This window comes from Pelodiscus sinensis, chromosome 9, assembly GCF_049634645.1.
Source record: "Pelodiscus sinensis isolate JC-2024 chromosome 9, ASM4963464v1, whole genome shotgun sequence".
Classification (NCBI taxonomy): Eukaryota; Metazoa; Chordata; order Testudines; family Trionychidae; genus Pelodiscus; species Pelodiscus sinensis.
The window spans coordinates 7,600,444-7,888,801 of record NC_134719.1 but is presented as its reverse complement, the minus strand read 5'-3'; the positions used below and the strand labels follow the sequence as shown (position 1 = coordinate 7,888,801).

Here is a 288,358-nt window from a genome sequence, read left to right as displayed (position 1 = left end):
GGGAAGGCAGAACTGATCCCTGCACTTCTTGGGATTCCCTCCTAGCCCTGTGAGCGGTCCGTGCTAAGGAATATCAAAGCAGCACCGCAGTCTCTCCAGCCCTCCCCCTGCAGCAGCAGAACAGAAGTATTTCAATGGTTTGTTTTTTGTTTAGTCCCCAAACACAGCAGCTCACTCAGTGATCAGATACTTCCCAGAACTTTGAAAGGGGAGGGATGTATGCCTGCAGGCCAGCAGAGATCACAAAACACTGAGCACAGCCATCAGGGCAGGCATTGTGGGATACTGGCAGAAGCCAGTTCTCCCGACAAATGAAGAACAGTCCACACTAAATAAATAAAGGGAGAGGAAAAGAAAAAAAGTCTCTCACAGGGGTGGAAGTTTTTTGTCACCAAAGCTGACTCTTTTTCCTGACAAAAGTTGCATTGTAGTGTAAACGCTCTCACTGATTTGTCACCAAAAGGCAGGTTTTGGTGACAAAACATGTCAATGTAGACAAGGCCTCAGTCTAAAGTCAGGTGTCTAGATGAGTCTGGCTCAACACATTGTGACAAATCCTCCCCCCGATTAATCCATTTTACACTGGACTGAAAACAAGTGTTCCTCTTGAGTAGGTCAGTGTTTCATTCACCAAACTGCCTATGTCTCGGGGTCTCCCCTCTTCTTGCTCTGCTGCAACCATGCTTGCACATCACGCATCTGTTTTGCCCTGCTGGCAACATTTAGGGCCATGGATGACCTTGCTTCACTTTAGATATACCTGAGGTCCAGCCAAAGTAATGAGCTAAAATCCCGCTGGGGCACTTTGTGACCACATCATAGCAATGTCTGATGCTTAAGAAAGGCCTGACCTTGTACTTGTCATCCATATCTGCTTGAATGTCCATCTTGACCAAAAGCAATAATCCTACTGGTTTCTATCTTTATCCCTCCTGAACTTTGGCCAGGATTATTTCTCAGCACAGACTTTCTAACACAAAACCAGCCAAGTTCAAGAAGGAAGAAGGGTATAAAATTAACACTTGCAAAGGAATTGTATTGCAGCAGGACCTATGATTTTTAACTGGACCATGTGGTGTTCCTTATATAAGACGTTAAGTAAATTCAAAGCTATAGGCTGCCTAACCCAGAAGAAATTGGTTTATACTTTATCCTGAAATGTAGGCACAAAGAAATGATTGATCTGAAATGGCCATGAGACCTGATGTGACTGTCTCTGGGGTGAGTCTTTGTTCTATATAGTTAAACTGCTGAGTAGGAATGACAGCAAAGGTATGGTTGTGCTGCAATGTTAGCCCAGGGTTAGTAGAATGTGTTAGCAGACCGTGTTAGCAGACCCTGGGCTTGTTAAAGAAGGATGGGGCAGGCAAAATATGGCCCGTGGGCTGAATCTGGCTCACCAAACCTTCAGATCTGCCCCACCACTGTCCCACGGCCCAGCAGCACCCTGGGGCAGGCTCCCTGCCTGCCACGCCCTGCACACAGAGATGCACACGTTGGCCCCAGCAGCTGGCCACTTTGAGCAGCATGTGGGAGCATGGCAGGCAGGGAGCCTGTTCCAGGATCCTGCTGGGCTGCTGGTTGGGAGTCACCTAGGGAAAACACCTTCAGACCAGAGCCTGCGCCTGGCATCCCATGCCCTCTATCCCCACAACTTCTTGTCCCAGGTCACAACCCAAACCCTCTGCATCCTCTCCTGTGCCCCTGCCCCTGTTCACAACCTCCCACTCATCTGAGCCATGGATTTGCTTGATTTGTGTATAGATGGAAGAGGAGATACGCAGAAGCCTGATTTCGAACGCTGGGCTTACTTTGCAATGTACAGTGATACCCTTAAAACACTTTGGTGAGGGAGGGCTCCACTTAGACTGTGGTTCTTTAAACAGTCCCCAGCTCATCCACCCTATGCCCTGAACAAGATTGCTTTACGATGTGCAATCCCTTTTGGCTTTATGCAGCCTTCCAACGCTACTCCGTCTTGCCCCTCCCACCCAGGGTGAAAGCCCTGGGCTCTGTTCTATCTGATTGCCACCATGGACAATGGAATGCAAGAGAGCACCAGAAAAGATGCACTGAGCACTCTTCCCGGACCCCCACTGATGTGCTAACGTGGGCTGGCCCAGGTGAGTCAGTGGGGGGCTCTTCCTTTGGATTATTTTAAAGGTACCCTACATAATCAGAGGCGGTTAACCTATGGCTTGGAGGCCAGATTCGGTCCCCGGTTTGCCTGGAGCTGGCCCCCGAAGCTCAGGGCTCCTCCTAGCATTGGGAAGTCCTACCCCAGAGCCATGGGGGGCACACAGAATCTATTAGTCTGCACCCCCCCCAGGCTTTGGTGTGTGAGGAGAACGTGGGGAGTGTCTTTCTGCTTCTCAGTCACGGGGCATGTCAGTGAGGTGAGTTTTTTGGTTTTGTTTTACTTCTCACTGGTGTGCAACCCCCAACTGATCCTTCTGTGGGTCAGTGGCTCCGGAGCCAAAAAAGGTCCCCTCACCCCTGCCATAGATCAAAACTGCTCTTAGCCTGGGAGAATGAAAGGGGCTGACAGGCCTGTAGGTAGCTCACCCACCCAAGCCTGAATGAACAAGCAGGGAAGGGTTCAAGGTTGCGCTTTCTCCTCACTGCAGAGATGTGGAAAGGACCCCGGCTCCTCTGAACTGGGGAGCCCCACGACAAATAATTGGGTGGATGAAAGGACAGTGACTATGGAACAGGACCAAATTCTTGCTGAATGTTGACTCGCCCCCAAATTAGACCACGGCACAGCCACAGCAGCAATAGGCACACACACAATTGTGGCTTGTAGCAGCCCTTTATCCAGCTTCCTTCCCCCCACCAATTTTGAAACAGAACTCTGAATAAACCTTGTGGGTAGGAGTCATTGCTGGGTCAGGGGCTGGATGCATAGAAACTTACTTGGCCATGTTGGCTCTGTGCCATAAGCTCCTCCACAGCCCTCTGACAAAGGGCCTGCAGAGCAGTTTCTCCATCGATTTGTATTGGGAGCCAAAATTACAGAGACAGTTTATCACCCACGTTCCCCTTGCTGGGCACTGATTTTCTGGCAAAACCCTCTGTGCCGCACTGCTGGAGCTTGACCTGTGTTAAGAGCTGAATATAACCAGAGTTGATGTTGTGACCCGCTCTTGAAAGCCTTTATTACAATCAGAGGCTTTTCAGACTTCTTCCTCCTGACTTGTCCAGTGAATTTTATCTTTATAATAACAAACCAGGACTCTTGTCTTGCTCTGGGTACCGGTTACAATGCTCTGTATTTTAATAACTTCTTTCTGCTTTCTCCACACCAAATGCTCAACAGCTCCTGATTATGCTTCCATTTGCTGTAGCGTAAACATAGTAATGAGCCTCATATTCTGGTCCAGTCTCAAGCATTAGAGGCAAAAAAGAAAGAGCTAAGAGTGGTTTTGTGCAGTGCATCATTTCATCTTCCTGGTGTCAGCTCTGCCCCTGTTTGAGGAACTGAAAAGGTGTAAAACGGCAAAAAAAGTAATTTACTTCCATTGTTTAGCGTTTGGCATCAGATTTAAATGGTGTACATAATTACTGCTAAAACCTCATGAGACTTAGCTCTAGCATTTCCTCTACATGCTAGAAAAGGTCTCAGCAGACTAAAGCTAGAACTGAGTTTTAGTTAGGTTTTAAACAAAACAGATTTCTAACCAAAAGCAATTTTCAGATCATCGGAAAATTGCGTAAACTTGACCTGAAATCTGAGCAATATATCTGAAAGCTTAACTTAGTTTTAGGGCACTTGAAAGGCACTCTGCGTGTATAGTCTCACTCCCCCACCTGGAGCTACATAAAAGCAATTCTTCCTGCCAGAGCAGATGTCATACTGGGTACTGGTTCTAAACATTACTCAATATATTTTCATATGGCGATACATTTTTGCATCCGGTTTTTGGGTTGTAAAAAGCACTTGAGATGTTCGCATCAATTGTGTTTCTTAATGTTGGTTAAAAACTCTTTGATGTCGACAGGGGGAACATCCAGACTAGAGGCGATCAGCTGTTTGTCGGCTCAGCGCGGCAGCCATGTAAATGTAAATGAAGCCGCGATCATTTAAATCGCGGCTTCATTTGCCTTTGCTGATCTGTCTTGGCAGGAGAGATCTGGTGCATTTTGGGAGGGGGGAAGGTTAACAAAATCTGCTAGATATTGGATCACTTATTAGAATTATTGATTGACTTGAGAATTAAAGCCGAGATACACTGAGTTTAATTCTGCCTTGTGAGAGGTGCATTTTTGCTGTTATTAAAGATTTTGCTGCTTGCGGTGATGGGGCAACTCTTTTTGTGAGGTCAGCATACTAGAACTGGCCAGATTTTTTTTTCACCTTTTGTTTTAAGTTAAAAAGGGGAGTTCTCAAAAATGATTAAGTTTTTTTAATTTTCTTTAAACATGCACAAAATTACATAGAATATTTACAAAAAAAGCACCTTATTTCCCCCAAATTTTCTTGAGGAAGGGAGTACTTTGCTACACACCTGTAGCACACAAACACTATGGCTACGTCTACACTGGCATGATTTTCCGAAAATGCTTTTAGCGGAAAAGTTTTCCGTTAAAAGCATTTTCGGAACAGAGCGTCTAGATTGGCAGGATGCTTTTCTGCAAAAGCACTTTTTGCAGAAAAGCGTCCATGGCCAATCTAGACGCGCTTTTCCGCAAAAAAGCCCCGATCGCCATTTTCGCGATCAGGGATTTTTGCGGAAAACAGTACTGTGCTGTCTACACTGGCTCTTTTGCGCAAAAGTCTTTCAGAAAAAGACTTTTGCCCGAATGGGAGCAGCATAGTATTTCCGGAAAAGCACTGACAATCTTACATGAGATCGTCAGTGCTTTTCCGGAAATTCAAGTAGCCAGTGTAGACAGTTGGCAAGTTTTTCCGGAAAAGCGGCTGATTTTCTGGAAAAACTTGCCAGTCTAGTCACAGCCTATGTGTATGCGTGCACGCTCTCTACAACTTTACTTTTGTTTTTTTATTAGTGGGTTCTTTTCTGGAAACAAGGTTATTCTGATTAAAAGGGTGTGTTGCTCTTTGAATATGGGTGGCTACAATAGTTTGTTATCACTCATTTGACTATGGCGTTGGAGATTAAAGAGAGGAGCTGTTGGGAATAAAAAGGAGGAGAAGAGAGATAATAGGGCTAGGCTGGGGATCAACCTACAATGTGTTGCTGCCCTCATTGCTAATAGTGCCTCTAGATTCCAGCATGGTGTATTCCAGTTTGAGTTGGACCGTGCTCTTGGAAAGTTGGGCTTTTGTATTAAATAGGAAGGGACTCCGGTCATGCCAATTGCCAAGTAATTCCCAAGGGGCAGTGTTTGGACCCTGCTGTGACAGCCTGTGCAACACAAATGAAAATTAGCTGCGGAAACTGTCATGTAATGCAAGGCTGTCAGGACCGAACCACGTCTACATGCATCAGACTCTATGTTTGCTTTCCTATTGTGAGCACTTTGCAGATATTTTTTTCCTTGACTCCATTCCTTGTTTCAGTCAATAAGATTGGTGTCCCAGTTAGGAGACAGGGAGAGGTAAACACAGAGACCTTTGAAGTAAATTACTTCCCTGATTTATTTCCACCGCTCCTCTACAGGAGGCAATGTGGCAGCTATTTTTCATCATGGTGTTTGAAATATTAAACGCTCCAACTAGACATTTAGTCACCTATTTTCACAATGTTTACTCGCAGCGAATCAGGGATTCATTTTTATTGCCTGTGCCCTAGACCCTGCTTTCACCAGGTTCAAAAAAGCAATGAAAAAATTCCTCGGCGGTGGCACCCGCTATGCAGCTTTTGGGTGAGTGGTTGGAAAGGCCAAAATGCTCCTGCTTGATTCGGGGGACTCAGCTAGGGACTGTGGCGATGGTAGTGGGAGTAGCACCCAGGAAAGTGAAGAGAACTTGACTTGGTGCAGGACATGGTGGAGATAGCGGGGCTCTACTGGAGCTCTGTGCAGGCTGGGGGGAAAGGAAACCTTGCCCTGATCAGCTGCAATGTGGCAATGGGGCCAGCACACACTGTTCTGGGTGAAAAAGCTCAGTCGCACACTCCTAGCCTGGCCCTTTCCCTGCACCAACAACACACTTCTGGAATGTCGGGAGGAAACAAGAGCACCGCTTAGGGGCACGTAAGGGCATGTCTGCACTAGGAAACTATTTCAAAATAACGAAAATCGACATCATAACTCCCAAAATAACAAAATCGGAATAGAGGATCTTTACTATCCCCAAAATTAATCCGAGGCAGTCTCTGTTCAAATGGAGGTGCTACCTTGACTTAGTGCCCCAGGAAGCACTGGGGAGTAGTTAGTTTGAATTTCTCTGGGGAGTCGTTATTTCGAACTAGTGGCACCAGAGCATCCGCACGACCGCTACTTCAAAATAACAATTTCAAAATTATTGTTATTCCTCAAGGAAAGCCGGAGTACAGATTTTGAAATAAGCAGCTTCTTATTTTGAAATAACAGACTTGGCAGTGTGGACACTCTGCTTATTAATTTGACCTAAGGGGAAGGGGAGGTTATTTCGAAATAAAGCCCTAGGGTAGACAAGGGCATTGAGATAAGGAGACCCAAATCCTGGTCCTCTTTCCTCATTGGAGGTACAGTGCTCTCTCTCTCTCTCTCTCTCTCTCTCTCTTTCTTTCTCTCTCTCTCTCTCTCTCTCTCTAATGGGCGTACTAAACCATTCTCCTCATGGGAGGGTGAAGAAAAGCAAATTATCCTTAGCACCTGAGCATATTCAGGTACCCGCTTCATGCTGTTTAAATGGAAAACAACGAAGGGATCTCACAGTTGTCTCATAAATAAAATGTTCCTACAGATTTACCCAAGAAGCAGAGGAGCTGACAAATGCTTGGTGAAGGATTGCTATAAATCCTGCATTAGAGCAAGGAATAACCCCTCATACTAACTTTAGACACATGCACGCATGCTTTAAAAAATGCCATTTCTCTAACTGAATATGATGCCCTGCCAAAGGGGCCAAATCAGCAGAACTGCTGCTCATGATCTGGAAAAATCACACTCATCCCATATAATGTACAGTTAGTAACACCTACTGCATTGTGTAAGGTCTCTTGGTATTACTACAAAGGTGAAGATGCTTTAATCTGCCCTTTCCTTTTATCAGCAGCATCTCTATGGGTACACATGAGGTTAAGTGGCAGCCAGAGGATGCATATGCCAGAGATGCTTGGATTGCCGGACAGCTACCGGCAGTAATATAGCTTCTTGTGTTTTGCATGGTCATTGTGGAATTTTTACACTCACTTGTGCTGGCTGGCTATTTTCTGTGCCTCACCTTTAACTTCTAAGGACCTTTATCCTGGATCATTCAGGTAGGCTACTACACATGCTCCTGAGAAATCCTCATACAGCCTTTCAGTGCTTTTAAAAAAGAAGACTTACTCCAGTGCTCCCTTAAGAAGGTATGATTCCACAAGGCCCTTTTCTATGGCTTCTGGCTAAGTGCTGTAGTCATAGACTGATTCCAGCAGGAAGGAAGTAGTAGGCTCTTTTGGCTGGCCATTGCATATTGTGCAGCTCACAGTGTAAGTCAATGTGCATCATGGAGCCTGCGATGCTAATGAAGAGACTGCAAAATCACATCTGAAGATTGGCAGGAAAGAAACAAAATGAGCAGTAGCTGATTTACAGGCTACATAGGGGTATAACTGGGATACTGAGCTAAACCCAGGGGGTCATTGTCCGTGCATTCTGTATTCTGTCCACAACCAACCTGGCTGGAAAGTGCTGCCAAGGTGGGTGAGCTACATGTCATTAGACAGGAGAGTCCCTGGGTGATGAAGTTTAGGCCGTAGAATGGGTGTTAGGGTTTTACTTCACGTGTAACGATTTGTCTCCCATCTCAAATCTCTATACTTTGAGAGAGAAACTTTTACTTGTTTTCACTTGAAACTCATCTAAGCTCTGAGCATTAAATGAAGCAGTGAGCTGAAGTCAAATGCTTCAGCCAGCTCAAACAGATCCTTTGGAAGGAACGAACCTATGAACAGTGAGGGTATGTCTAGACTACACCTCTCTGTCGACAGAGAGGTATAGATTAGGCGCATCGAAATTGCTAATGAAGCCGGGATTTAAATATCCCATGCCTCATTAGCATAAACATGGCTACCGCTTTTTTCGAAAAGGAGATTTTTTCAAAAAAAATGGCAGTCTAGACGCAGATCTGTCAAAAATAAAGCCTTTTTCTACAGATCCTGTAAACCTCATTTTTTGAGGAATACAGCATCTGTTGAAAAAGGCTTTATTTTTGACAGATCTGCATCTAGACTGCCAGGTTTTCTGAAAAAAACTCTGCCATTTTGAAAAAAAAAGCGGCGGCAATGTTTATGCTAATGAGGCACGGGATATTTAAATCCCGGCTTTATTAGCAATTTTGATGTGCCTGATTTGCATCCCTCTGTTGACAGAGGGATGCAGTCTAGATGTAGCCTGTGTGTCTAGTGCACACAGGGCTGAGCATTCAGATGGGACCCACAAAGTACTCTGCATGGCAGCGGGTTCATCCCTCACCCATAGAGTGATGACAGGGCCTGCGTAAACCTGGAGGGCAGTCCTTGTGCTGCCAATGTCTGAGTGAGACAGGGAGCTGACCTACAGCAGGTACCTGAGCTTCCCTATTGTAAGGACAGGATGTTGTGAGGTGCTGACAATCCTGACTATACCCAGGGCGTGTTCCCTGTAAACTGTGTTCTTGGGTGGCCACTCAGGAGAGATTCAGATGCCACTCAGCTGATTAGCAGAGTGCCCACAGCCGGCAGCGTGTGTTTCTGCTGCTGGTGCACATCTGCACATGCCTCGGTACGCATATCAACATATATTCTGAATATGGATGGAAAAAATTGCCCCCAGGAAGTGTCTCGCTGGTCCTAAGGTTTTCAGTGCTTCTTTATCTGACCAGGTAACATGACACTAAGTCTATATCTACACTGCAGCCCAGATCAAAACTCTGAGATTAACCCACTGGTGGTCAATTTAGTGGGTCTAGCGAAGACCTGCCAAATCAACCACAGATCACTCTCCCATTAACCCCGTTACTCTAGATGAGAAGAGTAAGGGAAGTTTATTGGAGAATTTCTCCTGTTAACCCCCTCCCCTCTGCAGTATAGGACCCATGGCAACTTGACTTAACATATGTCGACTCCAGCTATGTTATTTACATAGCTGGAGGTGCATAGCTTAAGGTGAGTTTCTGCTCTAGCGTAGATGTAGCCTGATGTGTAGTCAGTGACCCAACCCAGTTGTCATGGAATGCTTTGGTTGTAATTAGTGGCTATCCTTTTAGAACTGGGGTTCTTCTGCCCAGCTTTGTATTGTTACAGCATAGACTTTTGTATTTGCATTATATTAAGCAGCAAGTAAATCTGAATTATATTAGGTGTGACTTGAGCACAAGGGGGTCAAACCAAATTTTTCTTTAACATTGCATTTGCGATTATGCTAATGATTATACAGTCTTTTAATAAAATGAAATAACTGTGATATGACACATTCAAAGCAGAGGTCAGGTAATTAATTCACAGATCATACTGTTTTCTCTTCCAGCTTTCTGAAATTCCTCGGAATTTGGTGTATCTGCCTCTAATTCCCTGCATTTTAGTATAATCTGTACATTGATGAGCACTTGCATTCAGTATGCCAGTATTCTTGTCATACAGAATATTTTCTAGATTGTATGCCCTACACTGAACATATTTTAGCCATGGATGTCTGATCTTATAGACTTTTGACTGCAACTTCGTTTGAAGCACTTGATTCAAGGAGTGAACCTCAGGACATGTTATAACGTGAAACTCTGAATACAGATTATCAAGGATCCTTATTAAAGTTCTGATTATGCAGTCAGCTGAAGAAACCTATCCTTAGAATCAGTGAAGATGCAAAAACTCACATGATGGAGTTCAAAAAATGCATGACTGATAAATGAAGATGAAGGAATGGAAGAACGATTGATTTGACATTCAACTTTCAACCGAACTATCAGAGTCAATATGGAATTGCCTTCTTCAACCACAATGAGATCAATTTGATTCTTTACGCTATGAGTTAACTCCAGTAATGTAAATAACATCTGAATACAAACAATACAGCACATAGCAGAACAATGTCCTGGTTCATGGTATCTAAGTTAATCAAACCTGGTTGAGTCAACCTGTTCCTAGGGGGGAAAAAACTTTGACCCCTTCTAAATTACATTCACTGTAAGAGTTAGAAGGAGAGGGCAAATAGCCTTTGGAGAGCTGACCTCTGTTCTGAATTTTCTCTCAGTCACAAACCAGTCTGCAAAAAAGTTCACCATCCAGTGCAATACTGAGAATAGCCCTTAAAAGATGGTGTTTTGAGTAGTTTAGTTAATGCCTGTTAGACAAAGAATCATACATGAAAATGTATAGAGAAGCAGCTACCTCAAGAGTTCAGAAATTGACTTTTGACCTTCCCACTTCACCAGATTTAAATTACCTTCAATTCTCACTTGGAAAAACACTCCACCCTGGTATGCTCTGTGAGTATGGACACATTCTGCTACCGTGTGATTGTCATCTTTCAATGTCTAAATGAGGGCTTGTATCAGGAAGGCAATATTGTATATACACAGTCATCGGTTCCCATGCTGGCACTGTTTGCTCACCCTGCGGTGGGCATGATATCCATCTCTTCTCTCTTATTAGTAGCTTACTCTTGGTTCTCTTCGTTGCTGCCCCTGCCTATCCATGCTTACTATCTTTATGACTAGTAGAAACCTTGCAGAAGGCCCAGTGATAATAACCTACACTTGAGCTAGTCTTGGTAAGAGTACCAAGGTCCTCTCCATCCCTCATCTGTGAATTGAATATTTTATTGCCTTCCATGAGATAGATATTTAAAAATGTCTTTTCTGAAGCACTGCTTTATCCTTCAGTAAAGCTCATGAAAATCACTCCCTTCTGGTCCATTGACCACGTCACTAGCCATGGACACGAGGCTTTCAATGGAAATAGTAACCTTTAACGGTAATCAAGCTTCAACTGTAAACCTTTAAGAAGTCTTTTGTCTTCCTCTCCACTGCCTATTCAACATTTAAAAGAACAAAATGGACTTAGTTTCATTAAAGGCTTGGAACTTATTCCTCTCTCTTCCTTTTGCCACATAGTCATCTGAGGGTGTCCTCTGCAGAGAACATGATGCAGATGGAGTTGCCCACAGACAAGGCCTACCTGTAGCCTGACAGGAGTCTCTTGCACTGCAGTACAACTTTATTCCAAGGGTACAAATGAACTCTTATAAAAGGCCTGCAGCACAGCTGTGGTTGTCCCAGGCCAGTTTAGTTTCTTGGGTTGCAGGGCTAAAACCTGCAATGTACATGGCTAGGCTGGAACCTGGGTTCTGAAACCATTCAAGCGGGGGGGGGGGGGGGGGGGTGGACTTGGAGTCTGAGCTCCAACCTAAATCCAAATATCTACACTGCAATTTTTAATCCTGTGCCTCACTTGACTCAGGCTCTGAGACATGATGCCATGTTTTGTTTTTTTTAAATTGCAATGTAGATGTACCCCAACTGACCTTAAGTACATTTTAATTTGGATCTGTCATGTGTCTGTGGCACAAATTAGTCATTTCCTCCCTCCCCCAAGCACTTTTAAATGGAAAAACCATATTTAAAAGAAGCAAAAGTGAAACACCTTCAATTTCTTACAGCCCCTAAGCAACCAAACAAACTTTTGGATAAGAGATAATGTTGCTTCATGAGGTGAAATTTTGCAGCCTGAGCAAAGTCTGTCCATGAGAGGACAGAATGTAGGTTCAATGAAAGCACCAGTGTGGTGCTATAGCCTTCCTTATTCTCACCCATTTAAAGCACCTGGCTCTGGTTCCTAAAAGCCAGGTTGAATAGCTCCTTACTGGACAGAACCATGTGGAGAATCTCCAGAGGGGGACTTCAATGCATTCCCAGTGCCTTGTGGGAGTTTCACCAGCCCACCTGTTGTAAAGCATCCGGTCAATGTGGTCAGGCCTCTATTCACCCAGGCTTCCCAGATTGTTGTATCTCTTCTCGTCTACTCGAGGGGTAGCTTGCACTGTGATCTCTAGGTTGCCTAACAAATTAACAATCGTGCAGCTCCATTTGCATAGTTATTAAACAGGCTCTGGTACTATGGGTCTGTGTGCAGTGGAGCAGGGCCTTAGCATCCAAACACAACTCAAGCCTCAGGATGAACAATCAGTGTAACAGATGAGCATGTGTTGAGACTTCCTCTGAGGCTGAAACGACACTAGGGAAGGCGCGTTGAACCTATAGCTTGGCCCAGTTGCCTTTCTTGGAAGTAGGGTTAGATTGTTCAGCTGGGATAGCCAGGTACTAAGGAGAGTGTATCTGGTTAATAAGCAAAATTATTTAGCCATCCGAGCCCGCAACTGCCTGAGCCCTCAGGTCCATGCTTAGGTGGCTAGCACAACATTTACACTGCTATTTTCAGCTTGCTAGCATGAACTGAGCTAGTGCGAGTCTGCCTACTTGTGCTGGGAATCACACCTCCCAGCTGCAGTGGAAACATGCCCTATGGGGCATGTACCCCATTGTGAACCCTGGAATAAATATTTGTAACTGAGTTATGCACGTAAGCTCAGATCTGCACAGGTACTTAGGTGCTTCCATCCATGATCACTGCCTAGATCGCTGCTCAGTTGCCACATAACCCTATAGATTCCTCAATACGCCTAAATTTCCAGCAGTCAGCATTTGCAAGGCTACCTAGGCCCTCAGAAGAACCTGGTGGTGTTGAAACCTAGGTTTCTCAAACTAGGTGCGGGAATTCCTATCTCATGTGCATGCTCTGAGCAGGTCTATATGTTTGTCTACAGGAGGAGTTATTCTTGATTAACTCCACCTATGGATGCTCTTTTTCTGGACTAATCGCGCCTTTATTCTGAATGATCTTAATCTGGAAGAAGGCACTCTGATTCTGGAGTAAAAGCATCCACACATTGAGTTAATGAGGCATAGTTAATCCAGGCTCAGATGAATGTGTTTGGTTGTGGGACCATGGGTTACCTGACCTGGTTTAGGTGCCAACTCTGCCAGCAGGCTGGAGGCTAAGGAGCTGAGTAGAGGAAGTCACTTACCCCCGACCTGTTAGTAAGAAGCACCAGCTGCTTGGGCACCTATGCCCACCTCCTCCCCTTGGCATTTAATTCCTGGCTTGTTTAGGGGGCTCCCTGCTCAGCTTGCTGGCATCTGAGGATCCTTAGCTGCCTAACTCTCCCCATGCATTGTACGTAGAAGGTGGGCATACAGTTCAGGGCTAGAGGTTAGCAGCTGCAACACTAAGCACAGCAATGCTGCCATACCCTGGAAGAGCTGGGTTTTTGCCACACTCCTCCCATCTGTAAAATGGGTCTAATACTTCCCGAACTCACAGGAGTGGTGAAAGGATAAATGTCTTAAAGAGGTGAGGTCCTCAGGAATGGGGACCAGAGCTAGGCTAGAGTAAGCTGTAGTATAAACATGGCTCTCATGAGGTACTGCAGACTCAGGCAAAAAGTATGGACTTTGGCAGTGGATCTGTGGCTGGTGAGAGCGCTTTACAAATGAAGCGATATAAGGGTTTTGAGCCTTAATTGGAGCTAATAAATTGTATCCTTGGACAACAGCCTGCCCTTTTTTCAGCACTTTTAATCCTGTAATACAATCTGGGTCAGAACCAAGTCACTGCAAGCATTTGCGAGGAAAAATAAACACCGCTTAATAATTACTTGGATTAATGATTCTCCTACAGCCCATGACTTCTATTGTCTAACCAGATTTTTTTTGTTAAAAGCAAAGGCTTAACATGTACTGCTCCTCCATGCAATTAAAAGTATTTTATGTCATGGGATAGTTGCCTTTGTGATATTTTTATATAGCTGGAGTTAAATGTTGGCTATAATCTCCATCCAATCAATGGCATTGTGCACCACCAGATGATAAGCATATTCAGCGTTGCTGCTGTTAGTTCCTGTTTAAAGCCCTAATCAGAATCCGTGCCAACATGTAATTACATTGCACAATAAATGGTTATAATATAAAGTCAGTGTAGAAGATTTTTTTTTGACATGCTAAGAAACTGTATTTCTTCTTCAAGGCGTATTATGGAGAGTTTTGCTTGGAAATGTCTCAAACAAATGGACCATTGACTACGGTAGAAAAGGCCACGATGTGAGCAGAGAAAAACCTCACTATGGGCACATCTACACAGCAGAGCAAAAGTCGAATTAAGCTACGCAACTTGAGCGACGTCAGTTGCGTAGCGGAAGTCGAAATAGCTTATCTCGACTTGTGGCGCTGTCTACACAGCAGGAAGTCGAAGGAAGAACACTCTTCCTCTGACTTCCCTTACTCCTCATGAAATGAGGGTTACAGGAGTTGGAGTAAGAAGTCCTCTAGCTCGCCATTATGGCTTGCTGTGTAGACGTGCTTTTTGTTATTTCAGAATAACATTAGTTATTCTGAAATAATGCTGCTGTGTAGACATAGCTTATCGGTGAAATTCTTCGGTGTGCAAAGGTTCGGCACAAGAGTCACATAGCCAATGGCTACGTCTACACTGGCATGATTTTCCGGAAATGCTTTTAACGAATAAGTTTTCCGTTAAAAGCATTTTCGGAAAAGCGCGTCTAGATTGGCAGGATGCTTTTCCGGAAAAGCACTTTTTGCGGAAAAGCGTCCATGGCCAATCTAGACGCGCTTTTCCGCAAAAAGCCCCGATCGTCATTTTCGCGATCGGGGCTTTTTTGCGGAAAACACTACTGTGCTGTCTACACTGGCCCTTTTCCGGAACAGTTTTCCGGAAAAAGACTTTTGCCTGAACGGGAGCAGCATAGTTTTTCCGGAAAAGCACTGATGATTTTACATTAGATCGTCAGTGCTTTTCCGGAAATTCAAGCGGCCAGTGTAAACAGCTGGCAAGTTTTTCCGGAAAAGCGGCTGATTTTCCGGAATAACTTGCCAGTGTAGACACAGCCAATGTGTTTGTCTAAGTGGCACATAGACCTCGTGCTGGTCTCTTACATGCCAGTAAATTCCACAACTTATTCACAAGCACACCCACACTGAGATTAATGGGTAGATGGTGCCTTTAGGCAGAGTCCTGCATAGAAACTGCCCCATCCCATGAGTCCGAGGCATGTATAGGAGACATGGTCACCTACCTGCTTCCCTTTTGCTCAGTAGGGGGAGGCACTAGTAACTTTCTGCCAGCCTATGCCAGCAGCAAATGGCTCTATCTAAGGTCACTCAGCAACATGGCTTTGTCTAGTTACCCAACCGCCTCCTCCACGCAGGGAGTAAACAGCTGTGCAGCATTTGTTGCCTGGGCCCAAAGACTGAGTAGGCTCAGCAGGTATATAAGAAAGAGTCTTTTGCCCCTCTCCCCAATGCTGTGTGTGTGTCTCTGTGTGTGGGTGGGGGGACTCCAAACCACAACTTAATTTAGTGCTACTCAGTGTGCAGAGTGAATAGGATTTGGCTGATCAGCTGCCTAAATCAAATATAATGACCATTCCAGTACAGAGTATCATGAAGTGTAAGGTTCCTTACAAGACCATCTGACCAAGCGTGCCCGAGGCGGTGCCCAGACCCTTCTGGTTCTAAGAACACACGGTCACACCTGGGCACTTTATTACAGCTGGGTGAAAAGTGTCAGCAGAAACGATTTTTTTATTGATTTTTTTTGAGAAAAAAAATGAAGATTCCACAACAGCAGGGGCTAGGGTGGGGTTCTGCTGAATTGTTTGGGTGGGAACCATCTCCACTCCCTCCCGTCTCCAAAAATCAACACGAGTCCAAATGGCTTGTGTTAGCAGTTGCAAAAGGCAGCACTTTTACTTTTTGATTCAAAAATACATTGGAAATTTGGGCCAAATTTGAGGGAGTGATGGTGAGACCTGGGACACCATGCTGAATGGTTTGGGGGGAAGTGCGGGGGCAGCCAGGCCACACTTGAGTTGGTCTCTGACCCCATGCACCAGCTCACAACACCATTCAGTGTAGGGGTCCTCTCAAATGGGGAACCTGGGGCTAAGGGCTCCTTTTGCCACCCCAATATCTCCCCGGGAACCCTGCTCAGAGGCGAATAGCAGCCTCACAATTCCCCTCCAAATGCTTCTGAATCGTCTCAACCAAAAGTAGCTAAAGATCTTCCTAGCCAGAAGCAGGATCAATAACTGGCACTCTCATAAAATTCTAGAACTGTACGGCTGGAAGGGAACTCAAGAGGTCATTTGGTGCAGCCCCCACCCCTCCCCCCCCCCCGAGGCTGAGGCTGGACCAAGTACATTTAGATCATCTCTGGCAGGTGTCTGTTCAGCCTGTTCTTAAAAAAACCTCCAGGGATGAGTAGTCCATAATCTCTCTTGCTAGCCTGTTCCAGAGCATAACTCCCCTTTTAATTAGAAAGTTTTTCCTAATCTCTAATCTACATCTCTCTTGCAGCAGACTAAGGCCATTACTTCATGAACCTTCAAAGGATATGGAACAATTTATCACAGTCGTGTTTAGAGTAGGGCTGACCATATCTGAAGATTATTTTCAGGTTATCATATTTCTTCCATGAGATAATTGCCACCGGTTCTAAGATTGCTTCAGCTACTTCCTTAAGGACCATAGGATGAATGTTATCAGACTCTGCCAACTTGGACGCCTCTAATTTATCTCAGCAGTTCTTCACCAGTTCTTTCCCTAGTTTGGCTTATGTTCCTTCATCTTTATTGTTAATGTTGTGTTGAGTATCTACACTCTGCATCTTCCACTGAGCTACAGAGGTTGTAGCCTGGATCTAAAGCGGCACAGGCTTTGAATATAGCTCTCATAGCAGACCTTGCTTATTCCTACAACACTGTTCACCAGCGAAGTCCGCAGGAATGTCTGAGTCTTCAACTCCTACTTATAACCTTTTCGTCAGTGAGGTCTGAGTGGCTCAGCTCTGAGATGGCAGATGGGTGCAACATGCCAGCTTGTTGGCCCTTAATGGAAACCCTCTGCAGGGCTTAAGAGACAGCTGTTGTGTGTGCTCACGCCCCACCTCTTTCTTCTGCTTCTAAACCCTTTCTGTATAAGTTGCCCTCCTTTAATCTTTGCACATGTACAAAGACATAGAGGAGTCAACAACAACAACAAAAATCCATGTCTCCTCCACGCTGCTTCTCTCCGCTCCTTGGACACAACAAAGACCAAATATTGCAGCATAAGCACACAGGTTACAAAACCATGTGTAGCGTCTCAGAACATTGTTACTCCAGCATATATAGGTCACTCCCAGAAATAATGATTTCAGCATTTTCCCCCTCAAGACGAATCTGCTATTGCACATTTTTTTAATAAAATAATTTGCAGCCGTTTCCAATCAGTTGTGTCAGCAGATTTAGTTCATCTGTGAGGCCCAGCAGGGATGACAGTCTATTTGTTATTAGAGTAATAAATAAACAAGACACTTGTCAGAGGCAAAACTGGAATGTGTGCTTTTGTAAGATAAATATTGCTTTGAATAGATAAATATTTACCGTCTTACCGACCAAAGTTGTCAACCTAGCTAAAGTCCTTATGTTGCGAAATAAAAGGAAAAAATGGAGATTTTGAGTCTTACTAGGGAAAGGCACAAGGATGGCGCTATCTAATGCAAATGTATCAACAGATTTCAAGGTAACAATCAGCGCTGTATTTGAAAGCGACAATGCTTTAACCTTGTCCCATAATAAAATAAACTGTAACTGCTCCTGAATGGAGTCCAGGAACAATCATGTTTTCTACAAGGAGATTTATGCTGAGCCTTTGTATCATCAAAGTGGCTTTGTTTATAGCACATTTTATAGCGATCCCAGATTCCCTGCTTTTAAGAGAGCATTTTTATATATTCTCTGAGGTTGGAGGGGCAGATTTTCTACACAACCTAAGGGATTTAGATGCACTAATGGTTGCCTTTGAAACTCTACCTCTAAGTCTTGCCTTTTCAGAAAGAAGAATGCAGTCCAGTACAGTTCTTGGTGTGGTCATTACAGCTAAACTGCTAGTTGCTTTTCAGTAATACAATACAAAACTACATTTTCAAGTCATTAAGTGAGTGGTTGTAGGATGACCATTGTGCTAAGCCATTTGCCCTACCAACAGCTACATAGGTGTTGCAGAGGAAAAAACTTGATAAAGTTGGAAAAGCCCCAAAGGAATGGAAAGAATCTCATGGACACTCGCAACATTACTGGTGTAAAGTTTTCAGTTTGCTCAGATAGCTGTCTCCCAAGTGTGGCACTGTGTTGGGTTTTTTTTTATCATTGGCCTTTTGAATCCCATGAGTCATTAAAAAAATCTCTTAGTAAAGGTAAAAATTTCCATTTTGCCTCCTATTGAACTCTTGTGAAGGATTAACAACAACCTGCTGGTCACAACTTGATGTGAATTCAGTTCATTCTTATTCTTTGCAAAACAGTCAGGAGCCAAAACCTCCTCTCTCCTGTTGACGTCAATGCGACTGTTCACATGAATAAGGGTAAGCAGCACTGGGCACAACCAGCAATGTACTGTAAGTGCAAGTAAGAAGGTGCACAATTCTAATATGGAACGAGACATATGCCTAGTCTTATATTTCCATCCCACTGGTGCCCATTGTGGGCATTCTGGGAAACAGGAGGACAGAGGGTGAGTGGCTTCACTAGCCATAAATGGATTTTATTTTATTATGAATTGTACCATGTACATGGTGTTAAGCATAAAATGGACAGGCTGATTGGTGGTAGCGGCACCCTTTCCACATATGGTGGGAATGAAATCTGTAACAAGCAGATTTCTTTAGGCCATTCTTATGTGATTTTCATACCGTAATGTAATTGTATCTTTTGAAAAGTGTACAGTGGGAAATGAGAACTGGACAGGATCAATTTAATTCACTGCAGAGGCTGAAACGGCTCCCATTTAGAAGTAGAAAGCGCTTATGTTGGGATTTATCTCAGAGTCCTTCTTCTGACGAAACTTCCGTTGCTGTTGTACATTGGTATTGCCTTCACTGCAATGGCCCAAACTTTGCACCACAGTCTGATCTCTGTCACTCTGATTTTTCATTATTGTGCAACTTTGTTGACTTCACTGATGTTACCCCTAGTTTACAGCAGTGTAAGTGTGATGAGAATGAAGCCCGCAATGTCTCACAAGAGATGCAGAATTCAGGGCCATTTCTGCTCTACCCAGTGTTTCTCAACCAGTGGTACGAGTACCCTTAGGGGTACTTGAGAGAAGTCTGGGGGGCTACGTCAACAACTGAAATTAGGAGAAAACTGACTTTTTGTTTTAAGTTTTACAGCGCTTTATTATTTTTGTACTTTTTTACCCCCCAAAATGTCATCGCCCGCCTGGCTACAATTATGTTGTTTAAACAACTGTGTTGCAATGGTAGAAAAAAATGTTGTGTGTCTGAAAATTATAGGAACCGGGGGTCCTTATATATATTTTTTAAAAGGGGTACTTTATAAAAAAAAAAAAAGGTTGAGACACACTGCTCTATACCATAGCATTATTAGTGATGCTGAGACGAAAGTTGGATCCATCTTGCTGTGCTGTTATTACAACAGTGTATATCATTATGATATGGAAGCTAAATGGTCTAAGTCGTAATAAGAAGCTAATTAAAAACCCAGAGCACTATGATTTCACTCTTTGACTGTGGCTTAAATACTTGCTTTTTTTAAAGGGAAGAAAATAAAATATTTGCTCTTCCGTGTCAGTCAGCCTCTCTTGCAAGAGCACTCCCAACGATGCACACACAATTTGCTGAGGTAATTTTTTTGACAGGCGTCCAGAAAACGACACTGCAGCAGAGCTTGTGCCCCACAAGGGACTCAGAGAAGCAAGATTAACCACCATCTAATTTCTACTTTTATCATAAATGTTGCCCATAACACATGGCAGACAAAGCCAGCTCTCTGGGGGGGGGGGGCTGGACAGAACCCCTGTCTGGGAGTCTGGGTGGCAGAGAATCTATTATTTATCATACTCAGTGGGATGAGGCAGGCACTGAAGCTACTTATTGGAGCAGCTGTGAACCCCCAATCTCCTTAATTTCCAAAACAGGTAATTAACTGGAAAGTCATTTATAATAACTACTGACATCTCCAGAAATACAAAATGCACTGTTAACTTCGAAGCTCCATTGTAGCAATATTTTTGTTGACAGTTCAACACTGAAATCTGTCAGGAAATTGTATAGTCCTTGTATTACGGGAGAAAATATACTTGAACATTTCTGACATGTCAAAATTAGCTTTGGCTGATAGGAGAAATGGGTGGAGGTTGGGTAGTTTGGAGGGTAAAGAAATGCAAGGTTATAGTTTCTTTGCTTATCTTTGGCCATCACACATGGACACCAGATAATCATATTGGTTTATTGCTTTGAGGACCAGAATCTTATGTTGTAACTTGGACGTTAATAGGTGTTTTGCCATATACTTTTTGGAGGGAAGGACTGGAATCTGAAGTAGCAATGTAATAGCTTGAAGTCTGATGCTTAGGTGAAACCAATATGCTCAATTCTTAGTGAACAGCAGTGTACATGTTGAGACAGTTTCAAAGAAAACACTATACTACTTCTCTCTTACCTAAAGGGAAGGACCCAGAGGTAGTATCTATGGATGATGTAAAATCGAAGCTACAAAAGTTGGACAGTTTAAAATCAACAAGTTCCGATCACTTGCACCCAAGAGTTTTAAAAGAGCTGGCTAAGAAACTTGCTGGACTCTTAATATTGCGTTTCAATAACTTTGGTGCACTAGGGAAGTTTCTGAAGACTGGAAGAATGCCAATATTGTACCAATTTTAAAAGGGTAAATGGGGTGACTGGATCAGCTTGACAACAATCACACGCTAAATGATGGAGCGGCTGGTATGAGAATCAACTATTAAAGAATTAAAGGTAGATAATGTAATGAAAGTAAACCAATATAGATTTATAGAAAAGAGATTCTAAATTCCTATCTTTTTAATGAGATCATAAGCTTGATTGATAAAGGTCATAATGTTGACAAAATATATTTATGCTTCTGTAAGGTATTTGACTTAGTTCCACATGATGTTTTGATTAAAAAAACTAAAACAATACACACTTAATAAGGCACAAATTAAATGGATTAAAATGGGCTAATGGATAGGTCTCAAAATAATCAAGAAATCATTTATGAATGAGTATTTTTTTTAGTGAAATTCCCGTGGGACCAGTTCTTGGCCCTATGTTATTTAACATTTTTTTTAAAACCTCGAAGAACATTTAATATCATCACTGATAAAGTTTGCAATTATTCAAAAACTGGGGGAGTGGTAAATAATGAAGAGGACACCCCGCTGATACAGAGTCATCTGGATTGTTTGATAAACCGGGTGCAAACAGACAATATGCATTTTAACATCACTAAATGACAATGTACATCTAGGAACAAGAATGTTTCAGGTACAGGTTAGAGGACTCTCTCCTGGGAAGCAGCTATTATGAAAAACATATGGTGGTCATTTTGTATAATGATGTTGCAGTGTGACACTGTGGCCAAAAGAGCTAATGCAATCTGGGAATCTAGAGAGGGAGTAGAGAGGCTGTTTAACCTCTCCATTGAGCAATGGTGTGACCTCTTCTGGAATACTGGTTCCAGATCCACTATTCAAGAAGGATGTTGCTACATTGGAGAGGATTCAGGGAGGAACCAATGAGAATGATTAAAGTAGAAACTAGTCAAATTCCAACTACAAAGAAGGTGTAAAAGGGGTAAGCAGTGAGGTGGTAAAGTTTGCAGTTGATACCAAACTGTTTAGGATAGTCAAGACAGAAGCAGACTGTGAGGGACTCCAAAAAGATCTCACCAAACTGAGTGATTGGGTAACAAAATGGCAAATGAAATTTAATGAGGATAAGTGTAAAGTAATGCACATCGGGAAAAATAACCCCAACTATACGTACAGTATGATGGGGGCTAATTTGGCTACGACAAATCAGGGAAGAGATCTTGGAGTTATCGTGGACAGTTCTCTGAAAACTTCCACACAGTGTGCAGCGGTGGTCAAAAAGGCAAATAGGATGCTAGGAATTATTAAGAAAGGGATAGAAAATAAGACACAGAATATCTTACTGCCCCTGTATAAAACTATGGAATGCCCACATCTTGAATACTGAGTACAGATGTGGTCTCCTCACCCTAAAAAAGATATTTTGGCCTTGGAAAGGGTTCAGAAAAAGGCAACTAAAATGATTAGGGGTTTGGAACGAGTCCCATATGAAGAGAGGTTAAAGTGACTGGGATTTTCAGTTTAGAAAAGAGGAGACTGGGGGAGGGAGATATGATAGAGGTATATAAAATCATGAGTGGTGTGGAGAGGGCGAATAAAGAAAAGTTATTTATTAGTTCCCATAATAGAAGAACTAGAGGACACCAAATGAAATTAATGGGTAGCAGGTTTAAAACTAATAAAAGAAAGTTCTTCTTCACACAGCGTGTAGTCAACCTGTGGAACTCCTTGCCAGAGGAGGCTGTGAAGGCTAGGACTATAACAGAGTTTAAAGAGAAGCTAGATAAAGTCATGGAGGTTAGGTCCATAAAAAGCTATTAGCCAGGGGATAGAAATGGTATCCCTGGCCTCTGTTTGTCAGAGGCTGGAGAAGGATAGCAGGGGACAAATCGCTTAGTCATTGTCTTCGGTCGACCCTCTCTGGGGAACCTGGTGCTGGCCACTGTCGGCAGACAGGATACTGGGCTAGATGGACCTTTAGTCTGACCCGGTACGGCCGTTCTTATGTTCTTATGTATGTACTTAGCCATTGGGACAAATAGTGGTGGATTCTGCATCACTGAAAGTTTTAAAACCATGATTGGATATTTTTCCTAAAGCTCTGCTCTGGGAATTATTTGGGGAAGTTCTCTAGCTTGTGTTGTACAGGCGGTCAGACTAAATGATCACCATGATCCCTTCTGGCCTTGGAACCCATGAATCTTTGACTTTACAGAAAGTATTTGTCCTGCAGGATGGTTTTCCTGGATAAGCACTGAGATAACTGAGTAATAGGGAGAATTATGTTATGAGGGTTGATAGCCAGACTGACCAGTAAATGGAATCAGTCATGGCATCTAGGTCATGAAAGTCTCAGAAATGCATTAGACAGACAATTTTAGATAGACATCCTTCCTTAAGACTCTGTTTCTCAGGTCCAAACTTTGTCAAGCTCAAAACATTTTATACCTGAATTTTGCACTTCGCTCCCTGGGTTTGCATGGGGTGAAAGCACAGAATGTGTCCAGCTGGTTTACATTATGGCTTTTATTGAATCTTTCTTGACTGGTCTAAGGATGTTAAAATGCAATGATCAGGCTAATCCTATAGTCGATACTATTTGTATCGACTATATGAGTAGTCGATAAGCGCTGCTCTGCAGAGCTGCAGTGGGGGTAGCTCCAGGAGCCAACTCGAGCCGGGACTGAGCAGTCCTGGCTCGTGCCTGCTCTGGAGCCACTTGCGCTGTGGCTCTGCATTTTAAATGTAGTAAGAGCCACTGGGCAATAGCCCCTGCCCAAGTGGGGGAGAGAGAGGACTAGTTCCCCATTGGAATCCTGTGGATAGGGGCTGCTTCACCTAGCATCTCCTATTCTCCCCCCCCCCCCACTGCCTCTGCCAGAGGCAGAAGGAGGGGGGGCAGGATGTACCCCAGAGATGGTGCTGAAGGGAACTGGCTTTTAAGCCGGCTTCCCCCAGCACCGGCTTCTGTCCCCCGCCTTGCTGCCTGTTATAAAGGGCTCTTGTACATTTCAAAAGCAGAAGTACTTGCAGGACAAACCAGCATGAGTTTGCTCGCTGTGCCTCTGCCTTCCTTGCCCCCTCGTGGAGACAGTGCTGGTGGGACTTGCTCTTGCTCCCCACTTTGGTGCCTCTCTCTGATAGAGGCAGCAAGTGGGGGAAGCAACAAGTCAAGTCACTAATCGACTATCTGATAAGCATTTGCTTATCAGACAGTCGACCTGTCACTTACATCCCTACCACTGGTCTCAGTGGGTGCTAAATTAGACTTTTGAAAATTCCCACTCATAGCACAAGACTGAGTATTGAGAACGTGTAACAAAGCATATATTTCCAACAACTTTCCCCAAGTGGCCCAGGCATGAGAATTAACATCCCTCAGTTTCAGTCGGGGTAGGCAAATACTGGCCCATGGGCTGGATTCGGTTTGCCAGGGTTATCTGCTGGTGGGCCCCCATGCCACTGTGTTTACTGGTGCCTCTGCAGGTAGGAGGCTCGTAGCTCCCATTGGCATTGGATTGCTGTTCCTGGCCAATGGGAGCTGCAATTGCCTGTACCTGTGGAGGTGCAGGTAAATATAGTAGCAGTGGTTCACCAGAAGCTAACCCTGGTGAACTGCTGCCGTTTTATTGCTGACCCCTGCTTTAAATGCTTTCAAATAAGTTGACAAGGATGTTAATAATGTCTTATTTCTGTGTAAAATCAGCTTGAAAAACCTATCTATTTGGGGCAAATTCTCTTTTCAATTGCCTTTATTCCGGCTTATGCAGCAGAATTATACAGGTGCAAATGAGAGGAGAATTTGGCCCTTAGACTTTATTGACTAAACTAAATTTTGTTTCTATGCTTTCAAATTTGCCTAATTTAATTGGATTTTGCCTATTGTAGTGGGAAGCACAGCTTCCTTCTTTGCAGAACATAAAATTAACTTTCATTGGTGATTCGTGTTTGTTTGGCTCGACATAAGCTTTTCCTCTAAATGAATTTGTTCTTTCTAAAGCAAATACCACTCACATATTTTGGAGGTGCAGAAAATTTGTAATCTTGTTTCTTCAGTTTCCTTATTATGTTGTGTTAATTTATGTATACATTAACATGTATTTGCATGATTTATTCATTTAAAGCTGTACATGTTTATTTGAAAAGGAGCTCAAAGAGCTTTATCACCAAAAAAATAAGTTCAGCACTATTTACAGAGACTGTGTTTTTGGACTTTAGCCACTAGAATGAAGAAAGGGTCTGCAGTTTTGTCATTTACTTTAAAAATATTTTGAAGCAAGATGTTTACACTGTTTGAGACATGGAGGGTGAAATTCTTCCAAAAGTATAAGGACCACGGTCTGCCATACACTGGTATAGCTACATCAGAAATTGCCCTGCACAGGTTGGTGTGTGCATCACTGTACGTATCCGGGTAGGGGAGGCAGCTATAAGTAGCAAGACCCCACATGAAATGGAACATTAAGGGCATCCAGCTAGAGGGGGCTAGGAAAATAATTATTTTCTCTGAAGCACTTAGCAAAAATGCAAATGTTTTCCTTTCCATAACTGAAATGAAACATTAGCTTTTTTGTTTTTGATAGCCAACATCCGCAAAGATACAAAACTAGATGTTTTTGGTGAAAATTTCCATTTCATCATAATACCCCAATAGCTTTAAAAAAAAGTTTAGCTGGAAAAATGTCCACCCCTTCTAGTTCCTGCCCCTCTCTCAATGTTGTGTAAGTCAGAGTAAGGCTAGGTCAACACTATGGGCTAATGTTGAACTAAAATATGTAACTCCAGCTAATAGCATAACTGGAGTCAACGTATGTTAGTTCAAGTTACCGCAGCATCTCCAGTATAGGGAGTTCACGGGAGAAACTCTCCCATCAACTCCCCTAAGTCGTCTCAACCCGGTGGAGTATCAGAGTCAATGGGAATGTGATCAGCAGTCGATTTAGTCGGTCTCTCCTTGACCCACTAAATCAACCCTTGGAAGATCGATCACTGCAGTGCTGACCTCCTGGTAAGTGTAGACAAAGCCTAAGGCTTAGTCAAATCAAGCCTTTAGCTCCAATTTGAAACACCATATAGATTTAGTTGTCTATGCAAATTCAAACTATGATCTCTATTTTGCAGAGCAGAGGATTACTAGAGAGCAGAGTATACTACTGTAAGGAATCACATCCAACTTAGTAGTAATTAGCGTTGTGTTTCCAAGCATGTAGCCTGGTTAAGAAACATGAGTATATAAGTAATCATGTTATAATTGTAGTGTAAGCAGGGCCTTACCATGAATTTCAATATTACATGGCATTACCTTGGATTTTCTGATCAGTGAACTGACCTTCTTCAAGTTAAAATAGAAATGACCTGAGCAGAGACATTTCTTTAATATGTAAATATTTATTTTTATGGTCTCCACCACGGCAATATTTGAGTGCTTTCAATTCTTTAACAACAAACAACAACAACAGCAACAAAGAAATCACCACTACATCCACCCAAGTCTTTGTTTCACAGCGCCCAAAACCATAACACTAGAAAAAATTATACAGTGAAGTTAAGAAGAAAATTGAAAAACCTGTAGCACTGAGGGGTTCTGCATATAATAATGGTCATTAATTGCTCTTTGGTGGTGATGTTCAGTTAAGGTCCAATGGAAAAAACACTTAGGGTACATCTACACTAGCCCCCAAGTTCGAACTAGGGAGGCTAATGGGGTGACCGAAATTGCAAATGAAGCACGGGATTTAAATATCCCATGCTTCATTACCATGTTCCCGGGCGGTCACCATTTTGGAAACTGACTAGCCCGGAATAACTGCCCACGTCAACACGCGACAGAGAAGAGTGATTCCGAGATAAACCCCCTAGTTCGAATTAACAGTTAAATCTCATTCCATTCGAACTAATTCGAACTAAGGGGTTTATCTCGGAATCGCGCTTCTCTGCCACGTGTAGATGCGGCAGTTATTCCGGGCTAGTCAGTTTCCAAAATGGCGACCTCCTGGGAACATGCTAATGAAGCATGTTTAAATCCCACGCTTCAGTTGCAATTTCGGTCACCCTCATTAGCCTCCCTAGTTCCAAGTAGGGGGCTAGCGTAGACGTATCCTTAGTGACAATTGTTATTAAATGGGCACAATTGCACAGCATTTGTGAATAAAAGGTTTGGTGGCACAGTAAATCTTTTCATTTTCACTTTCCATTGAGTTGGTTCTAGATGGGCAGGGGCATACATATGCATCTCTGGTGGGTCATCATGGTCTGACCAAGACTGTAGCCTGCTTTCAAAACACAGATGAGGTCTAGGCATTCTTACATATTGAAACCATTTAGCATCCCTTTAGTAAACAAGAGGTATCTGTGTATATAGTCTGGCCAACACTTTTAAAATTAACAAATAGTGTTTTTCTTCTGTATAGGGATTTTTTTGCCTATAATAGGGCTATCTGAGAACTCATCTCCATCCCTAATTTAAAGAACTAACAGAGGTTTAGTTCTCTTTCTAGATACATGGCAACCAAGAGGAAAACTTTGGTTTGTGACTTTTAAAAGCTTGGGCCTGATTCTTCATGGTTCAGTTTTATGCTTGTGTAACTCTGTTGATTTCAGTGGAGCTGAACTAGCATAAAGCTGAAGCGGTAACGCAGGATCAGGCCAGATAACATTGTGACCAGTAACAACATGTGCAGTTTTATACTAAGACAGGAACAATGAAATCTCATATTTTGGGAGGTAAGCTGCAGTATTGCCATCTCTTGTGATTTCATAGTGATCTCTTGTGATTTCATGATCTTTGTTGGTCTATTTTTAAAGCCCTTGCTCCTGGAGTCATGTTATTATGTGAGAATCTCAGATTTCACTTTAAAAAAAGTGCACATCTATACAGCAATTATTATTTCGAAATAACATAGTGCACGTCTACATAAGAAACCATTATTTCAAAATGCGGTCAAGCTGGAGAACTCCTGGAACCCTCATTTCACAAGGAGTAAGGGAAGTGAAAGGAAGAGTGCTCTTCCTTCGATTTCCTGCTGCGTAGACAGCATCAAAAGCCGAATTAAGCTATTGCAACATCACTAATGCAATTGACGTGGCTGTTACATATCTTAATTCAACTTCTGTCCTGCAGTGTAGACATGCCCTAAGTATCTCACACTCATGGTTTCATAGACTAGCTTGAAAACAAGAATCTTAAAAACTCAGACTGCAAATCAATCGATCAATCAATCAATCAAAATCTTATCTTTAAAGCACATAATTATTAAGCCAGTCTCATATTATTTGGAGACCTGACTTGTGATTTTGAATGGCTTCTTTGGCCATCAGTCTAACGGGTACCAAAGAACCCTCTTCCCCCTTTGTAACATGTACCATAAAAAATACAGATGGAGCACAGACTGATAGCTTTTTTCTCAGGGACTGTCTCTTTTTATATCTTTGAACAGCTATTTTTATATCTTTGTACAGTGGAAGTACTAACAAGAGATTAGTTAGGAGCATCATGGGAGTTTAAATAGTTCTTTCTTTTGCCTTCCTCTGAATCATTTTCAGAAGCAGGGGACCAGTCCTGACTAACCAGGACTCTGAACCAGTAGGACTAATTTGTAGAGGTAAGGGGGAGGGGGTCAAATTATACTCTTGTGTTCATGAGGTCTCAGTGGGAGTTGCACCCTTGTAACAGAACTTTTCCATGTGCTCTCCTGCAGGTGTTTCAAATGAATTGTAGTTTGTGGGCTGGCAACAGGAATTAGTTCAGCAATGCAGTAAGTGCATGCAGTGACACTGGACTTATTTGTACGGTGGGGAGGCTGACTTGCACCCCCCCACACACATCTGTTTGCGCTCTTCACTGACTCAAACTGGGGTCACACCTAGGCTGGCCAACTCTCCGGAATTGAATGGTCTGGACGTGATTGCACCAAATAGTGTCCAGTCTGGGAGAGTTGGCAACCTAGCTACAGCTAGAGGTGACTGCAGACCCCTGGGTCAGTGGCGAGTCCCTGAGCAGTCATGCAGCCTGCAGGGCAGGTGGCCTGGACCCTGAGGGTGGCGGGCTGCAGAGCTCATGGCGATGGTAGGACACAGGTAAACCTGGGACCAAAGGCTGATGGGTCAACAGCAGGGCCAGCCCCTGGGCATGGAGAAGCCAGGTACAAATCTTGGGGGTGGTGCAGCACCCCCGCACTATGCATGGAGCTATCGAGGGAATTCAGTCAGAGGAAACTTTGCGGGGGAAGAAACAACACGTCAAACGTTTCTGCATTATTTTTAGGAGACACGTTGTCTGTAGCCATTGTTATTCCAGTGAAGCATAAAATCAAAGGGTTTCAACTCCTGGGGCCACAGGAGGGAGCAGAACTGGCAGGGTTTAGCTGTGTGGGGCTCTCCCTGCCCTGCATGGGTTCTCCCCATGTGCTGTGCAGCAGAGCTCTTTGCAGCTCTGTCTGCCCTGCCCACAAAGAGGTTTGTGGAGCAGAATGGGGGCAAGGAAGGAGCAGGGTAGTAGATCCAGGGACTAATTGCATTGATTGGCCAAATGCATCTCTTCAGGTGGAGAGAGAAGAGGCTGCTCTAAGAGCGGCAGATTGGCATTCCTGGTGGTCTAAGAGCTGAGGGAAAGGAGTCTGTCCCCCTGGCCCTATGAAGCCCCCCCTGCACCCCAAACCTCTTTGCTCGGCTTTCCCTAGGCACCAAGGTTTGGTGTGTAGTGATCTTGAGCCAGGAGACATTGGTTTGTACTCAGCAGCGTTCCAATTTTCAGCTGCTCAGTCTGCAGCTCCTTTCACACATACCCACTCTTCACATGCTCTCGGTGATCTGCAAATAAACAAACAAACAAAAAAATCAACAGACATCAGTTGCGAGTTGGCTGCCCGCTCTGTGGGATGGCGTTGGCATTATGCAGGCACGGGCCTATTAAAAGAACTGTGTTCAAAAGGGTCTGCACCTGTGGCTGAACCTAATACAGAAAACGTATGTTGCTGATGGCACAGAATCGGGTTGTACAAATAGCTTAGAGGGAAAAAGAGCCTCTTCCCTATCGCATATACCTCGTAGCTCAGAGACACACAAGATCAAAACTAGACTCAGAGGCCCTGAGTCTGCGATGAGCATCATGGAGGCAGGATCCTGGCACCCATATGGAGCTCATTGTAGGGCCAGGGTTAAATGTAAACCTGCAATCTGAGGGCATAAATATTTGTGAATGCAAAATGTCAGGCACTAGTTGGAGGCCTCGTCTGCAGCTCTTTTGGAAATGTGGCTAATACCAGTGGAGATGTATTTGGGAAGCTGTATGTTTTATCAAAAATGTACAACCATCTGTGACGTATGCAATTCAATAAGGGGGTGTGCGTAAACAACAGGGTGTGCGTAAACCCCTACTCTGGAGATGGGCTCATGCAGACCTGGAATGCAAACCCCTGGAAGCTGAGGATTGATGAAAACTCAACTCATCTTCAGTCTAAGGGCACCTCTACACTGCGCAGAAGGTCAAAGCTGCTGCGGTTGATCTTCTAGGGTTCGATTAAGCAGGTCTAGTATAGACCCATTAAATCAAACTCAGAGGGTGCTCCCATTGGTCCTGCTCCTCATGAGGAGTAAGGGAAACCAATGGGAGCAAACGGTCCTGTCGCTCTCCCACTGTGTAGATGGCATGGACACACAATTTAAGATACATTGACTCCAGCTACATAATTAATGTAGCTGGAGTTGCGTATCTTAATAGAACAGGCCTAAAGGCTTGTAGTGTTGGACCTAGCTCTATAAGCAGCCAAAATGATTGGTGGTCTCTAAGTTGCCATGGGTGGAATTTTCTAAAGTGTCTGAAATATACAGGAGCACGTGTTCCAGATTTCGTGTTAATGCTTTGTTGTAGGTAACCAGGTAGAATCTGGATATAACGTCTGTTGACACAAAAAGGCCAGTGCTTCCTTTCTTAAATCAGGTCAGAAATTCCATGGTGTGATTTTTCTTGTGCTATTTCAGTTTTCCAGTTGAAACGGAGGTGTTTTTTTAACCTTAAAAACGTTATTTCCATGTACTGATTGAATGGTCAGGCTGGTTCTTATTATCTGAATGGTTTTACTCATCCCTAGGCATTATTCATGGCTAATTTGGATATAGGCTGGATGACTAGCTGACCAAACGCTATGCTTGCTTTGCTATTTAATTCCCTCTAAGCTTTCCTATGGTGCAATATCACTATAATTCACAAATGAAATGTTGTTTTGAATGATGTTATTGCTGCAAAAGAGTTTAATGGGTGCTGGAAAGCTGTATAATGTTATTGAAATTAAAGTTATTTGAAACTCATATTTCAAAGCTCATTAACTTACACAATGCTGTGGAGACGGGTAAGGATCAGTAAAGAAACAACAATTACCTATAATACTCCATGCGTATTGGTCTAGTACACGTGCAATGGGCAGTGTAGCTTAGTGGCAAGGACACTGACCTTATAGGCTTCCATTCCTAGCTCTGCCACTGGTTTACTGGATGACCTTGGTAAAGTTGCTGCCTTTCCTTGTACCTCAGTTTTCCATCTGTACAATGGGGATGATATTGCCCTCTTTTGAGATTGATGTTTGTATAACAGAAGTATATTATGCACTTCATACATATGTTACATAAAGAAATAGATACACTTATCTATTGAACATACTATTCAGAAAATACCATGAGAACCTCAAGAACATGTAAGAACTCAAAATTAAGGCTTTCAAAAGCAAAACAATTAAATTACTAAAGCTGCATGAATAAGCTTAACAATGGACTCATCAGTACTCTCTTCAGTGCCCAGCTAAATTGGCCAGGCATTGCACAATATAGCCTTCTTTTGGAGCCCATTTTAAAAGCATCACAAACACTGTTCCCGCTAATCTTTTCCATACACGTGCACATTTTTCCATTTATATGCGGAATAAAATGTTAATGTGCACCGAGGCCTGTGAGTTTGCACAACCAATAGAAACAAAAACACCTAGCTGTGGGCACTCTGCTAATCAATGTGTGACATTTCATCTTCTCCTGAGCAGTTGTACAAGTGCCCAGTTTACAGAGAACACTGATAACAGACACTAGCACAAAATGTCTGTGCATGTGCAATAGGCTTGTAACTGAGTTCAATCAAAACCATTTTTTATCTGAAGGCACTTCTCAGCGAAGCCTGTCTTCATGTCAATTTCAGCTTTCATCCCAAGCTAATTTTGGTGCTAGCCAAACTAAAAGGTTGCGAGAAATTCTTTTTTCATAAGGGAAAATGTGTATATATTTTCCTTACTCCTTGGGCTTAGTAAAAGCTGGCTTGTTTTTGCTCAAGCTTTCAGAAAACAAATCAGTGACCTTTGGGTAGAGAGCAAGCCTAGAATGTATCAGCCCAAATAAGACAGACTTCAGAAAATTATGAGTGCATGAAAATAGGGAGCTAGAATGAATAATTTATCCCACCATAACTATAGCACCATGGATGGACATATTCGTGCTGTAAGATGTGGTTGCAATATATAAACTTATTATGACTTAGTTTTTTCAGTGCAGGGTATAGTATGAGAACCCACAGAAGACCAGAGAGTCAGGATCTCTTAAATCACAAATGAAGAAAGAAGTTCTGTAATGTGATTTGTCCTTTTCATGTGTGTTCATTTTTTTTTAAATTGTATCCTTTGGTATATATGGTTGTGACTATTTTCTTCCATTATTTGATCTGAGGAAGTGGGTCTGGCCCACGAAAGCTCATCATCTAATAAACCATCTTGTTAGTCTTTAAAGTGCTACATAGTCCTGTATTTTGTTAAATCACAAAGTGAAGCTCAGATGGTTTGTGATACATAGCTACCTTTTCATAGATCTTTCCTATGTTACCATTGTTTTGTTACAATTAACAGATCCATCCTTCCCTCACAGTCACCTGCCTCTCGATTCTTCTCCCCATAGATCTCTTTTCCTGACGCACCGTTTTACGATGCGATGCTTCACCTCTCTTGCTATTCTGTTTTCCCACCTGACTGCCTCCTCTGCTGCCGTTCTGCTTCCTTGACCTGGCATCTCTTCTGCTGATGTTCTGCTCCTCTTGCTCCCCTGGAATTCATCTTCGGCTTGTCCTACAGGACCTCTGCTCCCATGGTTTTACTCAAGAAGCTACCTTGTCACTGCTCCAGCTCCTGGAAGCATTAAGAAGCACTTTCTGCATGAGTGCCTGCCATCTGTAGGTTTCAGTAATGCAGACCCAGAGTAGCATTTATGGGATTTTTTTAAAAAAAGTGAAACATTATTTGAGAGTAATAAACAATCCCAATTAAGCCTTCTAGAGAAAATGCAAAAGGTAAAAGGTGTTATAAGGAAACCTCTGGGGTTTAATGATTTCTCTTTAGATGCCAAAGATCCTCAGCTTTGATGCAGCCACTTTTTAGTCTAGGTCTACATTCAGCTATTCCCAGCGCAAGTAATTCCTGCCTTAGCCATGCAGTATGAATACAAATAATTGTGTGCGTAAGGGCCACTGCAGGGCAGGGGATGGACATGCACAGATCTATGGGCCTTTGGAGAAGTCTCTGAGGGTTGGTTTCTAATGAACAGTCTGCTTCCATCCCGTCTCAGTTTTTATTTTTCTGGCGGGCACCTCTGTACAATGTGTGTCAGAATTTGCTCACTTGAGTGGGCTGATGTCACCAAGATCACAAGCTGCCCATCTAGCCATGTTCAAAGTGCTGTTAAATTATACAGGCCACGCAATAACAAGAACAAAATGCACCTGCTGTATTCTTGCTTCCATTCCCCTTTGATGCCTCATGCCCACTCCTGCTTTTTTGGCCCTTTCCTGTTTCTCTTGCCTCCTCCCTTCACCCTGCACAGGTGGCCAGAAATGTCACAAAAACCACCTCTTCCCCCGACTTGCAGGTGACTGTGGTTCTTTCAGCTGCTTTCACTCATGGCTACAGCATTTTGAGTTTGTATTAAGAAAAGCTTAATTGGCAGTGGTAGAGAGTGCAATTCTTGCACTTGCTTTAACTTTTTAAATACAGGTTGAACCTCTCTAGTCTGGCACTTGCTGGTCTGGCAACATCTGTGGTCTGACATGATTTTAGTTAGCGGGATGTCCACTTAAGATGGGTATGGCCAAGTTTCCCGTGGGCCCATGAAGTTTGTTTACAGCCACCCATCCTGGCTCTTAATGTTCTGTGCTGCTATTCTAATTAACCTCTAAATGTCCTCTGAGAGCCCAGCAAGCAGTGGAAGTGTTGGTAATACTGCTAGACAATACTGACCTCCTGAAGTTCGGCAAATTCTGTGGTTTGGCACCGATCAGGTCCTGAGGACGCTGGACTAGAGAGCTTCAACCTGTAGAAATCATAATAGTTAAAGGGCAGGGCAGCCACTAGTACATGCTATCTGCAACTCTGGAGGCTTGTCTGACTATGTCCTTCCTTCCCTGGTAAAAGGTTTCATATTTCGCAGTGAACTGCAAGGCTCTGGTGTTCGTTCAGTGACGAAGCAGACGATGGGTGCAGACTTACTCATTACTAAGGAATATCTTTAAAAAAAATTGAAAATCAGTTTCTTCTTCCTTTGTCATCCAAAGGGATCACCAGTTACAGGCTCAGTGCCCCAGACCTGAATTCAGGGCACTCTTTCCACTACCACAATTTTTGGGCTCCTTAAAATTGTTTAAGAAAATTGGCTGCATTAGTGTTAGGGGTGGCACTCGCTGTTGCAGGATCAGTACTGGATTGAGGAGCTGTCAAGTAAAAAATGTTGGGGTTTCTTTTATACAGGAACTGATAGAGAGTTTGGCAACTGTTATTTATGAATGCACAGTGAGTTTCCCAACTTTCTTACTTATTAGTCAACATAGCATTGCTATAAAGCTCTTTGAACAGACTTTACTTTGTTGTGTGTTCAGCAAAGAGGCCTAGGCTGTGAGTCTCAACTCCAGAGCCAAACTCCCCCAAAGTCCACTTACTGTGGAGACATGGGTTAGCCTTGAAGTTTGGCTAGCACTGGCTTGATTTGTACCCTTTTCTAATGCTCATGCCTCTGGGATATGGCTCTTCTGGGCTGGGCAAATCTTGGCTTTTCAAACTTTCATGACCACAAAGTCAGTCGTTGTCTGTAGCAAACTCTATTGTTGCACTCAGACACGCCACAATTGGTAGGCAAGAGTGATTTAATCGCAATCTCTACACACATCCACAGGGAATAAATATCTAACGGTGGGCTCTTCCACTGAGCCGAGAAACGTATCAACACAATCCAAAGGCTGGAAGATGAAGCTTGACGAATTCAGACTGAAATAAGATGTAAATTTTTTATGGTGAGAGTAATTAACCATGGGAGCAATTTTCTAAGGTCACAATGAATTCTCCATCACTGACAATTTTAAAACCAAGATTGGATATATTTTTAAAAAGCTCTGCTCTAGGAATTCTGTGGCGGCAATTCTGTGGCCTGTGCTATGCAGGAGGTCAGACTATAAGAGGGGTGCACAAGAAACAGCCAGCGGTTCACCAGGGTTATCAGCAGTGAACCGCTGCTATATTTACCTGTGTCTCTGAAGGTACCGGTGATTGCAGCTCCTTCTGGCTGTGGATCGCCATTCCTGGCCAATGGGAGCTGTGGGAAGCGGCATAGACCAGGATACCGCTTCCCAAAGCTCCCATTAGCTGGGGAAGGTAATCTGCGGCCAATAGGAGCTGAAATTGCCTGTATCTGCAGAAGGGCAGGTAAATATAGCAGTGAGGGCCCACCAGAGGTTAACCCTGACAGACTGGATCTGGACCACAGGCCAGTATTCACTCACCCCTGGACTAGATGATCACAATATTTCTCATCTGACCTTGGAATCGATGAACCTGTGAAAACCAATGAAAAGATTTGTATGTACCCGAGTGTCTTACAAAAATATTCACTTTTGGAGGACACTGGTAGGCAGAAAGGGTTAAACATGATTCCCTCAGTGCCAGACGTCGCTGCTGCAATTATCAAACCAAGTTGTCTCCTTGCGGAGCATTGAGAGCATTGGCAACAGCATCCGGCACCAATTCATCATGAAGCGGGCAGCTCAAAACAAACAGAAAGCCGAGGCACTGTGGTGGGGAGAGGAAAGAACTGCTCTGGGGAAGGAATCACATTACGGGCATCTTCTTCCTTTAACAATCACATTTAAGAGCCTTTTAAAGAGCATTCTGCCTCCATCTGCAAGTACTTTGGGAGTAGGCAGCCAAGCGAAGGGAAGAAGTTTGTTTTTTTAAAAGAGCCTTTATATAACAGTATATAAATCCATCAGCTTTCCGAACAACATCCCCCTCCGCTTTTCAAGCCCATTGCGGTCTCCAGGCTATCTGTGTGTATCTTACCACCAGGCTCCAAGTGGCCTGATGGTATCTGATTGGCCAGTGCCTGAGTCATTATAGATTCCATCCCCCCCAAGCTAGATGCTGCATACAGAAGCTGCCAGGTGGAAATAGCATTGAGTGATCATTAGTTATTAATTATGTACACGACTGATGGGCACAGCACTTTACAGTGAAAATGGCCCCACCTCAAACAACTTATACACCCTCAAAGAAATTCCTCCCTGTCATCAGTGGGCGTTCAACCTCGGGAAGGACAGGAGAGCAGGGCCTTAGAGCTAAATGCAATCTCCAAGGCCACAAAGTAGCATTGGATCCATTCTGTAGAGCTACTTCGCTCACAGTAGCCCTGGCGTTCAGACCTCACACATGCCCCTTGTGGAAGGTTTATAGGACACCATGTTCAGTTTTATAAAATCTCGTCCCACGTGTGCAGTGGGACCACAGCGGTTCTGCTGTCCAGGGTCTCTCCTGTGGCCAAAGAGGGGCAGGCAGAATTTGTCCCTAGATGCATGAGTGGGGCTGGTACTGCAAAGAGCAGACAACAGAGTTGCACGTTGCCTGTAGCACACCTAGCCCACAGCTTTAGAGTGCTTCGAAAGGGAAGATGGACCCCAAGGGAGGCACTTCTGACAGCAGCAGGAGAAAGGGTCCGATCTTAAAACTGTTACTCATTGACTTCAATGGGACGGCTCCCGTGAGCAAGGGTTATGTGGTCGAGTGGCTAACGGGTGTGGTCTGAAGAGAACCGTGGGTGAAGAGCTGGGAATAGTGGTGGTGGTGGTGGGGGCATCAGAAGGCTTCACAGCAGAGATGTAACACCGATGAAGCTGGGGTAGGCTTTGAAAGGGCCTAGGAGAAGCCTGAATGTAGACGCAATGCCAGGGAAGAGTTCGAAGGAGCTGGAGGGAGGAGAAGAGAAAAGGAAGCTGCTCTATTTGGGCCGACTAAAGTGGGGAGAAGGGGGAAGTTGCCCGAGGGAAGAGACAGTATGGAACACTTACAGGAGCACAGAGGGGGATTTTGCCATGCTGACCCAAAAAAGAAAGGCCACATCTCTGAGGTGTTAGAGCAGGAAAATGACTGGCTGTGAGGGGTGAGATCAAGACCGGGAGCTCAAACCCCACCACCGCTCTGAGCGTTGTTGGAAAGGAGTGTTACAGTATGGCCAGCGATGTGACTCCACCAGAGCACTGGACAGTAGAAGGCAGGTCTGAATATTCAGATCCTCACTTTTACTTCCCACCAAATGTCCTTTAATAGTTCAAATACATGACTAAATCAGTGGCGCCTCGTACTGATGGTAGCCTAGCTCTGGGATGGAGTCTGGTGCCGAAGTTCCTGTGCTTGCTGTTAGCATACTCTGAAGTTCTGCGTTGCAATGCGTCATGTTTTCCTGTGACGCCTTTTCACTGTGTGCAGCAGGGTGTCCTGGCTCAAAGTGCCAGGCCCTTCAGTGGCCCCGGAGGCTTTATGGTTTTGATGCCTGGAAGCAAACTTGAAGATCCTGAAAGGAAGCAGCTGGGATGTAGGGGGCCTTTTGCTGCTTAAACAACCAGATCTCAGTGAATCGTGGCTGTTCAGCAGGGCTGTGCCTGGTCAGGATATGTATGAGAGACATCCAAGAAAAGTCTAAGGGCTTGTCCATACACAGTGCTGCACTGGTTTCATTGGAGGTGTTAATTTGAACCACTGTCATAGCACCAGTGATGTACGGACACATTTCTTTCCATTTAAACCAGGCTTTTCTTCAGTTTAGTGTATGTCAGTTATCAACAGGTTTACACTCACCCAAAACAAGTCGCGCTTCAACCAAAATGCGGGGCAGGAAAGGTTGCACTCATGTGCTGCTTTAGCTAAATTGGAGGCAGTTTGTGCAGAGATACGGGCTTGGCCTACACTTAAAAGTTGGATCAACACAACTTTGTTGGCCAAGCCCTTCGTGACATAGGCTACATCTAGACTACAAAGGTAAGTCGATACGCAAATTACAAGCTGCAATTTGCATGTCTTTTTCCTTTTTTCTGTCAAAAGAGGCTTTTCTGAAATTTGGCGTGTCTACATGGTACCAAATGTTGGAAAAACCTGCTCTTTTGACACATCCCTTATTCCTCATAGAACAAGGTTTACAGGAATGGCGAAAGAGCGCATCTGCTTTTCCAAATTTTTTTTTGGAAAAGTGGATGTATTCTTTGGACACGGCATTGCTTTTTCTGGATACCTCTGCTATCCTGGAAAAGTGCTGCAGTCTAGACATAGTGATAACTGTGTCCTAGGGAAGGCATTGCTCTACGTGTGGAAGAAAGCTTCTGTTTGCCTAGCTAGCATCGCTCAAGGAGAGAGTGCCTCTACACTGCCAGAAAAACACCGCCTGTTGCTGTAGGTTTTCTCTCAGCTCTGGGGTTATGTGTGTATAGTGTGACAATGTAACTGTGATTATATTGTCTCCATAGACATTCCCATGACCTACAGGTGGGCAGAAATGGTTATTGGTGATTTAATAGGTCGTGCTCTTTGGCTGGATGGGGGGGGGGGGGGAAGCAGGGTGGGGGAGGGGTTCCAGTATGGCTACTCCAGCACAGTGTGCCATGGTTAGGCAGGGCCCACCCTCCATGTAGCTGCAATGGTGCTGATAGGAAAGTGCTTCTCACAGCCCAGCTTCTGGTGTGTGGCATGGGGGATAGGGGTGCAGCTTTGCTATATGTCAGCTGCCGCTACCCCAGAGATTACTGGCAAAGCATTTGCCCATGGCCAGGCCTAGAAGAGCGAGGTTTCAGCCATGCACTGACAGCTGCTGGGCCTTAACACCCCCACCTGACACTGGTCACAAGATGCACTGGTGTTAGTTTGGGTGTCACTTCCATTCGAAAGCTTCACATTATTTTAATGGGCTACAACGGGCCCCATTTGCCAGGGCTTTGTAATGGCGGCCCCCGTCTCAGGCTCTGGCTGAGAAGTGCACAGCACAACTCAGAAGGGAGCTGCACAGCTGGCTTTAAACCACCTCTGTGACCCCCCAGGCCTAGGATACCTGCACAGTGGTCTGGCTCCTCCATGTGGCTATCCCCGAAGGCTGCTCTAAATTACACTAGCTGCCGACTGCCCCAAAGGGCTGCTATAGAATCGAGGAATCACAGCAAGGAAGCCCAGCCACACTTCAGTGTTAGCTTGATGCCACCAGAGGATCCCCCTACATCAGCCGAGTCTCCTGTACTGGGAAAGGCAGCACTAGGGTTGCTCTGAGCGGCCAGCGTAGCTGCAGGCAATCTCTGCGCAGCGGAGGACTAGAACCTGTGTAGTCATATATAACGGTGTCAACTGGGCATTCGATGCAGGCGGTGGAGAATTTTGACTGGGTGTCATTTTATAGTCGCTCTTCCCCCGCGTTAACACCTCTGCAGGGTGCAAGCCCATGGAGAATTGGGCCCCAATATTTCTCTTTTCTCCCTACAGCAAGCAGGTGCACAGCATTTCTGAGCTCTGTTGAACATTCTGCGCCGCAATGGCTGCCTTTCAGTGATAATAAATAGCAGTTAGATGGGGCGTTGTGTCTTCAGCCTGCTGGTCACAGAAGCCAAGCCGTTCGAAACACTTCCAATCTCTTAAAGAGACAGACTAGGCTGTCACGGTGCTGCACTGACTTTAACTAATCACAGACAAGCGTCCCCAAGAGAGCGAAATAGTATTACAGATGAGAAAACAGCGACAAAGCAAGGTCAAGTGATTTGCCCAAGACTGTACATCAAACTGAGCATCCGACAGGGGTCTGAATTCAGGAGTCCTGGGCACAGGCCTCCCTGCCCAGGTCATGGGACCATGCTCTTGCCTGCAAGTGTGAGGTCACATGTGTCGGCCTCTTTCCCCTCCGTGATCACCCAGGAGCAGGCATGTGCTCACCCGTCACCTGAATGCTGGAGGTTCTTGGGGATAATGGAGATCCTGGGAAGAGCTCAGTAATGGTGCAGGATGTGGGGAAATCTGCTACCCACCCATCTGCAGTAGCTCGCTGCTCATAGGAAGAATCACACAGTTGGCAGAGCCTGCACCTGGTCACACACTGTCACCTCTTAAAATCAGGAATAAGGGACCTTTCGGAAAAGGCTTTATTTTCCGAAAGATCCCGTCTAGACTGGCGCTTTTCTCCGGCAAAGCCCCGAGCCGGAAAAAAGCGGCAGCCATGTTCATGCAAATGCAGCGGGGGATATTTAAATCCCCTGCTGCATTTGCAATTCCGACTTGTCTAATCTGCATCCCTTTTCCGGAAAAGGGGTGCAGTGTAGAGACAGCCTCACAGTTAGGAACCTTTTCCTCATGTCCAACCTAAACCTCCCTTGCTGCAGTTTAAGCCCATTGCTTCTTGCTCCATCCTCAGAGGCCAAGATGAACAAGTTTTCTCTCTCCTCCTTATGACACCCTTTTAGATACCTGAAAACTGCTATCATGTCCCCCCCCTTTATAGCTGTTACGGTAAATGTAACCGCTACGCACTACCTACAAACAAACAAAACCCCTTACATGTACATAACAGTCATCGAGGGTGCACATTCTTCCAGAGTTTTAAAACCCTTGCCATGGCCCCCTTGATAAACAGGACTTCAAAGTCGACACTAGGTATTTCTGATTTAGCCAAGGCCGTCCCAGCAATAGGAGCAAAACACTTTTCTATATTCAGGCACCTGAGTTCCTTAGCGACTCCCTGGTCTTTGCCTTCACTAGTCAGTGATGAGGCACTGGCCCTAACATAAGGCCTTTCGCGCCAGACCACCAAGGGCAGCGACAAAGAAGACGGTGAGTCGATGGAGTATTCAGACTTCCCACAATTTCCTGTGTGAATGGCTCAGGATTTCCTAGTACACCCTGTATCCTTCTGGCTGTAGCTTGCAGTGGAGGTTGCTGAGAGCTAAAGGTGCAGGGAGTGCTGTGGCTTTAATACCAGTCTCATGGTCTGAGCAGGAATGGGGTGGGCAGTGGCCTCTCCCAAGTCTCTAGATCTAAACACAGTCATCTGCTACTAGTTCCTAGCCCGAGGGACACCTAACCCTGGTAAGGCAGCACACCGGGCTCAGCCTGCTCTCACCTCCAGCTGTCCTTAGCCAGGGCCCGGCCTTTAGTCTCCCAGTCCCTGTAGGTTCTCCTGATTTGCCACTTCTGACTAAGTACAGGATTACAGAGCCAACATGTCAGGGGACCAAACGCTGCATCCTGAGCTTTGTGGTCCTCACAGTGTAGCAATTAAATTGGCACTGTCGTTATCCTACGGAGTCAACACAAAGTACATAGTCTTAATCAAAACACCCCAAGATTAGCAGTGCCCATAAGGGGAGGGGCCTACACATGATTCCTATGTACGGTGTGTAAAGTGATTGGGAACCTGCTGATGTAAAAGTGCAATATAAACAACAGGCAGAATGAAAACGAAAGCAAGTAAGCACAAGCACGAAGGCCAACATTTCGTTCTTGGGTGGCCAAAGTTAAGCCCTTCAATTCGTATTTAGGCTTCTAAACAATTGGCCCGATTTTCAGAAGTGCTGAACGTTACATTGAGGTGTCAGCAGGAACCAAGAGCTTCCAAGTCCTTGCGTTTCTGCCTCCTCTGTGCCATTGATAGAACTCCCTGGAAGTTGAAAGTGCATCGAAGAATCTGGATCTATTCCTCTCTGTCTCGTTATGTCCCTCCATACAAGAAGAGTGATCACATTTACCTACTCTCCCACAGGGCAATAGTGTAAGGATCAGTTATTGTTTGTATAGTGCTTTGAAGAGGGAAAGCTCCATCAAGTGCTAATTTTTAATTATGGATATTTGTTATTAGGCAACATAGTTGGATGGCCCACAGAGCAAGGGATGATTATATTTAAAAGACACAAACACAGCATTAATAATAGAGTATTTCTTTAAAGCAAATTGTTTCAAACATACAGGAAACCACATTTTTCTTTCTTTGCACTTTTGATCTGGTAACTAAAGTACATCCTGTGAATTTTAGCTCAAATTAGAAACATTGAGCCCAGTGTGCAGAGATACAGAGAATATTCATCCCACCCCGGCTCTGCTCAGATGCACTGGAGAGTGGAGGGAGGGTCAAGAAGCCAATAGCACTAGATTTCATCCAGTGCAAGAGAAGCGCTAATTTGGATCTGTGCAGGGGGGGGTTTAGGCACCTCCATGTCCTGCCCATGCCCTGTCCTTCCCTTTGCACCAGAGTTGGGAGAGACTTGCTGGTGTGGGATGTTACAAAGCTGAGGTCAGTTTCATGTTAGTGGAGAGGTCTCCCACACAGGGGGAAAGCCCTGCTAGCTATCTCTGCCCACTTTAAGGTCATTTTGGGTACGTCTACACAGCAGCGTTATTTCGGATATAATGGCCGTTATTCCAAAATAACAATGTGAGTGTCTACACAGCAATTCCGTTATTTCGAAATAAATTCAAAATAATGGACGGCTTATTTCAACTTCTGCAAACCTCATTCCACGAGGAATAATGTTCTTCCAAAATTGCCATTTTGAAATAGCAGTAGTGTGGACGCACCACTATTGCTATTTCGAAATAGCTCCCCTCCTGGACCATTCAAAGTAATTACTCCCTAGTGCTTCCTGGGGCTCTAGATCAAGGTAGTGTGTTCACATTAGGGGACCCTGCCTCAGACTTATTTCGAGGTTTCCCTGTAGTGTAGACGCGCTATTTCAAAATAAGCTATTTTGGCGTATTTCTTCCAGAATAGCTTATTCCAAAATAAGTGTGTGGTGTAGACGTTCCCTTTGTGTTGCTAAGAATCTAACCCATAGGTCATGAGCATACAAACACTTTGGATAGATTAGCAGAGTGCTCACCCTTCTCCTTACCCAGCTTCCTTTGAAGTTAGTTGGATTAAGTAGGAGCAAACTTTGACATCCTATGTAACCTTGCTCCCACGGAGATCACTCAGCTACTGGATTTCCCCTTCCGGTACTCTCACTTTCTCTCTTTGAGGTGAGCCACATCCACCCTGATTTAATTAGCACATATGTTACACTCCCATCTCTGTATTCCTGCCTTTCTTTCACTACAAGCATAAGAAAGTGACTTGTATCTTGTGAAAGCTTATGCCCTAATACATTTGTTAGTCTTTAAGGTGCCACCAAACTCCTTTTTATTTGTACAGGCACGTTTAAAACTCTCACCATCAAGCACATGAATAACTTCATGCACGTGCGTAGTCTTGTCATGCTTAAAATTAAACAAAACTACAACCATGTCAGAAGCTCCATTGGAAACTGATGACACTTTCCTTCCCATCGCTCCCATGGTCATGAGTAGGAACAAAGTAGCATTTCTAGGAATGATAACACATGGCAAAAATCATGTCAATAAAGGGGTTAACATTATTGATTTTTACTATTTGTATGAGGAAGCCTTTTCTTAGTTCTTTGGGCAGCCTCGTATCAGCTTTGAATTCATTTAGGGTTTGAATTTAACATGCATAACCCACTCGGTTTGAAACTATAAAGGGACTTAAACATGCACAACAGATAGGACCTCAGAAGTCTAAAGGATTCTTCACAAGATGAAAAGTATTTTATGTTGTTTGAGAGACAGTAGGCGCTGAATTACACTTCAAAAAGGCTTAACACGTCTTTAAAATACATTTACAAGGGAAGATAATCATGTACAGTTTTAACATTAGGCAGTGCATGTTCACCAATAAAGTTTCATCATCTTTAATAATTTAAGCCAGAGTGGATATTATTGTTGAAGTCAAAGAGAAAACTGAAAAATGTGTAGACCCCTGCTTAGGGCTGATGACTATGTAATGCTGTGAATGATTATGTATTATTTGGGGAAATCCACTGATGCATTCTTCTTGTATATTTATAAGGAGTCTGTGGTATTAAAGTTTCATTTTCTTCTGTCTTAAACCTGAGCAAAAACAAGAGGAAAAAAAAGCCATTGAGGAATGAAGAAGTATTGCTAATGATTCAGAAAATGGAATTATTAACCATAACACAATAATGCTCAAGGGCTCCTAGATGTTGCCTACTGATCGGCCCTCCTTGAAATTATGTTTATTTGCTTAAATGAGTTTTTGTTTTATATTCTGCAAAAACATTTTTTTTCTGCGCTTGAACCCAGAATTGCTTAGTCTGTGTCCTTTTCACTCCAATGTGATACCATAGCAGCAGCAACAGACGCATACGCAGTTGCTAGCTAGGTAGCTTATTATTATGGTCACACTTCAGCACACAGCATACTTGTTGGAACTTTCCAGAAATATTGCACTGCAGTCATTTTCCTCGCCGTTATGCTAATGGAATCAGGAAAATCAATTGTCCTTAAGGAACAGGGGAATGAGATGTGCTGTAAATGCCACAGGATGAGTGATTGGTTGATTGCAGGGATGGTGATTCAAACGCGCCTCATCTCTACATTATCCTGATGAATTTTTATGGCCCTGCCTTTTTTTCTTCTATAGCTGTGGAGGAAGGTTTATGGCTTGCAGCTTTTTAGTTGATTGAATGCAGCTGGCATTGTTGCAGTGCAGAACAAATAGGTACTTTTTCTTTACAGCCTTAAAAAGTAGATTGAAGAAATTGCATACCAACATTTTTGCAACAAAAGCATTCTTAAAAATGAAGATATTTTATGAAATTACTTTGCTCTCCTTCTCTACTGTCAGTAATCTTTCGATCAGAAGAAAGGGCAAAAATTGCTTGAGATTCTAGAGAAACCCAGTTTCATTTTTTTTATTCTTATCACAAAGTTAACTAAGGAGTTTCATTAGTATTCATTTTAGCCCAATGTAATTTTCACCTTCCAGCTAACAAAACAAAAAAAAAATATGATGCCTGTAACATACTGAACCAAAGAAGGTCATCCTAAGTTGTCAGTAACTCTTTCATACTGTATTCACAAGGTAGCTAAGATAACTGATTCAAGCCCAAATTATAACGGTTCTTGTTATATTCTGTAATGCCACAAAGTACAGAGAGCCTTATTTGATTGAATAACATAATACTGATGATCAACTTTATGAGTGCTGAGTCTGCTGCCAGCTAAAACAAAATACATCAGACCATTCTATTTATATCAAATTAATTTGCTGATAAGTTATTCTTCCACTAAATAGTTTACACATAGATGAAGTTCAAGTCACATGCAGAATCTTTTTAGATTTAAATACTTAGGCAATGCTTCACTGTGCGCTAAAAATATTCAACAGGCATTAAAACTCAGGATGATGGTACTTCCTGATTGATATGCATAACTACACTTTCCATAACCAGGATTTTTTCAGGATATTTTTGCACTAAATTTGGGGTATATGAAAACAGGAGGCTAATAACATAGTTACGTGTTATGGAGCTTTCCCAAATACCTACCTCTATGTGGTTCCATGCTGTATCAGCTCTCTTATTCCAGCCTTGGTGTTAACAACGCCTGCCAGCTATGTGCTTGCTCTTTGATACGGACAAAAAACCATGAGAGTCCAAAAAATTGAGAACAACAAGCTTAATTCACTTGTGGCTTCTCCCTAGTATGATTTGTAGGTGAAAGAGTACAGAGGGATCAATTCTCCACTATGCTACACCTTCTGTAGCCCTTGCATTTGTGCAAAGTGAGTGTAGACCCCTACTCCAGCTGCGCCTGGGGAATTCAATTTGATATTATTTTACACTACATTTGCAAAGGTGGAAATGACCGCCTGAGGTGTAAGGGGGTGGAGAATCTGGCCCAGAGCCTCAATTTTCTGCACAATGCTTCCTGAAATTAAAATCCTGATGGGGAATGAAATTCAAGGTGACAGTAACTATAAGGACTCTGTCTTCCATACACGGCCCTTAAATTCCAACCATGTCTCCCAGATCTGAATCAAATTCACATTTCAGCAAATGTAACATTGCCATGCTCTCAAGCATCATTTATGTTTAGCAGCTAAGCCTACACTTTCTGGGTCTGTGTAGTGTAAAGTGGAACTGAAGTGGTGCTAAGCCTTGTCCTGAAGAGGAAGGAATTTCACTTCACCCACTGACGGCGTTGTAGTGAGCAGCCGAGGAGCAAGGTTCTAGGGCTTACCACAGTGGGGAAAATTAAATATATATTTTTTAACGTGATAAGGACTCTTTTCACAGATGTCATGGATATTGATGTCATTGTGTTTTAGCCTTTGCCTTCAGGATACTGGAACCAGTATTAGTTTTATTCTCTTCTTTGTGCTACCTCTGTTATCAACAATTTCCTACAAAATTTTCACTCTGATGCTCTCTTTTCCTAACATAATTGATGAACTGCAGATGGCCATTAATTAAAATATCTGTGTAAGTTTTTCCTGAAGTTCTTCTTATACATCAGATAAATGGGTTGAATTTATTTTTGTGTTGTTAATTAGTACCTAGCACAAGGGTGGCCAATAATTTTTGATGGGAGGGGGCACTCCAAGAATTTGGAAAGTGGTCGAGGGCCTCACTCTTCCATGATATTAATGGAGAAGGTGCAGCATCTGGGATGCAGGTTGGGTGCAGACAGGAGCTTGGGGGAAGGGAGGGAGATTGGGTGAAGGAGGCAGTTGTGACCTATGGCACTGAACTAGGGTGCATGGGGTTGGATTGTGACCTAGGGTGGGGAATTGGGGTACAAGAAGAGGTGCAGGGATTTGGACGGTGATCTAGGGCAGGAGGGGACAAAGATCTGGGGCAGGAGATTGGGGTGCTGGATCTGGGAGGAGATATGGGTACAGAAGGGGGGCAGAGGATTTAGGTATGTGGAGTAGGGGCAGGACTGGGGGGCAGAGGGTTGGGGAAGGGAGGAGCCAGGATGCAAGATGCAGGATCTGGCCAGGAGACTTACCAGCCAGCAGTCATTCCTGAATTAGCCTCCCTGCCTGCCTCACCCCCGCACAGGCTACAGCCATGTACTCTGGAGACCCTTGTGCTTCATGGCTGCCTGTTAGTGAAACAAGCAGCTCCCATTGGCCAGTTTCTGGCCAGAAACCAGCCAATGGGATTGTTTTGGGGGTGGGAGTAGCTCCTAAAACTTCCCCCCATCCCCTCCAGACTCTCAGTTTTGAAAGAAAACCCGCCTCAAAGCCGTGTGTCTTGCGTATGGGGCGAGGCATGTGGGGAGCTTGGCAGGTGGTTTGGTGGGATGGGTCCAGGCCATGGGCCACATTTTGCCCAGGCCTGACCTTGCATGTAACTTTTCAGTGTCACAGTTACACAATGAAACAATTGGTATTTTTAAAATTGTTTAATATCAATTAGTTCATTCAAAGAAATTCCAACTCGCCTCATCAATTTGGTAATGGTGATAAAAAAAAAAACGGGATGACATAAATATACAGCATTCACAAATACATTTTATAATTGAATTTGTGGAAGCTTTACATTTCATTTACCGCACTTCGCAATTCAAGTTTTATGTTATATGCCCTATTTTAGGCATAGTGAAACAAAAGGACAATGTCCACATTATGGAGGCTCTCCGGGATGAAGATTCAGATCTTTGGAAGTACCGGTGGATATCAGGTGAGTTACACCAAAACCTGATCTGCACCTAAAACATAGGTCAACGTAGCTATAATGCTCAGCACTGTGGAAAAAAATCATGCCAGGCCTACCTAATCTCCTGTATTGAACTGGCTAAGCCAATGGAAAGATTCTTCCATTGACCTAGCCAACACCTCTCAGGAAAGTGGAATACCTCCACTGATGGAAACCCCCTTCCATCTAGCTAGGACGCAGCTACATTGCAGTGCTACAAAAGCACAGCTGCTGCTGCAGTCACAGCTGTCTCACATTCATGACCTAACAAAATGTGAAGGATCGTGAAATATTCTAGCTGCGATGCATGCAGTAGAACGAGCCTTTCTATTTTACAGGGCACTCCCCCACTTAGTAATTGAAGTTAACAAAGATATGTAATCCATGTTAAATGTGAATGTATTAGGGGAAATAGCTAAAAGTTAGATCAGCAGTTCTCTAAGTGCTGGTTGCAACTCCATTTTAGTGGGATCGCCAGGACTGGGGTTAGAATTGTTGCAGTCTGGGGTGAAGCTGGATCCCCACCGCCTGGTGCCGAAGCTGAAGACCAAGGGTGGCAGGGTTCAGGTTATAGCCCTTCCACTTTGGGTTGAATCCTTTGGACTTCTGCTTTGCCCCCTCCCCACTTGGGGTAGTAGAGCTTGGATGTTGGCCCTCTCACCCAGGCCAGCAGGGCTTATGTAGGCTCAGTCTTTAGTCCCGCAGCTAGGGTCGTGTAATAATTTTTGCTGTCAGAAGATGATCGCGATGTACTGAAGTTTGAGAACCCCTGAGCTGGATTATGAGCCCTGTGTTGATATCAGAGAACAGTGACTCACACAAGAAGTCAATCGGGGTACTTGACAAGTAACTAGTCAGAGGTTCACTGCCAGGACCTGAAAGGCCCCATCTCCTGTGATTTTTCAAATTCTCAGCTCATTTATTCACATTAGTTTTGTTTGTACTATATTGTGCCTGATTGACCACAATCTCCAAGAGAGAAAAGTGCTTTCATTCTGATATTGTCATATGGATGTCAGACCTCATGTGTGTAGTGAGAATAAGCAAGAGTTATGAGAGAGTTATTGATTTTCTTTATACTTTTATAAAACACATCTAAGAATAAAAGGTAAGTTAGACATCTTTGTTTGCTCCTTTTTGCCACCCAGTGTCAGAACTTGTTGGAAATACATTGGTGTTTTAAATCACAATGTACTTAAGGCTACCGCTACTCTACGACAGAAAGTTGATTTACACTATGCAACTCCAGTTATATGAATAACGTAGCTGGAGTTGACATATCTTAAGTTGAATTGAAGTGGGGTCTGCACCACGGGATGTTGATGAGACAAACTCTCCTGTCAACTTCTCTAACTCTTCTCGTCCTGGATAGAGTATCAGGGTCAATGGGAGAATGATCTGTGGTTGATTTGGCAGGTCTTTATTAGACCTGCTAAATCAATCACTGGTGGATCAATCTCAGAGCATTGATTTGGGCTGCAGTGTAGCTGTAGTTTAGTAGAATAATTTGGGATTATCTATCTAAAAAACCCACCCACCCACCCACCCACACAAGTGAGATCCTTTGAGGTATTGCACAGAACCCACAAGCTAAGGTTAAAGAGATAGATCATGGCTTGAAGTCATTTATGTACCTTCCCAGTTATGGGCACTTCTATTGCCCCTGATTTAACACAGACAGCCCTGGGAAATGTCTAAATTATTCCCTAGCTGTCTACATTCAGCAGTCCTCCATCCTGCCCTCGCCATGCCCATAAACCAGGACATGCGAAGGGGTCCTCAGACAGCAGATGGATTGCTGTGTTCTTCAGTTCCAGTGCCGGAGGACTCCTTTCCCAACCAGATCTTGTACTTAAGGGTATATTTGCAGCATCAAAACAAACAAAGAAACAAACAAACCTCCCCAACCCTGTGGCAATACATTTCAGGACTTATGCTATGGTGCTAAAAATAGCTGTGTAGCTGTAACTCACATGTCTACTGGGTGTGGTGCATTGTCTCATCTAGTGGCACTGAGACCACTTAGAGAGCGAATGAGTCTGCTCTACAGCTTAGTTAAAAGGCAGCTGGCTTTTAGCTCATGTAGTACAGACTCATGCACTGAACTCCAGAGGTCCATGGCTCAGTGCTGCCTGTTGGCATTTTGTAGCCATTGCGGCTCAGACTGGAGCCCAGGCTGTGAAACCCACTCCCTGCTCCCCCAGGCTCCAGTGTCCAAGCACCAGTCCAAATGGGAATGTCTATACAGATAGTTCTAGCCTGAGTCTGTGGCCCCAGACTCTGTGATTTGCTGCCATTCTTCCCCCTATAGTATAGTCATACCCTTTGGCTAAGTCTACACTGCAGGGTTCTTGCGTAAGAAACCTTTTGTGCATGAGTATTTGCACAAAAACGTCTTGTGCAAGAGCACGTTCACACCTCAACGCACATCACAAAAGTGATGTGCTTTTGTGCAAGAGAGTGTCCACACTGCATGGATGCTCTTGGGCAAGAAAGCTCGGATGGCCATTCACAGAGCATTTGTGCTTTTTTCTTGTGCAAGCCAAGACTGGAGCGTCCACACTTGCCTTTTGCGCAATAGCTGTAGCGCAAAAGGGAGTTATGCCTCGTAGAAGGAGCTTTACCTACACCAGCAAAAGCCCTCTGTTCTCCCGTTTTACCGCTGATTTACTTGCGCAAAAGTGTCCGCATTTGTAGTGTGGACGCTTCGCAGGGTTTTGCGCAAACACGGCCATTTTTGCGCAAAAACCTTGCAGTGTAGACTCAGCCATTGAGTTTATTTATACCACTGGCATAAAGGGGGCCACAGCTGGGGCAATTGCTTTATTCACTGTTATCTAAACTTTGTACCATCAGCATGTAGTCAATTGCCATCTGAATGCTTTACTATGCCCACTCCGTACCATGAACACATGCTGGACAGTAAGTCCTAAGTGAATGGTTACATTGAGGCCAATGGGCTGGGGCCTTACTTGGCTCCTGTTGAAATAGTGATTGACTTGAGGGGGAGCAGCAGCAGCTCCAACAGGCCTACTTCCAATAGGTGAAGGTAAGCATGTGTTTAAATCTTTGCAGGCCTGTGGCCTGAGTTTAAACGTCCCTCATCTTTTGCCCCTATTTCTCAGGCTAGATGTCTGGCCATTTTTAGGATATGAGCTTTTTAGGATGGGAACATGATGGACATTACCCGAATCAATTACATAATTAATAATGAGGTTTTTTTTTATCATTGGCTATTCTGAAAAAAAAAATCGATTGACTACAGCTAGTATAGCATAATGCAGATCAATAATGCACAAAAAAGCACTTTCTCCCTCTGTCTCTGGCTTTCTCCTTGTGACACATATGGTTGGATCCTAATAAAAGAATGTATTTTTTTCCTTGACAGAGAAAAATCTTTCTAGCCCAAGTTTAGACTCAAAAGATAAGCCAGCTTGCTAAAATCAGGAATTGGCATTCGTAAGTGGTTAAAATGTGTACACACTAAAGAATACTACATGCCTTATTATTTGTTATTGGAAACAAAAGTGAAATGTCAATGTACAGTAAAGAAATCTGATTTTGGCACTTAAAACACCTTCTGTGACTCTCCTTATTTAACAGGCATTTCCACAGTTTGAACAGAATTAGCGTGAAAACCAAGTAAAAACCAATGAAATTAGGGGATCTGATTAATACAGAGTAAACCCACTAGAGGGTGCAACAGAGTAAATTATTTTCAGCCTGCAAATGTGCTAAACTCACTCAGACTATTTGTGACTGAGCCAATTCCAAGAGCACCGAAACTCAAAATGTGAAGAATTTTCTTCCTGTTCTATGACCTCTTCCTTGTTCTGACTGTCTGAAGTAGATCATCACTCTTCGAATAAGAAGATAGCACCAAAAGCAGACTATTCAGAACAATGAGAGCGTGAATTATCCATGTTTAATTTGGAAACTAGGTATAGATCATTTTGAAATACAGGCAGTCCCCGGGTAACGTACAAGATAAGGACTGTAGGTTTGTACTTAAGTCGAATTTGTACTTAAGTCGGAACTGGCATCCAGATTCAGCCGCTGCTGAAACTGACCAGCGACTGACTACAGGAAGCCCGAGGCAGAGTTTCTCTGCCCCGGGCTTCCTGGAATCAGCTGCTGATCAGTTTCAACAGCAGCTGAATCTGGACGCCTGGGACAGAGCAGCTGGGGCGCTGCCGGGTAGGTCTCCGCAGCGCCGCACCTCAGTGCTGCGGGGACCAACCTGGCAGCACCCCAGGTGCTCTACCTCAGCGGCTGATTCCAGGAAGCCCGGAGCAGAGCAACCCTGCCTCAGGCTTCCTGTAGTCAGCCGCTGGTCAGTTTCAGCAGCAGCTGACTTGGGGACTCCTGGGGCAGAGCAGCTGGGGTGCTGCCGGGTTGGTCCAGTAGCGCCAAGGAGCGGCGCTGCGGGACCAACCAGCAGCGCCCCAGCTGCTCTGCCCCAGAAGTCCTGAGAAAAGCCTGGTCTGCTGGGGGGGGGGGGAGAGGAAGGGGGATGCACTAGCTACGCCCCTCCCCCCCAGCAGACCATGGAGACGCGGGCGGCGGGTCCGAGACGTGCCGCGGTCCTGCCGCCCGGGTCCTCCGCGGCTTTGCTCCGTGTCTCCCTGGTATGCAGACCAGGGAGACGCGGAGCAAAGCCTCAGAGGACCCGGGCAGCGGGAGCGCCCAGACGCGCCACGGTCCCGCCCGGGTCCTCCGCAGCTTTGCTCCGCGTCTCCCTGGTCTGCTGCCCACCCCCCCGCAGCAGACCAGGGAGACACGGAGCAGCTTTTCTCACCCCGGAGGATGAGGGCAGCGGGACCTTGGCGCGTCTGGGCGGTCCCACCGCCCGCATCCTCCGGGGCGAGAAAAGCCCCGTTCGTAAGTGCGGCTCTGACATAAGTTGGATCCGCGTAACTCGGGGACTGCCTGTACATAAACGAGGGTATGTCTACACTACAAATTTAATTTTAACTAACAACCGTTAGTTCGAATTAACTTTCATAGGCGCTACACATACAAACCGCTAGTTCAAACTTAATTCGAACTAGCGGAGCGTTTAATTCGACCTAGGTAAACCTCATCCTACGAGGACTAATGCCTAGTTCGAATTAAGTAGTTCGAATTAAGGGCTGTGTAGCCACTTAATTCGAACTAGTTGGAGGCTAGCCCTCCCCAGCTTTCCCTGGTGGCCACTCTGGGCCAAGCCAGGGAAACTCTTCTGCCTCCATCCCGGCCCCGAAGCCCTTAAAGGGCCACGGTCTGGCTACGGTGCCTGTGCCAGGTGGAAGCCTACCAGCACCCAGCCAGCAGACCTTGCACCTGGCATGGCATGAGCCAGCCACCCGCTGCCACCCAGCCCTCTGCCTCTTCCCAGGACCAGGCTGACGGCTCCCAGGAGCCTGCCGGGGGCTGCAAGAGGCGGGCGCCCACCTGGTCTAGTGCGGAGATCGTGGACTTCATCCAGGTTTTGGTGAGGGAGTCCTCCAACGTCCACAATTTCTGCACTAGGCACAGGAAAGTGGCTGTCTAGGGCAGGATAGCTGCCAGCCTGGCCACCAAAGGCCACATGCGAACCCAGGAGCAGGTTTGCATGAAAATCAAGTTGATCCAGTGAGACCCCCGACCCTGAGCTGTGAGCTTAGAACATAAGAACGGCTGTACTGGGTCATACCAAAGGTCCATCTATCTCAGTAGCCTGTCTGATGACAGCGGCCAACACCAGCTACCCCAGAGGGGATGGACCGAAGACAATGACCAAGCCATTTGTCTCGTGCCATCCATCTCCAGCCTTCCACAGAGGCCAGGGATACCATTCCTATCCCCTGGCTAATAGCACTCCATGGACCCAACCTCCATGACTTTATCTAACTTCCCTTTAAACTCTGTTATAGTTCTAGCCTTCACAGCCTACTGTGGCAAGGAGTTCCATAGGTTGACTATTTGCTTTGTGAAGAACTTTCATTTATTAGTTTGAAGCCTTCTACCCATTCATTTCATTTGGTGTCCTCTAGTCCTTCTATTATAGGAACTAATGAAGAACTTTTCTTTATGCACCCTCTCCACACCACTCATGATTTTATAGACCTCTATCATATCCCCCCTCAGTCTCCTCTTTTCTAAGCTGAAAAGTCCCAGTCTCTTTAGCCTCTCTTCATATGGGACCTGTTCCAAACCCCTAATCATTTTAGTTGCCCTTTTCTGAACCCTTTCCAAGGCCAAAACATCTTTTTTGAGGTGAGGAGACCACGTCTGTACACTGTACTGAAGATATGGTGTATCATAGTTTTATACTTCCCCTCCTCCTTCTTTCCCTGGCTTCCCCCTTCCAGCTCCCTCCTCCCAGGAGTCCCCCTCCCCTCTCCCACCCTCTCTCTTCCTCTCTCCCACCTCCTTTCCCAGGCTCCCCAGAGGTTAATCCCCTCCCCCCCCCCAGTTTTGTTAAATAAAGAGAGTTTCTATTTTTGAACATACGTGTCCTTTATTTTTTACATCAGGAAGGGGGGCTAGGGAGGGGTAAATGGAAGGAGGTGAGGGAGGAATCGGGCACAAGCCCCCGATGGGGAGGACTGGGGTGGCTCTGCGGGCTCCTCAGAGTGGAAGCTCTCCTGCAGGGCCTCCTGGATCCTGACAGGCCCCCAATTGACCCCCCCCCCGGATGGCAGCCTGCGGCAAGTGCAGCCGGGCTGATGGCCGAGTGCTGTGATGTGCTGAGTGCGGGCAATCAGGGCACTCCAAGACAGGACTGCTTTGTTGTCCCTCATCGAGGTAGACAAGCAAGTGGGGAACCCTGAGAAATGTCTGTCCTGGGCGGAGGTCGGGTCCCTTTAAGCACAGCCCTCGGCTAGCCTGAGGCAGCAGCTCCATACTCTAAGTCCTAACCTGATGCTCTGCTGGCACTGGTTCTGGCCAGCCTTAACTTCAGTTCAGGGTCCACTCAGTGTGGACATGCTAGTTCGAATTAGCAAAATGCTAATTCGAACTAGTTTTTAGGTTTAGATGCACTAGTTTGAATTAGTTTAGTTCGAATTAACTAATTTGAATTAAGTTAGTTCGAATTAGTGCTGTAGTGTAGACATTCCCCGACTGAGGAAGAGATGTATATCTTTCTGAAACAGCCATTTTCTCTTATAGATTTGTTAGCTAATCTGAAGAAGCTCTAAGTGGCAGACATCAAGTAAAATCCAGCTGATGTTCTAACTATGTGTTTCTTTTGTGTTTATCATAATTAGTCTCCGGGTTGTGTTCTGATGCTATCCACCCATTTTCTAGATTTAAATTGAGAACCTATATCTCATCTCTCTTTTAATACAGAAAGTAAGATTAACTGGTATTCCATGCAAAAAAAAAAAAAAAAAAGAAATCCAGCTATAATTATTCAATGGCATTCTATTTTAATGAAAGTTACAGATGGATAAAGCTTCTGCCGTATAATAACAGCTGATGTGCAGCCAAGGTGTATACTGTACAAAAATGCTCAAAGTGAAAGGAATCACTTTATTAATTAATTTTTTTCCTGCAGCAACTGTCTCTAAAGTACATCTTTACATGTTTTCTTTTATTCTAAACCCTGCCTTGGACAAAATCAAGGATGCTCATAACTACACTGGGGCTGTGCTTACTGTTCACCCAATATTTTGTGTACCTTGTGCATAGCTAATTAGAAAGTAGTACATTAAAAATGCAGAGAGGCCCGTTGTGAATAAAACGTGCTATGATTGTCTGTTGGTTTTACAAAATTATTGATTTTCCCTAATGGTTTAGAATTAGCCAAGACCTACATGTTTTTTACACTGTTTTTCCTATTGCAGCTATACGAGCAAGCAATGAATAGAGAAGGTATTGTAGGAGGACTTATAGCTGCCTCCTCTCTTGGAGCAAATTCTAAACGAGGGACCATAGAGGTGGTTTTGCAATAATTGCATAATGTGCAGCTCTGTGTCTATGTATAAACATGCAGAATACATACATCTGTCTTTGTGAAGGTTCTTAAAAAGGTATGTGTTGAAATAACATTTAAGTAGAGGATATAAAATGAGAAAAACACGTGGAATTCAGTTAAAGGTTCAATCCCCACCTTTAGCTTATCCCTGCTGTACCTAGTAATCACTGCACATTTGGGGCAAAAGGTCACCTACTGTTCTGTGGCTCTTCTAGAACAAAACCTTATTATCTGTGCTATATTGGTCCAACAGGACAAGTAAAAGGTGAGGTTTCTTATCTAACTTTGAATGTCCTGAGTTCTATTTAGATAGCCATTTACCATTATGTCCTTTAGGTTCGGTGAGGCTCCTTTTTGTTTTGTTTGTTAATGTTAGGTCACAAAAGAAAATTATTTCTCTTGGCACTCTGGTGAGACTTCTCCTAATAAGCTTTCCCTAGCACTGTAGGTAGAGATTACTTAATGATTATTTGGAATTATCATGGTCTAGTGTTAAATACACAACAGCTGTGTCTAGACTGGCAAGTTTTTCTGCAAAATCATCTGCTTTTGCGGAAAAACTTGCCAGCTGTCTACACCGGCCGCTTGAATTTCCGCAAGAACACTGACGATCTCATGTAAGATCATCAGTGTTCTTGTGGAAATACTGTGCTGCTCCCGTTTGGGCAAAAGCCCTCTTGCACAAATCATTTGCGCAAGAGGGCCAGTGTAGACAGCACAGTGCTGTTTTCTGCAAAAAAGCCCCGATGGGTAAAATGGCGATCGGGTCTATTTTTGCGGAAAAGCGTATCTAGATTGGCCACAGATGCTTTTCCGCAAAAAGTGCTTTTGTGGAAAAGCGTCCTGCCAATCTAGACGTGATTTTCCGCAAATGCTTTTAATGGAAAACTTTTCCGTTAAAAGCATTTCCGGAAAATCATGCCAGTGTAGACGTAGCCAACGTGAGCTTCATTGGGTATGTTTTGATAACACACGGGGTCTTCTCCAGACATTAGTAGCATCTATGGCTTCTGGTTTGTAGGAGTTCCTTGGAATCAGATGGAGATAGCAGCTGTGGAGGCTATGTGTGATTCCAGAGGGAGCTCTTCCCTTCATAAGCAGCTGTTTAATGCCTCATTAGGAATTCTGTGCTGCTTCCTTCTTAGGACCACCCCCAACTGGGTTTGTGGGAATGAAGTCGAGGACACCAATTAACAATCACAGCTCCAGCTCCCCAACTGCTCTAACTTTGGGTCATATGAATTCCTGGCTTACTATGTCAGACAAAAAAAGTACTTGAAGAACTCATAGCCTACAGTTGTTGGGAAACTTCCTGGGTTGGCATTTCTGTTTATGAGGGCAGCTATGTCATTTATGAGTCTGTCTCTTGCCACATTGTCTTGCTGTCAAAGACAAATAGCTGGCATGAACAACTCATGTACATAGCATTAGCGGCCCTGATAGCCAGAGAAAGGGGGAAAGACTCAAGCAAAAGGATTTAAGATATTCAGGCTAAATCATGCTCTGGACATTACCACCCACCAACATAAGAATTTGTGGGCCTTTAAACCTTTTGAAACCCATGTTAGACAAACACCTGTCATGAATGGTCTAAATAATACTTAGTCCTGCCATGAGTATAGGAGACTGGACTAGATGACCTTTTGAGATCCCTTCCTGTCCTATGAGTTTATTATTCTATGTATTCCTTTTGTCATACCCTGTTCAAGCAAGAGACCTTCTCCAGGGCAAAGTAAAGGACCTGGAATCTTAGACTGTGAATTGCAGAATCAGAAATTTTGGTTTCCTCTCACCAACAGCTTCAAATGGTGTGTTTGCTGCACAGCCCGGACTAAAACAATCAGAAGCTTGACAGCTGCTCCAGCTTCTGGCACCTAGATCTTGTGATGTTTGGATTCATTTAAAATAAACTGACAATCCGATCAATAGTCTCACTTTTATGAAGCATATTTATAATGTGTTTTAAGTCGACTGACAAAGAAAAAAATCAATATCTATCCAGTGACTAAGAAAACTAGAGTCTTCCACCTAGCATTGCACGCTGATACACTGGTCATAGTGAAAGGTTAATCTTTGACACCATTTGTTGCATAGTATTTCTAAGTAGGAGGGTGGTGAAGTACTGGGACGGGTTCTCTAGCGGTTTTAAGTTCCAGCTTGACAAAGCCCTGGCTGGGATGATTGAGTTGGGGTTGGTCCTACTTTGGGCAGGGGGGTTGGACTCAATGACCTCCTGAGGTCTCTGCCAGCCCTTTGGTTCTATGATAAAGTGGGGTCAACAGTATGATCTCAGATACCACTGTTAATTTTTTAATGGCGATTGCTGTCACTAAGGTACATGGCTGGGAGCTAATATCTTGCATAATTTCTCCATATCCTGTAAATGGTAATCTATAGTTATATATCAAGCTTTATCCCTATGGATTCATGTGCTCTTTATAAAGAATAGGCCACATCCTGAATTCCTTCCCTCATTTATGACTGACTTGTTCCTCGGCCAGATTCCCATTGATTTCAATGGAAGTTTGTTTGAATATAGGTGGAATAAAAAAACCCTCAATTAAGGACATCAGAAATTGAGCCAATATATAGATGCCACCCCAGAAAGGCACTTACCTCCAGTAAACAGCTGGGCTGTGTCTAGACTGCATCCCTTTTCCGTAAAAGGGATGCAAATTAGACACATCGCAATTGCAAATGAAGCAGGGATTTAAATCCCCCCGCTTCATTTGCATAAACATGGCTGCCACTTTTTTCCGGCTCGGAGCTTTGCCGGAAAAAAGCGCCAGTCTAGACGCAGATCTTTCGGAAAATAAAGCCTTTTCCAAAAGATCCCTTATTCCTTATTTTAAGAGGAATAAGGGATCTTTTAGAAAAGGCTTTATTTTCTGAAAGATCCCCGTCTAGACTAGCGCTTTTCTCCGGCAAAGCTCTGAGCTGGAAAAAAGCGGCAGCCATGTTTATGCAAATGAAGCGGGGGAGGGGGATTTAAATCCCTGCTTCGTTTGCAATTGCGATGTGTCTAATTTGCATCCCTTTTACGGAAAAGGGATGCAGTCTAGACACAGCCCTGGTAAATAGCAGGCTGAACAATGGAAGTTCAATTGTGTATTTAACATCTATGACAGGAAAGAGAAAACCTACACCAAAGCAAGGCAGGAAGGGATGAATAGTCTGCCCCGTTCCTGCCAGCATGATTAAGATTGGCTGGTGGGCCCACCAGAAAAAAGGATTTAAAAATTAAGGAAGCAGACTTTAGAGTTGGGCTGCTTGGCAGAGGGATCTTGGGTCTGTGACAGAGAAGGGCTAGACTAGAGGCAGCAAAGTCAGGGAGAAGGTTCAGACTAGATCTTATTGTTCATTTGGTAGTTAATGATGTGAAAGGGAGTGAGTTTTGACCTTACACTAGGACAGGAAGCAGGCAGAAAAGTGATTCTCCGACAGCATTCACTCAGAGCAGTTATGACCTCAGCTTTGGTGGACTTCGCCGAAGTCCCCTCCCCTCAGTACAATATTTGGTTTATTCAGCTTAGAAAGACGAAAAACTGAAAAGGTTTTATACAAAAAACAAGTCTTTCAGCAATTTAGAAACATACAAGTAAACTGTGTCTCGGTGCTGCCTCATGTGTTCCAATATTGCATAAGAACACACGCGTGCATTATTAGCACTGACAAAAAAAGATGAGTAATTTATTAGGCATTAGTAATCTTCCATGGAGAATCTAAATATGGTAACACTGCAGTTCACAAGTTCACTGTCTCGTGCTATCTGCAATTTGTAGGACAAAATCAAGGCACAGATGGACAATAGCTCTATATCAAAATTCTCAGAATGAAGAAGCCCACTCGTTTGGAGTGTACTAACTGAAATGCAGTTTCCTGTGAGTCAGGGCTCAAGAGAGGCTGAAAGGTTACATCTTTGGGCACTCTTGACTCACCTGGGCTTCTTTTCCAACGTTGCTGAGTGTTGATTGGGAGATTTCCTCAAAGGTAAGGAATGGAGCTGTAATAATTGGCATTAATTCACACGAACATTCATTTTAAAAAACATTCTTATGTTCTACGCATACTATCAATCTTTGGGGAGCATATGGCAGTCTTTCGTATGTAAATGTTTCCTACAAATGTCAATTGGCTACATTGTAAAAGTAAAATTGGCTGATTTGCACGTTAGCTCTCCTGTGTGCAGCACTGAAGGCACCTGGATGGGAGTGTCAGAGAATGTGGTAGCCCTGTGTAATGAGTGAAGAACATCTCGAGACACATCTGCATGCAAGACGGGGAGAAGTTAAATTGGAGCTAAATACCAATTTGTTTTCCCAGGAGTGCAATGTGAACTGGCTAGTAAAAAGAGAAAGAGAAAATGCTTGCATATGGGCATGGTAGCACTCTTACTGACCCTGCAAATCAACTGCCAGTTAGCTCCTTGAATTGAGCCTGCCTTGTCCTGTTTGCTGAACTGGGCAATGGCAGAAATGTGGAAAGATTGTCTACAGCAGGGGTTTTCACTTGGGTCACAGACCTGCTACCAAATAAAAATTCTGCCATGATCCCATGGTTGACCACCAACACTCACTCACCCACCCACACACTTACTTTCCTTTTGTACAGAGGTCAATAATTATTTAAAGGACCCAGCTGTACCCTACAGGTTCTTTTAGACTTTTTGGTTTGGGGGAGGGGCCTCTGACTTGCAGAAAAATCAGTCAGGGGCTGCACACAAGCGAGAAGCAAAAAGGAAAAAAAAAAGGCCCACAACCAAGCCCCCACTCACTGAAAAAAAGACACGCCCCCCCACATTCCCTTTGTAACTCAAAGCCTAAGAGGGGGGGCAGGCTAGTGGCTTTTGTGTGCTTCAGCCCCATGGGAGGATGGCAGTGGGGCTGGAGCACAAGTGTGGGCACCCCAATGCTAGCAGTGAGCCCTGAGCCTCAGGGGGCTGGACCAGGCAATCCGGGGGCCGCATACGGTCCTGGGGCCTTAGGTTCTGCACCCCTGTTTTAGGCTTACAGTGCAGTGTTGAAAGAGCCCTTGTTATAATACCTGAACATCACCAAAGAAGAAATAAGCTGGAATGGCCAGGGTGCTGCCAGAGGAAGCAGTGTGTTCCTGACTAAAACCAGCAACAGGGTGTGCTAAGCACGACACAACATATCAGGGCCTGGAATGCTGCAATGGGTCCCAGCTGGGAACATGTCAAAGAAGATGTGGGAGTGTGTCAAGGAACTCCAGAAAGAATAAAATTCTATATCAGCATATACAAACTCTTAAAACTACACCAAGGTAGAGAGGGCTGATATTAATTTCAATGATATTCAGAGATTTTTTTTTAAAACTACCTCAAGGGATATAATAAATAGTCCTATTTAGTATAACTGTTTGATCCAATTCCCTAATTATCAAAGGCAGTGGGTACCACTAAAAAAGTTTGGGGCTTTGCTAGAGACGAGAATGATTAGCATAATCAAGTTGATTGCTTCAGGGCATTAGCTGATCAGCTGTGAAGATCAGGAAGGAAGCACGTCTCCATGTACAGCATTGTATAATGGGTTAGTTACGTATGGAGTAGTTTTTCCACCCCTTCCCTTTCTAATATCAGGCATTGGTTACTGTCATGTTAACATGCCTGCCCTACTGGCGAGTATTGTCACAGACAAAACAGAATTGAGAGTCACATTGGAATGTCTTATCCAGCTGATGCTAACTGGAGAAAGCCAAAGATGGAGGGGGAAATGGTAAGTATCCAGGGGATTCCTAATATATGAAGGGCTTCTCTGTGACTCAGATGGTGGGCCTGCATAGAGCAATAAGAGGGGGATAGAACTGCTGCTACTCCCTAGGCAGATTATCTGCATGCCACAGAGAGGAAGATCTGAATCTTATCCTTATAAAGGCTTGCTGATCAGAATCCAGACCTTGAAGTGGCCAGGAAGCCAGTGCAGAACACAAAGCATTCAGATATGCAGTCTTGGTCTGTGTTAGCTGGAAAATGGGCCGGTTCGGGATCAGCAATGCGGAAGAATTCCAGTTTGGGGTTTGTGAACACAGGCACGTAGCTGTTCTGAGCCAGTGGCCATAAGTCTCCTAATACAGAGGCTGTATTTTAAAAACATGACTTGCCCTCTTTCCTGAGCCTGCAAGAAAAGTGATTGGAAAAGCAAAGAGCTGACTCATCACAAAACAGGCACTGCTACAGTCCAGAGAAACAAAGAGCAGCCCTTCAGTTGTTATTCTCAGTTATAGAAGACACACAAGTGGATTAAATGCATTTTTAATATAGTCGCCAGTGAGGTTTTTTTTAACTGGTGTCTGAAGAGAATCAGAAATTCTCTGTCTCCTTAACAAACAATGACAGTTTAAAGGGTATGAAGTAATGCACAGACCTGATTTCTGGCCTTGTGTTTGTCACATCTCAAGATGAAGGAGTTGAAGGGTCTCTCAGCAGTGGCGTGAGTAGAGTTTTGTTAGAGAGGAACAGCCAACGGGTGGCTGATTGCCTCACCTGATGTTGCATTTCTGAGGTAGGATTGGCACCAGGCTCAGAAGACGGGGCTGCTAAGTTGTATGTCATGCTTGCAGCTCTCTCTCCTGACTTGAGGGAAGGGAGGAGTGCAAGAGGCATTTAATTCCTCCACAAATCAAGGAAAGGGTGACCGGCCCTACCCAGCTAGGAGCTGTGTGGATGATCGCTGCAAAGAATCCCACCTAGTCTGCTTTGCGTGGGCCTTGAAGGTGTGAGGATTAAACGTGGGAGGATCTGTGGGGCGTCTTTAGGGAAGCAGAGGACTTTGGGGTAGGGAAATTACATTGGGAAACCAGTCCCCTGGCACTTGGTGAGTTTTTCAGAGCATCTGGAAACCAATTTCGAGTCAGATATTATGTGGAGAGTTCGTGTGTGTGTGTGTTTATTAGATGGGTGCCCTTCTCTAGCTCCTCAGGAACCTTACAATCACTGCCAAGCTTTAGGTGCAGCCCACACACATGAAATATATTTGATAAAAGGCAACTACAAACAGATTTACTCTCTGAGCATCAATTCCACTCCAATCAGCACCTCCAGCAATAGCCGGGAGCTCCTAGCTTGCATCTCGCTCCAATCCCACTGCAGGACCCTTATTCCTGGAGCACGTCCCATCTGAATATACACATGCCTGCCTTCGCTATGCCAGGTCTTTATCCTTTTATTGTGACCGAAGAGGTCCCTGGGGCTCCATGATAGTGAGGCAGGCACCCAAGGAGACCCACTCATCCTTCAGGGTAGCTTAAGGGTTCCAGGTTTCACACCATGAGCTCTGCCCAGTGAGTTCAAATGAGATAGACGCCTGCTAGGGATTTGTACACACTCCAGAACTAAGGCACCTCAGCTGTGACTCCCAAGTAACTTTTTCAAAAGAGAGCAGTATGTATTCATGATCTGAAACACAGCATTGGAGGGCCTTAGCTTAGCATGGAGAAATACAAGTTAAAGCTTAGTCCATGTTGGGCAAGCCAGAGTAATTTGTCAGCTCAGTTGCTCTCCACTTTCAGGCTTTGACTTCCTCCGTCTGTCCCATTAGAGCCCATACTTACTCCCCTACCTCACACTTTTCAGTCCTTTGCTTTCCAGCCAAGGCCGTGCTGAGAGGCATGGAAAAGTGCCTTCCTCTGGGTCATTGGTTGTCTGCTTTCAATCTTCTGGTGACTGGGGCATTCCGTTGTCTTCCTGGATTTCCCATTGATGTGACTAGGCCTCGGACAGTCTTTCAGATGAGCCATTAAGTCTGCTCAGGCAAGTAGGTAACATCTCCCCTCCCTCTCATGTCTTTTAATTTTAGGATTAAGGCAATCTTAATCCTTTCTCCCCTTTGGGCTACCAATGGTAACGACAGTGGGAAATTGAGGCACACAAAGAATTTGTAAAAATATGGCAGCCACTTCCCACTTCATCATTGCAACCCATCCTGTTCTTTTACATGTTGTTTAAATTCACTCGTGTCTCCTCAGGGACTCAGTGCCTGGTCTTCAAGGTGCATGTGTCTGCAGGGCCATGTCACTGCGTGCTTCTGTGACACACCTAGAACATGAATCCCTGAACGGTGGGAACTTTTCCAAGAACAGCCTGTCACCTGACCCCCTGAGCAGTGCAGTCAAAGGGCTGTGAGCTGGAATGACTCTTAGATAAGCACAACTATCATGGTGTCACCTTGGCAGGAGAGCATGGTTCCTCATGCAAAGCAGGAAGCAAGGCATTCAGGGATTCATAGGTCAAAACTATCTTAACCATTGTGCAAATAGTCTTTGCCAGCTTGTGCAGATGATGGGGCCTGGATATAATCAGCAGTAATCCAGCTGTAGGAAGCCACACTTAATAAGCTGGCTCTGGTATCTGTGCTAGCTGCAATTTCTGGATGTTTGGAGCATGGATCAGCCTTATTTTATGAGAGAGTGATGTAGCTTCTTCAATTCATGAGCGTGAGCCTTTAAAACTTTGAGTTAGTCTGACGTAAATCAAGCAGTTTGTGTTGCTGTCGATTCTAAGTCAAATGCCATATGTCTATCATAAAGAGCATTTTTCCGGAGCTACCACTCCTCTCAAATCCAGCCACAGCCTCTGCATCTTCCTTCTGACCAGCTTCATATCAGCAACATTGCTGGGCTTGTCACATGGAGAAATGCCACTGCCTGCTCTTGTGGTGAAGAGGGACGTTTCAAACTCTTGCTTAAGTTGACATTTTTTATTGTGGGCTTTTCTTGTAAGTTCAGGGACATGGAGGGAATAATTGCTCCATCTTGGACTCACAACACCATCCACCAGCATGCTAAGTATAGGAAGGACTCTGGGACCAGGCTGGCTAGAAAGGAGGCAGAGTGTTTCTATTAGCTATATAAGCACTGCCAGTCTAAAACCACTCCAGTTTCTGAAGTGTCTAGTTCACCTTTGTAATGCTCAGATGTTTATTAGCATAGCCACTCCCCCACTCGTTATCTTAGCTCATTTGCACAATCACTCCCATGCTACTAACTTGAGATAATCAGATCAAATGTAGCCACAGATTTAGGTTTTGTAAAAATAAGTTTATAAAGCTCAAAACCCACCTAAGTGTTCCTGATTTTTTTTTTCAAATTTCCACAGAAAACACTTACAACCCCCCAAAGCAACCTTGCGTAATGCTGGCAATCCAGATGTCCCAGCCTTGTTTTAGTGCATGAGAACCTACAAGTGGAATTGACTGGAAACAAAAGTGAAACTGTCTCATTTAGTTTATTTTACAAGCTGAGAGAAAAAAGCTCAAAATAAGCACCCAGTGAAAGGTAGTTTGTAAGAAAAAAAAAGATGATTCCAAAATTATTTCCTCTTCAGGGGGCAGTGTCTGGATTGATCTGTTAGTACAGTGCCTAGCACAGCAGAGTCCTGGTCCATCAGAGGGCTGATGTAAGCAGGGTGTGAATCAATGTTTCCATTGCAGCCAGCTGGAATGGGAAATAAATCTTGGGTGTATTTATGTAAATACAGTTTGCCCCTGCTTTGCCTAGAAGTGTTAGATATTCAGCTGTTACAAGGGTGTTTTGCTCATTGTAATCAACTTGACTGGTGTTGGGTTACAAAATTGTGTTAACACTAATTGCAATGTCTGTAATTACTGGGGGAATACAAAAGAGGAAAGTCTGGGCTTAACCTGACACAAAGGAGGAAACACTTTCACTTTAAAGAATGAGATTTGGAGTGCTTGCATATCAATACAGTTCACCCAGTTTGCTTAGGCCTGCTAGGTATTCAATGGTTACAATGGTGTTTTGCCCATTGTAACCAATTTGGCTGTTGTGGGGTCACAAATTGTGTTAACACTAAATGCAGGAATTGTGAAACAGGATCACCGATACTTGCAGTTATTGTGGGAATGCAGAAAAGCCAGACTGTGTTTAACTCAGTTCAAAAGGCGAGGCATTGCCAGTGTACTGAACCTTGGATGGACAAGGGCTCCACTGCCAAAGCTCTGTGAAGTTAACTGGGGGAAGGGCAGGTCTCTGAATCAGCAGGCTACATGCCTAACAGGTATGAGCTGTGAGACTGGTTCAACCTGTTTCTCCCCCCTGTTCTAATGATAGAACTAGAACAGATTTTCTTTTATTATTTTAAATGTACTCCAATGGCTGTTGGCATTTCTTGTGGCTGAACTATGCTTTGGGCCAAGTGCTGAAATCACTCTGAATTGAAATCGTTAGGTTTGGCCCAGAGCTAAACCCACCACAAGCCAGCAGAAGATGCGACAAGTGGTAAGCAGAGCGGCGGCAGTGAGGGGTGATGAATAGCCAGCAAGGCGGTGGCAGAGAGCAGCGAGCAGGTGGATGGCGAGTGACCAGTGGAGTGATTAAGATTACCTCACTCCTCCCATTCAAGATGCACCTCTGAACTTTGGGTCAGGGCAGCGACTGTGAGTGGGGTGCAGAGAAGGGCTGGGCATGTGAAGGAGACATTTGCATTGCTGGACTTACGAACTTAAGAATAGAGGGAAAGGACGTTCCCCAGCCTATTTGAGGTGGGGCTGTTACTCATGGTTTGGTTATGAATTCTGTGGAATTTTCCCAAATGAATGCCATGTTACTTCCCTCCCCTTTTATTAAAGGTTTCTCTTCTATCTGTGCTTGCGAGTGGGGAAACATTGTTCTCAGAGGCACTCAGGGCTGTTGTGTGAATTTCCCAGGTTACTGGAGGGGGGACTCGAGTCAGTTCTGAGTTGGATGGACGGAGAGGAACCCCTAGATATTGAATCCGTTCCTCGCTGCTGCTGGTGCTAGCTGGCAGAAGGGTTACACTAATATACACCATACACAAAGTGCTACTACATGCACCATCATATTAACAAAATTAGAAAAACACCCTCCCTGTTGCCCCCCAAATTCTAATGCATTTATCTTTAACACACAAAAAGAAACACAGAAGTAAGATTTCCCTCTTTTCCACAGGGTTTATTTATACCACAGGAGACTTGATGTTTAATATTTGTTCAGAAACCTTCAGTAGTAATTTCTACCAACTGAAGCAACAACATTGACAAGAAGCAAAATTGAAGTCCCCCAACAAGCTATTTATGACTCCATTCAACGCTTTTACTTTCGAAGGGCACTGGCATATGTCAGCATGGTTAGAGTCTGGAAACTCATCACTTGACATCCGAAAAGAACAGTGCCCTGGCCAGTAATGGAAGCACTTTCTCACCTTGGCATTTATAAAAACATCTCTGCCAAAATGGTGCTGAAGTCAGGACCCAGGAACAATGAGGGGCTAAGTGAAAACTATAAGACGCCACCTCAGTTAAATGGATGGGGAGGCTGGGGTGGTGCGGCACTTTGAGGAAGGGCCAGGGAAGTTTCCATGACCAGGAGTGGGAGGAGGGAAGGAAGAGGATGTTGGAATGCCATGTCAAGTAATGAGGGGGAAACCAGGACAACTGAGTTTATGGTGAAGGGTTGAAAAGTGCTCTAGGAAGTGGGTGTGTTTGCCACTGCTAATCTTCTCCCACTCACAACAGCCGGCAGGGTTGCCCCAGGCCCTGCCCTCCTCCTACGTTCATGAAAAAATGGAAAGAGGAGAGTCCTTAGTGAGAATAAATGTGAAGAAAGTGAAAGGTGTCCTATCCAACTTTGCTCTTACCTGGTTATGACACCATTAATCTCTTTGCAGCCACAGGTGAATCAGGCCTTTACAATCAACATTTCCCTCTTATTTTTTCCATGGGCAGAATAAATTTTGTTATGTGCACTGAGGCATGTGAAGATGTGCACCACTGCTAGAAACAACTGCTATCAGCGGTGGGCATTTTGCTAATCAGCAGCTTACTGGGGACACTGCTTACAATCAGAATTTCTTATGCCTCAAGTCCCTAAGGCCTAGATTTTTAAAAGCAGCCTAATTTTCAAAGACAGCAGCTCCCAGCATGTTGCCCATGCAAGCTGCTGAGTGCTGAACACGTGAAAACCTGTCCGTTTCTTTTGAGAGGCCTGCACGGGAGCTGCGCTGGTTTACAAATCTGGCCTTTGCTGACAATCTCAGATCAGCCCTGGTTTGGTAGCAGTGGACAAAACCCTGCTGCAACTGAGTTCAGGCTTTCGCCTATGTTTCATTAGACTAGTGACTTAATGGGTCAGAGGTGCAAATTTGATATCACTGCTAAAAACACTGTTGATCAAATAATTCAGGTCCTAATTCTATGTTTTGTTTTGTTTTGTTTTGTTTTTTGCAGGGAAGGGTGGAAGGAAGCTTCCCAAAATCTAATATTAGCATAAATGTTTTCATCATTTCTTAATTTAAACGTTCCCATGCAGCTCAGCATTTGCAGTCACTGCAGTTTAGTGAGGATGTTCATGAACCAAAAAGGAGAGAGAACCACAAACCAGGTGGAAACTGACTAGTCAGTGCTCCTTATCTGAAGTAAAAGAAAGGCAGAAAGCAAACAAACAGCCTAAAACATAACACCACACATTTTAAATTTAAAAAATTCCATTTTAGCATTCTAAGGCACTATTAATATCCCAGGTAAGGATATCTGCTTCTGGAAAAAAATACATGGGCCTTGAGTTTACTCTCATTTATATTGATAGGCTGTGTCTACATTACAAAGAAAAGCTGTAAAAAGATACGCGAATTGCGAACCGCAATTTGCATATCTTTTTCCGCTTTTCTTTCAGAAGAGGCTTTTCTGAAATTTGGCGTGTCTACATGGTGCCAAATTTTGGAAAAACCTCCTTTTTTGGCACATCCCTTCTTCCTCGTACAACAAGATTTACAGGGATGGTGAAAGAACACAGTGTAGACGTTTCATAGAGATCAGGAACAACGGCACTGAATTTAATAGACAAACAATGCGAGACCAGAATCAGACACTGTATTTTTACCATAATGGTGTCCCTTCGAGTGTCTCAGCTCTTGTCATTCCTACAACAAGTCTAGCTTCTGGGAAATCAAGCTGGGGGAAGAAAATAATGAGTCCTTCCTGTTAAGGAGTTCCTTATCATGGCCAACAGTTCAGCTCATTTCTGACTAGAGCAGATTAAATAAGACAATTAAGGGCTAAATATTGGGGTCAGAAGAAGCCATATGTTCACATATTCAACACCGAATTACACAATCCCCTTGGCTCCTCTGCCATGGTGAAAAGATCACATGGGCAGTTTGATAGGGCTTGTAGGGGGTTTCCCCCGTGTGGAGGGGCTTACGTCCACCCCCCTCGGTTTCTCCAGTCGTTAGTGACCCAATGCGCCGGCTTTGCTCGGCTTAGCTCGTCCGGTTGGGGAAGGGGGTCCGGGCCCGCCCTCACTCCGGACCCCGACCCAGGGCCCTAAGGTCAGGGAAAGGTTCCCCACCTAGCGGAGGGGGTCGAGAACCCTAAACTCCCCCGCTCTCAGGGTCCAAATCCCCGCCCTGGGCCACTTCTTCCCCCACGTCAACTCGTTCCACCACCAGGCTCCTGCTCCAGTCCCGCCCAGGGTCACCAATACCTGGATCCGTGCACTTGCTCCCGGGGGGATCCGTCTCCTTGGCGTTCCCCCCTTTTGCTGGTCCGCTGCGGCCTTTTGAATTGCCCGCCGGTCGCAGGCAAATGATGTCACCCCCCTCGTCGGCCTCCGGCCCCCCCTCGGGCCGCCCTCCCCGTGACATCATTTCCCCTGCCTCCTCCCCCTGCCCCTTGACGGCGTTGTCTGCCGGCCCTGGCTCATCACCCGGCCGGCGCGCCGGCCCTCCCGCTCGGGGAAGACAGACGGCTCTGCAAGCCACGTTGGGGGGTGAGCTTCTCCCCCGCGATCGCGGCGTCCCGGCGGCTTCCGGGAGGGGCGGGGCTACCCCGCCACATGGCTCTAGCAAGTTTTACAGTGCAAAGACTGCAGGGATGGGCGGCTCAGGATGAATAATTGTCCTAGCTCAGCTGACATCAATGGTGCCATTGCAATTTATACCTGATGAAGATCTGGCTCATGGAGCCAATAATGACCTCACACCATTAAGACCGAAGACAATCGTGCAGTAATGCATAAGGAAAAATAACCCAGGAGATCAATTTTAGGATGCAAATGATTAGAGAGACAAACTAGGTGAGGTAATATTTTACTGGACCAACTGCAAAACTTGTCTCTCTCGCCAAGAGCAGTTGGCCCAATAAAAGATATTATCCCACCTACCTTATGTGTCTAATATCTTGGGACAGATATGGCCACAATAACTGCATTCATCATTGATGGCATTAATTACGTTGCCCATTATGAGGATTCTTGAGTAATTATTAACAGTTCACAATCCTGCTGGAAAGGTATAACAAGTGGGGTTCCGCAGGGGCCTGTTTTGGGATGGGTTCTGTTCAATATCTTCATCAATTATTTAAATATCGGCATAGAGAGTACACATATTAAATTTGCAGATGATACCAAGTTGGGAGGGGTTGCAACTGCCTTGGAGGATAGGGTCATAATTCAAAATTATCTAGAAAAATTGGAGAAATGGTCTGAGGTAAACAGGATGAAGTTTAATAAAGACAAATGCAAAGTGCTCCACTTAGAAAGGAACAATCAGTTTCACACATACAGAACGGGAAGTGACTGTTTAGGAAGGAGCATGGCAGAAAGGAATCTTGGGGTTATAGTGGACCACAAGCTAAATATGAGTCAACAGTGTGACGCTGTTGCAAAAAAAGCAAACATGATTCTAGGATGCATTAACAGGTATGCTGTGACAAGACACAAGAAGTCATTCTTCCACTCTACTATGCGCTTGTTAGGCCTCAGTTGGAGTACTGTGTCCAGTTCTGGGCACCGCATTTCAAGAACGATGTGGAGAAACTGGAGAGGGTCCAGAGAAGAGCAACAAGAATGATTAGAGGTCTAGAGAACATAACCTATGAAGGAAGGCTGAAAGAACTGGGTTTGTTTAGTTTAGAAAAGAGAAGACTGAGGGGGGACATGATAGCAGTTTTCAGGTATCTAAAAGGGTGTCATGAGGAGGAGGCCTCAGTTGGAGTACTGTGTCCAGTTCTGGGCACCACATTTCAAAAAGATGTGGAGAAATTGGAGAAGGTCAAGAGAAGAGCAACAAGAATGATTAAAGGTCTAGAGAACGTGACCTATGAAGTAAGACTGAAAGAATTGGGCTTGTTTAGCTTGGAAAAAAGAAGATTGAGGGGGGACATGATAGCAGTTTTCAGGTATCTAAAACGGTGTCACAAAGAGGAGGCAGAAAATTTGTTCTTCCTGGCCTCAGAGGATAGAACAAGAAGCAATGGGCTTAAACTGCAGCAAGGGAGGTTTAGGTTGGACATTAGGAAAAAGTTCCTGTCAGGGTAATTAAACACTGGAATAAATTGCCCAGGGAGGTTGTGGAATCTCCATTTCTGGAGATATTTAAGAGTAGGTTAGATAAATGTCTATCAGGGATGGTCTAGACAGTACTGGGTCCTGCCATGAGGGCAGGGGACTGGACTCGATGACCTCTTGAGGTCCCTTATAGACCTATTATTCTACGATTCTAAGATTCTTTTGAAGCATATAGTACTAACCATCTCAGAGTCAGGAAAACTGAGCTACAGGTTGAACCTCTCCATTCCGGAACCCTTGGGACATGACTGGTGCCAAATCAGAGAATTTAGCAAATCACATGAGGTCAATATTGTCAAGCAGCATTACCAACACTTCCACTGCTTAATGGGCTCATAGAAGATATTTAGGGGTAAACCAGAGCTAAATAACAGCACAGAACACCGAGAGCCAGGACTGGTGGCTGTAAACAAACTTTCTGGGACTGTGTGAAACTTGACCTCACCCATGATAAGTGGACATCTGGCTAACTAAAATCATGCCAGACCATAGATGTTGCCAGACCAGAAAGTGCCAGACTAGAGAGATTCAACCTGTAGTTGAATGAGTCCCCTCTCGATACCTATTTTCTTATATTTCTATTTTTTTAAAATCGTAATTCAGGAGTACTCTATTCATATTGCTTAAATTTAATTTTCTTCACTTTTGGCTCACTTCTGGATTATTTAAAAGTTAAATTAACATGAAGTGCTGAATTAGAACATACGAACATAAGAACGGCCATAGTAGGTCATACCAAGGTCCATCTAGTCCAGTATCCTGTCTTCTGACAGTGGCCAATGCCAGGTGCCCCAGAAGGAATGAACATAACAAGGAATCATAAAGGGATCCACCCCCACCCCCATCACCTGTTCCAAACCTCTGACAAACGGGGGTTAAGGACACCTTTCCTACCCACCTTGGCTAATAGCTATTGATGGACCTATCCTCTGTGAATTTATCTAGCTCTTTTTTTAACCATGTTATAGTCTTGGCCTTCAACAATATCCTCTGGCAAGCAGTTCCACAGGTTGACTGTGCATTGCTTGAATAAGTACTTCCTTTTGTTTGTTTTAAACCTGCGACCCATTACTTTTATTTGGTGACCCCTATTTTTTGTGTTATGAGGAGTAAGTAACTTTTCTTTATACCATAACCATTTATTACCATTTTGTTACAGACTCCACCGTAGCATCTCCCAATGATGGGAAAATACTTCCTACACATAAGTAACAATTAATGCACAGTTGCTTATAAAGTGCATAATAGCTAGAGTAGGTTTATACATTTAACTGCTACAAATAAATGAGCCGTGAGGCAACCTGGCAAATAAAGGACACAAGAGAATACAACAGTCTGAATTCTTCTATATAGGCAAAAATCCGCACTCCCACCAAGATAATCATAAATAAACTTTTCATTTTAATAAAAATATGTTTCTGGAGAGATAAGAATATATTTGAATACATTTTAATGCTGGTTGTAGCAAATATCACTTTGAATATTAAGAAAGCACAGCTTATATTTTAATCACAATTGCAATTTACATTCCAAAAATGTTCTGTTCCCTGTGGTCAATTAAAAGAGTAAAGATTTTACTTTAAAAGTTGTTTTGTAGATTGCACCATTGCCGGTCTCCGCCTAGGACGCATTTCTTACATTTCCTTTGAGCTGGCCTTCATTTCAGAGGAATATTTTAAATGGGTAACTATCCTGAACTTCTGTTAAAACTTACTTCCATCAGTTAGGGACTCTGCTAAAACCTGTACCTCTGCTGCAGTCTCTAATATAAGAATGTCCATAATGGGTCAGACCAAAGGTCCACCTAGCCCAGCAACCTGTCTTCCAACAGTGGCCAATAGAAGATGTCCCAGCAGGAGTGAACAGAACAGGTAGTCATCAAGTGATCCATCTCCTGTCACCATTTCCAGCCTCTGACAAGCAGAGGCTAGGGACACCACTCTTACCCATCCTGGGTAATAAGTATTGATGGATCTAACCTCCATGAATGTTATGGTTTTGGCCTTCACAACATCCTCCAGTGAGGAGTTTCACAGGTTGACTGTGCTTCGTGTAAAACAAAAAAGCAGTAGTACTTCTCTAAGGAGAAAGAGATGGGGAAAACCCAATAAAACCAGCTCTTCCAGCCTTCATCATGTCTGGACAGGGAATTTTTGTTGGCAATTTTTGTTTGTCTCTCAGTTTGCTGGCTGCTAACATTAACATCACAGCTCCCAGGAGTGTGAATCCAGTGCCCCACACTGTACAGCAACTTTTACTCCTTGACCACTATGTACACTGGTTTATAAGTGTTTGTGGACTATAGACAGATTTCAGATTTCAAGCCTGCAAGGTGTTGAGAACTGGGACTCATTGTTGCAAAGCATGCAGGTGTGTGTTATATTCAGTCCTGTTGATTGAAATAATGACTGAGGCATATGTTTACATCCTATTTAAGTCAATAAAAAGGGCCACCCTCCAAAAGATGAGAGTCTGGGGTATGATTAACTCCTCATTTTCTTCTATATTATTTTCAGTTTGAGTGAAAACCAAAAATTACCCCTAGGAAAGTCTCACATGCCAACCCTTACTTGGGGCTTATCTACACTGACAAGTTAATTCAGATCAAGTCTGAGGGCGAATTTAAATGAGAATAGTTATGCCTGATTAACTAAAGCTGAAATAAGCTATGCAGCTTGACTAGGTCAATTGTGTAGCTTACTTCAAAATAGCTTATTTTGGCTTTTGGCGCTGTCTACACAGCAGGAAGTCCGAGAAAGAGCACTCTTCCTCCGACTTCCCTCACTCCTTGTAAAATGAGGGTTACAGAATTGGAGTAAGAAGTCCTCCAGCTCGACATTATTTTGACATTATGTCGAAATAACTGCTTGTAGTGTAGACGTGGACCATGTTAATTCGGAGTAATGTCAGTTATGCCAAAATAACACTGCTGTGTAGACATACCCTAAGAAGTAGGATCTGATTAGACTCAAGCCCTATCAAACCAAGTCTACATTAATGCACTCTACACTTCTAGCGTGAGCTAGCATTGCCCATTCAGGCTAGCTAGTCCACAATAGGCTAGTGCAGACTAAAGTCACTGCATGGACAAGCCCTCAGATATTACTCAAAGACAAAGACTTTGGGAATAAAATAAAAAACCATATTGATACTTATAAGGAGCATCCCTTACATGCTATATTTCTGGGAACTTAGTGGCAGGCCTTTACAGCAGTAATAAAAGGATATAAAATTCATAATTATAGGGAAAAATTACATAGCAAAAGGAGGCAGATGTAGAGGAACAAATTAATGGTTTGCAGAATCAATATTAACACAGATTTGCTCCAGGAGATTAAGAAGCCAAAATAGCATTCAGAGCCCTGATAACAGGAAAACAAAACACAAAAACCAGACAGCTCCCGTATTTACAAAAGAAAGGTTCTACAAATGTGAGAACAACTCAGGAAGATCACTGATCAGATTGTTTTCAAACAGAAGATGGAGAACATTTTATATCATTCCTTAAGGACTTCCCATTATTTTTGAGAGATATCCACTAGCAGATATGTCAATATGGAATATCTGGGAGCCAATATAAAACTCACAATATGAATGGAGATAGATTGCTTACTTAAAAAAAATAACCCCCCAAAAACCCAGAGGCACCATCAAAGTTCTCTGCATTAGAACATTTTACACAAGTGCTAACACTTTCAGCCTCTAAGATGTTATCCAGAGCAAAGTTATTAGGTGGTAGAGCCATCGTGTCCAACACGCTAGCCAGTAGCCACATATGGCTATTTGACCAGTTGAGTGTGGCTAATTGGCTTGAACAACGTGGCTATTTGGCCGGTTGAGTGTGGCTTGTTTGCTATAGCAGGCTACTGCTTCAAAACTGGTTGGACACTACGATTCTAGAATGAACACTGTAAATATGAAATAATAGCAAATGAATAGAACAGAATAAGAATGCAGACAATAACTGACTCCAGTATTCACAAATTACTTAACTTGCACCATTTCTCTATAATGAAATAGAAAATACAATATTTTGACCAACATGTGTGTGTGAAATGCAAAAGAGACAGGCTCTCCTTCATACACATGGCATGGAAAAGCTGGAGGTGAAACATATTTTGGAAATCTATCCTGAATTAAATAAAAACAATGTACTCGAGACAGAACTTGAACAAGACTTAAAGCCATTATATTAGTAGTTGGGCCATTAAAAGATTTAAGATGGGAATAAGGCAATGATTCTTAGTTTTGCTTTTTATGGCAACCTTCCTCTGTCTCCCCAAACCTCCCGCTCCCAACCCCCCCCCAAAAAACATGCAATCTGTGGACTCATTCAACTACTCTAGATCATTGGGGAAAAAAACGATTAGTAGTATATCTAATCGTAGAAAACAACATATTTTGTGACCACCATATTGGACATCCTTGCAAAAAGGATAAAAGTAAAAATATGCCTTGCACAAGAAAACAATATATCAGAAATGCTGAAATCATTGATATAATCTTGGACTAAAAGAACACTATATACATACATAAATATACATATACAATATTTGAATTACATCTTTCCCTGAATTTCTTCTAATTTTCCATGCTTGTTTCTTATTGTTTCCCTCCCCAGAAGAGAAAAACATTAAATTTCCCAATGAATCCTTTAATAAGTTAATATGAATAATTAAATACAATATGTATCAAGATAGGGTTGTGTTGATATGACTTGAAACAAGAGCAAGTGTAATGATAATGTATGGTCAATGTGCAGTATGCTAAAAAATACTGTGAATTTTTTAAAAAGGTGTATGCTTATAAGCTCTCATAGTGCAAATTAGCAATAAAATATTTCAGTGACCTGAAATATTAATAAACTCGTTCCCCTTAAAAAAACCCCAAAGTTGCCACCACCTTGTTCACATTATGACACCCACACGAGGCAAAAACAGTGGGAAATTATGGTTACCTAAATTTCTTTAGATAGTCACCATGCAGCAGTATCTGTGGCTAGCATACAGAGTACAGGGACAGCAAAAGATGCTTGCACGCCCATATAAATTCAGTCCACATGCCTATAAACCAATGTGGGTTTTGGTCCTGTCTGCCTCAACAATATCCAGCTGCAAGAGTCTTTTCTGCACTAAAATTATTGTTAATGTAATGTTTCCTGCCGGGGATAAATAGTTTTTATAATGTAAAATGGGATTTGAGCCCAGTTTCCCAATACATAAAGGCATTACATTAACCAACTGAGGTGCTTTGTCATAAAACAGTAACTACCCTTATATAAATAACTCCTGACAATGAGACTAGGGCTCAGGTTTGAAGGTGAGAGAGAGCACTGTCCTTTACTGTATTAGCAAAATGATAAAAATGATATTTATAGACCAGATTACTGTGACCCCAGTGTGAGAACTGAGAGATTTACACTTTATGGGGTAAGAGAACTTTTTAAGAACTGACATCAAACAGTTTTGTGCTTCTCAGTGAATCCACGAGCTGAGCAGGGTGTTTTAATGACTAGAAATCATGAATATTAAACTGGAGAAAAGTTGACAGTATTTAAATGAGCATCATTAAGAGACACATAAATTAACAGGATTTTTAGTTCTTGTGGAACTGCCGTTTCAATGTTAATTAAACAACTGGAGAGCTCTTGTGCATTCCCAGCAAACTGTCCCTAATGTGCACTGCTGAATATCATTATGGGTGGCTGCCTTGCTGTTTAATTATTTTCAAGCTGATTTTTTCCCTCCATTGCTGCAGTGGTTTTATGCTCGTCTTGCATTCGGAAGGTGATGGGGCTTAATCCCAAAGGAGTCTGTCAGTTTGATCTACATGAGGTGCTTATCCTGAGAGATCCATTTTTGTGACTAATAAAACATGCACATATAATGTTGCTTCCTACACCCACTGAAAAAGCTCCACTATTGACTGTATTATCATTGTACGTAACAGCCTTTTGATGACTGACTGGTATTTTAGCAGAAGTTCTCTATCACAGTGGTAATCATTATTTATTCCAGTGTCTGCATGCAGGTGGTAAATAATGTGAATTTAGACAGAGATGAGGGAAAAAGCAAAATAAGCCAGCATCACACTCTAGTTATTTTATGCATGTGAGCTGAACTGGTACATAGACCACTGTGTAGCAGAACCAGTTAGCAAATTCTCTCACTTTTCACAGCTCTGGTTCCTTAAGCTGTATTATGTAGTTAAAAACCAGGAATTAAAGCCATATATATATTTCTTTTCACACATGGATTTTTACCTAACCTTCTAAATGTCAGGTCCTCAGAGAGAAAAGAAGTTGTTTGAGTCCCCTATAAATAGATCTTGTCTTCCTGTTCTCAGTGTTTCTTGTTGTCGCGGCTTAGAACAGATCCGCATCTTTCTCCCCCACACCGCAGGCTGTGCTCCACCTGCCTCACAGCCTTCCCACATTCGGCGTAGAAAGAAGCCACTCCCACAGATGTTTTCACGTTTGACCCAACCTTCACATCAAACTGCTTCTCCGAGGCCTTGCAACTTGAGATGACCTATGCTTCACTACACATCAATCCTCTGACCTCCTGCCCTGCCAGCAACTGCCACAGGAGGAGGCAGCAGGCCCTCTCCTTTCAGTGGCAGGAGGATTACGTCACAGAGATATCCAGAACAAATTTCCTGTTGTACTGTGGTGCTCTCCACTACCCTCAGTCTTTCTTCCCACATGGTCAGTGACAAGGTTCCAGTCCCCCATCTTCAGTAATTTTGCCCTTCTCCTCAGGTTTCTGAAGGTTTTCCTGAGCCACTATTGTACAGCACCAGGGACAACCTGTGTGTGTGCAGCCCAACTGCTACTCCCTGAAGTGTAGAAACCAGCCCCACACCAGAGGGGATTTCATCAGACATCAGAGCCAAGCTTTCCCCTCAACTGGCATGGGTTGGTTATTTCTTCCTGTCATGAGAGGTGTGTGGGTAGATCTCTCTGCAGGACCAAGGCCTAAATTAGAGGCTCTGGCCTAACACACCAGGAAGCCAAAAAGAGACTTATATTCTGTTGCTAATATGTGGAAAATGCATTCCCTAAACACTGATTCCAAGCTCAAGGAATAGGGAGGGGACATAAGAACATAAGAATGGCCATACTGGGTCAGATCAAAAGTCCATCTAGCCCAGTGTCCTGCCAGCCGACAGTGACCAATACCCCTTGCCCCAGAGGGTGGGAACACGACAGGTGATCATCACATGATTCCTCTCGGGAAGGTTTCTCCAATGGGAAGCTGTAGAAACTGTGGTGCTCTTGAGAAAACTGTTTAGACTGGAACCAAAGAGACAGCTTTCTTAGCAGGAGGGCAGACGCACTACATTATCATTGATAGAACGACGGATGAAGGCATTGCCGCTGGTGGGATGAACAAAGCTTTAATGAAGCCCTTAGCATTCCCTCATTTGGGAACCTCAGTTTCCTTCAGTCAGAACTGCACCAAAAAAGTGATGAAGGACAGAAATATACCCAAGTCCGTAGCGGGAATGGGTCAACCTCAAAAGCCAGGGAAGGAAGATTCTAGGGCTGTATCTAGACTGGCAAGTTTTTCCGCTAAAGCAGTTGCTTTAGCGGAAAAACTTGCCAGCTGTTTACACTGGCCGCTTGAATTTCCGCAAGAACACTGACGATCTCATGTAAGAAATCAGTGCTTCTTGCGGAAATACTGTGCTGCTCCCGTTCGGGCAAAAGTCCTTTTGTGCAAAAGCTGGCAAAAGGGCCAGTGTAGACAGCTCAGATTTGTTTTGCGCAAAAAAGCCCCAATCGCGAAAATGGCGATCGGGGCTTTTTTTGCGCAAAAGCGCATCTAGATTGGCATGGATGCGTTTCAGCAAAAAGTGCTTTTGCGGAAAAGCGTCCGTGCCAATCTAGATGCTCTTTTCCACAAATGCTTTTAACAGAAAACTTTTCCGTTAAAAGCATTTGCGGAAAATCATGCCAGTCTAGACGTAGCCAATATGTCTGGCTCCTAAAAGACTCAGCTACATCTCATGTCAGGACTGCTTTCCTGCTCCAGAACTCTGGCAGCTTCTTGGTTTGGCCTAGCAAGCGAAGCCTCTTAAATCTTCTCAGCTCCTTCATGGCAGTCCCCCTGCAGTCACTTATAGAAAGTCACACTGTGAACTTGGCCTGATGTTCTCTGGCAACAGCAGCCATCTTAGAACCTGTGGCCCAGCCTGTCCTATCAGAGGAATTCAAATGTACATCATTTAAAAACTAGTACCAAATAGAAACAGACACTACGGCTGGATAAGAGCCATGGCCATAGGCCATAACTTGACTGTGGTTTATTACACTTACTGGGGACTGCCCAGACAGGGAGATGGTTAGTCACGGTTTCAGTTGTCCCACCTAAATGGAGCAGAGCAGAGACTCTTTCCTTAGAAATTAAGTCCCCTGTCACCATTAAGTCAAGTGCTTTGTTCTTACCCCGTCCCCGCCGAGGGGTCACTAGAACCAGAGAATACTGCCTGTCAATTATTACCGCATCTTATTGAAAGATAGTAAGCCTAAATATGATTTCCTTGGGGCTATTAATGTGTTCCTAAATCGTTTAACCTCAATTGACTGGCATGCCTATCTGCAGTGTAACAGACTTGGATGGTTGACATTGTAAATTACTGGCATTAAACTGGTCAGCCCAGAGTATTCAAATGGGGTCCTTTTAGAACTAGTGAGTTTATGATGAAGAAAAATCCCAGCCACTAGAGCGGACATTAACCATATGCAGAATACACAGTCATGTAGGGCACCTGAAAATTTGGGGCACCACTGGGTCTTAATGTCCTACCTTTTCCTATCCCTATCCTATCCCACCCCAGGTATATACTGTTAGCTTCTGAATTTACTGTGTTCATCTCAAGGATCTTAAGTTTACACTTCGTTTTAAAAATATTTCATTATTGTGTTGCTGAAGATTATAAAATCAAATCTCTAAAAATTCGTCATTCCCCCTGGCTGCCATCGGGCATAGGGGCACCAGTTTAATAGTATTGTTTAGGGCTCCATAAATCCTAAAGACAGCCCTGCCAGCATCTATGAGTTCTTCCTGTCCAGACAAGATAATCTTATTTTGTTCCACGTTATCACGATCAAGCGAGGCCTACAAGTGTAGATTCCCTCCAATCAAAAAGTCCTCTACCCAATGTTCAGCTATAACCGTGTGTGTGTACGTGGTGTGTGGGGGTGTTCCTTTGCCTCTACACGCACGCACGCACGCACGCACACACACACAACTAATCACAACTACATTAGATCTCTTAGCGGTCTCTTGTGCTCAGATACTTTATTTAACTATCCTGAAGTTCTTCTAAATCAAGTAGACAATGATGATGATTCAAGATCTAATATAAACTAAGCTTTTGGATTAACTTTTGCTTGGAAATATATCATGAAAAACTTTTAAAGTGGTTGTCTAGGAGACAGGCTCAAACATTGGTTGTTAGGGGGAAAAAGTATGCTGCATGCATACCTCAATTTAATTAACTAAAAGTTGTTTCTGAATGTTTTTCCTTCCTAGCTGCTCACAGTTGCCAGTATTAATAGAAAAGTTGATAGATGTCTTCAGGGGAACTTCCTATCTAATTAGTAGATATTTCATACTGCATCTTGCCAATAGAAACAAAATTAAAATAACCAAACAGCTAATTATGTGATACTCTGAAATACCTGTCATGTTGTTGAAACCACATTTCCCCCCCTACACGGTATGGTATTTCTATTAACAGGTATATTTACATATACTGTATTTCAGTGGTTTTTTAAATGCATTTGTTACTGTTATTTGTTTAAATGGTAATGACCATGATTATGTCATTAGTTGCTTAAAGAACTGGTCCTGATTAGAGCTATAAGAAACAACATGGTTTCAATTCCGACTATGTGTCGGATTTGCCCCGTTTTATGTTTTGGTTAGTTTAGATTCACACGCCTGGAGTTTCTGGTTGGAAGAAACCCAATCAACTGATGGCTAGGGACACAAAGATTGACTATAGAGGTGAACTATACCAAATTCAGTGGTATTTGAATGTAGAGCTTTAGACAGCACTTGTCTATACCACAAGATTTAGCCTGGCTTTGGGTTGAGACGATGAGAAAGGACAATATTCACATGGTTTCTGCTGGAAGACAAAAAATGACGCATGGTCTCTTAGCATTCTGCTCAACTTTTAATCAAAACTCAACCAATTCTGCCTCAAAAAAAAAAAGACCTAAAATCTTTCCAGACTCGGCCCCAGCTCAGTCAGAACTTGACCTGGTGTGATCAAAAGATTTGACACATCCGAGTTTTGCTTCATCTTAGTAATGAAGCCTATTTGCCTGATTTCAGACTTTACTGTGACAAGTCTCCATAGTTATAGACACCATGCCTTTGTTTATCATTTTAAAAGAACTTCCCATAGGAGGACAACTTCCGTGGGCATTTAGAATGGTAGGGAGCCTGTTAATAGAAATATCATTTAACAGACATGGAAGCAATTATATGATGCTGCGTGTTCTTCCAAAATAAAAACAGTGTGATCAAACCCTACAAATATTGCATTTGTTACATTAATATATTTGTGGTCCATTATACCAAATCTTCACCCTCACCACCTTCAAGTCGCTCACAAGTGTTGTGTAGAACCTACAAACTCTAGTTTTCCTATTTCAAAGCAATAGAGAAACCTAAACATAACCCTCCACAAGTGAGCATTAGTAGCTAAAATATTTGCATGGTGTTCTTTGTGTGTCTTAGTTTCCTCAACTCTGTGCTATTTAACTTCTCTTGTTCTAGCTTATATTATGGCCCACTTCTATGAACACTTACTAATCTGTGTAATGCTGACTACAGAGAGTAGTTCTGTTAACTTCAATAGGCCTAAAGCCCAGTAGTAAGCCCTTAACTAGTAAGGCTATGTCTACACTCGAGGCTTCTTGCGCAAGAAACATGCAAATGAGGCTAAGCGTGGAATATCGCTGAGCCTCATTTGCATACCTAATGAGCCTCCATTTTTGCAAAAGAGGCTCTTGCGCCAGAAGGAGCTGTCTATACTGTCCCTTCATGCACAAGAAAAACCCTCTTGCGCAATGCCGCTAAGCCGATTATTTTCAGGAATAACGGCATTGCGCAAGAGGAGTTTTCTTGTGCAAGAAGGGGCATTGTAGACAGCTTCTTCTGGCGCAAGAGTCTCTTTTGCAAAAATGACGGCTCATAAAGTATGCAAATGAAGCTCAGCGATATTCCATGCTTAGCCTCATTTGCATCTTTCTCGCACAAGAAGCTGCGAGTGTAGATATAGCCTAAGTGTTTTATAATAAGTACATTGACAATCCCATCCAATATACTCCTAAATCACTTGGGTGCTTTTGAAAATCCTGTGCATTGGCTTTTTCTTATCTGCAAAGCATCATGTATATGGGATGCCTCCATAGAATCATAGAATAATAGAACTGTAAGGATCCTCGAGTGATTATCACGTCCAGTTTCTTGCACTCATGGCAGGACCAAATATCATCTAGCCCATCCCTGACAGGTGTCTGGGTAACCTGCTCTTAAAAATTTCCACTGATAGAGATTTCATAACCTCCCTAGGCAATTTATTTCAGTGCTTAATCACCCTGATAGTTAGGACTTTTTTACGAATGTCTAACCTAAACCTCCCCTGCCACAATTAAAACCCATTCCTTCTTGTCCTATCATTAGGAATCAAAGAGAATAACTTTTCTCCCTCCTCCTTCCAACAACTTTTTAGGTACCTGAAAGCTGTTATCCTGTCCCCCCTGACTTCTCTCTTCCAGACTAAACAAACCCAGTTCTTTCAATCGTACCTCATAGGTCATGTTTTCTAAACCTTTAATCATTTTTGTTGCTCTTCTCTGGACTTTTTTTTTCAATTTGTCGACATCTTTCCTGAAATGTGGCACCCAGCATTGGATACAATACTTCCACTGAGGCCTAATCAGCACAGAGTGGAGCAGAATTACTTTTCGTGTCTTGCTTACAACACTCCTGTTAATGCATCCCAGAATAATGTTTTGTTTTGTTTTTGCTACAGTGTTACACTATTGACTCATAATTAACTTGTGGTCCACCATGACCCTTTAGATCCCTTTCTGCATTACTACTTCCTAGGTAGTCATTTCCCATTTTGTATGTGTGTTGGTGTAATCATAACAGTATTTTCATGGCAGTGTCTCCATATTTCCTATTGTTTATTTTTGTGCTTTGTGACCTTTGCAGTTGCCTTTCACCAGTTGCTTTGGCTGCTGGCTATGAAAATGTCTGCAAAGTTTTTTGTTTTGATCCCAACCCCTGGCACTCTCATTTTTAAAGAGCAATCCACATGCATTCCTCTTGCTTCTGTCTCTTCAGTGAATGAAAACCATGCCATCTGTCATCTTATTTATTAAAATGTATTTGTAACTTTGTGATACATTTTCAATATAGATGGGTACGTCAAAAACAGGTCATAGCATTTTTTAGTCAAATCCCCCTGGGTCAGTTCCTCTACTAGCATAAATTGCAGAGCTCCATTAACTTGAACAGAACTCCAGTGATTTATTTACACCTGCTGCCAATCTAGGCCCCAGGAGGAAAGTATGAATGCGATTAGTCCTTCAGTCAAAGACTTTGGGTGAAATCCTGGCTCCATTGAGATTGGTGTGAATTTCACTGCTGACTCCTAGATTTCATCTTTGCAGACAAATATGCCCATTTAACTGGGTTTGTATTCACACAAATCAAAAGAGTGGGAAGTGCATTGAGGGCACCAAACTGGGAGTCAGGAAATCTAGGTTTTGTGCATAGTTCTGCCACAGAGTTACTGAGAGAACCTTGGAGTGTCACTCAACTTTTTCCATGCCTTAGGCCACGTCTACGCTAAGTGGAAGATCGTTGTTCCCATGATCAATCTTCTGGAGGTTGATTTAGCAAGTCTAGTTAAGACTTGCTAAATTGAACTCAGAGGGCACCTCCACCAGCTGCCAGATTCCTGGTTATGCGAGGAATAAGGGAAGCTGATGAGAGTGTTCGTTCCTGTTGGCCTCCTCTGTGGGGATGGTGAAGAAATGCGAAAAAAAGGCATGTCGTCTCCAGTTACATAATCAACATAGCTGGAGCCATGTATCTTCATTCAATATTCCCTACCAGTGTAGACTTGGCCTGTGTTTCCCTATGTGTAAAACTAGAGTAATAAGAGTCCTGTGCTCCCTCCTTGTGCGATTGTAAGTCCCAGCTCATGTTCAGGGTGTGTTTTGAGATCTTAAGTGGAAGGCGCGGCAGAAACGCTAAGTTGATTTTGAGCCTCAAAGTCAGTTTGGGTAGCAAATATTCAAAATGGCTGGAACCTCCACCCCCACTGTCTGCTCCTTTCCTACCCGGCAATGCCCACTTTCCCATATAAGCTTCCTGCTCGCCACTCACTTCCTAGCAATGGCCATTTAATCTCTCCCACAATCTAAGCATCCCTGACCCTAGGATTATAGCCTTACCCACTCCTGCAGCCTCGCTGCTTTCCTCATCTCTCCTAGTCCCCAGGAGACATATCCGTTGCTGCTGAAATACACTTTCAGGCACCTGACATATTAAAATAGCTGTGGATTCACGTTTCAAACTGAAAAGGGCTCTGTCCAGGGTGCTAGGCTAAAAGCCGATCTCCCTTCACTGTGCCACACTGTAGGACAGGGGTCTCTAACCTTTTAAAGCACAAGAGCACATTTTGAATTTAAGTGCAATCCAGGATCTACCTCAAACCCAACACCCTTGCCCCATCTTCTTCCCTCCCCTTGTCCGAGGCTCTGCTCCTGCTCACACCATCCTCCCTCCTTCCCTCCCCCACCTCATTCACTATCAGGCAGAGGGCTGGAGTGCAGGGGAGGGGAATGCAGGCTCTGATCTTGGGCTAAAGGATTTGGAGTGTGGGAGGGACTCTGAATTGAGTCTGGAGCAGGGAGTTGGGGTCCAGGAGGGAGTTTGGGTGCAAGGAGGACTCAGGGCTAGGACAGGGGTTTGGGATGCAGGAGGGGTTCAGGACTGGGGTTGGAGGACAGGGGTTTGGAATGCAGGCTCCAGTTGGGCACCACCTACCGTGGGTGGCTTCTGGATGGTGGTACAGTTATGCGAAGGCAGGCTCACCCCTACCTTGGCCCTACACCACTCCCAAAAAGCAGCCAGCAAACACTCTTCATCCCCATCCCCCCTCTGCTCTGTGGAGATGGGACACAGGAGGTGGGGAGAAGGGCACCCAGATATCAGCACCCCCCCTCTTCTTCCCATGTCTTGCACAGCGAGCAGGATGCTCCCAGGGGTGGGAGGCAGCTCCAAGGCAAAGGGCAGGAGCAGCACTTGATAACCTCTCCGCCAAACCTGTCAGGATTACCTGTCAAAGGTTCCAAGATCTACCAGTATCCCAATCTACTGGTTGGTGACCACTGCTGTAGGACATGCCCCTTCCTGACCCGGACTCACTGTTCTCTTTGACCTACTCCCAGCCTTCACTGTGTGCTCTCACCCCTTCTGCCCAGAGCTCTCTCCTGTGTCTGGGTCAAGCATTCACTCTGGACATCAGTGAATGTTGCATTTGCTTACTCCAAGGCTCTCCAAACCATCTGTGCCATTCTCATGGCGGGATCTGTCTGTGCCCGACTTGGGGTCTTCGTGCGTAAAGTAGCAACCGACTCTTTCTTCACAGCCTTTAAAAAAAACAACAACCTTGTCTTCTGTGAAGCCCACTGAGCTAAGAAACGCCGTCATTCACCACTCTCAAAAGGCACAGAAAAATCTCACTCTGCTATAACTACCCTATGGACTAGTCTAGACATTTGGCATTTGAATTGTTTGTCTGTCTGAATAGATCCCCCTTGGGATAAGGACCCTCTCCTCTCCTGGGATTTATATAACACATTGTAAACAAATTCACAAGCATAAATTCCAAGCACAGTATGAAAACATTGTTTGAGCAGCTGCTGGTACAGTCAGCAAAACCCTCCAAGAAATATAGTCCCCACTTGCTCTGCCAGTGAACAATTGGACTTACCCAATCTTTTGGAGGGCTTGAAACATGGGATGCCCCATGAAAGTCATTGATTAACTCTATTAAAACCCCACACCTTACTCTGAAACTTTATCTTCCTATTGTCTTGCTCTAAGTACCTACTGGATTTTCCATTCTCCTGCCATCCTGCAACTCTCTGACCCCAGAAGAATCCCAACAATGACTGGTACACTGTTGTCATGATATAGACCAAGGGGTGGCCAAACTAACCAATGAGTCACGTGCTGGTCTTTTACCATTAAAGTATCGCTCACAGAGCCCCTCCTGGCCCATCCTCTATTCTCTACCTATCAGACTGTGGGGGAGGAGCTCGAGATCGCTGCCTTGCAGGGGGTGGTGGTGGTGCAGTAGGGGCTTCTGCCCAGTGGGGTGAGGGTAGGCTTGAGGCTTCAGCCTATGCCAGGCCTGTCCCAGGCAAAGGAACATGGTTCCACTGGCGTGGCTGTGTCTCCCGTGTAAATAAAACAAGGTGGGACCGACACCACGGAAAAGTACATTTACATGGAAGGTAAACAAAGCCACCCGGAGAGTAAGTGGGGAAATGACTATGTAATAATCTCAGCAGGGGATGGAACTGGTACCTGACTCCTGAGGCAAGGTCATTGGACTTTGGGAAGCTCTAAGGTCAAGGACACTCTCCCCCCCCCCCCCGCCTTTTACTTGAAGAGATGAAGGACCTCTGTGAAGGGTCCTAGCCAGAGAGTCTGATGAGCCTTGCTGGAAAAGAGAATTGGTGAGAAATATATCTTGGACAAGAGATTCTGGTATCCCTTATAGTGCCCACTCCCACCCTTCCTCATTGCACCCCTGAATCTCCAAGGCAGCGTCACCATCCCTCACCACAACCGCTGGATCTCCAGCACAGTCCTATTATCCCTCACAGTGCCCCCTGGCTCTGCAGGATGGCCCCCTCCTCCCTCACTGCACCCCCTGGGAACTTCAGTGCAGCCCCCTCATCCCTCACTGTTCCCTCTCACCCCCAGCTCTCTAGCACAGTTCCTCTCTGCACCTCCGGCTTCAGATCTTTGGCTCCAAGAGCGAACAGACATCTCCAGCAGTTGCGCTCAGCCTTCTCTGGCCTTAGCTCTTTGGCTCAGGAAGATCAGCTCGCTAGCCCCTGCAGTGGCTACCTTGCTCATTGGGCAGACAGAGCCATGTGAACTAGTTTACCCGACATAGCCAACGAAGCGGGGATTTAAATAATCCCTGCTTCATTAAAATAAAAATGGCTGCCGCACTGTGCCAACAATCAGCTGATCCGGCACAGCGCGGCAGTCTAGATGCGGATCGGTCGACAGGGAAAACCTTTGTCGACCGCTCCTGTAAACCTCGTTTCGCGAGGCATAAGGGAGCAGCCAACAAAGGCTTCCCTTGTTGACCAATCCGCGTCTAGACTGCCGTGCTGTGCTGGATCAGCTGATTGTCAGCACAGTGCAATGGCCATTTTTATTTTAATGAAGCGGGGATTATTTAAATCCCTGCTTCATTGGCTATGTCAGGTAAACTAGTTCACATGGCTCCGTTGACGGAGCCATGTAGTCTAGACACACCCTGTGAGGTGACCCTTGGGTGTTTATGGGACATTCTGTCCTTCTGGGGCACGTTTGACCATCGGAAGGGACAATGACCCTTGATTTTCATAGTGCTGCATTGCTACATGGTATGCTATTTTCTTTTTAATATATGCATCGATCGGAGCCTGACACAGCACTGTAAAGTGTGCCGGCACCTAGTTAATGAATTGGAAATAATGTAACTCGGTCTCACAAAGTCCTACGTGTCCAGGATGAAGTAGGGTTGGTTTTTGTTTTTTGACAGGCAAGTGAAATAGTCGTCTTTCCACTATCGTCACTATTAATGACAAGGGGGTGGGGAAAGGGATTTTGTGCCCGTCAGGTAGGTGTTCGCGGGGAGTGGAAAAGGGCTGATAATGTACCGTGGAGACCACACACTCTTTGGGGCTGAGGTGGTTTCTCTCTTGCTTTGCATGACCCATGATATTATTAGCAAGCGCTTCGCTTCACACTCTGCCCACTCCACAGAGGATCTAGGCCAGTGATGGCTCTCACTGGAGAGCCTGCCTCTTCAGCTCTCGCAGGTACTTTCAGCTCTTGCGGTCCACGCTTCAGCCCCTGATTATAGTCGTCACCTGGGTGGGGGCTCAGGTGGGATTCCAAGTGGTAGAGGTCTCAGATCTTTGTCTGCGGACGGTGGAGGGTTAAGTGGAAGATTTCTCCTCTGTATATTCCCAGAGCCTGGCCTGTCGGCTTGAGCCAGCTGCTGGGTAGGAGGATTTGCCGCTGTCAGCAGAAAAGTCAGGCTGCTCCAGGCCTGATCCTTCCCTGCCTCACATCTTTGAGCTCCCGTTTACAAGTCTCTTGGGTGTTTGTTTCCCTGATTCAGAGCTTGGGTCTGGTTTCCATTTTTAAAACCTGCTCTTTGAAGCGATATTTAAGGGGTCAGGCCCTGGAGAATCCAGCCCAACCTCACAAGTGCCTTGCCTTTGTGGATTCGAGTCACAGACCATTGGTGTTAATGGGACTTAGCTCTGGGGTTCACTGGTATTAGTCAGATGTGGCCCAGAGCGCACATGGCAGCGTGCAGTAGGTGACTTGGTCCCAGGAGATGACAAGTCCCTGCCTGGTACTGCAAAGGCCTGGTACACAACAAAGAGGTCGGCAAACCACACCTCTGGTAAGTAGACTCCTGTCAGGCTGTGTCTACACTGGGCCACTTATTCCGTAAAATCAGCCGCTTTTCCGGAATAAGCTGCGAGCTGTCTGCACTGGCCCTTGAATTTCTGGAAAAGCAATGATGCTGTACTGTACAAAATCGGCCGCTATTCCGGAGTGTTTAGGAAGGGTTCCACACAGATTCCCAGTGAGGTTGTTACAAGCTGATAGCAGAGCGAGAAGAGAGGTGCACGGGGAAAAAAGTGAGTGAAGGAGAGAAGCCTGCAGGCAAAGGTGAGGCTGGAACTGAGCAGAAAGAGTTGGAAGGGGATAAGACAGAGATACAGACACAATGGGGGTTGAGCCTTCATATTTTGATTGATTTTGCTTATCTCCCTGTCACGGGGCAGATTCATCACCATGGCACTTTCAGCTGGTTGCTCTGGGAATTAGCTGGTTTGGCTCGCTGGACGCTTCCTTCTAGCTGGTGTCGCCCCTGTTATCCTTGAGCACAGCGTCCTCTCCAGGACACCGCCCTATGGTAGCACCCACTCCAGTGTCTGATCCCCCCTTCCGAAGGGTGCAGTTTATCCTGCTTTCACTTCGGGGTCCTCCCTTCCCCAGGGCACCTGTTCTTCCCCCTGGGAACACCCAGTTCCTTTGTACCCACCTTGCCTCAGTGACTTACTGCCAGTCTTCATCTAGCCCCTGCCTCAGGGGCAAATTGCAGTCTGGAATGCCCACTCATCACTGGCAGAGGGGTGTGGACCTGCTGCCCTTGTCTACCATTGCTGCCTCTCTACAGCCCTAGTAGCCTTGGGCCTTGCTTCAGGCCCTTAGCCTGGGAGCTTGCTTGGCCAGAGCTTCCTCAGCTCTGCCTTCCTTCCTTCCTTCCCCAGCTCTGCTCCGCCTCCAGGGAGCCTCCTGCTTCCCTGGCAATCAGGTCCCTACTGCTCTCTATCCAGAGCAAGAGTGAGCTTCCTCCTCTCTCTCTAGGAGTCCTTCTTTATATAGTGCCCAGCTGGGCCCTCGTTAGCCAGAACTGCCTCAGCTGTGGCTTCGCTAGCAGCCCTCAGTCAGGGCTGGGGTTCTATCCTTAAAGGGCCAGTGCAGGGCAAATGCCCTTTCACACTCCCCCTAAAAGAGACAGGCTCTGTAGCTCATCGCAAGTACTTGGCATGGCCTGCTCAGGCCCCCAACAGGGGTGGGGCTAAAGGGGCAGTTGCCTCAGGGCCCAGTGGTTCTAAGAGGCTCCCAGCTGCTGCTGGCTGTCCTAGCTCTGCCCTGTCTGCCAAAGGCACCATCCCTGCCAGGGGGCAGGGAGCTCTCTGGCCCTATGCCCTGCCCTGAGGCCCACAGTGGCTGTCAGCTCCACTGGCCCTGCTCATAGTGGTGTCTCCCTGTAGGCTGTCTCCCCCAGCCCAGGAAGTGCAAACACCACACCCAGGAAGGTCTCTTTCAGATCCTTCAGCACACAGCTTATTCATTAAAATAAACACTCACAATGCGACCCAAAACAAAGCTGTTCCCCTGACCAAGAGAGGCTGTCTGGGTCCAAGGCCTTTGCATGTGCCCCCTCTGCTCCAGACACTTGCCAACCTTCCTCCTGCACCTCTTCTCCAGCTGAGCAAGTTACAACAGAGCTTAGGGGGACACAGGGCCAGATTCGCATTTCTATGGAGCCTAGGTGGGGCCATAATAAGGGGTTCAGAATGCAGGAGGGGGCATTGGCTGAGGCAGGAGGATGGATGTGGGAGGGGGTGTGGGCTCCAGCTGGGGGTGCAAGCTCTGAAGTGGGGCTGGAGATGAGTTGTTTGAGGTGCAGGAGGGGGATCCAGGAAGGATCCAAGGGGTTTAGAGTACGGGAAGGGCCTCAGTGCAGGATGTGGGAGGTCAGATTCTGCGAGGGAGTTAGGGTGTGGGAGCAGGCTCAGGCTGGGGCCGAGGGTTGCATGGGGCGTGCAGGGTCTAGGCAGAGGTTAGGGTGCAGGAAGGAGCTTGAAGGAGGAGGTTGGAGTGGGATGCGTGGTCTGGGTGGGAGTTAGGGTGCAGGAGGGGACTCAGGGCTGGAGCAGAGGGCTGGGGTGCAGGGTGCTTGCCTGGGGCAGCTTCACTTTGGTGATACAGGACTAGGAGAGGAAGGAGAAGGGCGGGGGCAGGTGGCTCTGCCTGCTGCACTTTGCTCACCTGCAGGCACTGCCCTCTGCAGCTCCCATTGGCTGCGATTTCTAGCCAATGGGGGCTGTGGGGTGGAGCCTGAAGGTGAGGGAAGCATGCAGACAGAGCTTTCAAGTGCTTGCCACACCAGCCTGAGTGGAGGTGCGGGGAGAAGTAAGGAACGGCAATGTATGTTCCCTCTTCCCCACGAGTCTGGGCCAGAACTCAGGGGCTTCAGTGGCTGCAGCCCGGGACCCCAGAAAAAGATCTGTACTTTTGGTGGCCCAAAGATCGTGTTAGCTAGGCTCCTCTTAGCCTGAGTCCCTGGTCTGAAGCCTAAAGCCTCTTTCTTAACCCAGCTGTGGGGGCAGACCACCCTGTTTCTAGGGCTGACACCTCTTAGGTACAAAACCCAGGCCATCCAAGCTGAGCCTTAGCCCATAAAGCTGGACAGCTGGCAGTGTGTACTGGCCACACCCTACAGCTTGCCTGGGCCAGCTACCACAAAAAGGGGAAAGCCCTAGGAAAATCTGGACAGGCGGTAACCATACCTGTTGTACTCCCAATGTGGGACCTGAGGCCGTTTCCTTTGACATCTTGCCCCAGAACAACACATCTCATGACTGTCTCTTTCCCATGAATACAAGAGCCAGGAGTGTTACTGTCTGGAACTGCACTATAGAAAATAATGACCGGCCCTCCTCCTCCTCCCCAGTTGTTATGGGCAACTTGTGTATTTAGGGCCCCATCTCAGGTGCCTGGGCATGTTGGGCTGCCCAGTTTTTTTGCTGCTGTAGTTTATTTCCAGAAGCGTGGTAATTCCAGTAGTTTGAGACAAAGGATTCCTGAGTGGGAATCATTAGCTGTCTCTCTCTCTCCCAACTGAAAGTCTGGGTTTCAACCAGAAGTGGTCTACTGCTCTTTGCCCCGGTGATTCTGAGCTGGTTCAGCACACATATCAGAGCCATACACAGAGAAATCAAATCTAAAACAGGTTTTCAAAAGCCTCTCTTTGTTCAAAGCCTTTTGTGTTTATTTTTCCGGTACCCAACGACTACTCTAGTTAAAATAACATTGCATCATTTGGCTCAGGTTACTAGATAATTAGGGAGTCTTTAAAAGCGGATTTTCAAGTTGAGCGTAATGGAGACAATTTATAGTAGAACAGATGGTTGGCCTTCATTTGCCTGTTGACAGGTAGCGTGTTGTCAGCACTTCAGGTTGTTATCATACAGAGAACAGCAGTTCAGAATCTTAATTGGGACCCAGAAGGATATACACCACAGCTTTTGCTGGGCATTTGCAGGCACGGGAAGACATATAAATGAAAATGGGGAGGGGGGGAGAAGTCAACGTATAAATATGATTGAAATGTAAAAAATGATGCCACATGGCATGGTGACATATATATACAATTCCCTTTGATAAGAAGCTGCATACATGAAAATAATTGCTTGAAGAACAACTCAAGAGATCGCCTCCAAATATATGTATGTACCTTTGTGCATGTGCCTATATACACACAAGAGCTTGGTGCAGTTGTACTGACAATGTTAGCTACAGCAGACAAAGGCAGCGATGTGAAAATCACATGAAGGGGCTGGATGAAGCCTAGAAAAACTGAGAAACAGATGAGTAAAATCTTTCCCTTCCTGATTTAAGTGTTTACCACATCACCTCCAATGACTGTGAACAAATATTATCGCCTTAAACTTGCCTCACTAAGCCAAGCCACCATGGATGGTTGTGTAAAGCACTTGTCCTGGTCTGAGCATGGTAAGAATGTAGTAAAAATGCTTGATGTTTCTTTTTTTTAAAAACAAAGTAACCATCTGAATAATAAAATACAATGAAGACAATAAATCACCCACCGTCATCTTTTTCGTGTAGAATACAAGGAGTGTTTAATTAAATTGCATTTTCTCGTGTTTTGAATCAAACTAGTTGACATTGTTACTTTTCTGCCAGTTGTTAAAAATTTCTAAACCGATTTGCTGAGTTTGTATATTTGAGAAAACAGGGTTGGGACCATCCATGATTCCAAAGTAAAAGGGCTTGGAAGAGAAATGCTTGTTTGTACAACTGGGTGGAAAATAAAATAAAGGGTGGGAGCAAAAATAAATGGAGTATCAGTACAAGAGGACAAATGCTTCAGAGTCATCCAGATAAGTCTGTTGACTAATATCATAACAGAGAACTTGTATAACCAGAGCTAAATTCTGTTATCTCCTCCCCCACCTCTCACATTCATTTACAAAATCCTTTTGAGATTTATTGTTATTGAGTGCTGACAGTGCGCTTGGATCTGTACAGCACATAAGCAGTGGGACGCAACTCCTGCCTAGAGGGGCTTACACAATCTAAGATGGCCTTCCCTCTACCAGAAATGAAATCTGAGGCTAGGAGCTGGTCACATCCCAGCTGTGAAATGCTCCCAAGGAACTCATCCCAGCTGAACACACTGCCCAAGTCTGATCTGCCTGGTAGACTTTTGATGGTGAATGGTTCTGGAGTAGGGTGTTTTCAAAAGTCTCTCTAATGCAAGTTCATTTTCAAAATTAACAAGACAGAATAGGACACATGGTTAGAAACCATCAGAGCCCACAGACCAACATCTATTGCTGCAGAACCTTTCAGAGACACATGGGAGATGCACACAAGCTGGACCAGAAGCAGAATGTCCTGTTGCAAACTTCATTTCTTACAGCAAACTACAAATGCTGCTTTTATCTGCAGAGAGAGAGAGAGCAAGCGAGGAAGAGAGAAAAGCGAGTGCTCGCATTGCCTGAGGAGCGTGAGAAATCCACTCTCCTAGACCTACTCTTGTGGATTCATAGCTAGCCTCCTCTTTCAGCACTCTGTGCTCTCTTACTTGTTCAAAATGACTATTGTTTGGCATATTCATTCCACAGCAAGATTTGGGCACGCACCATTTCAGCCTTGCGGAATGTTCACATTGGCCAAGACCTGAGGGAAAATTCCATTGGCTTCCACCAAACAAATGTGAGATACTTTTCGGTTTCTGTTGGAAACAGAGATACGGCTACTGGTTGATGGGCATCCCTGGAATGTTGCAATATTCAAATGCAACACTGTAAATAAAGATTAGTGTGAAGTAAGTATTGATGAAAGGTGCCAGGCTGAAAGTCATGGGACTTTCGGTGCTGAACCCACACTGCCCTCGAGTACATGCTTACGTTTAAGGATGTGAGAAAGCCCTTTGAGTTAGTGGGACTGCTCATGTGTTAAAGTGCTTTGAGGGATTCAGATCCCCTCTTCATCTATTGAACGAGTGTAGAACTGACCTACACCGCCATACTAAATCATCCTGACCCAGAAAAAGCACCTGTGAGGGGCAAAGGCAATGTGCACTTCCTGCCCATTCAGCTCTTGGCCTCTTTGCAGAGACTGAGCAAGGGTTGTGGTTCGGGTTGGTATGATATAGAACCCTGGCTATTAGGAAGCAAACGCAGACCCCTGTGTCATGTCACATAAAGCACCTAACAACCACCAGAGCATGATGGAGGAGACATTGACGGGAGTTAGTACAGAAGAGGGTATGTCTACACTGCACACTTATTTCAAAATAAGCTATTCCAGAATAGTTATTCCAAAATAGCTTATTTTGAAGTAGCACATCTACACCGCAGGGAAGCCTCAAAATTAGTCCAAGGCAGGCTTCCCTAATGTAGACGTGCTATCTTGATTTAGAGCCCCTGGAGGCACTGGGGAGGAATAACTTAGACTAGCCCTGGTGAAGGGCTATTTCGAAATAGCAGCAGTGGGGCGTCTACACACGCCTTCTTTCGAAACAGCTGTTTCGGAATAGGTATTGTTCCTCGTAGAATGAGGTTTACATATTTTGGAATAAGCTGTTATTTCAAAATTATTTCAAAGTAATGGAATGATCGTGTAGACGTCTGCATTGTTATTTTGAAATAACACTAGTTATCTCAAAATAACGGAGCAGCATAGACGCACCCAGAATGACCAAAAATCCATATAGTCCAGTATCCTGCCTCCTGACAGTGGCCAATCCTAGATGTCTCAGAGGGAGCAAACAAAACAGGTGATCATCAAGTGATTTCCTCCCCGTCACCTATAACCAGCCTCTGAGAAACTAGACTAGGGACACCATTTGAACCCATCCTGGCTAATAGCTATTGATGGACCTAACCTCTATGAACTTATCTAGTTCTTTTTTGAACCCTGTTAAAGTCCTGGTCTTCACAACATCCTCTGGCAAGGAGTTCCGCAGGTTGACTGTGTGCTATGTGAAGAAATACTTCCTTTTGTTTCTTTTAAACCTGCTACCTATTAATTTCATTTGATGACCCCCTAGTTCTTATATTATGGGAACAAGTAAATAACCCTAGGGAGGTGGTGGAATCTCCATCCCTAGAGGTTTTTAAGTCCCGGCTTGACAAAGCCCTGGCTGGAATGATTTAGTTGGGGTTTGTCCTGCTTTGGGCAGGGGGCTGGACTTGATGACTCCTGAGATCTCTTCCAGTCCTAGGATTCTATGATTCTATGATGACACAATAGGAGAGTTTCATGATGGGGACAAGTGAGGATCAAGAGAAGAGGCAAACAAATTCATTTTCCTTTTGTGAGCTGAAGTGGGATTAAGTATCCTGGTTGACATTAAATAATTACACTAAGCCTCTGTCCACCTGGCCTACTCTTAAATTTTACTATATATACACATTTCTTCTCTTTTAGTTCTATTCTCCTGGCTCACCTGAGAGGTACAGTCAGATGCTTGGATGTCACAGAATTCCGTAACAACAGAGATGTTCACAATACATTTCATATTCGGTGGGGCTCATTTGGAGCCAGATTGTGTCATTTACACACAGAAAGCGATGTCACTCTGCTTCAGGAGGCAGAACATTTCCTGGAGTATCCAGGTATGCAGATGCCATATCCCTTTTCTGGTACACAGCTTCTAATTGGATTTAAGGCACCTTTGCAGAGTAGAACCCAGAATTCTGCTTGACACTTTGGTGGATCTCATAAACATGGGGATATCTTCTTGGGTTCTCCCCTCCCATCGTGTAGCCAAAATCGGCCAGGTCCAATTTGGCCCTTAATGATTTACTATTAAGAATTAAGGTTTTCTTTAAAGGCTCCGCTTCTTCCCTTCCATTTTCTTTCCTTACAGTACCATTTTCATATAATATTGGAAAACGCTTCTTCATTGTTTGGACTAATTTCCAAACAGATTAAAAACTGTTGTAGCAGTCAAGCTTCAGTTCCTTTGTTTATTAGATTCAGAAGACAGCAAATTCCTTAAAACACAGATATAAACAATTATGGTAATACATTCTGATTTTATAATTAGTTTTCATCACATGAAACGTACAGGATTGCGGTTTCAATTTTTTACAACCCTCCCCCCAGCCCTGCTCTGATTTCAGAGTGTTTGTGCCTTTCCTCTCCCACCCTTTTCTCCGATTCCTGACGTGCCCTGTGCTAAGGGATAGTGACTTATCTTTCAGATTCAATGAAATGCATGAGAGAAGGTCACAAACACTGAAAAGGCAAATATATTATTGTCAAAATAAACATGGCATTTCTAGTCATTCTCCCCTTTGTGTCAAAAAAATAATATAGCATCAGCTTTCACAGGAATCTGAAGTTTTTAATGCCTATTTCACAGTGGGATCAGAGCAGAACCTATTTAACTTACCCAATAATTGCGATTGTGGGTAAATAATGTACAACGATGATGGTCTTTAGAATAGGGGAGAGTTAATATTTTCAGAATGAGCCTCCTGGGGACAGCTCTGTCCTCAGAAAGACACAAGTAACTTCTTCCATCTACTTCTCTAGGACCCAGATCAAAGGTTTCAATTTCAATGGGAGTTAAGCACCGAGATACCTTTGAGGATCTGAGTCTAGGTGCCAGATCCTGTCCCGCTGAAGTCAATGCCCTAGGAGCTTTGTTGAAAGTGCATTTGGCCCCTTGTTATTATTTTAATACAGCATGAGCCTCAATGTGGGTTTGGTTTTAATGATTTTGTCTTGGGGGCCCAGCCAGGATAGGAGATGAGATGTATCTATTGAGATAGGGCGAGGTGACCATTCAAAATAAATAGAGAGAGATCCAAATAGCAATTTGGCCATGACACCACTTCTCTTCTTGCAAAACAAAACAACAACAACAAAACAAAAAACGGTGGGAACTTTATCAACAAGAGCCTGGCTTAACAGCTCGTATGAAAAGTGCCCCCACCCCACATGTCCATCCCTACCTCATGCTATTCTAGTTTAGTACCAAATCAGCAGCGATCATGGAGGTTTTATTTTCCCATCCAAACACTGACCCAGCCTGACCTCGATTAGGTTGTGAGGGATGATGGCATAAACAACCGAGTCCGGGGTGGGCAATAATTTTGGATGCTGGTGCCACTCTAAGAATTTGGAAAGTGGCCAAGGGCCACATTCTTTCCAAGATATTAATGGAAGGGGTGCAGGGTCTGGGATGGAGGTTAGGTGCAGAAGGGAGCTTGGGGTAAGGGACTGAGGTGTATGAGGGGGTGTGGGATCTGAGAGGGAGTTTGCATGAAGGAGGGAGTTGTGATCTGGGGCAGGGGACTAGGGTGCAGGATGGGGTGCAGGGAGTTGGTTTGTAATGCAGGAGGAGGTTGTAACCATTGGCAAGGGATTGAGATACAGGGTCTGGGGGGTATGAGTGCAGGAGGGGACAGAGGATTTGGGTTATGTGGAGTAGAGGGGCAGGAGCGGGGGGCCAGAGGATTAGAGAATGGGAGGCTTTAGGGTGTCATAGGCAGACTCTGGCCAGCAGACACTTACCTGGCCAACTCCCAGCCAGTGGCTTCCCTGCTTTCCATGTCCTAGTAGGTCACTCAGAGCAGCCGGCTGCAGGTCCATTTGCATTTGTGAACAGCTGTGAGCCCAAGGGGAGGGCGAGGAAGGTTACTTCGTACGCTGGGAAACCAGCCAATGGGAGCTGCAGGCTTGTGCTGGGGGCAGGGACAGCATGAACAGCCTCTCTCCTCCCTCCCTTTCAGGCTGACAGCTGATCACAGACAAACAGGACCCTGCGGCCGGCTTTTCTGAGCAGCATGTGAGGGCGGGACACACCGGGAGCCTGACTGAGGCTCTTGCTGCAACTGCGAGCTGGAACCAGCAGCTTGGCAGGGCACATCAGGCCCACCGGCTGCATTTTGCCTGGCCCTGACCAACATGGTGTCAGTGAAGGCCAAATACGCCATACTGTACAGAGTATGAATAATACGTTCTGGGCCCAAACAGTCCTGCAGCGCCTCACACTTGGCAGTGGATGATCTTTCACAAAAAGCCATTAATGTACAATTGAAGAGTGCAAACGCTCTCTGATACAAGGCCTCGGAATAAGCAGAGCAATGTTTGCCAAACACATCACTAGTGTGGCAATGTAACCGTGCATAAGAGTGGGTCACTAGTGAACTAGGGCATGATCCCTCTAAGGTCAGCTTGAGGAAATCTCCAACCTGCATGCGTTTAAACAATACATTTGAGTCAAAGAATATTTGTTCTGATTTATTTCCCTCATCAAGGCCATTTATACAGACTGGAATAGACAGAGATGGTTGAGGTTAAATATTCGGGGGGGAGGAGGAGGGCTGGCTGCTTGAGTCCCATCCAGGTTAATGGGAGTCACTTTGTTAGCTCCCTGTGCGTGGCACTCCACATAGTCAGTCACCCCTGTACTATCTGCCAAGGCAAGAGCTTAGCAGCAAACAGAAGCTGCAGTAGAGGGGGGAAAAATCATCTGATGAGCTAAACGAAATGACTGTTTTGAGAGAGAACGTGTCCCATTAAAATCACAACTTTGCTGGGAAGCTGAGATGCATTGAACGGTAAGGAAGGGAAGAGATTAAGACATTCATTGAGGGTCTGAGCCTACCAAGGGCCAAGCGGCTGCCGAAAGGCCCCAAGCACCCTCCACAAGGCCCCAAGGCCCCAAGCACCCTCCACAAGGCCCCAAGACCCCAAGCACCCTCCAACAAGGATTGAGTGTTGCTGAGATCCTTGTAGGAGCAGGGCCTTTGAAAAGGCATGGCCTTGGACACAGGGGTCATGCACTGAGGGCTGGCGTCCCAGTGTGTGACAGATCATCTTGACTGGAGTGGCATTCCCTGCTGGAACCGCTAGCCTCCAGGAACGGCACCCCTATTGGAACCTGCTAAGTGGCAGCCACCTATTCCTTTTGATACAAATTAACTGTACCTCACAGCACCTTCTTTTGTGGCCCTCAGTCGAGTGAAGTTAGGCCCCCTGCTTTCAAAGCCCCTTGGAAATGCCGAACCTCGGTGTTCATGATAAAGTCATCCAAGACGTACGTACACCTGTGAGCTTCACATCACATGCCATTAAGTGCCAGCAATGCCCCTCTGCCATGTACATTGGCCAAACTGGACAGTCTCTGTGACAGAGGATAAATGGACACAAATCAGACATTAGGAATGGCAACACATATAAACCGGTAGGGCAGGAATGGGGAACCTCAGGCCTGGGGGGTGGATGCGGCCCCCGGCTTGCCAGGATCCAGCCCTCAATGCTCAGGGATCCCCTCCCGCATTTGGGAGCCCACGATGGTGCTCCAATCCCAGGAGCACACAAAATCTATTAGCCTTTCCCCACCCCCACGCCCGCCTCACTCTGCTGTACGAGGAGACTATGGAGAGTGTCTTTCTCCTTCTTGGGGGCCACATCAGTGAGGGTTTGGTTTGGGGTTCTTTTGTTTCTCATTTGTGTGCACCCCTGCCTGATTTTTCTGTGGGTCAGCGGCCCCCCAACCCAAAAAGGTTCCCCATCCCTGTAGTAGGAGAACATTTTAACCTGCCTGGGCACTCATTAGTGGATTCTAAAATAGCCATTCTTCTTCAAAGGAATTTCACAAGCCAATTACAGAGAGAGAGTGTAGAATTGATCTTCATATGCAAATTTGACACTGTTTCCCTGGGCTTGAAGAATGACATTAACTGGATGTTGCATTATAAAGCCGGCTTTCTGCATATTTAACACCAGTTTTACATCAAAAGCTAAGTATGGGACACTTCCAGCCCACTCAATCTCATTAGCACCTGTACTACTAATAGGTAATTTTTTTCTTTCCTTCCTTTTCTGTTATAAATTCTGGTTTCCTATTATTTCCGGTCCTGCTTCCAGCTCATCTGACGAAGTGGGTTTTGCTCACAAAAGCTCATGATACTATATATATATATATTTATTTGTTAGTCTCTGAGTTGCCACAGGACTACTCATTTTTATCATAGAAACAAACTTTCTGATCTTGTCTCACTTTCAAAGTGCTGTCTTCTTTTTCACTAGCATGTCCACCCACTGGTAACAAAAGAAAGGGGTTAAAAATCCTTTCGGACTGCAATGAAATACAGTAGCTAATCAGCAGAAGCATTCAAACTATAGACCAAGACTTCAAGTCAACTGTGGCATATTTTTTTCCCCAGTGGCTGTAAGCTTAGGTTTATCAATGGATCCATAGAAAACTACCTGGTACTTGAAGAGTTAAATTACTCATCGTATTAGCACAGCTCCATCCGGTAAAGTACAACTCCCCCGAGATGACTGTTAGCATGAACACAACAGCGTGTGACGACACTTTCTGTTATGAACTGCACCGTGGTTTCCGATTACAGTGTGCTGGGCCATGGCTTTTGAAACTCTCTTTATTAGCACAAAAAGTTCACAAGTGCTATCAGTGGCATGATAAGCAAGTGACATTCAATTTGTCTGGTAGCGTACGTCTTCGTCACCAGTTTTAGTAACCTTGGGGAAAAAAAGCCACCACACCGTGAATTACAGTGAGTATCAGCCCAGATGACAAATTTGCAAACATGCTACAGCGAGAGCAGCAGCATCCAAAATGGGGCAAATCTCTGCTCCTCTCGAGAGTTGCGCCTTCATAGACTTTACTCTGTGGGGTGATTCGATATGGCGAAATAGGTGTGAAAGAGGGAAATCCAGGCCCAGGTAATTCAGCTCACGTTTGAGAGGAGGTTTTGCTTGTTGATTAGGTAATCCTTCTCAGGGAAATGCATGGCACCAACTGCTTTTCATGCTAGATTAGTGCTCCTGTGGTCAATTTGCTTTTACTAATGTCAGGGCCCCACGGAGCAGGTTCATCTGTCGCATAGCAACTGCTTCAGCAGCAGTGGAGGTAGCCATGCATAAAAGATTACACATGATGGCAGGGCACAAGTGTGAAGATTTTCAAAATTAGATACAATCTCAGCATGAATATGAACTGCAGAATTGACATGGAAGGATTTTTTTTTTCAAGTCATCAAGTTTCCATATTTATCAGAAAAAAAAAGTAGCTTAACTGCAGTGCTCAGAGAATTCAAAGGGCACCAATTTTGAGAGAAAAACCCTCAGCAATACAGAAATAAAGGTAAACAAAAAGCCCCACAGGTTTTCTGCCAACCGCAAGGCCTTCTTTAGTTTGCTGTATGCTATAAATGTCATAGAGATGAGAGAATCTGTAATATTTTATGTCCATTTTCAATAGGTCTCATTTGAAAGATGTCCATCACCCCTTGCAAGACTGGGTGGGATAACTCAGATGGCTTCAGTTATAAAAGAATATAGAAAGTTTACACACATACACATAGCAGTCTCCCCTGTTATTGTAAATGCCTCTCCCCTTGCACCTTGCTCAGAGAAGCAGTGACATTCCCAGCTTGTAGTGTGTGCCATAGATCGCAGGTCTGCCTGGCTCTGCAATCAAAGTCTCTTGGAGTGTAATTTCCAAACTACATACACTCTTTCACCTTAAAGGGCAGGTAGATGGATCTGTTATTTAAATAATATACATACTATCTATCCGTTATCTTTCACTGTCCATCAGAAGATCTCAAAGTGCTTTACAAAGGAGGGAGGCATCATTTCCCCTATTCTATAGGTGGGGAAACTGAGGCACAAGGCAGTGACATGTCTTGACCAAGGTCAGCCAACAGGCCAGCGGCCCAGCTGGGAATACCACCTGGGTCTCTCAAGTCCTAGTCCAGTCCTTCAGTGGAAAAAAATAATCAGGGAATGACTTGTGTCCAAAAGGCATTTCTTTTTTTAATTCTGCCCTTCCATTTCAGGGAGATTTTTATTGGAGCTGGTTTAGAACTGTCTGTGTTCTTGCAAAAAGCGTGCCTTTCACTTTGATTGGGAGGACAAAAGACTCCGATAAGGCAGCAAGAAAAGGTGGCTGTTCCTCCCGCATGCATAACTAGCAGATTGCTGCAAACGAAAACCAGCGTGGTAAATCAGGCTAATGAAGCAGCTCAGGTATTGCTTCTTGAGTTACTTCCGTCCCACAATGATTTTAAAGCCAAGCCACAGATGGTACCAACTATTTTGAAGGCTAAGAGAGATTTTGCAGGAAATCTAAGTGAAAGCTGTTCAGCCGGTCTCTTTAGTACTTTCATTTAACTAGCGATAATTAACGCCCTTCTCAGAGTTAGGAATTTAGGAACCATTTCTGTCCCTGGATAAACTGTAGCTGGGTAAAAAATTATATTGTGACAGTCACTGTCTTTGATTCTAAAGCATTTTTATTAGGACAATTATGACTCTTTTTTACTCTTGGGTGAGGGAGAGAAAATGAAGATCTGGGTCTGCTGTGGAGAAAGCAGTTTGTTAGGAATAGCCTTTTGCTGCAAAGAGCTCAGGTCTTCCAGATTAATCTTTGGATTATCTAGATTTCCCAGGGATAAAGCAGCTATCCTCCATCTCTAAGGGGGACAGAATAGTTGCTGCTCTGGCTAATCTAAGGCAACAGCTTTTCCCTTGGAGGGTGTCAGTAATCCTAAAGATTGGTAGATAAAATAATTGTAGTTCTCAGGGGTTAAGTTTGAAGACTGGAGCCATTTCTGTTAGAGGAGCAGTTTATTAAACTGACAAAGCCATACTTCAGTGCCCGTTGTGGCTGGCTGGAGAGAAGGCCACGTTACTTCCTTTGGGTTGGTTTGGGGTATTTTGCTGTGGAGGGCTAAGGAATAATTTTTCAGGGGGGAATCACAGATGTTGCCAAATCAAAAATTCTCCCCTGCCATGAGAGAGGATGATAATGCTTGCACTCGAACCGGGCTTTTTGTCTGCAGATCTTGGAGCACATTACAAACTCATTCCTAACAATGAAGGCCCTCCTCCTCCTCTGTAAAAGGTAGGCAAGCATTATTAGCCCCATTTCCCAAAGTGGGGAAACTGAGGCACAGAGCACTTAGTGAGCATGAGCCAGAGCACACAGCAAGTTAATGGCATAGGTGGGAATGAAGCCCTCATTTCCCAACTCCTTGTGCATTAGCCACACGCCGTGTTCCCCTAGATAATTAGAAGTGCCAGGGTGACATTGTTAAACATGGGGGGGGGGGAATTAAATTTATTTTCTAACATAGGCAAAAGCTCTTTAATAGGAAGAGGAGTTTGGGCAAAAGTGGTGCATTGTGCCCATGAGGTGTGTGTGTGGGGGGGGTCCATATAGGCATCTGAGCTCATATGACAAATGTCTCTGTATAGGCCACTGTAAGTTAGGTGCTGTATGGCTGTTCAGCTTTCTTGTTCTTTGGAGCTCACACACAGGCAACAAAGTTTGATTAGCCAGACTCCAGCTTGGAATGGATGCAACGTTCTGTGCATGAGTTCATGCAGCCTTCTTGGGGACAGGACCGCTTCACAATGGTGAAAGCCCCCTCCCTCTGCCCTGCAAAAATGGAGAGTGCAATTAGGATGGGAAACAGAAGAGTATTATTAACTCACCGCTGTTCTCCATGTATGTGTTGTAACCATCATGCTTTCCCCTGGTGAGGAATAGGTGCGATTCCTTGTAAGTCCTGTCAACAACCGTTCCTTGCTCATCTGGGCTGCGGCTCTGTGTGGACAGCTGCACTTGTAGACTCCCGTTACCTTCAATGGGGCTGTACATGAGTGCGCACACCATTCTCAGTGCAGGATCGGGGCTCCGGAGGGCTCATTGCTAAGCGACAAGGCACCTCTGTTTTCCTGGCTCTGCAAAGTAAAATAAAGCATCTTTCTTTGAGGTAACCAGGGGGTCTTACGTCTGATCTTTAACCTTCAACTGATTAACACAGAGACGTTCAATGCCACTTTAATGGTCCATATCCCAAAGGAAATGCCCCCCAACATACCATAAAGCTTTATTTCCGTCTCCAGCAGATACCCAAAAGCAATACATCCCCCAGCTTCATTAGAAGTGCTCTAGTAGTGACTCCGGAAAATGCTTCCTCATGCTGAAATGTTTACACCACCCCTTCTATCCTGTAAACCAGCTGTACAACGTTGTTCAAGTCCCACCATCTCTGAACAGCGACCCATTGTCACCACATGCAGGATGCTACATTGCAGGTTTGTGCATTTATGTCCATCATGCTTTCTCTTGCTGCCCGATCCTTTCTTGTGAACAATGGATGGGCGAGAGTCTGTAACCAGGACTAACTGTGCAGATTCCTGTTCGAGTCAACAAGGCTCCCTGTGGGCCTAATGGTCTGATTGCCAAGATACACAACCTTCTAAAAACTGTGAGGTTCCTGCACAAGCCCAGTCATGCCTACAAACAAGAAAGAGTGTGATGTAACACTGCTGTGAATATGAGTTAGGAAGAGACGAGAAGCTACTTCTATTCCACCAATATTTGGAAGAGTGATCAGGAAACCATGCTCTGGTTTTCCAGATACTAGAAAGCTGAAGAAAATATTCTGAATACTCTGTTTGTGATTATCACTATCATTTACTTGGTGTCTATCATTATGGTATCTAGGTACCTCACTCCCACTCGAAAAATAAGAATTGCCAGACTAGATAAGAACAGGGGTCCACTTTGTTTGATATGCTGACTGAGAGCAGCCAGCATCCAGAGATAGGTGAGAGTAATTCTTCAGTTATGGGATAACCTGCTACCAGGGAAAGTTTCCTCCTAACCCCCCAAAATTACAGACTGGCCCACACCCTGAAGCATGAGGGTTTATAGACCTTCCACAATTTTGTTTATTTTTCAACGTGTGCTGTTATAACTCAGGACGATCTTCTTATCTGAAACACTGGCTAAACCTTTTTGGAATCCTGCTGAATTCGTGGCCTCAATGATATCCAGTGGTAAGGAGTTCCGCTGGTGGCATGTGTGATATAATATATTTCCTTCTCACTTTTGAATTTGCTCCCTTTCAATTTTATTAAATATCCCCTTGTATTGTATAACGATAATGGATTAATAGAAGATGTATCATCTCCTCTCCATTCATTGTTTTGTATTTTTTTTATCATACTCTCTTTTATTCATCTCCTTTCTAAAGTAAATGTCATTAGCCACTGTTGGCAGACAGGATACTGGGGTAGATGGACCTTTGGTCTGACCCAGTATAGCCGTTCTTATGCTCTTAAATAGTCCCACTCTGTTCAGTTCCTCTTCATATAACATGCTTTCTTGTAATAAAAACAGTACAGTATGCAATGCAAAGATAGACTGAAGAATGTCTTTATTGCATAAAGAATGATATTAATATTTTTCTATGAAGGCGTACTGGGATTTTTAACTGCCAATTTTATCAAAGTGTTTGTGGTTATACATCCTGGCAAAACTGTATATAACTTTAGGAAGTCTTTAATTGATATCTGGTGGGTTTTGATGGGATTAATTTTGATTATATCCTTTCTATCTGGTTTAAAAAATATTTTGCAGTGCAGTACAATATCTTTCATGTTAACTAGGGTATTCTAGACACATTTGTGTCACTTATTCTGAGTTCTCTGAAAGTTTGACTGTAAAGAGAACAATAACTGGTGTTACAGGTTTTCTTACAACTATTTCAAATCTAATGATATGATCGCTGAATCCTATTTGCCCAGCAACTTGTGTTTTATTAATCAGACATGGTGTGTTTTTGAAAACAAAGGCCAGAGCATACTCTGATCTTGTGGGTTCCAGCACAAAGGCAATTTTTCAGGATGCTAACATCTAGGCCCTGGTCTACACTAGGGAGTTATTTCTAAATAACCCCCCTTCTTTAAAATAATAAGCAGAGCATCCACACTATTAAGCCCATTATTTTGAAATAAGGGGCTGGTTATTTTGAAATCTGTCCTCCTGCTTTCCTCTGGGAATAACACTTATTTTGAAATAGCTATTTCGAAATAGCATTAGCGTGGACGCTCCGCTGATGCTATTTTGAAATAACTACTCCTCGGAGTAATTCAACGTAATCACTCCCTAGTGCATCCTGGGGCTCTAAGTCAAGGCAACACCTCCACAATAACGGATCCTGCCTCAGACTAATTTCAAGGCTCCCCTATAGTGGGGACAGGCTATTTCGATATTGTTATTTTGGGAATTATTATTTCAAATTTAGTTATTTTGAAATAATTTCCTAGTGTAGACATGTCCTGAACGTGCAACTGTGCAAGTGTCAGTTTCGCTAGTCATATCTACCCAAACACTTAATACTGAAGTGATTTGACCCCTACTTTAAAAAACGTATAATGTTGTTCTGTCTGATACACTCCTCTTCTATCTGAATATGGATTTGCTAATCTGTTTTCTTACACTAATCTGGAAATTTAATCCTACGCAATTTCACAACTAACTAACTAACTAACTAACTAACCAACCAACCAACCAACCAACCAACCAACCAACCAACAACCTTCCTTTCTCCCTCTTTCCTCCCTCCCTCAAGTGAGAAAGCCACAATGATTACTGTCTTGATGTAGAATATTCTCCTGCTAAATACTTCAGTACGCCACTGAGTTTCCCCAAATTACCCCTCTCTGATTTTTCCAAATTCTAATGTATGTTTTTAGACTTTATATGCAAAAGATCATTCAAGCAATCTTGTGTTGTATGGACCTTTCACCAGTACAGAGAAACATTGTTTGTTTTGGTAATAACATTTTCTTGCTTGAAGAAACAATCACCCTTTCCATTTTCTTATATTTTATATTTTCCTCATTATAGCCTTTTGGCTTAATGAGATTTCACTATCACACACTTCCATTTGATATTTGGTTCTTCTGTTATACTATATAGTCATTCTTGCAATTAGCATTTGCTAATTATACAAACCAACATAATATTTCACTATTTATAGCCACTGTGTCCTCTTTTCTTCTCTGGTCAGGCATAGCTCATTTCTCCTAGCCTGCACTATTTAATTTCCATATTGGCAGTATCTCAGTAGAAACCCCACATCTTCCATCCATCAGTAGCAAACAGCCATTCATTCATGAAAAAAATTCTACTCAATGTCTCCCATCCCCATCAATGAGCAGAAGCAAACTCAAAGTAATCACTTTCCGTCATCTTCCCTTTGATATCACCTAGAATACCTAAACCTTCAGAACCTCCTAAATTTATGTAATTACTTCATCCTCCCCACAGCGAGGATGAAAACCTGCCCCCTCTTTGCTGTTATTCTGTGTCTGATTCCTAACCTCACTGTTTCTAGAACCTCAATCACAAATATATTTATGGGGTATTCAGAAACTATGGCTCTGGGGATGAGTTAGGTAACTATAGATGACACTGAATTGTTTCTTTAGGAGTACGTCTAGATAACAGGTTTTTGTTGACAGAAGCTTTGTCGACAGATACTGTCGACAAAGCTTCTGTTGACAAAGAGTGTCTAGACTACACCCAATTCTGTTGACAAAGCAAGCTGCTTTGTCGACATGAGTGTAGACTCAAAGGACAGTGTAGATGCAATAACGCTTTCTGTCGACAGAACTCTGTCGACAAAAGGCGTTATTCCTCATAGAATGAGGTGTACTGCCATCGACAGAACTCGGCAGTAGTGTAGATGCAGGTATAGTTTTGTCGACAAAAGTTCACTTTTGTCGACAAAACCCTGTAGTCTAGACACACCCCTAGGAGAAAGAAAGAGCTTGAAGCATGAGCCTTGTGTAAGGCCCTGAGGCCGGGACCAAAGTCAGAAAGAGTTATACTACAAGTAACTGTCAGGCCCTGTCAAATGCAGATGTTTGCCTGCAAGTCCGTGTCCGAGACACAAACTCAGTATCAGTATCACGATCATTGCTAAAACACAGAACATGTAAGCACATCACAGCAAGATTGCACAAGGACACCCAGACCTATTACATGATAAAATGGTTTGACAAAAGTGAGGAATAAGTGATATTTTGTCTGAAACATCAGGAGTGAAAGCACAATGACAGGTGAATAGGAATGTTTTGTCTGAAATATCGGGAGGAAAGTACAAGCGAACGTAACAAATATGTCATGGAGCATATAAGATTATACGTAAAGTGTGTATCAGATTTTCTCACTCTATCCATGTTGGGATACCTCACCTTAACTCTCTGTCCAGCCTAGGGAAGAGTGGAAAATCCTGCCACTGACTGAGCTGGTCCATTGCAGTGGGCATACATGTAACCAGGATGTATAACCACAAACACTTTGATAAAATTGGCAGTTAAAAAACCCAGTACGTCTTCATGGAAAAATATTAATATCATTCTTTATGCAATAAATATTCTTCAGTCGATCTTTGCATTGCACACTGTATTACTTTTCTTATAGGAAAACATGTTATATGAAGAGGGACTGAATGGAGTGGGACTATTTAAGAACATAAGAACAGTCATTCTGGGTCATACTTTTGCACCTTGTCTGATTCTGTGGTCCTTGAGGGTTCTCTCAGCATCTGCTGTGTTCACTACCAACGCAGAGCCAGTGCAACACACAGGGGAGCACCTGCACACAGCTAATCAGTGATTAACATTTGACAGAGCAAGGTCCCTGTAAGGACACCACACCAGTGACTTCTGACCAGTTTCTTCATGACCTAATTCAGCTATTATGCAGCTGATTGATCCACAATGAATCCAATCAGTTTGATCTGTAAGTTATTCACATCAAAAGACTGTCAATTCTATTTCAAAGGGGAGACAGTCTGGATTCCCCAGTCTGTCCATCCATCTGGAATAATTCTGCTCCCTGGAGTTAGCTGATGATGTGGCAGAAGAAAAGGAATTTTTTTTCAGCTTTTATCCCCTGCCAGGGAAAAGACCTTCAAGAACTACCTAAGCCATATGTGAAATACAGTAACTCCAGACAGCACTTCAACCACATCGACTTCCACGCAGGTCATCTGTGTGCCATAATGCATTTAATCCCGTGCCCTTTAGTTTTAGTCTATCAAGGAACTTTAAGCGAAATGCAGGACAATGTAGCACTTTAAAGACTAACAAGATGGTTTATTAGATGATGAGCTTTCGTGGGCCAGACCCACTTCCTCAGATCAAATAGTGGATCAAATTGTCCTGCATTTCGCTTCAACTACCCCAGACTAACACGGCTACATTTCTATCACTAAGGAACTTTAAACATCTCTAAGTTTAATTCTATAAAATCCTTCATCTAGTTTAAATATTTGAGTCATTCACCCCTTAATCTTCTTTCCTTGGAGCTAAATAATCCCCATTTCATCATTGTCTCCCGTTCTGATGAGCGCCCCCTCCAATCCATAAATTGTTTGGGTTGCCCTCTGCCATACTGTTTTCTATTATCATGACCAAAATTAGACACTACATTTCAAGTATGGTGTACCCACTACAGGGCCTACTGACGTGAAAAACAGTATTGTGTTGGATTTGTCACACATAAACCTCCTTCTTAATATATGCCGGCATCCTATTAACTTTCTTCAGCGCTGTTGCATACTGACCTGAGAATTTAAGTGTAGGATCAGTTTGCATATCAGGGTTTTTCCCTCCCCATATTGACTAAATCCACCACCATTTCAACTATATTTAGCTTTGGCATTATTTCTGTCTTAGTGGATCACATTATTTATTATTGGTACAGTTGTAACAATGTACTAGATTTTTGCAGATTGGAATAAAGGTGAGGCCACTGTCCTGATGACTTTGCACCCACCAATTAAATTGTTCTTGGGAGCTTGACAGTTTTGGTTGGGATTTATTTTTTATTCTTTTGCATCTTTCATTAAATAAAGATACTTTAAATTTCCTCCTGCTCCACCTCTGAACCTGTCCACTGAGCTACCAATATAATTCTATCAATAGCGACATCATTCAGCATTTTAATCACTGACACCATCTTAGCATCACCTGCATTATTTAATAATCCTATAGATACGGCCAAACCAGGGTGGTCTGGGAATAAAGCTGATGCTAAAATTTCAGACCAACAGGCTGCATAACCTTTTTCAGAAACATGATCTCAGCCATTCTTAACAAACTAATCAATGATTAACCTGAAAGCAAATCCTGTTCAGGAAACAAGTATAGATCCTTTCCCCCAGTCCAGAATAAGATACTTTTCTTAAAAAAAAAACCAAATGTGTGGTAATTTAAGCTTCATAGAATCATAGAATATTAGGACTGGAAGGGACCTCGAGAGGACATTGAGTCCAGTCCCCTGCCCTCATGGCAGGACCAAATACTGTCTAGACCATCCCTGATAGACATTTATCTAACCTACTCTTAAATATCTCCAGAAATGGGGATTCCATAACCTCCCTGGGCAATTTACTCCAGTGTTTGACTACTCTGACAGTTAGGAACTTTTTCCTAATGTCTAACCTAAACCTCCCTTGCTGCAGTTTAAGCCCATTGCTTCTTGTTCTATCCTCAGAGGACAAGATGAACATGTTTTCTCCCTCCTCCTCATGACACCCTTTTAGATACCTGAAAACGGCTATCATGTCCCCCCTCAGTCTTTTCTTTTCTAAACTAAAAAAACCCAATTCTTTTAGCCTTCCTTCAAAGGTCATGTTCTCTAGACCATTAATCATTCTTGTTGCTCTTCTCTGGACCCTCTCCAATTTCTCCACATATTTCTTGAAATGCGATGCCCAGAACTGGACACAATACTCCAAATGAGACCTAACCTGTACAGGAAGTCATGGAATCTATATTTAGAGAGTATGAGAGTTACCGTAAATGAGTAGAAATCCTTACTTGGAAAACAACCGGTGCAGTTTAACAATGGGGGCAGCTGTCAAACTAGAGAATCAAATGCTGTGTCCAGAGGTGTGGCTACAGCAGATGATTTTCTTCTGATTTCATTGGGTAAGTCTACACAGCAGGGCAAATGTCGAATTAAGCTATGCAACTTCAGATACGTCAATTGTGTAGCTGAAGTTGATATAGCTTAATTTGGCTTTTGGTGCTGTCTACACAGCAGGAAGTTGAAGGAAGAACACTCTTCCTCTGACTTCCCTTACTCCTCAGGAAATGAGGGTTACCATGAGTCAGAGTAACAAGTCCTGCAGCTTGACATTATTTCGGAACAAGAGGAAGTCACTCACCTTGAGCAGTAATGATGGTTCTTCGAGATGTGTGTCCCTGTGGGCATTCTACTGTTGGCGTCAGGTTGGGTCAGAGATTTCCCTAACAGTAGTTGGCCAGACCTCACGTGCACATCAGCTGCCTCATGCTGCTCATGCCTCCCCTTTGCGCACATGGTCTGGCTCCTGCCACTTCCTTGTGGCCACCCGAGTATCTGAAAGACATGATAAAGAACAGAGACTCCAAAGCAGGGAGGTGGGTGGGTAGTGTGCATCCATGGGGACATACATCTCAAAGAACCGTTGTTACTGCACTAGGTGAGTAACTTCCTCTTCTTCTCTGAGTGATATCCCTGTGGGTGCTCCACTTTTGGTGACTTAGTAGCAGTACTCGAGAACACAAGGTAGGCGGGTCTCAGTCATCGTTTGACAGCTGTTGATAGCACTATCGAGGCTGCTGCTGTATCATTAGTTAGATGGTGGGAGATAGCACAGTGCTTCATGAAAGTATGATTTGAGGCTAATGGACTGCACAGCAGATGTCCCAAAGGGGGACTCCTCTCAGTGAGGCTGTGGATGTTGCTACAACTCTTGTGGAATGAACTCTGGGTGCTCCAGGAAGTTGTTTATTTTGGATGGTATAGCATTGGGTGATGCAAGATACTATGAGTCTGGATATGCATTGTGCTGAGATTGGCTCACCCTCAGTGCAATTTATAGAAAGATCGAGTTCTGTCAACATAAAAGGTGAGTGATCTGTGTACACCAAGTGTCTGAAGAATAGTCTCCTGCTGAGATGCATGTGGTTTAGGATAAAAGAAGGGAGAACAACTGGCTCGTTGATGTAGAAATCAGAACACACTTTCGGTATGAAGGAGGGGTGAGAATGCAATATTACATTGTCCTTAATGAATATAGTATAGGGTGGTACTGCCATGAGTGCATCAAGCTCATTAATTGTCTGAGCGGATGTTATGGCTAATAGGAAATCCACTTTGGTAGTCAGCATGTATAGTGGACAGGTGGCTAGCTGTTCAAATGGAAGTCTAGTAAGAGTATCCAGGACCAGTTCTAGGTTCCACATCGGTGGTGTTGTCCTATGGGGTGGTTTAAGATTGTACAATACCTTGATAAATCTCTTTGTGGTGGGGCATGCAAATACTGAGAAGCCGCCTATCGTATGATGGCAGGCAGTAACTGCTGCCAAGTGGACTCTAAGAAAGGCTACGGCTAGTCCCTCTTGGTTTAGGGAGAGGATTTAGTCTAAAATCTTGTGTAATGGTACTGAGTATGGATCATGTTGTTTGTCTCTACACCATGACGCAAATCTACTCCATTTTTGAAGGTAGGTGGAGTGTGGTGTGTGTTTCCTGCTGTGCATCAAGACTTCTCTAATGCGTTCTGAGCATCTCATTTTGGATTCCTGGAACTCACAAGGAGCCATGCTCAGAGTGCCCGTCTGAAGCAGGCATGGGCTCACAACAAGTGTCACACTTTTTAAAACCAGGCGAGCCTGGCATGGTGCATCCTGTTGATGAATTATAAGATTTCGTTGAGCTCTTGTTTTCTGTTGTTCAATTTGTCATCTTCTTTTCTCTTTCTCTTTTTTTGGTGGCTGTGGCCTGTACAAAGGTCAAAAGTGGCGGGTTTTTTAACAAGAACAAACAGTCTAATGACTAACTATAAACTAATTCTAATAAGCTAATTAACTAACGAAGAACAATTTTTTGAGTGGATTCTCTGAGGAGAGGCGCTCACTCCATCTGCAACCAAGGGTAGCAACAAAGGAATGGGCGGGAGCCGGACCTTGCGTGCAAAGGGAAGGCGCAAATGGTACAAGGCACAATCCACCCAGCTCCCACTAGGGAAAACTCCGATCTGCGGCAACAGGATGACCCACACCAACAAGGGAGCACCCATGGGGACATCACTTGAAGAAGAGTGTCAGTTATTCTGAAATAACACTGCTGTGTAGACGTACGCATTATCACCCTAGCAAGGTTAGCTCAGTGGGGAAGGAACCACTCTTGGGCATAGGAGACTTGGTTCAATTCCTCGCTGGGGGACGGACTTTGTGTGACCTTGGGCAAACCACTTGGTCTGTCTGATCCACATCTGTAAAGGTATTTAAGCACCTAATATTGAGTGCCTAAATCCCCGAAGATTGGGGTCTCCATGCTTCACAGTTCTGTGTATTGGGGGTGGTGTGATGGTATTAAATATTGTGAGGTACTCAGCTTCTCCAGTGACGGTGACCATATAACTGCTCAAACTTGGCAGATGCCAATCAAAATCGGACACCACTGGAAGCGAAGAGAATGGCTTGTCTTTACAAAATAACTAGCCAGAAAAAGGCTGCAGATTCAGTCACTAGGTCTGGCTGAGTTGTACTCTGTTTCCCTGTGTGGGAGAAGACAAAGGTGGCCCTTGGAGCAGGTAGAGAGGCCATGCAACCAACAAATGCTCTGCATCGTGACTTGTGAAGGAGGGTGGCAGTCACGGCTACATGCCACACAGGGATTCCCCAAACCAGCACAGCCTCAGCTGGCTATTAAATCAGCACTACTACCCCTTGGGGCTACCACCATGATGGAAAGGTACTGGAGTAGGGCCAAAGATCTGGTCCAGTACGCCTAACCTGTTCAGAGATGGGCCATATTGCAAACCAGAGTCCCAACAAATAGTACCTTAGACAGCACGATTGCTAAATAGAACATTTCCACAGAACACAAGTCTTCCACCTTGGACATCTTTCAGTCTGCATAGATAACTACAGCAAGCCCCAGATCTAGAGAGAGATGGGAATCAGTGTGAGAAAAGATCCCTCGTACATGTCAAGATTGGCACCATCTACAGCTTTCTTCTGTTTCCTTATTCCATTCATGCAACCACTGTAGTCCAAATTCTGCTCCCAGTTACACCCCTGCAACCAGTAATGTAGCAAGGGTGTTAATGGGAGCTCAGTATAATGCATTATGTGGTGCAGTTATGTCAGCAGTTCACGAGAGCCATGTGCTAGCCTACCCCAGATTTTAGAAAATGCAGGCATCTGAAAATGGCAAAAACAAAGGGTCAGTCTCTCATCTGTCATAAATCAGAAAGTCAGCATCACTCCATGGGACTGAGTGGAGCTTTACACCAGAGGACAATTTGGCTCAAAGTTGAGATTAAATGTGTGTTGGGGTTTTTAGCTTTTATCCAAAGGGTAACCAAGATGTGGGAAGTTTACATCCCAATTATACTGGTCTAATCCACTTTACTGGGATTTAAGGATTAAAAACAGTGAGCGAATTACTTGGATGCCTATGGTTTAAATAAGATTAGATAATGAACCATGTGCTAATGGATTCAGAAAATAGGATTTTGATCCTTCTTGCTCAGAAGAACATATTTGAACTGAGCACCCAATTAGTGTTCCTGAAAAGAATTCCTCACCCCCAGCATGTCGTCAGGATTCTTGAGGAGAAGTTGTCATCACTGGAGGATCATCATTTGGGAGTACATGAGGATCTTTCAGATGATCAATTTCCTGTGATGGAAGGGAGCAAAGGAATTTATAGGCCCTGGTCCTTCCTCATGTCTGTTACTAAGTTTTGGTCAATAAAATATAAACACGTTAACGAAAACAATAAGCCAGCCAAGGCCACAGCAAACAACAATAGATGAAACCCTGGTGCAATTGAAGTCAAAGGGAATTTTGCCATTGTCTGCTTGGCCTATAGTTTTGGTATAGTGTGATATCTTGCCACTGTATGGAGAGTTCCACTGAAACACTTGTTATGACAGCAAATAGTAGTCCTGGGAGATGCTACCCATCAGCTCAGCCTGAAGAACAAGAGCAGTAAATTCTTTATTCACAAAGCCTCCCTGTTTTGTCCTCTCAGAGGATTCAGCTGTCATTAAGTCTTTTTTACCAGAGTAGTTTTAAATTACGGCATTAATTTCAAAATCAAGTGAAGTTCCCTAGTAAGTGCACCATTTTCATCAGGATTGGAAAAGATTCATTATAAAGTTGATATAGCAAGAGCTCTCAAGCTATTACTCCAGAAGAACAGCACAATTTTACACAATTCAATAAGCGCTTTAGGGGGGAAGGTTCAAAATATTTGTGAAACTGAATTTGGGGATTCATGCAAAAATGTTTAACAAGTGTTATCGGAGATACAATATGTTGATTTTTCTTCTATTAGATTAAATATAGGCCTATTACAACATAGGGACCAAAGCCTCAGATAATGTAAATCAGTGGCGCGCCATTGACTTCAGCTGATTTGCATTAGATGACGCTGTGACCCCTTTATAAAAGTGTTTATTCCTGCTTCTTCATGTTTAACTACATCAGAGCCAACTGTTGGAGCTGGGAATGGGTGGAGATGAGGGAAAAGAAACAGCTCACCACTGTGACCCCAGTTTTTCAAGTTTTCTAATATTCCTAAAGGTGCATACATATTCACGAACAGGAGAAAAGCTCAGTTACCTCAAGGTCTGTACAGCTGCCCACATAATGGGCATGACAAGGGCTCCTAGATGCTGTTGTGGTGTAAATAAATTACAAGAATAATATTAATATTCTCAATCTAGTAAGGCTATGACCTGCAGGGATTTATTTCTAGCACCATTTTTAATTGCATGTATAATTGCTAGGAATGAAAGGAAATGGCATGGGTTTGGACAATTCTTCCACCAAGTCATGTAGGTTGGGGCACTATATTTACATAGTGCTTCCTCCACTTTATACTTTCTGTCTTGTTTTATACTCTTCAGGGGACTTTTGAATGTGGTTTGTAGGACATACACTCTGGTTTTACTAAGTGTATTTTGTTGTATACCTAGGTGAATAAGGAAAGTCTAAAGACAGTCTTATGGGATGTGTGAAATAATGCAAGTATTCTAAGGGCTATGGCAGCAACTTAGGAACATGAAAAGCCTTTCATGTGTCTTTGCTACCCCACTTAATGGGGTTCAGACTCACCACCAGGGCGCCTCCTGCTGGTCACTCAGGGAGTTAGCTCAGTTCAGGGAGTTGAGTGTGTTGCCGTCAGGTGATGTCTCACCCACCGTCACTCTCATTGTCTCCGCCGTCTGGAGCTGGACCCTGGCCACACCCAAACCACAGTGCCCTCTTCTGAAAACAACCCTCTAGCTGTGCCCCACTCGGTTCTCTCACCCTTCCAGGGAATGGGCGGTCCACAGCCTTGCCACTAGCCTTGGTAACAAACCACAGTCCTAGTCCAGCCACTGTCATCAATAGCACGCTGTGGTTTGTGTGCTGGCCACTCCTCTCTGTGGCAAGGAGGGAGGGGGTGAGGGACCCAGGCCTGCCCCTACTCTAAATCCCGGCCCAGGGACCTATCGCTGGCAGCCACTTATTGCACCTCTGCCCAGTTCTGCTGCCTGTTTCCCTGGGCTACTTCCCCATAGCTCTACACCCTCCCTTCCCTGGTATCAGGGCCTCAGTCCAACAGCCAGCCTAGAGCGGACTCTGCCCAGCACTGCTCTGTCCATGGTGCTGTCCTCAAGCAGCCAGTACTTTTCCCTTGCCCTTCACGGACAGCCAGATCTCTGCTCTGCTGAGAAGCACTTCTTATACAACCTTTCCCTGGCCCTGATTGACTGCTCCAGTGAGCCCTTTCCTGATTGGTTCTCTATGAGCTCTTGTTTCATTGGTCTAGTTTCTACACAGCCTCTCCAAGGCTGTTCTAACCTCTCTTCTCCCTGTGTCGGTCAGTCTCCCCACCAGTCTCAGAAAACTGAGCTCAGATGGAATGACCAACTTTCAGAGAAGCCCCAAATAATTTTACATCTCACACAGAAAGGTGTAATAGTGATTTGCCCAAGGTAATATAGAGACTCCAGTGCCTTCTCTCCAGTAGACCTTTGCTGTCAAAAAGTGGGGTAAGGCAGACAGGAGGCCTGAGATGTGGCATAGATGCTCAAGGCCTTTTTTATGCCTTTTTTAAGTATTTAAAAGGGTGTTACAAAGAGGAGTGAGAAAAATTGTTCTTGGCCTCCAAAGATAGAAGCAATGGGCTTAAATTGCAGCAAGCAAGGTTTAGGTTGGATGATAGGAAAAACTTCCTAATTTTCACGATGGTTAAACACTGAAATAAATTGCCTAGGGAGGTTGTGGAATCTCCATCACTGGAGATATTTAAGAGTAGGTTAGATAAATGTCTATCAGGGATGATCTAGACAGTGCTCGGTCCTGCCGTGAGGGCAGAGGACTGGACTTGATGACCTCTTGAGATCCCCTCCAGTTCTAGTATCCTAGGATTCTAAGGCTTTACAGAGACTGGAAGGTGATAGACAGAAAGTCTAAATCAGCGTTTCTCTGTAACCATCCATGGATTGACACCAGTTCCTGAGGAAAGCAGCAAGCCACTCCCTAATCTAGATCATAGGGTTCGGTGGGGTGAAACTACTGCTTGTTCCCTGGGGCTGTGGTGGAGTTGAGAGAGGGGAAATAAACTTTGCCAGTCAGAGGAATGGAGTTACAGCAGCTTCTATGTGGCAGTCCAACCCTTCAGATATTTTTACAACAGATATCTGTGATTACCCAGAGTTAGATTAGTAAAGCGGTTTTAGAGATCCTTCGAAATGAGCATGTACTTCCTGCAAAGGTTAGCTTAGAGCTACACGAAATGCATGAAAGATGAAGAGTTGTCAGTATTAATGCTCTCCAGAATTTTACAAGGAATGAGCTGCACATCATTGATTATTTACAGAGAGCTCTATACCATAGTAATTCCAAAGTAATAGCAAGATATATACCCTAAAGCTTGTTGGAATGGAAAAAATGTTACCGGTGATATTTGGTAAAATAAGTGCAGTATAAAGGTCACTGTGAGGAGGTGTAAAGTTACAAGATACCTTGGCCATGAAATTCAGTTGAAATAAACTCGGGAATTATTAATCTGTTCTTAGAGTGGCATGATGCATTGGCAAATCGGCAGTGAACCGAATTTCACTTAGGTTTTTGTTTTAAGGGGAAAACTGAAGAAGAACCTCCCTCCCCCACCCAGCTGCACAAAGATTTTAGAATGTTCCCACGGCAGAACTGCTGTTTTGACAGAGTTTTAGCTTCAACTGGCAGCATGTCCCATAAGAGTTTTTCCCTCTTTTCTTATACAAAGATAGTGTTTAGTATTGAATCTCTGTGTTTGCCTGGAGCAATCTGAGGTACCAGGTTTTTCTAATAGCTATTCACATTGGATTTTCGTATTATGGCTGCTCAAGGTTTGCAATGGTGTTTTAGTTTTAATTTGACAGAAATTAATAAGGAGAAGGAGAAAGAAATCATACATCAGGGCTGAACTGCAGTGCTGTCACACAGCCTAATTTGTTAGACAATAAGAATAATCTACCACTTCCAATTTAGATTCAGTAAAATAAACACATGTTTATTAATGATTTTAAAATATTTCTGTTCAGCCAAGCATGTCTTCTTTATGCAGAATAGCATCAGATCAATAATTAGTTGCCATACATTTTAATAACCAGAGTTTTAGCTTAGGATTGTTTTTCATAATTTTGCATTTATGTTTGACAAGTTCAGGAACTGGTCTTATTTGAAAAAGAAAAAAATAATGTAAAAATTACTTCTCCTTGTATTACTGTGTACCACATCTATTATGTAAATACTCAGAAGAACTCCCACTTATTTTAGCAGAGGGTCATAGAAATTCTACTGACAAAATTTAGTGGTCCCACTTTACTCTGTGCATTAGTATTTTCTATGGTGCTTAATTATTCAGGGTTTTATTTTTATATTAAAAATAAATATTGTTAATAAATGATCATTTCAGTAGAAGAGCAGGGAAATATTGTCAAAATGAAATATATAATAAGTTCCCGCGTGATGCATTGCTGGACAAATGACACATCACAGTGACAGGATCCTAATGTAAACATTTTACCCTTCATTAAAAAAAATGTGTTAGTAAACTGGTCGTAATGCGGAAAACAAGGAAGGAGGCAGCTAAAATTGCTGTCTAGTAAAACACAGCATGACCATATTCTTTAATACTGGATACATTTATGTATAAATGTCGAGGAGTGTAAGAATTGTTACCTTTAGTTACCAAAGCCATGACTGGCAGGAAATACAATTTTTTTTGTCTCAAGGAATATTTTTTGTCCCTATGGTTTTACTCAAAATAATTTATTAATTACAGTGATGATTGCTGACAATTATGCTGGGATTTGGCTCATTCTAGAAAATTGCTCTGCCTGTAATTGTTGGGTGTTGTGGTGGACCATATGCCAGACTGCAATGAAAGGAAGCTTTCATCTCCTGCTCAGTGATGTCGGAAAAAATGACCCACTCCAAGACAAGCCAGCCTCCAAGCACATTAAAGACAGTAGCAGAGAACAGTGGCCACTTAGCAGGGAAAAACAAAACCCACAAGCACTTGAGAGTATCATGTAAGTAAGGCCTGAAAAAGCTGCGGGGCTTCTCTAATTGTTACCGAGAAGGTTTGTACACAAGCTTAGGGAGCTAGGATCTCCTGAATTTTAACCCACTCGTGACACTGAAACGCTGTCTACATCGGGGATTAGTGCCAATTCTACGTGCTACACCACCGCAGTATAGAAGACAAGGAAAGCTGTGATTTCCACAAGTGGTGTTTGCTCTGCTTCCAAGCAGGGGGACCCACCTACTCTAGGGGTTTGAGTCTCCTCTGCCCCAATACAGCACTTTAATTTACATCACTGGTGGCAGAGGCCCTTCCAAAGTGGACAACTGGGCAAAGGAGAATCGCTTCCTAGGACACATAGTCTGCATCTCCTTAAAAAGGAAGCTTTCTGGTGCAGGAGACAGCAGAGCTAGTGAGGCAGCCGCCTTCAGCAGCTTTTTTATATCAGGGTATTTCTGCTGCACGGGAGGGTTTCTCTGGCTGCTTCGAGTTCAAACTGGAGAATCCAGCTCTGTGGGTTTACACGAGGGCAGCTACGTGGATGGTAGAAGTGGAGATCAGGCCTTGGGCAAGTCACCATTTTTCTGCCTCAGTTTGGTCATCTATTGAACAGGCCCGGCGCTTTATTCATTTATAGCACAGGGCTGTTGTGCGCATGGTCACGGTTCAGGGCAATGGCACCTGCGGTTCTCCCCCATGTCCACTAAGGCAGAGGTTCTCAAAGAGGGGTATCCCTCCTGAGGAGAGAAGAAGATATTTGGGGTGGGGTGGGGTGTGAGATGCTGAAGGAAACCAAACAAACTTACTGCGCACATTTTACTCACGGCAATGTATTGACCATGCCACCCTGAATTCTGCGGTGCTGCTGGCACTGACACCCTATTCGGTAGTAGTTGACTCCCTCAGGCCCCCAGCTCCTTAGGAAGTGCAAAAGCCAGGATGCCAATACCATGACTCCTCCCTACAATAGGTTTGTGACCCCTTTTGGGTCAGGACCCCTCACTGTGAGAAACACTGCTCTGTATCTTATTTAAAATGTTCTTCAATATATATGTAAATGGGCCTGTTAATTAGTGAGAAGTATGTGCTGCTTTTTTTTTAACCGGTAGATGTACTCATGTGGTGAGGGGCATAAATTACTACAGACACAATGAATGGGCGGAGGGGAGCCTCATGATCAAATAAAAGTGAGAACCACTGCACTAAGTGTACCCGCTCTAGTTGCCTGGCTCCTCAGCTTTCATCTCTCTTGGGCAGAGACCTCTTCCCCTCCTGACTGGGGCTCTTCCAGGCTGCATAGTTCCAGGCCTTCCACTGTGATATCCACAGCAAGCCAGACTGACTAACCAGACCAGAGTCTACACTCTGCCATCTCTTCAAAAGCTATAAAGAGAGTGATTGCCCACAGTTCTAAGTTACCACACCGCTCTCTGTAAGCAAGTACATTTATTCTTACGGGGAAAGCTTTGCAGAGAAAACATATTTCAAAACAATACAGAATCTACACACATGCTAACAACTTACCAGAGATCATCTCTCCGCACAAATTTCAGCAGTGGCTCTGGTAGGAATCAGCCCTTTAAACCCCAGCATCACGTTTTTCTGTGGGTACAGGTTCATGACACGTATAGCTCAGAGCTAGCTTCCCCACAAATGGGTTAATCTTCCTTTTATAAAGCTTGGGCTTTTGATCTTCAGGTAATCAGCTGGAAAAGGTCCTTTCCCTGGCACGTAGGATCAAAAGGCTGAGTTTTTTGCACAATCTGAGTTTGGGGTAGAGAGAGAGAGGAATTTGCATTTACACCCTTCCCTACTTATTTCCCAGGAAATTCACTTCACATGTATGGCCCCAAAAGACTGTTCCTGTCTGTTTAATATTGTTCAATATAGTTCTTTGACCCTGCAGGCCCACAATAATACAGAATCTTTGCATTTAAGACATGGATTCCAAAGGTACTTTAACTTAATTCAAGAAGAGTTTTTGAAAGAAACTGCCTTATCTGTCACAAAGCATAAATTATGTTTGTGAAGATCTGGGGTGCCAAGAACAGCCATCAGGACCATACTTTGTAATCAAGGTTCCATTTTAAACATGTTAATAAATTATTAATTGCTGTTAGAGGCATGTTATGACATAAATAGTATGTATTATAGATGGTTATAAGTTGTGGTTATAAGCAAGCTATTGATGCATATGCTAAATTCTAACAATTGAGTAACCCTTTATTAATCCATCCATTAATCATTAGTTATTATAAATAAAACTATTTATAAATGGAAGTTTAATATAATTCAGTATCTTCATAAGTCTTAACTATTTGGGGCAGTTTACTTTTCTCCAACACCTTTCTGCATGGCTTATAATTTCACACACTAGATATGCAGTCATGGGCATGTGAGAATTTAAATTTCACAATAAATGCTAAACTCAGATCCCTGCACCTAGCCCAAGTAGCTAGCTCAACACTGTGACGGAGGGTGGAAGGTGGGTAGTGTTTGTATTAAACCAACACTTCCTTTTATTTAATAAACACCATTCACTTTAACCAGGTATAATTCTGCTTGCTAGAGAAAGTTGCCATTCAATTAATAAAAAGGAGGTAAATATTCCAAATGATTCAGAAGACAAGAGCTCAAGGAAACACCATGATAAAAATAATTATTGCTCAAAGATACATAATCTAGACATATTATATATCTTACCACGTACTGTGCAATTTGTGATATGCTTCTAAGTGGGCATCTGGGTAAAAAATCCACCACGTAGTCAAATAAGAGTGAGGAACGGTTTTGGCTGTAGTGTTTTCTCCCCTTGACTGAAAGCAAAGTATTCCTCAAGTTAGTATGGTCACATTTTTCCCCATACCAAATTCTTTACTAAAGAAAAGGATACAAAAAAATAACACTTATCTCATATCCCTGTTACCTGGAGTGACAAATCCAGTGATCTGGTCTTAAATTAATGCCATGGGACTGGAGATATGGGACATGAATAATCTTCTCCAGACATTAGGACAAGTGATAGCCTGCTCTGAGGTACCAAAGCTTTATGCAAAGCAGGGAAATAATTGTGTTCTGGTCTTAAAATAGTTCTCATCTTAATTTCAAATGTGGGAGTGAAAGCTTAGCGTGAAGGGAATACACACCATAATGTGATTTGTCAGGGAGAAGAGTCATTTGGGTAAAAGTGCTTAAAAGAATTCCTAGTTTAGTGACCTGACCACAAGTTTTGGGACCAATTCCGAGGTCCTCAAAGATATTTAAGTGTCTGTTGATCTCAGTTTGTCACCTAGGTGCCACTGACATGTAGGCACCTAAGTCCACGAAGCGCCTCAGTTGCAAAGCCATCTAAGCCCTGATGCCACCCCCACAGCTAAAGAGCAGTTTGGAGCCGTGCCTCAAGCTGAAGTCCTGGAGGCTCCGAATCAGGATTTTCAGGATGAGGGTGGAGAATGCTAGCAGGACCCAGTGCCATTGGTGCGTTGTGAAGATGGCTAAAGTTTGGAGGGCCGGACACAGCCCACCAATAAGGGGCTCCAAAGCAATCGCACAAATGACAGCCCAGGACAAAGGGAGACGTGGGGCAAGTCTGAGAACGAGCTGGCTCGCGCTCAGCACAAGGTGAGGGAGATGGTACCACTGCTGGGGCATAGGCTCCCTATGCACCAAAGACAAGCCAGCTGCTGAACTCCAGGGCAGCATACATGGCCAAGGATCCCAAGCAGAGGGAAGCATTGATCTATGGCTCCTCAGCCGGGCACACCAGGTCAGTCACTAGGCACCTAAACCCTGACCCTTGCTTTGTGCCTTACCATGGCTTTCACTCTTGGCTAGTTCAGGTGGCCTCCACTCAGCTTGCTGGCTTTTGGGACTCCCTTCATAGGCTCCTAACTCTCTACAAGTTGAGACAGGGGTTCCACAAGGTGGCAGGCCACTAAGGGGTTAGACACTTAATCTTAGGCCATGTTTCCACTTACCAGAGAATCAATGATCTGGTGATCAATCTGCAGGGGTTCGATTTAGTAGGTCTAGTAAAAGCCCACTAAATCAAATGCTGAGGGCATCCCCGTCGGCTCTGGTACTCCTCGCAAGAGCGAAAAGTGAGGGAAGTCAACTGGAGAGTTTCTCCCATCAACGTCTCACTATAGGGTCACCCCAGAAAATCAATGCAAGATACATTGACTCCAACTAAGCAATTCATGTAGCTGGAGCTATGTATTTTGCATCGATTTTCTCCATCAATGTACATCTGGCTTAAGTGCACATAAAATATGCAAACCTGAAAATGGGGGTAACATTAATTTCATGGGGCAATTAATCATAAACAATTAGAACTGGAAGGGACTTTGAGAGGTCATTGAGTCCCCTGCACTCATGCCAGGACCAAGCACCTTCTGGATCATGCCTGACAGATGCCTATCTAACCTGCTCTTGAATATCTCCAGAGATGGAGACTCCACAACATCCCTAGACAACTTATTCCAGTGTTTAACCACCCTGACAGTTAGGAAGATTTTCCTAATGTCCCAACCTAAACCTCCCTTGCTGAAATTTAGGCCCATTGCTTCTTGTCCCATCCTCAGAGGCCAAGGAGAACAATTTTTCCCCCTCTCCCTTGTAACACCCTTTTAGATATTTAAAAACAGCTATCATGTCCCCTCTTAGTCTCCTCTTTTCTAAATTAAACAAGCCCATTCTTTCAGTCTTCTCTCATAGCTCATATTTTCTAGACCTTTAATCATTTTTGTTGCTCTTCTCTGGACATGTCAGTGTTCATTAGTTCTTACCTACCCAAGGGAAATTGACTGGCATAACGATCCTGGCATAATTTAGCTATTCCAGAATAATGCCACTGGAATAACTCTGCTGTGGAATAGAAATGATTTTATTCTGGAATAATTCCTGTGCTTTGTGAGCAGAATATTTATTCTGGAATAAAGTCACTTTTCTTCTGGACTAGACTGTCCAGGCAGGTCATTGTTCCAAATAGCAATTGTGAAACAGCTTATTGTGCAATAGCTATGCCAATCAATTTCCCTCTGTCAACAAGGCCTTAGTGTTTGGAGATTTAGGCTACGTTTACACTGAAAGTTTTTGCGCAGGAACTTTTTGCGGAGAGAGCTTCTGCAAAAAGTTCTTGTGCAAGATGTACTTTTGCACAAGAGAGCATCTGCACTGCCATGGATGCTCTTGCATAAGATGCTGTTGCACAGAATGGCCATCAGAGCATCTGTGCTTTTTCTGATAGGGTTTTCTTGTGCAAGAAACCCCTGTTATCCATCCACACATACTCCTTTTTGCGCAACAGCTCTTGTGCAAAAAAGCTTAATCCTCGTAGAAAGAAGAATAACTCTTGTGCAAAAAGCCCTGTCTTCTGACGATCTACTGTACTTTTTCTTGTGCAAAACCGTGTTGTAGTCTGGAGGCTTAGTGAGTTTTTGCGCAAAAACAACCATTATTGTGCAAAAACTCTGCAGTGTAGACGTAGCCTCAGACTCTGACTCAGTAAAGCACTTAAACATGTGCTTAACTTTAACACGTGCTTGACTTTGGTAGAATTTAAGCAGACATGTATGTGTTTTGATGAACTAGAGTGTTAGAACCATGCCCACTCTTCTTATTCAAAAGAACATTCCCATTAACTTCCCGAGGATGACTTGTGTGAATTCAGTCCCCAGGTAAATAGCCCGGGTGTAGATGGCTGGCCCATTGTGTCCATTGCTCCAGGGTTAAAAGCAGGGACTATTTACCAAGAAAAGCCAGGAGAAAGAAAGGTCAAGTCAGACCAGGGTTGAGGCAGGAGATGGGCAAAAGAGAGCTGCAGCAGTAGCAAGCCAGAAGTTGCATTATTGCTTAGATAGCTCTCTGGGGGCAACTTCTTGGTATATAGAGTTGGTGAGGCTCAATCAGGCAGGCCATAAGGTCCTGGTACTCTGGCCTTTTTGGGCACAACTCTGTTTGGTGCCTAACCAGCCAGTAAGTGTTTGATGCTGCTCCATTCAGAGACCGTGATTGCTCAGGATCCTGCCACGCTGATTTCTAAACCCACAGATCCTTACAATAAACTCACATAGAATGGAGGCGGGTCTGACCGTCTTTATTATTTTTTATAACCAGTATGGAGCATTGGTGTAATATACTGCAGGAGGGGGCATAAACATCATAGAAATCTGTATATAAACCAAATGCGATGGATATATTATCTTTATCTAGCATTCTTTTACTAAGCGTGACCCCTCCTGGAGTGCTTTGGCTGGTAAAGGTGGTCAACGCACCATTTCTCTATTGAATACACTCGTGATATCTTCAGATATTAAGTTATTGTTATTTCTATACGAAAAGCCAGAAGTGGTTAACTGCAGTTGTCTAAAGCATGACCTTTAGCTCTACCTCCCTCCTGACCTCATTTGTCCCTACAATTATACTCTTCAAGGCTATCTGAAGAGTGATTCATCGCCCCTGTGAGTATCCACATATTAGAAATAGATCAAGGTTCCTGTTGAGAGCACAGGGTTGTTTCCACTGTCTGGAGCATGTGATGGTAGACATGTTCCTTGGGAATGCATTGTGTTGTGTTACAGACTAGACTGAATGGAAGGAGCAAGAAGGCAGTATCTAGTGCCCTGCCATTTCCCTTTCCATTTTATAAGAAGAGAAACCTCTAAAACACGACAGAGCGGCAAGTGTCAGTGAAGGGCCGCTGAAAAGCGGGACCTGCTGCCTCAGTAGATGTGTTCGACATGTATCAATAAGACATACCGTATTTGCTCTCCGAAGATGAAGCTTCTGAGCCCATCAACAAAATCCCGTTACGCTACTATGTCAGCCCTGCAACACTTTGTATTAGGTCCTGATTTATTGGGGATGTGTGTGTGTACGTGTGCTAATTGCTCAGTCTTTAATATTGGTGATGAAGTAGGAGGAAGTCAGGACATAGATTGACTTTCCGGGCGAGTTTGCAGAGCTGACGCTTTGACACATCACCCTTTGACTTCCAGACTTACCACGGAAACAGAGAGCTCAGATACAGGATCCAATAATATTGTTTTCCTTTTCTGACCGCTGCCACACTTCGCAGGCTTCCAGCTTAGCCCTCGTCGGTGGGCATCGCTGTGGGATGGTATTGACCTATCCGGATGAACTGTAACAATGACAAGACTGTGCTCTCAGAGCCCAGGTGCACATTAGCACATCACCAAGTCTCCTGCTGTGCTGAGTCTGAGCGCCACTTCTTTTCAAGTATAAGTCTCCGCTTCAACCAATAAATATAAACAAATTGCACTATACTGTATAATGGCTGCTCATTTTATTTGGCTGCCCCTTAGAATAATTGTTCATCTAATAGTGGATTCTCACTGACATCTCTACAGAAACAAAACTCTGACGTCTCAGGGCATGATTCCAAACTCATTTCCTCCACTTTCACAATGTCACTGGGTTTGGTGCAGTTGTTCCACAGCGAACGAGAACAAATGGTTTCTTAGGCTCAGAACAAAGGGGTAGGTTGTAACACCCATGATATGCTGCAAAGGGAATGATGGCCCTAGCCCAGGAAAACTTTGGGAAGCATTTGGCCAAAAGGAGCTGCCTTCCCACCTGGAGGAAGAGCAATTGGTGATGCTCCTTCACAGGCTGGAGAAGCGTTGGACAGAAAAGTAGAGTCCAGATAAATTTTGCATCCCCCACAAAATTATGATTGTGGAAATTTGAAACACCCAAACTTGAAAAATTGGTTTTCAGGTAAAAACTTGACAGTTTCAGGAGCTTGATTTTCCAATGGAAAAAACCACAATGCTTTCAGGTATGCAGGCACTTTCAGGAAGTGTCTTCAGTTCCTCTGAAACCAGATTTGTAATTGAAAAAAGTGTTGCTGGAAAATTTTGGACCAGCCCTAAAGCACCGTATCTATTCCTGTGCCTGGCTGGCCAGCCAGCTCGCCTGGCTAAAACAAAGTGGGGTAGAGCCCTGCCTTTGATTACTCCCTACCCTGGTGCCTTTCGGACGAGTTGCTTCTAGGAGCGGGGAAATCTTGATAGCAACTCATGTGCGCCCTTAAGCGTGTTAACTGCATTTCTGGCTCACCCCGATGTGAGCTGTGCTCTTGCTCTCACACACAGCAAAACCACATGAGCGCCAGCTACAACTTAGACCCAAATGGTTTATTTTTAACTTTTCTCAGACAACACGTGTATCTAAGGCCAAATACAAAGAGCTAGAGAATTGGGTATAAGTGCTTATCAGTGTCAGACTCCATCAACATCAAGCTGGGGCTGGATTCTGCAGCCACTCTGCCTACCGAGCTCCTGTTTATTCAGTGGGGCTCAAAAGTCACGGGGATGAATGCCTAGAGAGACAGATAAAAGCAGACATAGATACAGACAGACAGACTGACAGGATCAGCCCCCAGCTGGAGGTTGTTTGAATTCACCAGATATCAAGATGCTACATTGCTTAAGAAAAGACTTCCACAATCTTGTGAAGTATCTTTATTGTCTCTCTTTTAACCCCTCCTGAAAAAAATCCCCAGTCAAACAGAATGTTGCACCATTTACAGATTAGATTGGAAGAAAATAGTGAAGTGAAAAAAAAAAGTTTGCCTTCCTTTTACAGCAGAGCCCTGAGTGAAAAGCCCATGTTTTTATGGGAGCAGAAAGTGCTGCAGTACAGAATAATGTCATTTCTGGTAACTTGCTCTTGCAAATCAGAGTTTTTACTATTTTTCTTTCTGATAAAAATGCCATCTATCATTATCAAATGAAGTGGTAATGGAAGCAACATATAGCTACATAATATATATGTAAAAAAATTCTCCCAGCAGAGAATGATTGAGCACCTTATCAGCAATGCATATTATATTAGTTAATTTGATTCCTGCCCAAAAAATTACTTAAGTGAGACCTTTTGATTTCCTTTTTAATGCTTGAGTCTCCTTTCATCTAGGCAGTGTTTATTATCCTATTTCTGGAAATCAGCATAAGCACAAGCTATATTTAATCTGCTCTTTTTAATGTGCCTTTGTTTTTGACTAACTGGATTGTTCAAAAATTGGCCATTGGTTTCTATTAGTAGTAACATAATCTAAGTGGAGACAACAAAAATGATAACACATCAAATTCCCCTACTTCATGTGAGACAGTGTGGCTGAGTGGAAATAGCACTGGATCAGAATTCAGGAGCTGTGGGTTAGAATCCTGGATCCCTACTGGGTGATTATGAGCAGGTTTGTTCTGTGTTCTGTGCCTCAGGGGGTGTCTACACCTCATGGCTATTTTGGGATACTAGAGGTATCTTGAAATAGCTACCCCACATCTACACAAGCCGCCTGTTATTTTGCAATATTTTTCGAAACAACAGGAGCGCTATTTCACCACCCTGGTAAACCTCGTTGCACGCGGGAAAAGGAATGGCTCAAACTAGCGTGTTATTGTGAAATTTGGTGCTGTGCAGATGTGACAAATTTCAAAATAAGCTATTTTGAAATAGTTTTGAAATAAGATACGCAATTTGCGCTAGGCAAATTGTGTATCTTATTTCGAGTTTGGGGTGCTGTGTAGTGTCTCCCATCTGTGTAACGAGGATGAGGCTATTGACTCCCTTTGCAAAGAGATTTGAGATCTACTTCTGAGAAGTGCCCTCCTAAGCTAGGATTTATGATTACTATTCATTCATGAATAGCACAGGTTAATTAAATCCTCAAAAGCCACTCGCGCTGTGCACCGTGGCACTGAAGTTCAGTTTAAGAAAGGGACAGTGAACATCATCAAACAACCTTCATGGGGCTAGCAAATGCATGCATGTGCAGTCATATCAGGAGAAACGCCGGCCCTATTCAAGTTGATGGGTATTTTGCACTGAGTATCTAAGCAAACAAAAGAGCCATTGAATACAATGAAAGAGCGCTTTTGTTTTAGACTTCAGTTTCTGGAGGGCTCTGCATGGGTGCAGCACCCATGCAGAATGAGTTGCCAGATTTGAACATAAGTCAGTCACCCAGAACATGCAATGTACAGAATATGCTGTCTTCTCACGATGCATATCTAGATCCTATGGACATTAATGGGGGAGGCACACACCCATCAAATAGAGAACGTGACCCATTGTTTTGTGATGATTGTAGTGTCTGGTTAGCTGAGGAAGACATTGAAATCCCCCTTGCCCAATAAGCCCCAAACCAGTGAGGCTATGGAAAATATTCGGAGAATCTTACAATTTGCTAATTCCACTGAACTGAATGACAGAGGCTGTATTGCCTAACGCAAAGGAAGGAAATCCTGGAAAATGCTTCTGTCAGAAGCAAAGGATTCACCCCCAAATATTACACACAATACTAAATTAGAAGATTGGTAAATGCAACCTATAGCTTGATTAGCAACCTGAGACAACTGTTTTAGGGACAGGTACGAAGAATTCTTACAGAAACAGAGTCATTTCCATTAGTGCAGGCCCCAACTTGGTCCTCAAAGTGCCTCTCAGACCTAGGACTCCCAGCTGTGCAGCTGCAGACAACAGAGACAGAAAATATCCCACAATATATTAGTGCAGTGAGCCCTTCATGTCCAGTGGTTGCAGACTCCATGTTCTTGTGGCCTGATATTCCCTATAAACCCTCCACCTCATCACAAGTGGGAAAGTGAAAAAGAGCTTCCTGCTGAGGGTGTGCAAGGGTCCTTAATTCCTAGCAGCATCCTCATTTGAAGCCTTGCTGTACCAGCCAACCAGCCAAAAGAGACTCTGCAGGCGCTTAGGACAACCCCCCAGTGAAGGCTGGGGTGAGTTGTTAGGTTGGTTCAGTCTGTCACCAGAGTTCTTTCCCCAGGAACCCCTAGAGCAGCGATACACAACCTAGGCTAGTGAGTGCTCCGCAGGCCCACCAATGCGGGGTGGGGCAAAATGGGCAGTTGCCCCAGGGCCCATTGATTCAAAAGGGCTGGGGCTGTTGTGGAAGAGGCTGGAGCCCTGGGCCCTTTAAATTGCCACCGGAACACACTCCAGATGACAGTAAGTGGGGGGCAGGGCTGTCCTGGTGGGTGCTCCAGGCAGCACAAAAAGTTGACTGTCCTGTCCTTGTCCTTTCTGCCCGGGGCCCCGCCCCTTCCGGGAACACAGAGCTGCACCATCCCACACCTTTCCCAAAGGTCCCAGGTGGCCGTCGGTGCCCCTGGTGGGCCACATAAGTGACCCTCCTTCACCTCAGCGGACACACGATTGTTGTAACCAAGATGGTCTCCCAAGATGGTGTAGTTTTGCTAACTGCAGTTATGTACCTAATATTTGCAGGGTGTGCTGACTGACCCGTCGCCATGCTTTATTGGATGCAGAAGAAGCACACGGCTCTCTCAGTGAATGTTGTGTGGAATTAGCTCACACCTCACTGCATGTGTCCTGGCTTTGTGTGTGTGTCACTTTAGTCATACCGGTAGGGAAAACCCCCCAATGTGGACAGAAACCAGCAAAATCTGGCAGCCCTGCATGTCGGCAACGGTAACAAAATGTCTTGGGGGCCACCCGTGGCCCGCGGGCTGCAGATTGCCCACCACTGCCCTGGAGACTGGCCCCAGCATTCACTGAGGCTGCAGCTCTGAGATGTCCAAGTGGTTTTCCTACTCCACTTCCAGTCCCAAGAGGCTTAGCCCTCTGGCTGGGCCCCAGGTAGCCTGAGCTGTCAACAAACAGACCAAAAGGGGAAGTAACACACACAAATAATGCCAAGGCTGAGTTAAGGATCTTTTCCTCTTACAGGGCAGTCGTCAGGAAGGTGTCCTAAACCGAGTTCACAAGTCAGCAGAATGAGTCCCCTCCCTTCTTTCTGAGATCATTGGGCTGCAGTCATTCAAGGGGCTCATGCCTTCAGCTGGCCCTCTCTTCAGGAGTTCAAAGCCAAAAGTCTGCTCTCTTCCCTGTTCTGCACACAGGTTTCTCCCTGTTAAGTTCCTCCTGCCAAGTCTCACATCTCTCACAGGTGTGATGAGGCAGGGCCACCAGAGTCCACATTAGCTTCTTAACCACTTGTTGCCCGGTGTGGGGGTTGTACAGCCCATCACAAGTTTCTAATTTCTGTGATTCTTGGAGGGAATCCCAAATGTGGCTCATGCCAACCACTCAGCTGAAATACACACCTGAAAGATTCTGATGTGCTTTTTGGAATTTTGTACATTGGGAAATGGAAACAGCAGCAGGAAGGTAAAACAACAAACTATATATTGGCCTGCTAATATGTATCATAGCAGTATTAAAATATATGCACACACATTTATGGGTTTTATTTATGTTCAAAGGAGTCAGCTCTTTCTAATAACTACCTCCACGCTGGCTAGATAGACTAATCTTACCTGTTACGCCTATAGAAATCTCTTGAGAATTAAAATTCTCATTAAGTTCCTTGAAAAGCAGAATTTAATCAAATGGATTCCAACCCCCGCCATTAAAAAAATGCAAAGATAAATTGAATTTTTGTAGTAGTTGTTGCAATTCTGCAGTGACCACTAATGGCTTTTTATTTATTGTATTCTGAATACAAAATAGACAAAATTAAATCCCACATACATAATCAATAGTTCCAATCTACTTGTCACTGAAACTTTCACTGGCACCCATAAAATGTTATATAATATGTCATCTCTCCAGTCTTAAGGAACATCCTAATATGAAACTGAAAGATAAATATTGCAGTTGTGAGTCTTTCTGTCATGACTCAAATAATTTTAAAATTGCTGAGATGTATTCCTCTAACAATGCTAAAATTGTTCTAATGCAAGATAAAATGGTAGCTTTAGTCTTGGTAATTTTGATAGTAGCTTGTAATTTCCATGTACATGTTACATTTCTCAGCTTACTAAAGGTTATAGGAGAGACAGCTATCACATGAAAATCCAGTCCTGCCACTCGTCTTCTGCATGCAGAATATACTTAAAATTTAGGGACCAGAGGCCCTTTTTGATGCACTAACTGTCAATGTTAGATCATTTGGTTCTGAGGCAGTGGCATCAATCGAAGATATTGTAAAGAGGTGAAATTCAAACCCGTTTCGTGTTTGTTTCCGGTAGGGCTCAGAGAAACAGTGTGGCATCAATTTGAGTCTCTAATCAGGTCTGTTTAGGATTGGCCACACCCTCAGCCTTGCAGATCAACTCTTGCTAGTTGCACCAGCAGTGTTAGGAGCTAGAGGCAGGTAACAATGCCAGTACTGTGCCTTACCATTCCTCTGATGGCTGTAGCTTTTGGCACATATGCTCGGCCCCAAATAGAAAGGCTGCTACGATTGCTACACAAAGATGTTTTGGGGCAACAGTAATCCCCAGAACGCAGGTATGTTATATATAGTTAGGGTTGCCAACTTCCAGGATTGTCCAGGCGTCTCCAGGAACTAAAGATCCATCTTCAAGTTAAAGACTATGACCTAAACCTCAGGAATATGCCAAACCAAATCTGACAACTCTAGTATACACAGTGAGACATGACAGAGTTTAACTGACAACTGTAGGTATCAGTAAATAATCCGTTGCCTAAGGGAGATCATCAGTAAATAAATGTTGTAGAAAACGGCACTGGGTTTATTTGGTTTAAATCAGAATCCTTCCCTCACTTCTCCCGGGAATGTTACAGCCTTCTGGAACTGACCTTACTCTAACATCGGTGGGCTGTAATGAGAGGAGAAAGCAGCAACGCACAGAAAGCTCTCTGTGTGATCACGGCAACAAGTCATGGGATGTGATGTGGTGTCTTAAAATACCAGTGCTGTTCTGGACTCCACACACCCAGGCAGCAGGTCGAGCACAATAGTCTTCCTACTCATAGGGTAGGTGTGGTTTTTGATGCCTCACAATGGGCTCCAGCATGTTATATAGGCCCAGCTGATGAAAAGAGTGTGTGGGGAGCTGTTACACTCCCAGAGGAACTGAGGGAAGAATTCTGGGACACATATGCATCATTTTGTGCAATGTAACATAAGCCACAGGAGGTGCACCTGGTCAGCTCTGTTGGCCATGCTTAGAATGGGCTAGGCTATAGCATCTATGGGGCATCTTCGCCTCCCAAGGGAAGGATGGAGCAAGCCTGCCCACCTGCTTTGCAGCAGTACCAGATAAGGAATCTCTTGCCTCCTCAACCATCTTCTGTCCCAATAGAGCAGGCAGACACAATGAATGCTAGGGCTGGCAGAGACCTCAGGAGGGCATCAAGTCCAGCCCCCTGCCCAAGGCAGGACCAATCCCATCTCAATCATCCCCGTCAGGGCTTTGTCAAGCTGGGACTTAAAAACCACTAGCAATGGAGATTCCACCCCCTCCCTAGGTAACCCATCCCAATGCTTCACCACCCTCCTGGGGAAATAGTTTTCCCTAATATCCAACCTAGACCTCACTGACATGACAGAACCAAATCCTGGCATTGATCATCTGTCACGCCACTTCACTGCCACAGATGTGACAGGTTCTCAGCACCTTTCAGGATGAGGCTGAGAATGTTCCATTATGGTTATCATGTTAGGGCTACGATCTCTAGTTTGTTACATGCCCTTTGTTCTTCTCCGGCTGCTCGGGCCAGCCCTGAGGCTATTCAAAATGACAGCAATGGAGACACACAAAGGTGGAGGGCCAAGCTCAACCAGACCCATGCTATTACTTTTCCAGTAATGCTGGAATACTCCATCATCGGTGTACCTAAGATCAGGTGGCTTTATGCATTTTCTCCATCTCTAATCTCTGTGTTCTTATAGCTCATGTATTGAAGCAAGAATGCAGGATGTAGAGCTAGAAACTAAGTATTAACACCCCCCTCCCCCACACACAAGAAAATTACTGTATACTTTTTGTTCCCGTAAACAGAGATGCTGGATACAGCATTGCATGGCTATCGTGAAATAGAAAGGAAATTCCAGTCTAGGGAAGGGTTTATTCTCGGTTACCATTAGAGATTAAAAATAACTTTCTCAAGCAATAAATTGGGTGCGACAGAAACAGGACCAAAATCAGAGAGAAATCTAGTAATGAAATATTAATGCTACCATGTTAAGCTGGGAAAATCATAAAAATTCATTTGGCAGAACTCTGTAGATCACATTACTAACTTCCTCAGCCGGCTACATTTTAAGGTACAGTATTTTCTACCTCTTGTCCTCTTCCAATATATATTTCTTACTAATGGAAAAGATCACCAAATTCCTAAGTCATGTAACTGCTTTAGAAAGGGTGGAACCCTCCCCCCACAAACACACTGGCATACATGATAATAGTTTTATAGCATTAGGATGCATGTGGAGACAGATACAAAGAAAACTGTCAAGCACCCAGTGCTTTGCTTTATTGCACCACTAAAATGGCCTTGTGCAGTGATGGCAGACATATAGGGAAATATTATTTCTAGGGAACATTATTTTGCGTGAAACTGAAATGAGATAAAAAATAGAACTAACTGTATGTTTGACTTTCAGTTAGTGCTTGGATCTTTGCAAGCCAAAAGGACCTCCCTCAGATACTCTGTCAGCCTTCAGGCTTTTATTTCAGCTTCCGGCAACTGCAGTTTTCACAAGTCAGGCCAATTGAAATGGTGTAGATTTTGCTGCTTTACATAACACATTGACTTCTGTGTGCTTAAATCCTGTCAGATAAATTGCTACATCATGCATCGTCCAGCCTCACAGATTTAGGGGATAGGTTTAACACAGTACACAATTAAACTAAGAGGACACAAAAAGGTCAACAAATGTCCTAGCCTCTTGTGGTAATTAAAGATGCATCGACACTTTCCACACTTTAACTACCGGGAAGGGGGGAGGTTCCAAAGAGGAAGGAGAGAGGCTGTTCTCAGTGCCGAAAGATGGCAGAACAACTAGCAATGGTCTCAAGCTGCTGTGGGGGAAGTCTAAGCTGGACATTAGAAAAAAAAAATCACTAGGAGGATGGGGAAGCACTGGGATGGGTTCCTGAGAGAGGTGGTGAAATCTCCATCCTTAGAGGTTTTTAAATCCAGGCTTGACAGACCCCTGGCTGGAATGATTTAGTTGGGGTTGGTCCTGCTTTGGGCAGGGGGTTGGCCTTGATTACCTCCTGAAGTCTCTTCTAACCCTAGATTCTATGACAAGCAAAGAGGTGACAGTCTCGCTGTCCAACTGAGATAACCATAGTTTGCCTACTTGGCTCCTCCTGAAGTCCAAGACAGGTACCACCTTCCTCATTTCCGGTTGTAAAACACTGCGAATAGGGCTCTGTGCATTGATAGCAGCTGTCATGCTTCACCTAGAGGTGGCTGCATTTCCACTGAGAGATGAAATGAGCCCTGCATATACTGGTGTTTCTACAGGAGCTTGGAAAAAGCTTTAGGATCTGCTAGGTAAAATGGGAGGGGGTTGAGGGGAGCAACCTGCAGAGAGTCATAACTTGGCCCTTTGTTATTTTCTCAGGGGCAAGGGGGATATGCAGTATCTAAGCCATAAAATAGTTATTGTGAGTCAAGTGCTTAGGAAAAGGTGATGAGATTGGGAATGCAAGAAACATGAAAAAAAAGAACCGGAGACGTGACAAAAAGGCCTGTTGTTAAGCCTTGCCTTCCAGATGCATTCCACAGGAAAAGTGTGCCCTGAAACCTTGTGAAATAAATAAACCAAGTGTCTGAAGGACACACAAATGAAGCGCTCCTCCTCCCACCTGAAAGAGCCTGGCACTTTCAGAAAATGCTTGTTCAGTGTTTGCCTTTGAATAATGAAACAAAATCTTAACAGTCAGCAAAGCTAAGCCATTAAGAATAAATCAGCTCGGTTTCCATCAGAAAAAGAAGCCTCACGTTACACTTTACAGTACACCAGTGCAGCCGTCTGTAGTTCCCACATCGATTTTCTTCTCCACGGCACTGAACATACAAAATCAGCAGGCTTCTTTGTGCACTCAGCCACATTAAATAAAAAAAGAAAAAGAAAGGTTCTCTGGGCTTTCGGTATGTATACGTGCAACTTCACCTGCATGCCACCTGGCCGTGCCCCATGCAGACATATGCACAAGCAAACCAGGAGCTCTGCTGATTCTGCATGTTCATTCTGGGGTAGGAAACACCAGGAGGGAGCAGTGACCTGCATTCTTTCTGCAATCCCCATTGGGCAGAATCCCAGCCAAGATTGATGTTTTGAGCCCACCTCTTCTGCAGCAGACAGGAAGGTTTCGAGTTTGACGCCATTAAAAGCAGCCCCCCCTTTTTTATTTGCTGTTCTAGCAGAAACTTTCATTTTCTGATCCACTGCAAAAGGCGACCTTCACTTTTCAGACAAATGCACTTGTGTCTTTGCTAGAGAAAATATCGGTTTGGATTTTGCTGAGCACATGTGAGATTCTTCCTTGTGCCTAATGTTTCACTGCATCTCGTTCTGCTAGTGACTCAAGGGTGGCAATAATTCTGGTTGCCTCCAAGATTTCTGATCACCATCGTCCATTATTTTATGTATCGGCTGACAAAGAGACTCTGTTTTCTAGACCCAGCCCAGCAGTTTTAACCACAAAAGGCAATTCCTCCACCGCTCCTGTAATTAGACCCTCCAAAAAATGGGAGCATGGCATGGATGGCAGTGAAGTCCAACCACGAATAACCGAGCATGCAGCTGTCACTTTAGACACTTCCTTTGACCTCTCCCCTCAAAACCAATAAAAAGAGCAGCCCCCCTGACTTAACAAAATGAAGATTTTAACCTCTTTAGTTTGGATTCCCAAGTTCTGGAAAGAGTTTGATACGAATGCTTTGCGCTAGCCTTAGTGCACAGTCAACTGTGATTGACGAGACCAGTCCTCAGAACTGGCATCAGACAGAGAACACAAACATGACTGACAGATCCCTGAGGTGCCTACACCATTCACTGGCTCAGAGGAAGGCTGAGGTGAGGCTTTCAGGACTCCTGCATGGAAGCCTTGCTGAGACCAGGTAGCTTCTGAAGCAGGCAGGGAGCCCGGCAGAGTATCTGACAGGTCTGCCTGACGTTAGAACTGAGAAGAGGAGCCTTGTTCTTTCCTTGTTGATTTGCCGCTTTGAAAAGCAGTGGGGAGGAGGCCGCCATAGATGCCAACCACTGTGACTATCTAACAGAGCTGCAGCCCCCAATGTCCCGTGAAAAGCCACAAATGCCAATGGAAGATGATGAAGTAGGAATTCAAAGGTTAGTCTATTTTTTCCCTTAGGCTCTAACGGAGGGAGTTACTATCTTCTGAGATGGATAACATCATTAATCAGACCCTGAGAGGTTTTTTTTCCCCTTGTACCATGCCAAATCATCGGGACTTTTATCTTCACAGCACTGCATAGGAGACAAAAACAGGCCAGCTATTGTATGGGAGGAGAAGAAATTATCAGAGGGGAAATTTCTGAAGCATAAACAAAATTCCTGCAAAAGGTTGCTCCTGCCATGACATGATTATAAATGAGATTATGAGCCCCAAAGAACATTATTTTTTGTAGTCTTAGCAGAATGATGCGTCTTTTCCAACACTAAAATATTAAAGGTGGTGGTGGGGGTCTTTAAAAATTTCAGATATTTTAATTAATGCCCATAGTATTCAAATATTATGCCTTGAGACACAGATGAAAAATCTTATATTTATTAAATTTCCCAGCTCCGATATAATTAGAATTCTTAACATTCGCGATCACTCCAGCACTGGTTTCCAAAATTAATGGTCTGAGTAATTTCTTGCGGCACACTAACTCTGCTTCAAAATACATGCACTGCAGCAAGAAATATCAGCTGCTTGCAAAGGCAGGTTGGACCACTCAAAGATAACCCCTCCCCCCAGTGAAAGCATTGAGAAGTCTTCAGGTAATTATGCATGCAAAGAACATTATCTAGGTTGCAAATTCACGTAATAAAAAGTGAAGAAATATCAGAATGAAGGCTGCCCTTACTTTGAGCACATATCCATTATGATACTGTCTTTAATGACATGATCACAAAATTTTTCTCCCCTTCCTTCATCTGAGGTCCCAGGGTCTGAATTCCAACCTGACCTCAGACCTCTACAGTGCAGTTATAGAGCTCCTTAGCACAAACACCAAAAGCTTAGTCTGCGGACGTGGGCCAGCTATGGGTGTTTAATTGCAGGGTAGATGTACCTTTCAAGTCTATTTTCTAAGGCATGTTTTCTAACTCTTTAATTATTCTCATGGTTTTTCTTTGAACCTTCTCCAACTCAATATCCTTCCATTTTCAGCCCCAGAAATGGACACAGTATTTCAGCAGTGGTCACAGTAGCACCAAACACAGAGGTGAAATAACTTCTCTGTCCTTACTTCACATTCCTCTTAATTCTGCATCTCAGGAGCACATTGGCTCCTTTGGACCCTGTATCACTCTGGGATCCCAGTATCACAGCGATTTCCACTACAACCCCCAAATATTACTTAGAATCACAGCTTCCCAGAATGGAGCTCCCCCACCCTGTAAGTTTAGTTTTCATTCTTTGTTCTTAGATTTACAACATTTACTTGTAGCTATATTAAAACAGCTATTGTTGCTTGCACCTGATTCAGATCAGTTGGAATAAGTGACTTGTCCTCTTCATTATTTGCCCACTCTTCCCTGAGTGTCATTTGCAAACTTCATCAGAAGCAATTTTTTCTTCTTCCAGGTCTTTGATAAAAATGTGGGCCAAGAACAGGGGTGGGCAATAATTTTTTATGGGGGGGGGGGGGGGGGTGGGAGGCACGCTAAGAATTTGGAAAGTGGTCAAGGGCCTCACTCTTCCATGATATTAAAGGAGGAGGTGTGGGGTCTGGGATGGCGACTGAGTGCAGAAGGTAGCTTGCGGTAAGCGATTAGGGTGGAGGACAGGTTGTGGGATCTAGGAGGGAGTTTGGGTGAAGAAGGTAGTTGTGAACTGGGGCAGGGGACTGGGGTGCAGAGGTTTGAGTTATGACCTTGGGCAGGAGGGATGTGTGAACTAGAACAGGGTGCTAGGGTGTGGGGGGGGAGGGGCAGAGGGTTTGGATTGTAACCAAGGACAGGAAGGTGTTGTGACCTGGGCCCGGGGAATGCGGTGCAGGATCTGGGAGGGGATATGGATATAAGGGGGGCAGAGGGTTTGGATTAAATGGAGCGGGGAGCAGCGGTTGGGGGTGCCAGAGGCAGGCTCTGGCCGGGAGACCAGATTTATTTTGTGTGCCAAGATTTATTGAAAATCAACATTAATGGTCCTGTGAGCTAGTCAGCCAGCTGTTTTAAAGCTCTTGGATGGAAGTTATTTAGATCTGTTGATTTAAAGATGTCTAACTTTAAAAGCATCTGTTGAACTCTTCTGTCATTTCTGCATTATTACTGATAATGTTACCATCTCCATCTAGTAATAGACTAATATCATTGTTAGGATTGTTTGTTCAAAATATATTTTATAATTTCCTCTTTATTATCCTTAACTCTCCTGGACATAGATGGCTCCTTTTGTCCTTTGGCTTCCCTTATCAGTTTTCTACAGTTTCTAACTTCTGAGCTATATTCTTTACTATCAGTTTTCTGATTCTTCTATTTGTTGTACATATCTTTTAATTTTTTTTACAGCTTCCCTCACTTCCTTTTTAAATCACGTCATTTTTTAAACCAGCACAGCTTGCTTTCTTGCCTAGGGGATTGTTGCTTTCGGGACATCTAATGAGATGTTCTTTAAAAATTCTCACTTATGTGTAGTTTTTATTGAATTCTTTGTCCCGGTTGATTTTATTCATAACAGTTTTCAGCTTTTGAAATTAGTCCTACTAAATCACCAAATATATATTACAGTCCTGGACTTAATTCTGGTTGCACATTATAAATATGATGAAGTCAAGATTACTTTCAACTGAACTACCATACATGTTTAGTTACATGATCAATTCCTCTATTTGTTAAAGTAAGATGGAATATAGCATTCTCCGAAGGTGATACGACACTTTTTGAAATAGGAAACTGTCATTTATTATGTTGAGAAATTCTAAGGATATTTTAGTACTGGCAGTATGAGTCCTCCTGACTGTCATTAAATTGAAGACCTCCCTATAATCACACAACTTTTCTCCCCTACACATTGCAGATAGGTGTGCAAGGAGCTGATCACACTGTTCCCTGGTGTGATTTGGAGGTCTGCAGCAGATATCAACCATGTCATGCTTTGGCTTTTAAGACACTGATCTATACACATTCAAGATACTTTTTCCTCCCAGTTATCAGTGACCCAGAAACAGGTAGTGTATGATTCCCTCTTCCCTTTCTCAGTGACCCAGAAACAGGTACTATATGATTCCCTCTCCCCTTCTGTCCACTCAATGTAATCATCCCACTAGGTTTCAGCTACACCAATCACATCGTAAGTGATCTCACCAAACTGGGGGGCTGAACAACAAAATGGCAGATGAAATTCCATGTTGAAAGAGCAAAGTAATGACTGCTGGGAAAAAAATAATTCCAACTCTACATACAAAATGATGGGGTCTAAATTAGTTGTAACCACTCAAGAGAAAGATCTGGATGCCATTGTGGATAGTTCTCTGAAAAAAACCCACTCCACATGCAACAGCAGTTAAAAAGTTATCCGTGTTAGAACCTATTAGAAAAAGGATAGATAATAAAACAGAAAATGCCACTATATAAACCTATGGTATGCCCACTTCTTGAATACTGTGTGCAGTACTAGTCCCCCAACTCAAAAATGCTACATTGGAAAAAGTACAGTGATGGGCAACAAAAATAATTAGTGGTATGGAACAGGTTCCATGCGAGGAGAGATTAAACAGACAGGGATGGTTCATCTTGGAGAAGAGATGAGAAAGGGGAGATAGGATGGAATCTATAATATCGAGAGTGACGTGGAGAAAAAAATGTTATTTACTTCACATAACACAAGAACAAAGGCTCACCCAGAGTATGTCTAAAGTAAACTATGTTCTATTTTCGAAAGATATGCAGATTCCATGGGAATTTGCATATCTTCTTCCGATCTCACTTTTGAAAGTGAAAGTAGTCTGGATTCATTTTTTGGGAGAAAAAACCCCTTTTAGAAAAAAATCGCATAAACCACATTTTTAAGGAAAAGCGTTTTTTTCAAAAAAGGGGATTTCCCCCCAAAAAATCGCATCCAGACTACTTTCACTTTCGAAAGCTCTGTTTTTGAAAGTGAGATTGGAAGAATTTGCATATTCTTTTAAAAATAGAGCGTAGTCTAGACATAGCCTCAGTGATATTAATAGGTACTAGGTTAAAAAAAAAACTTGTAAGGAAGTACTTCTTCCAAAATCACACAATCAACATGTGGAATACACTGTCAGGGGATATTGTGGAGGCCAAAAATATAACTGGTTTAAAAATAATTAGATGATTTCATGAGGGATAGGTCCACCAGTGGCTTTTAGCCAAGATGGTCAGGAACAAAGCACCATGCTGTGGGTGTCCATAACCCTCTGATTGCCAGGAGCTGGGATTGGACTTGATAATGGCCCGTTCTGTTCATTTCCTCCAAAGCACCAGCACCAACCACTCTCAGGAGACAGAAGACTGGGCTAGATGGAGCACTGATCCGGCAGAGTGTGGCCATTCTTAGGTTATGCTATATTTCTTTGCACAAGGGACAGGAGAGATCACAGAGAAGATGGCTTGGTCTTTCTTCTTCAGCAAATTTCCAAGTTCCCTGAAGTCATCTACTGTCTGTGAGATATCCTGCGACAGTATCCTTTGTGCTGATACGAACCATCACCAATGAGCTAGGGATGTAAGCAACTAGTTGACTACTCAATAAGTATATGCTTATTGGGTAGTTGCATAGCGACTTGACTAGTCACCTCGCCTCCCCTCCCCCCCGCCTTTTATCAGAGAGGCAGCAAGGGCGGGAAGCAGGATCGGTACGGGGGGAGCTGGCTTTTAAGCCAGCTCCCCCCAGTAATGTCTCCATGGTGGGGCAGGGCAGGGGAAGTACAGGCGCAGCAGGGAAACGGCTTGTGCAGGTCCAACTACTGTGCCTCTCCCTTTGAAATGTAGCCGCAGGGCTCTTGCTATATTTCAAAGGGAGAGGCCCACAGATCTTACATTTAAAAGGCAGAAAAGGCAGATGCAAAGCGGGGATAGAGAGCACCCCACCCCTTATCAACTAATTGAGTAGTCGATGAAAATTCCATCGACTGCTCGATTAGTTGATTAATCAAAATTTAACATCCTTAGTCTGAGCAGGGATTATAGTAAAGGAGGTTGCAGTCTGCTTCCGCAGAAGGTGGAAAGTGCATTCCTATTGGAACGAGGGGGCATGGCAGGATGTTGCAAGGTGAGCAGTGGGAGAGGCAGGCACTGCGGGAAGAGAAAACGTGGCATGCATCATGGTTAAGGCTGCTGTATGGTCTCCTGCCTTAGAGTGATGCTGGGATAGTCATTACATCAGACTTTTTACAGGGCGTCGTTAGTTGGGGGTTCCTCATTTTATAGGTTCTCAAACTGAGACTCTGGGTCTGATTTCCAGAAATGCTAAGCACTCACATCAGTAACGGAAGTAATTGGGAGCAGATGAACATACAAAGTGCTATACTGTGCAAAGTATTCTGAAAAGTCAGGTCCTAGGCATGTCTAATTGGGCACTGGTGGGTTTCACAGCAGACTCAGGAATCCTGGGTTTTGTTCCAGGTCATGGAGGAGTGTGTACTCTCCTTCTGCCCCAAGCGTGACTCTTTCTGGCTCTTCCATTCCAATATATCCCTGTCCCAGTCACGTCTCTTCCACACCTAGCCGGTCCCAGAATCCACAGTTCAGGCTTCCCATGCTGACCAATCTCTGCACAGCAGTCACAGTCTCTTCTTTCTGGCTCCCTGAGTCCCAGACTCTTCCCTCTCAGTGTCCTTGCTCAGTGAATTGCAGTAACCCCAGCTTGGCTCTCAGTCCCATTGCCCAAACCCAACCAGGCGTAGTCTCCTTTCAGGATTCTTGCCATCTAAAACTCTCAGTTTTCCTCTCTCCCTCCTCTCCAGTTGCAGTTTCCCAGCTCCTTGTCCCAATCTGCCCCTCACCCCACTCTAGGTCTTGTCCCCTCTACATTTGAGTTAGGTGGCTTCCTTCTCCATGCTGCCTGAGTGTCACTGTAGGGGTTATTGTGAGAACACAGGCTCTTTCCTTTTATTTTTGGTGTCTGCCCAGAACAGGTGGGAGCTGCAGTTGTAGGGATGGCTCGGCTAGCCCATGTATCCCTGAGCACATGCTCAGTTGCTGTGGGGGTGCTGATGTGACAGTCCAGTAACCAGTAGGAGTTCTGTGACAGTAGAATATGTCCAGTGAGGATAGACCCTTCAAAGACTTTAACTGCTAAAATCTAAGGCCAGGTCTACACTGGCAGAGAAAACAGATGCAAGATACTATGTGAATTGTGTAGCTGGAGTCGACATACCTTGCATCGATTTACTGGGGCAGCCCACAGCGGGAAGCAGATGGGAAAATTGCTCCAGTTGACTTCCCTAACAGCTCGTGACCGCAAGGATTACCGGTGCCAACAGGGGGCGCCTTCGGTGTTCGATACTAGACCTGCTAAATCAAACCCCGGAAGATCGATCTCCAGAGTGTCAATCCTATGGTAAGTGGAGACGTGGGCTAAGTAATCACTACTGAGCGTGAGCACAATCAGATTTTCAAAGCCTAATGATGTGGCTAAATTTTCCACGGGCACAATGAACAGCCCTGATAAATTCCAAGGTCCTGTTCTACAGCATAGGGACATGAGAGCATTTCAAAGCACGGGTAGCCTGCATTTTTTTAACATTGTCAAAACAAGGTATTTGCCTCTTCCCCCCAATTTGTTCTCAGAATTGGCTGTATCTTTCCAGGAAAAGTCAAGCTGAGCCAGACATGTACCATGGAAAATTTCAGCCCAAGTGGTTAAAAGGTGCAAAAGCTACAAAGCAACTGGAAATAAAAGTAATAAGGGGAAGCACTGCACGACCTTGGTAAGAGATGCTGTTAACAGCTCTAATAATCCCTCCTACCCCCGTCTTCGGAGGGTCTTTTAAGGATGACCACACCCACTCAGGGACATTCTCGTGCAGTGAGCTGGGAGGGATTAAAATAAATAAAAGGAACAACCGGGTTTGTTACCCCCAAACCATCTAACAAGCCTGGTGTGAGCAGCACTTCTGCTGCCTCTGGTGTCACCTTGACTTTGGCTTCTGTTTGCCCGCAGAATAGGTACTAGCACTGCAGACTCACCGCACGCTGTCCTGCCAATACCTCCCACCTGGAGACCCTTCTAAGCTATTCATTCCTTAGCTAATGTGCTGAGACTGCTAACAGGATTGGCTCTGCGTCAAGACCATCTCTGTTCAGCAAAGCACTAAATCACATCCTTGAAAGCTTTATTCAGCTTGAATGGACTTAAGCACGTGCTGGAGTTGGGGGGAGGGGGGGATTTCCAAAGGCACAAAAGGCTCCAGAAACCTGTCTAAAATGTAAGTGACTCACCTTGATTGGCCATTACAAAGCAGGGACCCTTTGGAGAGGAAGGGGCCCAGCCCCGTTCTCCTGGGCACGTGCTCCCTTCTCATTCTCAGTCTGCTTTCCACACTGTCCTCCACTTTAGTTTGCCAGCTGTTGAAATGGACAATTCCCATTAGCTGCCCCTTAGTGGCGATCTGTAAGCATCACTGAAGCTCTCCAGAGCTGCAGAAGAAGAGGCCCAGAAACTAGCCTGATACCTCCATTCATTTCCTTTTATAGAAATATTCACCCTTCTAAATTAATTTTGGATTCCCAGATAGCTGACGCACTCAACAATAAATGCATTTGCTTTGAGCCTCTTTCACATTGCACTCAGGTTTTTTTTTATTCAGCCATTTTATTTTCTTTGGGAAAAACGGCAGGATGCGTCCACTGTGCACTTCAGTAGTCCACAGATGGTCACTACTTTCCTTTTAGAAATATCCCATGGGGACAAATTCACTTTCCCCCGTGCCGGGATAACCATCCAGCTCTGTAGCAAATGCAGTTTCATTAAGTTTTATATTTAACTTTCCCCAAGCACCTGGGACCAGGAGTAGATTAGCGTCACAGAGTTGGAACACTACATTGAATTACCTTGTTGGTTTATCTGGTCCTAATAGCAAGAGAAATCCCGTCGCTATAGTTAAGGATTTGTCAGCATTTCCATTACAAGCCCCTTATTCTCAAGTGCATATAACTTAGCTGTAAAAATTTCGTTCCGCTGCCCAAAATTCAGTTTATCACATAGCACAGAACCATAGTTCATAGTTTTATATTGAACACACACACAGTTTGGTCATTTTAAACGACATAAGAACAAAAATAAAGATGTCCCAGCTCTAGGCACTGCACAACCAGTTTTTCACTTTTTGTTCTTTAGCTCATAGCTGATAAGATCTCATTACTTTTTAATAGGTACCATATTGTGATATGAAAATCTAACTGTGCAAGCACATGATTTCTCCCCCTAATATACATAAATATGAGCGCTTCTAATGCAGCTTTGCAAATTGTTGTGAAAACTAACCAGCCCAGGTATAAAATCTGTTTGACTGCCTTTGAAGACAATTTTTGCTCAGGACAAAAACATTTAAGGATATTTTGCTCATTCATTAAACACACAAAAAAACCCCAATTCTGCCCAGCTAATTGTAGAAGACATTTGCAGGGCTGTCATAATGGATTCCTCCTTTATGGTCCATCAGTCAAATGCTAAAAGATAAATTAGCCTCCTGCCATGGGAGTATTTGGAGACCCAGCCTGCCGTGAATAGAGCAAGACGCGGAATGTGATGTCTATGGTAAAGAGGAATTATCATCGCTAGGCACAGCCACATACTGAGCGAATCTCTAGTCCAGGTGTGGCCAACCCATTACAGGCAAAGAGCCAAAATAGTTGTGCATATAGCGCAAAGAGTCAGAGGGAAAAAAATTGTTGAGCAAAAAAAACCAAACAACCTGCCCCTTTAAAAAAACCCTCAGGTTGGGATTCTGGCCACATCAGGCTCCCGTCGGCTAGTGCCATTTTGCTGACACCATTTGGTTTGCCACGCCGGACAGCTCCCTGGCACCCGGTGAGTTCAGAGAATTGGGGGCCATTTCTAGGGGCGCAGGAGCGGCTTTGCGAGCCACGGGGGAGGCTTCGCAAGCTGCACTTTCAGAAGGAAAAAGCCGCATGTGGCTCGTGAGCTGCGGGTTGGCCACAGCTGTTCTAGTCACTAGTGATGCTCAGGCAATGTTTAAAACCCAGTGAATGAGGCATGTGCCTCTCAAGGGCAAAGGGCTCTCATGAAGAAGGAAGTCCCATACAATTCTCCAAAAAAAGTCACCTAAACAGTACAGTGATAAATCTAGCCTAAGTGAGACTGAAGTCAGCAAAGGCAACTTTGTCAATGAGGATACACAAAGCTCTGTCACTGGCTGAGAAGGAACTGAAGGCCCTATGTAGCCTTAGTGTGGGGCATGAGGTTGTCTAGGGCTCATGGGTGGGCTAAATGGGCACCACTAATGAAAATCTCCACTGGAAGGCATGAGGAGTACACCTGCCTGAAGCAGAGCACCTATGGGGACTCTACAGTTGAACCTCTCTAGTCCAGCACTCTCTGGTCCGGCAACATCTGTGGTCCAGCATGATTTTAGTGAGCCAAATGTCCACTTATCATAGATGTGGCCAAGTTCTCATGGCCTCATTAAGTTTGTTTACAGCCACCAGACCTGGCTCTCAAAGTTCTGTGCTGTTATTTAGCTCTAATTTGCCCCATATGTCTTCTCAGAGCCCAGTAAGCTGTGGAAGTGTTGGTCATGCTGCTAGACAATATTGACTTCCTGTGATTTGGCAAATTCGCTGGTTTAGCAGTGGTCAGGTCCCAAGGGTGCTGGGACTAGAGAGGTTCAACCTGTCCTCAAATAAATCTGTCAGTGGCTCTCAGTCCAGACCTGTGTGCCCCGTAGGAATCCTGCTTGGGGACTTTCACAAACACCTTAGCCCTGCCAGGCCAGTTTGGCACAACACTGATTGTCATTCCAGACAAGCTGGCAAAGATGAGGGGAGACATTCTCCAAGTGGGAGAAGATGGCTGAAGCGGCTGCCTGTTGACACATTAAAGAAGGCAGGACTGAGAAGCTGGGAGAGGAGGCGGTGACAATAGTCCAGGCAAGAGGGAATTCTGGGGCTTTGGCAGTTGGGATGGGGAAGAAGGGGCTATTTTAAGAATGCTTGCGGGGAAGAGGGCGAGGAAGAGAAGTGACCAGATTTGTCAAGACCCGGGATGAGGGGAAAGTCTGAAAGGCAGATTCAGAGAGAATCCCTCCCATTGAGTATCGGGGAGAGTAACAGCCTGTGAGGAGAGGAGAAGTTCAGCATTTGCCCCGTAGTGTAAGGAAACAGGAGAAGTCATCAGCCAACCAGGCTACAACCCAGTTACTCGAGAGGAAGAGAAATTCTCTTGTTCTGCGCAGCTTTTTGCCTAAAGGGAAGATAGCCTCAAATAGAAAAACAAGCCTCTTTCGGGCACAGTGTTACTGAATGAACCAGACCCTCTCATGATCCTCCTTCCCTTATCAGTCTGCCAGATAGTGTGATCTGGACTCTAAAGGGCAAAAGACTAGATGGTAAGCATTGGGTCTGGCTCTTTTAGTCCTTACTGCCACTATGCCTGCTATTGGTCCCCTCCGACCCTTTCACTGAATGACTATTTTCTGACATGGAAATAAAATATTGAGCCCAATCCCCTGCAGTTGTACATCAGCACAGCTGTGTTGCTTTCAGTAGGGTTAACAGCAACTTACACCCACTGCGGGTCTGAGCCAATGACTTGGAGGCACTTAAAAACATAAAAGGGAAAACCAACCTGCCTCTCGGCACAAAACACCCTGTAACTCTTGTATATGCAGCCTACTAGTGCGCTTCTTGGGAAGGACTACTGCAGGACTTCATCAATTCCAAGGTATTTTTCTCGCAGACCCAGGAGGTAAGTGAAGCCTTCCTGAACCAGGGAGTTCGTGTGAAGAGGAAGCAGCTGTAGAACCAATTAACCATGACCCTCAATGCAGCCAGCGCTTTGAAGCTAAATATTGTCTCAAAAACAAAAAAACCCCAAACCCTCCAAAACTCTGCTTTCTAAACAAATTGTTCCTTGTATGTTCATGAAAAGCCTCTTCTTCACGTACCTCTGACTGAAGAGAATTTGCGGATTGTTGGTTCATGCTGTCCACTAATCCCCCAGCCCACCCTTTCCTGGTTGTCTCTCTGGGACATAGTAGAGGAATATTGAGACATGCAAGTTTGTACTGCATAGGTATGGCACTCAAGAGCCTGCCTGGCTTCTGTAAGTCAGTCTACTATCTGATCATCATCTTCCGGCTACATTCACTCAGATCAGCCAGGCCCTCTGATTTCTCCCTGCTCCTGTCCTGGCAATACTGCTAGACATCAGCATGTGTTCACAAGCAATTGGGTCACTCTACCTTCAACGGGTCAGCATCTATAGGTGTCTTTAATGGAGATGGTTGAGACTAACTGAAGCTGCACAGTTCTTCTTGGGGGATGATGTCATCTTGGCCAACCAAACCTTTTGGAGGCATGATTTCACAGGCAATTCCCTTTGGGACTGTGAGACTTGGCCTCCCTCTACCCTGGTGCTATTTCATTCCCACAATACGACTCAATTCCCCAGGCAAGGAACAAGGTCCAAAGAGGTAAGGACCATGGTCCATGGACCAACTGCTACTTCATCTGTATTCCACAGGTCCTCTTATGGCAGGCTTCGCTCCAACCGATCAGTTCTACTCAGTCATAGCTGTAAGCAAGTGACTCAGTAACTTTAGCTGATTGGCCACGAGCTGATTTTTATGCCTGCAGACTCATATGGAACAGCAGTAATATCTTGGTACTCGCACACAGAATAATAGCACTGATAAAGGGTACAAGGACCAAACTCTTGTTAGGTCTATAGTAGTTTGTTTTTTAATTCCTATTTTTCTCGTCAATTTTTCTTTTAGTTTTGCGTTCATCTGATTCCATTATTCTACGAATGCACAGACAAGCAATGACTCTCAATCATGAACATAATTTGTCAGTTAGATTTGTAACGAGGCACTAATACGTAAATTACCTCAAAAGAGTATGCCCTGATGAAACCTTTTCAGGTACATGAAGGGCTAGGTTAAAAAGACTGTGTCTCTCAAAAAAAAGGAGGGACGCAGGGGAGGGATAGACTATGTTGAGAGTGGATGCACATAGAGAATTCCAGCTAGCAATAGCCTGGATATTACTCCGTACATAGGTTTTGTGATTCTTGTCACATTATGCAGAGGTGTAGATAGGTTTTGAATCAGTGCACATCAACAAAATGCAATGGTAACCCTTGAGAATGCCAGCACATTTTCCAGATGCTCCATTTCTACAATTTTTAAAGGCTTTTATTTTTCAAGGAAACTTCACCATAGTTGTAATTTTCAGAATGTTGCCAACAGTGACATTTGGGAGAGGCATGCATCTTGTGTGCGTTTATGGGGGTTGGATTAGGAGGGATTATTTAGTGGGAACTAAGAGTGACACACACAGTGTAAGATCAAGTATGTGGGGGAATTTGTTTTTTCTGAGATCCAAACCACTCATGTGCACCTGTGCATTTTACTGGCACACACCAGAGAAGACAAGAGAAAATAGCTCTTAGGGCAGTGAGATAGATATATTGACAAAAATTGAATCAAGGTATGTACAGCCCCTCTTCAAGTTACGAATGAGTTACCGACCAAACACTTGGCCGTAACTCGAGCTGTTCTTAACTCGGACCCCATTGAGTTACACGCGACCACGCTGTTCGTAAGCACGGGTCGTGTTCGTAACTCGGGGACCGCCTTTACAACTGCTCCATTGGAGCTTTGGTCGTAAGTGCGAACGGTTGTAACTCGACCGTTCGTAACTCGGGGAGCAGCTGTATCTGAATTCAAGAGACCAGAATGGCCCTTCAGTATCACATCCAGTTCTATTACACATAAAATTATGAACTCAGCTTAAAAAAATAAATCACTATTTAGAGAAATAAAGCCTCCAAGTATAAAAACAAGCCAACAATATAACCCCTACTCTGCAGTGGTGTCAAAAGGGTAAGATAGTTTTGTCCATGGTTAGAATTTCTAAATCATGGCAACAGTAATGTTGATGTTTATTTTTCAGTGCTGTTTAGCAGAAGTGATTGTTCATAAAACAAGCCCCAAACAACTGCCGTACTTGCCAAATTTTCAAAATTGTTCAAGCTAACAAAAGTGTTTCATGTAGTTTTTGTTTGTACCAAAAACTCTTAGAACACTTGATCCAAAGCCCCAGAGCCTTCAAAGTACTAAAATTCTTGTTTTATTTAAATGGAAGAGAAATTATATACATCAATCTGCATTGTGAGATGCAACTGTTATTAAAAATGCACCACTATAAAAAATTAGCTAAAACAGGCTCACAGATGGACAAATCTGTTATTGTTTTCATGATCTTTTACAATGTGTTTGCAGGTTTCCACAGCCTTGTTTAAATTCAAGCAAGGACCTTTTTGCACCAACTTTGCAGGATTTCATTTGTGAGTTGCACATTTAATCCTCCATGGCAGATGGTGATGAGTGGGAGTACCACTGTATATTTGCAACAGATTCCTTATCATACAAGATTAATTAAATGCTTCTTGTGCTGCCTTAAAATCAGAATTGTATTGTTTGTAAAAAGCTAATTATTGCATATCATTATGTTAAGACCAATGCAATTTGCACAAAAAAGGATAGACACATATGATTGGGAATATTTATTCAATGGAAATAGGTAGTGGCAACTAAATTCAGTCCTGACTTTCAGCCTGCAAAGTGAATGATCCTGTACATTGAACAGTCACTTGAGATTAAAAAGTAATATTTTGGACTGTGTTAGTTTCCCAGATGTTGCTATGAAAAAAGATAGTAAAGCAATTAATCAGTTCCATTCAGCCTTCAGTGACTTTTTTCTTTATATATTTATTTTCTTATAAAAAATTAATTTAAAATAATTTACTGTATATTGGCCAAGTTCATTTGAAATTTTTTTGATCTTCTGGGGTAAAGGAATTTTACTTGTAATTTTTACTAATTTGATCGGGCTTGTGCATATCTGAATGTTCCTGGAAATTCTCCCTACACACTAACGACCACTTACAAAGGATGTTGCTTCCACTCACCCTTTACTTGTTTCATTGGGTAAAAAACAAACTTGGAACAATTATGTGCACTCCCAAGATGCAAACCTTTAGCCACCCCTTCCAATTTCCATTTTTTTGGGGGGAGGGGTGGGGGGGGGACAGAGGGAATATATTCCCTACAGTAATGTTAACATGAAGGTCACTTGGCATGACAACAGAAGAGGTACATTATTTGGTAAAATGTTACCTGGACAAATATTAATTCACAGTACATTTTTTAAAACAGACCTAAACACACACAAACAGACTGTATATAGCTAGTCATGCTCACCCATAATGTTCTGAGGGCCAAATTTAAGCCAGTCAAACTTGCTCTATACACCCCAGCTGGGGAGGAGGCAGTGAAATTCTATAGGAGGAGATATACACTGTGAAGTTATCCTCAATTTGCAGAAAGACCCCTGATGATTTATCTAATCTGGTCTCCAAGCATCTTTTTAGTGAAACCTTCACTATGGTATCTCGCTGCCAAATAAAAAGAATTGCAAATCTGTGTTGTCCATCCAAGTGCAAGCTATTTTCTGTGGTCCTCCTCCAGTGAAACACTGGTTTTCATGGAGGCGGGGAGGAAAGGGAAAGGCAGGTGACTGATTTATTTATTGCTGTCTCTGTTGCAAGGGAGGTGTGTGTTGTGTTTTTTTTTTTTTTTTTTTTTTTTTTTTTTTGCAGAGGTGGATCTTGCATTATGTTCTGAAGGCAGCATATACAAAACCCATCCAATGGCACAGAAGTCCGTTTGAGAGCCATACAGCAAGAACTCAATATATTCCCCTCTCTGGAGAGATTTATAACAGCTAGTGTTATCCTTCTTGACTTTGAAATGGTGTACAGGCAAAGGTGCCCCTTCATGTAGTCAGGTCTTGATGACTAGACAGAGACCGTCAGTGGGTTGGATACAGGATGCCTGGGCAGCACATGGAGGACAAAAGGAGTATGTTGCATGGGTCTCCTCTGCTCAAGAGAAGGGATGGTGGGCTGATTGAGCAGTGAGCCAACGGTAACCAGAAAAGAAATTTAGGATGCTTGGGCTGTCTCTTACACATAGGCTACGTCTACACTGGCCCCTTTTCCGGAAGGGGCATGTTAATTTTTAGCAGTCGTCGTAGGGAAATCCGCGGGGGATTTAAATATCCCCCGCGGCATTTAAATAAAAATGTCCGCCGCTTTTTTCCGGCTTTTAAAAAAGCCGGAAAAGAGCGTCTAGACTGGCCCCGATCCTCCGGAAAAAGTGCCCTTTTCCGGAGGCTCTTATTCTTACTTTGAAGTAAGGGCACTTTTTCCGGAGGATCGGGGCCAGTCTAGACGCTCTTTTCCGGCTTTTTTAAAAGCCGGAAAAAAGCGGCGGACATTTTTATTTAAATGCCGCGGGGGATATTTAAATCCCCCGCGGATTTCCCTACGACGACTGCTGAAATTTACATGCCCCTTCCGGAAAAGGGGCCAGTGTAGACGTAGCCCTCATGAAACACAATGCAGAGGGAGCACAACACTCAGTCTGGGCCCAGTGCAAACAGCTGAAATGACTGTAAAAGCACATGACTGGAGTCAAGGGTTTTTAAGTTGCATCCCTGTTTCTACCACTGATCACGGGTCTCTTGGAGAAATCAAACCTCTCTGTGCCTCACTGCTCTCATCTCTGAAATGAGATGTTAGCTCATTTCACAGAGCTGTTAGGAAGCTTAGTCAGTCAGCTGTAAAATGCTTTGAGAGCCTCAGGTTAAAGGTACTACAGAGGCAAAAAGCATTATTTTTAAAACAGAAGGGCGGAGCAATTATCCAATTCGGCTCATCAACCCGATTTTGCCAGTGAAAGCGAGTGCTAAGCATGAATTAATTTATCTTAAACTAGTGCCATCCTTTTGCTCTCAACTCCAAGTGCTTGGCTATACATTTGGGAAAAAAACAAGCAAAAACTATAAACCTTTCATTGCATCTGCCCATGGGTAAGCAGCAACAGGTCAGGGAAGATGTGTAGTAAAATGTCAGCATTTTGATATGAGAATGTGATTCTTAAGACGGATTCCAACCATCTCTCTTTCTAGACAATAATTACCTGCAACCAATAGGATCAGTATTTTTTTTAAAAGAAAACTTTTAGTTGCTATCAAGAAGGAAGGGCTAAATTCAAAGTTCATAACATTTAAAGGAGGGAAACAAAAAGTGAAATTCTGGACCTGCCAAAGTCTTTGGCAAAACTCTCATTGACATCAATGGAACCAGGATTTCACCTTAAACCTTCTAAATAATTTGGTGATTGGTGCTTTATAAGAACCTGGGACAGATTCTTGGCATCACTGTTTTCCAGACCATATAATATAAACACACAAAGGAGAGAGACTGAGTTGGGGGGGACAAGTTACGAAAGCATTAGATGCAACAAAACTACTTTTTTAAGTAACTATCACTTATGTATTTTTTAAATTGAAACATTCAATTTTATCATAATACAAAAGCAAAATGTCTGTACCACTATAGCATTAAATACTCTTCTTTTTTTTAAGAACTCAACTTTCAAAATAAAATGACAGCATTACAAAATACTGTAGGAATTTATTTTCTCTGAATTATACATTAGGATATGTGACATCCTGGAGTATTTAAACTTTTTTGATGCTGTGAAGCAGTTAGAGATTTTTAGCAACTAACCATTAAACAGAGGAAAACAATAGTGTTTACATTTTACTATATAATGCTCAGGTTAATTTAAGAATGAATCAAGCTGGCGGTATATTTAAAAACAATCTCATTCCATAGCCTGAAATTAATTATTCTAACCAACAGGGTAATTCAATCATAAAAACTTGAGTTTATTATTAGTGAAGCAGCTAAAGAACTGCATAGTCCATCCAATGGGTTGATACATTGTTTTCTATACTCAGTTATGAAATGCAGTGTTGCAGTTTTACAAGGTACATATTTTCAATTAGCAAGAGAATTACAGAACATAAACATGGAGTGAATATTTGTATTTAATGGAATTTAAACCAGTAAGTCAACAGAAAGAGAGATCACCTGTGGCTATAAAACTTGGTGAAAAAGATTAAATTTTGAATGAATGTGATAATATATAAATTTTAGAGCTATACAGGAGATAAATATGTATACTTCATATTGCATGATGTTCATTGCATATCCATATCAAAAACAAAATGTCAAATTAAGTGATGGCTTAAAATTTGTATAATGATTAAAGCATTTAATATTTTTGCTTAATTTGATATTGACTGAGTTAATACTTTTATTGTTTAAAACATTGTGTACATTAAAAAAACTTCCACACTCAAATTAAAAAAAGAAAAAAAGTACAATTACTCTACTGTGGTTGATTTAAGTTAAAGCAACTCAATTTGGCTAAGCTAAGGCTTTGGAAGAAAAACACATGAACAATGAATATGCTTCAACTGTTTTGTTTAGTACCTTAGGATCTCCCTTAAAGAACTTTCAACTGCAATTAGACTATAATATCTCCCTGCTTTATTGTGTGGCTGTGGTTACTAAAACATCTGAACACGTTTAAAAATCTGGAAAGTCCATAGCCATTCTACACACTTTCATTTATTGTCTCGACAATTAAAGTACAAATAATTCAAACACAACAAGGTTATTAAAAAAACATTTACAATACTTTCCCTCAGAAATGATCTAAACTAGCAAGGTTAACATGAAGTCATTCATTATAACTAAAGTATACAACTGCCTGGTCTTAAGAAATTTTTTTTCAAATTATTATTCAGCTAGTAAAACACATTGTCGAGAAAAGATTCTGACATGCCTTCCCCACTAATGCTTAGCAAATGCATCAAAACTTTCCCAGCAAACTGCGCTCATTCATAGCAGATGATGTATTAAGGTTTCCCTGAACATCGAATGAGTGTTCTTTTTTAAAATATTAGTTAAAAGTAAAAGAAAAACTGATAAAATTATGATGCAGCCTTTGCTTTAGTTTTATCCATCTACGACAAAAGTTTGCCTTTTCAGTGTGGAAAAAAACAATACTTAATCAACGTGCAGTTAGTGGGTACAGCATGGAAAAAATGCACAAAATAAGCACAAGTTATAAATAACCATAACGTTTTATTACCATTAAGACTAAACTTGTATTGAAAAGATTTTATATAACAAGACAAGAAAAGCAATAGCAAATTTAACTATCAACTAGATTATGCATAGCGAGTAACTGTTTCTAGTACTCAGGGAAGAGCATGACCCTTTTTTGTTTTAAATATATAACCGTACAAAGCACAAACATACTAAAATGATCAGTGCACTGGACATGGGAGAGCACCCCCTCAGTCATTTTGTTCCCTTAGCTCTGTTTTCCCCAATCTGAATTACATTAAAATAAAGACCCAGTTGTTTTCTTTTCTACTGTGCAGTAAGAAAAAATATTCACAACAAACATGACAATATATCAAACAATATTTCTACACGTTACCTTGATACCTCTGTCACTTAAGTATCATAAGAAAACAGTTTAAGACATATACAAACAAAACTAGCAAAGTGTTACAACTTATAATAAATTAACCAAAAGAAAAATAACTTTATATATATATATTTATATTATATATACACATACACACACAACAAAATGACACAATAATATGCTTCTTCCCATAGTTTAAGTAAACAAATAAGTAGACTAGCCAAACTAGCTATATTTGATTTTGGCCATATGCATCACATCGGCAATTAAATAAATAAGTGTTTCAAGCAACATAAACAGTGTTCCAAATGTGCCAACACAGCCCAATTATATCAGCATGGGCTATAAAGTGAATTTGAAAAGTCTTAACAAATTTAAAGCAAATTATTTTTTCTAAACACATTACATTTAACTATGATACTAAGATATGTAAATAATTCTGTAGCACCTACTGCTCAAACCAAGGAAGTTTTTGATCAAAACAATTATTTTTTTTAAACTTTTGTTCTGCTGATATCCCATACTGATGACTTAAAGAAAAACTGTCTTGCAACTCATCTCCTTGCTTTTGGGTTTTGACTGTGGGTAACTGTGTGCCTGGGAAGAACACTCTCCCGTACTGTATTTAATATTTTTATTACATGCTATGAAAAGATACGAAGATCATCTGTTTGTAGCCCATCCTTCAAAAAACAATCTACTAATCCAGTTTAAAACACACGTCTTGATCTCTAAAAAGTTACCAGTGCAGTATGAACATGACAAAGTTGTCAATTTCCCCTAAATTAGCCAGTCAAAATATTTTTTCTCAAATCCAGATTCTCTTGTAAAAATTCTTTATATTTTATAAAAATAGATTTTTCTTGAAACCCATTTTCAGCAAAGAGACCACCTCTTTGGCAACATTGTTAATGTTATTTAAATTGTTCTGTCATCAGGTATCCCCCTTTTACCCCATTCCCTAACAGAAGACTGTTTAGTTCACATGATATAAAAGAAAAAAGGAAAAATAAAAAAGGTTGCAAAAGTATGTGTTTTTTGTTGTTTTTTGCAATTTTTATTGTTCCTCTTTAATTTATATGGGGGGGCTTACCAATCTGATTGGATCAACATTTGAAAAAAAAAAGAATTTTTTTCCTTTCTTTTAATCCCATTAGTTTGTAAAAATTGTTATTGTTTTTTATTTTTTTCAAATGAGCGAATGGTCATCTTAAAAAGAGCCACCTTCAAGGAAGGTAGTAAAACTAGCTGGCCGGGTAAAAATCCCTGCACATTGTTATCTATGTATATTATATTCAACAACGACAGCTATGAAAGAACATTCAATGCATCAAAGGTTTTTTTTGTTTTTGTTTTTTTTCTAAGCATTATAAAATCCTTTCCTGTTCATCACAGGATATCCAATGTTTTAATACTTAGGCAACACTGGCTTATAAAGTCCATGGTTGAATATAAGCCTTGCAGAGTTTTTATTTGTTCGTATATATATTTATATATATATATATTTTAGTAAGTAAGGATATGAAATTCAGGATTTGTGGGTTTTGTTGGTTTTAAAGGAAACTTGCAATACTCGGTCTCCTAAACGGTATCCATTAAGGCTGGCAATTGCCATGGCAGCTTCGTCATAGTTGGTCATGGTGACAAAGCCAAATCCCTTGCACTTGTTGGTGTTGAAATCGCGGATCACCTTGACGTTATTAACTGCTCCGAAGGGGCCAAAGAGCTGCCACAGCACGCTTTCATCTGAGTCGGGAGACAAATTGTAGACAAAGATGCACCATCCAGTCCCAGTGTGGCCAGGAATATTCATTCCCACAAGGCTTGTCATCCCATCAATTGTGATCGGGGAAAACCTACCAAATAAAAAGAGGGGGCTATTCTAGACACAGCACTTAGCACAAATTACATGGTACTGAGACTTAAAATAAAGCTCATTCAGGTTTCACGATCCAGTCCTTGGGATGTGAACTATAGGTCCACCTTTGCTCTCAGTCACACAAGTGCCACTAACGCCTACTGAAATGAATGTAACAGACAAAAACCGGGCACGATGACATTTCCCTTCCAGATTAAGTTCTGGTTTGCTGTGTCTGAGATCAAATAAAGGAAATTCTCAAGGAATATCTTACACTGGCCAAATCTAGAAAGTATGAGAGCACTTTCTAGATGGAAAACAGGCAGTTTTGTCTGTTTCTAGTATACAGACTTTTATTCAAATATATTTTAAAAATTTCATTGTTGGTAACATTATCTTGAAAATGTACACATCAAGGAGCACATGCTTAGTAATTATAAAGCAGGAAATTCAGTGCACGTTTGGTCATATCCCTTTAATAGTTGATAAAATGCCATTTTTGAGGCTATTATTTTCAGTGGGTTATATTTAAAAGTTACTGTTACATGTCAGAAAAATCTTGCTAAAAATCATTTCCACAGTGAATTTTAAAGCAGCCATCTTCAATTAATTTTAATTTCTATGATAAATAATTCTTACCTTTGCTTTGCAATGTAGATGTGCAGACAGAAAGCTCTCAATTAGAAAACTTGTAATAATATCTGTAATATTTTTTTAGATGCATTTAGTGAATAGAATGCCATAACCTTACTTTACTGCTAACAGAACTGACCACTCTAGGAATTAGTGTGTGCTGATTGCTTATCTTCTATGTGGAATTACATTTAGAATCTTGTTTACTTTTTGATGTACATCCAGAATATTTCTGGATATTGCACCTAATCTGAGAAATATCACTCATTTTTTCTATAGCCTGCAAACACTTATGCAAATCTGCACCTTCATTCACATACATAACAGCTTGGAGGGACTGAGCTCTCTGACTCACATGCAGGTTTGCAAAAGTGTTGAGAGTTGCAGCAACTCTGCTCTTATTGAAGTAATTGCAAACAACTCCCATTCAATCCCACTTTTGAGAAATCCCACCCATATCTGAATTTCTTTTACCTCCACTTGTGTATCCTTAAAATAATTATTATAATGGTGCAGCATAGTTTTGCTAGCTTAAACTTTGTGGGAATAACTGATTTTTCGGTTTGCTAGCAGTTAAATGTTAAAATATTATTTTGAGCTGAACTAAATCTACAGTTAGAACCAAAATACGTTTTCATGTTTTTTCATTATAAAATTTCAAAATGAAAAGTTGTTTTGAATCAAAAAATTGAAATGTCTTGCTGAAAATGATCTAAATTAATCATTTGTATTTTGATCATTAGGGAATCTTTTAAAACCTTTTTTTTATGCTGAAGCAATTCAGCAAAATCTATCTCTCCCTTCTAATGTTTCTGTCAATACACACCTACCGTTTCCAGTGAAAAAAGTTTGTCTGAAAATTTCACCCAGCACTTGATTTTTGCACCGCATGAGAATCTGGCCCTTTAGACTTGTCTCTTATAACAAATACATTTTAAAAAATTGAGGGTACAGCTCAATTCTGAATGAATTCCTTTCAGCCAGCAGAAAAAGCTTCTTTGAGTACAACAGAGAAAATAGGGTCTTGAAGTCTGCAAACTTTAACAGCCTACATAAAGGCCAGCAAATACTCTTTATGCTGTTATACTTTATTTGTAGATCACATTTGTGGAAGAATGTTGGACTGTGTACTTCCATACAAACGATTTTAATAGACTGACTGTATGATGTACACAGAGTTGTACAGAATACAGTATGGATCTAAAGTTGCCGAATGTTTATGCTATATTGTACTACATGAGAAATACAATTATATAATTAAAGGCTTGAGATGGGCACTCACTAAGGCTATGTCTACACTGTAGGCTTTTGCCGGCAGAGAGTATGCTAATGAAACGCTTATTAGCATTTGACGCGCTGTCATTTGCATATTTTCTGCCAATGCTTTTTGCGTAAGATCCTTATACCTCTTCAAAAAAGGAGGTATAAGGATCTTGCACAAAAGGGTTTTTTGGGCAAAACGGACCCATTTGCACTGCTTGTTTTTGCGCAAAAAGCTTCAGCAGAGATATGCAAATGACAGCACAACAAATGCTAATGAGCATTTCATTAGCATACTATCTGCCGGCAAAAGTCTGCAGTGTAGACATAGCCTAAGAGTCAAAGTTTCATATTCAATCTTAACATTATCATTTTTTACAAATGTCTGAGAACTCAATTGTACAAATCTAACCTACCTTAATATTGTTTTTAACTACATTTCCTATAGTTATTTTTAAATTGAAATACAGGTATTTCGGTAGACATCACCAAAATTCCTTTTCCTTGGACTTTCAAAGGTCCACAGAAGAGCGCCTCTCTCATCCAAACTTCAAGGATTGGGCAGCTTTTACATCTGCACATGAAATCTCAACTATAGCAACTGCTTTATCATTCAGTCACCATAATGCTGGCGGTAGTGGCATAAAAGTTTACTGACATGAGTTTGGGGTGGCATATTCTTTACTAGTAACAAAGCTATGAATGATAGAAGTCAATGCCTATGAAGCTTGCATTCCATGCCAAATGACATGTTGGCTGTGTCTACACTGCACCCCTTTTCCAGAAAAGGGATGCAGATGAGGCAAGTCGGAATTGCAAATGTAGCGGAGATTTAAATTTTCCCCGCTGCATTTGCATGAACATGGCTGCCGCTTTTTTCCAGCTCGGGGCTTTGCCGGAAAAAAGCGCCAGTCTAGACAGGGATCTTTCGGAAAATAAAGCCTTTTCCGAAAGGTCCCTTATTCCTGATTTTAAGAGGACTAAGGGACCTTTTGGAAAAGGCTTTATTTTCTGAAACATCCCCGTCTAGACTGGCGCTTTTTTCCGGCAAAGCCCCGAGCCGGAAAAAAGCGGCAGCCATGTTCATGCAAATGCAGCGGGGAAAATTTAAATCCCCGCTGCATTTGCAATTCCGACTTGTCTCATCTGCATCCCTTTTCTGGAAAAGGGGTGCAGTGTAGACACAGCCATTCTGCATACGATATATATTATACAGCAAAATATGGGGATGTTTTAGAGAGTTTCAGAAGTTTTTGTTTGTTTTTAAACTGTCCAAATAACAGAATTTGGTGGCATGCAAGTACAATTCTCAGGGCTTGTAGGGAGAAGAAAAAAATTAACAAATGTAAAGAAACTTTCAGAAAAACGGAAAGAAAAGCTGTAGTGATGTTTAATGGCTGATGCCTCATGCTCTATCAGTGCTAGAAACAAAAGCCTTAGAACAGTGGCAAGGTACCTGGCTCTCTCATGATATGACCCTGCTTTTCTGAGGCACATGAAATCAGAACTTAAACCTTCAATAGTCTAGGACAGCACATAATTTGACTTAGACCACAGATCTGCATAATTCTGGGTAGGAAATTAAACACTTGGGAGAGAGAAAAAAATCTCTAATAGTTATTTATAAGTGACAGCTGTTTGAAGCTGCAAGAGTTTTGGAATCTTATTCCAGGACTGAAAGAAATGGATTAGTGGGCACAGAATGCAGGTGAGATAGTGAAAGGAACATGACAAATTGCAAAAACCATGCAGCAAATTTTGATTCATCATATGGTTATGCCATTAAAGTACTGTAAAGAAATTATGTGCTGATCATGGGCCACATAATTTGCTTGTTTGGGGTAGAGGTAAAATATCTAATTTGAAAGTTAATTTGGCTTACAAGTAATCTTATGGTGTACATACTTCCAATTATGTTGCACAATTGCCAATGCTGTAGCAGTTAAGATTTATACTACTGTTCACTTCTGAACAGTTTAAAGATATACTTACCATACCATGTATGTATGGGGTAAGCTTTATAAAACAGCACCCAGTTTTCATGAATGAGCAGGCTGACCATTTCTGTAGACTAAGGAGCTTGTTCAGCTCATAGGTCAGGACTATAAGAGCAAAGCTCTACATAATGTCAGGAATGAGGCTATGCCCCTACAGTTCTGCAAGGTTCACCTGTATTGATGTGTGTCGTTAACAGAAAAAAAACACTAACATAAAACATCAACTTCTTTTTTTCAGATAGAACACAGAACACACTCATTATGGAACTTGAATGTTTCCAAATCAATTGAGCTTTACTTCCAAACTGCACACACAAACCTCTATAAATTAAAACACACGCACACAAAGAAACAAACCACAAACATGAATAAATATTTGCAATAATTGTTAAAACCTGTAACAAAAGAAACTTAGGGCTGATTAAGGTGCATACAGTTACATTTTTGAAGTTTACTTTGTGGTAGGACATAGTTAGAGGAAAGGATGAAATTGATTATTATTTTCCTCTGACAAATTTCACACTACAGATCAGAGATTAGCAAAAACCCCAGTTTAACAGTTTTGATTCAGGAATATATGCCATTTAGCAGCATTACTAGCCTTAGGCTATTTGTAGCTGTTGCACCTAAACCATCTGAGAAGCCCACCTGTAAATAAAAGAAAAGGTGAAAAAAACCCACACACAGCTTTTGAGTGTGGCCTTAAAGTAACAAAACCAACTGAAGTCCAAACTTAAAAAAAGAATTTGACATGCTGGTGGAAGAAAAGAAGGAATTAAAAAAATAAAGTTAGTGATTTAAAAAATAAACTGTAGCACCAATCTGTGCCAACATGGACATCTGGCAATCTGTGGAATTCTAATTACCTCTTTACGCCATAGGCCATATTAAGCAAATTGTCCAGCCTGAAAAGAGAAGGAGGGTCTTTGGGTTAATGTTTCACAGATGGCAAGATCGCTCAATGGAACTATTATTAATAAAGTTCCATTTTCAAAGAAGAAATGTTCAACAAGTTTCCCACACATCTAAGGAGTTCAGCAAACAGGAACTCTCTTGAGTTTCAGACTCTGTCCACATTTCAGCCACAAAATGTAATGTCATTTTAACATGCTTTGAGATTTCAGAAAGGCGAACTCTCACTATATAGCATTATCTCAAGATTTGACTAGGTGTTAAAAATTCCCCTTTGATTTTTCATTCGTAGATTACGTTAGTGTGAAATCATAAGTACAATACTCCAACAGTTTAGCTTTCATTGCAATTATACTTGTGAATAAAGTGCTACAGTCCAAAATTAGAGGACTAGAAACACACTGGTTATAAACATCTCTTGCTTCCTGTTTTTGCACAGCTGTTTACACTTTTGTTTATTTAGAAAAAATATTTAGTAATAATGATTCCCAAAAGCTGCCAATGTAAATCAGCATTCAATGTGGGAGATTACATTTAATCTACTTTATATTTTAATATGCAATATGAAAAATCCTTTATCTGCATAAGGAGTGGTTATTATAACCTTACCAAAGATGTGATGTTTGAAATATATGCTTGGTTTTTATAAACCAGTCAAGTGTCTGATCTTTTCTGTGCTCTTCTTTAATTCATTTCATAATTTTAAAATTGCAAAATTCAACTAAAGAAATTTTAAAGCTAATATTTATCATAACCTAACCAGTAAGTCCATGCATTCTTATTTTTAGAAGAAAGACTTTCTACTGAAAATGCTAGTTTGCCTAAATATTATTATACAACATCAAAATAACAGAGAGAACCCAGTACTGCTAATACTGTGTTACTCATCATATACAAGCAGTACTTTCAAAATGTAAAGCATAAAACATCACATAGCATCTCAGCATTCATATCAAAGACTACACAAAGTCCTTTTATACCTTCAGCAGACATCTGAAGCTAATAATTTAACGAAACTACTGCTGAACAGAATAAACACTCAGCTGTTGCCAGCTACTAGCCCATTACATTCAACATTAGATTGCAAGTTGCATCAAACTGTAATAGTGTAGAAAAAGAAAGCTGCTAAAAAACAAAACAAAACAAAAAAACAACAGAAAAGCCACTTTCCATTTTAGTAGCAACATCAGCCTTTATTCCGTCATTTCTTTACCTGAGACCTCACGAGATCTGACTGTATAGTTGAGAGGTTTTAGTCACTATGGCATGACTACAACAGTGAACAGATTTTCCTGTTCATTTGTTTGGAAAGAATGTTTAATTTTACAGAGAAATTGCAATCCATTTACAATTCCAAAATACATTTTCAACAGAACCCTGTCCCAAGTCATCGTATCTGGTAGAGTTCCAGTTCTTTTGCGCACAGATAGTTACCTGAATCTCTGAGCCTGGTGGTGTAGTGGTCCGGGGTAGCGTCTGTTGGGAGACTGGTACAGCTGCGAAAGGAGTGCCTGGCTTGTCTTCTGGCTGGGGTTATTGGCAAACTTCACAGTAATTGGTTCTGTAGCACCACTAGGTTTCTGGCCATTAAGTCCCTTTATGGCTTCTTCTGCCTCTATTCTCTTATCGAAACGGATAAATCCCACACCTCGAGAGACACCTGGGAATAAAGAAAAGACCTTGTTAAATATTGTTTAAAAAAGTAACAATAGCTTTAGGAGTCTTTCACATATCTAAGGCAACAAAACAACATGTTCATTTTGATCTGAATTCAGAACATATTACTGCGTGATGTAAAAAAATTATTTTCCCCATCAAGGAAAAAAGCCCTGTTCTCTTAAGATCATTTACTGAACCTTTCCTCCTACGTTACATTGTGATAATTGTGGCAGATGACAGACATACAAGTAGTAAATTGCTTGATACATTCCCCTTAAACATGGATTGCCAGTAAAAATCCATGCATTTAAAAACACTCCACTGAATTTATTGCCCCTTAAAGTTGCATATATAAAGAACTATGTGTGTACAGTAATATATTTTTTATTTATATATAGATGATCACATTTTACATCCACAGTCATGCTTCTTAATGTACATCTGTACAGTCTGCTGCTTCATTATAGCTATTATGCTTTCAAAAGCATTTAAGTTTGCTATTTCTGAAAATACTTAACATTTAAAAAAAAGTTTTTTTAACCTGTGACTTGATCAACCAGAATTCGTGAGGTGATGATGCGCCCATATTGTGAAAATAACTGTTCTAGTTCTTTCTGGGTCATCGTTTTTGGAAGGCCGCTAACATACAAGTTTGCATCTCTGATTGATGCTGAACTTGGACGAGCGTATGACACCTAGGGAATTAAAAATAAAAGAATTAATATGCTTTCCATGAATGGATTTACCTCATATATTTAAATTAACAGATTATTTTTTGTCTTTATAATCCATTGCATTAATTTAAATAGCCCTGCACTTCAGATCTGAGCTGTTCTTTTAATAGCAACAAGGACTAAAAAATGTTAAGGAAACAAAAGGAAAGCTGGAAATAACTTGAAAAAATGTTATGATAAGGGCTCTAAGTAAAAGCACAAAATAGCTGCTGTACAGTGGTAGATTAACGCACAACTTCCCACGCACAGCTTTGTAAATTTACCCCATGGTGTGGGTGTATAGATGATTTACTGTATTCAACACATAATCTTTGAATATACCTAGCATTCTGAGGTTCTAGTGTGTTTTGTTTTAAGCATATGAAACAGACAGTGTTAGTTGCAGAGAGATCTTTTATGCTGTATCCTTTTGTATTTTCATTCTAAGCTGGCAATCTCTTCCCTCACTGAATTATAAAGTGCTGATGAAATTAGGCTAAATAAACATCTGCTTTGGGAATGGTAAATACAGTATATCCCCCATCTTCCAATCTGCCATTTTATTTTAAAAAGTACCTTGAAATGTAATCCTGAAACCAGATTGCTCAAAAATATTATGACCAAAAAAGCAAAAGGCCAGTTGATGCATTAAATGTTTGTGAAAAAAAAAATATTACAGCAGATTTCTGTAAAGGGTTTAGAAACTTTTTTAAAACCTAAATGCAAACAGAACCCAAACAGAATTTCAAATGGATTTTCATATGCCCCACATTCCTAAGCAAAGCTTAAGTTATTTTATTCAGAGGTTGTTGGTTTTTTTTAAAAGAAAAAACACCCTCTTTAAAACATAATCTACACCTTACATTAATACAAGCACTCTCTTGCCTGGCTAATATGAAACAGAAATCATGAGAAGATTTACTTTACACAGCACATTTGAAATACTGTTTGCTCTAAACCGAATAACTTTCTGAACCATTTGAATTTCATTTAATGAAATGTATTTAAATCTACACCTCTATAAAGTCCTACTGTCTATACATTCAGTACAAGCAGGTAGGCAGGAGAAGGGAGGTCCAGTCACGAATATAATGTACTTAAGTAAGCCCTGTCTCCCTTAGCCCAACACAAATGATAGATGTCTTTATGAGCTCCACACCTAAAAATAGATGTTGACTCAACACAGAAAAGTATGTGAATGACTAATATTTGCTTCCACAGCCTTTTGCATATAACAGGAGTCAAACTCTCTACTGATTTTACATAAGGTTTTTGATTACTTTTTAAATAACTGAAATGTTTGTACATATTTAAAAAAAAAAAAAAAACTCCAAGGTAAACAATAAGACTAAAGGGAAGTGGATGAAACAAAAGGAAAGTGCTGGAGAAGAGTGTAGCTAAAACATATGCATCCAAGAGGGCCGGTACCCACAATGATATACCAAGGCACTGGCACAAGAAACTAGTGTGACAGTTTTCAAATATCAAATGGATGAGTGTCAAAGCAGTAAAGAACATGATGGGTGGGATTTCAGTAAGTGCCTTGAGGACTTCAGAGCCTGAGTCCCAAAGACTTTCAATGGGTGAAGACCTCCTTAGACACTTAGGCTATGTCTACACTGGCAGGTTGTTGTGCCAGAAGTATGCAAATAAGGCTAAGTGTGGAATATCACCGAGCCTCATTTGCATACCTAATGAGCCGCCATTTTTGCGGAAGAGGCTCTTGTGCCAGAAGGAGCTGTCTACACTGCCCCTTCTTGTGCAAGAAAAACCCTCTTGTGCAATGCCATTATTCCTGAAAATAATCAGTGTAGCGGCATTGCACAAGAGGGGTTTTCTTGTGCAAGAAGGGGCAGTGTAGACAGCTCCTTCTAGCGCAAGAGCCTCTTCCGCAAAAATGGCGGCTCATTAGGTATGCAAATGAGACTTGGCAATATTCCACACTTAGCCCCATTTGCATACTTCTGGCGCAAGATCGTGCTAGTGTAGACATAGCCTTACAGTCCTTGCAAAATCCCAACCTCAGATATGCAATGTGGTACTGAGAGCACAGTCCATACATCTCAGCACTCCTTCATGTAATTCCTACTGCTGCCTGGCAATTTGGCAGAGAGGACCTAGGATTTCATAGGTTGGCCTTTCATCTGTGGTGAACACAGTTAAAAAAAAATCTGGACTCAGCTTGTACATGAGTTTGGTGGTTTCTTATTCCCACTCGATGAATAATCACAAAATTGCCACACAGTTGGGAGGAAGTTGTGGGATGACTGGCAGGCACTGTTCATGATGAACTCTGGATGAGAACAGCAGGGGTGCCACATGCTAACTCTGGAGTGCACTGGCACACACACCTGGGAGATTTCACAGAACTTAATCACACGATGCCAGGCTCCAGATGGTATGGTTAACCTCCCAGTTTTCAAGAGAAATAAACTACATCTTGGGGGAAAATCCTGGCTCCACTGAAGTCAACAGGAGTTTTGCCACTGACTTCAATGGAGCCAAGATTTCACAGTGAATGTTCAGAAAGAATCGACCACCGCCACAAAATAATCCTCTATAAACATCTTACCTTAATAAGGGGACTGTCTAGGTTCCAGGGATGGGGAAATTTTTTTGAGTCGGGGGCCACAGAAAAAAATCAATCGGGGGCCGCATACAAGTGAGAAGCAAAGAACCCCCTCCTCCAAACCCCTCATCCCCCTTGCACATTTTGTATGCTCAAGCCCCACAGTGGGGCAGAGAGTGCTAGGCTCCCGAATACTGGGGGAGGGGGTGCTGAGCCTCCATGGATGGAGGGGGCCGCATTTAGCCCCTGGGCCTGAAGTTCCCTCACCCCATTACACTTCTACAATTCAACCTACTTTACAAAAGAACATTTTAAAGCTGCCCTTCTGAGCTTGGAGAAAAAAATCTATCTGCTCTAAAAACTGAGAATTGCAAGACACACAAAAATCTTGGGCAAACTGCCAACCACAAATCCAGGTCCTGGGTTTCTTCACATTAGCACATTCATCAACCCCGTGCCCTGTTTTGTTCCGAGCAGAAAAGGTATACAAAAAGAAAAATGCCACTTTCTGGGGCACGAAAAGACTGAGATTCTTGCATATTTTAATTCGCTGCTCTGTTCCTGTGAGCCATGCAGACAGGCAAAGTGGGTGGGGAGAGATTGTGCAAAGTTCACTCTCTCACACAAACATCCACCCACATCACATGTAAACCACATCATTAGCTCAGATCCAATTTTAGTTCCACCTGCCTTAAAATATTCAGGTTGCAGGGGGGTGCTGGGCAAGGAGCTGTCAAAGGTTAGTCAGCTATCCTCAATCTCCAAAGCAGAGGGTTCTGAGTGTGGGATAGACACAAGCCTAGTGAAGGTGATTTCTTCTTTTCAGTCTTTCCAAGTTCCCTCCTAGATCAATCAAGTACAAATCCGTTGGTTAGACAGATGTGCTCCTACAGGATTTTAAAAGGGATTACAGGGGGAAAAAACCCAACATTTCACCATGCTGTAAAGGGGTTAGAACAGTTATTATGAAGTTGTGCCAAAGCAGGCTCACGTTTTGTTACTGAAAACTGCAGAGCATTCAGCAAATATGTTGCATGAATTCTTTATATTTACACTTATCTCTCATTAGGAACCTTAGTTTGCTTTTACCAGCATGAGGTATCTAAAACACTAGATTTAAAAAAAAAAAAAAAAAATCCTTACTACCGCAAGTTCTTATGATTAAGCATAGCATCTGCTAAGAGAAAGGTTGGTCCAGACACTTTACAGCTTGGTAGCAGAGGGCGGTTCCACTCAATCTGATCATTTTCAAGCTGTTAGGTCAAACTGCCAAAAGGAAACAATGTGATATTGTTGGGTTTGTTCTACAGCTCACCAGTTTCCAATGTTAATTTTGCATACATATATACACAAAATAATTATGCAGAAAATATCTTTGCTAGACTACTCCCAATCCTACAAATAAAACAAAACTTGTTTAAAGGACTGTCTCTTTATTAGACAACCTTCCTTTCTTAAGAATTATGGGACATACGCTGGCTCCGTCACCTTTGTGTGCTCAGTGCTTGTGACTACATGCTTGTCAAATGACACCATTGTACTCGCTGTGGGATCCATATACTTCTCTACTCAAGACACTCAGGAACAGAATGATTTGCTGCAGTCTCTCTGTGGAAAGTCTGCAGTACAAACAACAGCCTCAGAGTCATATATGTCCCAGAATTTCATGTCCTCCATGAATGGAATTAGTATTTTCAGTCCATTGGCACACAAAAAATTTCAGAGGAATTATTCTTCCTGTAGATATCCTCATAGCCCTGAGGAGCTTACAGAATGTTGCAGTCTAGGTACAATATAGGTACAGTCTAGTTTTCTATTACACAGAGCATTCCTCTCAACAAGGCCAGAACTCTGACACTTAAGACCAACAATTTAAATGCGGACACAGCGCGCATGCACCTTCAATGCTGATATACTTAAAAGAAATAGTCAGCTAATGTGTTTATCCAATTATTGGACAATACTCTAAGTATGTGTTCATCTGAAAGACTGTTCCCCAGAAATAACACTAGAGAATTTAAGTTAACAAAATAACAAAATAGCCCCAGCCTTCTTTTTCCCATTTGGTCTTTTTGAGGAACTCGCCCTTCCTGTACTGCAGTGATGTTCTTTGGTCATAATACAGTGGGTTGAGTACATCAGCCTCTATCCATCTGTAAAAGTTGCTTTTAAGTGGCATAAGGTTCTTGCTTCTTGTTGAGAAATTAGTGAGCCAACTTTTGCACTGCTACCAGTCACTGCCAGCTTGGAGATCATGAAACTAGTGCTGATCACTTAGCTCATGAATGTTGTATGCACAATGGCCCACAGACTATGGAAACAGTTCTTACAATATTTAATATTCAAATATCTGAGACAGTTTGTTGAGGTGCAAGCAATGTTTATTGTGTTTCCAGCATCTATGATTCCCTACATAGCCTTTGGATTTTGTAGACTATTTGTGAAATATGGCCCACCTCTCTTTAAAATGACCTTATTAATAGTTCTGAAATATTCTATTTGTTTCTTAGATGGATATCTAGGGAGGAAAGATAGTTGTTCAAATTGGTATTCCCAAAATCTGGGTTAAATTCTTGGCTCTTCACAGATTTTCTGTGTAGTCTAGGGCAAGTCACTTAACCTTTTCATTCCTTTGCTTTCCATCTGTTAAAATGGGATGAATGCTTCCCTTCTCCTAACCACCGTCTCATCTATAACACACTATTGTCCTTTATTAGGTATACGTCCAGAACCTAGAACAACAGGATCTAATCTGGTTGCTACTGGAAGGTTACAAACACCACCCTGCTCCCCCAAAAAGCTCTACTACTAGACCACACTAAAAAGAAAAATTAACAGGTGGTACTCAGTTCATGTATTTTGTTTGTAGGATCTCGAAGTGCTTTAAAAAAGGTAAGTTAGTATTATCATGCCTATTTTATAATTCTACCACAGGTAGGAAATTTGGCAGCGAAGTGAAATGACTTGGCTGGAGACACAATCAGTTAGTGGTAAAAAAGGGATTTCCACAGATCTCAAGACTGGAAGGGTATGTCTACACTACCCCACTAGTTCGAACTAGCGGGGTAATGTAGGCATACCGCACTTGCAAATGAATCCCGGGATTTGAATTTCCCGGGCTTCATTTGCATAAGCGGGGCGCCGCCATTTTTAAAACCCCACTCGTTCGAACCCCGTGCAACGCGGCTACATGGGGCACAAACTAGGAGTAACGGTAGTTCGAACTAGGAAGCCTAGTTCGAACTACCTAGTTCGTGCCCCGTGTAGCCGCGCTGCACGGTGTTCGAACCAGCGGGGTTTTAAAAATGGCGGCTCCCCGCTTATGCAAATAAAGCCCGGGAAATTCAAATCCCGGGCTTCATTTGCAAGTGCGGTATGCCTACATTACCCCGCTAGTTCGAACTAGCGGGGTAGTGTAGACATACCCTAAGAGACTACTTGTGGCCACCTGAACTGAACTACTGCATAATACAGACCATAGAATTTCTCCAAGTTAACTCCCAGAGCGTATCTTTCAGAGAAAAAAAATCCCATCTTGATTTAAAAAAACTGTCAGTGTCGCAGGATCCATCATGACCATTGGTAAAATGCTCCAATTGTGAATTACTCTCATTGTGAAAAAGTTATACCATACTTCCAGTCTGAATTGGCCTACTTCAGTCTTCGCCATTGGATAGTGTTATAACTGTCTGTGCTAGACTGAAGAGACCAATATTAAATATTTATTCCCTGTGTAGGTACTTTTATATGTAATCAAGTCACCCATTATCATAATCATGAGGATTCTGTTAGTTCCAAATATATTTATAAAACTCCTTCTTATGTCTCTACCCTGCATAATTATCCTTGCATCCCTTTGCTTCCCATATCAGTTTTCTGCAGTTCCTAACATCTGACTTACATTCATTGCTATCCACTTCCCTTTATTTCAAATTATTACAATTTTTAATATCTGCTCTCACTTTCTTTCTAAATCATATTTTTTTTAACCATTACAGCTTTCTTAATTGATTACAGGATTTGGTGCATCTTCTAAAGTGTTCTAAAATGATTGCCAATATCATTCACATTAATTCTGATTCATTAGGTTATTCTGATTATTTTCTTCATCCCATCTGATTTGGCTCATAATTATTTTCCCCTTTGTGAAACTGGCCCTATTAAAGGATTCTGAACTTTATGCTGGTTGACCATTATAAATGTGAAGTCAGGATCACTTGAACCTAAGCTACCATTAATTTTCATTGTGTGAGCACTTCCTCTTTATCGGTTAAGACAAAGTCTAATAAAGAATTTCCATGTTGTCTGCAACACTTTTTTGAATTAGGAAATTGCCATATATGTTTAGAAATGACAAGGAAAGGAATCCTTGCCCCCACATTTCCAGCTGCATGCTCAAACTCTTGCAGAAAATATTTACCAATTTGTGAAAAGTCCTTGCAAACTGCCCCTCCCACTGATTTGGCTAAATTCTTTGCACATTTGCATCATTCCTGTCCAAAAGTCAGAAATTAATCATCCCATAAGATTGTTTTTTCCTTGGGGTCATGGGTGGTTTTAAACTTGGCATTTTAATGCCTTTTTATTAAGATTAATTATGATTATAGATAAGAAAGAAGTGTCTGACCCATCATTTCAGGGAGACTATCCATAGATAATGACCAGCAGCATTCTGGGAAACATCAAGAGCAGTGCTAAGAGAAATAATTGCTTATGATATCTTGACTGGAAAGGACTCCTTGGCAAAAGTGAAGCAGTTAGAAAGTAAGAGATATCAATTAGGGAAGATGCACAAAACAGAGACGAAGACTTTCTGGTGTGTGCTGAAGGCAGCAAAGCCAAATTAGAATCATCACAAATGTAAGCACTGAAAAGGTTCCTTTCGTTATAGCTACAGTGCTACTATGGGCAGAAGAGTGAAAGAGAATTTAACAAGCACCATGAAGTCCAGAAGGTTACATAGAGTCTTTCTTAAAGAGCAAAAAACCAGTAAGTGAGTAAGTCTTCTGAGATCCACAGTACCTTAAAAGCTTTTTGTCTGAGATTTTATTGCCATAGCTCTATAATCACAGTAGAAAAATCTCTCCTTTATGACTAATACTCAATCTGCTCCTCAATGGAAAAAAATGACACAATTTTAAAAGGAACAAGCAGTGGAAAGCTATCCCCTAAGTCTGCAGCCTGAAAAAAGCCCGTAATCAGAATTTTCATAAAGAGAAAGCAATAAATACTCATTTGTTCCCTTACACCTCCCAATACTTGCAAAGATTTTTTGGTGTTAGGGAGGAAGAAGTAGGGTGCTTAAGTACAGCTAAACATCCTTGACACCTCTGTTAAATGTGTTGTTGCCCCATTTCAGAATCTAACACAATTATTCCAAGAGAACATCAATTGGTGTGTTCAACCAAGGGAGCATCCTGCTGCAATTATCCATGCTTTTGCCACCTGGAGGTTAGATTATTGCCATGTGCTCTACATGGGGATTATATATTGAGACCATTTGGAAACTGCAGCTAGTGCAAAATGGAAGCACCCACTTATTTAGCAAAGCGTCATGCAGAAGGGGCACATTACTAGCATGCTGTAATTAGCATCACCAAGCTGCCAATAAATTTCTGGCTGGAGTTTGCTATGTTGGTTTTAACTCCTCAAGCTCTAAACGGTTTGGAACCTGGTAACAGAAGGACCTCTTTTCTCCCTGTACCATACAGCTGCAGATATGACTAGAAGCCCACCCTCAATCTGAATGGGATTGGGTGGTGCTGGGGGACATTTGTAACTTTGGATATCCCTGGGCTGCCTGAGGCACCATTTATTAACAATCTGGGCATGCTCCACAGCCAACCTTTTCTCTTGAGCATGACTGGGAGTATGTCTAAACTATGTTTTTTTCCCCCAAAGAGGGTATGCAAATTCAGCAGGAATTTGCATATCTTCTTCCGATCACTTTTTCAAAAGCGTGTCTTTCAAAAGTGAAAGTAGTCTGAACACAGTTTCGAAAAACCGCGTAAACCTCCTTTTTTGGGGAAGAGCGTTTTTTTCCCGAAAAAAACATCCAGACTACTTTCACTTTTGGAAGACCTGCTTTCGAAAAAGTGAAAGGAAGAAGATATGCAAATTCCCATGGAATTTGCATATCCTCTTTCGAACCCAATCCTCCCTCCCCCCATAGTTTAGATATACCCCGGGTGCGAAGGGGGCTGGGGCCTGCTATTATTTGCTTGCCTTGCTGTACAGTACAGGCAGGTCTGTGACTGCAAATGATTTTAAAATCAGGCATGGTGAAAAACTAAAACTGTTATATTAACATTTTAAAGTAATGCCGCCACATTCTGTTGTGGAAAAACAACAATAAAGTAGTTAATCCATCCATTTAGACCAGGTTAGTTCTTTACATTAGCACAAATTTTGCCTAATAAAATGGTATTTATCTGGACCCACCCTGTACTTTACAGGCCCTCTTCTATTTTTTTAATGAGATAGCACACAGGGTACATCTGTCAGGGAGGAACAAAATCTATTTCTCTGAAGGTAGGGAAAGTGCATAGGGCTGTGCTTTCAGTAGACAGTAGTTCTCTTTCCATTTCAAACCTCCCTTCAAAGTTCTTTATCCTCTCCTTGTTCTAACGCCCTCAAACATAATGCTCAGATCTTCTGAATCATTTGAGAACATTATGAAACACTTCCTCCACATCCTCTTAAATGTTATCCATTTTATTCAGTGCTCAGGAGCAGAGTTTAAGCAATCTGTAGGTTATGCATGGTACATTTTGCTTCCTTTCTAATATTTCATTCAACTTCTAGCCAATCTTCAACATTAGCAATGACTTTTATAAGTAGGATTCCATGCCGCTTTCATGCATGGGCAAAATCAATCTTTTAAAAAACCGATACCATCTCCAGCAGAGGGCTTTGTTTCAAACATGAGACATACCTTCTTTCACCCAAAAATGTTTTGTGGAACTACATAAAAGTTTTAACTGCAACTATAAACTGTGTCCCCTCCCTCAAAAAAAGGTGACAGTGATATAAAATAGCTTGGTAGAAATATGAAATATGATTAGCTGAAAATGATTACAGCTCATATAGTCTATAACTAAATACATGAACATACATGCACATATTACTTGGACTCTTCCCTTGGAACAGATATTCTTGCTAAACAAACAATCATCTTTCACCATTCATTATAAAGGACATCATCTTGAAATACAAAACACTCAAATGTGAATATTTTAGCTCTTTAGTGATAAAAGGAATGACTCATTTTAATACCAAGAGATTAAAGACAGAAATCTGTTTCATCAATTAATTTATTCTATGGATTTGACACCAGATTGTGAATAGTCAATTTTGGTGATTCCTCTGCAGAATCAGAAATTTCTCATAGTTACATGGGTCTTTCATAAGTATGAGATGAGAGAAGAACATTACAAAAGACAGCCAAAAAATTCAACTGTAAAGCCATGAACATGACAAGAGCAGGATCTAGGGACAGGTGTAGTGCCTGAAATAGTTTCAATTCTTTTTTTTAAAGAATTAGATTTCAATTTGTTAGCACGTCATTCAAACACATGATTTAGAGCTAATTAAAAAAAACCACAAGAAAAAACACTCCCATTCCACAGAGCCTGAGGCTTCATGAGGAATTCTGTGCAGATGGTTGCATCTGTAAGTATTCTTGGGGTGCATGATGTTTTTGTGCATGGATTTCAGTCTTTGCTTTTAATGGTGTGTCCCGGTTCAGGGTCATGTTGTTTCCCAGCCTACGCAGGGGGCAAAAGGATGGGTGAAAACACTATTCAGCCACCTACTACAAGACTGCCTCCTTAGCTCTTGTTTCGGCCTAATCTGTGTTTGGTAAAGAGGAAGAGGTAATAAAGTAAGCATCTTCCCTGGGGATATGTTCAGATGCATACTGCATCTTACTCTGCCATTGACCAAAGGCTCAATCTGGCCCTAAATAGGTCAGATTAGATGATAATAGCCCTCTTTTGGACTTACAAAAATACAATTAAATTTATGACATAATCCGAGAAAATAACCAGTACTTTGGTTTTAAAACTTATACTACCATTTAATTAAATCAAATTCATTTTTTCAGTTTGGAAAGCAACAGTGATTTAAAAGTATCGTTTGTGTTTGTCAAGGTCCACAAATGGCACTGAGAACATTAGTCAGGTGCACTGATATTTTTGTGCATTAATACAACACATGAATAAATATAAAAATGGACAAAAAAGTGAGCCTGTCTTAATTGGTGGGGAAAGTGAAGTGGGGGAAAAGGACAATAAAATGGGAGGGGCAATGGAACAAATTGAGGTACTCTAAAACTTTAGGCTAAGTCTACGCTGGCACTTACAGAGCTATAACCTTCTGCCTCAGAGATGTGAAAAAAAACAACCCCTGAGCGCAGCAAGTTACAGTGCTGTACGGCCGTGGCTGACCTTTAAACTTGTAAACACTGTAGACAAAGCCTTAGATATGATTTGCTGCTGCTCTGCAAGTGTATTTAGAATCCAATATGGAATTCTGAGGTAGTTTCCTCCAATATATGTAACTGGCATGGTAATTAGAGAGAAGACTAAGAATATATTCTTCATATTTCAACAACTTCAACTTTGTGAAGGCTCCAAACTGGGCTATACTTGCCAGGAAAGGGCCTGTTTTAAGAGAGTTAATACGTATAGTAATATGACAGGCTTATAGTGGCTTAAAAGCGTTTGTGGGGAATGAGGCGGAAAGTTTAATAAAAGGGTATTTTGCTACTGTACTTCAAACAGCCTTCTTGTGGTGCATTTTATTTACAATAGATGCAGTTCCAAGCTGTGTTGAAATGATTCAGTAAGTATGCATATCTTATTGTGTTATTGCTTAGATGATATTGTTACAATCAATAATACCTGGAGATTAAAAAAATAAGGCTCTTTCGGATTAGTTCAGGTGATTTTGATACTATTTAAACTGTGTATTTTGAAGAATGTACATATTCTAGTAATCTAGGTAAAATGTGTAAAACACCTATGCATACAGAACAGACTTTGTTGCCTTGATTATTATTAATTTTTAAATGTCTTCAAAATTGCAACACCTTCACTTCTGAAATCAAAGTAATTAATAAGTTATTTATAAGCATAAAAGAAACCAAACCCCAGATAACTATTTCCTTACAATTTTAAAATGTGTTTTAAAAAGCTGATATTAAAAAACCAACATTCTTCCAGAAATGTGTGGTGTACAAGTTTCTACCTAAAACAAACTTTTTACTGCAGAAATTATAACTCCTTAAAAACATATGTGTATAAAATAACTGAATTTAAACTATTTAAGGAATGTTACAAAAGCATAATAAATTAAACAGTGTCATAAAACATTTAAAATGTTGTTCTGCAGTTGACACATTCCCCAGCAGCACTGGAAACTCAAATACAACAACACAATTCTTCCCTAAGAGAGCCAGAAATATTAAAATAAAATACATAATAATAATAATAATAATAATAATAATAATAAATACTCAGATATTTTGTCCCAGCTGACTAAGAGTAGGAAGTAAACTAAATGATTATTAAAATTCTTCTGGGTTTTAAATCTAAGACATTTAGAAAAAAATGAAAGAACGTGTTTTTTAAAACTATGGTATTTATCTTGTCAGGGTCCCTTTAAGGATTACATTTAGAGAGCAACCTACAGCTCAACTTCAGCAGTGGAATAAAAAGTTCTTAGTATAAGTATGAAATTTCAATCTGCAGCAGCTGATAAGAATAGATGATTTTATTACTTTATATAGTCTGATCAATAAATTAAATTAAAACCTTAACTGCATAAATATCTGTTGTAAGGATTTTAGTACATGGTATAAATACACATATGTGTGATGGTCTTGCTCCTGCAAGATGAATTTTGGAAAGAACATTTTATATATAATCACAATGACTGGTTTTTAGTTCTCTTAAGTCTCAACATTTCGCATCTGATTAACTGAGCAGCTCCAGAGGCTGCTTGTCTGAAATCAGTGAGGCAGTCAGAAATTTTACAGTGTAAAAATTTGCTTCGACTACCGAGGAAACCAGGGACAAACTAATGGCATGTTTGCACAACCTACAGGGTGGCTTCTTGATCTCTAGTCCCTTTGGGGAGCGTTTTGGATTTCAGCAAGTGAATCAAACAAAGAACAGTGAAACTGGCAAAATAACTCTTGAAAGAGACAACTGTGTTTTGTTTTGTTTTAAATGGCATCTAACTGGGAAGAAGTGTATCTTGATTAAAGGGGGACCTTTTATGAACTGAATGTTTGATATCACATGCCAAATTAATTGTAATTAGCACAACATGTGCTGTGGTCATTTGTGAATGTTACAACTGCATGTTTCACCTTTGTTCAATGGATTTCTACGGGTAATGTTCTCTAGTGTATGGTTGTTTTATCCTAACTTCAAATCCCATTACAACATTTTAAAATACCTGCTAAGGTTCCCCCCCCACACAACCAATAAACAAAAATAGTAGCAGTTTGAAAGAAAAAAATCCATCTGCCGCACATCCTTTGAAGGAACAGCTAGTTAGCTGTGCCCTTTACATTATCAGATTAAAGTACTGATGAGATTTCAAAAAACTGTCTTAACTATTTACTGCTCTTCCTAAATTTAGCAAAAGGCTCTTCATATTCTCTTACCTTTATGGTTTTGGTCTGGAGTCTGAGTCCATTTAAAGTGTTAATGGCTTTCTCTGCATCCTTTGGATCAATATAGTTAACAAATCCATACCCTAAACTCTGCCCTGTTGAAACATAAGAAACAAAACAAAACAAAAAAGGACTCAGTATCTTTTCAGCACATGATGACTTCCAAATGTGGAATCAAAATTCTCTTCTAGTGTTTCTTTTCACCATCACTTTCACCTAGACTCTCTACATAAGCAGGGTGTCAGTTTTCCACCATTCCATTTTTGGCCTTAATGCACTGTGCAAGCTAACAGAAAAAGTTTAAAATAGCCACTACAGTGTACATACCTAAAAGAAAAAAAGCTAAAAAACGCTCATCAACAAGTTACCTAAAAAACATGTTAATGTGTTGCCATCAATGGAATTACATAAACACAATTCATAGCTTTGTGTTGAGTTTGTAAAAAACTGGAGGATCAGCTGTACAAGCAACATGGTTCCCATTTAAAATGAAATGTTTATAGTCTGCCTGTTTTCGTAATGTCAAATTTCAGAAACCTTGTATTTTTAACATGCCCTTCCAAAACACTTTGCTCAGTTGGTGTATGGTGTAACATATATATAATATGTTATTGACTTGTGAATGGCAGCACAGAAATGAAAAGAAAGGACAGACAATCACATGCCAGGATAAGCTCTTACATTATGTTTTCTTTAATATGTTGGTGATACCGGCAAAGACAATACGGTACCACTGCTGCTGCATCCGGATGGCAGGAGCCCATTTTAGCAGCCAAATCATTTCAACAGCTTCTGTTTTACTGGTAGTGTCTGTGTTTATGTTTGTAGTAGAAGAAGGAGACCTGGTTTAACAACTTGGTTTGTAAAATGGAGATAGTGATGTACTATTATTAATTCTATACATATACGCATATACAGCAAGGACAACTAGAGGGTCTAAAATGGAGTAGAACATCACAAAGCACCACCAAAAAACATTACACCTTTCCCCCACTGATTTTACAATACAGCATTGTTAAAAGCACATAAAAGACAATAGCAACAAAGCAGCAGATTCTACACTTAGGCTTCCATATTCCTTTGTCTTATGGACCATATTTAATTTATTTTGGATATCTGACAAAGGCAATCATTTGCTGTATATTTTTTTAAAATAACAGACACTGGGTGTACAGAAGGAGTAGAGATAATCTGGCTTTAAAAAATATGTCCAGGCAGCAGGCATTTTTTTTGAATCTCACCCTCTGCTGTCACACATTTTTATAACGAATTTGGAAAAGGCTTTGTCCAAACCCTACCTGCACATGGGGTCCAATGTGCAGAGGAATCATCCTGATTTTGCTCAAGAGGGGGAAGAGGAAGAAAGGCTGTGAAAATCCCACACAGGCAGAGATGTAATAGGCTGTGAAAACTATACGGTCTCTGAATGTACTAATGCAAAAGTAGCTACCCATCTCTTTCTCTTAGTGGAAAGCAGAGGTCACAAAGGATCCTGCACATGAAGAGCCAGGCCCTAGTCTGGTGGAGGGTATTCCATCTCTGCTACAATAAACCTTGTTATTTTGGCTTTGTGTAGAGAAAGTAAGTGCATCTGCCCTGATTTTGAAAATAAATGTGTTGCATAATCTATATACACTAGAAGTGTCTCAGTCTTCAACAAAAAATTAGATCAAGGTGCTCAATTTTTAAAGGCTTAAATGCAACACACTTTTATAAACCCACAGAAATGCTTTATTTCATTGCTACAATGACCACATGCAGCGCTGCAGACAGGAAATTGCTATTTTAAATTACATACGTCAAGGGAGCACTTCCATTCACTGCGTTTAGAAGTACAAGCACAAAACACACCCACTCTTCCTGAATGGCTAAATTCATCTCAGCAAATATATTTCCAATCTCAGTTAAGTGGCATCGACCAAAAGTTAAACTGAGCAAAGAACCAGAAGCATAAATAATGTAACACAGTTTTAAGGTCACCCCTCCCCACTCCTACCAAAGGCAGAGCTTTTCAAACTTGGGTCAGGACTCCAAAGTGGGTTGTGACCCCATTTTAATGGGGACCCCAGGGCCAGCATTAGATTTGCTGGGATCCAGGGCTGAAACCCAAAAATCACTGTGACGGGGGGGTCGTCCCTCGCTTAGTACGGCAGCATGCCCCCAAGCACTTCCTGCGGCGCCGCCAGCACGTTCAAGCATGGATCCTCAGCCCTGCGGTAGGTTTGCGGCATATGTGCGCTGGCCGCCAGCACCCCGGCAGACTTTAGGGCCCGGAGGGGGAGGGGGGAAGGAGAGGAAGTTACAAAGGAACGCCGCTCCAGGTGCGACTTTAATAACCCAGAAGGGCAAGGAATTCCCCCTCTGGCCAAGGAAAGGCTCATTGCATTCTCCTCAACAGGGGACGGAGACCAGGAAAGGGGGACAGCCAGGTCTGGCGGTGTGGAGCTACGCCCTCGCCCCTCAAGATGTGGCAGACTGAGAGTCAACTAAAGACTGAAACTACTGGGACCAACCATTTTTGGGGGCCCAGGGTTAGGAAACGTTAAGCCAGCAGGACTGCAGGTAAAAAGGAGGCTGGCTACGACGGCGAACCCACTGCCTACCAATCGTCGTCCTGCTACCCACCCCCAAGCAGGATAGTGCTGCTCAGACTGCTGCCCACTTCTGGGGTCATTCAGTAAAACTTTGTTGTCAGAAGAGCGTTGTGGCGCAATGAAGTTCAAGAACCCTTGACCAAAGGTATTTATACGGACCCCATGGCAGCTGTAGGCAAGCCCTTTCCTAAAACTCATATCATGCCCGTATCACAAAAACTCATATTTGTTAGTCTCTAAGATGCTGCAGGACTGCTCATTGTTTTTAAAGTTACAGACTAAACCAACTATTTTTCTTAGTCTTTAATATGTTTACCCTCAATATACCTGGGAAGTCGGGAAATGCACTTTGGGTCAGAGAAAGTCTTTGTGTTGTGTATTTGTATAGCGCCTAGCACCACTGGGTCCTGTTCCACGAGTGGGGCTTATAAATGCTATCTCAATAAAATTATTATTATTATTATTATCTAGCTCTTGTACTGCACTTTTCATCAGCAGAGCTCAATAAAATGAAGAATAATATTTCACAATGGGGAACTGTGACACACAGAGGATATGTGTACACAGAAGTGTTATTTTGGAATTAGGGATGTTAAATATTGGTTAATTGATAGTTAATTCTTATCGGTTAGTCGACTATTCTATAGTCCCCAGGGGTGGGGCTGGAAGCCAGTGAGCTCTGGAGCCCCCTGCCACTCCATGCTACTGTCTCTGTATCAGGGGCAGCAGCATGGGGTGCCAGGCGGGAGCTGGTCCGCTCGTTTAAAAACCAGCTCCCCTTGCGGACTAGCTGCCTGTTGCCCTGCGCTGCTGCCTCTGGTACAGGGCAGCAGCACAGGGTGGCAGCAGCCCCCGTCGAGGGGAGGGGCTGAGCTCTCTGACCCGGCACGAGCCAGAACTGAACCAGGTTACCTACCTCCTAATACACTTTAAATGCAGAGCTGCAGTGCGTATAGGTTCAGGATCCAGTGCAAACGAGGACTGAGCTGGGCTGCTGGCCAGCCTGCTAAAATGATTACTGGCAGGTGCAGGGAGGGAGGGTGAAATGCGTGTAGTCTATAGCATTAACCTATAAGCTTTTCCTCATCGGTTAATTGACTACGCTATTACATCCCTATTTGGAATAACTGTCATTATTCCAAAATAACACAGTCTGCATCTACACTACAAGCAGTTACTTCGACATAATGTCAAAATAATGTCAAGCTGGAGGACTTCTTACTCAGAATCCTGTAACCTTCATTTTATGCGGAGTAAGGGAAGTCGGAGGAAAAGTTTTCTTCCTTGGATGTCCGGCTGTCTAGACTGCGCCAAAAGCCGAAATAAGCTATTTCGACTTAAGTTACGCAATCAACGTAGTTCAAGTTGCGTAGCTTATTTTTGTTTTAGCCCTGCTGCATAGATGTACCCAGAGAGAATAAGGCCCAGCTTTTCAAAGGTATTAAGAGTGGATCTGTTCGGCACTGTAAGGTCTCAGAGATTTCACTGGCTTAGTTCCATTCTCAAAAAAGACAGGCTTTTAGATCCAGATCCTCACAGGTACTTAGTCACCTAAATCAAACTGAAGTCACAGGAATTTAGGCTCCTAAGTGCCTAAGTCACTTAAGTATCTCATATATAGTAGCTCAATGTCTGAGAGACTGTAACGCTGTAGCGTTACAGTCTTGCCTCTGGGGGGCACTCTTGCCTCCCGCCATGGCGCTTGGCTGAGTTCTGCACCGCTCGGCCAGGCCGCAGAGGGGGAGCAAGCAGTGGCAAGCGGCCGTTTGGGGTCCGCGCTCCCCATGCAGCACCCCTGTGCTGCATGGGGAGCGCGGACTGCAAATGGCCGCTTGCTCCCCCGCCGCGGCCCGGCCAAGCGGCGCACTTACACCGCTTGTTCCCCCGCGGTGGCCTAGCTGAGCGGCGCAGAACTCAGCTGAGTGCCACGGTGGGAGGGGAAGGGGGGGCGTGGTGGTGACATAAATGGCCCCACCTCCTGGCCATGTACGTCACTGGGGTAGGGTAAAAAAAAAATGGACACTCTTGATCGGAGGTGGGAGGGGGGAGGGACTGGCCAGGAGAGGAGCAGGGCTGGCTGGGAGGGGGTGGGGTGAGAAGCAGAGTTGGGGGGGGGGGGGGAAGGCAGCGTAGCTGGCTAGGGGAGAATGGGGGAGGGGGGGGCTGGCAGGATGCAATGCTGGTCGGGGGTGGGGGTCAGAGGCAGCGAGGCTGGCTGTGGGAAATCAGGAGGAGGAACTGGCTGGTGGGGGGCGGGGAGAGGGAATCGGCCAGCGGGGAGCAGGACTCACCCGGGCGCGTGCAGATCCCAGAGTGCTGTCCGCCTCGCTCATGCATCCCCGACGGAGACAGAGGAGAGCGGAGAGAGAGTGAGAGGCAGGAGGAGACGGAGAAGAGAAAGGGAGAGTGAGAGGCAGGAGGGGGAGAAGAGAAAGAAAGAGGCGGAGAGTGAGGCAGAAGGCGGAGGAGAGCTGAGAGAGAGAGGGAGAGGTAGGAGGAGGAGGAGAGAGAGTCGGAGTGAGAGACCGGAGGCTCAGGAGAGAAGACCGACATGGAGGAGAGACCTGAAAATCCAGTCCTATGACGGGCTAATTGGCTAGTTGCAACATAGTTACCTATAGGTATCTAGACAGACCTAAGAATCTGTCCCTGAAGGACAAGGGCTTATGAACAGGCTACAGCTGGGTCAGACCAAAGGTCCATCTAACCCAGAACCCAATCTTCCAATAACCACTAAAACCAAGTGCTTCAGACATAAAGAACAGAACAGACAATCATCATATCATCCATCCCCTGTTGCCCATTCCCAGCTTCTGGCAAACAGAGGCTAAGGAAACTTCAGAGCATGGTTTTGTATCCTTGACCCTCAGGCTAACAGTCAGTCGTGAACCTATCCTCCATGACTTACCTAGATTTTTTTTAAAAAACTCTGTTATTGTCTTGGCCTTCACAGTATCCTCTGGCAAAGAGTTCAAAAGGTTGACTGTGTATTGTGTGTAAAAATACATCCTTTTATTTGAGTTAAACCCACGGCTCATTAATTTCATTTTGTGACCTCTAGTTCTTACGTTATGAAAAAGAGTAAACAACACAACCTTATTCACTTTCTCTACACCAGTCATGATTTTATCAATCTTTTTCATATCCCCCCTTCATTGTCTCTTTCCAAGCTCAAAAGTCCCAGTCTTATTAACTTCTCCTTGTACGGAAGCTGTTCCATACTCCTAATCAGTTTTGTTGCCCTTTCCTGTACTTTTCCAATTCTGATACATCCTTTTACATGAGACACGCTCTACACGTAATATTCAAGATGTGTACCTACCATGGATTTATTTAGAGGCAATATGATATTTTCTGTGGCATTATCTACCCCTTTCCTACTGATTCCTAACATTCCGTTAGTGTTTTAAGGCCTGGCTGACACTGGAAGAATTACTCACATGTGCACTTCAGAGCTGTAGTTGTAGCTGTGCTGGTCCTAGTATATTAGAGACACACGGTGGGTGAGGTAATATCTTTTATTGGACCGACTATGGTTGGTGAGAAAGATAAGCTTTTGAGCCACTCAGAGCTCTTCTTCAGGTCTAGGAAACATACTGCGAGCATCGCAGCTAAATGCCAGGTGGAACAGATTGTTTTACACAAATAGTTAGTAAGGGCTTTTCTAGGTAGAGTGGCCTATTAACACCCCTGCAGGCATTGGACCAAAAGAGGGTGTTAGTTGATTACAGACTGTTGTAATAAGCCATAAATCCAGTGTCTCTGCTGAGTTCCTGGGTTTTTTTTGTCTATCAGAGTTATGAATTTCAGTTCCGAAGCTTGTCTTTGGAAAGTGTTGTGCAGGTTTCCTTTGAGGATCAGACTGAGAGGTCACACATAGAATGATTGCTTGGTAAAAAGTGTTCACCCACTACTGATAGGAAAATAAGTCAGAAACATTCTGAGTGAGTCCATTCAATAGCATAGGGATTATCTAGTTGCCCTTGAAGAATTGTTACTGGGAAATTCAGTGCACTGGATGAGGCACGTTTGTTCCGAGGCACGTTTGTGGTGTCTATGGGGGTCTAGAAAGGTGTGTTGCAAGGGGTGTTGCTGATGACAGCAGTGGAGATAAGTCTGCAGATTTTGCAACTACTTTTTTTCTGGCAGGATCTAGTTCTGCTTTGAGTTGGTGTGTCCTGGACGATGGGTAGCTTGCTTCTAATGATGGTCTTTGAGAGGCTGTGGAGTGGTTTGAAAGCTAAAAACCGGGATTCAGAAAGGATTTCTTTCAGGGCATGGTTGTCATCAAGTATGTGCTGGAGCAGTCTGAAAATATCCCATATAATTTCCACTGTGGGATGGCAGGTGACAACTAAGGGTATGTGGTTGGACCAGCTTGTATTGCTAAGCAACCTGTTTTACCTTGCATTTAGCTGTAACACTGAAGTATCTTTGCCAGAGCTGAAGAAGAGAACTGTGTGGCTCAAAAGCTTGTCTTTTTCACCAACAGAAGTTGGACCAATAAAAGATATGACCTCCCTAACCATGTCGTTCTCAGACACATTGCATAATACCTTGCTAAGGAAGAGAATACAGATAAAAACAACCTAATAAGGAACTTGGGGTGGAGAGTGTCATGAATCAGCTGATACAACAAGAGAAAGAAACTGATTCGGAGACAAAGCTTTTTATGTCCGTCCCCCCCGCCTCCCCGATTCCTTTCTCTGGAATTCCTTAGTTACATCATGAAGGTCACTTTGCACTGGCCACACAAAAAGATATCTACACAGATGCTTCCTCAAAAGCGGAAGGAGGTAACTCACACACACAAAGTTACATCCTCATGTTTGCAGAGTCTGGTTCAAAGAACAAAATTAAGTTGTTCCTCAAAACAAATGATTGATAATAAATGTACAAAGTTATGCATCAACTTTTACTCCTAAGATTCTGAATGTTTTATTATATTCATGTTAATTCCTACATCAGTTGTATTATACTGTATATAATTTCTAGTGCAAAGAAAACTCTAAGTTGGCCAGGCCAGTACAACATTCTCAACACTTATTTTCAAGGAAACCAAAAAATGTAGAATACTACTTTACTATGAAATGAACCCTAAAACTCAATACACAGTGCTCCTGATGCAGTTGTTTCAATTACCAATTTTTTGTTCCTACACTCTGCCATATGATTTAGTAGTCTGTACTTTACATCAGTGATGCTGAAAGAAAAAATCTTCTACCTCAGTCCACAGAAGGCCGGCCAACAGAGGCAAAAGGAAAAAGCCACAGAAAAACATCATTTTGTGAAAACCTGTCAACACCAATAAATCTCATGACAATAAAAATAACCCTAGATTCATGTTATCTGAGAATGGATACTGAAGGAGGGGAAGAAAATTTGTTCTAAACCATAGCCAGGAAATAGGAGCTTTCATTTACTTGATTTTATCTTTTGATTGCATGTTCTGAAAATGAATATAATGTCTTAGGCCCTGATTCGGCAACATGTAGCTACAGTCGGGCAAGCCAATGAGGCCTCCTACAGGCCCAGTAGCCCATTCACACAATACATCAAAGGACCCGGTTAAATTGTGAATCTTGTTTTCTGTAATTTGAAATCCACTAGTTCAGACACTTTGATTAGGTGGGGCTAGCGTGTTGTATTTCTAGATCTCTGTGCTACTACTATTCCTGCTCGTGGTTCTCTCCTCCTCTTGCCCCAGTTTCTAGTGAAGCCATACCCCCCCCCCCCCAAGTAAAACAAATAAGACAACATCCTCTGAGCCAAGCTTGTCCTCTTTAGGTTGGCGTCCTGCACACTGGATCACTTTTTGAAACCCAAATGTGAAGAAATCAGACTCTCTGGCTTTGAGATCCACTGATGTGTGAGCAGCATTAAGCCAAAGCCAAAAATCTAGGCCTTTAAAAAAGGGATGGCCGAGGGGGAAGGAGAGGGGGATTTCATCACACTCATGAAAAGTGCTAGGTTTATCTATATTCACAAGATCTGGTACAATCTGGTACAGATTCCCTACATCAGGTCTTCCCTGTACCTCATCACATCTACAGGTGAGATACTCACTGAAATCTTTGGCTGCTCTCCCAAAATCACCAGGGTCCATCGCTTTGGTGCTATTCTTGCAATGCCACATCTCCCCTTCAGTTACTGGACTAAGACTACTAACCCATTTTACATGAGCCCCCAGACACTAACAACATTCAGTCAACCTGGTCTAGGGATTTAGAGATCTCTACAGATTAAATGCAGTACCTCACACATTGCTCAGTTCCTTTAAATCCAATCCCTGCCCCCCACATCTATACTTAATCCTGTGAAATTTAGTGAAGGATTTGTTGCCAAAATGATATTCAGCTTGCTTCCCTACTACGCCAGCTGAGATCATGCCGATTATAACAGACTCCACTGACCACTATTACATTTTCAAACGCCTTCATGCTTTCTCCCAACTAACTACTCCTTATACCTCAGAGGAACTTCCCATAAAACATCTGCACAGCTACTCGTTAGCCTCCTCCAAACACTCCTATGCAGGATACCTACAAAAAACTTGACCGTGGTTAAGCTTCTGATAGGCTGATAAATCTGTGTCATGCTGACAATATTGTGTCTGTTTCATTTTACTACTCTGTCCATTTTAGGGGTTGGGACCCAACTTTTAGGGGTTGACACCCATCTTCCTGTTTTGAGTTTGCGCAGCATCAAGCACAATGGGGTTATTGTCCATTCTTAAGGCCCTTTGATATTAACAATATGAATAATTAGCAATCTGAACAAGAGCAATGGATCTTTCCATTTTACAAGCTTTCTAAACACAGGTGCACATCAATAATACAGTTCACAGCAATATCTTTTTAACTCATTTCTGGTCTCCCATTGGAAGCAGCAAACTCACTCAGGAAATGCAGAAGCAAGCTTATAAAAAGTCTCTCTCTCCTCCATACCATTTTTGATTAATAGTTTTCACTTACAAATCAGCAAAGGCGGAACATTTTTTGCATTCTCTGCATACTGTTCTGCTTTTTTAAACACATCTTAACAAAAGCCAATAAAGTAAACAAGAAAAATTATCAAATGGTCTTCTCGATCTGGTTAAAAGAAGCTTGCAAAACGCTGCATTCCTTTTTCTTCAAACATTAAGAATAGGCAGGACTAAGGATTAAGCGATAAGCCAGGCTTGCTCAGTCCCGGCTCATGCAGGGTCTGGGACCTAGCCCCACTGCGCCTCTGCAGTTTAAATGTAGTAGAAGCTGGTCAGAATGTTATCAGTTACACGTTTAGTGAATTACCTGCCTCTTACCATCTTTAGCTAGGACATCAGGGAAAAAACATACAAAACAAGCGACCTAATTATATTTAGGGTTTTATCCTGGATCTCCAGTGTTTAAGAAAGCCAACACACTTCTGGAGGATTTTAAACACATTCCCTTTCCCCACCTAAAATCAGTTTACTTTGGGGGATGTTGACAGAAGAGGAAGGCAAAGGAAGAAAATTAGGAATCACAATGGTCTTATTTCATTAGAAAACGTATTTTGGGGAGAAGGTGCAACATTCACTGAAGGTTACATGGATAGTACAGAGATGGAGACATTCAAATTTCACAAAGAGACAGAGGAGCTGCTAAGATCATCATCATTTTAGTTGGGAAAGGAAGTAGGGTTCTACAAAGAGACAAACACACACCTCAGTGTTGAGTCTTGTGAGCAACAGGTCCAGAAAAGTCAGCTCTTACTTAGGTATCAGGTGATGGATGAACATCTCAGCATGCTTTTCACTGGGTACAGGATCTTCCATTAAACCATCTCTCACCAAACCTTTGTATAAGTATCCACTTTTGGTTCATTGAACAGTGGCTTCCATGGGGCCTGGTCTACACTGGAGGGGAAGATTGACCTAAGATATGCAATCCAGCTACATTAATTGCATAGCTGGAGTTGAGGTATCTGAAATACCCGTCCACACTATGGGAGCCCGATGGGTGCACACATTCCTGTCAGCTTCCTTTACTCCTCACGGAATGAGAAGTACAGGATTCTAGCAGGGACTGCCCTCAGTGCTCGATTTAGGGGGTCTACATTAGACATGCTAAATCAAATGCTAGAACTGGGGTGGACAATAATTTTTGGCGGGGGGCCACTCCAAGATTTTGGTAAGTGGTCAAGGGCCACACTTTTCCGTGGAAGAGATGCAGGGTCTAGGTTGGAGTTGGGTGCAGAAGGGCACACGGGGTAAGGGACTGGGGTGCAGGAGACTGTGTGGGGTCTGAGAGGGAGTTTGGATGGAGGAGGGGGTTGTGACCCGGGTATGGGGATTGGGGTGTAGGGTTTGGGAGACAGTGTGGGTGCAGGAGAGGGTTCTGGCCTGGGGGAGGGGTGTAGGAGCGGGTACAGGGTCAGGGAGAGAGTTGTCACCTGGGGCAGGGGGTGCAGAGGGTTTGGATGGTGACCGGGGGGAGGGAGTTGGGGTGCCGGAGGCGCAGGGGTGCCAGAGGCACGCACTGGCTGGGAGGAGTTTACCTAAGTGCCTTCTGGACAGCAGGCTGCAGCATCCTCAAGGCAGGCTGGGCTCCCTGCCTGTTGCAGCCCCAGCCTGCTGGAAAATACAGGCTGTCCCCTCCACATGGCTCTCAACTCTGGGTGGGGGAAGAGGCTTGTGGTGCCTCAGTCTCTCAGGCCATCCTTTCAGCTCCTATTGGCTGGCTGTTTCTTGCCAATGGTAGCTGAGAGATTGGCTGAGGTCAGTTCTTACTGGCTGGTTGTTTCTGGCCAATAGGAGCTCAGGATTGGGCTGGGGAGATTACACGAAGCCTCCCCCTCCCTGCACAGCAGAGAGCCGCAAGGACGGTTTTAAACTGTGGTAGCTGTGTGAGGGTCTCGGCTGGTCTGCAGGCCGGATCCGGTGGCTTGGCAGGCTGGATCCGGCCCTCAGGCCATATTTTGCCCAGCCCTGCACTAGAACATTGACTTCTGGAGGGTCAATCTTCTCGCTGGGGGGAGACATGTCCTGAATGGTTATACCTACTGAAAGAGGAGGAAGAGACTCTTGGATAATCTTAAGAGTCTCCTTCCTGCCACGGTCTACAAAGAGCTGTGCATATTCTTATTAGGAATAATCCTTGGAGATGAGAACACTTTCCTATTCAGTTCACCTGTCCTCGGTATCCTTGCTCTTAACTAGTGCCCATTTGCACCGGAACTTGAGATGTCATCTATCTTTCACAGAAGGGCAGAAGCAGCAACTGTCATTTAAGGAATCGGTACTGAAAGAAGAGTATGGAAAGAATACACAATGCTACCAAGATCAGAAAATTAAGATAAGCCCTTCAAAGCCTAAGGATGTTAAATTTAGATTAATCAACTAATCTAATAGTCTGCTTGAGTCCCCTGCTGGCTCCATGCTCCTGCTGTGCTTCTGCTTTTGAAATGTAGCAAGAATTTCTGCCACATTTCAAAGGCGGAAGCAGCACCAGTTCCCCAATGTGCTCCTGCCCTCCCCCCCACTGAGACATTCCTGGGAGGGAACCTGCTTTTTAGCCGGCTCCCACTAGCATTGGCTCCTGCTCCCCCACTTGCTGCCTCTCTCTGATAGAGGTAGCAAGGGGGGGGGGGAATGATTAGTCGAGTTGACTAGTCGCTCACATCCCTATCAAAGCCATAAGCCAATGTAATCAATGTAAAGGACACTACTTGTAGCTTTATACCGCAGGCTATTTAAAATAGACATGAACTGCTTCAGAGTAAATAGAAATTTGTTTAAGGAAGCTGAAGCTTGTCCAACAACGAAGAAAGCCTGTTTCTACTGCAATCCATCTGTCATATCTGCTACAGATTAGCAAGCACCTTCAGGGTCATTCTCAAACCAAAAGGGAGAAAGGTATGAACTATGAATGATTTGGTCCTTAAAAAAAAAAAAGTCAAAAGATTTGTTTGATAGACATGGAATGGTACCTCCTGAAAGAATACAGGCCACCGGAAATAGTTCAGTACTATTGATGCAATAACTATGCTCCATTTTGAAAACGATTTGTAAGCATTTGTGTATCTCTGATGTCACAAAAGGCAGGCTGGGCCCAAGCAGAGTAAATTCCAATCACACTAATATATGTTAGACCTCGAAATAGTGCTCTGAACACAGGAAACAGATACTGCTAATTAAACTGCAAGGACCATTCCACTATCCAAGAAATGTTGAACTCTCTCCCCAGCAAGCTATAGTATAGATACAATTTGAGAACACTGCTTACGGCTGGTTACAAAATAGATGCCAGTAATGAAAGTTTTAGGCTAAAAAGGGTGGTCTTACAGGTCAGGGATACCTAGGATTCCAAGGTAAAACAAAGATGCTGTCTCCTCCTCCCCACCTCCAAAAGCCACTAATCATCAGGGAATATAATGAATCCGCAAAACTAAATTTCTGAAGAAGCATGTAAACTTTGTGATTTACGATACCACTGATCTAGAGGGTTCAGTAAGGCACCAGTGTTTAAATTACACCCAATGACATAAAATGCTGCTCGGAAAGGATGGTATCCCTCAGAAAATTCTTCCTCGAAGGCATTGAATCCCTGCAATCAGAATGGCAAAGGTTGCACTCTCCCATAGCAAATCTCAGAGAAAGTATATTTCTAGCATTACTGAAACTCTAGTACTGCCGGAGGGAATCTGATAAAAGGTCAGATGTGCAGGAGAAAGAGCAAAGGGTGGGGCAGGTGAGAGGGCAGGGCAACGGCTGGTCCAAAACTACAAAACAAACTCCCATAAAAACTAAGGACTATCACAGACTTCAAGACCTCTGCTTCCAAGTGCAAGGTGCACTCCTTCTCCAATATAATACACAAGTTGTCCCAAATGTCCATACTACGGTACAGATTTTAGTCTAATTGTTTAGTGCTGTGCTAGAAGGTGCTTAGATAATTTGATGATGAGGGATGTACAAAGAATCTGTATAAAACAGATGAAAAAAGGACCCGTTCAAAAACTCAGAAAATATCCTATAATCCTACAGATTGAACCTCTCTCTAGTCCAACGCATTTGGCAACATTTGTGGTCCAGCATGATTTTAGTTAGCCAGATGTCTACTTACGAGTTTCCTGAAATCCCTTAAAGTTTGTTTACAGCCACCAGCCCTGGCGCTAAGTGTTCTGTGATGTTATTTAGCTATAATGTCTTCTAAGAGCTCAATAATCAGTGGAAGTGTTGGTAACGTTGCTAGACAATATTGACCTCCCGTGGTTGGGCAAATTCTCTGGTTCAGCACTGGTCAAGTACCGAGTGTGCCAGACTAGAAAGGTTGAACTTGTCCATGAAACAAATGTTTAAGACTCACCAGGTCAAAGCCACCTCATATTTTTGACAAAATGTTTTAATGTACAATAATAGCTTTTAGTGACTTGAATTGTGGAGACGTTGGCTACCAGCAGCTCTGTGCTTCTGTAACTCGGGCCATAACTCTATAATGCACACTGCTTTCCATCCTGAAACATCCCCAAACTCCTATGAAACTAAACAAACCAAGATACCAAACGGGCATGACATTCAAAAAACCAAACCAAACCAACCAACCAACCAAAAAACCCTCCAAAAAACCTGCTGATCAGTTTTGGAAATCTCACCCCATATGTATAGGGAGCACACAAATGAAACAGTGTGCCAGAAATGGTGGGATCATGAGGAGGGGCGCAAAGAGGGGCAACCAGGGGGCAGGAGCTGAGGGAGGGAGGAGGGAAGAGCCAACGTGGAAGAGGAGGCAGTGTTGGGGAGCAAGGCTACAATTTAGATGCTGACGGCCTCCTCACTTTTAGGGACTTACTGTCACTCCTGCACTGAAACATAATGTCAAAGATAACACACACATTGACTTTGACACAGTGCAAACATACAAAAAAGAGTAAATGGAGACTGGAGCATCCAAATGGAATAACAAGGGAAAATTACTCCAGTTGGATTCTGACCACCAAATATGACATCCCCTACTTTTGCTGAAAGCACCCCCTGGTCTTTCAATGATCTCAAGCATTTGGAATTTCTATTTTACATTTCATCTGAAATAAAACTTTATTCTTACCTATCTGCTACACAGACCTGTAAGAACCGAAGTGACTGTGTGTGATTACTGCACCATTAAGATATGGAAGATTCTGAATTCAGAGCTCAAAGAAAAGACACCTGGGTTAGCAGAAGTTGCAGCCAAGTTGGGCAGAGACTGAATCTGTCTCATTCTAGAGTACTTATATGGCTCTCACTATCGGGGTATCTTAGTGCCACACATTCTTTAGTGAATTAATCCATACATGCACCTTTGTGAAGCAGAGAAGTACTATTATCCTCATTTCACGGATGGGGAACTGAAACAAACAAATTCAGGGACTTGCCCCGAATCAGTCAGGAAATCAGGGAACTGAACTAGAGATATAAAACCCTGACTGATTAGTGAACTGGTTACACTCTGGCTGTGTTTACACTGGGCCACTTACTCCGGAAAGGCAGCTGCTTTTCCGGAATAACTTGCCAGCTGTCTACACTGGCCGCTTGCTTTTCCGGAAAAGCAATGACGATCTACTGTAAAATTGTCAGTGTTTTTCTGGAAAAACTATGCTGCTCCCATTTGGGCAAAAGTCCTTTTCCGGAAAAACTGTTCCGGAAAAGGGCCAGTGTAGATAGCACAGTAGTTTTTTCTGCAAAAAAGCCCCGATCGCGAAAATGATGATCGGGGCTTTTTTTCCGGAAAAGCGCGTCTAGATTGGCCACGGACGCGTTTCTGGGAAAAGTGCTTTTCCGGAAAAGCATCCTGCCAATATAGACGCGCTTTTTCCGGAAATACTTATACCGGAAAACTGTTCCGTTTTAAGCATTTCCGGAAAAGGGTGCCAGTGTAGACGTAGCCATTAAGTTTAACCAGTTAACTGATTAAATGAGAGCAGGCAGGGGAGGCCGCTCTAGACTGACTGGGCTGGAGTGGTCCCCCCAGCTGCCACAGCTGGACAAAAGCTGTCCCCTGTCACGGGCAGGAGATGCTGCTGGTCCCCAGCCCACGTGGGTCCAGCAGAGCCGGCAGAGCTGCTCCACTGCTGGAAGCTGCTGCCGCATGGGGCTGTTGCTCCTGGCTCCACTCAGTGGCCTGGAAGGGCTGGAGCAGCCTTCCACCTGCTATGGGCAGCTACTCCCTGGGTACCAGGGAACTGTTTATCCTGAACCCATATCTTCCAAATGTCAGACCAACTCGAACCATTGAGCCAACCCTACTCTGCTTGTGAATGTAGTTAACTCAGTCAAACTATTTTGGTTTTCAGTTTTCCACTGAGAAGTTAACATTTTCAGTGGGGAAAATCCTATTTTTGATAAGTTACAACGGGGTCAAAAATCTGTAAATCGGTAATCTGATTCTGATTTACATTATTGACCCCTTACATCCCCCGTCTGGCAGGTAAAAGGACTTTAAAAGTGGGGGTATGTCTAGACTGCATCCCTCTGTCGGCAAAGGGATGCAGATTAGGCAGGTCGACATTGCAAATGAAGCAGGGATTTAAATATCCCACGCTTAATTTGCATAAAAATGGCTGCCGTTTTTGCCGACTCAGCACTTTGTTGGCAAAAAGCAGCAGTCTAGAGGGGGATCTGTTGAGAAAGAAAGCCTTTTTTGACAGATCCCTTTTGCCTCTTGCAAGGAGGTTTACATGATCTGCCAAAAAAGGCTTTCTTTCATGACAGACCCCTGTGCTTCATTAGCAATTTCAGTCACCTTCATTAGCCTCCCTAGTTCAAATTAGGGGGCTAGTGTAGATATACCCATAGGAGCTACAAAAGGACTAACCATATGAGAGAATTTGGAGTCCACTTCTTGAGCAAATATGGATTCTCAGCCCTCTCCCAACTTTGAATGTAGTTCTCTCACCCTTCTTTCTTTTTTCCTTATTTTTTTCCTATCTTCCTGTAAGAAGCATGGAGTCCTTGGATTGGAGGATTTTGTGCTCTGGAAAGAACATTTATTCAAGAACAGAACTGTGCTATCGCTGTCCACAAAAATTCACTGACCATGCAATTGGGACAGAAATCCCCATGAGTTATGACTTCTGTCCAGAGCAGTGAATACAACACAGAAGAAGCAGAAATAAAAGAAGATTCAGCAAGGAAAGATGAAAATTAATATACTGGGGAAAATTCTCTCTTACATGCACAGACACAAACACAGAAAAAATGGAAAAGCATGATGCTAAAAGAGAATAACAATAGGAGCAAAGCCCAAATTGAATTACACATGAGATTGCAACATGCATTAGCTCCACCTCAACGGAGGCTGCATAAATAAACGCATCTCGTCCTAGAGCAAACTGGTGACTGTCCTCTCCCTGTAACTCTCTCTCCATTCTCCACCTCAGCCCAACTAGCCTTAGATTAGAGCTATTATTTTGGGATATGAGAAAACTACTGACAAAGTGGAGGCAGATTTCAGTGATGGAACCTGACAACAATGGATCTGACCAGGAGATTTTAGAATGACTTATGAAGCAAGACCAAAAGAGCTAAATATGGAAGTATTAAAATACTCTGTAGATATGCTAAGTGATGACTAAAATGAGGCATAGCAGCGACAAATATTTGAAGTGTGTAAAACAAGGAGGGGATAATTGAGTGAGATATCTGTAGGTGTAACCATAGGAAACAGGATGAAATTAAGAAAGGAGAAAAAAAAATAGGCTGAATTTCAAGAGGAAAAAATTCCTGACAGCAATAACTATTAGGCTATGGAACAATTCCCCATGGAAAACGGTGCTAGGTTCAGCACTGGGGGACACTGCCTCCTCCAGATTCCCAGGCTCAACACTGAATGTGGAATGTATCAAACTTTAGCCTATTATGGTGAAATGCAACTGAAAGACAGCGCACAGAAAGTATATCTGAACTTGTTATCGGCCGTACCTTACTCAAGTAACTAACAGGATTAGTATATGTAATGGCATGCACTGAACATAGGGTACAGTTAAAGTCTTCTACAACACCAAGTGACTTAAGCACTCAGGAGCCCAAATCCCATTTGCTAATGGGACTTAGGGCTTGTCTACATGCCATGGTAATGCTTACTATGAGGTGTGATTTTTGAAGAGCACGAACACGTTCCTCATTCTTCAGTCTGCATGGACTCTACAGGCGGCACACTGCATATTCTCTGTGCTTTAAATGAAGTGTTGTTGAAATGCACAGTAGGGAGCTTTTAGAGCACACCAGCAGGGTCTACGTGGGCTGATTAGCGCACAATATGTTAGTGCGCTTTAGTAATCACTCCTAAGTCACCTCTGGATTTCTTGTAAATTTTATCCAGAGTCCAAGTTTATAAAACACCAGCTACCCTAATGATTAAATGATAAGTGCACTATTTTATGCAAGATAAAAGAAAAAGGCACTGGGGTAACTGAGCCAGATGAGTGATACAAGTTCAATCATTGCAGATGCATAATGACTCATCCAGGAACAGGACTGGCAGGGCTCAGTGGAATCTCTGCCTTGATAAAACATTCAGCCTGGTCTACAGAAAAGGTATTTTTGCTGGAAGGCCAAGAAAGCATCTGTCACTCAAGGAGAATAGGTTAGAAGAAGAATCGCCAAAAGAGAGATAGCCACCATGGTGCAGGAGATTTTTTTATGCTGTGGTGGAAGCAAAAACACTTGCATTCAGTAGAACATTAAAGCAGAGGAAAAAGGAGAAAATATTCTTTTACAAAGACAGGGTTGCTACAGTATATAACAAAAAATTCTAGTAGTCATGTCTAAAATCTACTTCACTACTAATTAAAAAACCTAGTTGTTTTGTCATTAAATTATTGCATTCAGCTACACTTAAGCAATGTTCCCTGTACCCAAACATCCTGCATCAAACAACAACGGAAACGAGAAAAAGAAAAACAATCCAACATTGAGAAATTTCAGAGTAATTCTGAGCAATGACTCAGAATACCTATTCTGTTTCACAAACAGCCCACTAATTAAACTCTCTTATGAGTGCTATTAACCAGTTTTTCCAATGCACAGAGGAAAAATCATTTATTAGAGACCGGAATACAAAATTTAATATTAACAACACAATCTGTATCTTCTGTATTTTAATCTGATCAACCTAAACATAAATAGAAGCTGTAAACTGACATCTAAGAAGGTTCATCTGTAGTAGCTAGATTTATGTAGATTACTTTACACAGCATCTGGCGAGACACTGAAAGGTGATGCCGACTTCATCACATATGGATATTTCAAAATAAGTTTACCTATAAAATCTTACCATCAATAGAAGGGTAGACAACAATGAGCCTTAATTTACAAATAGAGTGTCTTGTCTAAGCTTTAAAACATCAGTACTTTTTCAATCTTCATGAACCGTGACAGAAAAGGATACTATCATGATACTTCCAGTATTTATAATACTCTTTAACATAATGTGTAAATGGAAGGAAAAAGGAATCATGCTAAAGCAGTTGCCAGCTCATTGTCCAGTGCTAAACAAACTAGGTCTATCACTAAAATGTATGGATTATTTCAGTGGCAAGTGACTTCTCATTAATTCCACCTCTTACATGCAGGATTCAAGGTGATACTTTCAGCCAGTTTATTAAAAATCACTTCAAAGAAGAAACTCTAATAAAGAACAACCACAAAATTCGCGTCTCATTCTCCTCAGACTCAGAATGACAGATTTGTTACCTTTACTGGGCTCCTATGCAAAAACGTTTTCCTGCTGTTTTGGTGTATTCAAATGAAGACCGTACCCCAATGGCAAGTACTGTAGACCCCAAGTAAAAAGCAACTGGCTGAAAAAGATGTTCCTTTCACCAGGTTAATTTTTAAAAAGTTATCCTCTTTAAATGATGCCTTATTTGCCTACTTTTGGACCCAATTCAGCAAAGTACTTACACAGATTTATGATTCCAATCTACCAGGAAGCAAAAAGGCAAACAATCTCTGAGCCAAACCCTATATATATAAAGCTTCCAATCTGTCCGATTCTTTTCAGAAAGCAAGAATTCAGGGATAGAAAGAAAATTTAAAAGAAACATATATGGGAAAAAGAGACACATGGGTGAATAAAAAGAATTTCCAGGGAACAAGTTTCTCTTGGCATATTTCCCATTTCTTTCATTGTACCAACAGGGACAGTCAGGATAGCCAAGAGATGTAGCAAATAGTACCCTGAGGAAAAGGGCTTGCCTTGCTTACAACCACAGAAGATGATCACCTCCAGTTGATGGCTCTTTATACGTGTGTGGAGATGACCACATAAACACTGCACATACCTGGAAAGTAGTTGCCTCAGCCCTCTCAACCTAGGAGACTGTGACCCTCCCGTAAACTTACAACTGACTGGTTGGGTGCTGGCACTTGGCTTGCTCTTCAGTCATCTCTTGTTGTGGCAGCCTCAGAACAGACCCGTTTTTCCTAACTCTTGTCAACATATGCGGGTGAATGCCTGGAGCAGTGAGAGAACTCACACCTCTCCCTCATCTGGCGGTTGTTTCATGGCTCAAACAGTGATCACACTGTTGACCACTACACTTTGACCACTACAACTACCATGAATGGGATTTCCAGAGGGCCAAATGGGAGACCCAGGAGCACTTAAAAAAATCAGCAACAGATCCCATCTGTACAGAAGTTTGTTCAGTACTTGTTCAGACCAGGATGCACTTGTCAATGAGCAGGGATGCCCGGGCCTAAGAAGATGGTCTGAAATGGGAGTAAGATGAGGCTGTCTCTCTGATCCTGGATAATAACATCTCCTGGGCTGAAGTGCATCCCAAGAGACTGGCATCAGTGGTTAGAGAAACCAGGGAATAGTGGGGAAGTAAAGACAGACTCAATGTGATGGGGCTAGGTGGAAGCAGTAGGCAAGGAGGCAGGCAGGTGGGACTTGTCCTGAATGATTATGAAACCATGGGATGCCAGGTATTGCAGTACCCTGGCCTATCATTCCACCAGGAGAGAAAAGAGCACCTGAATCAACGTGTCAGTGAGACAGGGATGCAAGTACTTCCATTGGAGCCACGGGGTGGTGATCCCAGAGGATGGAGCAGAAGATGCTCCAATGGAATGGGTGGTTGCAGTCATTGACATTAGGGATGGCAGAGTTCAACTCAGCAACGGAAGTCACCCTTTCAGAGAGTGCAGAAAATGGACCCAGATGGTTAGAGATGTGTAGGCTGAAGAGATTGAGGTAAGAGATGGGGCAGAAATCCCTCCTCTTCACAAGCTTGTGCACGTGCAAGTAAACAGGACTAAAATCTAATCCTGCTTTATCTACAGAGAGAAGAGGGAAATGCTTCCTTGTCCAGAAAGTCCTGAGTTTTACAGCCCAGGGCTTAGGTTTCTGACGTTTCTCAGTGCCAAAGGGTGGGCAGAAAGCATTTGGACCTGGGAAGACGTCAGCGACACTGTCTCTTGCGCAGCCTCATGAGAGGAACCTGCCGAAATGCTGAATTTGGCCTCTCTCTGTAGGAGACTGCAATTATGCTGGCTTGATCTGGTCAAGCTCAGAGTAATGCTACAATCCTTGAAGAGGAGAAAATTTCAAGGGATGAGGGTATCAGCAAACCTATTCTGAAGAAACAGGTTATTTGCAGGCACTGGGGCTGCCAAGAAATCTGTGGGGCACGGAAAGGAGACTGTCAACAGATCCCACCTCTGACCTGAGTCTCCTCAGAAAGCCAGGCTGAAGGATGTTTAGCAATGTTCCCCATGGCTGTGGAGAAAATGTGTCAACACTTCAAGATGTATGGAGAGGTGGCTATGGTGTTGGCAGAAAGGGAAGCCGTGGGAAGTGGGTACATATCAGTATCAGCCACACTGTTTGTGCACCCCTGTTTGTGCAAGCTGCTTGGAATGATCATTAGGGACACAGTCATGGGTGCACTTAAGCAAACCCAATTTCTGGGATGGTTGGAGGACAGGAAGTCTTTAGCACAAGAAGCAGGGCCCAGATTTCAGTAAGGGGAGTATGAATGCTGGGGCAATGTAGCCTCAGAGTATCAAAAGGTGGGAGATTTCTTGGCTCGCTGTCTACTCCTGCACCTTCCCCATAAACCCAAGTCTCATTTGGAAGCAGGGGATTCAAAAGAAAGACTGCAGCTCCACTGCTTGCTTGGGAAACTTTTCAGTCCCTTTCCTTTTCTCTGCCCTTGTCTTTCTATCCTGAATTTTGGGCCTACAAGGGAAGGAAAGGGGAAGGATTAGGAAGAAGAGAAAAACGAAACAAAACTAGGCATGGAAGGCCCATGCAAAGGAACAAAATACTGGAGAGAAGACAGTGGACCTTTTGTTTCCTGATAGATTAAGCCATATAATTCTGCATATCCTATTTTAGGAGGGCCATAAGACACAGATTTATTTCATTCAGAAGATACAACCGAAAACCCATTAAGCACCTTCTCATCACACCTGGGAAGCATGATTTCAGAGGCACAGGTCTGTACTTAGTTGTCGATGTACACTATTCCTGCTAACCCTTCCTAATAACAGCTGATGGGCAGTCAGAATTATTTACTCAAACCAAACAGTTATAACGTAAAGAATAAGGTGTTTGTGCATTATAGGCATTTAAAACACTTCAAAACAATCTCAGGTTGAACCTGCCAAAGTTAATTAGGAAGGTCTTTCATGGCACAAGTGTCAGGCTTTCCTATTTCCTACCCATTTGCCCCAACATCTCTTTTCAAATATAAAGCCATAGCTTTTTTCCACCTATAGTCAACAAATCAAAATTCTTTTGTTCGCCTGTGTAGAATATGCATAAGACGACTGCAGTGAGGCGATAAAGAAAATGACGGATGCAAATGTGACCGAATTTCCTCTGCCTTCAGAAGAGACATCAAGCCTACCAAATATATTTTAGAAATTCAGCACTATGAAGCTGATTGCTATTTTTCCCTTCAAAGCTAATGAATACACTTTAGATACTTAATGCAAACGTTTATTTAGATAATCAATATTTGGGGATTTTCTTGGATATGCAGCAGTGAGACTCTGTTTATCTATGCTCAAGGACAGAGTGCACTTGGGAAAATACTGATATACAATGGAAATAAATAGGGCACTAAATTAAGAACATATCTAAAAGAAGGTTGCCAGTAACATTCAGCACGCCATATTTAGCTATTTAAAAATAATGCTGTTTTTAGAGACAATGGATAATCCAACACATATCTCCACTATTAATATGTTACATATCCGTTGTAACATTTTAATATTTAGACATACTACTACAGAATTTGTGTTTTACGAATTACCTTCAGAAAAAGAGGGTTTAGAACAAAAAATAGAGCATGTTCTGAACTCCATTTGATCCATTGTAATTATTTTCATTGTTCAGTTCCAAGAGATAATATTTTATACTTCAACCTAGGTTTTTTTTGTCCTTCTGGGCACGTCTGCGTTTAGCTGCAGTTTTTATGCATTCTTTCTGATCACTGTTTCCTTCTCTGCATTTCAACTGCTGACAAACACAAAACTAACATTTAGAGAAATAGCCATAGTGACAAGACTAACCTACCAGTCACCTCATCAAAACTGAGCTAATACACTTAATTCAGGATTTGTTTCCGGATAAACCGACTCTGGCAGAGTAGTCACGCTGCTCACCACAATAACGAAGTTCTTCTATTTCAACAAATATTAATCAAGCCACAGTACTGTGTCTTCAACAAAGCCACATACAGAAAAATGAAATGTTACATTTTTCAACGGAATTGTACTCTGGCCCATTTGGGAAGAACTTAATTTGACCTTAAAAAAACCCAAAAAAACCCAAAAAGCCCAAGCAAGCCATTATTTTAGAATTGTTAGCTAATTATGTAATCAATTCCCACGGTGGTGGCACAAAGTTTCTTCTCTTTTGAAAGACCACTGGTTTTGAGATATTGTGAACTATATTGAGTCGTCCTGGAATCTATCCATTACCATACTGAATTAGATTAATGGTCTGTCCAAATCAATATCCTGTCTCTCAACAGTGGCCAAATCAGATGCTTCTGAAAAAAGGTGGGGAAAGAAAAGCAAAAAAACAAACCCATAATGAACGAAAATGGAATAACCTTAATTGAATTTCCATCATAAATCCTGTCAGAAGCTGGCTTATGCCAAGAAGCATGAGCATTTCTATCCTTTCTAAACAATTTTTTAAAATCTTATCTAATATAATCCCTACGTAGTATAATCTCATCTACTTAATCCATTTAAAATAGGGAATATATTGCTGCAACTGGTAATCTCAAAATTGAAGAACCTTTATAAAAACCTTCCTCTGTTTTAGCTATAGAAAGTCTTAAAATAGTGTATATACAAATTAGGGTTTCAGTTGTTTAGGATCAGATAAATAAACCTGATTATGAAGCACAGTACTGAACTATCTGTATCTGGCTCATAAATCTCATTTCTTTCAGGATTAAACATTTGGGACAGTCTTTTTTTAAAAGGGCTCTTGAGGAAATTTAAATAAAGTGTACAACACTTCAAACTCTGTGCTTGCATAACTTGTAATCAATAAGTTACTCCTCGAGGAATTCTGTGCCAAAAAATTAAAATTTCTGCATATTTTATTTGCCAAAATAATACAAAATATGCCAGTTTCAATTATTTTGGCAATTTATTTCAAAATACCAGTCACCAAGTATGTCTAGCAATAGAGACAACAGCAACAATAACTACAACAAAATTCTCCCGGAAGCAGACTTAAAGAAATCCTATAACAATGCAGTTCCTTTTTCTGTTATGCTTCTGCTAGTTACTTCCATCTGGGTGTGTCACAGATGCCAGCTGGGCATATCTTGTGGAAAAACTCTGACTCTCTGGTCTTTTAGTCAATTTTGTGTTTCCACACTGCCCTTGTAGTGTTACCACATTTCAATTTTTCAAATACAAAGCACTGCTGGGGTAGGGAAAGTATTCATTGGGGGGAAGGGGTACCTGCAGGAGGGGGATATTTGAGGGTACTGGCAATCTCTCCTGCACAGAGCCTAGCTGAAAGGTACTCTCACACCGTGCAGAGACAACCAGTATGTGCTGATATTGGAGGGGCATAAATTAAAAGTAATCTGATCTCAGAACAGCATGTGTCATGCCTCTCTATTCTAAATCTCCACTCCCTGAAAGCAGTAGCTCCACCCTGTAGCTCCCAGCTGTTGCTCCTGCCTCTCCCTGCAGGGTGCAGCTCACTGGGTCCAGTAACACACACGTTTTGATCTGGAAAACTAGGCACTGCCATAATTCTGAGCAGAATATTAATTGTGTAGTGATCCCGAATTCCCCCAGGAGTAATAAGTATTCTACCTGCAGCTCCTGGAATCAGACCCGAAATAAACAGGAGCAGGCAGAAACACACAAGATTCAGACTTCAATAATGTTACAATCTCCTTCCTCCTCAATAAAGAGAAATATCTTTCTCTGTGATAAGCATATTTTACCAGTCTATATAAATACACGTCTAAATATCTGTGAGTGCTTTCTTCACAAAAATCAAGGCTTCAATATAAAGTAATGAATTTTTCCATGAATAAAACAAAAAAGTTCCTGTTACCTCTTCCTAGCAATATTATTCTAAGTATGTAATTCACCATGATATCATTTTCTGTCTGCAAGCACTCTACTATCCAAAAGATCTTTCATTCCATAACTTTAAATACTACTTTTGTTATTGCTTTATAGCTTTACATTTTGGGGTGTGATTTCGTTTTAACTTTCTCAAATTTTCTTGTTCTCAATATGCGCCTTGTGTCCACTTGCCAACCTACGCTACCATTTAAACCCTCCAATTACGGCACTTAAAGTTTGAACATTCTCTACTGTAGGTGGGCAGGGGAAGCTGGAAGAAGAATGCTTACAAGGAAATGACCTCGTACAGTCTCCTTATTATCACTTGCTTGTTATAGCTCACCTCTGGAAAAGAATCACCATTATGTAACACTTCTATATCTGGTTTTCCTTCTTTCTGCATCCTAGGCTCTCTGTTGCAATTTAACACCAACTAATGGTTTCTGCGTGTGGCATCAGGACTCCTTTAGTTATGGCTTTCGGAAGTAATTAGTGGTTTTGGGTGCTCAAACTCTGAAGGTTCCCAAATTTCAGAAAGTGTCTATCATCCCCTCTAAAAACCAATACCCATTAAGGCATCACCAGTTACACATCAAAAAACGGAAGCATCCAAAACTACTACAGTTTGAACCTCTCTAAACCAGCACTCTCCGGTCCGGCGTTTTAGCCAGATATCCACTTATCCTGGGTGTGGCCAAGTTTCCTGCGGTCCCATAAAGTTTTTTACAGCCACCAGTCCCAGCTCTCAGTGTTCTGTGCTGTTATTTAGCTCGAACTGATCCCTAATGTCATATTAGCAGTGGAACTGATCCCTAATGTCCAGTTAGCAGTGGAAATCCTGGTAATGCTGCTAGACAATACCGATCTTCTGTGGTTTGGAAAATTCTTTGGTTCAGCACCAGTCAGGTCCCTAGGGTGCCAGACTAGAGAGTAGTCCTTAAATAAAATCTGGCTCCCCCTTTACCCCTCAACAGCACACTATGCTCCTCCTGTATATGCTGGCGAATCACTAGAAAATAGGTGGCCAGAAAAAGAAATGGCCACCACTGCTTATCTACAGAGTAATCCTCTTAATAAGACCAGCCCCATCTTCGCCTTGTCTTAAGGGCTTTTAATGCATGCTTTATTTTCAGGTTACTCATTTCAGTGCCTATGGGAGAGACCTAGAATGCAGCAGAAGTATTGCTTGCAACAAAGCTTACTTCTATACCCTACAATGACACTGTACAGAATGTCGCTGCTGCACTGCTTCCAGATAATCTGATCAAAGACTTGTGCTTCTTTCTTCTCCTCCATGTTGTGGAAGATGAGAAAAGAAGAGAGCAGATTTTAAGTAGGGCTGTAAACGCCTGTTTAATTAGTTAACCAGTTAAACATAATGCTTAACTGGTTAACCGATTAAACGTGAGCAGGCGGAGGCTGTTCCGGCACCGGAGGGTTGGAGCAGCCCCCTGCCTGTAGCCAGTTAACCATTCACATCTCTAATTTTAAGGCCAAAAATTTCCAGCTAGGATAGCAGACAGTACAACCAATAACTAGAGACTCTCTGTATGCAGATCAAGATCCACTTCAGTGCTTTCACCCAATGGCTGGCACATATTCTCTTTTCATTTTATTCTGCAATGGTCAATGGTTGAGGCTCTTCCTGGACTGAACTCTTACAGCAACACTAAGGAGATCACAGTTTCTACCTTTGGTGCATATTAATAATGTCAGGCAATGACGTGGCAATCTTTCTACTTCATTCAGAGTTGAGTACAAATTAAAAAAACTGGTGAGAGAGTGAGGTGTCAGGAGGAGGATGAACTTCCCTAACTGGGTTACTGCTGACTGGATATCTGATTTGAAGACACAAACAAGGATTATTCCTCCAACTCTGTCTGCTGCTGCTGCATGTTTTACACACAGCAATCCAATAGCACATGAAGTAGAATACCATTGTATCTGGATCATGATTAAATTTTAGCTAAACAAACCTATACCGTGGAAAACACTTTTGTTGCTCATTTGTAGAGACATTTCAAATTCAACAATGCCAGAAATATAGTTTACAAAAGACTCAGAGCGCTTTGGCCCAAAATTCAACTTCCAATTTGGCACTGCAAGGAGAAGGCCTATTGGGCATATACAGAAGATTCTAAAGATTCCAAATCTTTTCAAGTTTGAGATTTTTTTCTTAAATAAGCAAACGTTATATGAGTCAGCAGTAACAATCAATTTAGGTTGCCTCAAATAAGATTTTTCTTTAGGGTGCTACAAAGACTGGACATTTCCTCAAACAAACAGTGTTAATGTTAGGACATAGACTGGTTAACACTGGCCCTTCAAAATCCCCTTTGAAGTTCAGGGCCTGATTGTGCTTTGACTTCATTTGGAGACAGAACAAAGAAAAATATAAACCTACAATTTAATGTAATTTAGCCTAATTTTTAAAAATGGAGTCCCAAAATTATCTACAGCAGTAACCTTTCCCCGAAAAGCCATATCCTTTCATATACTTCTTTCTTTTTTCCCTTCTTTCTTTATCCTCCCACCCTCTAAATACATGCATATGGTATCCACCAGTTTCCATCATTTTTTTTGGACTGGTGTTGGTTTGGTACAAGCTTCTGAGTGTCATATTGATAGATTTAAATTTGTTCGCTATTGTGATATATAATGTTTCTCTTGGCCACCACCATTTTCTCTTTCCAGTTGGTGTCTATGTTATCACATAACATGGAAGTCACATTGGTATCATTCTTCTACAGTGTTCTAAACATGTTCATCATAGTCTTTTTTTCTGTATTTTATAATTTAAGTTGACACTTAGACTTTCTGATATCGCAATAAAACCTTTCCAATAGATTTTGAAAATCTATTGCTGGCATTTATTGTGCAATGAATGAATTTTATCTATTGTAGTTGTGTATTTCCTGAGTCTGCTCTACAGAGAAGGACAGTAACGATGCCAGTATTAAATATTTTTATTTTTGTTCCAGGGCAGATCATGCTATTTTTCCAAATCTTTTCAAGTTTATGAAAGTTGTTTGCGGCTTTTGTTATTTGTTGCTGACCATCTAGAATGGTGTGACTAATATAGCACATCTTGGTCCCCAGATAAGTAAAATGACTTATTTCTTCCAGTGTTTCACCATCTCTCCAGATGGCTGCTTTTGGAATGTTGAGAGCTATGTAGTTTATCCTTCCCTTGCTGATGAACAAAATGATTTGTTTTACACTTCTACAAAAAGCTGGGAGAGAGGGGGAGTTCTTCCTGAAAATAAAGTGCTGAACTGAGCAGAACAAAGTCATCAGCAAAAACAAGGTACTCCAATTGCACCTTAGCATTTGTCCATAAAATTCCTTGGTTGCTTTCTGTGGTTATTTTCCTCAAGATGCAGTTAATGACCAGTGCAAACAATAGTGGGAACATCCTTGTCTTAATCTGACTGTCACTACAAATCATTGGCTGATGATATCACTATCACCAACCGCACATTCAGCATCATAAAAGATTTTTGATTATTCTAAATTTTGTTGTTGGTATTCCATGATATGCCCTTATTTTCCACAGACTGAGTCTATGTACACTAGCCTTCTGGAAAGGTATAAAATTTATTACAAGAGTTTGCTACTCCCACATTGTTCTATAATATTTATAACAGCAACTGTAATGCCTACATGATCTGAATTGTCTAAAACCTGCTTTGTTTCTAAGTTGGCAATCTATTTCATACGCTGCTGTTCTAAAATGTTTGTGCTATTTAGTTTCCTCACTCAAGTTCCTTCTTTTTCACTTCTGGAGAGCAGCTGATTAAACCTGAACTACTGGATTGCTGGACGAAATATGCTGTAGCTATGAAATGGTACAGCAGGGACCAGTTTCACTGTTAATTTAAAATGCTGGAATTAATTAGGTAGTGCAAATGAAGAATTTAATAAGCACACTTTATAACCACAAGTTCTGCTTTTATTAAAACTCCCTGCCAATGATGGCAAATATCTGTGGCCTTTCTTTTTCCCTGTGTCTTTTCCTTAAATTGTCTGCAACTGAAGTACATTTTTCAGTTGAACCTCTCCCCCGTAATTAAATTGTATGCTTGAGTTATACCTCCACTTTCAAATCATTAGCATCTTTTTGAAAAGCTGCTGTATATCCTGCCTATTCAGAAAAGCTACCAAACAAAACTGAAGTTCACAATTTTGGTTTTGAATACCAAATTAGAGGCTGTCTTGGAATCTGTCATTCCTGTTCAATGGAGTTCAGCGTACCACCAAATTAGCATTTTTTCAGTAATAAAGGCGCACGCTTGTTTAAACATGTGTCTTTCCTAAGCAAGTGGTATCATCATGAATTAGTTTTCTTAAACATCTTATGACTGCTCTGGAAAGGCCTGTATGAAGACTGAACAGATCATCAGTAACTGTTTAATCGCTATTAAAATAATGGCACAACAGTCTTGATTATAAATTCTCTCAAGGGGACCCTGTATGTTTAACAGATTTTGTTTAGCTTTGAACACCTTGTAAAATATTTTGGGAGAATAAATAATATCTTACTAAAATCTGTGCATTTCCTTAACAACATGGGGAAAACAGTATCTTTTATTTGCCTCGCTAAATGTTCACTCTCCTCTGCGATTTCATATGATTTTGCCAAACTAACAATTTTAGATCACATTTGAAATATGCCCTTTTATTTTTCTGAAAGCACTTATTAAAAAACCCCTTAAGCACAACTTTAATTCACATTTGCTTTTACTTTATAATCAATTTACTTTATTTTACTAGCAAGATGGAAAAAGCAATTATATATGAAGGAGTTCAACATCCTTCACAGAAAGTGCTCCAGTTTGTTAAAAATGGCTCACTTCTCAGTCCCTGCTTTTTATTGTACACCTTGTATATATTTTATGTTACTTATTCACTGAAAAAACAAAGAACTATCCACTACAAAAAATGGATTTTCTGAATAAAAATGTGCAAAAATCCACAGGCATATTGAACATAAACTGTTTCAGAGCTTTGCTTAAGTCCACAAGCATGTCAAGAGAATTTAATGTGCACGGTAGTTAAATTTATTCTGCAGTACATCTTCAAAAAATTATGTTGCCTGATGTCAATAATAAAATAAAGCAGATAATCATTTAAAAGGCAGTCATTCTGACAAGCTCTCACTCCTACAAAGAATGTTCATATAACAAACTTGAAACATATTTCAGCCTTGATTTTTATCCACTTGCATTTCACTACTGAATACATGGCCAAGAGCCAATCAAACTTGTTAACTGAGTCTACTGTATGAATACAGTCTTGTCTTTTTACTTGTTTATGCTCATCATGATGAAAATGACAACACTGTGTGTTGGTGAACCTCTTGGGGGACATGCTTGTCTAGCACTGTGTATCACAACCAGAGGCCAACACCCATAGTGTAGACAGTTGGATAAATTTTGTTTTTGTATTTATTTAACATTCTAATCCCTGCTACTCCCAAACTTCTAGGTTAAGGGGCTTGGGAATATGTGACTGTAGTAAGTGGAGGGAAGGAATGGACTGGTTTTCCAGGTAGCTATGCTAGAGATAGGAAGAAGAGACCAGTAGCTACAATTGACAGGTAAAAGCCCGTACTATTCCGTTTGCTCTGAGGCATTTCTGATGGAGGGGAACTAGGCTGAGATGTTGAGGCAGGTGTTTTCACTGCATGGTGAACTCAAGTTGAAGGGGAAATGAAACCTCAGGAAAAAACAACAACCCACATTAGAGTTTTCTATTAGCATAATGAAACCGAACATGGTAATTGTGAAAAACTGAGTCTCAAAAGAACCAAATCTATTCCTCAAACTTCAGATCATTGGGACTTTGGAATGGAATGGAGAGAAATTATCTTGTGTAAAAATATCAAAGGTGCTTACATTATTTGGGGTCCTAAGTTCCATTTTCAAACACAGAAGCCTATTGAATTCCATGAGACTTTGGCTCCTAAGTGCATAAATCATTCTGGAGAATGGGATGGAGACCGTAAACAACTGAGATGCTTTTGAAAATTTTATTTCAATCTAACTCTAGGAAAACTGGTTGCCCATGAATCCCATCACAAAGAATGATCCAATTTATAGTAAAAGAAAATTTCTAGCGGCAGAGCCACCCAGAAGCATGTCCAAAGCTAGTACAGGCATTTTCTTGAAACTTCTACTAATAAGACAGAGTCCTTGAGGCGGCACGAAACCACGAGAATACAGAACATACAGGAAATGAAGTAAAGCCTAAGACAACATCCAGGGTTTTCATCCCACCAAAGAAATAATACAGGTTGAAACTCTCTTAACTGGGACTCTCTGGTCTGGCAACATCCATGGTCCAGCAGGACCACGTATGTCCCTTGACCAGAGACTCTCCGTGGAGAACTAGCGCCTGGGAGCCCTGCAGGCTGACAGGGCAGTGGGTGTTCCCGGTAGGGCAGTGGGTGTTCCTGGTAGGGGAGTGGAAGCCCCGCATGTGGTAGTAGGACAGCAGGAGCCTGGCATGCAGAGGCAGCGGGGTGGCCTGGCCCAGCAACAGGAATAGGAGCACAGAGGCAGTGGGGATGCTGGGTGCTGCAAGTGGAGCCCGGTGTGCACAGAAGTGGCAAAGCTGCTGGGCACTGCAGCTGGACCCCAGTGCGCAGTGCTGTAATTTTAGTTCCTCAGATTTTTATTTTTTTTTTTGGACTGGAAAGAAAAAATAATTTTGTCACTAATTGTGAACCATGCTAGCAAATATCTAGGGAATATATAGTGTTAGGTCCCATATTATGCAGGCAGCTCTAATCTTAAGAAATACTTAGAGCATTTCACAGTCTAAATAAAGCACAAGCCCAAACAAAAGTCCCCAAAAATCCTCTTCTCCCTTGCACTCCTGAAGCTGTCTGTGAGGGAGCATTGAGGTAAATACGTAACAATCAATGTGCAGAAGAGAGTACTGATGAACAACATTTTGAGAATGTGATTTGTTCCAGGGCTACCTCCATTTATTACGTGTCTCAATGTTAAATGGGAAAAAGGAAATAAAAGGAATGATTTCACACTGAAAAGCACTAAGTGTATTGCACTAATACTGTCCATGCAAGGGCTACGTGATTGTTAGAGTAACACTGTTTGTCTTCATCCTTCATTCACAAGACAATTCTCTCTCTTCAAAATGCACACTCTGGTTTTACATCCCTCTCTACCCACAGCCCTCTATGAGTATGTTCTGTGTGGGAGGACCCAGTTATTTTGGGAACCCTTCCTTTTCCAAGATCCTCAACCTCTCTGGTATGGTTAAGGAAATGTGGCAAGAGTCTCTGTAGTTTCTTAGGGGCAGTTCCTGTGCTGGTTTACTTAAAACATGGATAGACATGTGAAACTGGCTCGGACGTGGCTGCGGTATGCAATATGTCAGAAAGGGAGTTGTTAAACCTGCAAATGGCACAGTATCACACACATAGATTCACGGATCCTCACGTAGACAATACCCTGCTACTAGCAGGGCATGAGGGAACATTAGGTTCCAATATTGTACAGTGACTGCAATTTCCACGTATTTATGCTACGTCATGAACTATGATATCGGTGATGTACCAAACACTGGACATTTTATCCATTTTTCCTTTAGAACGGGAGTAAAAGGCCATGTAATCTTCCTAAGTAGCTATAAAGGCTGATGGTTCATTCCACTGCCTTTTAAACATAAATGATGTGCACTAATGTATAACTATGATTGCAGTTCTGCAGCAAAGTTTGAGCATACAACAGTCCTTCCTCTTCTATTCATGCCTTCCCTATGGGAGAACATGCAGTTTTCTCTTTGATACAGATCTAGATTATAACGAAAGGGTGTATTTCTGAATCTTCTGGAGGCAAACCTATCATCAGATTTTACTCCATAAGAAAAAGAGCTAAGACTGGATAAAAGCATTGGAGAACACAACCATAAACACAACACAATAATAATAATTAAAAAAAAAAACACAGCAAAAGATTTAGACTATCCTTTTTCAAGTTAGGGAAAATAAATAAAAATGAAGGAGAACTGGGAAAGGGAATGGAACCAAATGGGCTATGAAACTATACAAAAGTGGCCTCTTAGTCATGTTTTATAAATACAACATTATACATTTTTTAGAAATCCTAGTTGTTATTCTTTTTTCAGCTCTTTATGTGGCTTGAAACAGAACTGGTTTCTCCTGCAATCTGAATATATACACAGTAGTCACCACTGAAGGTTTACTGCCTGAAGGAAGCTGACTCAGGTATTGGCAATATTTTCCATTATGGGAATAGTCAGTAAAGGTAATTACTGTGCTGTCCACTGTATGCACTTAGACACGACACAAAAAAAATTATGAACATTTGAAAGACACCAAAGTTTTGTTGCCCAAAGGATTATGTAAAGTAGAAACATGAATCTAAGCCAATGTCAAAAATATTTAAGAACATACCTGTAATTTTGTCTCTCACAAGTTTGCAGGATTCTATTTCACCAATGCTCCCAAAGAGACTCCTGAATTCTTCCTGCGTCATATTCTGGGGTAAATAGTTGACTATGAGGTTGGTTTTACTGTCATCTGTGGCAGCCCCTGTCTGCATGGGGGAAGGACAGTTTCTACTGTTGCTGGAGGGTCCATTGGTCGTACTGGATGTAGGGCCATTCGACACCTGAGGCTCCATGGTGCTAATTATCTAAAAAAAAAAAAAACTGCCTGAAGTTTCACACTCAATTGCTATTTTAAAGATACTAACACACCAATAAGTAGGTAGCTTTCGCAGCCAATTCAGACACTTAAAAAAAGGGGGGGTGCTTGATTCCGCTGTTATTGTTATAAAGTAGGTCATGCTAGTCTTTGGCTGTGAGCATATACTAAGAAGCAGTGAAAAATCCTCCTTTTTTGGTTAATGCAAAGCTAATTTCTGTTTTCATCGCACAACCATTTTCATAAATGTATATTTAAGCATGAATTTAATTATAATTTAAGGTAATAATCATGATTAAAATTACAGTTTCATTAAAGCAGAAGAGGTAAATATAGAGGTCTATACAGAAAAGGTAAAATATATTGCCTATTTAATAACTGTATCACAAAGTGCAATGACACCAAATTAAATGGGAGCATTTAATCTGCAAATAGTTGTTGTTTGGATCGCCTTCAAGTAATAACACCCTGATCCCAGGAGACACACCATTCACTGGCTGAAATGATTATCTGTATTCTCCAGTTATATTTTTCACTAATGGAATATCTCCTCTTTACAGAATAAGGCACTGAACCCTCAAACTTCATGGATGTGAGTATTCTAGTGTTTGCTATAATTCCCAAGTGTCTTTTGGATTCTATCGGAGCTTTCAAATGGCTCACAAAGTAGGAATACAGATAAAAATCAAAACACTTTTCCATCTTGAAATGTAAAGCCACAATTTTTTAAAAACCAGATTCAAATGGTCTTTTCTATTACAGAATAAGAGTCCAGTATTGCAAACACCGATGCATCCGAGCTATCAGTAGGACTAATCACACAACTGAAGTGTGTGTGTGTGTGTGTGCGCGCGCATGCGCATTTGCAGGACCAAGGACTAGAGCAGCATATTGTTGATAGAGTTGGATACCTGCAGGAGCATGGCCCTGTCTGTAGATTTCCCCACGATGAACTTTAACTACATACTTCAGTATAACTCTACCAGTGCATTCATGAGTATTGATGAGGAAAACCTACATGTGCACTGAGGGACACTATCTTGACTGGGGTAAACTGTACCAGTGCGAACCGCGGTTTTCTCTGTCTACGGGAGGGGCTGCACTGGTGTAGCTAGGCAGATGTCTGTAATCATGGAAAATCCCCAAGGTAGTCAAGGTCCCTGATTATGAAAGAGAGCAGAAGATATTCAGTGATATAAAGTACTACCAAGCATGAGAGACTACCAGTAACACAGGACAAGGAAATTTAGAGATAAAGGAAAAATCCAAGAGAGACTTAAGAGTACTGAGATACCATACAGTTTGAACCCTTGTCGATCTGATCCTATAATTACAATAATTACCTAAGACTTAATTTTGCTTTCTTTTTTTAAAGTCAGTAAAGTACATATTGTGACAAGGCAGGTTTAATAATTCCCTACAAAACTTTGGAGGGGGAAAAAAGTATTCTAAACTAGACTGATGCCAGGCAGATTAAAGCATTCTACATGATTTAAACTAAAGAAGCACTAGAAATAAACACACCAAAATGGTTGTGAATTTATGTAATTCAGTATTGCTTCTGATACCTCACTTATCAAATATTCCCTTTGCTTATAATTAGACATGAACAAATTTGATTGGCTATTTTTAAATTAATTGGCGCAGCAAGAAACAACCACTTTGGTTAATAGTTTTCAATGACTGAAGACCTTTCAGTATGGATGACAAAAAGACATGGCAAATACATGAAACAGAATGATCTGGAAAGTAAAAATCAGCGCACGTAGGTAGGTGATGGCTTCATAACAATAACTTTGTAAAAACATCAACAGATTCCAGGCAGAACCACCACAGCCAAATCATGTGATCAAAACCTGCCTACATCTTTAGATACCCACACAGAAAATGTCCATCCCTTGTTCTGGACATTGACCAACAAATATGTTCTCTACTTCATTCTAAATCAATGGTTTTCAAACTGTAGGTTGGGACTTCATTTCAGTGGGGTTGCCAGGGCTGGCATTAGATATGCCGAGCCCCAGGCTGAAGCGGAAATCCAAGTATCGCTGCCCAGGGCCAAAGCAGATGTCTGAGAGCTTCAGCTCTGGCTTCCTGTCCCAGGACAGCTGGGCTTGGGCAGGCTCAGGCTTCGGTCTCTACTCCTAGGGTCATGTATTCATTTTTGTTGTCAGAAGGGAGTCATCCAGACTATATTCATTTCAGATGCATATTCACTTAGCCACGGTCTACCCTATTTTGAAATAACAAGCAGGGCATCCACACTACCAATCCTGTTATTTCAAAATAATGGGCTGATTGTTTCAAAATCTGTACCCCTGCTTTCCAGGAGAAATAACACTTCTTTCGAAAGAGCATTAGCGTGGACGCTCAGCTGTGGCTATTTTGAAATAATTGGCATCCAGAGGCGCCGCACAGCTGCACTTGTGGCTGCTCTGGCCACACCTGCCAGCTCCCCTGCTCCCATTCTCTTTAGGCTCTTTTAAAGTAGCAGGCTGCAGGAAAAGGGCCTGTGGCAGGAGCAGACCTTTACCAGCCTCATGCCACCATCCCAGGAGCAATGGCAGTCCCCAGCGCTGCCTCTGAGCCCCACACGGCTGCTAGCACTCCTGCAGCCAGCACCCTCGGCTGCAAGTGGCCAGGAATGCAAGCGAGCACCGGCCTGAACTGGTGCAGTGATCCTGGGTCTCATCGAAGGCTGGGGTGAGGAGACCAACCTCCAGGATCTCTGCACTACAAGGCAGAAAGCAGAGGTCTACAGCCGGATGGCTGCCAGCCTGGCTGAGAAGGGACAGACATGGACCCTTAACCAGGTCTGCATGAAAATTAAGGAATTCAGGCAGACCTATCATAAGACCAGGGAGTAGAGAGGACACTCTGCCGTGGCCCCGCACACGTGATGATACTACGAACAGCTCGACACCATCCTAGGAGGGGACGTGGTCACCCCCCTCCCCCGCTGTTGTCAAGTCTCGGCCAGGGCACACCCAGCATCAGACTCCATGAGGGAGGGATTATGGAGCAGAATGAGGAGGAGGAGCAGCAAGAGGTGGCCAGCCAGTTGACCATGCCTGCAAGCCAGGAGCTGCTCTTCACCCTGGAGCCGGTCCTCCAACTCAGGATGTCTTCCAGGGATTGGACGAAGTTGGGGAAGGCACTTCAAGTGAGTTCTATAACTTTCCCTATACACACGTGGGGGCAGGCGACAGGTGGGCACTCCTCACTCAGCCGACTTGGCCTGGGGGTCGCACAACAGCCTGTGCATCTGAGTGCACATGGAGAGCTAGTCTGGATCACCCAGCTCCATCATGCTCTCACACAGGAACCCTTTGATCGTTCTCACAAGGTTCCTGGAGAGGACTGCGTTACTCCAGACTCCATGGTTTCCTATAACAAACCACCACTGAGGAGTCTGGGGTCATGGAACCATACAGCAGTGCCGCACACAGTACAGGCTCATGCCTACACTCGGGCAGCATCCGCTCCCAGTCGAGCGCAGTGATGCAAAGGAGACCGATCCCCTGCAGGGGAACCTGCCAAAGGGAGGAAAAAGAAGGACCCCAGTAGCACTCTCTCCGGCCAGCTGCCTCTGTTGCTCACACACTCATCTCCCCCCCACTCCTCCATAGCAGACAGGAATAGAAGTTCTCACCTGCCAGTGCTGGACCCGGTATGTGCGGGACACAGAAGGAGGCCAAGCTGTGCTGTCCCCTGCTCCCGCCCGCAGGTTCCTGGCCTGGACCGCACCTTCCCATGCCTGCTTGTCCCCAGGACATGGGTGAAGCAATGCTCCCATGGGGCGTCTGTACATCTGCTGGCAAGTGCCTGCACTCCCAGCCTCATTCCTGAGCCCCTTCCCCCTCCTTCCGCATTCCAGGTTCTTTACCCAGCCTCCCCCTCTGCCATTTTATATCCCCCAAATAAAGTCTTGTTTTTTCATCATCATAAACAAAAGGCTTTATTCTTTGCTCTGCAGGGCAGGGGGGAAGGTAGAAAGAGAGGCAGAGCAAGGCAAGGGAGAGGCTGGGAGAGGAAAGGCATGTAGCAGCACTGCAGGGACCACTTGCGGAGAGGCCTGGGTAAGAAGCTCATAGCTGGCGTTGCCTGAAACTCTCCCTCAAGGCCTCCCAAATAAGCAGAGCCCCTTGATGTGCTCGAACTGCAATGGTGTTCAGCTGCTCGTAAGCCCCGGCCAGCCATTCAGCCTCTGCCCCCTCCCTGGCAGGAACGTCTCCCCCTTGCTCTCAAAAAGGTTGTGGAGCCCACAGCAGGGGATGTTGTGCTCAGTGAGACCCAGGTGGGCGAGGAGACTCCTGGAACCTCCCCTTCAAGTTGCCGCATGCACATTCCCTGACCACGCAGCACTAGCTGAGACTGGCATTGAAATGCTTCTTGGTAGGGTCCAGGCTGCCTGTGTAGGGCTTCAGCCAGGGGAACAAGGGGTAGGTTGTGTCACCCAGGATGCACATTGTCATGTCCACATGTCCCCAACCCTGATGGTGTAGTCGGGGGAAAAAGTGCCAGCGTGCAGCTTCTGGAACAGGCAGGAGTTCCAGAATATGCGAGCGTCACACGTGCCTTCCCCAACCTCCCGATGTTGATGTCCGTGAAAAGGCCCTTGTGGTCCACCAGGGCTTGCAAAACCATCTAAAAGTACCCCCTCCTGTTTATATAGGCCGAGGCATGGTGGTCAGGGGCTAGGATTGGGATAGGAGTGCATCTATGGTCCCCTGCAGTTGGGGAAGCCCATGGCAGCAAAGCCATCCATGATGGTGTCGAGGCTGTCCAGAGAGATGACCCTCCCGTAGCAGCATGGTGTTGATAGAGTTGGATGCCTGCAGGAGCAAGGCCCCGTCTGTAGATTTCCCCACGATGAACTGGTTCCCAACAGAACGGTAGCTGTCCTGTGTGGCGAGATTCCATAGGGAAATGGCGATGTGCTTCTGCAAGGGAATGGCGGGTCGCAGTCAGGTGTCCTGTCACTTGAGGGCAAGGGCGAGCCATCTGCAGAGCTCCAGGAAGGTGGCCTTCCACATACGGAAATTCTCGAGCCACTGCTGGTTATCCCATCACTGCAGGATGGTGCAGTCCCACTAGTCTGAACAGGTTTCCCTCTGCCAGAAACTGTGTTCCAGGGTGTCCACGGGATAAGGGGTATTTGTAACAGCAGGAGCGCCAAAACCTGGGTGTAGAAGTCCTCCAGTTGGGGCTGGTCGTCGTCCTGCTGGAGCAGCATGCAGGCGATTTGGAAGTACTCTGCCATGAGGCTCAGCACGAGGCCTGTGAGCATGGCACTGCTTTGCAGCAGCTCCGGGTCCATGATGTCAGTGCTGTGGCGTCTGTAAGGGCAACCAGAGCACACTGCATTGGTGTGGTGTCCTGTGACGGGGGAGGCAGTGTAGGAGCGGCATGTGAGACGCAGACATACAGAGGAGCTCCTGAAACCATGTGTCTCAATTTGCGTGACCAAGCAGCCACAGAAGTACCCCCCCCTTGGTCCCCTCTCCGGAGTGCTTGTGGGGGTTCTAAATCCAAAGCAGGCTCCAATCAGAATGGACACACGATTTCAAAATAATTCTGAGTTATTTTGATGCTCTCCCATAGTGGGGACGCGCTATTTCGATTTTTGTTATTTCGGGCATTATTTTGATTGTACTTATTTTGAAATTATTTCCTTGTGTAGACATGCCCTTATACATGCTATTAAAAGATTTAGAGTGAAGGGAACACGTACTGTCCTCAATTTCTGTACCTCCCTAACCTTAAATCCAGTACTTATTCCAGACTCAGTAAGCTTTGCTAGTAGTCTATTGTGGATGTGGTTCTCTCTCGCTCTGGTGAACAAATGTGTTTTGGGAGTTACAGTTCAATTGAGCAAAATTCTCTCTTTTATGTCGTATTCACACAACTGCATAAAATTGATTTAATATAATGAAATCTTGGTTCATATTTTCTACTGGCATTTTCTACTGAAGTGATGAGTAAACTTTACTCTGACTCATGCCTAAGGGAGATGAAGAAACTCTGCAGGATTAGGTCCAATGTGACCATTTTAACTCCATTTTAATCATCCCCAAATAGTAATGAATTAAAATCATCCTCTTTTGATAAACTATGACCATTTTACATGCTTGTCTTTATGAACTTCTATAACTTCTGCATTTTGGCTGGTTCATTTCTACATTCTACATTCTAACAGTGGTTATAATAGATTTGTGCAGTTACAAATGCTTGCCTCAACCAAAAGATTCAAAACCCAGTATTTTATCCAGTTCACAACTGAAAATTAACAAAATAAATTTAGAGACCGGTTGTTCTGAGTGGGCATGGTTAACAAAAACCCTTTACGGAAATATGAACCACTATAATAAAGGTTCAATTAAAAAAAATTAGCTGAAATGTAAGAATAAATGTTTTAAGACTTGATCCTTTACTAGTGAAGTTAATGGGTCTCAAAGCAGTACATTGAGAAATAAAAGCTGACATTGTATTACTAGTAACAGAAGCAAAAAGCCTGCTAGCTGCTCTTGTTAAACATTCACTCCTTGGTCTTTGATTTTAAAATCCATAAAAGATAAAATCCAGTGCTTGCTATTCTAGTGGTTAAAAATTTCACATAAGGTACTATGTTTTTTGGAAGTTTATCTTCAATGCCAAGCAAATGTATAGGTCACCCTTAAGACTTAAATTTAATTTCTATATTGCAATTTTTGTTTGTATTAATGATAATTATAACGTTTTGCATTTGAGCAAATACATTTTCTTTAAGATGTTTTCCTCACTGTCGATATCTCAGCATTTATTACTGTGACATCTTAGGGCCTTATTCTCTTCTCACTTCTCTGGTTCGACTCCATTAACCTCCAAAAAAATGTCTCATTTTCACCAGTGTAAAAGAAAAGTCAGGCCCAAGATTTGCTTTCTACTGAATTACTGTGATGATGTGAGTTTTTAAAAGTAACGGTCTTCTTGTTCTCTCATGTAGAGAAAAAGAAAAAAAAGTGATGGGAACTCAAAAATATTACCAAAGTTATGAAAAGTTCATAACAAACATCTGCGACACAATGATTTTCACTAAATTATTTAAGTCTTTCCTTCGTGTAGAAGAGATTTCTGAGGACTTGTGTATAAAAGCAGTTCTGCATCAGAGAAAGCACTCCAAGTTCTTATTGGCATGAAGGGATAATGTTTACTTAGGCTATATTTGCTGACAAGCCATTTAAAAAATTAAATTATGTATGAGAACAAAAATAACACTCTTAATACTCCTTTTCAGACATCCCCATCATCGCACTTCTAAACTCAGACATATTGCGGGTTAGTTCTGTGTGTCCCAAGGTAGGTGTAGTAGCTTACTATCTCTTCAACATCAAAATGTTGTTGGAACCTAGTCTGCATTACTTGAGAACAAATACATTATTTAAAAATGATGTTAATCAAACCACTTATTTCTTCTCCCTATTCTCAATGAAAAAAAATATGTTGAGTTATTATTCACCACATCAACATTTTTGAAAAGCATCTCCCATAATTTCCTGGACAAACTTTTTGTTTCACAGTGTTTGAATTACTATAAAGGTCCTTTCATTATTATCTTTTACCAAACTCATCTCTCTTACTAGGGAAGAATCACTAAGGAGATGTAGCTCATTTCCACAAATGTCTTGCAGACAGAGGAACCAAACATTCATCTTAACAGATCAAAAGGTCTAAACAAATATTGACCAAATCAATGCAAAAAATACAAGTCACTTAACCTCAAAGTTCCCCTCCCCCACATACACTTTCCCTGAAACAGTGTTTTACATAGTTGTTTAAAGCATGAGCCACCTAGGTCAACGTTTCCAATGTTTCTGTAGACTAATTTATTTAATGCAATATAGACAGATGTTGCTTGTCCTAAAATGTTATGCTGCAAGAGCAATTTCCCATAATATCTATATATACGCACATATACAGATATTACAGATATTATGAAGGATTTTTTTTAAGGAACTGGCACTCTGAGCCACCTCTAACAACATCATTCTTCATACACAGATTAACAAATATGTGCCTTAAAAAAAATCTATGAAGGCGTCTTTTAAAAAGCTGTTGGTTACAGTTCAAGATGAAGTGTCCTTCACAATAGATGAATCCTGGTTGGTTTTGTTTTGTTTAACTGTGAAATGATCCTATATCCTTGGTCTCTAATTTATTCAACTAGGGCACTTTTTGCTGTAGTCTTGTGGTATGGAAAACAATACTAGTGATGTCAATTATTATAATTCTATATGTGCACAATAGCCTAGAAAAAGTTTAATTATAGCTACTGTATACATTTGTCATTTAGAAGCCAAGATTAATTTGAATATTACCTATGCAAGCACAAGCAAAAGTTAATTTGATTTGTTTTAATCTTCCATGTGACCAAAACAGAATTTCAAGTTTGATAGACATGAAATAATAATCTATTTCCAATGAAGGCAAGCCTTCGCCTCAATTCAAGATGTGTTTCATCAGACCCCCAGTTTCTAAAATTATTTCTTGGTGTACTCCTTTTCTCACTAGGGTAATACATCAGCAAACTACAGGGTATTTTAATTTGACAGGTTGCACAAAGAAATACTTTGTTGCTTAGAAAGACCGCATAAGTTTTGCTAGTGTTTTGCAAAGCACAGCTCATCACAAAGCATGGTATAAACCCCCCGCAAAGAACGTCAACAAAAATCCACCACAGCAGCTCCTACATTCAAAATAATATTTAAGAAATAATTCTTATGAATTTTCATATAAATATTTCTAGTATAGAAGATTTAATCTTCCTGATAAAACATTAGTTTCAACAATAATGCAAAGAATACCTGCATGTAAAATGTAAATAAAAATATTATAATGCTTAAATAAGATACTGATAACTGACATAAATTTTTAGTTGTTAGTACAGTAAATATGTAGCATTCATCTACCATTACAAAGAACAGTTAATGAATCATTTAGAAAACTACCCACAAATCCTTTAAGGCAGGCTTATCTTCCTACTGCATGCATAAACAATAGCCAATGGCTCAATAAATGTAAATATATATTTTATATGTACAAAATTTGTTCTCTACAGTCTCAAAAAGAGTCCATGTGTTGAAGTGAGAAGAGTGAAAACTCTTTATAGAAACAAATAATTTCCTTAAAAACCCACTCTTATCTGAATTACATGTGCACCCCCCCTTTATATAGGTAACATTCTGGGAATTTGCTGAACACAGCAAAAGATACAGTAATAAACAGAGCATCGAAAACTAAATATCTGTTTATAAAAGCCAAAGAACAGTGTTTTACAAAGATTCCATATATAGACTTTTCCTAAGAAAGCAACATCTGGGGAAAATTCTGAGAAATATGATTATAGCATTCACAGACAGATTATTTCGAGGACTGAGAAGTCAAATATATTATCCATGTATAATAAATTGTACACAGAACCTAAATGCCAGGAAAAATGATCCTGGTAAATTTTCTCTCATAAAGAATTCATAAGGTCTAATTTTATATTATTTCTAAGTGTTCATTAATGAACAAACTCAGAACTCTCATCCATAAAAGAGAATTTAGATAAATAATGCAAAACTCTTAGATAAAATAAGAGATCACTTTAATTAGCATTGAAAGTTATTTGCTTTACATGTGAAAATAAATGGTACTATGGTGGAGGTCCAATTGCCACATTTAAATAAAAGGCTAGCAGAGGCTCCAAAGGAAATCTGTTTGACATGGGGCTACATCAGTGTGAACTAAGCACCTTTTTTGTTCACTTCAGCAGGGTCCACATGGGGCAGTTAAAGTACAACACTTTATAGTGCTCTGCAATTCATAACCCTATAGCTCAGTCGGTGGTGCCATGTAGACAAGTCTTTATCAGAAAACCATTTTTTATTATTAATTCCCAGTATACCAATAGTGTTGACGGCAAGGATTTCTGCACTGTACAACTCAAGATCTTTCAAGAAGCTTTCCCCAGATGCAAAGATCCAAAGGGTTTAGCTGCTTTCAGGACACAAGCCTTATTCCCCAAACCAGCAAACAAGCATGTGCTTAACTTTAGATAAGTATCCCCACTGAAGCCAAATGGGCTACTCACAAGTGTAAAGTTAAAGTATACATAAGTATGCACGGTATCAGGGCCAAACACACTTAATACATGCTTAACTACACTGCCCTAAATAGCTCCATGAATTTCAATGGGACTATTCATATTAGTAAAAGCAAGCAGGTGCATTAAGTATGTGCAGCAGTGATGGGCAACTTAGACTAGTGAGTCGGCTGCATGAGTGGCCCGCCATCTTACTGGACCACAAGAATGTCATAACCAAGATGGTTTCCTGGGATAGGGTAGTTTTACTGACTGTACTTGCGTATTTAGAATTTGTGGGGCGCCCTGACTGATCCGAAGAAGTACTCTGATTACAGGCAGAGGAAGCACATGGCTCTCATGGTCATCGTGGTGTGCAATCAGTATGCACCTCAGTTCACATGTGTCACTTTAGTAATACTGATAGGAATAAAACTACACGCATGAAAAACACTGGAATCTGGCAACCCTGTGTGTGAGCAACAGTGAATAAAATGTCTTGTGGGCCACGCTTGCAACCCTGATGGCCGCAGGTTGCCCAGCACTGCTTTGCAGGAATGAAACCTTAGATTGTAAGCTTCACTGGGCCAAGACTTGTCTGTCTATGTCTTTGTACAGCACATGGCTCAAAATCCTTCAGGCGAGACCAAAATAGTAAGAGCAATTAAAAGTATTTGTTTTTTTCTAAAGCACAGACTGGCAAAAGTCAGAATTAAAGGCCACATTTTATCCCTTGGATGTAGACGCACAGTCCACTCACAACTAGCCTTAAAAGGAACAAGGAAAACATCTTTGTGGATCTTGAACACACATTTTCCTCTCTAAAACACAACTATCAAATTTCACTGTCAATTACCTTTTTACTAAAGCTTACATACTACACAACTAGATTTGCTATTGTTTATTTACTAAATACATCATGAACATGAAATAAAAGAGGAAAAGTAAGCTACAGAGCAATTCTGCCTCAAGGAATAGCCCAGAAATAAATAATTATCTAACTCTCTTGCATGTTGACATCCCCCCATTTTTACATGCTTTATGTTCCCCCACTTCCTTTAAAAGTGGTATTTAATATTTCATATACTCATGCAAGCTGAAAGAATTTGTATGGCAAAGAAAATAAATTAAATTGGAAGTTATTGTTACCAACATTTTATTTCACATGACAAAACCTTAGTTTCATGATAAAAAGCTTGCTTTCAGAATACAGAGCAGTGGTTTTAAAATAGCATTCAGATCTTTCAGCAAGTTCAGAATTACTGGATGCCATAGTTTTACTGAGTACACAAGACATGCTAATTGACAAAATCTAATTCATAAATTTTAAAAAGCAAAGCTTCATTTTAAATAAAATAATTTTCTTCTTTCTAACCAACTAAACTTGCTTAGGATGTAAATGGTTGTAATATTCAAATGATACACTGAGATGCATTTGCTGTTTATTTTTATATTTCCAAAATTTATGGTGATCCCACCAGTGCAAAGAAAGTAAAATTTATTAGTAATACTATTTATATGACACTAGTTCCCAAGAATCTGTTATCACAGCCTTATCATACTAGGCTATGTCCAAACAGGGAGAAACTATCCCCTGCCCTAAACATATAAGTAGTGTAGGAGTGAAATTTTTAAAAATCCCTCCATTTTGCAGACAGGGAAACGAAAGCAGACAGAGATTATTAAATGACTTGTCCAAGATCATAAACAGATTGTGTGTCAGAGGTGGGAACGGAATCCAGAACTCCTTCATTTCAGTCTAGTGTCTTAATCATGAGAGTACTCTTCCTTCCAACTCTTCCAAATATGAAACCAATGGCAAACAAAACAAAGGGCCCAATCTTGCTCTTTAACTCTGAAAACGTGACATTTGCTCCTATCTATGCATTTCATTTTCTCTAATTCCCAAAGGATTCTGGCTTCTACAAGTATTCTGCCTGTTTAAAGATGATGGAAAGAAGATTAAAAATATTTTAACTACCTTAGAATCATAGAACCAAAGGGCTGGAAGAGACCTCAGGAGGTCATCGAGTCCAGCCCCCTGCCCAAAGCAGGATCAACCACAACTAAATCATCCCAGCCAGGGCTTTGTCAAGCTGAGACTTTAGTCAACTTCGCCATTAGTCAACATATTACACAACAGATGATAAACTAAGGATAGGATACATATCCTGCACCTACATACAGGAGACTAAACAGGTATATCATGCAGTCCATATGGCTTCTACCTCTCTCCATAGAGAGTTTGCAGAGTAATACAAGACCCTGCACCAGCTATACAACTGCACAACTTGTCAGAACCCTCCAGTGCTATCAACAGCCCCACTGCCAGAGATGGCGGGGGGCGGGGGAAGGACCACTAGCTTAGCTTTTTACCCATGCACTACATGTGCTATGTCATCTCTTCAGCGATTTCTGAAGACACGCAGAAACCTACTGTTAAATTACAGCCTAGACTATGTCTGACAAAAGAAAAAGCCTTTGTTTTCTTCCAAAGCAGGGTGTGACTACTGCTGTTATATGCCACTTAAACCTCAAATAATCTCTTTTCTTGCCTTTCCGTGCTTCCAGTATGCAGGATATTAATATCCACCTGCAACTTCTTCACTTTTTTATGGGGTCACAAAGAGTGTCTACATTACTCTAAAGTCCCGATTTATGTGTTCTATTTTTAGTACTCTACAAATATCCAATTAGACTCCATCATGAAACAACTTTCTGAACATTTCTAAGGTTTTGTACATTATGCAAGAAGGAATGGCTTAGAAGTTATAATGGGTGACATGGTCACAAGGGTGACCTACCTGCATCTAAATCAAGAGTAGTTACTCTTTTCACCACGGCAATATACTTCATTTGTGGAAAACAGAGTCTGAATTATCTTTGTTATTTAGACTGTTTTCACTGAAAATTGCCTTCTGTCTTTTATGCCACTAAGGTCAAAAATGGAGAACACAGCCTTGATTTTACTGGAATTGAGGTTTAGGAGAGAAGCCACAGCTAAGAATACAACATAGCAAAATGAACCAACAGACTGCAACCAAACTGAACTGGTTCTGTGTTAGGAAACCTATAACAAAGGCTAGTCTGCTCTAGAATCTAACATAGTTCTCCCAGAATGACATGTGGCTACAGACACTGAAAGTTCTTTACACTGAATCCTTTAGAACAAAGGGATCCAAGGTCGGGCTCCAGTGTCCCCAAAGCAAACCTCATTCTTCTTCAATTACCCTTTCTTTCATTTTGCTATGCTTGCATGGTGAAGTCAGGTTACTCTCTATCTATGAGTTTTATCAGCTTTTTGATCATACCATACTACACCCCATTTTCCTTTGGCTTTTTCTGTTTAATATACTACTAGTTCTTTCAAGTTTCATCTGAAGGACAAGAAAGCTCATAACCAGCAAGCCAATTTCTCCTTGATCAGATGCTCCAAGCCATGCTTTATCCTGTGATTTCCCCCCTCCTTCCCCAAAAGATTATACCTGTGTTAAGGTATAACAGTGAAAAGGGGTGTCCTATTGACTGTACTATTCTCTACATCAATCCATGAACACTTAAAAGACTACATTACCAAGAAGTGGATTTCCACTCTGCTGACTAGCAAGGCAGTAACCCCAGGTACAAAACACACCATAGTAATGGCTGTGCTAGACACAAACCTAAGAAGGCATAAAAGTTTCTTTGTCTAGCTAGCTAGCTAGCTAAAATATTATGCTAGAGACAGAGACACACAAGACAGGTCTCCACTCTGAAGTGCTTACAGCCTAAAAATATACAAAAACACAGGGAAGGAAATCTTTAGTTGTTTTTTTTAATCCTGAGACCGTATGCATTTGATTCTTAATCTTTACCTATTAGTGCAGTTTCCTGAGAGTTTTTTTTAATTTAAGTTACTGATTTTTCATTATGGTTTGAGTACACATTCATCTTTGCTCATGCATAGGCCCGTATTATTTACAAGTATATATAATGAGGCCAGGTTCCCAACTGGCAAAGACTGACATAGCATCACTGTGGTCCCACATTTTTAAATTGCTTTTTTTCCATAGAATCATAGAACCATAGAGTTGGAAAAGACCACAGAAGGTCATCAAGTCCAGCCCCCTGCTCTAGGCAGGACCAATCCCAACTAAATCAACACAGCCAGGGCTTTGTCAAGCCGAGACTTTTCCTTTTGAGAATCACCTAAAGTCTTTTCCAACCCATAAGTTTAGACAGAGAAGTCCATATTATACAGCTATATGGTTTGGGTTTTAAAAATTTGGAGAGGTATGTACTAGCCAAAGGCCAACAAAGAACACAAGGCTCAGCAGGGAATCATAGGAGTAGAAGGGACCTTGAGAGGTCATCAAGTCCAGTTCCCTGTGCTCATCATGGGACTAAGTATTGAAAAAGACCAGACAGAAACTGCTACCTACACACCAGCAAGATTTGAACTTGTAATCCTTAGTTCACTAGACAAATATCTGAACCACTGAACTAGGGAGACGGGTGCCATAACCGGCTTTGTCCATTAGCATCATCTTACTAAGAACATCTGCTTGTAACGTTAATACCAAGGTTTACAAACACAGGGTAAAATTTTTCAATAGCACTGTTGTGATTTAGGCACCTACCTCCATTTCAGTAGGATGTGGGCTTTTAAGTCACATAGGCATTTTTGAAAACTACCCTGAGGTGTTTCATTTACAAGGAGGCCTACATAATGCACAAAATGATGGCTTAGCCACACAGGCACAGCACCTGTTCTGTCAACCTAGTCTAAATTTTAGTTTCAACAAAGCCTTAATGAAAACATTGCAATAACTACATCTAGAGAACCTTAGAAGATGTGTGACCTTTTTTTCCCCCTCTTGCAAGAACATTTAAACAGATACTACTAAGAGGTGCAGACCTAGGCAAATAGGACATGGTCTCATGCAATGTAATTCACATCTCTTCCATCAGGAAACTGGGCTTGTCCTGAATAGGCAGTACTTTTACTTACTCAGTATTATGGACACCTATACCTGTTGGATTAGCTCTAGAGTAGGAATATGCTTCCTTTTAACACCCTTTCATAACTAATCCGTAAGGCTAGGATCTTGTTCCATGCTGATGTTGATGAAATTCTGTATAGAGAATACTGAAGCTAATGCAAAGCAAAGGGTCACATACTGATAATCAAAAACTGATTGATTATCTGAGGACTATCTGGTGGCAAAAGCACTAGAAATACCCATTATATGTATATATCCCTTACATCTAGGTTCATTCTTATGATCTATATTATAGATGAAATTTCTATACTGTACATTCAATTAAACGAATTTAAATCCATTGGATTGTGAAACACTTCAAGGAGAAGAAATTTAATGTATTTACATTTGAAAAATCACACACACAAAAGAAATCCTATGCTGGGCTCTAAGCAACCTTGACATTTAATGTAATATGTCATTAACTAGAGACAACAGAGTGGCACATACTTCCCTATCCCCTACAGTTCAGGCTAAATAATCATGATTCCTTCTGACTTTAAAATCTATGATTCTACAGATAGCCACCAGACAGCAGTACACCCTGAAGCTTAATTCATTCAAACTACTTCAAACTATGGGGAAAAGTAAAGTTCAAAGCTGAGCAAATCTCAGGAACAAAGACTGCAGGGGAGGCTCCTAAAAGGACACTAAAAGGACTCCATCTGAACCTCTGTTGAGGTCACCTGTAAGAAAGAGGCATAGCCTCAGAGAGACGAAGGGGCCCAGGTCCTTTAGGTCAAAGACAACATGCAAGATCTATGTGGAAGCCAACAGGCACCCAGTGCAGTTCACAGGACACCAGCCTCTCCTTCACGGTGGAATACTCTTGTGCAATAGGCTACTGTCCCTGAGTAATCTGCAGCCTCCAAATGGATTTATGGTGTAGCTGTATGTGAAGCACATGTCAGGAATCCCCTCTAAAGGTGACAAAAGCATTAATCAAAGTGGCAAATGCACATCCAAGGGAAAGGGTGAGGCTAGATGCATATGGAAAAGAACAGTCACTGCTGCCACCTGATCGACTAGAAGGGGAATCTAATTAAATACATCCTAATGTTCTGTCCACCTGCCTATCCACTCCCAATCAAAAGAAACCATTGTGCCCATAAAAATGTCTATAAAAATAAAGTAATGCTGTGGCCATCAGAAGCAGTTTCTGCTTGGTACCGTAACCGCATAGGATATCACATCAGAAAGCAACGTACTGAACATGAGGATGCCATGTACCCCAAGCAGGCAGAGATGGAAAATATTTTTTTAACAGTGACATATTTTTACATGTCATAGAAAGCTCAAAAGCCCAATGCCAGGCTCCTTTCCTTTGGCTACGAATATCAGCAATGTGCCACAAATGGGCAAGACCTATACATTGCGCAAGAGTCACATGACCCTTCAGGTGCAGCCAGGTGGACTATTTGAAGCTGTTTACAAAGCCTGCGCCAGCGTGTTTCACCCATGTGGGAAAAAGGAAAACAAGTCATGGCAATGTAGGAAGTGGCATGGCATCACTTAAAAATATTTTCCATCTCTGCCTGCTGAGAATAAACATCATCATACCAGCATCTAAGCCAGTGGAAAATTATAGAAAACGTTGGTTCCTGCATGACAAAAATGGTTGTGCATTAATGTTCCAAATGATGTTCCAAATGTTGATAATCACAAATAAACCATTATAAATTTAAACACAGCAAAAGATGAATTGATGGCCATTAACCCCATCCTCACCCCTTTTCTTTAAATAAATGTCTTAACATATGAATATTTTCTTCAGTAGCTAGGTAATGACAAGTACTGACAATAAAAGAGAATTCTAAAAAATATACTTTTCTTCTTGGATTAGTGTGCTTACAGTTAAATATAAACTGTGATCTATGAATTATCAAATACAATGTCCAATTCTGAAATGCACTCAGGAAATCTCCGAGTATAAGAAATTGCAGAAAATATTAAGTTTGTCCTGCCCCAGCTATTTTACAGAAGAATAAATTATTCTGCAGATTAAAGAGTTAAGTTTCCATCATTGGTCATATTAAGAACTGCTGCAACCACTACAGTAACTCTGTATGGAATTTTCCAGGACCTTCCATATCAAGCAAAGAGATAATTTCCTGGAACAGCTGTTCATACAGGAAGGAAATTAACAGCAATATTGCCACAGCGTAGCTGGCACACACACATCAGAAAGAGTTTCAAGCATTCATGCATTCTGCTAAAATAAATCTTCCCTACACATGTACTGCCAGGAACTTCATTTAAAACCAAAATATCTACAAACAATATTATTTATGAAATATATATGTATATACAAGCTTCTTTCTGTAATGTAAAGAGTATTCAGGATGGTTTACAGAATTAATAAGACAGGTGCCGAAAGGTGCTTGAAGTCTATGTTGGACAAAGTAGAGCAAGGAAGTTACTGATTAGCAGTAAAAAGTCAAGGATTACCAATAGCAAAAGATAAATACAAAAACTGCAATAAAAAATTTCAACAAATGAACAATGCAGGTATCTGAAAACTTAAAATCATTTTCTATTCTAAGTACATTATAAAGTGTTAGCACTTCACTACAATATAGGAATTAGATAAATATGGTCTTCTTATACAGTGACCATTGTGAGCATTTTAGGACCTGATCCTGAAACACAGATGTCCACGGGAATTTTGGTATTGACATAAAAGGAATAGAAGTAAACCCTTTGTTATATATATCAAGTACTGCAATTGATTAGTATTTTGACTGCATTTTTCTATACATGTTTGAAATCAGAATTACAGTGCATTTTAATCAGGTTCATTTCCAACGTTATAAACACAGGTTTAGAATCAAACTGCTCACTGAACAAAAATGACCATAAACAAGAATGTCTAAAGTTTAGTGATTCTTAAATAAACCTAACCTACACATACTGAATTGAAGATGAGTCACTTTTCCGGCACAAAAAATAAATATGAGGGAAAGTGGCTGTTAAGAACGATTACTGTAAGGAAAGTAATTCCGACAGTCACAAATTTCATTTTTGTTTTGGCATTACAGAAAAAAATGAACTTTGGGGATTTGTATTGTCTGTATTGTCATGCTGTAACGTGGATAATTAATATTAAAGACTACAATTCCCAGAACTTTATATTCTCGCTGAGTGCTTTTAAACATGATATTACAGGATGCATCAGTTATTATTAAAATGATAAATTGTGGGAATTGTAGTCTTTTTCTACTTAAAAGTATTGTAATAAAGAAAGTTTCATTAAGAAAATAAGGACAAATATCTTTCATCCACCATCCAGCTTCAGATGCTTTTAAATATCATTTGCTGCTGTAATTTACCATTATAACACTATTTCCTACTGCTAAGTCTTCAGAGACATCTTAAAAAGTTCAAGTCTGTCTGTTGTTTTTCATGTGCAACCTAGAAAGAAACAGTAAGAGTCTCTGATTGGCTGCTTAGAAAAACAGACTATTTTAAAATAAGTATCAACACACCATAGGCCAACATTTAAAGACCATAGCTATTAAACAGTACAATTTAATTAACTGCTTTGCTAGCAAATTTCTAGGTCTCTACACACTGGGTGAGATAGTTCAACATTTTGATCAGCTCCCTCTGAAACAGCTAGCACTAGCGGAAGGTGTTCGAGTTGTCTTCCATCATTCAATAAATTCACTCACGATGCTGTGAAATGACTGGAATTATAGGACTTTTGCTATTGGAACGCCTCCAGAGGCATCACTGCCCACGTTCAAAATCACTTTGGTGAACAGGAAAGCTTTTTACATAGAACTTCATTGCATAGAACTTCAACATTCATTTGCATCTGTTCCAAACCAAACACAGCACTTCCTTTATTATCAAGATTTATAAGTGCTGAAATGCCATGACACTGTTTCCAAGTCTTTCATGATATAGAACCAGTGCATGTCCCTCAACAATGAAAAAGTACCAGTGGCATCTTAGAAGATGTTTACTAGCAATGTAAACGACTTAACATAAAATTCAAAAAAATTAAAAAGAATAAAATACAAAGACATTGTTTTTTCCATCAAACCAGAATGTCTGACAACTGTGTGTGCCTTAGCAACAAAGGAGTACTACAGCATTTTATATACAGTATATCACCACTCTAAATATCATCAAAGACCGACTTGCATTTTACTGTGTAGCTGCAGAGTGTTTCCAGAAAGAGCACTCACACATGTTTAGCTGACCTTATTTCTTCAACAGTCTCACTGTCTGTTTATCCAATTTAAATAAGGATTTCTCCCTGGTTCTCAGCATTTCCTGGTTCTTATAGATTACCTTCACTGGGGAGAAAATCTTTGAGCAAGTCACAATCGGAAGCAGAACAATGGGTAAGAATGCCTTTTAGCTTCTTCTTTGCTTTGAGGGGCCCCACAGAAAAGATATGCATGAAAGTTCTAAAATGGCTAGGGCAAACACAGATTGTCATTAGAGAAAAATAAACCTAACACCAGTACCACAGAGCTAATTCTTTATGAATGTATGCAAATACAGTAAATGTTACAATAAGACAGTATCAAGCGGTTATGAAAATTAAAAGCATATTCTTATTATAAGCCCAACTGCTAACACTAATATTCTTAAGCTATTGTGAACACTCTGTCTGAATACTTAATTATGTAAACAACAAACAAAAGGTCTCATCTCTTGGTGCAGTAAGTTACTATCCAAAACTGTGTATAATTAAAGGTGTGAACAACAAAGTATGTAACAAACCTGCAAAGTCAAGGTTCTGAGAAATTAATGGGCATCACTGCACTACATTAATTCAGATTTGTCACTCATTATTTCTCAGACTAGCATGGTGCAGTTTCATATGTTTGTGCCTCATTCTCTTTCCTGAAATCTTTTCTTTCCTTTTCTTGATTTTCTAGATGGCTAATTTTAGACAATTACTGTCTGTGACACACAGAGACATCTCCCCCCCCCCCCCCCCCACCATCTAGTTGTAATGCTAGTGACCTATTAAAGGGCTGTGCACCTAAATACTCCAGGATATCAGAAAGTAAAGATGGGCCATTTGAAATAAGGGAACAAAAGAAAGCAAAAAGTATTTGAATACCCCCTTTCCTCACTACCGCTCCTGTGCGTCATTTCAGCAGTTAAAACACTCAGCTACAAAGGCTGAGTATACATAAATAGTAAACTAATTTTACTAGGACTAAACATACTATACTTGTTGAATAGAAACAATGTTCTCATCTTGAGTTAATACTTTAGCAAGATAAAATATGCACCACAGTTAAACCCTTTAAGGTGTCAGAAGTCACAGCTTAACAGTTAACTATGGGCCATTGCACCATATGAACAAACTGTACTATATTTTACATTTAGAGAATGCCTTCTCCCGTCTCATAAAAATCCTGGGATGTTTTTTACACTCTCTTGTACAAATAAGGTGTGACAATACACACATGCAAACACGCATGTATATCTACACACACACTCATCTCTCTTTCCATCTATTTGGGAAAGAGTAACCAAAGGGGGAGGGGTGACTTTCCTTTCTTACATTAGCAAATTTTGTGAAGTATGGCCTATCATCAAAGGTGCAAGGCTTTTTAACATTGACCTGCTTACAATAAGATTGCTTGTGCCCCTTCTCCCCAAAAACCCCAATGACATTGAAAAAAATACTGCAATGCAGTATTTGCCAGTGCATCCGAGTGTATCCAGTCAGCTGTCCCACAGACAAACAAATGTACATTTTAACACGTCCAGGCATGTAAATTAGTTGTCTGGTGGCCACAGCTTGCTGAATCAGACAAGAGGATTTGTCAAGATCTGTGAATCTCCACATAAATATATATAATATTCTCTATCGCTGTCCATTTCTTGCCTGGGATGTTTGCTGAAATTTTCGGAAAGTGCAAATTATCAAGATATACAACAAATTCCCCTACCAGAACATGAGAAGTACTAATAACTTATTTCATAGACAATCTAGAACCAATGTCCATCTCAAGATAATGTACAAGTAGTATGTCTGTCATGTGCAGAAAATAACCTTCATTTAATGAACATTCCCAGCAGCATACTAACTAGGGAAGACTTGAGAATGTAATGTAACCTCAAAGACATTCCTTCAAAAAAATTTCTAAGACTAAAAATATTCAACTTTTCTGAGACAACCTGATTTTTTCCAATATGAATCATATATTTAACATGACCAAGTCTAGATGGTCAAGACTATTTCACATCCATTAAAATGGAATTTTCAAATGAATACTTTGCAGTGCATTTTAACCTTCCTTTGTCAATAATAACTGGGTTTTTTTCATTTGAGAAAGCTCACAAAGGTAAAATTAATAAATATAAGGAAAGCATAGGAGGTTACCCTAGCCAGTCAACAGTGGAAGAGCATATCTGTATCTAACATGGAAACTTGATTAGTAAGGTGCATAGAAATAGGAAGAATTATAAACTGGTGGCTGTTGTTTCTGTTCCTTCTATATCTGAATGTAAAAATCCCATCTTTTCAGCCAGATTACTATTTCACAAAAATGACGATGTTTAAAGAAAGCTATGTATTCTCCAATTTTTGTTTTAAAATTAAGGTTTCATGTTCTATGGTTTTCTTCTTGCTATTTTATATTTGGCAATCTTACATGATATTCCATTAATCTAACAGCTATTTTCCTATTTCAGGGTCTACTACGTGAAAGAAGAGAACGACATTATCATGCAGGCAGGCTGTGTTCATCAATATAATCTTAAGACAAAGAAAGAGAAAGAACACTGGCAGAAACACGTGTCAGAAAACACATTATAAAAATAGCAAATTGAACAAAAATGTAACTACATTAACTGCTGGTGATCCTCAAAAAAGTGCTTCTGTCTACAATCAAAGCCTTTTAAATTTATTCTCATAATCAAATCTAACAGCTTTAGAATGTAGTAACAATATTTTGGGAACAGAATAAAAAATTTTAATTTCTCATCTATATATTCTTGTACATAGTTCATTTGTACGCATGCACTCAAGCACACTATATATGTTACATATACACCCTTATGATTTTTCTTCGCCTACAGCAAAAAGCTGTGCAGTTTTCAGAGGGTCATTCAATTACTTCTCTACAGAAAAAGACTGCAGCAGAAGCATCACTTGAGAGGAAAATTAAAAGACAGATGTAATTTCTCATATTTTCCTTTTAAATTTCCTAACATGGTCTCATTAAATTTAAATGTTTTAAGTAATTAAATATAAAATGAAGGAATAAACTAAAAAAAAAATACAGAGTGTGTTCTGTGCTCTTGGTACACATCTCTTGTACCTCCTGATGTGTGACAGATGAACGCTTTCTGGACAACCACATTTTTTTATATCCTTTACGCTAACTTCTATCACCTACCAGTCTACTACGCTTTTTAAACACTTCCGGCACCCACAAGCTTGTTTAAAGATGCACCTTTGCTATTCCACATTATTGTGTGCCCTAGACCATGAGTGACCATAATAACTAGCAAAAGATATAGGTTTTCTTTAAAACCTAAAGCCAGCATACTCAGCTTGAAATTGAAAGTGGATAGGGTTATAGCAGGGAGAGGTGAGGCTAGCAAAGAAGAGGAGTACAGCTTCATTTCAGGAAATTTCTGCTTAGCGCACAAACTGCAAGATATGATGAACTCCCTTGAACTGATTATTCTGCCATAGAACCATCTGAATATGTAAAAATACCAATATCACTTAACACAAAATCACCGCTTAGGGTAAATTCATACTACCTTCTATTCTCATAGGGACATTTGCTGGAAAATTCTAAGAAATGATTTGCAGAAGCTATCAACTGTGGGAGTTTACTATTATACCTCTGTCAACTTCATTCAATATGATTTACATTTTTCTAAAATACTGCTTTGAAGGATTTCTTGCTGTTTTTTGCACATACAATTTCACAGCAGAAAAAAAGATAACTCTCATTTGTAAAGAAAGAACAGATGCTCAAAAATAGATTTCTAGAAATCACTGTAAGCCTGATCCAGAAATGTAATTAACACCTATTTATAAAGAATAATTAAAGTTGTGACTGCCACAAAGAACAGCAAAGATAATCGAGGTAGCCCCTGATTTTTTTTTTAAACACTGTTTGCAGTATTCCCACATGATTGCCACCTGCTCCCCCACTCAGCTTCCCCCTATGCTCGTTTCCCCGGCAACCTTTCATTGGCTTTTCCTCCCAGCTATCGCTTTCAGTTCGGCTGCTCAGTCTAATCTTATTTGTTTTACACCCATCAAAACAAGCAGCTAGACAAAGACAATCCTATAAGAATGTGAAAAGACCGGAGCTTTGTTCCCCAGTTATAATAAATATCCGAAGTGAAAGTCTGCATAATGTTTAATTGAAACAAAACTAGCAAGAGTGATTTGAATTTTGAAGATTTTTCTTCCCCTGAATAGCAGTTCTCTGTGAAATTCAAAGTCTGTAATAGTTGTATTTGATCATGCCATTTTGCACAATCTGTAAGGAAAACATAAAGGAGGAATGAGTTGAGTAGTTTCGGATTTCTCTGCCAAAAGAATACTCTAAAAATAGAAATACTATTTTTACATAAATGGAGGCTTAGACTTCCTTCAATATTTAAAACACAGAACACCCCCCCTCCACACACACACACCACCATTCTGCTTCACTATCGTATTAGCTTGTAAAGAAACAAAGCACCTGATTTTTACACGTAGTTATTAGATCTGGATTTAATTTACCACTCATGTAACACAAATGATGATGAAAATACATGAGCTGCTGGCTGATCCGATGGGCATACAGTACAATGACACTGTGACTGTCAGCAGAGACCATCCTTGCTTGACTGAAATGCAACGTTCAATGGAATCAGCGTGTAGTGTCACCACACTTCGATACGTTAAAATATAGAGAGAGATCCTCATAAAAATAAACAATGACCTGTAATTTTACTTATGACTCACAACCTGCTATCCTGAACAAAAGGAATTCATGAGGCACAGAAGCTGTACGAAACCTATGAACAGTCTCTCAGCATTCACTTACCATTTTCAAGCCATTCCACTCCATCTGTGATCACAAAGATGGACCCTTGCAGCCCCTTACAGTGTCAAAAGCAAAAAGAACGTTATGTAAAAGCTGACATTCCTTCTTACAGGACTGCTGCCCAACGATGCAACAAAATCGACATATACTAGGCGCTGCAACACATACAAGCCTCCTCCTCTTTTTATGAGGTCATGACAGGAAACTCTTTGAAATACAATATGCAGCATTTACTGAAGCTCATATAAATCACTCTCAAAAATTACCATACCTGCTGCGCAGTCCACCAAAACAAAATTACCAGGCTTGAAGCTTTTTTTCCCAAGGATTCTGCTTTGCATTTGTATTTCCAACATGTGAATGTGGATATTAATTACCTCTACGCCCAAAACAACCCCCTCTTTTTCAGCATTTCAGTTAGCCACACGCCTTATGTTATAAAATCACGTTTTTCTTTATTCCGAGAGAAATAACAATGATCTTTAAAATGACAAAGTACATCCTTTATTAAAGGATACGCAGGAATTAAATAGGGAGAGAGGGAGAGAAACAGAGAGAGGAAAAAAAGAGAAAGAGAGAGAGACAGAGATACATAATGTAGAAACAAACCAGTCATAGCAACTAAGCTCGTGAAAACAGACTGATAAAGGTGAAGATGTGGGGAAAATCTATGTTATCTATCTATACAACTACTATAAACAGATTTTAAATCTACTAATACCTACCATAACCATTCTTAATGGCAAATATTGGGTCTTGAAAAGCTTGAACTCTTCTAAAGATTTGCTAAGGTTTCAGGGATTTTATTATTTAAAAAAAAAAAAAAAGATCCACAAAGCACAGTGCCGATGTTTTGTGCAGCAAAAGAATAAAAAAAAAAAACGCACTGTGTTGAAGCCCCCCGCTTCTAGGATGTAGATAAGAACAACTGAACAGAGCCTTCCTGAAATTGGCTTGCAGCTTCTCCTTTTTACATCCATTTATGGGACCATCTGTCAGCTGAAGCCAGGATCTGATTGGCTAGGGAAACTAAAGGAGGCGTTGCAACATCAGGTGCTATTGAAATTAGCTACTGCCAGATTGACAATGTTAATGATTTGGTGACCTCTACAACAACAGAGACCAGATTTCTGAACTGCTGCTTGTGTCTAGTAATTAAGGCCCAGTTGAAAAAAAACAACACATATACATATATTTTTACCCCTCCCGACCCCAGAAGTACAGTAACAGGCCACGTCTAGTTTATAAACCTCCATGTGGAGGTGCCATACCTCAGCCATGCTTCAATGACTACAACCTCTTACCTCTCATATGTGTGGCTTTGAGGTCTGGAGTATTTTAACCACCTTATCTTTCTCGACAGTTGCTTTCCGGAGAAATGCATATTTAATGATCTGCCCCTAGGCTTAAAGATATGACAAAAGCACTTTAATGTGCATTTTAACTGCATTTATGCTCAGGTACTATTGATTTTAATAATCAAGATTTTTTTCTTTTTGCAGTAAGAAACAAAATTTAAAGGCAAGTTTGATATTATTTTCATTACGCTTAAAATATAACATATGTACTTAGCAGTACACTTTACCAGAATAATGGTAATATTTTATAATTATACACGTATCTCACTTCATTATTTGCGGGAAGTAATGAATAAGACAGGGCATTTAAATAAGTTATTTTTCAGCCATAATAAAAAACGTGCTTTAAACTTTGTAATAAACACACTCACTTTTCCTTTGCTTGCTTCCACAGACAAAGCATCAAGCCACCAATTATAAAGAGCAATATTTCATAAACTTTCCACTACCTTAACTTTATTGAAATAAGATACTTAGGAGACATTTATTTTCCCCCTCTTCTTCAAAAGAAAACTATTTGAGGGATTTGTTGATTTTATACATAGCAGCGAAGAAAACAGGGCATAGCATCCTGTTTTTACATTTGACCTGGGATTAACGTTTAATCAAAACCTACCGACTTTAATCTCTAATATTGATATTTAAATCATTTAGTCTTATCTTTTATGTGCACAGTTAAAAGAAAATATTTTTTAAAAACATCTATCATAAATATTTCTATTTCAGAACAGATAGGAAGGTAAACGCTGCAGAGAATGCAAGTATGGGCCATGATATATGCCCACTAACTTCTCCACTGCAGAAAATAAGAAATGGTTTTATGAAATACCCACTCCCCAAATATATAATTACCATTTTGTGAAAAGGCTTTTTTTAAAGTACAAATATTAACTCAGAACTGTTACTCTCATAAAGGGTATTATGTACGTTTTAAAATTTCTTTAAAATATGCACAAAAACCTCCATTCACAGCCTAAACAAACAGTACAATGTAGGACATATATTAAGCTTTTAAATAATGTAGATATAAAATGGATCATACAAACAGAAAAAACATTTAAAATAAAAGAACCCTACCTACTCACAGAGTGAATACCGAATTCAATTAATCTCTACTACGGATACTTTAAATGGCTGTAGAGGATTTCTCTTACACACAATAGTTTTAAAAACATTTTTAGCTTAGCAAAAACTACCAAAGATTAAAGTGGTTTGTAGAACAAATTTTCTAAATTAATGTAACTGAAACTGAACTACTAGAGCAAATTCACTATCATCAAAATACTGCATAATAGTACATCATCATATGTTCTGTTCCCCAAATATACTGAATATTAAAGTTTCATTTGTAATGCAGATTTTTATGTAAGGTCTCTTCAGGGGTTAACAAAATTGAACAAGGGATGAAGAAATCTTTTTTTCCAGCCCTTTCAACCTCAGCACACTTTGTTAGCTATAAATTAATGTTATGCATATCAAAAGATTCAGCCATTTTTCTGAAACAATAATCGCACATTGCAGTCCTAAACATTTAGCTGTTTTGCACATCTAAAATGTCATGTACTTTGCACACTGATCACTTTTCCAAAAAACAAACAAATAAACCCATACACCAAATCTTTCAGACGAAAACTAAAACAAAAATGCACGAATGTCCTCAGAGGCCTCTCTCTAAAGACAAAGGCAGAGTCCTATTGTTGAAAAAGTCAACCTTATTATCGTGTTTCCAATAGTGCCATTCATCTTTCAGGGTAAGTGGCTGACCACTGCATCACAGTTGTGACACATTTGTAAAGCATCAAATTCTCAATATAGTCTCTCCAGAATCAGCCAGCATACCTCTGAGAAAAGCCCTATTTTTATGCAAGCCTCCATCCCCACAAAAAGAAACTTGTCTTAAACACCTAATCCTATATCAAAATGAAATCACAGGGCTGTTTGCCCCCCCTCCTTTTCTCTCCTTACCATAAATGAGCAGTTTCTTGACTCATTAATGACAGTATCCCTTAAAAGAAGTGATCTCATATCACTGAGCCCCTCTCCACCATGCATACATCCCAAAGGTTGCGGGTATCTTAGCATCAGTAGCCGCCAGCAAGCTCTCTCATACAGAGCCCAGATGGACTATACCAGAAGCCAATTCAGCGTTAATAACTACCTACTCTGTGCAGTTTAGAAGCCTTACGTGGCATAATGTCCTAGGCAACAGCAGCCGATTGAAACCGCAAATAAAGACAACCCAATTGTCCAAAAGCATCGAAAGGAAAAAAATAAGAAGTGAAGAATGATTTTTTAATCTCTTACTTTCATAAAAATAACCTGAATCCTTCATAAACATATAAAAAAGGAGGAAAAACAGATGCTGCTCAGAAAAGTGACAAAATATTACCTCATTATTTAACAAAGCAGCATTAAGCGTCCTGCTGATTTCAAACATCTTGCCACAGATTTTGGTTAAGAGAAACAGGAAGAATCCTTTGCAAGCCCTCTGTCTGCAAAGGGTTCTTCAATTTTCTTGCACACAACAGTATAGCCAATATGTTATTTCCCTAGAGTTCACACATTAAAACATCTAGTCAGTGAGCTGAATTTTCCCTTATCCACACACACAGTACACTCCTGTTATATGTACTGCTCTCTTTGCAAGATTAGCCTGCCCCAAACATGGCTGTTGAAACTATTCTGTACTGTAAAGTAACAGTTCACTCTACAACCACCAGGTGGTCAGTGTGCACAGATTTAAAATAACCATCATAAAGATTTTTCTTGGAACAAGAACCCCCAAATGCCCATATTTTGCATTCTTTTGTCCATCACCTCCTTCCCATAAGACAAAGAAATAAACCATGGAACTTCCATTAGCAAATAATTAAAAAAAATCTTAATAAGGAACCTGAATGCTAAACACAGACCTTGCACTCGGCAAAAATGAACTTAATGAAAAAAAAAACCCAACAATAATCAACAGACAGGATGAAATGTAGAGAACAGGGGAACCAAACCAATGGAAACAGTTTCTTGTCAGAAGACAGCCAAAGCATTGAGCATAGGAAGATAAACTGCTTCAAGTAAATGTCAACACAACATTTATTTATAGTAAACATGGGGCAGGAGGGAAGTTAGAGAGTAGACACAACTTCCCCAGGTAAAATACAAGAAAACATAATATTGTGATTTAAACAAAACTAAGCCAAAAGTCAGAGAACATCTTATAAACTACTTGAGCATAAGTCTAGACAAAAATAGCAGACTTATTATACTTTTCAATAGCAATTTAAGATGACAGAAATGTTTACTCAATTTCCCTCATCACTATATTTCTGTAAACTTCAGAATTTTCTTTTGTTTTACTTTAGATCCATCAGAACAAGGAACATTTTTACTATCATACAAAGTTATGAATTCACTCAGTACTTTACAGATGCAAACAGAGGCCCCAGGAGGATGTGGGGCCCACTGTGTTAGGTGCTATATAAACACATAATAAAATCACAGGACTGGGAAGGACCTCAAAGAGGTCCTCTAGTCCAGTCCACAGTACTGAAGGCAGCACTAAGTATTATCTAGGCCAACCCTGAAAGTTGTTTCTCTAACATGCTCTTAAGACTCTCCAGTGACGGAAATTCCACAACTTCCCTAGGCAGTTTATTCCAGTGCTTACCACCAGTGATGTTTAGGAAGTTTTTCCTAAATGTTCAACCTAAACCATCCTTGTTGAAGTTTAAGCCCATTGCTTCTCCTAGCTTCAGAGTTAACAAGACCAATTTACTTTCCTCCTCCTCATACTAACTTTCTATGTAATTAAAAACTGATATTGTGTCCCCTCGTACTAATTTTATATGTAATTAAAAACTGATATTGTGTCCCCCTCAGTCTAAACGAACCCATTTTTTCCCAATCTTCCCTCACAAGTCACAATTTCTAAACCTTTAATCAGTTTTGCTGCTCTTCTCTGGAGTTTCTCCAAATTGTTCAGATCTTTCTTGAAATACAGCACCCTAGAAATGTATACAATACTTCAGTTGAGGCCTAATTAGCTCGGAGTAGAGTGGAAGAATTATGTTTTGGGTCTTGCTTACAATATTCTGGATAATGTTTGCTTTTTTGAAAGAATAGTGCACCATTGGCTCATAGATAGCTTGTGATCTACTATGAATCCCAAATCCCTTTCAAGGCCATCATTTCCCATTTTGTAGATGTGCAACTGACTATTCCTTTCTAGGTGGAGTTCTTTGTATTTGTCCTTATTGAATGCCATCCTATGTACTTCAGACCACTTCTCTAGTTTCTCTAGATCACTTTGAATTTTAACCCTATCCTCCAAAGCACTTGCAATCCCTCCCAGCTTGGTATCCTCTGCTAACTTTATGAGTGTTCAGTCTATGGCATTATCTAAATTGTTAAAGAAGATAACTGAACAGAACCAGTCCCAACATTGATCTCTGTCATACTCCACCTGTTATGCCTTTCCAGCTGGACCGCGAACCATTGATAACTACTCTCCGGGAATGGTTTTCCAACCAGTTATGCACCCACCTTATAATAAATAGCAAAAGACAGTCCCAGTCCTGAAGAGTTTACAATTCAAATTTTAAAGTTTAAAGCACAAATTGGTGGCATGGGGAAGGATGAAAAACAAAAAGATATCACACAACAGCGTTCTTTATTATAGGCCAGACTGAATCCCACTGAAATCCCACTGCAACTGGCTTTACTGGGAGCAGGAACTATTAATGTTTACTGAAAGTAAAGGTCATGTTACTCTCAAAATATTCTATTAAAATGTGACAAATCATATGACTTGTCAAATACACGGTATTTCCAACACTACAATATTCTTTCAGAATCTGATGTCTCCATGAATAACTGAGTTAAGATTTTATAAACGTAAAAAACAACAAATGATCTGGTAGCACTTTACAGACACGTAGATGTTTAGTTAGTCTAGAAAGCGCTACCAGACCATTTGTTGATTTTTAAGTTTATCCTGTACAGACTAACTTGGCTACCGCCCTGAAGCTTAAGATTTTGTGTGTGTGTGTGTGTGTGTGTGTGTGTGTGTGTGTGTGTGTGTGTGTGTGTGAGAGAGAGAGAGAGAGAGAGAGAGAGAGAGAAAGGCGGCTGCGCCCCTTGCTTGCTACATTCGCCAACCGCCTCTCCCCCTGGCGGTTTCTGTGGTCAGAGAGTGTGAGAGCTACGCTCGCCAACCACCCTCTCTCTGGCAGCTCACTCAGGGACTGCATCCCCGCTTGCTATGCTCGCCAACCCCCTGCTCTCAGGCAGCTCTCTCGGGGGCTGTGCTCCTGATCGCTCCTCTCACCAAATCCCTTCTCTCCGGCAACCTTCATGGCCAGAGAGTAAAAGACCATGTTGACATCATTCTGTCGCCTGGCAGGAAAATCATTTTTATATGGATAGAGATATGTGTGTGTATACACACACAGACACACACACACACACACACAATTGCTATTTTGCCAGTTAAATAATACTAAGTGATGCAGTTATGATGTAACCTCCTTGAAGATATTAATTTTCAACCCCAACTTTTTATGTGGCGGAAAGAGGTTATTTCTATCAATTTCTGGATATATGAAATGAGCTTATTTTTTCACTCCCCGTATGTCTTAAATATTAATCCAAAATATCCTTTTTAAACACTGAAACGTCATCACTTAGTAAACAAAATATTCTTTGGCTTGCTGATCTGGGAGATCATATATTTAAGGGTTTCAGGATTGTTTAATTTTTATTTCTAGATAATTTCAGTATTTTGATTACCAAACATTCCTCTGATTTAAACAAATAGCTTATCACTGTATTTAAAAAACAAAACAAAAAAGAATAAAAAAGGACCTGAAGCACATTTTAAGCACCTATCCTTCTACTACCCGGAGGCAAATTCAACCAATCAATAAGAAACCATTGACGTGCCACCATCTGCCAAGCTGCAGAGAAATGTGGCTAGAACAGACCTCTTACAGAGCAGCAGTAGTATCATTTTCAGTCTATTAGGAAAGCACCAGAGCTTTCATGTGCAAGGACACAAAACTCCAACCCAGACTCTTTTCACACCAGCTTCTCAGCGCACTGCTGCAGAACTGTAGCATTTATGCTGAGTGTGTTTCCATCTAATCATCAAAGCAAAGGGGGGGGGGGGGGAGGAACACCAGTAACAGTTCTATTTTACTGAAGTGTAAAAATAAAGAATTCAGTGAATTCTATCCTAATATGATTATAGCAGTAAGTGGCTTGCTATCTGTGAACTACAAGCTGGCATTTTCTACTGACTCTTCTTTTTCCACTCTTCCACAGAGGACTAGGTACACAAGCTTATCAATGTATGGATGATTTTCTAGACTAGATCTATTATTATAATATAAAATAAAAGATTTATTTGAGATCTAAGGATATTACTTTGTTGCTCATGGGGGAGGGGAGTAGAATAGAGAGGAGGTGGAATCGCAGTGTGATTCAATACCAAACAATGAACTTAGAAAAGTAGATACTCAATGCAACCCTCAAGGTTTACAGGATTGGTTGGCAAAGACTTCCCCAGCCAACATATCCGCGTCCAGACTGCCGCGCTGTGTCAGATCAACTGATCGTCGGCACAGCGCGGCGGCCATGTTTATTTTAACGAAGCAGGGATTATTTAAATCCCCGCTTCTTTGACTATGCCGAATAAACTAATTTACGTGGCTCCGTCGACGGAGTCATGTAGTCTAGACATGCCCTATGGGAAAGGTTGTAAGTGTCAGTAGTCCATCCCCATCAGTCCCACTCCAAGAATTTAACTTGAGGAAGAAGTACTCAAGGACCTGATTTGGAGAGATTGAGCATTTGCAACTCTGGAAACTGTGGGGTACTCAGCATCAGACTCAAGACGAGCAAGAGACAACTCAAATGGATACATGCTTTAAATCACGAAGAATGCATCATGACAGATGACAAAAGGTTAACAAAATCTGCACCTCAGGGCCAGGACAGATAACCCATTCTTTTCTAAATCTTTGAAATCTATATACAAAGACAGAGTAGAACTGTTCAAAGGGGATGGAAACATTTATGTGCAAACATGCTCAGAACAGCCTATATAAAAAGTCATCTGAAAAATATTAACAGAGCTTGGAAAAAACTGAGCATGCAAATGACAAATGGTTAAAGCCATCACATTATGTATAATCCAAGAGCCTAAATGTCCATTGTATCTAACCCAAGATATGTAGAACCCTGAAAATCCATGGGTATCTGCATTAGCAGACGTGAATGTGGCTATCTGTAGATCATTTTTGCAGATGGCTCTAAACATTTTGTTCCAAAAAAACCCACTGGATAGCATGTGGGGGAGGGACAAAATATCTAAAAATCATGTATGTCTGAAAAGGACACTCACATATACAACAGAACCATGACTAGCTAAAGGATTAGTACAAAAGGTTCCAACAACTTTCAAAAAATTGCATATTTGGCGGGAAAATGAATAGTCAGGCAATAATTACAAAACAACTGATAAGTAGTCTCAGTAAAAAAAAGAGCAAGAAACACATACAGTGAAGTTTTTTAAAATTATGGCTAATTAAAACCACAATGTACAGTACAAAACAGTAATAAGAGAGTGTGATTTAACTATTGAAATGGTTTACATAAATGATTACCTACCTCTCTACTTGGTTTCCAGAGGGCAATAAAAAACAATGCACTAGGCTATACCAAAATATTTTTCAGGGAATTATTCTACAAGATTAGGGAATTCACTTGTACTTAAGGAGTCAGAGAAATTTACGTCAAGCCTATGTATAATGACAATACATTTTAAAGAAAAGAGGGTTTGGAATGATCTAAAATAGAGTACATTGTAGGATTCTTGGCTGGAGCAGAAGCAGCAGGAGGCCAAGGAAAGTAAGTATTGGGAGATACAAAAATAAGCTGGTTTGATACTTTTGTTTGTTTGATCTGCACGTCCTTCTGTGCAAGATGCAATGACTGCCTCTTGTTCTACTCCTAGCCATGGATCCTACAAAACAGCTGTGCTGTTAGTGAAGTAACGCTCCATCAGATGTGCTCTGATTTCTTTTAGGGTGGTGTGTGCATGTGCAGTTTAAATTAGGACTCCCGTTGTAATCTAGTTATTTTTTCCACATGAATACAGATCCATCTGATTCAGAAGGTGCTGAATGTAAGGATATTCCTAACGAAAACCCCAATCCTATATAAATATTACACTAAGTTCAGCATTTAGACACACAAATCCAATGAGATTCACTTATAGTTCCCACAGAAACCATAATTCTGCTCCTTTGCACCTATGTAGAGAATGTAGCATTCCTGTGCTTCATGTTCATTTTTATGCCTCAAGAAATGTATGTTATTTGGACCCTTTACTGTTGCTTCAGGTACTAGGGCTTAAGTATGTGCAATCCCCAAGTGAATAGCTATGTTTAAGTGCTACTGGAAGACTGGAGCACCTGAGATTTTCAGAGGACACTGATGGATATATCCAGATCACATCCAGGACAAAAGGGAGAGAACACAAACAGGTGGGTCAGGAAAAGTGGTGTCAGAGACAAGTGTCTGAAGCCTACTTTCAGAAATGCAAAATGGACACCCAGATTGGACTGTAGTGACTCAGGAATGCACCTTCCAGAAGACACTGGTGAAAATACTCCCCAAATCAGCCCTTCCCTGGATGCTGTGAATGCTGCTTGGTTGCAAGAAGCAGCAGCAGCAGCAGCAGCAGCAAGACTCCCTCTTCCCCCAGCTTCCGTGTGAACAAGAGAGGAAGGAAGAAGGAAGAGCAGGAGAAAAGGAAATATTTACCAGGAATAAGGTTGCAGGAAAGAGACATATGCATTTAGGAGGCTTAGGAGGGAGCAAGCCAGAGGAGATGCCAGGAAAGGGTGCCGCAAACAGGAGCTTGGGAGAGAAAGGTGAGGAATAAGCAGTCATGTTGAGCTCATATATTAGGAGAAGATGAAGGAAGAGCAAATGGCAAAGAAGGAGACACCTTTACCCTTCATATAAAATCCACTCTCCATAAAATAGCTTTCTACAAATATCAGAGGGGTAAGCATTGCAGAGATACAGGCTGATCAAGGTGGTGGTCCATATCTCTCTAAGAAGCAATAGGATGGTTGGAGCTATAGAATGGTTGGACCAAGCCCAGCTATTTCCTCCTATTAATATTAGAATGATCCTTGGTGCCTCACCTAAACAGACTATTTGGAACACCACTTGTGTGAGTTATCCTTGTGTCTCTAGCACTCCCTTGCAGTACTCCTAAGCAAGATCAGGAACCACATCAGTGTTCTCATGGACAAGCAAACACAGAAGCAGGCCATGAAGTTCTATGCTGCTGTGGCTCCAGTGGATAGCCTAGATATCCATGAGGCCACCCAGACAGCATAGTGCCACCTACAAAAAAGAGAAAAATCAACATACTTGAAGGCCATTAACACCAAGCTCAGTTTCACTGCTGTGGAGTCCTAGTATTCAGGACCCTATTAACTCTCATATTTCTTGGTACAAATGACTGTCACAGTATTTTGAGGGATGAGACTGAGGGAGGTGGGATGCTCAGCAAATCTCTCCCTCTCACACATCCTATTCAATGTCCTAATAAAGAACTAGAGTTTAAACTTTAACGGGGGCACCCCCTCTGTTCCCATCACTTTCATAGTCTAACCGTAGTGCAGAACTACAGTGATGGCTTAAAAAAAGCCAGCCTAATTTTCACAGATGGAACTTCAGTCACTCAGCAGTCTGACCTCATTTTCAACCTCTCTAGGAACTCAAACAACATTCTGAAATCTCTATTTATTTGTGCACCCACAGGAAAGTAAAGACAACTATCAATTTAGAAGCAAATTTATCCATCTAAATATGTTGCCTTATTTTTCAGAGGTGAAGATAATGGAAGCTATACATATTCAACAACAGAGGCTGCATGTGATAAGCATCTCTGGGGGACGAAGGAATCACACCACGGGTACCTAACCCAAGGTCTTTGAAAGTGCTGACCCAAGCAGAAAAGATGTATGGACATTCTAAATTTCCTGTGTGATTTTAGACACACAATTTAATCTGCCCTGTGCTCAGTTCATTACCTTTAAAAAATCAGGTTCTTTCATTTAATATATTAATTGATTGTAATGGGCTCAGATATTATGGTAACATGGACAAACTACCGTAAAATCGTGAGTATAATGCGCATTTTTCCCAGGTTTTTTTAGAGTCAAAGTCAGAAGTTTTTTTAAAAAGTTTTAAACTCACCCTCGGCAGGCACAAGCTGGGCCGGGGGGGGGGGGGGGCGGGAGTACCCCGGCAGACGCGAGCTCGGCGCGCAGGCAGCTGGGCGGGGGGCAGGTTTCTTTCCTGTTCCTTCCCTCCCATTCTCCTGTATAATGGGTGCACATTATACATAGGAGTTTGTTTTTTTCATGATTTTAAGAGTCTAAAGTCAGGGTGCGCACTATACATAGGTGCGCATTGTACTCGAGATTTTACAGATACCTATCTACTATACTGCCTATCTGCTGCATGGTACATCAGAAAAGAGGTCTTCGAAAACATGCGTCCGTACCCATAATTCTTAACATCAGTGTTTAATAAATAATGCTAACTCAAGTCACAGCTGCCCTACAAAATTGTTGACCTAAGTTGCACAGGCACATGAGTGCTGCCATTATTAAATTGCTTGTTTGTATGCACATTTGAGTAACTATATTGGTAATGCACATCCTTACCAGAAGCACTTGTGTCAATGCAGAATGCAGTGCACCATGGGTAGGTATCCCTGCACTTTCCAATGCAGGATCTTCTGGGAAGTTCTTGCAGTGCCTGATGGGGTTGAAATGGGTTGGGCAGCGGTGACTGGGAACATGAAGTCAACTTCCTATGATATTACACCCTCTATCACATAATTTAATCTGCACCCCATTGTAATTCGTGCTGTATTTTTGAAGTCACACAAATATGTGCATAACTCCTCTGACAGAAGCACAGAGCCTACACAGTGCTGCACTACTGTCAGGAGTGCTGCAAACAACAGGGCACTTACTCCTGCAGAATTTACAGTACTACAAGAGGGGCCAAGGGAAACAGGATTTCTTGGAGGCTAGATTGCTGTGGGACAAAAGAAGAAGCAATTTACAGCTGTTGGTAGCATCCACAAAGCACCTGGAAATTGTGGAGCACTGGTTCTGGGCCCAAGAAACAAGCACTGACTGAAGAGACTGAACTGGAGTGCAGGTTTGTGATGGCCAGCAGCAGCTGCAGAATTTTTGGATGCATAAGGCCAAGTTCCTGCATCTGTATGCCAAGCTCAATACAGCCCTCGCCAGCGCAGAGACAAATTAACAGCTCCACACTAACAGTTGAGAAGCAAGAAACTTCCAATGCCCAATTCCCGGTAGTTCAGTAACAATCATTGTGGTGTTGCCAGGGAAAAGACATTTAAAGCTATTATGTTTAAGATGGAGCCTCTTTAGATTCCATATTGTTTTCCTTCTTCTCCCTGTTACCCTTTTCCCGCCAAAACCTAAGTGCACACGGTCATCTGCTCGGTGCACCCCGCACTATAGTTTGCACTCAGTCCAAAACTGTGCACTGGGCACTAAAATGAGCTGCACACCGCTCAGAAACTGTGCAGCCCTCCCTACTGGAGTGTTGCACACGGCACCATTTGCTGCACACCACCCTTACCACCCTTTTCCCGCCTTGAAAGGCTTATAAGCCCTGACCAAGGAAGGGTTCGGGTTCGCCACTGTCCATCTGTATTGTAGCCTGTCAGTCACTGTCTGCTGTCCCAAGTCCTGTCAGTGTTTGTTCGTCTCCCGTGGTGCTCCATTTTAGTTCATGGGACCGGGTATAAGGATTTTGTTCGAGCTGTGGGAGAGAGAGAGAGCCTCGCGAGTGTGGGAACGCCCCACTTAAGGATTACTGGCTACTGCCACATGGACTTGGGACTCATTTACCGCTATCCTTACCTGCTGGATTGGACTGGAAGTCGAAGGGCTACCAAGTACTAACCCCAGAGGGAATCTACCCAACCCATTAGAGGCAAGATCCACCTGCAGGAGGGCCGTTCAACTGGACTACCTTTCCCTGTCAGCGAGGGACTCCTGCCGTCCTCCCCTAAGGCTTTACATTAGCCGCAGGGTAGAAGGTCGCAGGCATCAATCGCCGCCTGCCTCTGACACTGTAAAGTATATTCCCCTTTGTTGTACCCGGGACTTATCTATCTCCTTTTCTTCTGGGATAGGGTGAGTTCACGCTGTTGTTGTTGATGTATGTTACACTGTTCAAAAATACATGGTTTGGCCCTAAACATTGGTCTAGCCTGATTTGTGGTTACCCAATCCAACGGTGATTAGATACGTTAACACCAGGCCGAATCTGGCTTCTGGGAGGGGACACCCGGCTTTAGGCCGTGGGCTCAGTCATTGCCATTAGCCTTAACTCCCACAACAATTGCTTACCTCAGTTCCCCAGGTAACAGTGGAGTCAGGAAATTGTCAACAAGTGCTACTGTCAACAAGTGCTGGTGGTTCACCAGGGATGCTTTACTAACATCAGTGTTGAAAGGTCAGGGCAAGCACATAACATGTGTGTTTTATGTTTTTAGAGACTGCTCAAAAAGCTGCAAGGAGGGACTTTCATTCCTCACCAGCAGATTACCAGCAGGTTGCCCCAGGCCCTCCCACCTCCAGCTGTGGATGGCCCTACTTTTGATTATTTGGTCACTAGCATTGCTTACCTACAAGAGGGTATCTCAGTGAGCAAAACAGCCCAATGGTTCTAGCTCATGTGTCCTACAGGTTATCTGTGAAGCAAATGGGGATGTTTCTCCTGGGATGAAGGCCAGAGGTGGAGTAGCTATCTGCTGAATTTGAACAGCCAGATACAAGGGATATTAGATGAGCTCAATGCAGAGCTAAAGGACTCAGGGAGGCTTTGAAAGACCATTTTAATAGTGAACCAGAGCAGTGTATGTTGCTGTAATATGCTCTACATGGCCTCCCTCTTTTGTGGCCTGGAATGAATCTTGTAGCGATTGCTGTGTGTGGAGGAATTTAACATTGTCAGTGCACCTATTAATACAGCTTATGAATGGCATTATGGGTTCTGTGACACAATGCAGAAGCAGGAAACTGATTGCCGTCAGGCCTGTTCTTCACCAGCCAGGATAACTTGTGAACTAATAAAGATGAATTATGTTTCAAAAAACAGAATTTTATTCCGTAACATGAACCAGGCAAATTAAAAAATTTAGAACTTAATAAAATTTATTAAGTTAACTGAATAGAATTTATGAAGGGGGAAAAAACAGTCATGTCCATTTCAGGCTCACATACGCGAACCGTGTCTTTCATAGGTTAGTGGTACGTGAAGCTGGTATTTTCCGTAATGTGCCCTTAGTGGAGCAATAAAGGTAGTGCACTGACCCATGATGGCATGTGGAATGCTGGGGGTGGGCATAGGACCATCTGAATATACAGCTATGGGCTGCAGAGGGAGGTGAATATGGGATTATTAACATATAGGTCCACCATAACAGTGGCAGAGAAAACATAACTGCTGATGGGGTCTCAATGTCACACGGGCCTGTGTGCTGCAGTGGTGATTGCTGGAAGTAATCGCTAAGGGGTGTGGGAAGGAGTCCTATCACAGCTGAAAATAGAAGGCAGCCCTTCCCAGAAACCTTTGACAGAGGATTTCAGACTAAGAATGTAAGCAACTAGTCAACCATCCAATTAGCATAAGCTTATCGGATAGTCGACTAGTGATGCAACTAGTCGCTTACCCCCCTTGCTGCCTCTACCCTCCCAATAAGGGGGAGGGGGAGCAGAAGCTGGTAGGAGCCAGCTTAAAAGCCGGTTCCCGCCAGCACCATCCTAGCGGGGGCTCTTGTACATTTCAAAGACGGAGGCACTGTAGGGAGCGCAGGGCCAGCAGGGGAAATCCCACTGACTATTCAATTAGTCAATAAATCTAAATTTAACATCCCTATTGCAGACTACCCCACATGAAAGTTTCATCAAGATTTCTATGGAAGATGCATGGGACTCCGGGTGCAGATAAATAAACTGCCCCACAGTGGGCCCTGCTATCTAACTCCAGAGTGGAATGAAAAGCAGTTAGCAGCTCTAACTCTCGTTTGTTTCACAAGCAAATCAAAAGATGTGTCCTGTTACTTTGGGTGGGCATTCCCTGTAATTTCTAAGTTAACAACACAATTTCCAGAAGTTCCTTCCCTGGCTCACCCATGCACAAGTGTTAAGGACAGGCTGGACTCCTCTTCCTCATTCACCTCTTTCTCCCCACTTTTCATGTCAGGGGCCTCTGACTTAGGCTCTTCAGAAGTATCCATCGTGCTTTTTCTTGGAGGGGAAGGAGTGGTGTCTCCTGCTAAGATGGCATGCAGGTCTTTTTAAAAGTGGCTCTGCATAAGATCAATTGTTGGCCTTTCTGTCCTTCTGGTATGTCTGGGGCAGCTCCTTGGCTTTCACACAGCACTGCAGCTGCTTCCTTCTGTAGTCTTTCTCCTAGATCCCCAGAGCAAACTGCTCATAAATGTCCGCATTTCTATGGCCAGATTAAAGAGACAGTTTAAGGGATTTGGCCTAGACTTTCCCCCAAAATTCATCTTTGGGCTCAGAACTATCATGGAAATGTCAGCTGATCCAAAGTGATACATTAGTATGATATAATACCTAAATCAAAGAATCTTAGTAATGAAGACAGAGCTGAAGATTGAAAAGGGGACTAATGTCCTGTTCATTACAAGATGTAACACAGCATCAAGAAAAAACACCAAAGGAAATACGGGAAGGAAAGAAACAGGATGTCCAACAGCAGGATATCAGAATACGTCAGAAGAGATTATCACGCAGTGTGCAAATGGGTGCCATGCTAAGGCCAGATCTCCAGTACAGCAAGGATACCAGAAAATATACAGAACAAGGAGTCCTCGGGAGCTATGTAACTATGAGTAGCCTGGAAAACTACTAATAGAGTTTTATTTATGTTCATATACAGTATACACATTTTGTCTATTGTCATAAAATCTTACAATTGTATATTAAAAACAGCTCACAACCACATCTGGGTCAAACCCATAACTGACCCAATAAGAATCGCTATGGACTCCAAAAAACTAATAGAAGTTAATGTACAGTAGTGACAGAATAAAGCTTTAAAATGGCCTAATTGAACAAGGAAGTCTTACTCTGTGCCTCAGTGTGCACCAATCTTATTTGCAAAACATTCTACAAGCATCAATTAAATAATCCCCTCAACACCCTTTATTATGCAGTTTACAGATGAACAAATAATGGTACAGGGATTAAGAGAGCTATCCCCAGATGCAGAAAATTAGTGTCACAACCTAGATTAGAACTCAGGAGTCTAATACTCCTTCTCCTTTGCACCAACCAGTCCTCCCCTCTTTCCCTTACTTCCCCATTTTTCACAGATCATATTATAGAAATGAGGCAGCATGATTAAGGTTTTCACAGGGAACAAAACTGACATGGCAAACCTCAAGTATTTCTGGTGAATTTTCAGAATCCAGAGGTGAAGGATATGAGTCTTCCAGGTCCATCAACGTAAGCCATTCCACCAGCTCTATGACTACTTCCCTGGACTGGAGGGAGTCCATCTTGAATTTCTTGAACTAGATGAGCTGATTTAAACATTTGATTTTAAAGTAACCTCGGATATTGTGCTTTTTCTCACTCTCACAACATTTTTGGAAACCCTGAAACAGAGATGGTAAACTCCTATTTTTTTAAGTGGGTAAGCTAGTGCTCCAAAGTGAGAGAAGGTATTGCCTTTTCTGCAGACAAGAAGAACTAGGTTCTGTACAGTAGTCTTGGCCTATGATAGACAATATTCACCAAGCAAAGATCTCCTCCTACTCACTCAGGAATAAGAGGTCTTTGTTGCACAAAGTCTCCAGAGAGAAAAAGCCTCTGTTTCAGAAGTTGCCGTAGATCTACTGGAGCATTACAGAACAGGTTGGACCTTTCTAGTCCAGAACTCTCTGGTCTAGAAACATCCATCATAATTTTAGTTAGCTGGATATCCACTTTTCATAGGTGTGGCCAAGTTTCCCGTGGTCCCATAAAGTTTGTTTACAGCCATCAGTACTAGCTCTCAGTGTTCTGTGCTGTTATTTAGCTCTACACCCTACATGTCCTGTAACAGGCCAGGAAGCAGTGGAAGTGTTGGTAATGCTGTTAGATCAGGGTGGGCAATAATTTTTGTAGCGGAGCCACTTCACTATGTTGGTAGTGGTGGTGGGCTGGTCCCAGAAGGGGCGGGGCTTCAGCCAGAGGGGGCGGTTCCCTCTAGTCATCAGATGCAGGAGGAGACTTTGTGCACTCCCCCACGGGGCAGGTGAGCACATGTGGCTCTCCTCTTCCCCCCACCCGGGGTGCATGGCGCCCAGGGGAAACCACCAGCCGATCTGAACAGCTCAAACAGGAATGAGTTCCACTGTCCAAGGCAACAATCATATCATTAGCTCTGCTGAAAAACTGGAAGGTATTGGCTTGTGACTGGTAGGTTAAGAATATCTCATTCCATTGCTGGAATGCATTTGTATCCTTTCTGGCAGTTTTCCTGAAATTTTATAGGGATTCCCTAATGCAACAACAAGCAATCTGTCTTTTAATAGTGTCAGTGATTCTTTGTACCTTGTGCCTAGAGACGCACAGATATGTTCAGATAAAACTTGCACTTCTGACACTGTTCAATGAGGGATCATTAAAACTCACCTAACAAACTAGAAGGGATCTATTTTTAACAATGTTCCAAAGATGTGCAATGGAACCAAAAATATATTACAGTGCATCATGTGAAAATACACTTTAAAAATGTGTTTCATGGGAAAGCCAGTAACAGCTGTCGGCCTACAGAGTAAAGAAAATTTATATTTAAAAAACATCTTTAAGATAAAGAGATAGATTGTTTTTAAAATTCCCATAAGCATAGGGCTGGCTTCATGAGAGAAAGTGATATTTATCCCACAGCACTTTCAACGTTGATGAACTGGAAATATTCCAATGACCTTATTTATTCCTTGAAATGGAAATTGCACAGGTTATCTTTTACTTTCTATCCTACAATATCAAACAGTATGATTGTGCACCATACAAAAATGTGCTTTAGTAGCTAACATGGAAATTTTAGTTTGTGGTTTGGGATTTTTTGAATTTAAGGTGACATCGAAATGTAAACTCCACTGAAAACTTTTACGAATTATTTCCACTGACATTGCTGGGGACTACTGAGGACTCAACACTTTGAAAATCAGGCCATGTTTGTTGGAGTCCAAATTAGCATTTTTTAATAAATATGGACATGTCCTGAAAGTGCAAGTGTAAAAGTTTCCAAAGTTTCCTTCTACCCAAGAAGCCAATATCACCCTGATGATACAATCTCTAAATATACCATCAACTCGTAATCCTCTTAGCTATAAAAGCCACAACAGAATTTCAGATCCCCTTTGCATCCTCAAATACAATGAAACAAGAGATTGTTTTAATGGAAAGTTTGTGAGTGTTCAAGATAAGAGGCCTCCTTCCCAAAGGTATCTACTTAGCCCTCCAACAGTGGCATAATGTGCCAACAAAACCAATCCAGAATAAGAGTGATCCTCCACTGTCACAGCTAATATGGGAGCTCATGCAACACATGATTCCTGCTGCAGATTTAAGAGATCAACAGTAAATACCCACAATGTCACACTCATCCTAACCTACATTTTTGGTTCTCTGTCCACTTCAACCCAGCATAAGAGACAAAGCTGGCTTCAGTAAGAACAGGCTGCAGGAGAAACAGCCTGCATAGAGCAGTGTGAGCATCAGGGGAGTACATATTAGTGTGAAAGCCATCTTTCCACGCCACCTGGATTTTTACTCTGAAATTCTGGCTGAGGATTGGGCCCAGCATTTTCTCAATTTGTCCTCCTCAGAAGAACAGGTTCTGAAACACATTGAGGAAAACCATCTTCTCTCTTAAATGAGCGTCTGAAATTTCAACAGGAAAGATACCAGAATTTGCAGGAAGAATTATTCTGTCCATGTGAAAGGTTTTACAGGGAAGTGTTTCAAACTTCCCTCCATCTTGCTGGATGATGTGATCCTAAATAAGTACACATCAACATTAGGGATGTAAAATCCCAGATTGTTAAGTTAACTGATGATTAAATGCAAGGTTTAACTGGTAAAGCACAGCATCCCTGCATTGCCTCCCCTTCCACCGCATCTCTAATCAACAGAATGGATGGGCAGGTAGGAATCAAATTAAACCATCAAGAGAAAATTTAAAAAGTGAAAGGCATAACTGTGCAGACAGGAAAAAGGCTTTCATTAGGGGCAGTAAGTGAAAAAACTTATTAATCTCAGAGAACGTGGGTGGTAAAAGGATAATAATCTGTACACTCTTAACTAATCTCTGAATGCATTTAGTGGATTATTAAAATGTATTTTTTTAATCTATTTTGCCTAGAAACACTCCGTACCCACAACATCTGGGGGAAGAAAGACCTTCTCAAAGTCTCAATATACAAAGGTTTATTTTAAACAAGGCTCATAAATCATCCTACATTCAGCCACAGCATTTACTTTTTTTATCTAATTTTTAAAACGTAGCTCTGGATGTTATGTTAATCACCCTGATTCACATCTCTACTTCCTTCAGAAATTTACTCATTAACTAGACCATCTGTGTAAGGGGAGCCCTCGAGAGGTGCATGCTATGCTGTCATAGCATCCAGGGCCAGGGGCTGACCTTAAGATCTTTTGGTGCCAGAGGAAGACATCTGGGCCAGGCATTGAGTTTCTCACCCCTACAGTCACCCTGTCAGATGTGGGAAATGCAGACATCTACTTCTCTCCCTTTAAGGTCCTGCTACTGAAGTGAGAAACCAGGCTGGCTTCTGAGTTAAGCTACATATACACTGTACGTTTCTTTTGGCAGCCTATAACAGAAATACTTGTGTGGCAATGTAGACAGCGAGGCGTAGTAATGCCCGGAAGGTGGAACTACACAGCTCTCTTTTCATCCAAGATGTGCCTCTCCTCTGAACCTACTATTTTTTAACGGTGTTGTGTCCTGCTGCAGGAGCCTTGCTCCGTGACAGGAAAACTCGAGCTCTGGCAAAGACGAGGCAGTGGGCAGAGCAATTCGGTTTGGGGTGGCTGCCCCAATCCCACATTTTTGGGGCCCTGCAACAGCTACCCCAACTGTCTATGGATGGATGGAACCCCAGAGGACTGATGTTTCAGCAGCAGGGTCAACCCCCCCCCCACGACCACCACATTCACCGCTATGGTGGGAGCCAGAGCAGCGTGGCAGTCAGCTCCGTTTCGCCCCACCACCCTTGTCTTCTCAGCAGCAGCAGGAAACAGAGCGTCCCAGCCGCAGGGTGGGTGGCGCGATGGGGCAGAGCAGAGCAGGCTACAGCTGCAGCATTTTGGGGGGAAGGCAACTACTGCTGCCGCCATGCCACGCCACCCTATAGTCACGTGGGCTGCACCGCTTGGGAGAGGGGGCAAGGTGAGAGCAGAGCAAGAGTGGGGTTTGAGAAAGGGGTATGGCCTGTGGCAGGGAGGTTGCCCCAGGCCCTGTGCTTGGGGCACTGGGGTGGTTTGCCCTGGGCCTAGGGCCTACCTCAAGACAGCCCTGGCAGCGGGAAAAGGCTCTGGTAGCTCCTGGAGTCCTATCTGTGCTGCAGAGAATCTCTGGTAGCATGGAAAGGCTCTAACCCGTGAGAGACTGGAGCCTTTCCCTGCTGCCTCCCCTCGCCAGAGCCTTTCACTGACACATGTAGCTATAACAACACAGCATGGACACAGGGTGCTTTTCACTGTGGCGTGTAGCTTTACAGAACTTTACTGCTGAGCCAGCATGCGATGGTGGTGGTGAGGGGAATAGGACGGACAGGAGAAAGAAGAGACATGTTGAGCCATTTAAAAGAGTAAAAACGTACTGCACAAGCAATGGAAATTATCTGATGGGGTGGTGCTCCTTAGTACGGCGTGAAGTCAGAAATACCGAGAGGAATTTTTGTCTGACACAGACACTCAAAAATCTCCCTTTGCAATAACTATGATGAAACTTCTGGCAGGATTTTCCCACTTCAGCAGGGGTCTGAAACACTGGACTCCAATGACCTCGTTACATACACTGCTACATGGCTGAAATGTTGACTTTCGCAGTTCAGATAGTAACTTAAAGTGTGAAACAAAAAAGCAACTGGTGATGGGACTCCCTCACCTTATGAGCGAACACAGCAGAACCATGAGGAAGTTGGGTTCAGAAACACTGAGAAGGCACATTCTACCAGCTATAAAAGAGAAGAACTCATACTAAATGTCTCAGGAATATAATTATACTTACTGAAGGTCAGGTGATGGAGCTTTCCCTTCTCTCTCCCACAAATACCACTTTCCTACACCTGAATGGGCTCTCTCAGAGGTAGCCATATATTTGACTATGAGACTTCTCCTAGAAACATACACTAATAACCACTTTTTATTCATTCTTTGTCTTACTACTCCCGCTTCCTGTTTCTCCTCCTCCTCCATTCGCGGATTCCTCTGTCACTTCCAACTGCCATGGATATTAACCTAATCTAGTCATTCAACATGCTGAACTGTCCTTGAATATGAACGGAGGGAGAGTAATGTTAATGCAGTAGAAGACATTCAGCTGAACATAAAACCGGAGGAGTGCTCCTTAGGGACAAATATGAAACCCATTTAGTCAGGAGGAACATAGAATAAAGAAATCCACATTGGTGAGCCAGGACAACAAAAATTTACAAGGTGAACACCTTAATTGAAATCCTAAAAGAAAGAGCCATCATTCTGAACACGTGCCGCAGGATTCAGAGATGTCAACTGAAAAGAGTGGAAAATATAGGGTTACGGAGAGCACTCTGAACAATATCATGGCAACAAACATACAGCAAAGTGCTTGATCCTCTTTTCATTTGTAAGACTGGCAAGGCAGAAATGGTTTTAACAAAAAAAGTAAAACAAATAAAAGCCATTTAAAAACACAGGAAAATTACCACAGGGACTAAGTTTAAAACATCACCTCTGGCAGTGTTATACAAAACACTGACAAAAACTGTTTCACCACTACATAAACCCATGTTTTAAAGGTGACCTGTATACAATATTGCAAAATCCAGGAACTTTACAATAAGGCTCCAAACCCAGATGCCCCGTGTGTCAGAAGTATTCAGAACACTGCTAACTTGAAAAATACTTTTTTCTAAATGTCTGAAGCTGCAACGCCATTCACTGGTCTCACAGGAGTGAAGAGGCACCAATCAAATTATGTCAGAGATTTTGGCACCATCTCTCCCAAATACGCCAGCCTTGATCTTCCTCACAACAGAACATGTTAAAAAAAGCATGGCACTGACTCTCCTTATACCAAGGTTTAGGATTCCACTGAACAGCAAAGTATACTTAATTCTCTACAAGGTCTTTGAAAACCTCTCTCAACAAGGTCTTTGAGAACCTGGGAAGGATCACTAACTTGGGTTTATTTCTGTCCATGTATAACCAGAGGTCTTATTTTTGCTACCAGTAGGGTAACTGTTTCATAAAGGAAATGAAGAGGGGTCTTGGAGCATGTCATAATAATATCACTTTTCAGATACCTCTCTCAACAAGGTCTTTGAGAACCTGGGAAGGATCACTAACTTGGGTTTATTTCTGTCCATGTATAACCAGAGGTCTTATTTTTGCTACCAGTAGGGTAACTGTTTCATAAAGGAAATGAAGAGGGGTCTTGGAGCATGTCATAATAATATCACTTTTTAGATACCTCCCACCTTTCAGCCAATGTTCTCAAACACTTCACAAAGAAGAGTTCTGTGTCTTACAAACAACTCAACTATGACATAGGGAGTAAGACAACTAGTCATACACAAGTCTAAGTCCTTGATAGAATCATCAAATCAAATACAGGCAGTCCCCGACTTAGGCGGATCCGACTTATGTCGGATCCGCACTTATGAACGGGGCTTTTCTCGCCCCGGATCTCACGGGCGGCAGGTCACTGCCCATGTCCTCCGGGGCGAGAAAAGCTTCTCCCGGTCTCCCTGGTCTGCTGGGGGGGGGGTCCAGCAAAGCCGCTGGACCCCCCCCAGCAGACCAGGGGGACAGGAGCAAAGCCGTCCAGGCGGCGGGGGTCCCGCAACCTGGGCGGCTTTGCTCCCGGGCAAACGAGCAAAGCCGCCCAGGCGGCGGCTTTGCTCGGGTGTCCCTGGTCTGCTGGGGGGGTCCAGCGGCTTTGCTGGACCTCCCCAGCAGACCAGGGAGACAGGAGCAAAGCCACATGGGCGGCGGGGTCCCTCCGCCTGTGCGGCTTTGCTCGGGTCTCCCTGGTCTGCTGGGAGGGAGGGAGCGCAGCTAGTGCGCCCCCCCCAGCAGACCAGGCTTTTGTTGCAGGACACCTCGGGTAGAGCAGCTGGGGTGCTGCCGGGTTGGTCCTGTGGGAACCTACTGGGCAGCGCCCCAGCTGTTCTGTCCCAGGCTCCAGATTCAGCAGCTGTTGAAACTGATCCGGCTGATTCCAGGAAGCTGGGGGCAGAGCAACTCTGCCTCCGGCTTCCTGTAGTCAGCCCCTGGTCAGTTTCAGTGGCAGCAGCTGAATCTGGAGCCAGTTCCAACTTGCATACAAATTCACCTTAAGAACAAACCTATAGTCCCTATCTTGTATGTAACCCGGGGACTGCCTGTACTTACCTACTAAGCTGGGATGGTCAATAAGACATGAGAGGATTAATGGGAATTAGTGGTCTGACTCCCTTACTGACATCAGGCCCCCAAAATTAAGGGCTTATCAACACTGAATGTTTTCCTAGCTTAGTCATCAATTTAGCTCATCAGCAAGCTATAACTCCAGATCCTTGTGTGGTTGCAGTTAAAAGCACTCATACTACTACAACTTAATCAAGGGTAGGGAACCTTTTTTTGGGACAGGGGGCAGTGACCCACAGAAAAATCAGTTTGGGGTCATACACAAGTGAGAAATAAATGAAACAAAACCAAAAAAATACCCCTCACTGATGTGGCCCCCAACTGAGAAGCAGGAAAAAAAAACCCACACTCACCTCATTCCTGCAACTTGGGGCATCAAGGTCCCCCAGCGCTCCAGTCTAGTGGGGATGGGCCACCAAAACTCGGAGCTTCCCTCCAGGGCTGGAATAACTCTTCTGAGGGTCTAAGCTTAGTAGATTTTGTGGGGCCTTCTGATGTTCTGGCATGAGGCCAGAAATAAAAGATTCACTTGTGGGAAGGGGCTGCTGAGGAGTGTGCTAGGGTCAGGATGCAAGCTGTGGACAAGTGGCAGGTTGCAGGAGCGGGTGTCTGGGCAGGAGGTGGGATGTATGAGGGGCAGGAGATTCAGGCACTTACCTGGTGCAGCTCCCGGGGGGTGGATCCATGCCGCCCTGCGCTTTCAGGCACCACCCCTGCCATTCCCATTGGCCACGATTCCCCGGCCAATAAGAGTGACGAGGATAGAGCCTGCAGGCAAATGATTCCTTGCGCTGCTGTTCCCCCAGCCAGGGGATGGGGGAATAAGCAGGGAACAAAGCTGCTTTCCTCCTCCCTCCCTGCCAGACAAAGCCAGCCACATAGCATCCGCTCCCTACTGCTTCCCCCTGATGTGGGGAGAGAGAAGCTCTGAGCCTTGTGGGTCAGATCAAGGTAAGTCAGCCGCCAGATCCAGCCTGCAGGTTCCCCATCCTCCTGGCTTATGCCATTATAACTGCATTCAAACTTGGGCGTCTATCTGCACGGACATGTGGGTTAAAAAAAAGGGGGGGGAATGTCATATCCCTAAATGACATAGTGTTGCCAGTAAAACTTAAGTGTAGACTAGGCCTAAAGTGAATCAATCATTTAAGTTCCCAAAAAGGGTCTGGAAAAAAGCCAGGAACAGAATCCAAGAATCCTGTTAGTCCTAGGGTCTAATCTCTATTTTCTCCCTCTTAACTTGGCAAACATCAATTTTTTTCACCCTTTTAACTGAACGCAGAATTAATATGGCTTTTTTACTTCCTTTCTTATATACCACCAACGTCAACGCAGCTCTGAGAATAATACTGTTAATTAACTGTTGCTACATAATCAGCAGAGGGAAAATAAGAGTGCAAAAATATAGTTTATTTTGCCTTCCCTCCCCGCCCCACCGTCAAAGTAGAATTAAAAAAAAAACCCAAACCTGAAAACAAACATTCACAACTCCTAAATCACCAGCTTATACCAACTTGAAATCACATTAGGGTACTGAATCGCTCACATCATTACTTACTCTAATTCTAAAGAATTATCGACATGTTCATTTAAAAACATTTTATCTTTTAAAAATAAATTTACTCTTAATAAGACTAAACATGCTTCTGCACAGTTTTGGAATTTCACAAACCTGTATCAATTATGTGAATAAGCAATTGTAATACTTTGCAGCTGTCACCTTTTGATAACGGGGAACGAAGCCTGACTCAAATTCATGCTTTCTATACTACATAATGTACAGTTACTTTCAGCAAATGATAGTCCCTTCTTTCAAGAGATTAAAAATGTCCTATTTGGTTTCATGTTACATCAGGGACAGACAGTTTTCTGGGAAAAATAAACAGTAAAAAAGGGCTATAAACATTCTCTCGCTCTCTCTCTCCTCCCCAAAGACAAATAAAACTAGGGCGGTCAAGCACTTAAAAAACATTTTATCGAGTGATTAAAAACATTTAATCATGATTAATCGTGTGCGCCTCCCCTTTGAAACTACACCGTGGTGTTTCAATGGGGTAGTGCTGCATGGAGTTCAGGATCAGCTAGAGTCCCTAGCTGACCCCAGTCTATATGCAGCGCTGCCTCTTTGAAGCGCCGGAGTGGCACCTCAAAGGGGCAGCACATTAGGAGCCAGGATCAGCAGAAGTTAAAGACTAGTTGACTATCCAATAAGCAAATTATCATCAGATAATCAGTCTACTAGTGGACTAGTCAATTCCCCACCTCCCTCAGCTGCCTCTATGAGATGGGGAGGGGGGAGGAGTACTTCAAAGTGGCAGCAACGCACAGCTGTATGGTGCTTCTGCTTTGAAACCCCAACGCAGCATTTCAAAGGGGCAACTGTGGAGCCCAGGGTCAGCTGGTGACTCCCCAGCTGATCCCAGGCTCTGTGCAGCATTTCCCGAGAACCCGAGGTCAGCTGGGGAGTTCCGCTGCCACGGGGAGCCCAGGAACAGCTAGGAGTCCCCAGCTGACCCCAGGCTCCACAGCTGCCCCTTTAAAACGCCACCTCTGGCATTTCAAAGGGGCAGCTTCCCTGGAGCCCAGGGTCAGCTGGGGACTGCCCAGCTAATCCTGGGCTTTGCGTAGCAGCGGAAACCAAGGCCAGCTGGGGGCTCCCAGCTTAATATGGGCTCCCTGCGGTAGCGGAACCTGGGATCAGCTGGGGAGTCCCCAGCTGACCTCAGGCTCTGTGTTGCGCAGCCCCTTTGAAGCATTGCAGCGGCACTTCAAAGGGGTAGTGCAGCATTAATTCCTGCGATTAAGGCGTTAAAAAATTTAATGAGTTAATCCTGGACTGCATTAATCGCAGGCATTAATGTATGTCAATTGACAGCCCTAAATAAAACCCAAAACCAAACCACTGAAGAAATTAGGGATGTTAAATATCGGTTAACCGAACCGTCGATTAACCTCATGAATTCTTATCGGTTAGTCGACTAGTATATAGGCCCCAGCCAGCCCTTGTTTGGAGGGGAGGGGTCTGAGCTCCCAGACCCGGCATGAGCCAGAATTGAGTCAGGCTGCCTGCCTGCCTGGCTCCTAATACACATTAAATTCAGAGCAGCAGCATGGGTAGGTCCAGGACCCAGTGCAAGTCAGGACTGAGCTGGGCTGCTGGTCAGCCTGCTAAAAAAACATACAGGGAAAGGCTGAGGGGGAAATGCATGTAGTCTATAGCATTAACCTACAAGCTTTTGCTTATCGGTTAATCGACTATGCTATTACATCCCTAGAAGAAACCAGAGAAAATTACTAGCATTTTGGTCTGCTTTTAAGCACTCAACATTTTAAAGTCAATTTATTACTAACAGTAGTTGGTCACAGATGAACATTAAACGCCTATTTGTTGAGCCCTCATTTACAAAGAGTCTCTCTTATCTGGCACCTGAAGATGGAACAAGCATAAGGCTGATTATCATTTCCTTTAAACCCAGGAAAATTACTATGGAAGACCTCAGACAAAGACCAGTTCTGTATTAAGAAAGAATTTAAAAACATAACAAAGTCTAAACAGGTAAATCATAATTATCAAATACCTTACCCTCCAACTTTTAATTAAAAGATGTAGGAGAAATCAGTCAGAGCTAATTTTAAAAACCCATTAGAGTACATACAATACTTTCTACGGAAAATAATGTTAGGTCAATTATATGAAGCATACAGGCTAATTGTAAACAATCAGAGTTTTTTGGTTCACTATTAGTTTTTAATAATCATTTTCTAGGTTGCTGGTTAATCCACAAGTGTTCTGTGTTAAATGTGGGCTTTCTTCCATTGCAAAATCATTGGAACCAAAGAACAGGATGCAAGTTTAACCTTACGTAATAGATATAATTTGTCATATTTCTTGTAATTAGTTCTCTTTTTATATACAGCCATTCTTGTTTGCTTAACAGGATTAGCCTATCATGATACATATAATCAGGGCTCGTTGAGCTGCGGCGAGCCCTGCTCGTCAGCTGCACCGTCCTGCGTTCTGCACATGTGCAGGTTGTTCTGCACATGTGCAGATCGCCCGAACCCGGCTCTTCTGGGATGTAATCTACTCGCCACGGGCGAGTAGATTACATAAATTGTCGGGCCCTGCATATAATTATAATAACTTGTACCATTAACACATACTGAATGGGTCCATGCTTACTACTGATAGATGCTGCTATCTTTACATCTTATCAATGACATTGACCTCTACAAAATATTTTACCATTATCCAAATAGACAGGACAGCCTAAGAAGACGATAAAGTTTCACACAGGTTTATTGTTGGGCATGTACTTCCCCATAGGCTTCATCTATACTTATCTGCACCATCAAACTGCTTTTGCTATGTAAATAGTATAGCTGAAGTTGACATATTCACCGTGGTGTCTTCAGTGCAGTAAGGTCAATGGCAGCTGCTCTCCCGTCGACACCAGCTACTCTGCTTGCCTTAGTGGAGTACCAGTATCGACAGGAGTGCTTGCAGAGATCAATTTATCGTGTCTACAGCAGATGCGATAAACCGATATCTGCAGCATCAATCCACCATGAAATGTAGACAAGCCTGAAAGGCAGGAAGAGCTAAAAGGACTTCACTGTGGTCATTAGAGAGTTCTACTACTTCTACTGCTCCGCCCACAGTTCCAGGTGGATACATCTATATTCCAAATTCCTTTGCTTCTCCTGTTGTCATGCCAATTGTTTATACGGTATAACCAGGGCTTGACAAAACGTGGCGAAATTTACTCACCAGCCCCGCACTGCGCATGCGCCAGACCCGCACTGAGCATGTGCACGCTGCCAGTGAATGGGGTGACCGGCTAAAATCTACTCACCATGGGCTAGTAGATTCACTGATTTGTCGAGCTGTGGGTATAACAGTTAATGCTGATAGAAACTCAAACAGAAAATAATAAATAGCAGAACCAATTTAAAATTCTTTAGAAAAATACAGATTTTATTCTACAAGGGGGACATGAAGAGCTATTTCTTCCTTCTTAACTGCCAGCAGTCACAGAAGTCAGAGTGATAGAAAAGAGAAAGCTCCACAGACAATATATGGATGCTACTGCTAAAAAGGTAAGAAGCGAAGTTTTATCTTCAGGTTTCAAAGTCCCCATGGAGCTGTCTCTCCCCGATCTCTTATTTCTAAATAAGTGAAGATTTAGAACTAGTCTTCATTTGGAAAGTCATCTCTACAACCACAAGAGCCAGAAACTTAAGTTTTAAGACTACAATCTTAAGTATAGTAGATGCTGATGGGAGTCCTTAGAAAAGTTTTGGTCCAGCGTGCTGCCAACAGGACAATAGCACAACGTAAGCCATGAATTAGCAAGAGCAGCACTGACGGTGTCACAGGTATCACAAGGATGAAGAGATCACTCAGGCCCTTTTGCCATTTTGCAGTTTCAGAATTATTTTCCCTCCATTGTCCTTTTTCATTTATTTCTCATGAGGGATATACAAGTAAGTTATCTCCCCCTAAACAAACAAACAGATAAAGTTCAAGAGTCCTATCTACACCATCTGATTATGTCTTCCACAGCAGCAGGGAGACAATTAGCCATAGGGAATTCAACCTTGGAGATGGGAGAACTATTAGGTCCAAACAATGGCTGTTTTTACTTAACTTTTTCTCTCCTCCTCCCTTTCCCCCAATTAAAGAGGTCCCAGGGCTAAGAGCATCATTTTTATTTCTTTGCAAAGACATCTAATTGGTGGCACCCCTTCCCTCCCGCCAGGTTTACAAACCAGTTAGGCAGATGGTTTGGAGTAAGGATGTTAAGGACTAGTCGACCAGTATGGGGTATGGGCTCCATGCAGTGCTGCCGCTTTGAAATGCCACAGCAGCAGAGAGCTGATAGGTAAGGTCCCATGGGAATCAAGACTGAAGGAAAAAACAACTGAAGAGAGTTGGCAGATTTTTCAAGGGACATTATTAAGGGCCCAAAAGCAAGCTATTCCGCTGCGTCGGAAAGATAGAAAATATGGCAAAAGACCGCCTTGGCTTAACCACAAGATCTTGCATGATCTAAAAATAAAAAAGGAGTCATATAAAAAATGGAAAGTAGGACAAATTACAAAGAATGAATATCAGAAAACAACACAGGAATGCAGGGGCAAGATTAGAAAGGCAAAGGCACAAAATGAGCTCAAACTAGCTGTGGGGAAAAAAGGGAAACAAGAAGACTTATTATAAATACATTAGAAGCAAGAAGAAGACCAAGGACAGGATAGGCCCACTGCTCAGGGAGGACGATGAAACAGTAACAGGAAACTTGGAAATGGCAGAGATGCTCAATGACTTCTTTGTTTCGGTCTTCACCGAGAAGTCTGTGGGAATGCCTAACATAGTGAATGCTAGTGGAAAGGAGGTAGGTTTGGAAGATAAAATAAAAAAAGAACAAGTTAAAAATCACCTTGAAAAGTTAGATACCTGCAAGTCACCAGGGCCTGATGAAATGCTAGAATACTAGAATACTCAAGGAGCTGATAGAGGAGGTATCTGAGCCTCTAGCTATCATCTTTGGAAAATCATGGGAGACCGGAGAGTTTCAAGAAGACTGGAAAAGGGCAAATATAATGCCCATCTACAAAAAGGGAAACAGGAACAACCCAGGAAACTATAGACCAGTTAGTTTTACTTCTGTGTCAGGGAAGATAATGGAGCAAGTAATTAAAGAAATAATCTGCAAACACTTGGAAGGTAGTAAGGTGATAGGGAACAGCCAGCATGGATTTGTAAAGAACAAATCATGTCAAACCAATCTGAAGGTACGTCTAGACTACATGCCTCTGGCGACAGAGGAATGTAGATTAGGCTACTAGGCATAGGAAAATGAAGCAGCGATTTAAATAATTGCCACTTCATTTAAATTTACATGGCTGCCGCGCTGAGCCGATCAGCTGTTTGTCGGCTCAGCGCGGAAGTCTGGGAGGTCGACAAATGCCTTTGATGTCGACCCCCGTGCATCCAGACTACTGCGCTGAGCCGACAAACAGCTGATCGGCTCAGCGCGGCAGCCATGTAAATTTAAATGAAGCGGTGATTATTTAAATCACCGCTTCATTTTCCTATGCCTGGTAGCCTAATCTACATGCCTCTGTCGCCAGAAGCATGTAGTCTAGACGTACCCTGAGAGCTTTCTTTGAGAGGATAACGAGACTTGTGGATAAAGGAGAAGCGGTGGATGTGGTATATCTAGATTTTAGTAAGGCATTTGATACAGTCTTGCATGATCTTCTTATCAATAAACTAGGCAAATACAACTTAGATGTAGTTACTATAAGGTGGGTGCATAACTGGCTGGATAACCCTACTCAGAGAGTGTAGTTATTAATGGTTCCCAATTGTGCTAGAAAAGTATAATGAGCGGCGTTCCTCCAGGGTCTGTTTTGGTATCGGCTCTGTTCAATATCTACATCAAAGATTTAGATATTGGCATAGAAAGTACACTTAGTAAGTTTTCAGATGATACCAAGCTGGGAGGGGTTGCGACAGCTTTGGAGGATAGGGTCATAATTCAAAATGATCTGGACAAATTGGAGAAATGGTCTGAGGTAAACAGGATGAAGTTTAATAATGACAAATGCAAAGTGCTCCACTTAGGAAGGAATAATCAGTTTCACACATACAGAATGGGAAGCGACTGTCTAGGAAGGAGTACGGCAGAAAGGGATCTAGGGGTTATGTTGGACCACAAGCTAAATATGAGTCAACAGTGTGATGCAAACATGATTCTGGGATGCATTAACAGGTATGTTGTGAGCAAGACACGAGAAGTCATTCTTCCGCTCTACTCTGCGCTGGTTAGGCCTCAGTTGGAGTACTGTGTCCAGTTCTGGGCACCGCATTTCAAGAACGATGTGGAGAAACTGGAGAGGGTCCAGAGAAGAGCAACAAGAATGATTAGAGGTCTAGAGAACATAACCTATGAAGGAAGGCTGAAAGAATTGGGTTTGTTTAGTTTAGAAAAGAGAAGACTGAGGGGGGACATGATAGCAGTTTTCAGGTATCTAAAAGGGAGTCATGAGGAGGAGAGAGAAAACTTTTTCATCTTGGCCTCTGAGGATAGATCAAGAAGCAATGGGCTTAAACTGCAGCAAGGGAGGTTTAGGTTGGACATTAGGAAAAAGTTCCTAACTGTCAGGGTAGTCAAACACTGGAATAAATTGCCCAGGGAGGTTGTGGAATCCCCATCTCTGGAGATATTTAGGAGTAGGTTAGATAAATGTTGATCAGGGATGGTCTCGTCTGTACTTGATCGTGCCGTGAGGGCAGGGGACTGGACTCGATGACCTTTCGAGGTCCCTTCCAGTCCTAGTATTCTATGATTCTATATACATGAAGTAAGTTCCTTGTTACCAACACCAAACCTGGGACTGAAGACTGATGTAAAACATTTCCCCATCACCACCCATGAAAGCATGAGGGAGCATTCATACCTCCTCATAAACATAAAGACCTCCCCACTCTCAAAGCTGGACATTTATTTTGCATTTAGACTTTTTTTTCTATCCAGCACATAGAATAAATGCTTATTTCTGTTTAAAGGGTTTTCCTTTGCATAGCAAATAAGCTTCACAATATAGCTGATTTTTTTTAAAGTGTCACTTAAGTTATTTTGGTACAATTTATCTTTCCTTACTTATTCCTAGAACACCTCAGAGTATTAACAATGAAATAAATGTGATAACATTCTAACATCTTCAAACATTACCTCATTTAAAAATCTAATTTACTTTTCACCATTAAGGCTTACTTCACTGTTTTGCATTTTTCTCAGCTTGTACAATGAAAGTACACTGTCAGTTTCATTTCTGCTTTGAATCTTTTGCATAGTATGCTTGTCATTCACTAGCACAGTGTTCTTGTACTTACGTTTCCAACAATGCAAGGGAATTACTAAATATTAAAAAGCGAAAGGAAACAGTTTTCTTTTAATTTTACCAAAAAACCCAAATCCTTAATCTGTTTTCTTGGACCAAAATGAACCCTTTTTGTTTGAAAAGAGGCTAAAACCTGAATAGCCAATGTGTCTTAAATAATACTAGGTGGCCTTCCATATAATATAAAGCAATAACCTCCAAAAGAACCCAGAATGTAGTTTTTCTGTGTATTTAAATCCCAATGAAATCAGTAGGAGCTATGCTCAAAGACTGACTGTAATTAAATGAACAAACACTGGAATAAGAAATATGTGCTCCCTGGTAAGATACCAAACATGAATTCTGCCATCATGTGAAGCTCCACATAAAGTTTCTGTAGTCAGTAAATGAACAGTGTGTGTCCAGATCCTGGGAAGGGTGGGGAAGCACAAACACAAAGAAAAGCTCTGTGAAACTCAAAAGCTTGTCTTTTTCACCAACGGAAATAGGTTCAAAAAAAGGTATTACCTTATGCAGCCTGTCTCTCTCTAAGCTAAACCCAAGTTAAAGGCATAAACTTGAATTGACCTAAAGACTTGACAACAGAGAAGGCTGGAGATACAACTCCCAATCCTACAAACAAACATGAACAGGCTTCACTTCAAGCATCTGTAAAAATGATCCATGGATGCAGATACACACGGATATAAATAAGGATGTGAACATATAACCGTATAAACTGTTAACTATAAGCCTGGGATTATCGGTTAACGTCCAGTTACACGCATGCTTCTACTCAGCTCCCCAGTTTAAAAGCCAGGTCCTAGCATGCACCAGCTTCCAGGGACCCGGCTGCCAGCCTACACTGCTGCCTCTGATACAGAGGCACCAGCACGGGGAAGCAGCCAGCTGCCTGGGAGCGGGTTGGGAGTTTTTCAGAAGTTACACGTTTACACAATTATCTGCATTTTAAGGTCCCTAGATAAAAGCAGATAGCTGCAAATTTGCAGGGTTCTAGATATAAAATTTGTATCTCCACGCGTGACTAGTGAGGAAGGACATGGGGGGGACGGGAGGGGACAGCCACCTGATGGCTTCCCCATATAACTCCTCCCTATGCCACCACTAGCTTGGGGAGGGCTGGGACAACAACTCTCCACTCCAGGTCCTGCCCAGGCCCAACCCCATCTCTCCCCGTTGCTCTGCCCTGCCTCTTTCCTCAAACAACATGGTGTGAGGGACTAGTGTGGGCCTGGTACCAGTAGCAGGCCTCCTTGTACACACCAGCAGCAGCAAGGGAAGTAGAGTGACATGGCCCTAGCTTGCTCTGTTCCCCCAGTTCATGGCTGTGTCACTCTGCTCCCCACTGGTGAGTGGGGGAGGCAGTCCCACCCCTCCTCCAAGTGACATTGTGGGGAGCGGTGGGAGCAGAGTCCTGTTGCTCTGCTTCCCCTGCTGCTGCTGAGTGGGGGTTGGGCTGACTCCTGCTAGAGGTGCCAGTTCCCAACCTAGTCCTCCCGGGATGCCTAGAGGGTCTGGCCCCTTGTCCCTTCCACCCACATCTTTTATGGGGGGGGTCATGTGCCCCCTCCACACACTGCCATGTATTGCCTGTGTAGCTTCAAAAATGAGCCATATATATCCCCATACACAACCGCAGATACAACCTGTGGATATAAAGCAGATAAACACAGATTCGCAGGGCTCTAAAGAGCAGAATCTAAAGTAATGAACAGGTAGAACTGATGATCCTGACTAATGGAAAGAGGGTAATGGCTGGGTCTGGTGGCCGAGATCACCATCCTGACAGCAAAATTCTCTTCCACATAAATTCTTGGCATAAGCGGGCTATTATAAAACACGATGGGGCAGGAAAAATGAGGTAACTTGGAGGCTTCATCTATTAAATAAAATGTCCCCTTAACTTTTTATTTTAGCTCATGAACCCTCTGGCAAATAAGTCTCCGCAGGCAGAAGAGCACCTTCTGCAGTCCTGTTGGCTTCCCATCCACTCCCTCACTGTTGCCTCTTTCAGAAAAGGGCATCGAGGACCTGGGGTGGCAGTTTCACAAAGAAATTATTCTTGAAGCCACAAGAGGGATTCCAGCAGAGATGGGAGGGCCAGCTGTAAAATGGGGAGGACGAGTAGGGAAGGGGGGGGGGTGTCTCACAGTCTCTTCCTAAAAAGGGGGCAGGGGTCAATAAACCAAAATTGGGAGGGAGGGAAAGGAGATGGGGGTGTATGATACACTCTCTTCCCCGAAAGTCGGGGGAGGGGGTCAATATACCAAAATGGGGAGGAGGGAAAGGAGATGGGGGTGTATGATACACTCTCTTCCCGGAAAGTCGGGGGAGGGGGTCAATATACCAAAATGGGGAGGAGGGAAAGGAGATGGGGGTGTATGATACACTCTCTTCCCGGAAAGTCGGGGAAGGGGGTCAATATACCAAAATGGGGAGGAGGGAAGGAGGGAAAGGAGATGGGGGTGTATGATACACTCTCTTCCCCGAAAGTCGGGGGAGGGGGTCAATATACCAAAATGGGGAGGGGGGAAGGAGGGAAAGGAGAGGGGGGTGTATGATACACTCTCTTCCTGGAAAGTCGGGGGAGGGGGTCAATATACCAAAATGTGGAGGGGAGAAGGAGGGAAAGGAGAGGGGGGTGTATGATACACTCTCTTCCTGGAAAGTCGGGGGAGGGGGTCAATATACCAAAATGGGGAGGGGAGAAGGAGGGAAAGGAGATGGGGGTGTATGATACACTCTCTTCCCGGAAAGTCGGGGGAGGGGGTCAATATACCAAAATGGGGAGGAGAGTAAGGAAAGGAGATGGGGGCGGGAGGTGACACTCTCTTCCTCAAAAAGGGGGGCGATATATACGGGGGTTGCAAATCACTTCCTCTCCCCAAATGCATGTTTTCCAAACCCTTCCCACCGCAGTCTCTGCGTGCTGGGCGGGGGGGGGGGTGACTAACCAGTGCAGAAGCCCCCTTCTCCCCACCCAGCGGAGATCAGGCTGGCGGCGCGGGCCGGCTGCGCGTGGGAGGGGGTTACCTGGCTTTTCAGACGCATTTTCGGGGGAGACCGCGCGCGGGAGGCAGGCTCGGGGCGGGGGGCCGCTCTCGAAGGCGACAGCGCGGCCCGAGGCTGCACGTGGCTCCCGGGGCCGAGGCCAGCACGAGGTTCCAAAGCCGGCGGGGGGGGGGGGGGGGGTCACGTTCCCGCGAGGGGCGGGCGGCGCAACGTGGAACGCCCCAGAACGGGAGCGGGGAGCACGTGGAGCCGGGGAGGATGGAGCGCGCGCCCAAACGGGCCCGGGCCTGCCTGCAGAGACAACCTCCCCTCTGGGATCACGGAGATGGGGAAGGGCAAAACCTGGGAAATCCCCTCCCCCCAAGAAAAATCTCTGTTCTTTGCTGGTCCCAGGGGACCCTTCCCCACGCAACAGGTTCCCTTTCGCACCCACCCCCGCCTTGCTCGGCTTGGCTCTGAATGATCCTTTGCTAGGTGCATTGAGAGATCCCTTCCCGGGAGCCCCTGGCCCTTTGCATGACCCTGCAGGGGAATCACCTCCAACCCCTCAGTCAGTTGAGGAAAAAGGACAAAACAAAAGCCTGGAATGAGGGATGGGCCCTCCTGAAGCAGGGGTGAGGTGGAAATGCTGGGGATATTAGCTGGAGGACTCCCTGGGAATGATTTCTTATATGATTGGCAGTTTTAATATATAAAATGTAAAATTCAGGAGTATAGTTAGCACTGAAAACTAATAAACATGCACATACTGAGATTGCTCAGAGTCCACCCAGCTTAGCACAGTAATAGCTGACACCACCTCTAAAAGTCTGTTCAGACCCTGTCTTCAGGGCACAATTTTAGTCTTCACAGACAACATTCAGTAACAGGATGCTATTCTCATAAAAGCAGGATTCAGGGGACTAGAGGCCTTTCCCCTTCCTCTAGACCAGTGTTTCTCAACCTTTTATATAAAGTACCCCTTTTAAAATATATATAAGAACATAAGAATGGTCATACTGGGTCAGACCAAAGGTCCATCTAGCCCAGTATCCTGTCTGCAGACAGTGGCCAGTGCCAGGTGCCCCAGAGAGGGTGGACCGGAGACAATGATCAAGTGATTTGTCTCCTGCCATCCATCTCCAGCCTTTGGCAAACAGAGGCCAGGGACACCATTCCTATCCCCTGGCTAATAGCCTTTTATGGACCTAACCTCCATGAATTTCTCTAGCTCTTTTTAAAACTGTTAGGGTATGTCTACTCTGCATTCCTCTTTCGAGAGAGGAATGTAAATGCAGCTGAGAAAAATTGCAAATGAAGCGTGGATTTGAATTTTCCGTGCTTCATTTGCATAATCGCGTCTGGGTGCTATTTCAAAATACCCTATTTCGAAATAAGAAACACTGTCTAGACGCAGTTATTTTGAAAGAAAACCCTTCTTTCAAAATTACCTTTAAACCTCATTTTATAAGGAGTAAGAGTAATTTTGAAAGAAAGGCTTTCTTTCAAAATAACCGTGTCTAGACAGCATTTCTTTTTTTGAAATAGGGTATTTCAAAATAGCTCCCGGACATAATTATGCAAATGAAGCGTGGGAATTTCAAATCCACACTTCATTTCCAGTTTTGTTCCTCTGCATTTGTATTCCTCTCTCAAAAGGAATACTAGCCTTCACAGTCCTAGCCTTCACAGCCTCCTCTGGCAAGGAGTTCTACAGGTTGACTGTGCACTATGTGAAGAAGAATTTCCTTTTATTAGTTTTAAACGTGCTACCCATTAATTTCATTTGGTGTCCTCTAGTTCTTATATTATGGGAACAAGTAAATAACTTCTCTTTATTCACCCTTTCCATACCATTCATGATTTTATATACCTCTATGATACCCCCCCCCCCACAGTCTCCTCTTTTCTAACCCGAAAAGTCCCAGTCTCTTTAGCCTCTCCTCATATAGGACCTGTTCCAAACTCCTAATAATTTTAGTTGCAATCTTCTGAACCTTTTCTAATGCCAAAATATCTTTTTTGAGGTGAGGAGGCCATATATATATATATATATATATATATATATATATATATATATATATATATATATATATATATATATATATATATATATATATATATATATATATATATATACAAACATTTTTTTAACCATTGAAACACTTTTGTTTAAATAACTTAATCATAAAATAACTTAATAATAAAAATGTAAAACTTAAAACTAAAATTCAGTTTTCTCCTAATTTCACTTGTGTTGACATACCCTCCCCCGCAGATTTCTCTCGAGCACCTCTAAAGGTACTTGTACCACGGTTGAGAAACACTGCTCTAGACTAGAGCTTGCCACAGGAAACTGCTTCCTACCATCCCCTCCAAAGGCTGAGCTCTCTCAGGGTTTCCCAGCTAAAGCTGATAATCCAACAGCACTGGCTAGTTCCACCTCTTCAGAGCATAGATCACCCTGTTGCAATACTATACAGTCAGAGTGTCTTTTTTTTTTCTGTGCTGAATGCCTTAAAATTTCTATGCAAAGACCAACCAAACCATACCCTACATAGGATCATATTTCTCTCTCTGACCTGTATTTGAAGGGATGTCTCTTATTTAGAGTCTAATGTACTGTAAGACTCTACTAAGAAGCATTTAATAGGTTTAAAAGCCAGTTTTGAGCAACACCCAAGAGAAGGATGAGACACTGAGACAAATGTATGATCTTAAGCCACAAGTAGTACTTTGTGAGAAGTTTTCCCTAAAAATAGGCTTTGCCTTATATTTTCATAGAATCATTTGTATCTGTATCATAATCAAAAGTAAATTCAGCACATAATTAAGAGGATACACTACCACTGAAAACAGTTCTAACAAGGCTGAATTTTGCTTACAGATTCAAAAGGCAGAAATGACATTATGCATTACATACACAGCACACATATGCAGTAAGTGTAGTAAGAGGTACATACTTAGCAAATTGCTCATATGAAGCCTGATTAAAGAAAAAAAAACCCTCTGACAGTTTTCATATTAAAATAGAATGTCTCCAGTAATTTAAAAGATTTTGATATGGCGTTCAAAGAATGCTTTCTACTACAAAGTGAGGAGTGTTTAAGGCCCTTGCTTCTCAACTCTTTTGAAGATCTACACATGCAACCTCCAAATAATAGTTTGATTGGTTCATGTAATAAGGGTGGTGGAATATACCCTTGATTACGCTCTTTGATTTTCACAGCTCTTGTGTATTAACATAGTTATAAGAAGAGTTATCATAGCAACAATACTTCCTGTACACTATGCATACATGCGGGCTTGAACACATGCATGATCCCTCATCAGTTTGGCACTGAGTTACATTCATTACTGAAGAGTGCATCAAGATCTATTTATTTCAGATATTAACATAGAAACATAGTTTATTTATTTGGCTAACTCTGTCCATTAGTTTGGTCAAAATTCTTCCTGTTTAAGAGATTTGACAACACAAACATAGTGAACTTGTGGTACATTCTATGTAGAAAATGGAAGAATACTAGAGGGTCAATAGTTCAGGGTGGCATCTCAGGTAATGCATAAATGATTCTAACCTGTGGATATATGAAGCGTGATTTTCAGAGTAGAATTTAACCCAAGCTAGCACAGATTTTTGTTTTCTGACAGTGAATCTGACCTTTTCAATACAATAAAACATTTTATTATAGTATAACTACCTTATACAACTAAATTCTAAAATATACTTTCTTGTGAAAATTTGAGGCACCTAATCTCAAATAACAGTCATGAAAAGGACACCAATCCATTACATGATTAGGCATCATTTCATTAGACAACAGCTTTTCTAAAATCTGTTTACTTTCAAGTATTCTCACATTTAGTGTTTTTATTGATAGAATATTGAGTGTGCATTGTTCAGCATTTCATTGTTTCTCTGGATTTGTTAAGTCTCTTGAAAATCATTTTTAAAAATTCACATAATACCCCAAAACTATGTTTAGTCCTTTACTGTTCTTACTGATTCTGTTGCAGCAAACTATTCTGGGCAATAATTTACAAAAGGTCAACAATGTCATGCAAACGGGGCATTCTACAGAGAAATGCATTCACTTGATAATATTCTATATCCATACGGTATTACATACTAAATTTATTACCTATCTTACTAAAAATGTTCAAAGATATTCTTTACCCTCTGAAAAAAGTAATTCTCAAAATTGTTATGTTAACACTATAGAAAAGAGAATGCTAATATAAATGCTGTTCAATTGCAGAAATGCAAATTTAACTAATATATTTCTTTTCACTAAGTACTGTTAGTGTACAGTTTGAAAATTCACTAACATTTATGTAGTCTCGTAATCTTCTGACGTGGCTTCTTGTCTTAATTACATAACAAAAAAACCACCAACAAAAAGATCTTAGTAAATGAGAAATAAAGTGAAAACTTACTTTTCACCTTCAGAAAACAAGTCCTGTATTGAAGGTAATGAAAATGCTATGAAGTCCAAAATCAGCAAAAGAGTATGGTGCTCATTCTGTACCTGAATTAGTAGGCACCTGTGTTTCTTTGTCTATATACGTTTGTCTGTACCTGAGCATTTAATTTGTGTTACTCCTCCCACAGTCCGCCCCATTTCTTTGTCTAAGCTGAGCAATTGAACAATAACATCAATATGATATCAGAAATCTGGACCGAATGAAAACAGTGTGATTTACTACTGATAAATGGCTTACCAGTCTCACAGTTGAAACCTTATAGCAAAGTATGAAATTTTGCTGATAGCATCATCTAATAGAGCAGGAAGATTAAATAGTGAGTTTGAAATTTCATGGTGCTATTAGAGCACAATGAACAAATTATATATTCAAAATATTATACCCCAAATCATTATGTCATTTAGCATACCACACAATTTTAGTGTGAATAGGAAATGCAATCTAAAATAACGATTTGGGTGTGTTTTAAGCAATAAAGAAAGAATACTCTACAAGTTAAAGGCAAGCATGAAAGCTCATTACAATTCTTGTCGTTGGAACTGAGAGCTATAAAGCTATACACACCTCAAATATTTGGAGGACTTCAGAAGAGAATTTGGATTCTTTGTAGAATCAAAACTCACTAAAGCCAATGACCAAAGAGAGGAATTTTGAGTGTGAAGTTCTAGTGGTCTATTATGCTAGTGAAACTCAGAATTTTGTGTAGCTTCACTCACAGAAGTTTTTTGTATTTTACTTATTTGTCAAGACATGCAAGATTTAAAAAACATGAAATCTAAAGGAACATATTTCATTTAAAGACAAGATTGGTTTAGATTTGTTGTTACAGAAGAAAAATCTTTTAAATATTATCTACATTTAGCATTTTATTTACAACATCAGGTCATTGTTTAGTTGGTGGACTTGTGTTGTGACTAGGGCTAGTCTAAATTATTCAGTGTATAATTTTAGACAAAAAATATTCATGGTAATCCCAAATTTCAACAACAACAAAAAGATTAATGTCATAATTCTCCTTGTCACATTTTTGTTCATCTCTGACCATGAGAATGGTCAATTATCAGATGGCTGGTTTTAGTGATCATTATGTGTTTTTATTTTTGTAAAGCATCATACAAATATTTAATAATAATTTAGCCAACTATCATATGCCAACAAGAGCAAGAAGAGGTAGATTGCATGTATCCCACTGAGTGATTTGTTCTTAGGTGTACGGTTGGTTTTATGTGGATTCAGAATAGTAGGAGTGATGAGGGAATAAATAAAACATTTGTTTTACAAAGTAGGTGATTTTCTTATAGCTTCATCTTAAATCTAGAGGGACCAACATTTAACAGTCTCGGGCACATATTCAGTATTGGATGTTATACAACATCCCAATGAAAAGCCACATTTAGAATTTCCTTCATTTGGCAACAGCACATCCAAGCCTCATGGACATTAGGAAAGTCTGGATCCAGCTCCTGGGGGTAATTGGTCTGATTTATAGTACAGGCTGGACGTCTCTGGTCTGGAACCCACGGTACCTCACCGGTCCCGAATGAGGGAATTTGCTGGACCAGGAGAGGTCACCTGCTATTGGCTCTGGTTGTGTTATTGGGGCTCCAGTCCCGGTCCCAGCCTAAGCCCTGCCAGGCTCCAAGCTGCCTGCCCTCTTGCCACTGGGGCTCCCAGTCAGGACTTCCTGGTCCAAGAACATCCATTGTCCTGCTGGACCACGGATGTTGCCAGAGGAGAGAGTTCCAGTTTTGGGGGTTCCAATAGTAATAGTGTATCTGTTTTTCATATAACTATTTTCCCCTTTTTCAAAGTGCTGCACAGATATTTTACTGAGTCAGTAGGTATTGTTCAGTTGCTTTTTCACACAGTTCATTGGATATTTAAGCTAAAGACCTAATCTCATTTTTGGCTTTATGAATGTTTATCTTGGATTAAGCATTTATCTGCTAAGGATTTTGACCTATATTCTACTCTTCTGGTGAGCTATAGCTGTTCATGAGCCTGTAATGACATATTAGAATGGGTTGGACATGTTCATATTTAACACACAGACTTCATATATGTTCTCTTTTCAATCAATATTACAATATTCACACATATGTATGTTAAATAAGCATTTAATAAGCACTATTTATGGAGGACAATCTGAAAAACTCTCTTGGAATCCTGCTGAAATCAACCATACTTAATTAGGGACAGCTTAAAAGATCAGCCCTCACAGCCACACAAAGAAATTGAAATGATTTTGAGCCATTCTGTCCTCAGTTACATTGTTACACTACTTGTGGTTTTTGTTCATTTGTTTTAAAACTGTTTTTAATGGATTTACTTCTTTTTGTAATTTCTTTTGACCTTCCACGGCTAATTCCTACATCATTTCTTGATCTCATTCCTGATTTTGCACTGCTGATGACCCATCTAGAACCACAAAGTTACCTATTCATATAAGCATTTCAGACATGAAGAGGTCCTAATTAAGTCTCTTAAATGTAACTTATCATATTTGGTATGTGCAGATGGGGTACATATAGTAAGTTTATATTGCAACAAGAGGTTACAGCAGAGGGGAGCTCCCCAATCCCTCCCAGATGTGGATAAACAGCATTTTTCATAGCTCCCACTCCTCCTTGGCTGGAATAATGAGTTCTCCTCCTCTTGGTTTAATCTATTAATTAGGCACAGCCAACAGAGCAGGTGCTTCTGGGATATGGAAAGAAGTGGTTTATGACAACTCACTATATTTTTTTACCTTCAGGTTGGTTAATATTATTTAGCTAGATTATTTAAATTAATGGATTAATGTGAAATTATTTCAACTCTTTTTACAGATTTTCTGAATGGCTATTAATGATGCCATATCTCTATCTCTACTGTGCAGTAAATACACAGATTCAAAGTGTTTTCCGTCTGATATATTAGGTTATGTTAGAGCACTTCAGGAAGATCACTTCATTTCTCAGGTGCTCAAAGTCAGTTGGTCTTTGGTCTTACTTTGTTTACAACACCAAGGCATACTATTGTTGCCCAGAAAGGCACTCGTAGTTATGTTTAGTTGTTTAATTATGCGGGATATTTTTAATAGTTACAAAATCCTGTTTTAACAAACGTAAAGTTGACATTTTAATTGCATAAAAGTTAGAGAATTTAAAATAAAGTTTCCCACAGCAACCTTAATTATGTCTCTGTGTGTACATGACTACAGGGTCTTCTGTCTTATGATCATATCACTTGAATAATGCTAAATTCTACATGTCAGCATTTCAATATTACTGAGAAAGAGTAACAAACATAAAACAGTTCACAGTCCAATATATTTACATAGTCTTACTGAAGAAATAATTCTGAGAAAGTTTGGTTCTTTTCCAAAATATTCATAGGGGCCAGAGTTAAGGTTGTAATAGAAACCAGCTTCAAAATTATTAATATTTGTCCCATTTTGCCTTGTTTCTGTTGAAGTGTCAACAAAGACGTCTCAATTCCGATTTCTTCACTATTTTATATGGTAGAATATACTTCTGTTTCTGAATTTTTACCACAGCAAAATTATCCAGGAAATATGCTTGGAACCATGGCTACAACAGACAAAAGAGTATGTATGAACCAGTAAGTCAGTTTTCGGTTATGGAGAGAAAGAGGGATGCAGTTCATGAATGAAGCAAAGATCCGACAAATGGCTGTATGCAGAAAACAAGTGATCTATCACAGCTTACACACCAATGATTTAACTATAACACACACCTACAATGGAATTATTTTTTGATAAGGTACATGATCTGGAATATTTCTAAAAAGAAAATGTCTAGGATCTCAAAGGAGAAATTACAGGATATATTGAAGGGCTTGCAGACATTAATGCTGCAAACTTTTGGTTAAGTGTTAACTGGATCTTTGTTTCAGATTAAACGTATTGCTTTTGATACCCTTTGTGTCAATATTTGCATTAGGGATTGGCATCTAGGCTGTAGCTCATCATAATCAGGGCCTGTGTGTTCTGCAGCTGCAGAATATGTTGCAGAATTCATTCTTTGCTACTTCAGAAACTCAGGTTTGATTTTTTTAATGTTTCTCTCTCATGATTGTGGAGAAAATTTAAAAAATCCAAAATCGACCAGAGGTACATTGTCTGAGTCTGCAGAGAGCCTGAAGCAATAGTCTTCAAAGCCATCCACTGCCCCATTCATTCAATGAAAGGCCCCATGGACTCCATGATTCTGCAGCTTTGGAATTTGGCATTTTTGAAGACGCTACATAATTCAGTTTTGTTTAATGATGCTAGGCACTTGATACTTGATTTCTGTCTCCTGGTCCTTTCAGGAACTGCTTGCATTTTCCTCTTGCTCTCCAGCTTTCCCCACAACGGGCAGTTAATTGGAATACAGTGCATGTTTCTATGTTGTTACATATTGCTTGGCAGCAGGTGGTCAGGAAATCAGAAGTGGAGTTTAGTCTGCAACACTGCAGCAGCAATGGAGGAATCCACAAATGTAGGTTAGCAAGATGGGATGCATAGAAAATAGCGCAGCAGGGCCAGCAGCCAGGGTCTGGGTTGTTGGGAAGATGAGCTTCTGAAGCTTGATATAAGTTTCCCCATCTCCTTCTTTGAATGCATGTGGAGAAGGAGATTCTGAGCGGGCTGCTTGGACAACATTGCAGGAGCCAAGAGCCAGAGAGTGGACCCAGCTATCTGAAGATCATAGTGGGAAAACAACAATCCGTGTATATACTCATTGATGAATTTTATGCCGATGAGTATTTTCAGCTATGAACCATATTTGTGTGTTTTGTGTGAGGATGACAAAGCTGGGAAAGAAGAGTGTTTTGTAGCAATCAAATACTTTTAACGTAGATTCAGAACCTAGGGATTGTCATGAAATATATGGTGTTTTGCTGCAGAATATAGTTCCATTGTGTTGTGGATCACAATGTTGTTTCTGAGATCCAAGGTTTGAGAAATCCTGATAATTTTTCTCAGCTTCAGTCAGCACCTTCAGATGCATCATGACCTGCAGAGTGATAGGCTGGCAAAGTCTACAATACAGGCAGTCCCCGGGTTACGTACAAGATAGGGACTGTAGGTTTGTTCTTAAGTTGAACCTGTATGTAAGTCGGAACTGGAATCCAGATTCAGCCGCTGCTGAAACTGATCAGTTTCAACAGCGGCTGAATCTGGACACCAGTTCTGACTTACATACAGATTCAACTTAAGAACCCCAGGCGTCCCCAAGTCAGCTGCTGCTGAAACTGATCAGCAGCTGATTCCAGGAAGCCCGGAGCAGAGCAACTCTGCCTCAGGCTTCCTGTAGCCAGCCGCTGGTCAGTTTCAGCAGCGGCTGACTTGGGGACGCCTGGGGCAGAGCAGCTTGGGTGCTGCCGGGTTGGTCCAGTAGCGCGGCCACTTCTCGGCGCTACTGGACCAACCCAGCAGCACCCCAGCTGCTCTGCCCCAGGCGTCCCGATTCAGCCGCTGCTGAAACTTATCAGCAGCGGCTGAATCAGGACGCCTGGGGCAGAGCAGCTGGGGTGCTGCCGGGTTGGTCCAGTAGCGCCAAGGAGCGGTGCTGCGGGACCAACCGGCAGCGCCCCACCTGCTCTACCACAGGCCCCGGGCTTTGCTCCACATCTCCCTGGTCTGCTGGGGGGGCACTAGCTGCGTCCCCCCCCAGCAGACCAGGGAGACGTGGAGCAAAGCGGCGGAAGACCCGGGCCGGACCGCGGCACTTCCAGATCAGGAAGACCCGGTCCGGCCCGGCCCGGCGGTGCTTCCAGATCAGCTGGAAGCGCCGTGGGTCTGGCCAGGGTCCTCCGCCGCTTTGCTCAGCGTCTCCCTGGTCTGCAGACCAGGGAGATGCTGAGCAAAGCGGCGGAGGACCCGGGGCCGGACCCGCGGCGCTTCCAGATCACCTGGAAGCGCCGCGGGTCCGGCCCCGGGTCCTCCGCCCGTTTTCTCAGCGTCTCCATGGTCTGCAGACCAGGGAGACGCTGAGCAAAGCGGCGGAAGACCCGGGGCCGGACCCGCGGCGCTGATCTGGAAGCGCCGCGGGTCCGGCCCTGGGTCCTCCGCCGCTTTGCTCCCCGTCTCCCTGGTCTGCTGGCTCCCCCAGCAGATCAGGGAGACGGGGAGCAGCTTTTCTCGCCCCGGAGGAGGCGGGCGGCGGGACCAGGCGTCCCGCTGCTCCAGTCCTCCGGGGCGAGAAAATCCCCGTTCATAACTGCGGATCCGACATAAGTCGGATCCGCGTAACTCGGGGACTGCCTGTATAAAAGGTTGCTATGTGCTTTTCCTCAGCATTCTATATTGAGAGTACAATCCAAAAGGAATATACTCAACTTTTTTCTTTGTATTTAGTGCTGTTGCTCTCTACCTGGAATTGGGGAAGTTCTGTAACACCAAAGACAGCTTGAGGATCACTGACTTTTACAATAACAGATCACACTTTTACCTTTGTGGCATTTACATTATTGAACTATTGTGATGAGCATTATGGAAATGTCTGTAAATAAGCAAAATGCTTTTAACATCTTTTGTTTTTGCAATGATGAAGATGGAAGCTGCTGGTACAGTAAAATATAATGGTTCTGTTTAATAAAAACATATATCCATTAATGTGCAGTTAGGATCAGAAAAGTGCTTGTTTATGTGGAAATGGCACCTGATTTCTTAATTGTATCTTTCTAGGTGTCTTTGATTCATCTCTAATTACATTAATGACTAATATTTTTTTCTCCATGGAACAGCACATGCTGCTATAGAAGAGTAAGAGGGATTTTAGTTCCCCAGTGCATCATCAACCCAGTCAGTTAAGTTCTGACTCTAGAATCATTATTTACAGAGGAGGATGTAAGAATTGTGGTTTTAACTTACAGTCTACAATAGAATTTCAAAAGAGGCTATGGGGATCCAATTTCAATTGAATTTTAATAAGCATATGGTGCCTAACTACCAAAGAACAAGTCTATGCTGGGGTGTGCAAGGGGTGTGCAAGGGATATCTGGAATAGATATGACTTGAATGATTAATAAGTAATTATTCTTTCTGGACCACAAAGCAAACAAACAAAAATAGAAAAGCCATCCACCTCTGTTTATCCCAAAATAGGACCTACATGTAAAGACAATAAGTAAATTGTTCACATAATCTGAGACACTTTGTTGAAAGATGCACAAATCAGCCCATATTGAGTGTTCCCCTCCCCATGAACTGAAAATAAAATGTCTAAACGAGGGTATTATTAATCACCTAGGCAAGAATGTCTCATAGTTTACACATTTATAAATTTCTTTCTTCGTCCTGTCTCAGCTAAAAAGATCTCCAGAAAATCTGAGCCATATGGTTTCACCCCAAATTATTAATTATATATTGTTTCATTGTAAATCATATACATTGGAATAGTCTTTCATCCCAAATAAGAATCTGAACATTTGTTTGCCTTGTGAGTCAGATCTACATCCTTATGTATTTGAAAAAATATCTCTTGTTCTAGTAAAACAGGAGTGGGCAAATACTGGCCGATGGGATGAATACAGTTCACCAGGATTAGCCCCTGGTGGACTACCACCACTATATTTACCTCTGCCTTTGCAGGTACAAGTGATTGCAGCTCCTGTTGGCCATGGATCACATTCCCAGCCAATGTCAGCTGCAGGAAGTGGTGTCCTAGTCCACGCTGCTTCCCGCAGCTCCCGTTACCCAGGAATGGTGATCTGCAGCCAATGGGAGCTGCAGAGGCACAGGCAAATATATCAGCGGCAGCCTGCCAGGGCCCATCCCTGGTGAACCACTGCCATTTTATTGCCCATCCCTGTAACGGAAAGACAAGATAGGTGAAGTAATATCTTTTACTAGACCTATTTCCAGTAAAAGTTATTACCTTACATACCTTGTCTCATGTACTGGGACCAACATAGCTACAAGAACACTGCAAACAACAAAGGAAGATATTGGATCTCTTTCTAATGTAAGTCCTAAATTATGTGAAATGGTTATGTATAACTGAAGAATGTATGGAATGAATCCTCCAAATTTAGAAGATGATAAAGATTTTGTTGGTTTTCATTGTAAATAGCTGTTGCACTCTAGAAGTAATAGGAATTGTCTGGCATAAGGAAGGAGAAATGTTTACAGATATAAACCAAGGAATAGTTTTAAATATTTTGAGAAATTGCTTAAAAGGAGGGAGTGGATTCCAATTGATAGGAGGGACTAATAAAGAAAAACGATCTTTGACATTAATCAAACATAAACAGCCTCCAATAAGAAACGGATTGGGAAAGAATTTTTTACACATCATTTCCATATATGGGAGAGCAATGGAAACAGGAAAGAAATTGAAAACTAAAACCTTGGCATGTGTTCAATAGGAATAATAGGGAGGACCCAGACAATGAGTCCTGAAATTAGGGAATATAAATGTATGGTGAAAATGAGGTCACCATAAGCTTGTGGGAGTTGACTGAATTCAACACAAGAAACTGAAGCATCCTAAGTGTGACCAATGCCCAGACCAGCCATGTGGAAAGTATTGTACCTCATCTGAGTAGTAAGAGGAAAATAAGTGATGAGATTACATTTCAAAGACTGTATTTCCCCTTCTGTTCTTTAATATCATTACGGGTATGTCTACACTACCACCCTAGTTCGAACTAGGGTGGTAATGTAGGCAACCGGAGTTGCAAATGAAGCCTGGGATTTGAATTTCCCAGACTTCATTTGCATCTCGCCGGCCTCGCCATTTTTAAATGTCCGCTAGTGCGGACTCCGTGCCGTGCGGCTAGACATGGCACAGACTAGGTAGTTCGGACTAGGCTTCCTATTCCAAACTACCGTTACTCCTGGTGAAACGAGGAGTAACGGTAGTTCGGAATAGGAAGCCTAGTCCGAACTACCTAGTCCGTGCCGCGTATAGCCGCGCAGCACGGAGTCCGCACTAACGGACATTTAAAAATGGTGGTGCCCGGCAAAATGCAAATGAAGCCCGGGAAATTCAAATCCCAGGCTTCATTTGCAATTCCGGTTGCCTACATTACCACCCTAGTTCGAACTAGGGTGGTAGTGTAGACATACCCTAACTCACTCAAGTTATTATACTTCAGATTCTAATACTTTCATAAATCCAAGCAAACTGGCCTAAGGGAGATTGAAAAGGATTGTTTTAAGCATCTGTTTTTAATACTCTAAGGCTACGTCTAGACTGGCATGATTTTCCGAAAATGCTTTTAATGGAAACATTTTTCCATTAAAAGCATTTGCGGAAAAGAGCGTCTAGATTGGCACGGACGCTTTTCCGCAAAAGCACTTTTTGCGAAAAAACATCTGTGCCAATCTAGATGCGGTTTTGCACAAGAAAGCCCCGATCGCCATTTTCGCAATCGGGGCTTTTTTGCGCAAAACAATACTGCGTTGTCTATACTGGCCCTCTTGCGCAAAAGCATTTGCTCAAGAGGGCTTTTGCCCGTACGGGAGCAGCATAGTATTTCCTCAAGAACACTGACAATCTTACATGAGATCGTCAATGTCCTTGCGGAAATTCAAGCGGCCAGTATAGACAGCTGGCAAGTTTTTCTGCAAAAGCAAGTGCTTTTGCGGAAAAACTTGCCATTCTAGACGCAGCCTAAATGTGTACCTTTTGGACCAATCCAGTGAAGGAGAAGTAATAACACTCTTCAAAGCACCTTCAAGACAAGCACATCCGTGGAAGTGTGATGAATATGTTAGGTACGAAAGAATGGAGAATTGTTGATCATGAGTAAATAAGAAATCTTGGACATTTGCATTGGTCTTTGATATAACTATTGAGCTTCAACTCAAGTCTGTGATTGTGTGTGTAGTACACAAAACTAGTTGTGTCTATATTTGAGTGGTGATCTGTTAATTATATGTAAATGTAGTTCTTGGTAAATTAATAAATTGTTGGTTGATTAAAAAAAAGCAAGTGTCCTGACTTGAGAAATACCGTTCAAGTGAAAAGTTGACCCCAAAAAACACTGCATTAAACTAGTAAGCTAACGTTCCATAGATTCAATAAAAGGGGTTATTCTATTGGATTTTCTTCTAAATTGGCAAACCTAGTCTGTTACATTTTAGTTTTAAAATCTAATGGAATCCAGGCAAAATCATCATTTCATGATATACTTATGAATAATCCTGAAGTTATGAATTCGCCCTTTCATAATTACAGTTGTTACCAGAATAGAAGGGAAATGGTGGGAGTGGTTACATGGATGACTTGGAAAAATGAGCTTATGAACTGAAGGGATACATATATGTGCATGTATAAAAAAATTAACAAATTATAGAAGCATATGCAATCTGATTTATTGGAGAGATGTTTGTATATGGAGAACATATGGAATAGAAAAAGATGTTAGGATTTACTTAAAAGATAAAGCTAATATAAAAGCTTTAGAGTATAAACAACTGTTAAAACTAGACCAGAAAAGAAATATTAAAGTTAGGGAACAATGAGCTGATTCATATCAAGAACTCTAGACTCCTATTGTTCAGCATACTACACAAGATTTATTTTACTTCTCTTGGCACAGCTTCACATCATCTGAAAGCCACTATCCAAGACATGCGGTCCATTAGGACATCTTTATAATAAGTGTTTTCAGCTACCCCACTTGTTCGTATTCTGGAGAAAAGTTGTTGATTAATTATCTAGAATTAACAATCCTGAAACTAGTCTAAAGGTTTAATTTTTTAAAACACATATGTGATATTTCAATGAATTTCTTTGCCGGTGGCCAAGAGCTGTGTAGCAATATGCCGGAAATCCAAACATCCTCCCACATCTAAAGTCTTGCTAACAGATTTACAATGACTTCTTCTTAGAAAAACAGAGGGAAAATCAGAGAATTCTGCTTAATCTGGAAATCTCATTTCATTTGCAACATACTAGAAAGTTGCATTGCTGTCAGAAAATTATGTTCTTGCAGGTAAGGTATAAGCTTGCTATAAATGAAAGACTAATTACAGAGGGAAAAAAATCTATTTTTGTAAATGCACTTGTCTGACCTTTGAGTATAGTCGGTTTCAGTGCTCTCTTAGGGCATGTCTATACTTACGAGAAAATCAACACTCCGGAGGTCGATCTTCTAGCATTCGATTTAGCGGGTCTAATATAGACCTGTAAATCGAATTCTGAGGGCTGTTCCCACTGGCATCCTATACTCTTCCTTCCGTGAGGAGTAAGGGAAGCCGACAGGAGCATTTGCTCCCCTCGGCCTCCCACTGTCTGGACGCCACCATGACTCGATTTAAGGTGAGATGGAGTTGCGTACCTTAAGTTGACCTTCCTGGTCTAATATAGACCTAATGCTTTTATGACTGGTTCCACAAAGGGACTTAGGAAATGTTGTGTGTCTAAAAAAATCACTGGAACAAC

At 42.4% G+C, this 288,358-nt stretch overlaps 1 protein-coding gene across 7 annotated transcripts; it reads right to left on the bottom strand.

Annotated features, from left to right (window-relative positions):
• Positions 1 to 154,239: 154,239 nt before the first annotated feature.
• On the bottom strand, positions 154,240 to 277,012 carry ELAVL4 (ELAV like RNA binding protein 4). Of its 7 annotated transcripts, none has more exons than XM_014575183.3 (7): positions 276,927 to 277,012; positions 212,025 to 212,265; positions 178,412 to 178,515; positions 164,996 to 165,149; positions 164,230 to 164,455; positions 162,750 to 162,788; positions 154,240 to 157,991 (listed from the first exon to the last, which is right to left on the bottom strand). In XM_014575183.3, the coding sequence occupies exons 2-7, from the start codon at positions 212,251 to 212,253 to the stop codon at positions 157,664 to 157,666; spliced, it is 1,080 nt and encodes a 359-aa protein (XP_014430669.1). In that variant the 5' UTR covers positions 212,254 to 212,265; positions 276,927 to 277,012; the 3' UTR covers positions 154,240 to 157,663. The 7 variants fall into 7 exon arrangements, with proteins under 7 accessions (XP_014430669.1, XP_075792066.1, XP_014430663.1 ...); XM_075935951.1 differs by lacking the exon at positions 276,927 to 277,012 and adding an exon at positions 272,529 to 272,656; XM_014575177.3 differs by lacking the exon at positions 276,927 to 277,012 and adding an exon at positions 240,185 to 240,354.
• Between the last annotated feature and the right edge of the window lie 11,346 nt (positions 277,013 to 288,358).

Bases quoted from the DNA above. Each gene is read 5' to 3' on its own strand.
- ELAVL4 (XM_006126430.4), bottom strand. From the start codon at position 239,877: ATGCTAAGATACCCGCAACCTTTGGGATGTATGCATGGTGGAGAGGGG. The intron at 165,150-178,411 runs GTAAGAGAATAT...TTAATTCCCTAG, and splicing joins TCCAGACCAAAACCATAAAG to GTGTCATACGCTCGTCCAAG. The intron at 162,789-164,229 runs GTAACTATCTGT...TTCTCTTTTCAG, and splicing joins CACCAGGCTCAGAGATTCAG to GCTGGACAATTTGCTTAATA.